We start from the raw sequence: 275,714 nt of genomic DNA, 5'->3' as shown, positions 1-275,714 counted from the left end.
TTAAACGTTTTCAGACCTCTGAGGATAAAGGAGATTCTGCACTGCTCTTCCATATTCTTGGTAGGTAACTCAAACAGCACCATCAGGGATCACATGAGAAAATTATAACAAAGGCACACTTACTAATGTTCCAAATATTCTGGAAAGCTCCATCTAGGGACTGCTAATAGTGTTACTTTTTCATTGCCAATCATTTTCACAGGCTCAGATGATTTGTCTCATCTTGGTTTGTAACAGAAATCAAAAAGGAACAGTAAGCATCCGGAAATAACTCCAAGAAGCACGCAAACTCGTCTGACTCGACATGTTTAAGGTAATAAAAACACACAAGGAATCACCCGAGACCAGATTTAATGTTTGCAAACAAATAGGACAAATTTCTGAGCAAGACACACTGACATGTTACACATGCACCACATTTAAATGTTAGTATTTGAGAAAAAGTAACAGACCTGCACTGAAGACAACATATGTGACAAATCCCCAGAGAAGGCAGCTTCCTGGCTAAAAAATGCAAAGTTAAAAACACTTCTATCAACATTTTATAGATTGTCAATGATACAGAAAAGAACTTGTAGTATATTTTATTACACAGTCACAGGTTGGTCAGGATCCTGTTTATTCTCAGTATACTGACATGTAGTAGTAATATCTATTATGTAAACATCTCTCCAGCTACCAGTATTACAGTATGGATCATGTTCCTTTAATTTGCTCTTTCATTCACAAAGGTAGACCAATTTAATAAAGCGCAAAATGTTTATGTAAAGGAATTGTTTTATACACCATCTAGTGGCACAAACTGGTAATTGCAATTAACTAAGTCACCACTAGCAGAACACAACAGCTGAAAAAGCCTAGTAAAAGACACCATGTTTGGTTAATCATGGCGGGTTAAGCCTCTATCTACAGCACTCTACACCAAACCAATGCAAGAATCGCAGGTGATAATGATTTGTAGCTGTATGAATAATGAAGTTTAGCCCCAAATTATATAAACTGAAAAGAAACCTAGGTCTTGCATTCGTTTTTATTCTGTCAGGGGTACGATATTAAACAGTGATCCAAACATCTAATCTGCTTTCCCAACTTAAATTAAGTGTATCGTTACACCTGTAGTATTAACATGGAGAAGCAAAAGGAGGTTAACTTCATAAACACTTATCTACAGGAAAACAAAAGTGCAATACCACCATCAAACAGCAGAACATTTCAACAAGTTTGTTTGGGTGGTAATTAATTAAACATAATTTAGATCGCCACAACATGAAAATGTAACCAGCTTCAGGCTTTATAATCTTAATTAACAAGAACACTGGTACATTTGTACCAGTGTTCTTTTTATTGTCACTTTAGAGATGAAATTATGTAAAATGTTTTGCTACCTTGAGCCATTACAGCCGCTGTAGCAACACTTTACAAAAGATAAAACTTGAAATATTTAATAGATGATTGGATAAAGTCGTGGTTTACATGAATGTAAAAGAGCAATTAAAGGAGCTGGATCACACTTCTACAAACGAGAACTTTACTCGTGATTCAGGCTAATTTAAACTGTAGTCTTTACACCTAACCTGAACTAGAGTCACGACAAATTTTAGTGATTTGAAAGAAAACATTTGTTGTAAGACACAGTTTTCACAAGTTCAGACATGGCTAAGGCTCCTTTGATAACTTAAAAAAGAAAATAACTGTAAAAATCCTTACAGTGACGGAAAGTTAATCCAGAACTTTTAACTTCCAAACATTTAGAAAATAAATGTCTACATTTTTATAAAGGAAAAAGCAAACAACAGCTTGTCTTTGGGACTTACTAAGATTTTTTTATTCATTTTTATTACCCGCATGGATTACGGTGGACAAACGTCAGTTTCGGTGCAGCAGGAAGTTCTTGATGGATTCTGGTAGCGGTAACAAAGCTATGTGTTTCAGACGACTTTTGCCCATCGTTCTGCGGATCCGGATGCGGCACAGATACGTGAGCCTATGAGGGTTTTCTGTGAAGGAAAAATAAAAAACAATGGCGGCTAAGTGGCTGCACAAAAAGAATCAAAGGATAAAGGTTTAGAAGTTATTCATAATGTGGCGTCGCGTGGCGTAAAGGTTAGAGTCCTCGTCGCGGTTGTCCCGAATGTGTTCTTTAAAAGTGTTAGTAATGACTCTCTAATAACATTATTTAATCTCATAGTGCACTATTAAAGCACTCTCTGCCCTAATGAGGATTCACTGACTTTAGCAAGCTGAATACTTAAAGTGGCTCCAACTGAAGACTGCATGACCTACTTTTTGACTAATTCAGCTAATATTTATTAGACTTCTTGGGACCATCAGAAATCACTGAACGCTCACTCTAAGATGGTCAGTTGATCTTAAAATATAAATGAATACAACAGGATGGCAAAAGTATTATCTCATATTGCCTGATCTATTTCAATTTCTCATGTTTACACCTACATAAGTTAATATAAATGACACACAACAGCAGCTCTCCATTAACGTCTACACACTTGCAAATTATTTCCACTCACTCCTTGCTTCCAGGAACACCCTGAGTGCCTCCGGATCCACCTTCCTTCGGTTTGGCGCCTCCAGTTCCACCTGCTCCCAAGGAACCAGCGCTGGGTCTGCGCCATGGTCCAGCAGCAGGTGGACGAAGCTCACCTCGCATCCGTGTCGCAGCACTGCGTCGAGCAGGCAGGAGGCGAGGCCCCGAGTCAGGGCCTCGTGGCAGACGGGCCCCGTGTAGTTGAAGTCGGGCTGCGCGCCGGCTAGGAGCAGCAACCGGAAACATTCAAGGTGGTGGTAGGCAGCGCTGATGTAGAGAGGACACACCACCAGGGTGTTAAGGGTTCGAGCACTGAGGAGGAGCCGGGGACCCAGCTGGTGGTCCATGTCAACATCGGCATTGAATCTAGAAAGATACAAGAAAAGTTGAATGGTTTTATGTTTGAAAAAGATGCATTTTGCACAACCTCAATACAGAATGCAATTTAGGGCAACAAGAACAGAAAGAAAACAAAAAGTGATGTTGTAAAAAGCCACATATCTTATAACTGCCTGGCTTCGTAATAAACAAATGTTAATATTAATCTATGATGAGGAAGCTGTCTCTGTCCTCTCACTGATATATATAAAAAATGATTTTGCGTACTCTTAGAGGGGGGAAAAACACAAAAGTTTTCACATCTCTTTAAGTTTTTAGTATTTTGTTAACATCAAAACTTTAAAATAGTGCATGATACAGTAGAAATAACAGTTTTTTTTTTGTTTTGTTTTTTATTAAATGTAAGTTTAAAAACTACAACAATATCCCAAATTCAAACTGAGCAAGCATAGCATCAATTAAAAAGAAACAAATACTCTAAAGCTTCTGAAGTAAACAGCACAGGTTGGAGGAAATTGTCTACATGAAAACTGTTACATAGAACATGTGGAGGAATATGGTCTGGTCAGATCCAAATAAAACTCAACTTTTATGTCTGTACAAAATGCAAAGTGGGATGAAAAACTAACATTTCCAGACATCCTGAACACACCAGCTGCACTGTTAAACATCATGCTTTCGGGAAGCTGGTCAGAGCTGACAAGAGGATGGACGGAACTGAATGTACAGAAAAAAATGAAAGAAAACAAGAAGCTACAAAATTCTGGAGAAAGTAAGCCTTCAGTAAGCGCACATCTTCCACCACTAAGGATCTTTGATGAGGGATGAGTTTGTAGAAATGACAGTCAATGCTAGCTTGTTCCCTCTCTGTGTTGACATGCTCTGGCTGTTAACTGGTTCTCTTTGTGGTTCCAATTATTCATTAATGCAAAATAACTTACAGACAGAGCTATTTTCCTGTTTCACAGACTAAGGACTCTGCTTTACTCGTTGTGTTTGGAAGTGACTGGTGTAACAGCAGCGTGCTGCGTTGGGATCAGGTTTCTCTCACTCGGCAGCACGTCTGAGGGAGACCTGAGCCTCGGCTGACCAGGTCACATCCAACACACACACACACACGCGCACACACACACACACACACACACACACACACACACACACACACACACACACACAGACATACACACACAGGCCCACAGAGAGCAGCAGACAGGACACACACTCTTCTATCGCTCAGTCACAGAAAACCACTTAGAATAAAATACACAAATTACCACATTTTAAGATATTCCAGTTTTCATATGTCCAATTCCACAAATCTGCCCACATTATCTACAATAATGACTGGTTTTGACTTGACCTGCTGTCTGATCCAGATACAGTTCAAAGTCCATATTTGATAAAAAAAAAAAAAAAAGCTGGTTTAAGTTAAATTATACTCATGTGTTAAGACTAATATCAAGCAAGTCTTATAACGGCTATTTTCCAAATGATGATGGGGCAACATTTCACTGCAAAGCTGGTCCATGAGGCATTGAATCAGGGGACTGAATACAAAAAAAATAAAAAACAAACACACTAACTTTCATTTATGATTGTTTTTTTTAAAGAACATTCGCAATCTAATAAAAATACGTTGAAATTACTGTTGTAACGGGAAAATAACAAAGGGATGTCAAAAGGAAACATGATTAAAAATATTGAGTAATTGAGTAATTCAGCACATTACAGCAAAAACAGAGTAAAAACACATTTTATTTGTAGGATATAATACATCTATAAATCTGCTGGAGGTCAAAGTAAGAGGTTTGTATGTTGCTTCGTTTCACCTGATCAGCTCCTGCAGGACGTCCACCCGCCCGACCCGCGCCGCATGGTACAGCGGGGTGCTGCGGTGGTGGCGGCTCCCGTTGGGATCGGCGCCAGCTTCCAGGAGGATCCGAACGCAGTCCAGGTGACCGTTAACCACCGCAACGTAGAGCGCCGTCTGACCTTTGACATCGACCAGGTCCACCTCGGCTCCCTGGGCGATCAGGTAGGCCACGCAGGCGGCGTGTCCGGCCGTTGCTGCGATCCGCAGGGGCGTACAAGGCAGACAGCCGCAGCACCACACCGACTTCTCATTAATACGCCTGAAACCAAAAATTTAAGAGTCTTATGGTTGTTTTTAAAATGGCACCACAAAAAGTGTGAAATGTGCTATAAGAAGAGTAATACGTCTCATCTAATATTCTCTAAAACAAATAACACAAACATAGACAACACAAGACTTATGAATTTTCTCTCTGATCTTTCAGTTGTTGTGTCTAGAAATTAGCAAAACCTGAGAACTACAGCATAGATTAGGTGTTGTTGCCTGATCAGTCCGGCAGTTAGCTGGCCTCACCGTCTGAAGTCATCTTCCTGCAGCAGGTTCCTCAGGGTGTCCAGGTCGCCCACGTAAGCGGCGTTGTGGAGCCGCATGTCGTCCTGCTCCAGCGGTTTGTCACAGAACTGCTCCTGGAGCCATTCCTTCAGGTTACGCCCTGATGGACAAGCAGACAGACGGAGCAAACGGAATGACAGAACTACTTCCTTAACTCAGTTTTGGGTAGACGATACGAGCAGCAACAGGAAAATCAAAAACAGAATTTGTGTTGAAAATGCTGACAGCTCCTGAGCCGCCTTCATTGTCTGAATGTGTGAAATTAAATTCAATGTGTTTTGGGTCATTGTCTTCTTTGAGCACCAAGTAGTAGCAATCGGGCATAACATTATGTCCACTCTAGGGAGAAGTGAATCACACAGATTATGTCTCCTTCACTGCACCTGCTGGTGTGCAGGATAGGCATCACACCTGTGGGGATGTGGGTGTTTTAAGACCCACACTTTTCATGGAGTTTATCCTCAAAAACTGTATTTCTGTGTTATTGTCTTTCTGACTGTGCAGTGAAACTGACATGAGCGCATATATTTCTGTGAACAAACAATCATTTGTCGTGTTGAGAGTTTATATCTCCTGCGCTCTGCTCATAATGTAATTTGGCACAATATAGGTAAAACCGCTTTGATATTATTGATAAAATTACACAACTGTTTCAGTTCTTTTTATGTGTCCCTCTGGAGTCTGGAGGGCCACATAAAAAGCTATGGCCCCTGGACCTTGAGTTTGTCTGAAAACGTGGACTACAGGAACACGGAAAGCCAGCGGAGGCAGTGTTATGGTTTGGGCAAGACCAGGCTGAAAACTACCAGTTTGAGGAGTCAGATCTCCATTCATGCCTTTATGCTGGACAAACAAGTCGGATCCATGGAGGCTCCACCTCATAAACTAACAGCACTTAAAAGGTTCTGCTCCAGATACCACAGCATGCCTCCATGCACCAAAAAGGAGACTAAAAAACACCGTTAGGCAGGTGGTTATTATCTTATGCTATCTCGATATACTTAAACGTGTGACAGAATGAGCAATGCTAATGATTCCTGTCATTCATCTATTATTAAAAGCCCCCTAATTAATACGCCACGACGAGTGTATGTAAGCGTCTGACTGCAGCATCAAAGCCTTAAAGAAGCTGTGTACGTGAGTAACGAGTCAGACCGCCGTCAGTTTACCTGCAGCAGTGCTGGGCAGGACGGACACAGTGATGACCGGGGGGAAAATGATACTGGGCGGCTCGTCAACATCAGCGGCTGGACCGTCCGCCATGCTTCCGGAGAGTTCACACAGCCAAACCGAACCCCTTTACTTTCACTTCATTTATTACAAACCAAAAGAAAAATGGGCCAGCAGAGCAGAGGACAAGAGACAGCAGGACACAAACAAACGGGAGCCTGTTGATGATGGAGGATCGGGATCGCTGCGCCGCTTCCTGGTTGAGCTCAGCTGCGACATTTAAAGGGAAACGCATCATTTTCAAATACAAACGAGTCATAGCTAAATAACATTCCATCATGGCGGCCGGCCTGTGACATTCTATACAGATGAGTAACAGAGAGCACTCACTTATAGTTATATCATCATAGTTTACAGCCATTGAAAGCTCTAAATTCGGTCGGTCTGGTCATTTGGAGATTTCTCAAGTCAAAAGAAAACCAATATTTTTACATATTCTATTGTTTAGTAACAGTTCTATGTGAACGTAACAGTTCACATAGTGCTGTATCCACCCATATATGAGGAAAGTTGAGTGGGAGGAAATAATGTGGAAGAAAAATTTTTAAGTCCACTCAAGAGTTTGGGAGGACTGGAGTCTTTCCTTTAAAAATGCACCATGTACAAGAACAAGAGACTGCACAATACAAACACATTTACAATACAAGAAAATATTTCATATTTATTAAAAAAATAACATGAGAAATAACAACTATGAAACTCAGTTGGATAACTTAAAAAACGTACAAGATGTGGATATTTATTTATATACAGCAACAAACTATGCACAAGAAAATAAAAAAGATAGTCATATTTAAAATTAAAACAAACTCACATGTTGCAGAAAAGTTACTTGCATATTAATTTTGTCTTATTTCAACTGTACTTATATTTTTGCACATTTTCTGTTTTTTTGTTTGTTTTTTTTGCAGTGCAAGAAAAATCTCCCAAGCCAACTGGTGATGTAAGAAGGTTGAAACCAAACGCTGAGGAAAAACCCCTCAGAACAGAGATGCATAGAAAAATAATAGATGCATAGGATGAAAAACAGAGTACATGTACTTAGTCACAGCTGTAAATCTTTCATCGGCTCTGTCCAGGAAAGAGATGAGGTCGTAACCATTATTATTCGGGCCATTTAATGCTCTATGGAAAAAGTTCAGAAAGCAAAATAGAAGACTGTACTTCCTGTTCAGTCTTCAGGTTCTTCAGTACTCGCACCAAGATGCTGCATGCCATCAATAACTCTTATGAGTGAAATCTCGTCTGCACTTATGGTAGCAACATCTGATTCTGGGAAGTAAAAAAGCTGAACAAGCTGATAAAAAAAAGGCTGACTGTGTTCTGGAAACTGTTCGGTAGAACATAGAGATGAGAAAGAGAGTTTAACAGAAAACCAAGAGCATCTTCTTTACTGCTCTACTTCATTTTTTTTGTTTGTTTCATTTTGCTTTTTTCTTTTGCTGCAACTGTGAGCCAAAACTTATATTGCCTTTTTAAAGGAGGAAGACAAAAATACGTATGTTTTCATGCAACAAAAAAAAAACATGAATAACCTGTTAGGTTTAGGGAGCCTTTTAGGATCCATTAAATCCTTGCAAAAGTGGTCAGAGCCAGAGCTAGAGATGAAATTAAAGAAAAGAAGAAGGATTTTTAAGAGGTTGAGGTTAACTTTACAAGGAAGTTGGTCTAATTGTAAGTGTAAAATAAACGTACTTGAAGTGCAGCGCTCACCATCTTTGTTATAGTGAGTCACAACGTACAGATGGAGGCATGCAGCCGTAGCTTTATGCAGCCTGATGACAGACACTGGACCGTGGTGGAGCTCTAAAAATAAACGCCCCAGTCAGTGGAGCCAGGCGGCCCCAGAACTGGACAGGCTGCCTGCAGGGATCTGGCTTTGTGTAGAAAAGGGGGAGGAAAAGAAATGCTGAGCTGAAAGATCACTGTTTGAATGATTCATCTGTGTTTTCATTGACTGTACGCCACACAAACAGGACAAGACTTTGGGATAATGATGCAGTGGCGTGGCAACTGGCTTTCAATCTAGAAGAAAAGATCCGCAGTAATGCAGCCTGGTCAGTTTATCCCACTGCTGTCAGGAGACTGAGGCTACTATTCACTCTACAATTCAGTGTAAACAGGATGAAAACAGATCGGTTCTGCTTTGTGCCACAGTCTACTATGGTGTTGTTCCAATGCTTTACGTAGCCATCGTCTGATGACAACTGTCACAAAGCTCTACTCATCTCAAACTAGTTTCATAGTGGTTTGCAGAAGATTCACATCATGGATTCTCTCACATCAATATGAAAAAAAAGAATACATAATTCAGCCACTGTGACTCACAGGGAACAGGACTTTTATCTCAGAGTTTTGAGCAAAAAATAAATCAGAATTCTGAGATGAAAAGTCAAAATTCAGACTCTATGGAATTCTGTCCCTTGTTTAGGATACCAACTGTAAAAATTATTTTTTTTTTACAGGAGTTACTACTATAATCTCACAATTCATCATTTTGTGGGAGATTCTGACTTTAATTCTAGATTTCTGTTTTTTTCTCAGAATTCTGACTCATGTCATAATTCAAATTTTTTTCTAACAATTCTGACTTTTCCTTTTTACTGGGAATTCTGATATTTATGGAGATTCTAACTTTAATTTCAATTTTTTTTTCTCTTGAATTTGTTTTTCTTTTTTCCCCGTAAAACTCCAAGTTTGTTTTCCCCCAGGATTCTGACTTTAATACCAGAATTCTGACTATTCTGGGAATTTTGAGAAAAAAAAAAGTTAGTCCTAATCCACAAAAACACACTTTTCACACTGCAGCTGCTTTATTTTCTAATAGAGGGTAAAAACAAAACCATCGTTGTTCAGCTGCTGAAAAAGAAAGGTTGAATGTTTATGAGACCTGAAAAGAAAATCACTTCCTTGCAGTGCGATGGAAGGTAATAAAACCTTTACAAGAAACGTTCAAAATGACAGTCCTGTCATTCACCACTTCATTTGTGTTGACTTGAACAATCAAAGCCTCTCATTAAGGTCGCTCTGACTAACAGGCTGCAGCGAACCTCCACTCCACTCTGTCGCAAATCATAAACAAGAGGCAAACATTTACTGCAATGTGATCGTTTATTTCACTCCACTACAAAATTATATAGTCATTTAAACTATGATACAATCTCAACATATACATTATGTACAGTTGAAAGGTAAACTGAGAGAATGTAACAAACAGTGTACAGTGAATGTAGTAATTATGAGTAATATACAGGTCCCCACGTTATCGGTTTTCCCTCTGAGACGCTCTCTGACTAAAACTCCTGGACGTTTCTGTTTTATTTTGGAAGGACGTCACAGAATGGTGCTATAAAAACAAAGTCTGACCCGTTTGTGTAGTTTGACTGCTGAGTCTTCACCTAATAGCTGTTGTTGCATTGTTGTGTCTATAAAGAGCTTATGGAAATGTAGTGTTTCCTTTTCCCGAGCAGTAACAGAAAATGTGCCTTTAATACAGTCGCATGCTGTACGCTTAAATTTATAGGCATAAAAAGATAAATCAGCACTGTCCATTTGTCCTCGAGCTATATGAATATTAGGCCATGGCATAAATGTATAATTATATAATTAGATGTCAGATTTTTTCAGATAAGTGATCACATCACCCGTTTGGTAAACATGTCAAAATCCTGAAGTTATCTCACACTGAACCTTTTAGAAACATTCAACCAAACCAAATCCAGATTGGGGAAATTTATTCAGAAAAAAAAAAATAAGTTATGGAATTATTATTCTCCTGAAGATAATATTTATAATCAATCAAAATGTTCCTCTGTAACTTTTCAGAGTAACTCAAAGTCTCATTCAAAATATTATGCTGATATTGCCTTTTCTTTCAGGACATGCATCACAATGCAAGAACACTAATGTAACCATAATGAATCCACATATAGGCTAAAACTAAATATTTTTGTTAACAATATCAAGGACAGCCTAATGGTACAGTTCATACGGCCGTAACAGGAGCAAAATGTAATCCTTCTAGTTTCTTTTTAAATTCATAAATCAGGTCTGTTCTGTGCTCACTGCTACATTCAATGTGTTTCTTTACTAGAAGTGGCAAAACCAGGAAGTTCTGGTGTTCATCCATGACAGAAAGTGGAGTTTCTTTAGCTGCCAAGTTTACAGAAAGCATCTTTTCCCCTTTACTGTTTAAAAAGAGAATAACAAAGTGCAGCAGTGCATCAAAAGTAGACGAGAGAATGAAAATGCTTTCTGAAAACCACGTCGATGGGATCTTAAGGGGTGAGAGGACAGATGATCAGAGACAAAGAAGCTAAAGAACGTGAATTAGGCTAAAACTGTGTCAGTTTAATTAGATTAATAAAGATAAATGCTGAAAATAAAATGAAAGCTGAAAAAGACCAGAAAACCTACTTGCAGTCAATTACTTACTGAAACAACAAAGATATTTTCCTGTATGGAGCTAGCGCTGCTACCATAAACCAATCCATACAAACCTCCAAGTTAGAAGCTGTGCACAGATCCATGCAACAAAGGCACAATTTAAAACAACCAGGTGGATCCATTTGATTTAATTCTAAAAACTTCAGAAAACAGGACCTGTAGCACACAGTGCAGCTCTTTAATCTATACAGCTCATCTTTAAATGTTTAGAGTGCATTTTTTCTTATCCAGTTTATACACTCAGGTTCTGGAGGAAAAGTTGATCCCAGTTACCATCTTCTGGATCTTCTCATCATTCTTCAGTATATTGGACTTCACAGCACAAATTTTATCCTGCTGGTCCTTGATAAGCTGGTCCAGCTCGACTAGCTCGGCGTTGAGAGGCTCCACGACCCGGTCCGTTATCCTGACGGACGAGAGGAGAACAGTATTTACTGCAATCAGTGGCTCATCTATAATAACCAGCAAACAGGTTACAACAGGTTGTAGAAACTTATCAGTTCTGATCTGACTAGATTAAAGACAAAACCCTAAACATAAACAATGTCTTGGCAGCTGGACATGGAACCATGAAGAAACGAATATATTTGAGCCACGTTTCTTTTGTTAAAATATCCCACCTCCCTCTGCAGGATAAATTAACATGATGTCAAACTGATGTTTTAATAAAAACAAGAAAAGCATGAGTGTCTGCCTCAAGCCAACCTCTGCTCCTGCAGCAAAGCCTGTGCGTGCTCCTTATTCTCCCGCCGCCAGCTTTGCAGCTCAGCCTGCATGGCGTCCACGTCCTCCTGGATGTAGTCCATGATCTTTCCAAGCGGTAAGGAACTCCGACACACCATCTGGATGGAGGAGCGAAGCCGGTCGATCTCCCTCATCACCATTTCCCGATCTTTTTTACGAGCTGTTTCGGACACCAAGTTCTGAAAGTGAGGTTTGATGAGATTTTGAGCATGGAAACGGGGATGATGAACTTACAGTCATAGCAAACACTGTTGGTGTGAATAACAGTATTTTTGGAAGCGCCACACGTTTCGGGTTTGGAAAAAAACTATGGAAAGCGTGCATCATATTCTACCACATCACAATTATGAACTGCTTTGTGTTAGTCTGTCAGGAAATTCATTGAAATATGACAACATTAAAAAGATTATGAACAATTTTTCAAGGAACTTTTTCCATTAGCTCCTTCTCAGTTGGGTTGACTGGGCTCTACTTAGAGTTTTCCACTGGTATTGGTTACATGGTACCAGTTCAATCTTCACAGCAGGGTGTCAAACTCATTTTTATTTTGGGCCACATTAAGACCGGTTGTGCCAGAATTTATTGATTAAACCCATAGAACTGTTAAAAAAATGTTAAAAAATTAGTATAAAGCCATCTCTGCATTCAATGAGTATATCTTAAAATTAAAATTAAAATATACTAAACATCTGGATCAGTTGCAAAACATTTACTGATTTAGCAATTTGTTAATCAAAATCACTGATTTTGTGGAGCTAGTTTAGAAATATTTACAATAATTCTTTTTTCCTTACCATATTTATTACAGACTATAATTTGACATCATGGAAGACTCAATACTGCCTCCTGCAGGTGGGATTTAGCATCACTTAAACCCAATGTTTTTGAATAATTTTTTGCAAAAAATGTGCAATAAACTCATAATTATACATTAGGTCAAAAAAGCATGCTAATCCGTTGATTTAACGTGAATTTCTGATTTCTGACTGATGCAATTTGGGAAGTTTAGAGAAAAAAAAAACAGCTTTGATTTGGATTTGGACCACCCAACTACATGACAACCCCACCCACAGCTACTCAGCTGCAATTGGAAACCACACAAATAGAGTAGAATTGAGTTGAGCTGTGCTGCTAAGTGCCAGTGGAAAATGGCAACATCTATCTTTGTAGACAACTGGTAAACCAAGGATTTAGACAAGACTTACAGAAACGTCTTCAATAAGTTAGAATGTGTATTCCCCTCATTACTTCAAACAGAAAACAAAAACAATCATGAATGTTTGATTTTACCATAGCCGACCTGTCAGGTCACACACTTCTTCAGGAAATTTAGTTGCCTTAAGCTGAGAAGTTTTAAAAGACCAATGAAGAAAATGTTTCTCTATGACGTGGCTTAATAACACACAGTAGTTTATGTAGGCAGCTAAAAGAAGAGAGAAAAAAATTCTTGTTCCTTTAGACCAAAACATAAAAGTCTCTTTGCCAGTACAGCCTCTAAAGCCAGAACCAGAACCAGAACCAAAGCATGGTTGGATTTTGTGGCTTTGCGACTTCAAGGTCAAACTTATTAAGGAATTCTACCAAGCTAGCTGTATATATAAAGATCAAACATGCTGTTGGCCAATGGAGTGGACTGGTTGTTGAAGGTTTCCAGTCCATGGTGTGTGGTGTATCCCAATTACACCCAGTTCCTTAATGGTGAGAAGGGGGGGAGGGAACTCCCTTCTCACAGAGCAAACCTGAGGATGTTTGCTCAGCTGGACTTTGGAAGACCTGTAGGTGTGTATGTGATGTGAAAGCAATGCAAAGTTAAAGTCACGCACACACACCTACTTACAAACACCCACTGCAGACCGAGATGAACACACATAACCCCCACCTGCAGTCTTGGTCTTGTTTATGTTAGTAACAGACTGTGGCAGTGGGGTTATTTTACCACAGTATTGAGTAACAACAGCTACACTTTATGCCTCCTTTCAAGTTCAACCAAGACCCTGAATTGTTTGGCTCCACACCTGTCTCCATTAGAGTGCAGAATTCAGACTGACAGGGTGTAAACTAAGGTGTCAAAGACGTTGGTTGGGTCATAGCAGGAAATCAGAAATCCTTATCAAGCCATCTCTCTCCTCCTTAAACCAGACAGCTTCAGTAACTAACCTGAGCAAGCCTCAGCAGACAGGACCACACTGCAGCATCGACATCAAACAACACTGCTGCTTCAGTCTCTTTTAGGAAGCACGTACAGGCTTCCGACGGCCTCACGCTTTCACTGGGACTCATGAGTGTGAGGGCTGCAAAGTCTGAGCCCAGTGGTCCCCCAGCAAGGTGGGTGGCTTTCCACTGGGCGCCGCGAACCCTGCAGCTACACAAACACTCTATGCCTCATTCGGTCTAGCTGTGGTTTTAGGTCTACAGGGCCCCAGACGGGACCCGCGGCTTCAGTCTGTTTGGCGTTTCAACTCCACCCCAAACTCTGAACTCCCCCTCCTCTGAATCTCTGCTGGAAAATAAAAAACTTGGTGTGAAAACATAACCTCTTGATCGTGCTCAGTGCGTCTTGGTAGATGTAAATCACAGCGCCATGTAAGCCTCTGTCGGGGTCTGTGAGACCTGTGCACCCTGAGTTTTTCCTTTTTCTCATCAAGACTAGAGATCAGTACTTGGATGCGGTGACACAAGAGGGAAACATGGTACATTTTAGTGCTTAGGTATGAATTAAAACAAAACAAAAATGGTAAAAGTGTCTAAAGTGCCTTACAGTTAACTCAACTTGTGAATGGATAATCTCAAACTGAAATTATTTTTTTGAAAAATTGAACCCCAAACAGTTCATAATGAGATTTTTCTAACAAGGCACCCGTGGCTTTTGGAAGAGAAACAGCCCACAGTATGACGGATCCTCCACTGTACTGGAGATGGGAAATATCATATTGCTGGGAGAAAAAAGATTTGATACAAACTAGGCATATACAAATAAAAATAAACTAACTGATTGTGTTTGCAAACCCCCAAAACTACTTATTCTGAGCAATGTCTGGAGTTATGCTGTTGTGGGCAATTTGTTCTCCTTCTTCCATGACTTCATCAATAAATGCTGCACAATTCTTCACTACTAGACAAATGTAGTGTGGTAATATATTTTATTACACGTTTTCTTTCTTGTAATGTGACTTTTACTGTGACGTTTACAGTAAAGTGCCTCTGTCACCTTAATTGGATGTTATTAAACACTATAAAAATAAATCAGTCAGTAAATTACAGGTAAGCTTTATAGTAGAGCAATATCTGTGTTTGTGACATTCTGCCTGGATACAATTCAATTTATTTGTATGAAGTCGATTCACAACATGTCATCTTGAGGCACTTTTTAGCAAAACAATTCAATCAAATCATACATAAGTTCCAATTAATCCTAGTTATCAAATAGTGCAGTCAAGTTGGATTTATTGTTCAAATTAGTAAAAAAAAAAAAGTTTTCAATCTAAGGAAACACCAGCAGATTGACTTTCAAAAATTATTAGTATGGATCAGGATCCATTTTTTTTTCTTTTTGCCATTTCCTCACTCATCTAGACTAACACACATTTTACTAGTGTAAATGACTACTTCTCATGTCTTCCTCATTTTAAACAGTAGCTAAAATGTCTTATGCCATATTTAAACTTCAAGGAAACAGGGCACCAAGGTCAGAAATACAGATCAAGTTAAAAAAAGCAAAGCATGTCTATAAAAAATAATCCGGTTACATTAATTTTATATGAGTTGTTAGTGATGCCAATAAGTGTGGCACCAGTTATCTTGAAACAATTATTTCCCCAACGGAATAAATGTGCCAAAACCAAGCTTGGATTATTCTGGAGCTTTCAGCGTGAGACGACAAAATGAGTTTATTTTAAGCTTTTTTTTTTACCACATCTTTTCCAGGGGAACTGTATAACACAAGATGTACAATTCAATAGGAAATTCCTCCTGTCATCACATGCCTAATTTGCTTCACGAGGAAATATGTCCTGAAAATGTGATTTATGGACTGCTTTTGGGGATTTTCTGGGAGAAAGAAAAACATTCTACAAAGACTCTTTGACAGGAAAAATGGCTTTCAAGCAGAGAAAAATGTTGACGCTACAGCAACCTTTAGGGTACCATTAGCTGGGAAAACAAAAAAAATTAGAGAAAACGTTCATTTAGAGTAATTTAAACTGCACACAACCATTCATTTATGTTTTATAATTATTGTCATTTAAAGTGAATTTATTATCACACTTTAGATGATAGGCAATTTTTAAAACGCACCTCGCAGGACAGCATGTGTTCTTAAATAAGAAAGTCAAGGAAGAAAGTATTTGCTGGAAATTTAATGAAATGATTGTGTGTGTGTGTGTGTGTGTGTGTGTGTGTGTGTGTGTGTGTGTGTGTGTGTGTGTGTGTGTGTGTGTGTGTGTGTGTGTGTGTGTGTGTGTGTGTGTGTGTGTGTGGTGACTGCCACCTCAGAGTAACGTTTTGAAATCAACATTACTTTAAAGCAGGTGAACCCTCAAGTAAAATACAGACTGGATGAAGTGGATAAAAATGAGACATACACAATCACTGAGTTGCAAGTTTCAGTGCGGAAGGTTCTCAAGCATGTCTGTGTACATGAGAGTGAGAATGTTGGTCAGAGCCAGAGGCAAAACTATAATGTTTGTCAGAAAGTTGATAGAATTTCACTGTGCTAAACTCTATAACCACTGTCGCAAGCGGTTATTTACAACTGTGGTCAATTACACGCAACCTGGATACACTATGGTGATTTTAAGTCACTCTGTAGGAAGTCAGTTTGTTAGTTTTCCGAGCTACTGCTCTCAGATACATTTTTTCTTGACTTTCTTCTCACCACAGGATAAATCGCTACATCAATCTTCACTTTAGGAACTCATATTTGAGCTGGAGATTTTGCTGTCAATACTTTTGTTGGGTGGCCATTGGGCTCTGTACTGATGCCTGAGTTTGGCGTTCCCAATGCAGCATCATCGCTCCTGGGTTCCCTTGGGCATAAAGATGATGACATGTCTCTTGAGTTTAACCCAAGTACAAGGGTGGGAAAACAATGGAAAAGCAATAAAGTTTACAAATGAAGAGCATGTGGCAAAATTAAGTTCGGGCAGTTTAAGATCATCACAGCTGATGAAGGAAGTGCAAACCATGTGTTATAACTTCAGGAGCAAGTAGGAGCATCTTATTTTTGCTGCTAGTGTAATTTTGAGCTAAAGAGTTTTTATCCTGAAGAAAACTAATTTCAAAGGATCTCAGAGTGTTGTTTATGTGACATGTGTTAATAAAAAAAGCTAACTGGATAATGAAAATAGCTCAGAGTCAGTGAAGTGAGGAAAGGAGCACTGAGGTTACAGGATGTTGTTCTAAGGTCACAGTAGCCCCCTGGGGAGACGATGAAGATCAACCTTTTGACATCTGGGGTGAACAAGGAATCTCTCTTAACTAATCCCAAACTATGAAGCTCTCAAACGAGAGAAACGATCTAAAGAAACAAAAAGCAAAAACGAGAAAAACTAAAGAGATTTGAAGTAGGTTTTTCTATAGCAGAAAACAATTCTTCAGCAAGTCAATATAGCCCCTCAAAAATCCAATACCACTGGGTCATTTCCTCATGGTTCCACATAAAAAACCTGGATGTTTATGAAGACATAGGTCTGCAGAGAGGGGTATTTATTTTCTTGACAATCCAGTAGAGAGTATCCTGGCCCTTCTCCTCCGTGACTCTCACTCAACAGCCATCCATTTGTATGCCACACCGTTTATTTATACATTATAGACCTTCATCAAGGCTAATTTGATGGGGTAAAGAACCGGTGGAGAGAGGCAATTAAAAAGAAAAAAAAGAAGAATACAAAAAAATTCCAATGAAAACGCAGCTGTAGCAAAGGGCAAACTGTGTCAAAATAAAAGGAGAACTATCTTGGAAAAATATACACGGCTGCTGAGGGGTCGTGATGAGGGTCAACCCATAAATATACTGAATATCCTCCAGCTACCCATACAGTGAAGGAGCAAGAGGGAAATATAACCAGGCAACTGTTTAAACTTAAGGGGTTTTCTAATGACACAAATGGAATAAATAAAATAAAGGCCTACATTTAGTTAGACATACATATTCTGTAAACATCAGCATTTTAGAAATAAATCAGTTAAATCAAAGAGCAAAGGGGACGCTCAGAGTTTACATTTTTGTGTTTCACTATGATTACAATATAAAAAAGGAAAGGCAGAGGTCCATTAGGCTGACCTCGATGCTTTTTCATGTCAGGAAGGAAGTCATTATAGTTCTTTATACAGCTGACGAAGCAAGGCCAGCAGTGGCTGAGGGATGGCCTAAACAACCGGCTCCTATAAATGGACGTACCTGCAGCAAGCTGGACCTTCAGACCAGGCACAACACTTTGAAACCAAGGCCTGAAGGCCCCAAAAATTGAGGAAATTAGGATAATCTCCAGAAAGCTGTGCTCATGTTACTCAAAGAGCTGCTTTGTCTGTATGAGTTTGAACTTACAATTGAGGTCGTGAGCTGCACATAAACAACATTTAACACACAACTTTTCAATCCTGAGTCCATAACTTTCCGATGAGCAGTTTCAGTTTACCGCTGGCTAAGCTTCGCTGGCTTCAGCTGCGAGTTACGAGTGATGCTGTCTGAGGTCGCTGTTAGGAAGAAATAGATCAGCGGCCTTTCTGCATGAGTGACAGCTCAAAACACTTCATCCATCACAGCCAGGGTGGTCAGCTAGGATGGGATGCAGGGCATCATGCTCCAGTGAAGGGGACCACCCAACTCAGACAGCATACACCGCCTCACACCGCGGAGCTCAGACCAAACTGTAAGCTTCAAACGCTTTTAAACTCCAAATATTGATGAAAGAGCACTTTCTCTGGCGTACAGAGGGGAATCTAAACAGTGCTAGCAATAGGACAATAGGCCTTCATTAATATAAACAAAAGAAATCTTATTTCTTCTGTGTTAGCAATTCATTTATTTATTTATTATTTAACAAAATCTTACGCCACAATTACTGGAACCTAAAAATAACTGAAGTTTTTTTTTATTATATTTTTTTAAATTATATTTCATATTTATATTAAATATTTCAAAAATCACTACAGACTACATTAATTTGGCTGTTTAAAAATGGAAAAACATGACCAGTCATGGTGTGAAAACTGAAGGAGCCCAATGCACTTTCTTATCAAGGTAATTCTTGCTGTTGCTGGTTCTATGCCAGCAGATGGTCACAAATAACTGTTTAACCACCTAAAGTCACCATAATATATAAAATATCTGTCATGTTTTCTCTCGTGCTGTTGCTACGTTACCGTCTGCCACTTTTTTCTGCTAGTTTTCCCTAATATTGGTTGTTTTATTTTTGCTATATGTCCTTCTGTTAGTGGTTATTGATACGCTTAGCTAATTTTTTATTGTGTGAAAGTTTATTTTTCAATTTATTGTCCAGGAAAATTTGCTGTGGTGTGACTTTTTTGTGGCTCTAATAAATTTCATACACCTGTGCCAGGTTGTCTGTGATTACTTGCACCGTTGTTGTGCTCACTTAAGATTCTGACGAAGACACAGACGGAGTTGAATCACTAATCTTCACGCTTTGCACAAAGTGGCTGAAGCTCAATTACGTCTTGTTTGCATCGACTTCATATATTTCTGTTACTCCATAAAGAGCAGAATGACAGAAAGATATAATCTTCTGTCCAATAACCACTGGAAAACTAAAATTTAGGATGTTTATTCTATATTTCTGGCTTCCATCACTTTCACACTGTCAAGAAAGGAAAATCATTGGTTGTGAGATTAAATCTGTACTTTGTGGTCATTAAGTGTGAAGGGCGCAGCGACCACAAATCTATTTCTCTTGTAACTTACAATGAATATCAAGCAGTGTCAGAAATGTTCCGGGAAAATGTCTTGCGGTGTTACAGCTGCTGCATTGTTCCCTTTTGAGCAGCCCTGACTGCTTCCACAGCTGGCTGCGTCCCCTCTCAGCCTTGCAGTTTCAGAGCAAAAAGTCACTCTTAATAAATGTAGAAATAGTTTTTTTTTTTAATGTAAACCTTTTAAAGAGTACTCCATTGTAAAAAAAAAAAAAAAAATCTATGTTTGTAATGGAAAAATCAGCATAGGATTTCCACAATTTTCCATAAATACAGACATTCTTAGGAAGGAAAGATGTTAACCTCTTTTTCCGAAAGTTTAATATTTATTTTTGAAACCTAAAAAATAGAAATAAGATGGTGACTTATGATATAAAAATAACATAAAAATATTTTTATATTATTTTCTTTTTGATTGCATTTATTTTCATCCCAATATGGTGATATTGCTGCTCAAGACTATCATACAGGGAGAATCTATAAATACCATGTGACACAGATCACTGGTCTGGACAAGAGCCTTTATACATATCAACCATCTGCGTGGGAACAATATCAGGAAGAGGCGTTTTCACTCTAACATAAACGTGGAGTTTGATCAATGCTGTTGGAGCTTTGGGTTTGGGTCACATGAGCCTAAGATCAAGCTTTTTAACAAAACTTAAGTAGAAACGCACCATTTAGCAGGGTAGAGGATCTATGATGCTGTGGGCATGGTTCAGCAGATTGGAAATTAAAATGAATTAACACAGAAATGTTTCACCGGAACAAAACCGTTGAGTTGAGCTAAAGAAATAAGGAAGAACATGATTATGTAACAAGAAATATTCAAAGATCTGACTTTGTTATTTCATGTGTGATTTCCTTCCTTACTGATATATGTAACAAAATTAAAGTTTGAATTTTCCAGCTGTTTCACTGTGAGACTATCCTGTTGCATTACATTTAGTTGAAGGCTTTCTATGCATCTTTACTAGGTCTGTAAATAATGACTAAATTTAGCTACATGGACTTAGAATCCATTAGGATTTAAAAAAGAAAAAAACAAAACAACAAATGCTCTAAAATCTTTCTCCCACATGCTTTACGATGCTTCCTAATTGAGCAGAGAACCTTGCTAAGCTGAACAATTTCAAATAACAGAAATGTTCCAAACAACTCATTTTTGCTCCAGACATCTAGATGTGTGGATCAATAGTGTGTGTGGTCTGCAAGGGGCCATGGCTGCTTGCATGGTTATTAGCCCTTCACCTTCACTGAAAGGAACATTTTTGTGGTTTAGAGGCACCGCAATTACACCTCCACCTCCTCACTCCATTTGTTTACATCTTTTTTTTTGATAAAAGCCAGTGTTGCACCAGGGCCTGTGGTTAAAATAGGGTTCCCAGAAAGAAAAGGCTCACAGGACTGGTCCAGACAGAACTTGGCTAATACTGCCCTCTAGTGGACATCTGGAAAATTAAATGTTTGAATTACAAACCTGTTCTTTAGACTTTGACGAGGACAGAGTCAGCTCGTAGTCCTTCTTCGTTTCAAGGATCTTTTTCACGAGTCCGCCTGCATTAGAGGACAAAATTCAGCTTCGAAAAGCAAAAAGTTTGTAATTCTTCAAGAGCTGAAGAAGTTAAATCATTCACCGTGTTTTTCATCAGCGTCGAGTTCATGTGCAGCTTCCTGTCATAAACAAATATTGCTGATCATTTCTGGACTTTAACTTCACAATCACACCCATGAATGATCATGTCACCCACTCTCTCTGTTTTAGGAGAATCTGGATGTGGGGTGACGGCCTCCATCACCAGGAACTGTTCGTCTTCGTCCTCCTCATCGTCTGACGTTCTCTTCCCGTCCAGTATAATGGGAGCTGTGGGCTTGGCACTCGACAGCCTTAAAAACAGGAGTCGTACTGAGAACTGGCATTGAAGAAGCATTTTTAATCAGTGCAGTGAGTTCAGTTTAAATTGTTTTGCTAAGAAGTTTTCAAACTGGACAAAAGTCAGGGACAGTACAGGCCCAAGTCGAACAAACCTTGCATTGATACGCCTTGTACTTCTCAACATTTCTTATGTGACAACCACAAACTTTCATGTGTTTTATTGGGATTGAATCAACAGACAAAGCAAAAGTAGTGGATAAATGTAAATTGTCTTTTTTTTCCCCCACAAGTAAGCGTCCAGAAAACGACAAAACCTCTGAGACGCCAAGTTCCTTTAAAAAACCCCACATGTTTAGTTGCCTTCGATTAGTTACAACTGAAACACTGATCAACATATCTGATGTGTGTTTGATTGATGATTCTGATAATGACATTTGACAGCATGTAATGTTTGTTACTTGTTTCATAATTGATGATGGTATAATGTTTTTATGATGTAAAGCACTTTGAACTGCCTTATTGATGAAATGTACTATATAAATAAGATTGACTTAATTGTCAGAATAATCAATTACAAAAATAATAATTAGTTGCAGCCCTGCTTTCTAGTGACTGATACAGCTAGAAAAATACTACAAATGAGTTGCAGGTGTATGTTCAGCAGAAAAAAATTTTTTTTTGTTTTAAAAAGCGTTGGAAGTTTTTTTGAATGTGAAAAAGATTCAAGGGGTGTGCATACTTTTACAAGGCACCATAACGGGACAAACATTCGGTAATTGGAACGATGAGGTCACCTCTCAGCTGGGGTCACCTCAGCGTTGCTCTCTTGTCTCCGGACTCGAGGAGGTGCTGGGCGGGCGCTGCTTGGCCGAGCCACTTGCCTGCAGGATGAAAACCGCAAACAAAGTATTTCAAAAACACCAACAGCAGGTTTTCCTTTTTACGAGCTGTTATTTTCACAGCTTATTTTGAGCACAACAACACGGAAACGTGTGTGAGATCTGCCAGATGTCAGAAGAATCCAAACGTCAGGAGGATGACGGCTCTGCCCGCCAACACTCAGAATATTAATAACAGCTGCGGTTTTACAGCAGCTTAACAGGCCAATCATAAGTGATTAGTCAGCCAAAGGGAGAGGATTTCCAAAGTTTTCAACCTGTAAAGTAAGAACTGGGACAAGAATCTGGATGTAAACGTTTTATAGTTCATATAAAACGTTCAGACGAATGACTAGATTTAGACTTTGGAGCTTAAAGGATAATGCAAAGTCCAGCAGTTATTGTTGCAGATCCAGTAAATATTGACTGTACACACCTAGCAGCCTTGTCTGGCACAGAGGATCCTTCAGAGTCTCCGTTCTCCTGAGGGACGGCTTTCTGGGCTAACTGGACGTCTCCGTCTGTGAGTGGACACGGAAAAAAAGGGATTCAATTTGGACAGAAAAGTGAGATCAAACCCTTGATTAGCATCCTTAAAACCACAACTCTAACAAAGTCTTACTAATGTAATGATGCCATTTAATTCCTTCTAAAACCTCTGCAAATTTTTATTCTTTTAAAAGTAAATTAATATCTGAAAATGCATGACCCTGTAGACCACCAGGGGTCTAGAGGAGTTGAACTGTTGATTCACTGCTGGATTTCTACATTTGCTCACCTAAAAAAAAATAAACAGGAAAAACCTGTAGAGAGGTTACAGCAAAAAAAAAACACAGACTTAAACCTGGTGGAGAAATTTTTGAGGAGTTGGCTATTTTCTCTGCACAGAAGCTTTACACATCTTTCAGGTTTTTATTATTGAGTTTTTCCATGTATAAACACGAAAAAAGCAACAACCCTCCCAACAGCATTAAGATAATCAATAAGCTCTTATATTTAATAGAGAGCTTAAATAAATACATTTTTCACACGTTGTAATTTTTGACTATTGCTTCACTCAACAGCGAAATTAAAACTACAATAAACATGAGGGCGTGTTCCGCATATTACATTTTTGCCACTGTATCGACAGACTCAACGTGCTCAAAGTGGGAGGACAAGATTTATCTGACCACACCCACCAACTCTCATTCAGGTTAATCAAAGTGAAAAAAGGGCCAAATATAAGACAAGATCAAATATAGTGATAGCTTAGTGTATTCTTTAAATCTCTGCCTACATTCCACATTATGAATACAAAATATTGAAACACAACACCAGAGTTCATGAGATTCATGCACCTTTAACAGGTTAAACTACTTTTCACTGCAGACTGTCTGGTTTCTGTTTGCTTTGTAAACTCTACCCCCCGTTCTACTGCACACCCAACCCAGTCTGAGTTTGGATATGTACGTTTGGACCAGTAAACGCCCAGGCAGCGAGACTTTGTGTTCAACACTTTGCGTTACAAATAAAACCTGACTGACTTGCTCAGAAAAGAAAAGGCAGTAATTATCATAGCTGCTAGGATTTCCTTGAAGATGAGGAGATATCAGTAAATTTGGCCTCTTCGGTTTACTGAACAGGAGAGATGCGAGTCGGCGTAATCTGGCAGAACTAATTATAACCCTGGAGCGTTTTTCACCTTTTGTCACATTTCACCCAAAACTTCAGAGCATTATATTGGAATTTTATGTGATTTAAAACAGCAAAATAGATCATAAATGTGAAGTAGAAGGGAAAAAAAAAATGTTTTTTTTTTATTTATTTATTGTTTTAGATTTTATATTTAAAAAAATCTGAAAATTGTGGTTGCATTTATATTTAGCCCCTTTCACTAAGGATAAACACATTTGTTCAGTAAAGGTTTTAGAGGTTTACCAAAAAATATTAAACAGCATCATGAAGACCAGAGAAATCAGCAAACACTGTGGATAAATGAAATAGTTTAGATCAAACCATGTTCATCCACATTGCTGCTGTAATTTCATTGAAAACTGGCTCTAAGTACTAACTTAGTGGGGCTAAATAAAAAAGCATTCCATATTGTTGAAGGTTGTATGTACTTTTCCTTCAGCTTCCCAATTATGAACCAAAATGTGTTCATCTAAAAAAAAAAAAAATTCACAGATTCAACAGGTATGGTCACTTTTATGAGGAAACCAATTCCAATTAAGTTAATCAGGTAATTCACAGACACAGAACATTATTCTTTAATGATGAGAAGGAGGTCCATGTTAACGAGGAAACGCTTACCTCCTTCACTGTCAGACTCATCTGCTGCAAGGAACAAATGAAAAGTCATGACATACCAAATCATCTCTTTTAGTATGGAACAGAGACATAATTAGCATAATGGGGGTCTTCAAATCATTCATAGAAAAACATATTTGCAGAATCCCTTTATTCATTTCCACTCAATTACATTAAGTATTATGGATTCTTCCAACAGATGAGTAACCCAATGTAACTCTATAAGCTGCATGTGCGTATCCATTGGACGCTTTGCTTTCCATTGGAATAAAGCTTTCAAAGCCTTTACCATTGGTTCCAACTTTGGGTTTCTGCCTCTGGCCTTTGGCAGACGAGGGCCGGGGTATCCTAGCTGGACTATTTGACTGTAAAACAAGGAAAAAAAAGAAAATATCTGTTTTTTTTTATAGAATTCTGATAAAGCATGATATGTGACTTCTTTTCTAAATTACTCCACTCTACATCTACAAGCATCTTTATGTTCCTACCTGGTTTTCTACTACGTCTGTGGGCTGAAGAAAGAGCACAGCAACATGGCTTTAGTTGAATCATCCACACAAAACCATCATGTTAATACGTTAAAATGAAAGCTGCTACAGCACTGAGCACAAACGGCAAAAAAAACTAATATAATAGCACATTAAAAAAAAAATTAGCTAAAAAAAAAAAAACTATCCAAAAGCCGTGCAACAAACACATTCATGGCTGCAAACTTTGTTACCTCTTCAACTGGTTTGGGATCCTTAAAAAAAAGAAGGGATGAGAGGTTTATCACCTTTTTGAATTAAGTTGAATAATTTTTCCAAAACATGAAAAATGAGCAATCTACCATAAAAGGAGAGAACTTACTGCTGGCACAGTTTTGGCTGCTTTCTGCAGAGGTTTCTCTGGCACTCTGGCCTGATGGTAAACACAAACACACACACACATGAGCTACTGAATTTATTTGCTTAACTGAAAATTTGCTTAAGTTTGACTACCAAACCTTGTCATTTTCTCTTTCCCCACTTGTGTTTTTTTCATTGCAGTCCTTGCTTCGATCTCCTTCCTTCTCTCTGTCTTTGTCTCTTCGTTTGTCTTGGCCTCTATCTCTGTGAGAATCCCTCTCCCTGGTCTTTTGCTTGTCTCTGTCTCGATCTCTGTCCCTGTCTTTCTCCTTGTCTCTGACCCGTCCTTTGTCTCGCTCTCGTTCCTGCTCTCGGCTCTTGTCTTGGTGGTCCTTCTCACTGCGGTGATGCCTCTCTGTGCGCTCATGGTCACGGTGGTCCTCCTTGTCTCTCTGCCGGCTTTCTTGCTCTTTGCCCTGGTCCGAGTCCTTATGCTCCCGGCTGCCACTCCGCTCTATCTTTTTCTTTTCCTGAAAATTGAAGGGATCAGAAAACAACATTAAATGCGCTTCAGATAAATTATTAGAATATTTGGGTAAGATGGTGAGCACTGAATACATTTTTAAAAAATATTTTAGCAGGCAGGGGACTCACTTCCTTATCCGGCTGCCGTTCCCTTCCATCCCTGTTTTCCTTGCCCTGAGACCTGGAGGTGCTCCCTTTGCTCTTTAAGTCCACTTTTTCTCCTGCAAGAACTCGCCTCACTGCTTCATCACTGGATAACTGGGAAGCAAAAAGGAACTCGCTAAAGAAGGTGTTCAGGAAAAACCGGTTAATGAGGGAGAATAATTCCTAACATTGTTGGTTGTTCATCCACATATTTCTGCAGCACATTTAAAAATTAAATCAGAGATCAAAAAAAATTTATAAATATTGCCACAAAATCTAATAGTTTTACTTTTTAACTCAAAACAGATTAATTGACAAACTGAAAAATAGTAAAACTTTCTGATTTTGTGGTAAATGACAGTAAATCTTACTGGGAAGACGGGGATCCAAACTTCTATTGAATAGCTACATGATTCTTCAAGCTCAGAATAATACAACATGTCTTATGTATTTATGCTGATTTCTGTGTGTTTATTTTTAGTGTGTGTTTAATAATCTCAGCGTTTAGCATTGAACTCGACCTCAAGAGGCTAAAAACTAACAAAGCATGCTAGATACCAGAATGTTTATGATTTATTAGTTGTTTATTTGTTTCAAATTTCCCTCATCTTTCTTGTAGTTTCTCTTTGCAGGTTTTATTGATTATTGCGTAAAGAATTCTTGGTGTTTTAGAAACACCAAGAATTGTTTACATCCACATTAAAGATCAGCTATCCCCGGGGCATCAGCTCTTCTGTTTAACACCATCTCCAGGGTTCAATTAGGTTATTTTACCGTTCTCCCTCAGGCAGCTGGACTGTTTTCTCAAACAGTGAAAAATAAAACCCACATTTTTTAAATTGTTGTTCAATAACGATGCCCAGCTCATTAGTAGACGAACAATGACACTGAACAAATTTGAGTGACTTCCCAGAAAGACGTACCTTATTGAGGCAGCACTTTGCGATGGCCTGAAGCAACTCGTTGGTTTTCTCTGGCTCATGACCAGCAACGATTCGTGCCGGTTTTGCTGCCAGAGGTTCACCAGACACCAACATCACAACATCAATTGCTTTCTGAAGATAGGCCATTTTAGAGTCCTTATCCTACAACAAAACAAAACATGACCAAAAAAATGTATTAAAGTAGAAAGCTAATTAGGTTATTATTATTGCACCTGTTCAGCAACAGGAATGAGTTGCTTATTATTATCAGGCTTCCCAAAGCTTGAAAAACTGAACTAATTTCCGATCAAAATGTTTCTATGGATAAAAAAAATCTTTTAATAAGATGCCAAAAACCGATCAGCTGTATGGAGCAGAACTTAACAGCACTCCCCCTCCCCAACCTGTTGTTTTAATTGCAGGTCACAGTTTTCTTATGCTTATCTACTTTATATCACTGCCTTCAATAATGCTTTAAGGTAACAATAAGTACATATTAGACACATTGTTATAACTGTATTATTGTCTTGTTTTTAAATGAAGATATTTAGGTCACGTTATACTTATTCTGATTTAAAAAATGTTGTGACCATCAACTGGATTGACAAAAAATGTAAATGTTTGGTTGTAAAACTAGCTTCATTTCTGACTAACCTAAAAAAGTACTTAGAATAAATATGCATGAAGAATTATTGAAGACTTTGAATATAAAAAAATAAAGAATAGCATTTTAATAAATTGCTCAATAAATTTGATTCCTGGTAAAGTTTAGAACAACTAACACAACAGCATTAATTTAAGGTAAGGTGAGAAGCTGGTGCAGCCTCTACGCATCCTTTCCTAATCGAGGATCAACTTGCAAATGGCAGACCTGAGTTCTGACACCTCGATAAACACTCTGCGCTTCACTGCCAGCCTTCTCACTCGTGTTTGGTTACTCAACACTCAGACAGATCGGTGAAACAGCAAGGGAATCTCAAACGTCCAAGCTTGCTCATCAAAACATTAAGTTAGCACATAAACTGGCTCAAACTACATGATAAAACCAAATACTATATCAGAAGTAGCTGAAAAACAGCCAAGAACAACCAGCTTACCTTGACACTATCTGACTTCATCTCATTTTCTTCATACAGGCCTTTCATAAAACCAGTGGTCCTGATAACCTGGAAGTTGGAAGAACAAAAAAGCTCAGATCATTTTATAACTGACAACATTTAGGGACTTTTATCTAAAACATCTTTTTGTCCATCAATCAACGTGTTCAGAAGAGAGACGATGATTAAGTCGGTAAAAGGATGCTGAGGTTGGAGCTCAGGGGAGGGGGCCGAGAGGAAGACCAAAAATGAGATTTATGGATGTGGTGAAACATAATAATCACTTGATGTGAGGGTGGAGAACGCAGACGATAGGACTAAATGGAGACGAATGATTCACTGTAGCGACCCGAAAGGGAATTAGAATCAACTGGTTTTTGGTCCCAAACACGTTTCTCAACATTGACCTTTTCATTTGTAGCAGTGAAAGCAACCTGACCATGTTCTGTCACAAAAAGGTTCAGAAACAGGCATAAAACATTTCAGTTGAATAACTGTTAAATTAGGGAAAATGATGTAGAGCTACTAAAGCACCATGGAGACACAGGCTAACTGATGGAGTTCCTCTATCAAAAGAAAACAAATCTAAAGCACTTTGACCGAAGTAGCCAGTATCTCACAAGTGAATGAAGAACAAATTCTTCCTATAGTGAATGGTTGCTAAAGTATTAGATTTGAGAGAGAATAATAATTAAAATAAAAATGCAGTGTAAAAAAAATCATGCCTCTAAAATGGAAACGGGTTCAGGATATCCTGCCAATCAAAGTAAATGAGGCACATACAGGAATGCTAACCTTAATCTAATATGCATGAACTTACAGTGAAATATAACACTATGTTACAGGTGAGGATTGAGAGGAATATCTCACCTCAAGAATGCAACTGACTTGGTTTATGTATGACACATCATGTTAAAGAGGACTGTTCTTAACTTAGCTCCTATTAAGTACAGTCTGAATTTAAACATTTAAGTTGAGACGATATACGTCATGATACACTCTCCATTCTGTATAAACAATACTAAAAACATCTGTCACTTTGAGCCCAAAAGTAAAATTAGTTTTAAGGTGTACGGTCTAAAAGATACTAAAATCTTATGGCGGTTGTTAACTGATTCTGGTCTTTAATTTACGAAATAATTGCCAAGCAGCTGTAGTCACTAAGCATCTTGAATTGGACAATGATAATAGAAGTGTGGAAATTAAAAATGCGTTGGGAAATGGCAATGTATTTATCAATGCTTGCCTTGTTTTATAACCTATCCCTGTCTGCTGTCCTTGGTCATTGTGATGTCGTTTGTTCACTAACATTCCCTCCCAATCTTATTCAATTTTAAAAATCTTTATTCATCCCAAAGGGAAGCTAAATATTATTACTCATCTCATCAAAGCAGCTTTAAAGAGTCATTGTAGATGGTGAGGCTGTGGGCAGGACGGATCTGCTGTAGAAGTCAGACTCGCAACGAATGTAAAGAGGCCTCTGACTGAAAGCTGTGACTGTCATAACTGTCATGACATTTCTTTCAATTTGTACATTTTTAAATGTACAGTTGAATGACAATAAAATCTGTCTATGTCTAATAGTCTAACAGCTCAATTTCGAGGCAGCAGGGACAATATTCCAAAATAAAATGTCCTGGATGACACCATCAGTTGTTGGCAAGCACTGCTTGCTCATTTGCTTCTGCAACTCCCTTTTAAATCTCTGTCTGGTTGTATGGTTAGAAATCTGGGCAGAAATGCTCTTGTTGGGGGTACTATGCTTGCCTGTTATGATCAATGGAAGAGGTGATTTCAACTTCCTCCTTCTCTGTCTGCTCTTTAGTTCCATCTTGCATCAATTAAGTGTCTTTTTCAACTAAGGGGTCATACTCCAAGACAGGTGTTATTTAAGCTTTTGAGGTGCTAATCAGTTACCTTTTTGCCATGGTTACGCATCATAACAACTGTCCCGAAAGTTAAAAAAAAGTAAGAACAAAAAGTACTTTTATTTGACTTTCTTAAGTCAAATCTTCTATTGCAACGTTTCATGCGGTTCAGGCAGCTCAACGTAAATCTGCATTACCCAACAGACCAGCTGTAATAAGCTGCTGAGCATCAGGGTTGCCACCGTGACATGGGTAAACAGCCCAGACTAATTTAGCTGACTTATTACTGAGACCTGCCATACTCAGTGTTAGAGTAGCAGTTATCCATCTGCGGACTAAGTAGTTTATCCTTGCCAGGGTTCAAGTTGTGCCTATAGCAACTGGGTAACGTCGCTAAACGGAGAGCTAAAGCAACACACAGATGACTCCACGGGGAACTTAACAGTTAAATGCTTCCAAATAAACGTTAGCAACTGTTTGGTGAGAGACTGCAATGTCTTACTTGCTCTTCGTGCTACAATTGATACCTACCAGAGCGCTATCGTTGTTTAATGCAGGCTAACTGTTACGTTTAAGTTATTATTAGCCACCGTAACTCTTTCTCTGTGAATTCGGATAAGACCAGTTAGCTAAAGACGCCGTGGTCGCTTCAAATATGACCAGCAACTGTGAACATGTCTTCACCGTTAGAGGCTCACCTCGCTGAAGATGTCGTGAAGGTACCGAAACGGCGGCCTGCTCAGCAGTTTTTCCGTCAGCGGGGGTTTCTTTATCACTTTTCCCAGCGTGTCCTGAGTCTTTTTCGCCACCGCCGCGTTCATGGCAGCGGTGGAAAGTGTACTTCCAGCAACGAAATTGAAGCAAAAACTAATCCGGACAAAAATACTTGGCGGCGGCGACTCCTTGGCCCGGTTGCTATGTCAATACACAGAAATCCCACAGTGCATCGCTACTATGAAAAGTGCGCATGCGTAAAGCACTTACCCTCGCAATGTATTCTATCTCTATGGCAACAGCTAACAGCTAGCTAACTAGGTTTTAGTGATGACCAAAATGTTTTGCAGCGACACAAATGTTGGGTTTTTACTGCATTTTTTGTGGCTGCAGGGTTTGTGTGGAGTATTCACATCAATTTTAGACTACTATACAAAAAGACCAGATGCATATTAACTCACTGTAAAGAGTTTTATTAAACAAAACTATTGTTCTTAACATGATTCATGCTTATGGCCTGGAAAAAATATTTGAACATCTTTTTTTCAGTAAAATCACATCACAAAAGACTGTGCCAGAAAAAAAAGATGCATCCATTATAGTTATAGGATTTGCAACACATGAGTGTCTCTAGGGCCTCCTGAAAGTGAATCCTGTTAATGTTGCATAGCATGTGTGCCATTTGGAAACAGGGCAGGAAAGGAGCAAACTGTCCAAGATAAACATCAGGCATCCAGATTCCTAGTCCAAACGCTAATGTAAAAGGGGCTAAAAAGAGGAGAAATTTTCCTTTCTAAAACAGAGTTTGATAAAAGGTCATGTGACAAATCAGGTATACAATATATTTATTGATTATAGTTACTAAAAAAAAACTTTATAGTTACTTTTTTAAAGCAATTTAACACATAGTTCTTTTTAGATAGCCTAATACAAGAAAGAATGAAATATGGAAGTGAAAATATGTTTTTCTACTTGATTGTATTTTTGCAACCAGTGTTCAAAAATGATTAAAGCAAATTTCATGGTTTTTAAGACTAGACGTATCTGAATCTATTTGTTCACAAAGTCACTGGATATACAACCATTAACCCACAGGTCATGTTTTAAATCATTGTGAAATGAACTTTAGCAGCTATACTCTTAGGGTGGGGTCTGAAACAAGAACTTCAAGTGACTCTCTGGACCTTCCAGTGTGGCTCTTGATAAGTTTGGGAAAGAATGATAAAGCTGAGCAATATTTTTAAATATTTTTGTAACAAATAAATGCTGGGATTGGGGCTTTTTATCTTCAGATTGCAAACTACTTGCTTTATCATATAATCAAATATGATCATTAAAGAAGTTGCATAAATTCCCTTTCATAATAAACTTTCATGAGTTTCTTTATATTAAAACCTTAGAACAAAACTACAATTTGTTTTTCTTTCTTATAAAAATCAAAACAAATTTAATGATGCAGATATTACAAAAATAATACATTTTGCTTAGCTGGACCAAAACCAAAAATAAGTCTTCTGGTTGTAATCCTTATCTGTTTCTGACATTATAGGAAACCTTTGGCCCTTACTTTGCCTTTATGGTTTGCTGAAGTTCATTTTATTTTCCCACCCTTCCTGTTACAGTAAAGTGAGGTTGTTAGCTAAAGCTGACCTAGCGATGCTTGTGTATTTTACTCTGATATTCAGAGGCATTGTTGGTTGGACTCATTAACTGCAAGTTGTTCAGGTCGTGTGGCAGCAAAACCAGCTCACATCATCACCTGTCCACCACCGAACTTAACTGTTGGTATGTTGTGTTTGGTTTTCTCTGAACATCCGACTAAGGATTTATGGGTGTGTTTGTGTGCGCATACATATAATAGCTTCTTAGTGAGTAACATTTTCTCTTTGTTTCATAGTCATTTCAAACTATTATATAAATACCTGTTTGGCAAGTTTAGCTAAAAGAAAACTGACAAAAGGGAAGTAATTGAGGCGAGCAAGCACAGACTCTTGCTTCATGCTGACAAGGTAAGACATCCACCATCTACAGAAGACAAGAATAGTAGAATTTTGAGTTGTTTTTTCTTTTAGAACATTGTGGTGGCCATTTATGTAATGTTTGAAACTTATAATTTCTACTAATTTAGTCTTTCACTTTGGGAAGTTTAGAATTTATTTAAGTTAAGTTTAGATCCACAATCTGTAGATAATTTGTATATTTGAATTGATTATGTTAATTGGTTAGACCCTCCCATTAATTTAAGTAATTAAAACACACCGGGTCCGGGGTGGATGGAGGGTTTTGGCAAATGTTTGGTGTGTGAATGGGAGGTTTTGTAAATGATTTTTTGACCACTTTTACCTTCATTTTTGACTAAGTTGTAGGACATTTTTTGGTAATTATTTTGTCGCTATTTTTACAAGAAATAAAGAATATATTTTTTCAAACAAATTAAGTTGGAAGTGCGTTCTAATCAGAAACCACCTGTCAACACCCACGGCCTTTGTTGGAGTATTGTTTTTTGGAAACTAGAAGGCCGCGACATTTAAGTCAAAAAATCATTTTTTTGGACCATCTTTGGAACGTTTGGATATTAGAAAAGACTTGGAAAAGCTTGGAAGATTGGATGATCGCACTTGGGCGACTGAAACTTCATGGAATGGACTTGGAGAAGACGCACAAAGTTCGTGAGTAAATGCGATACTTTGTTGAAGAAAGTAGAGACGCTGAGGTGCAAATTGAAAAGTTTGTTTTGGACAATTATCTTTTGGATTTAGAGAAACGAAATTTGTGTTGAAAATGGATGAACAAGATGAAGGATTTCAAAAGGAAAAGGAACTCTTTAATTTAATTAAAAGGCGCAGAGCCAAACTCGGCGTTCTGACAAGAAAAAGAAATGACATTCATGCTTTAATTGATGCTGGAGAATCAAAACCCTCCATAGATGAGCATATGAAAACTTTTAATAATTATTTAGCAGAATTTATGGACTTGCAATCTTCAGTTCAAAGACTTCTGAACGATGATGAAAAGGAAACCGATCACGGCGATTGGTATGAACCAAAGTTGATCAGTTTTAAAGAGTTCTTGGATGAGATCGAAGTTTGGATGAATGGCGATCCTGATGCACAGAAGAGCGAAGTATGTTCAGCGTTTGATGTTGAATCAAAGGCGGCATCTCATGACCGTGACGTTGAGCCGGATGACAGCGTCTCACAGACTGCGCAACAAACGATCAGCAAAAACTTTGAAAGGCTATCTGGGTCCGCAGCTAAACCAGCCAGCAAGACGGCCAGCACGGCGCCCAGTATAATGAGTAAAGCCTCTAGTGCTCGGAGTTCGAGTTCCCGTGCGGCTTCAATGGCGCTGATGGAAGCCGAGGTGGAAAGAGCAGCTCTGAAAGCGGAGGCGGATGCGCTGCAAGAAAAACATGCGCTCGAGCTGGAAGAACTCCAGTTAAAAGCAAGAAAAGAAGCATTGGCTTTGAGAACCAAGCTGGTGAAGGCGGATGCAAAGATGAAAATCTACAACTCTGCGCAAGAACAGAAAAGTTCCAGCGCTGACGTCGCAAGCCAGGAAACATCAGGTTCCACAGCATCTACTGAGTTCATACCCGCTGCTACAGCTCAAAAGGCTCCAAGAACACAGAAGCGATCGGCAACTCTTGCACCTTTGCCAATGCCCCACGAGACATCTATTAATGAAACATTAGTGAAACCGGAAGGGGAAAGCCCAAGACAAATGTCTCAGGTTGATGTTCATAGTAGTGCTTTAACAGAGATCATGAAGAAGCAGAATGAAATCACTGAGATGCTTGTAAAACAGCAAAGACTGTCATTCCTGCCATCTGTAGAAATCCCTGTTTTTAGTGGCGATCCTTTGCATTTTAGATCCTTTCTTAAGGCTTTTGAGCAAGGAATAGAAACTAAGACAGACAACATGCAGGACAGGCTTTATTACTTGGAACAGTTTACCTCAGGTCAGCCAAAAACTTTAGTGAGAAGTTGTATGCACATGAGTCCAGAAACTGCTTATGTAGAAGCCAAAAAACAGCTTGAGTGGAACTTTGGTAACAGAGCAAAAATAACATCTGCATTTATAGACAAAGCTCTGAATTGGTCAGTTTTAAAGTCTGATGATGCCACTACTTTAAGAGCTTATACATTATTTCTAAGAAGTTGTTTCAACACAATGGATGAAGCTGGGTTTATTGATGAGCTTGAAAACTCTACCAATATGAGAATTCTTGTTTCAAAGTTGCCTTTTAGACTTCGTGATAAATGGCGACTTATTGTGGTTGACATAGCAGAAAAATACGATCGTAGAGCAAAGTTTAAAGATCTTCTTGATTTTTTGGAAAAACAAACAAAAGCTGCATTAGATCCTGTTTTTGGAGAAAGTCAAAATGCAAAAGAAAAGATGGCTTTAAAACCATCAAAGGTTCCTTTTAAAACCAAAAGCAGCAGTTTTGCCACTTCTGTTGCTGTAATTTCTAAACAAAGCAATGACAAACAGGTCCAGTTTAGTCATAAAAATGTAAAGATGACTACAACTCTATGCTTGTTCTGTCATGGAAGTCATTGCATGGAAAAGTGTGACTCCTTTAAGAGGAAAACCAACAAAGAAAAGGTGACATTCATTAAAAGTAAAGGTATATGCTTTGGCTGCTTACAGAAGGGGCATATGAGTAAAAACTGTCCACAGCGTTTAACATGCCTCACCTGTAATAAAAGTCACCCTACGGTTCTGCATATTGCACCAGCAGAGCAGCAGCATCAAACAGTTAAGACTGAGAATGAAGAGTCACCAGTCTCAAGTGCTCTTGTATCTTTGAATGTTGGTAGCTACACTGGGGCCGGGTCTAATGAATGTGCTCTGTCAGTTGTCCCAGTAAAAGTAAAGTTGGAAAAGGGGACAAAGATCGTAGAGACTTATGCCTTTCTAGATCCAGGCAGCTCTGCAACATTTTGTACAGAGGCTTTGATGATGCAGTTAAATGCGTCTGGAAAGAGAGTGGAAATCATACTAAAAACCATGGGTCAGGAAAAGCCTGTAAGTAGCTATAGACTATCTGGTTTGGAAGTAGCTGCTTTAAAAGAAAATGAGTACTTGAAGTTGCCTGATGTATATACTCAACAATCCATTCCTGTCACTAAAGAAAATATCCCTAAAAAGGAAGACTTAAGAAAATGGTCTTATCTAAAAGGTGTTGAGTTGACACCAATAGATGCTGGCATTGGGCTGCTCATTGGTGTAAACGCTCCTAAAGCATTGGAACCTTGGAAAATAGTTAACAGTGAAGGTAGTGGGCCTTATGCTGTGCTAACACGTCTTGGTTGGGTTGTTAATGGTCCGCTCAGTCAGGGTAGTGAAGAAAATGGACATGTTGCTGGTTCTATCCAGGTGAACCGTGTGTCTATAAGTAGTTTGGAAGAAATGCTGGTCAGTCAGTATAACCAGGATTTTGTAGAGCACCAGTTCAATGAGCATGCTGAAATGTCTGTAGAAGACAAACAGTTCATGGACATTATGTCAAAGTCAGCGGTGCTTAAAGACGGTCACTATTACCTGAAGTTACCCTTTCGTAATCCTGAAGTAAAAATGCCCAACAACAAACAGGTGGCCCAGCAGAGGGCGCAATGTCTGTTAAAACGATTTCAGAAGGATAAGCAATTTTTCGAAGAGTACAAAGAATTTATGCATAACATCAGTGTGGAAGAACATTCAGAAATCATTCCACAAGATCAAGTGGAACATGAGGAAGGAAAGGTGTGGTATGTACCTCATCATGGGGTCTACCACCCCCGCAAGAAAACACTGCGGGTTGTCTATGATTGTGCGGCAACGTTTGCTGGAACATCACTGAACAAAGAGCTGTTGCAGGGACCAGATTTGACTAGCACCTTATTAGGTGTGCTCATTCGTTTTCGGCAAGGTCCAATAGCACTTATGACAGACATTAAAGGGATGTTCCACCAAGTCAGAGTTGCTGAAGAACATGTAAATTACCTACGTTTTCTCTGGTGGCCCAACGGTGACATCACAAAAGAGCTTGTTGAGCATAGAATGTTGGTCCATATTTTTGGTGCAGTCTCTTCCCCTAGTTGTGCCACATATGCACTTTTAAAGACTGCTGATGACAACGAACATCTGTACCCAGAAGAGATTATTAATACAATCAGACACAGTTTTTATGTAGATGACTGTCTCAGGTCTGTCCAGACTGTTGAGCAGGCCATTTCTCTTTATCAACAGCTCACTGAGGTGTGTGCCAAGGGGGGATTTAAGCTCAATAAATGGGTGTGTAGTGAGCGCTCTGTCCTCTCTCAGATCCTGGAGGAAAATAGAGCAACAGGTGTAAAGATGCTAGATCTTAGCCGGGACCAGCTTCCCACTGAAAGAACCCTGGGGGTGCAATGGGATGTTGAACAGGATGTTTTCACCTTTAGCATTGTAAACAAACACCAGCCACTAACAAGGCGTGGTATTCTGTCCATTGTCAGCTCTATTTACGACCCTTTGGGTTTCTTAGCTCCAGTTATTCTCCCTGCTAAACAGATTCTTCAACATTTATGTAAACTGAAGTTTGGCTGGGATGAGAAAATTCCACCAGAAAAGGCACAAATTTGGAAAGAATGGGTCGAAGATTTAGTTCTTCTTGACAACTTTAGTGTCAGACGATGCATCACACCCAAAGAATTTGGAGAGATAAAAAGTGCACAGCTGCATCATTTTTGTGATGCCAGTGAAACTGGGTTTGGTGCTGTGTCTTATCTTAGGGTATCTAATGACAAACAGGAAGTGTGTGTTTCCTTTGTTATTGGCAAAGCAAGGGTAGCACCATTAAAACAAGTCACCATACCACGACTTGAACTTGCTGCTGCAGTTTTAGCTGTGCGTCTGGACAAAATGCTGTCAGTTCAACTTGAACTCAACCTGAGCGACTCAGTTTTCTGGTGTGACAGCACAACCGTCCTGCAGTACATTGCAAACACAACAACACGGTTTAAAACATATGTAGCTAATAGAGTGTCCATCATTCGTGATCTTACAAAGGTTACTCAATGGAGATACATTAGCTCAAAGTTAAATCCTGCTGATGCAGCCTCTCGAGGCATGAAGATTAGCCCTTTTTTAAAGTCTTCCACCTGGATCAGTGGACCAGAATTTCTCGTAAAACCTGAGATTCAATGGCCAACAGTGATCAAAGAAAGACCTGTCCATTTGGAACCTGATCCAGAGGTTAAAGATCAGATCCTGACATGCGTAGCTTTGTTGGAAAAGGTGTGTCCCACTACTAAGCTGCTAATGTACTTTTCCAGTTGGACAAAACTAAAAAGAAGTGTAGCATGGATCCTGAAACTAAAAAAAAAGATGCAAACAAAGAAGTTGCTAACTAGACACTGTGGAAATAAAATGTATAATGATCAGGACAACAAAATGGATGTTCAGCTTACAACTGATGATCTCTTCAAGGCCGAGGAAGCCATAGTGAGCTTTGTGCAAAGAAAACATTTTGGTGATGAAATGGCTGCCCTGAGCTCTGGTGCAGTGAAGAAGTCAAGTCATCTGTACAAGCTTGATCCTGTTGTTACCGATGGTGTGTTGAGAGTGGGTGGCAGACTGAGCAAAGCAGCATTACCAGAAGAAACAAAACATCCTGCAATATTGCCTAAAGAAAGCCATGTTTCAAAGCTCATTCTTCAACATATCCATGAAAAGGTTGGACACAGAGGAAGAAATCACATGCTTTCTACTCTTCGACGACAGTACTGGATCCCTCATGCTAATTCAGCAGCTAGAAAGATAATCAGAGACTGTATGATGTGTCAAAGACAACGACGAAAGCCAGGTGAGCAAAAAATGTCAGATCTTCCTACTGACAGACTCTTAACTGATCTTCCACCATTTACTTATGTTGGTGTTGATTACTTTGGACCAATAGCAGTGAAGAGAGGGAGAACTATTGTTAAAAGATATGGAGTTCTCTTCACATGTCTAACATGTCGTGCAGTTCACCTGGAGGTGGCACATTCTCTTGACACAGATTCCTGCATAAACGCCATCAGGAGATTCATCTGCCGCAGAGGACAAGTAAAGGAAATGAGGTCGGACAACGGAACCAACTTTGTCAGCTCAAATCGTGAGTTAAAGCAAGCCGTGTTGGAGCTAGAACAAAGCAAAATCCAAAAATGCTTAGCACAAGATGGCATAAAGTGGTCTTTCAACCCTCCTTATTCAAGAAAGAGGACCTGTACATTCGGAGACGTTGGAGGCAAGCCCAGTACATTGTGGACCTGTTCTGGAAACGGTGGGTGAAAGAATATCTTCCTTTGTTGCAAGAGCGACGGAAATGGAACAAGACTCACAGAAACTTTGCCATTGATGATGTGGTGCTTGTTGTCGACGAGGCTGCACCGAGAAATTCTTGGCCTATTGGACGCATCACAGAAACCATGGCAGATGCAAGTGGATTAGTTCGACGTGTTCGAGTCAAGACAAGAACAAATGAGCTGGAGAAGCCTATCAACAAGATATGTCTCCTGCTGGAGGCTGTATAGAGACAACAATAAATGTTTGTCTCCAACTGAGCTAAGTTCTGGAACCTCTGGCTCTACATTTACACTGATGCTCATTTACTGACATGCTGAACATCACATTCTGCTACATACACCTTTTTATACATACACAGACCATGCACATGGACAAGACTAACTTGGAAGTCATGGAACACATTGACTGTTTTGCTTTTTCATTTTTTCTAAAACAAATGGATAAAAAAAAAAAAAAAAAAAAAAAAAAACATTGTGGACTACTGCATAAATTGATGTTTAAGTGAATTTTGTCATTGATACAGAAACATTGAAGAGCTAAAAATCTGCTAATGTTAATATTGATCTTGTATTTGGTAATGGCCTCGTATGCAGATATTATAATTCTTGTACATGAATTAGGGGCCGGGATGTGGTGGCCATTTATGTAATGTTTGAAACTTATAATTTCTACTAATTTAGTCTTTCACTTTGGGAAGTTTAGAATTTATTTAAGTTAAGTTTAGATCCACAATCTGTAGATAATTTGTATATTTGAATTGATTATGTTAATTGGTTAGACCCTCCCATTAATTTAAGTAATTAAAACACACCGGGTCCGGGGTGGATGGAGGGTTTTGGCAAATGTTTGGTGTGTGAATGGGAGGTTTTGTAAATGATTTTTTGACCACTTTTACCTTCATTTTTGACTAAGTTGTAGGACATTTTTTGGTAATTATTTTGTCGCTATTTTTACAAGAAATAAAGAATATATTTTTTCAAACAAATTAAGTTGGAAGTGCGTTCTAATCAGAAACCACCTGTCAACACCCACGGCCTTTGTTGGAGTATTGTTTTTTGGAAACTAGAAGGCCGCGACAAACATGAAAAGCTGATTGAAAGATAGTTGGATTTGTAAGGGTAATCTAATGAATGAGATGTAACAACAAAGAGTGTGACTCACTGAATACTGTTAGAATAAGACTTATCTTTATGCTGTTTTCACATGTAGTATTTGTTTGAAGCAAATCCTCCAAAACAACAAAAAGCTTCTGACTTCACAGAAGAAACTGACCTTATAAAATCATGACAAATCTCATTTTCTTGAGAAAGATTCATTAGAAAGAATTTATTACGATGTGTTTTTTTTCCTGAATTGCTTTGTTGCATTTTTCAGATCAAATTAAAATACTCCTAACTCAAACTTTCACAACACTTGGTCCTTTGTGCTTACCGTAGGAGTTTCTACATTTCAGATCGCTTAGGACCTGCATCATTTACTTCCATAAATTCTCTGCTGTTTTATGATATAATTTGTTTATGTCAGTCAAAATGGTCTATGACAGTGAGCTGAGCTGAATAGTCATTCTCTCTAAAACTAATCATCCCCATTTCATTGCTTGAGTCATTACAAACATAAATGTTGAACTTGTTCTCAAGATCTGTCGATATTTATGCATTTTTTTCTTATTCTTCCTTAAAGATGTCAGCAATTCCAAAGGATGTTTCTTGCGTTTGTTTTATATGAATCCATACTTTGCTTTTGTACAATGTTGTGAACAAATTAGAATTGCAGACACTTATGGAGTAAAAGGTGTCTGCAAAAAGCATGATTTTTAGTGTCTGATACTTATTTACCAATGGTTGTGCTAATTGAACCTCGTGTTGTCTTGAGCATTTTCAGGTAGTGTCAACAAGATCTGGCTTCCTTACATTAGAAAACACTTCTAGAGTGAATAATCATAAACATGGTGTCAGTACTTTTTATAGTGATGAAACTGACACTTTCATTGGTATGAATATGAGGTTTTTAGGAATTAACTATCCATTACAACCTTTGCAAGTATCAAAACTACCTGTTTTAATGAATCCACAAGCTGTTGGGTAAATGTTAGTAGGAGTATGAGGAATGCCACAAAGACTCTGAGAAAAAACGTAAAATCAAAAATCATCAAAGTCTTCAGAAGTTCACATTATTCTAGAATGACAGACTTTACCACTGCCATTCAAAGTAAATCATTTTTGAAGAACAGATGTAACAGACTGGACATGGGATCATTTCTCATGTTTTCACTGCATAATATTCTTCATATTTGTTTTCAGTTCAAAGCACTTTAGTGTTGGTATTTTCCACCCTGGTTGTTCATTTTCCAACTGATATGGAAAATGAACAAACGATAATTCAAGGCGTGTGCGTTCAATCTGGTACACGCTCAACTCCTGCTTACCTGTCAAACCTGAAATGTGAACAGCCCGTGGAGCAGGAAGGTTCAGATTGAGCTAAATGAACAGACCACATGGGGGAGGATTCTTCCTTTCATTGAATAAAATTGTTATTTTTGTATTTGATTTATTAACAAGCTTTTTACACCTTTGTTGTTATCGCAATTACTATAATTGCAATAATTTGTAAGGTTCTTGGTGCCCTATGCTCAGTGAGTCATGTGCGTGGGCGGAGACGCCACACCTGACACTCATGTTAAACAGTCGATTTTTACTGTGGTTTTCTCAGAGGTCGGGGAGCGATGCTTCGCTGGGTCGTGCTTGCTTTGTTCATCAGCCTCTGTGCCATTGCTGAGGCACAGAGCAAAAAGGCGAAGACTGCACCTCCGACCCCGTCAAGAGGTGAAGTTCAGTTTGAGCAGATTGATTTCATCACAGGCCTGAATTAAAGTCTAAAATTAGCTGATTTGGAAATACTCTGTTAAACATTTTGCTACTTGGTGGCAACATCTTGATTTTTTTTTTTTCCTTCTTCAGGATGGGGGAAAAATATTAAATGGGTCAAAAATTATGAAGAGGGCCTGGCGGAAAGTGCCAAGAGGTAGGACTTTGAACCCATTCTTTGACTGCATGATAAGATTATCTTCTTTTCAATGTAGCTTTTTTTTCTTGTCACACACAGGTAAACAGTTGGCTTTATAAAGTCATTAATCATGTAAAATTTGCCACTGCACCTCAATTTGTCAATAGATTAATTGCATTTACACCCTCAGTGTGCTTACTGTGCTGAAGAACCCACTGAGTTGATTCACTGGTTTTATTTTCGCAGTCAGAAACCACTGATAGTCATTCATCATCTAGACAACTGCCCACACAGTAAAGGTACTGTAGAACTTTGGTTTTGTTCAATGAAAAAAAAATGTACACGTATAGATGCAGATCTGCAAACCCTCTGTTATTGTGGTTACTTTGACTTCACGGGGAGTTCAGTGCTTGTGTCCCCGATTCCCTGCAGTGTAGGTAATGAAGTATGCTGGATTTCTAGATATAAATCACTCAGTTGGTTTTCTGGAGGCGAGGTGGGTAGAAGTCTCAACAACAAAGCAGAGCTGGATCTCAGTTTTGTTCTTTGAACTGCACTTCTATTGGCATCCTTTGTAAAGAGGTGTAAAAGGCCTTTTAAATGTGTATTGCCTAGCAAAAAGAAGTTTATTCTGTGGAAGAATATAAAAATCCTACGTTAAGCTAGAAACACCAGATTTTGTTGTACAAAGTACTGACAGACCTACCAGGAAAACTTGGTGGTCCTAATGGAGAGAAGGGTCTTTGAGGAATTTCTTTCTCTTGATCATCCAGAGACTTGTGTCCTCTACTTTATTTTCTTCATCTCGTCTCAGTATTTTGTATAGGATTTAGGACTAAGGACTGAGATCTCTATGAAATGAGGTTCATTTTATGTCAAATGAACTATTTGTATGTTAATTTGTCCATTTTTTGGATCATTATCCTGCCTGTCAATTTAAATTCAACTGTCATACATTTACATTTATAGGTTAGTGTATTTTAAAAATGTCCTGTAAAATGTGGATTTTATTTATTGTTATTTTTGTCATTACTATCATATCATATCCAATTAAATTTCTCAGACTAGATGTAATTATTTAACAGCTCTGAAGGAGGCATTTGTTGCTCATAAGTCCATCCAGAAAATGGCCAAAGAGGACTTCATCATGCTTAACGTGGTGGTAAGTAAAATATTATACATCCTCTGAGGAGAAACTATGTTGTATAAAAATATTATTGGTCATGACATTTCTAGATATGTTATTATTAATGCAATTTTTGGGAAAATCTATTCAGATTAGTGTTAATGTTTATTTAGGTTTGTTATGGTTTCACACTCTATTTTGGCTCTGTGTAAATTAACACATTTAACATTGGCGGTTATTATAATTATTGTGATTATTGTTCTTCTACAGGAGGAAACCGGGGACAAGCATCTGGCTCCTGATGGCTATTATGTTCCCAGAATCCTCTTTGTTGGTAAATACCCCCATCAATTATTATAATACGAATCAGTGATGTTAACTGCAGCTCTGAGAAAATCAGAAGTAAACATCAGAGAGGGATTTTATGCCTAATTAAATAGGATCATAACACAGAGTACATGAATATCAGTGAGAAGAATACATTATATCCATTTTAACTTGTTTTGATATTTTATGGGTAAATTCTGGGGGAAAATGTTTCCTTTTACTTTTTTCCCCACAACCTAAATGTTGGATAAAACTGGATTTGCAAATGCAGAAACCCTCTGAGTGGCTCTGACATATTCATGCTTCAGTGAGTAGACTGCAAAGATATTTCAATTTCAATGTATACATCAACATCTTACTAAAATATTTGAGACTTTAAGAATTTTAGTGGCTTTTAGTTTTGCTTCCAAATTAAAACACTTGAAAACATTAAGAGAACCAGTCAAAAAGTACTTTTATAGTATTTTATCCCAGTTTGTCCTGTAATTTAAAAAAAATTAAAAGAATTTTCATTTTTTATTGTTTACTCATATTTCTAAGTATTGTTAAAAAATATGTTAAATATAAATTTATCCAGTTTTTATATAAAAAAAACACACTTTCCTGTGGTTTCATAATTTTCTCACAACTCTGTGTGCTACTAATTTGATATAACTCTTTTGTGGATTAGCATTTTGCTATAGTTTCCCAACATCTTTTGTTTATTCTGCTATATTATTACTATGTTCTTCTAACTGCAATTCTAAGCCATTTATCAAAAGAAAACAGAGGTCATATAAACCAGGCCTGTATCTTTAGCTGATCATTTGTGTCATTCTGCAGATCCGTCTCACACTGTGCGTGCAGATATTGTGGGGGAATACAAAGACCGCCTCTACACCTACAGCCCAGATAACATGGAGCTCTGTGAGTGACTGTTAGCTCTCACTTTCACGCTGCTTGATCTTGTTTAATAGGGCGAAAGCATGCAAGGAGAATTCATATGTCCAATCTGTAAAGTAATCTTTACATGAACACTATGCAGGTTTTGCTTTTTCAAATTACACAGGAAAATGTTAAAATCATATTCTTTGTTGTCCAAAGGAATCCACATGTAGATATTTAGCTGTTTTAGCTTGAACTTAAGTGAAAGTGGGCGATTGATGGTAAAGGCTCCAGAAAAAAACTTATAAATTTTTTTCCAAGGGTTGTTAAAAAGGAATAAAAAGTGATGCAATAGTTTAGTTCTGAGTGGCAATGTTGAGAAAACTATTTGACACTCAAACTGGGAGTTAGCTGTTCATTGACATTGTGTTTTAACAAACTGAACCTCCTGTTGACAAGTGTGCAGTTTTCAGTTAATGTGGATTATTACAAACTGTTGCACAGCAGATGTACCTGCAGCTTGAATTAATGAACTGTCCTGTTGGCAGCTTAGTATCGGAGCTCTGATGTTTTTGTTCCTGTCCTCTGTTCTTTGGCAGTGGCAGCAAACATGAAGAAAGCCAAACTCCTGCTGCACAGTGAACTTTGACGCAGCTCTGCTTCTACCAATTGGATGCTCCTGCAGAAAGACCAGCACTTGAACTGTTACACGGTCTTTTAGAGCTCACTTAAATCAACACTAAGGAGAAGCAATTGTTATTTTATTCATGCATTTGTAATATTTCGGTTGCTGTTCTGCAGTAGTGCTTTTTTATGTCGAAAAATGGCTGCATACCTCAGAAAAAAGTGGAAAAACAACTTCAAATGTCAAGTTCTTTGCAATGTGTTGTTGTATCTTTAACCACATTGAAATAAATGCAATTTGAATCTAAAGCTTCAACTTTATTCTATTTACTCGCATTGAAATCTTAAAATTGTATTTTTTTAAGGGTTGTTAAGAAAAGAAAAAGCAAATTTACCACAAACTTTAATATTTTCAAAGTTCTGAGAGTTTATGAGTGAAACTAAAACTGAAATAGGAGCACAGAGTTACCAAATATTAATAAAATACATAACCTTCATTTTGATAATAACACGGAAACAATTAATTCTCACTTCAGGGAACCTAGAAAACAATAGATTTTAGTTTTATGGATATTGGCATTTTTCCAACACTAGGTGGCAGTGTGATATAGCTGGTTAAAGTAGACCATATGAAGGCATTTTAGAGATCGAATGCTTTCAATGTAATATTAACAAAAATCAAAAGAACGCTATAAGTTTCACTCAGTTTTAATAGGTAAAACCTTAATGCAGGTCAGAGCTCTGCAACCTGCAGCTCTGGAGTCACATGTGGTTCTTAAGAAGCTTGACAAAAATGCTAAAGAATTTAATGTTTAAAATGTACATTTAATTAGTAAAAGCTTGGCTTAACATTTTCATGCATAATATTTCTTTAAAGAGAATTTTCTTTCTGTTAGAATATTCATAAAAATATTCTAAGAGACTATTTTTATGAAGTCATTTCTTTTGTCTATTGCCTTTGTGACTCTAAGCAAATTTTGTTTACCTGGAATGAAAGCAAAAATGGCTCGTAGGGTTGTAAATGTTGCTGATCTCTGGTTCAGATGAATTGCAAACATGACGGTTTAGGTTTAGAAAATCTCATTTATAAAGCTGCTTGAATATTCTAGTCAAATGATGCTTCATGAAGCCTGTCAGACTGGTGCTATATGGTCAGGTATGCAGAAATGGCTGCAGTGACATTCTGCATTGAGGGGCGTTGAAAACCTTCCACAGACTGATGTCAGAGACGGTAGATGCCTCCAACACTACAGTACTGACTGAGGTAGTTTTAGTTAAAGGTGGAAAATCTATTACCAGGTCTGATGTCCTTGCCTTTTTTTTCAGAATTTGTATTTTTATTAGCAAAGCAAGGTTATATTAGTTTTTTAAAATCCCCTATTAACCATTTGTTTTCGAGTATGTATGGTATAAATCTGACCACTTTGACAGCCTGGAGGGAAGAAACTTTGGTGCGGTTATATTTAATTAGTAGTTCTCTGTAGTGCCAACCTGAAAGTAAACATCTACACAGTTTGTGTCCAGAATGTGTGAGGTCTGCAGAGACGTTAGCTGCCCCTAGACATGTTCAACTCCTGGTTGGAGGGAAGACCGGCCCTGATGGTCCTTCCTGTAAAGCCAACTGTTTGTAGTATGAGAGTGAAATACTGAAGCTCTGTCATTTATTCCCTTTTTATCACATGCGATTAGTAATGTGTATTAACTAACACAACATATCCTCTTTCTTATCAGTCTGAATTCTATAACAGAGCTCACTGAGCAGTTGTCCGTTCTTCATGCTGTGTAAAAAATCTCAAGACGGACCTCTCCAGATGTTTTAAACTCTGCCTCCCTCTGTTCTTTTCCAATAGGTTTCTTTTGCGCGCACTGCTGGATTCATAACAAATGTGTTTTCTGCTCTGGCATCTCAGGTCTGACAATTCCCTCCCTGTGTTCTCCGCGCTGCTGTTTCAGTGTTCTGGGAGAGAAATGATGCCTCCAAATCTTCCCAAAGCTGTCATACCACTTGGAGAAAATGAATAATACCTCATTTACTTGGCGCTGTTTAAGGAATTGTTATTCAAGTGGGAAAAACGTGGATGGAGGCCAAGTTTGTTCATGTAATATGTTTGATGTGATAGCCGCACAGTGTGGTGTATATGAAAACTTTACAATTACAAGTACATTCCCATAAATCTGAATATCATTAAAAAGTTAATTAATTTCTCAAATTTAATTAAAAACGTAAAGTTCATGTTATATTGATTAATTCCAAACAGAGCAATATATTTATATAATTTATTTCTTTTAGTTCTGATAATTAGTAAATAAAATCCCCAAATTCAATCTCACAGAACTTTTTACACAAGACCAATAGAAACGATTTTGACAACAGAAAACGATGACCATCTGCTGTACAGTATTTGATCTTCATTTGCACAAATGACTATAAACCCAGATTTCCAGTTGTTCAGTTTACTTCCTGCTGCTCTGCATTTCCTGTCCAGATGATCTTATCAACAAAAGTCACCACGTCCTTTTGCTATATTATTAATAACACAATATGTATCCATTAGACCTACAACATGATGAAGTAAACAGTCCATTTTCTTTATACAGCTGTTGTACATGAGATTTCACATCATTATTCATATATGGTATTCACTTCCTGCTTTAAAGAGAAATCCCTTTTTGGTGCAGAAAAGGGTTTTAAATATTTTCTTCTTTGATAAAACAATGAAAAAAACAGATTATGATTCACATACTTTATATCTTTTTTGCTCTGATGATTCTAAAATATTTCCATTTTAAAACCAGACAATAATTTGGTCTGTTGCCCACATGATGACATCAAATTCAAGGCAAGAAGCTTCAAATGTACAGAAATATTCTCACAGACCAAACCGTCAAACTCACCTGAGTTTAGAGATCTTTACTTTGACTTTGCCAGTGACAAGGACACTGGGCTATTAGTTCTTGTTTGCACATTGCTCGGACAATTTAGCTATTCAAATAGCGCCCGCTTACCGGAAAACAGCTCCTTAATGAAGAAATGACTGGGTAATATGCCATAAACTTACTCTTTCATTCCTTCCCACACACTCTTGAATACACACTGCATTGAACCAATATGTACAGTACACACATGCACACCCAAACACAAACTTTCCTCACACACACGCTCACACGGGGGCAGAATGCTATTATAATGCAATCTACAGGAAACGGTGCCAATTTTGCCTTGTAAGTCAGACAGGTCAAATTGCAAATGTCAGCTTTTTTCTCTTTGATTTTAATTATTCTGTCAGGTTCAAAGAGCCTTCATCAGTAAAGGAGCTGTTCTGACAAAGGAAGGCCTGAGCGCACAGATAAGCTCAATCTGCGTCTCCTCTTGACACTTTTCTCCTCCGTACTTAGCCTATCTGCTCTCCTCTCACACACAGCGGCACTCGGGATTACCGCTGAGTAAATTGCAAACTATCACCGTGCCACAGAGATGGTTTAGCAATTACCAAACGGCTGCACTGATGGGAAGTCAACTTTTTAAAAACACCGTTTCTTCACGTCAGATGAATTTTTATATATAAGATTATGTGTAAGCATGTGTCTTACATGTTTAAAATACACTTAACACAATTATTATTTCTGTTTGCAGTACATAATAAAATGTCTAGCATGTCTTTTTTAATCTCTCCAAATTTTCTTCAAGACAAGCTGGATTTTCTACATCCCTAAAGCAGATGGTTTTTTTTATTCCTGAAGAGGATTTAAAAACACACTAATGAATTTCCAATTCAGTAAAACCTTTTAATCAGGCCTAAATGAGCCGTTATCCATCTGCTCCTGTGAGTTTGAGGTAATGACACTCAACTGGAAAAACTTCTTCCTCTGTGTTTAGTCGTGTCTTCTTCCCTGACATTGCTTCAATTAACTCTGTATACATTTTTGGTTTTAGCCTACTCTTAGAAAGTCCTCTGCTCTGGTGATTAGTTTATTTCTGTCTCTTTCCTGGACAGTCATCAATTTCATGTCTGTCTTTTTCTTGGACTGAGTCAAAAACTTTCTGTACTTTCTTTGTTTTTCTTTCTCTCGGAAAGAACGTCTTTGATTCTGCATGTCATTTTACAACTATGTGATGGATGGAGCTTCATTTATTTATTTTTTTTTTTTGCCATAATCTTTGTGTACTCTCCATGTTTCCCTGGATCCACGCATTTCTGCTTTTGCAATTAGTTCTATCTGGAGTTGTTCCTTTCAACTGTCACCACATGCCATTACTGGGTTTGTAAGCTGATTGTAATGTGCAAAAATTAGAGTCAGATTCAAGGAGATATTTGGTGCTTTATCAGTAGAATGGACAAATGAATATAAGATTATTAAAAGTGGGTAGTTAGTCTATTTTACATTTCCTTTATGACTAGTTTATAGCCAGATTTACACAGTCATATTTCTAATGACTAAGTTTGGTTCTGTAGGAACAAAATCAGATTTTCTCAGGTGCCTCAAAATGCTGTTTTATCAGCAGCATTATCACTGGTGAACTTGGTCCCACTGCAGCTCATTATGTCCTTTTGCGTTGACAGCATCCATCTGTGTTCACACTTTAAATATTTTACACTTATTATCTATGCATGTTCCTGATTTATTAAACATTTCAACAGTTCCTTACATCAGCCAAGTGAAGCTCATGGTACTGGCAGTACTGTCAAAACTCCTCATGAAATTTTCAGTCATCGCAAAGTTTTTCAGTGCAGAGGAGTTGTTTCTGCAGAATGTTGTTTAATGCTGTATGATGCTATACGATGGTCTGCACACAACTAAACTCAACGTGCATCAAATCACATGAAGCCCCTCAACGGACAAAGTGGTTTTCTTTTTCTTTTGGTAAAACATTTTACACAGAGACGCTGTGTTTCCTTTGTATTTATAATCTGTTGGTGTTGTCACCTCAGAAAACACCTACACACACACGCACACACACACACACACACACACACACACACACACACGCACACCCCCCCCCCCCCCCCACACACACACACACAAGGTCACATCCATACTCTAACCGGTGAACATCAGGAGGCCCGAGCCGGCCGAGGTGGAGACTGGTCTTGCTGTTTGATTCGCCACATACATCAACTCTGTTGAGCAGAAAATTGAAATGGAAATGTGGGCCTTGGAGGAGTGTGGCTCCCATTTACTCCTGGACCAGAGCTAATGATTTGTCATTTCTCTCAGGGGCACAAGCTGTTGGCCTCTCCCTCACTGCCCTCCTGCGCCGGGACGCCCAGAGCTGCTCCTCTGTTCTTTACTGCGCTGGCGCTCTGAGGCGACATGCTGATAAATTAAGAGAATGCATATTTTAATGTTTACCAGTGAATCTTTGTTTCTGGGCTCGTGGAGATGATTTTAGGCTTTCCTGGAGCTAATAAATACTAAATATTTAGCTTAAATACTAAGACAAAGCCAACTTTAATTACTTGTAATAAAAAGACTTGACAGAAGTTTTCCATAGACAGAAAGAGCAGATGGTTTCTGCATTATTAAAACCCAGAGCGTTTCTAACGTGGTGAAGTTTGCTGCAATGACTGAATCTGCTTTTAGAGCTTTCATCCTGCCGACGGGGCGGTAAACTGCAGGGAGCCCAGTGTTTATAGCATCTATAGATTATTTATAATTGATCTGATAGTTCATCTGCCCAGAGAGTAAACAAAGAAATTACTATCAACTTGGAGGATTAGTTCAGGGTTTTGTCTCTGCTGATTTTTCTCCACAGCAGCAAACAAGAATGTAAAATTTTGATGAGCTTGGACCAAAATAAGTGTTTAAAAATATATTGTTTTTTTAATCACTTTAGAGACAGATGGTGAAAAGCTGTACGTTCAACCCATATATAAAAAACAGACAAACAAAAAAACATTGCAAATCCGACGTTGCTAACATAGTTTTTATTTTCCTTGCTTTCCTTCTTCTACTGCTCTGTTTTTAATGGGTCAACAGGTGAAACGGTGGGTAACATCCTGCACACGCTGACAGTTTATTACAGTGTAACAACTGGTGCAATTCTGCTAAATAAAATGTCCTTTAAAATAAATAATAAAGACTCTTCATTCTGTTTAAATGTGGCAGATGATAAAGATGTCTGCGTAAAGAAGCTGCTGGCATAAAATCTGGATAAAAGTTGATTAAATTTGCTGAATAAGCGGGACTTTCAACCGTTTGTTTTGACAACATTTTGATATGAAGGTGGGGCCAGAAAATTAAAGTTTTTTTTTACACCAAATGAAGAAATGACCAAAATGTTGACATCAAAATATGTCCAAAGAGGGAAATCTAATGCATATTTAGAAGATATTAACCAGTTCAGAGCTGTTAGAGGAAAAAACAAAGAGTCTCCAGAGGAAACTAGGAGAAAACGGAAACAAAAAAGGAAATAAATTATTATTTATGCAATGTCTTATAAGTCTTTTACAGTAGAGAAAAAGCATAAAACTAAAGATTATTTTTCATAAATAAAAATACAATTTATTTTGGTGATAGCGATGCATTCCTCCTGTTCACGCAGTGATTGTTACCAGCTGTACTTTATACCTGTCAGTTTTTCAATAAGCATCTATCATAAGTTCTGTAGCTAAAAGCTTTGAAGATGGCGCTCTGTTTGTTGTTTTTAGGATTTGTAAACAAAACCAAAAATAAATAAATTTTGCCAATGTTTGCTGTTGATATTTATGTTTAAATCGCAAGAAGCAGCAGAACAGGAGCGACCCATCACTGACACATCACACACTGATAGAGCAACACTGAAATATGAACACGCCATAATAATATTTATTATTATCAACAATGGGTTTTTGCGTAAAGTATTTTGTCATCCACTAAAAGGTCCTGCAGCATCCACCACATCTCTACCTGCTGTAGTTTTATTTCATCTTTTTTAGTAAAAAGAAGTTTAGGAACCGCTGGACTGCATTGTATAAGAAAAATGACATCAACTCACTGAATTATTACTTGATCCGCTTGTTGTGACTGAAATCTACAACAAAAAAACAATGTCAGAAAGCTTCTTCTGAAATTAGGAAAAGATTCAATGCCTTAAACATCCTTTTTCTTTAAAATAAGACAATATTTATTAATAATTACATCTATCCGGTTTCAGTAAATCATTCCAAATCAGATTTTGTTTGATCTGAATTAACTAATCAGTAAAACTGCAGTATGGATAAATGAGTTCTTTGTTCCCCAAGTTAAGTAAACTTAAAAGCATTTGACCTGAAGCATCTTTCAGATCTGAAGTACGTTTTGATTTACTCTTCAAATGAGTTCGGTAAGCACACAGAGGAAACCTGATGACCCTCCTTCACTTGCTGTCGGACTTGAAGATTAAAACCAGCAGTAAAATGCATGAGACGCCTCCGTCTGACTAATCCAGCCTCCACACTGAGTCTGATTGACACCCGACACGTAAGCAATTAGTTTCTGCAAAAATGTCACCACAGCCACAGAAAGCTACTCTACAGATTATATTAAAAAAAAAACTTTGAACTAATGTGTTTCATTGTGTAACGCTGCAGAATCAGGACTTGACGATAGAATAAAGGTGTGGTGATGGTGGACCCTGAGGTGATTTTAGAAATGAAATACGTTGTTTGTCTAATTAAATTGGTGATTCCATCGGAGATCTCCAGTGACAGGCTGTTAATTCTCAGGCAAACAGAGCGACAGGTTAATGAAATCAGGCTGAACAGATGTTCCTTATTGTTGTACTGCACAGTATTTTCACCCATTGTCCTTTGTTACACAAGTTTACATCATATCACTAATGTTTGCTTTTTTTTCCTCAAAATTACTGATTGCAGAGCCGATACTTTTCTAATTTGTGGTTTTGACATCCAATATTCAAAAGAAAGGAAGTGATATATGATCTTCATATTGTACATGAATATCATATGCAATATGTATATGTATATTCATATTGTATATGAAGATCATATACAATATGATCTTCATATTGTATATGAAGATCATATAAAAGGCATAAAAAACAAAACAAAACATTTTAATCACATCTTAAGGTGCATACGTACTTTAATAAAATATTATGGATTTTACTGCCAACAGTGTATGTTTCCTGTTAAAAATTAATTTTTAGCATGTAAGGTTGCAGCTGAAATAATAATAAATCATGGTCATATGTCCTTGGATTGAAAAACATCTTAAAGCTTTTCTTTTGTTGCCTGTATGTTATAAAAGTGAATATCTGTTGCAGTGCTTTCTGGTATGTTTAATTCTTTTGAAAACCGTTTTCTGATGAAATGTATGAACAGATGTCAAAAATTGTGTGAATTATTTCATGAAATATGTAAAAAAAAAAAAAAGTTAAATTAATATGTAAATACCACTTTTTTAAAACAGGATTCAGAAAGTGAGTCATTTTTGTGAACTAGGAGCTTCGAATCGGCCCGGGGATGGACTAACTTGTGTCAGATGGATGTCAGGATAATCTGGTATAGCAATGCTTTTCTTCATTGTTGACATTGCTGAGTGTGCTATGATTTTCTTTCTTAAGGAAGAAAAGTGTTCTGGACCTGATTTTGATTGTGTTTTTTAGCATCAATGTTGAGATGTGATCTGTTTAACTCTTGGTGATCATGACTGAATCTCCAGGAAGGCAAACTGGGACCAAATGATGTGTAGAAGTGATAAAACTAACTCCACCTTGACCGTTAAGATGAGAATTGTGAATGCTTGTCATCATCTCACAGACACACAGAGAGAAGAAAAGTCAAAGACATAATGAGAAATAAATTTGACCCAAAGATCAAAAGTAAACTAAGAACTTCTTTATTCTTTTTTCTTCTTGATTTCATATAACTATCTATATCTGTTTTTTTCTACATTGTCCTTAAAAGTTTGTCATCATGCTAGGTGCAGCTTCAGTGTTGGTAGAACATGCAAGGTCGTGGTTTGAGTTGGTGGAGGATTTCACACATTGGACAACTGGACCCAGAAAGAGCAAAAGCCTCCAAATGTGGGCTCACTGAACAGAACCAAAAGAACATAACCCCACCAAGAAGGGGGAAGGGTTGCACTGACCGTCTTCAGGGATTCACGAGGGGGTTAAGCAGAAGCAGTTCAGTTCTTGCTCCAGTAGTTGAATCCATCCGAACCATAAATGGAGACTTTTTCCTTTTTTTTTTTGTCATTTTTCTTTTTAAATCATGACATCATCAGTTGACATCTTTAGTGCAGTCAAAAAAAAACTAAACTCTAGAAGCAGGCAATCTTGACGGGGCATATACGAAAAAGAAAAACCCTCAGACAGCTTTGTAAAAATCAAAAACATTAACAGAATGGGCTGGGAGAAACAGAGAGGAAGAGAAACATCTGTCACACTTGCATATGAAGTTGGCCTACTGGCTAGGATTGTAGGGTTAAATTGTAGGGGATCACTCAATCAGACTGTTCTTCATTTTTACTATAACGCTAACTTCAAAGCTGTGTTCAAATTGTTCACTTATTCTTCATTAGTACACTGTAGTCGTTTTCATCTCCTGTGCACAATTTCTACTGCTTACTTGAATGTACTGTACATTGTTGAAGACAGACCACTATGCCCTACAACCTGAGCTGACCAAGTCCATTAAGGCTAACGTTAGCATTCTAACATCCTCCGCTAATTATTAGTTTTCTAGCCACTGTGTAGGTAGTGTACTAAAAAGCTGCTGCCTGGTAGAGTAAAGATAGTCTATAGAAGTGCTACATGGAATCATCAAATTTGACCATGATTAAATTAAGCCTGAGCTAACAGAGCGAGATAATGCTAACATTAGGATTGTAGTGCCTTTGAAAACAGATAACAGTGACTCTAAATGTACCATTAATTGTGCACTCAGAAGTCCTCAGATGGTACAAAAAAGTGGTGTTGAGGTGGTACACTTCCTTTTAAAAAAAAACTAATAACCTAAATGGACAAAGAATGCTAATGCTAAATTTAGCAAGCTAATTTGCTAATTTAGCAAGTACACTCTTTACAATACTGTAGACTGTAGCCTATATGACCGTTGAGTAGCTGTGAATATCAACATACTGCTGCTGACATTAACATGTTAACACACTAATACCCAACCACCCAGACCATTTATTCTTGCAGACGTGTCAATATTGGACATATCATGAACAAAATGCCATAACATATTGGCATTTGCATTTCTGTTGTATTCAGATGCTGCGTTAGGTTGTTTCATAGAAATGGGTGGAGGCATTTTTTGATGTGCATCTAAAGCCACCAATCCACAGTCTTTAGCATGTTAGTATTAGCGGTGATGTACATTATATTAGTGACCGTTTACTGTGTCTAAGCCAACCAAGAAACACTGTTGTAGAATAACATATTGCTGATGCTAACCTTGGTATGCTTAACATACACAGTTAAGAATAACAAAAAAAAATAGCAAAAGATGCATTAGCAAATGTTTTTCTCTGCTTTGTTAAAAAGTTCACGTTGAGCTCAGTGTTTCCAGTTTTTAACCACTGCCAATATGAAGAGTTTAGTAACAAAAGCATCTTCAAATTTTCAAGACTTTCTAATATTTCACGCACACTAACACAGCATCAACTATGGTCAACTAGACATTCAATTCTATGTCATACAGTGTAGTGGGTCTACATCAACTCTACTGTATTTCAGCTTTAGTCAATTCAGCATGGTAACACTAATGTTTGCATCCTATCATTAACATGAAGGGCAGCTAACATCCACCAGTTATTTTCTTTTTTTCTTTTATAAATAAAGCAACATATAAAAAGTTACCGGACAGTAGAAATAGTGTACATGAAACAAAATGTAGTGCCTTGACTGACCAAGAATGATAATAAAGTAAGCACGCTAATGCTGATGTTTGCATACTGACACTTATTGTCCGCAGTTGATTTTTGTGACTTTCCTGACTTCACGGAAAGTAAAACTGGTAACATAAGACTTAGTGCAACTTTTATGATGATGAATTATGTTATTATAAGGTTTTCAACCAAAACCAAAACCATTTATTTATAATGTGATGTATGCTGCTGGTGCTTGTTTATGCAATACCTGCAAATAAACATATTAAAGCAGAATTAAGAGTTGCAACACAAAAAAGCTGGCTACACCTGCACCATTCAGATTTTTTTTGTACACATACAATCTGAGTGAGTGAACATTTTGAACACAGCTTTGATTTTCTAATGATGGCTTAGAAAATAAAAATCAAAACAAGGAGGATTGGACAACCTTTGATGACATCACGAGTGGCAGCTGGTGGAGGAGAAATGTAACAGTGCTGCTTTTTTTGTTTTTTTCTTCCTGCTGTATCTGTCTTGCTACAATGGGAATGAATCGTGTCGACTCTGGAAGTGTTGGTGCCATGCTGTACATTGGCTGTAGTCAGTGATTCACAAACTTATATATAGGAACAATAAGATCTTCACATTCCTACTGACAAAGGAGAGAGCCAAAAGGTTTCCACAGAGGGAGAATTTGCCACATTTGTTGTTCCTTATATGCACAGAACAAGTATATTGCAACAGTTATGATTGCAGGTCACAAAATGCACGGTGGGCGCCGACAGCTACATTTGCACTAAAGAAGCCTGGCTTTTCTGCCCAATGTGGAATATACTTTTTTTTTTGTTGCAGAAAACACAAGTACAAAAAAAAAAAAAACCTGCCAGTAAAGGGATGATTGGTGGAATAATGGCAAGCCATTAAAAAACAGGTGTTATTAACACTGGGGGGGGGGAAACACGTGAAAATCTACATCTTTGGTGAAAATTTAACTGAGTATGCTGAAAGACACCTGAGCACACACAAATTTCACACTCAAACTGTGTTTTTTTATCCTACAGCTGGAAACAGGAATTGACTGAAGTTTGTTAGAAATGCATCTTCATTGACCAGTTTAAAACATGGGAGAGTATTGACTCATGGTGAACAGGAGTTAATACACACAGAGGCGTTAATACGGGAGGCTGAACATCAAACTGGAAAACTGTACATTTGGTTGGACACTACTGGCATCAGGTTTCAGCATACAGCTTCTGAGTCTGTTCATGCACGGTCTGTGAAGGTGCTTCCAAGGACAACGTTGTGGAGATTGCATGTTTGCATCACAGCCACCACAGATGGGCTTAATGTGGCATATCTTGAATCTAGCTTCATATACTGTACCATATGTGTGCTACAGGACATCTACTATTATCTGATCTGACAGCTGTCAGGGGTCTCTGTGGTGTAAATACAAGGTCTGAGAAGTTTGTTGTACTGTCACTGTTCTCTCAGTAGTTTCATCCCCAATAATCCTTTTTTTTTTTTTTTTTTTTTTTTTTTGATACGGGAACACAGAAAGTAAACAAACAAAAAAAAACCCTCTTCTTTTGAAGCCCCCCCAAAAAAACTAATTTAATCAATCACAAGAAATTTAGAAAATAGAGACAAAGATTCAAAGCTGCCTGTGGAGAAAGTTGCTGGCATTCATTCAAAAATCATTGACGCATAGAGTTCCCCGTCGCTTGTTTTCTGCTCGGCAAGCCTCTCAGTTCAGTTTCCATGCAAAGCCATGGATTCAAAAAGGAAACCAAATAAATCAAGGAAAAGAAATAGAACGTGCAGCGCCTCCTAAAGCTTCGTCCCGGGACCCAGGTGAGGGGGAAAACTCCAACATGACCCACCCGGATATTCAAGTATGAAGTGACAGCGATGGGGAATACCTTTGAGGACAAATGAATGAATAAATGAATGAAAAAGAAAAATCATAAAAAATGAACTTGAGTGTGCTAAGCTGCAGTCACACCTGTCCTGAATCTGTTTTATTGTGAGTCAATCAAACAGGGCGACGTTGTTTTAGAACATTTTCACCTTTAATAAAAGGGGCTAAGAACGCATCAGAGAAACACACATTATATGTTATATATGTTATTCCTACAATATTTTCACTTTTCTGAACTAGATTTACATCTTGAGGATTTATGAATCATTAAATTAAAGATCACTGTTTTTAATTTTAGCAATTATCTTTAGGTCCATACACATTGGTATTAGTAACAACAACAACAAAAATATCTTTCTTCTATGCTACATTTCACCCTATGAAGGCTACACTCATTTTGCGAAAAGAGACAAAAATTATTTTATTGCCACTTTTCCACACCTACAGCATGAGGAACATTTCTGTCCTGAAAACAAAGTGACTGAAAAAAAAGAGCAATGGTTCCAGTTTAAAACAGAAAACAAGTAAAACCAAAATTATAGGCTTAAAAATCAAAGATGAGAAACAAGATGAGGCGGATGTCCTCTGAGGAATGATGAGCTATGGAGAGTTCGTGGAGCCACGCAGATGACAAGTGCACATGTGTAGCTGACACGTGGGGACGGAAATAAAATGTCACTGAGGGGCTCGATAAGTTTTCCGGCCTGGGTCAGGGAGGGAGGGCAGGAGGAGCTGGTGCATTGGGAAACCCCCCCTCTCCGTTTGGTCCCCGGACTCAATCAGGAGCTGAGGGTGAACTGGTCTTGCTCGATGGGCTTTTTGACCCATGCCCCCAGGCCGGCCTTGTGGAAGGCCTTGATGAGGGCCTTTTTAGCAGAGTGGTACTCCATGGCCGCCTGCTTGGCCTCATGGTATGAGCTGGGCTTGGGCACTTTGATCCGCAGGATGGATGACAGCTGGGGAGCAAGAAGAAATGGAAACAGAAAGTAGAATTTAGGATGAAGCTGAACAGGTTAGGATAGCTCTCTGTGCTTTACAAAACATGTTTATTACATTTTTTGCACAGAATCATTCTTATATAATGAGATTTTAGTCTGTTCCGTCCTGCCTATTCTGAGCTCCTTTCAGGATTAGCCACGCCCCCAACTCAATGTTTACAATCGCATGTGAAAATGGCTACAAACGTTATACAACTGTACATCTTTGAAAAGCAGAAGTAGAGCCTCCTGCACAACCAACAAGAATGCAGCAAGTGGTTTCTAAATGGTAAGCCAACAACTAAACACTTGTCTTTTCCAGTAGCCATTGTACAGCGCATACAACCAGCTGACTAGATGTCCTAAAGCTCAGCTTGAGTTCCTGAGTCATAATAGATTGAACAAATACTTAAAATAGTTATCTGTGACATTGATTTTTTTAGAAACAAACTTTAAACTTTGCCACCTGTGTTGCTTGGTCTTCATGATGCTGTTTGTTTGCTAATGTTCTCTAACAAACTTTGAACCCTCTGCAGAACAGACATACTTATACTGAGACAAAATTAAGGGCATCAGAGCAAAAAAGAGAGAAAAATGTAAACGCACATTATTTTGCAAAGAACTGTAAGATAAGTTGTGTTTCCGGCTCTCTGTACCTTCAAGTGCAGGCGCACCCAGCGGCTGTAGAGGGCGTGTTTGCAGAGTCTGGAGGGCCGGCCCATATCGTCCTTCCCCGTGGTGGCGTTGATCACCTCCAGTGCCTGATCGCCGACCGTCCAGTTCACGCTGAAGTTCGGCGCCTTGCCCGGCTGTCGGGCCTCAGCGTTGCTTATACCTGGGAATCCCAAACAAAGAGTTGGTATGCTTACCTGAACTGTTCAATACTATCACCTCCTACTATGTTTAATCGAAAAGGCATCCTGATGCAGAGGCAGCTTATCAAACAGCCCAGATGTCTTTTAGCATAATTTTTCTAACTTTTTTTTATGTGATGCTATCTAACATGGTGGAGAGAAATGATGCCATCTACCTCGGAGGGGGACTCTGAGGACGAGGCCTGAACTCTTCCAAAACATGACAGGGCTTTGGCCTCCACTGTGTCTCAAACATAAATGGGAGATATATGGATGCCATAAATCCCTGTGTCCTGCTCGCTTCTGTGTGTGCGTGTATGTGTGAAAGTGCATTAAGCTCCTTGGTTCCATTTGGCAGCACTTGTGGCAGAAAATGATTTACAGCGGATGAAATCCTCACTGCTCTAAGGCCGCAGCCCTTCACCGCTAAAAAGTCTCTAAAGCGGAAAAGGTTAATAACCCCGGACTATTATCTCCTCTAGAGAGGAACCACAGTGGAGGAGCAGAGGATCACGGGGAACGGCGAGTAAAATCCAGGAAGCAAAGAGACGCCCCCGACCACAACGTCTAACGCTAAATCTGACTGTTTTTAAGAAAACACAATGGCTATTCAGGAAGTGAAGTTTGAACTGAAAATTGTTCTTTGGGATTTGTATGAATGGAAACATAAATAGGCAGCAGTTCCATTCATAAGAAGCCGCACAAAACAAAGCACTGGTGCAGAGTAGTTTGGACCGAAGGGTTGGTATGTTGTTTAAACACTTTGTGAAATTGAAGTCACTCAGTCCCTAGTGGGTACAGAAAGGAGCCATTCGCCATGAGTTTATTCTGACATAACTGGAGTTTTATATAGATCTACTACAAACAGGCATATCGTTTAAAAAAAGGTTCAACTGGTTACAACAGCCAGTTAGCCAACCACCCAAAACATATATAACATCTGACCAATCAGCCAGCTGATTGGTCTGCCATCCATCCATCCATCCATCCATCCATCCATCCATCCATCCATCCATCCATCCATCCATCCATCCATCCATCCATCCATCCATCCATCCATCCATCCATCCATCCATCCAACCAACCAACCAACCAACCAACCAACCAACCAACCAACCAACCAACCAACCAACCAACCAACCAACCAACCAACCAACCAACAAGGTTTTCCACCCAACTAACCATTCATATAGCCAGCCAGCCAACCAGTCAAAGGAAAGAGAGAGGTGGGTTAAATATTTGATGAATACCATTTATCAAAATAAAGCTGCAGTCAACGAAAAGGAAGGAACAGATTTACTTTATGAATTTATAGCCAACATGATTTTGTGGGACAGATTTTGTTATACAGAGGTTGTGACAATTTTTGAAGTATCATGTTACAATAATGCTCCATATAATCAGAGTTTATGTTTTAGTCAGCTGTACTTAGATTAAACAAAATAAATGCCAAATAATCTTAGCGAGATCATCCTGCCTGACGTAATCAGAATGACTTCTTTGATATTCTAATGATACATTTTAGCTGTTTTACAAAGAAACAATGACAGGCAGAAGAACAAAAACAGAGTACTAAATTAAAAAAAGGAAAGTAAAAGAAAAACAAAAGACTTTTGAAAAGGTCAAGCCACTGCTGAAAATGTATACAACATGTTAAAGCTATTCAAATTCCACAGCAGAAAGGTAAATGTCAGCTCAGATCAAACAAAGCAGGAAAGCTCCTCCTGTCCTCCTTTCCTCTATGACTGACCTGTGAGGTCAAGAAATGTGTTTACTACCCAGAATTAAAATCTTTCTGCTTGATATTTGGAGAGCTGGGGTTGGATTATCAAAGTTTAAGAAGGTGACCTCACACGGCTGGGTTTTTATCTTTTGAAATTGTGAACGTGACCACGCAATACGGCTGGGAATTTAAGGGAGAAAAAAAATAAAATCTCCTTTTACCAGTGGGTCTTTCCTTATTTTATCATTTGGTTCACTTCAGTGAGGGCTCTTACCGCTGAGCAGAGGCCTGTTGAGGGTGAACTGCTGGGGCAGGTCCTCGATATCTGCAATGCGCTGGTACATGGCCCTGGAGAGATGGTCGGCGTGGTAAAGGCTGCCGAGGATGATGCTGGAGAAGTAGATGGGCTCGGTGAAGTAGCTCATTAAAGAGCCCTGGATGCCCACCACATTCCACCTGGAGAGGGAAAAACATACAAGACAGAATCTGAAACACAGAAACCACACAGCAATTTGTTTTTAAAGGGTATATTCAAGAAGCCGAGTGATGTGGACCTGGTTCATTGTTTAGAATAAATTGAAATGTATTTGTGACTGAACTGAAAGGACTCTTTGTTTTTTTTTTGTAAAATGCCTCGAGATTATATCTGATATGAATTGTTGCTTCTAAATAAACTGAAGTGAATTAAAATTGAGTTACCTACTAGGTTGAATAAAGTATGTAATTATAAAGATGGATACACCTGGAATAAAATAAATAATTCACACAGATTTAGAATCTCAACATTTCAAGATTTACCTTAAACAAATCTTTCCAAAGCTTGGCAGTTGTTCATAAAATGTCATTAAAATGTATTTATTTAATGACATATTATATCACTCTTGTAATAGTTTGAACAATCATTTCTTGCGAATAAGAAGCCGTAAAGCTGTTTGAGCTACTCTGGGTTATAAGTCAGTAATTTAAAAAAATGGAGATTTAACATTAGAGTTCAAGTTTGAAATCAGACTTTTATGTTTCCCTTTTTAATGTTTCCTAAGCTAATTATCTTCATCTTGTTACTTAGAACGCTAAAAAGCATTTACATGTCGCTTTGTGATCGACTGATTCCCTATTAGTGTAAACAAGCAATTGAATAAGTGTAACTAATAACATGGGAACATCTCTAGTTATAGAATTATGTACCAAGAATAACTAATTTGACCTGTAACATCTGTGTTCAATTTCAAGTAAGGAACATTGGCAGCATAAAACATGCAGCGGATGCGACGCTGCACAAAAGGCTCTATTGTTCCACAACACAATATTCTTGGTGCAAATGTGTCTGAGGAGGTGAGTGTAAAACTGGAGGGAAGGAGAAATGAAATCTCAGGCTTTTATAGCTGCAGGCAGTAAAACACAAATTCAGCACAGTCAAACAGCTTCATATTATTCTCAGCCATACACACACATTGTTTTATCGCAACAACCCGGCGACACAAATGCACCTGAATACCTTCTGAAGGACACACGGCGAACAAAAAGAAGCAGAAACAGGCAAGCACGCTCATTGGAGTTATGTTTTCAGAGGCATTCAATTTTGTTCCTGTCAAACCTCACTGTATTTCTGCTTTGTGTTTTTTTCCTGCAGAATATAACGCTTTATGGCTCCACGCAGGGAGACTAAACACACACAGAAAAAAAACAAAAAAAAAAAACTGAGAAAAAGCAAGGAAGAGAAACTGGTCCAGTTTTAAACACGTAATAAAAAAACATAAATCAGAACACAGAGATTCAGTAAGTAAAATCTTTTTAAGAATTCATTTTAATGCAGGAAGCGCCGTGTTTCTGATATTGAGAGAGATTGAAAATGACACTTGAAAATTCAGATTTTATGTCAACAATTTAAGCATATGTACAATAATTGTAAATAAAAAAAATCAATTGTAGCCTAAACTTTGGAGTGTAGAGAAGCACTGCCAAACTCTTCATTGGGAAATATTAACACCTCTTTTCTACTCAAACTCACCATAATTTTGTTTTACAGCAACTATTTCCAGCAGCTATTCACTTCAGAACAGAACGCTACTTAATAGACCATAACAAACTGCACTTCTTTCAAGTTGCTCAAGTAAAAAATAAAAAAGGTTTGCAAAGTTCCCAGAAACTATTGAATGATTAGAAAGCAGAATCATAAGCAGGAAACTTATGTTGTCTAATAGTTGCTAAGACTCAAAATAGTCTGGATATTTACCTTTTACATGTTATATCTGCTGTTCTTGGGTTTGACAATGAATTCTCAGTTCTATATAATTATTATTTTTTGGCTGATCCAGATGAACTTTGAAGGCAGACAGATTATTTATGACAATCAAATATTTAATTAATCAGTTAACACTGAAATCAATCAATGGCTATTTTTGATTTTTTGATTTTGGTTTTCTTTAAATTGCACAGAAACACAGAAAATATCAAAAACAATTCGTACCAGTCCTGAAACACTAAGCTGTAAATGGTATTTATGCTGCATCCCACATGAATTACACAATCAGCATTCAGTTACTGTGCGCTCAGGCAGAGCTTTATCCAGGCGAGAGGAGGTGGAGCATTCTCATGATCAGTCATGGAGAAGTTTCACCATTCATCAAAGTGTTGCCTTGAACATGGACAGAGACTAAAGACGCTATGATCAGCCAAGAAAAAAATTCTTCCAGGGACAAAGGATTCATCAATTCACCAAGCTCCCCCTGACACTCAGAAAAGAAAAAAAAAAAACATGGACTTGAAATGATAAAGTGCATCGACAGAGAGGGGATATATCACTTTGCAGAAAATTATACTGGCAGCAAATAAAACATGAGGGTCCAGAGGAATGTGGCTGAAAGGAAATCAGGCATGAGGTTTTTGGGTTTATCTAATTAAAAAATATGATGTTGCACACATTTGAATGCAAATAAATTAGTAAACAAATGTTTTTAATGATGCTGCTGTCAAAAATGTAACTTCTTGGAGCTTTTTGGATATTTTCAAAAACAAGACTTTAAGTGGAAATTCATCATGCAATATTTGGTAACATCTAATGGCAAAAGCTGGAAACTGCAACAGTCTGTAAACAATTTATCTACCGTCAAACTACAGTGGCAACAAAAGGTGGAGTTAGTCTTGCTCATTCTAATGTAATGCAGTAACATGACTGCTAACCATGCTGCAGAAACAGAGAGAATTCAACCTGTTTAACACTGTAAACTAATGTATTTTGTACTGTATTTGAACCAAATTACCTTGCGATCTTGTCACTGCAGGACATGGTGAGCAACCTCTCTCCTTGAAGCACGCCGTCCCAGGTCTGGATGGTGTTACTGGACCGTACAGGAATGGTGCCCTCCCCTGACTCTATTTTGGTCCTGAGCTGGCCTCTTGCTTTGCGGTTCGGGTGCCGGTCTCCCTGATCTGAGCAAGAACATGATCACACATAAGGCAGAAATAAAAAATAAAAAAAATAAAAATAAAAAAAATCTCAGACAGAAACAGAACTGATTAAATAATATTACATATTATATATGATATTATAAACCAAGCACCAACTACTGGGCAGGAATGAATCTGTGCCGTTACAGGTCAATCATCAGGGAGTCCAGGGTCCCCCCTCTAGCTCCGCCCCTGCTTATGCTAAGGGGCATAAAAAGTGAGAGCTACAATATAAACAATGGATGGAGTGTTACATGATTTAGTGTTAGATATTAAATAGCGTTTAATGGGTAATATTCAGAAAATATACATGCAGTATGTATGCAATGCAAACGGCACATCAGGGCCATTCATGTGTAAATTTATGAAGAAAAAAAATTTTAGGAAAAAAAAAAACAAGAAAATTTCTGAGTTTGCAAAGTCAAAAATCTGCTAGAAAAAATAAAACTGCAATTTTGAGATCAATCGCAGAAATTTTCTAGAAAAAACATTCAATTTTCTGAACTCAAAATTGTTTTTGTTTTTTCTAGAAAGTTTCTGAGATTAAGTTGTTTTGGCAGAAATTTACTCTTCCTATTTTGTTTTTAATTAATACACCATTACACCGATGCCTATGGTTACGTGAAAACAACAAAATAATATAAAATCATCAAATTTAACTTTCATAGTTTTACAAAACATATATTTGCATGTTTTGTAAGTATCACAGCATTCAGATAGAATGACGAGCATCGAGCAGCAAGCTGCTGCCCCGTCTACAATCCAGTCCTCTATGTAGTGAACACAAACGTTTTCATGATTTTACCATTCAGTTTATATTTCTTACTTGGTTCTTGCATTTTTTTGCATCAGTACCTGGATGTATATTTGATTTTATTTAACGCAGAAAGCCTTGTTTCTTTTTGCAAGACAATGCTAACCTGCATTCTGTCGCACACAGAAACATGATAATGTATTTAAAGAAAAAAAAATAACATCTGCATTTTTTTCTTAATCTTGATTTTCTAATTATGTGCTGAAACAGTAACTTGGAAACATTTGTAGAGGTTTCTGTACCTGCATCCTTAGCTTCTATACAAGGGGAACATATTTAGCATGTTTACTGCTGACAGACTGAACACTTAGGAGATGTATTTATCATTTTTCAGTTTAACATAGCCCAATTAGCCTACAACCTTACTGCCAGCGGTGTAATTATTTGGACATCATTGGAATTGTGTTGCATTTTGAGCAGCATTTTACAAAAAAAATCCCTCACACTAGTAAATTGGCGTGTTTACTGACAAAGCCAGTGTCTCCAAAAGAAGAAAGCAAAAAATGTCGCGCACATTATGTTGTCAAAGTTTTCTGATGTTCCACCAGCAGGCGCCCATCTATTCACTGACTAATTGAATGTGGCTGTTTTCTATTCAGCCTGCCATGTGCAATGGAAAGCGGCCTGACAAGAGTACGAGGGAGGTTAATCAGACAGACAGAGTGGTTGGGCTGGGTAGGAGAAAGACTGATGGAGGACGACAGAGAATGACTAAACGCTCTAATTACCAGCGCCTTGTTTAAATGCGTCTGTGAAGCATATTTTGGACACTGGACTAACATTCAAATAAAGCAAAGCATAACTCTACGATTAATTAAATAAAATCAATCAGCGGCTGGAGCTGAATTCTGAGTAAAGACGGGAAGAAATTAAAAACGTGTCCTGAGAGCCGAGGACGAGATATGGCGATAGAGCCGTCTGGTTTCGCACCTTCCACTCCGGCTTCGTGCGGAGAGAAAATCCTGGCGTCTCCGCAGGGCGAGGTGCTGATGTAGAGGTGAAACTGAACGTTGTCCTGTAACCTGTAGCCTCCTTTGTCACATGGCACAAACATGGACTTGTGATGGTCCTCTTTTATGTTGCTACAATCACAAACCAACACCAAAAAAACAAAAAACGAATGCTCGTCACATTATATTTAAGCCATAAAAATGCAATCAGAATATAGAACATTTGTAGAAATGTACAGCTGCACCTTACGAGACGGAACGAAGGATGTGTTTGTCCACTAACCTGAGGTAGAACTCCAGCTGGGTGTAGAGGTACCTGATGAGCGAGCGTCGGGCGATTATCTCTGCATGGCAGTCGTTTAGTGCCAGGCCGCGGTCACTCATGTACTCACCGTTGATGCACTTGGTTCCCGTGGAGACACAGATGACCTGTGCTTCCTTCACATCAGTTCCTGTTGGGATGCAGGGGGGCAATAACACAGACACACCCAGGTGAATCACATGTGTCCGCACACTAAAAATGCTGGTCCTTAACTAAGAAAAGGCAGACTGCTGTGAAGGAGAGGCAGGCCACTTAAATGCTAGGATTCTCCAATAATGGAGAATCCGAGCAGTTTGGAGTCAGCTTCGTTCCAGTTACCTTCAGCTGCACATTCAGAAACACACACACATACACACACACTTCTGTCTCCTGAAGGGCAGATGCTTTGCCAGCACCAATACACTTTAGAATAGGCACATGTCAGTCACTGGTCGTCAGGTAAGCCATAAAAAGTTCCAGTTTTTAAAACAAGATTTTTACTTCACAGAAAAGTAAAGTACCTGGTAATGACACAGCAGGACACTGTGAACTCCACTCTACACACCACACTCAACGGGAGCAAAAGAGGCACAAATACTTCAGACATTCCCAGTATTTGATGTTCTAGAAAACTGTTAGAGAATTGTTCCTTCTGCTCTTTACAAATATTATTTTTTCAACTGTTTGGGTCATTGGAGAACCAATACATATCAATATATTTGAAATTATGAGTCAATGAAACTGTGCTATTCAGCAGCATAGTTGTAGTTGCCTGTTTGATGATAGGTAGCATTAATTAAATGAAATGGGCATGGGAGCCATAATGTGAACTAATTAGCAAGGTTACAAATTCTTTACAGCAAAATTTGTGACATTTTCTTGTAAAATCTAAGAATATGATTTTTTTTACTCAAAGACTTTAAACCTGTCATCTTTTCAGATCAGCTGGATGTATCCTCACACCTCACAAATCCCAAACAGGATGGTTACGAGATAAACTGGAAATAATAGGATGTCTGTTTTCAGAAAAGAAGAGATAAAATTGTCTTTTGTTTCTGCCGATGGTATTTAGAATACAAAGGTAGAACAATAAAATGTGACTTTTTTTCAAAGAACTGGTTGAAGACCAGCTCTAGCAGCAGCCCTGGTTTACTACTAGTGATTCCTGCAGGGAATTGGGTTATGATCAGATGTCTAGATAAATCTAGAGGTATGTAGTTATATGAGACAGAACGATGTCTGTTAAAACTGCCAAACAGAATATTGAGAAGTTGCATCTTTAGATCCTATTGTTCATGACCCAATTAACAACCAAAGCACTTATCTCTTTGTTTTAATTATCCTTCCAAATAATACTTTTAAATGACCAAAGCCTTTTTTTTGTAAGCATGGAAGGCATCACCGGGTCTCCTCCTCCTATATTACCTGTTGTCATGACGACTCCTGCCAGGACTTTTCTTCGTGCATGAGGGGAGGTGAAGTTGTCTGTCAGCTCACTGAACTTATCCACCACCAGGCGAGAGACGGCGTCAGCCAGAACCTGCAGACACAGACAAGCGTGCGGGAGGACATGCACATAACCGCACAAACACAAAACCCTCGCCTCAGATATGTCAGCTTATAGAGCATGTCTGATGCTATCCGCCGCTGGAGCGCTATCTACCTGTCACTACGCTCGCATCCGGCATCAAACGAGTCAAAGCGTTAAAACAGCAACAAGTGAAACTGGGCTGCCCCCTCTGAGGTAAACATAACAATCTTTTAAGCAGCGCTGTTGGAGTTTGGAATGACAGTTTTAGTTTAGCATCTCCCTTCTGACAGCGAATCAGAGCAAAGAAAACAAACAAACAAACAGGCAAACGTGGGCCTCAGTTGAGAGCAAAGTGCTCGCCTGCTTGCCAGAGCTTTAATCTCCAGCTGAACGTTTGAGGAAACCTAAAATGAACTTCACACATCTTTAACTTTTGGACGGCCCGCTCCTCGTGCTGGGTCTTTAACCACTGCTAATGTGATGGAAAATGACGACAACCAAAAGGAGAGATGACGGCTGGTTGGTCACAAATTAAAGAAATCAGTCTTATATTACTTCCCTGCTACTTCAGAGTCACCCATTTAAAGCCAGTAATTCGGTTTTCATTGCCAAGGACTTTTACTCTTTATGGCCGTAAAAATATAATTTTCTTTACCTCCTTTTTACTCTTTTCTCTCAAAATAAATTTCGGTTTATTTGTCGTTTGTGCAATAAGACACAAACAACAAGAATTTTGTAATTAGAATTTTGATGGTAAATTCTAATTACAATCAAATAAGAAACTAAGATAAGGTCCAAATTCTGCCACCTCATTTTCTCCCACAAGTGTTATACAAGATAGAAAAGTAGAGCTGAAATTAAATATCATGCAGCAGAAAATTAATATGAGAAGTTACTGAGGGTGTCATGGCTGAAATGGGCTTCAGGACAAGATGAGAGGGTGAACAAAGAGAGAAGAAAGGCCTGTTGACTATGTGTCAGGCTGATTAGCTTTGCTGACTGAGTTCTCTCTCTTCTCACACTGGCTCTCATCGAAGACAATTAACTTCACCTCTCTGATAACCTGTGTGAATGAGACTTCAATGACAGCTTTATAGATTAGTGCAGTTTGAAGGGTGGATGAGTTGGGAGTTTTAGCTCTTTGTAAACCAAAGTACAATGTTCGCTTCAGAAGAATACGTTCCTTTGAGGTGTGTTTCCCCTCTGTCAGAACCTACTATGGTAAAATCTTGTCATCAACATAATCAGGGGTAAAAATATGGACAAATTCTGATTCAACACCAAGAAGAATGAGCTTCTGTAGGAATAACTTTCTGTAAGTCTTTGTTGGTGTTAGATATTTTTTGGTATTATCATTATTACTTTAGTTCATATTCAGTCTAATGTTAATCAGTATTATTGTGATTTTGAGTTTAAAGTTCTCTCTTCCTTATGTGTGTATAAACTGACCTGGAGGTCGCAACTGTCTGTTTCATCTCCATGTGAAACAGTTAACTCTGTGTTTCTCAGACCTTAACAACCAGAATACCTCCTAACTTAAGATGTTAATCTACATCTTTATTGTTAGTTTGACCTAGAGCTGAACTGGGCTCAGACCGTAGATCAGATATCACACCTGGCTGGTTTGTTTAGGTTAAATGTTTTACGACCTTTGTTGTTCTTCCTGACTGCCCCTTTTGGCTGTTCTGCTTTGACAATAAAAGAAGGAGCTCACGTGAAAGCAGATCAGAACTCTCTGTGAACGGCTGATGAGGTTGTTGATGGAGAGTTTTCCTTTTGCAAAAGCTTGTCTATGAAATTCATATACGTTGTCTGTGGTCTTTTTATGTAGGTTCGAGAAAAGTACCTATCAGTTGGTGTCACCACTCTTCTTTACGATGCTGCTTCAGTTCATGAAGGTCTGCAGAGACTCATTTATGTACAGCTCTAGATTCTGTGATGTTTGGGATCACTGTCCTGTTGACGATCCAGTTTGGGTCAACCTGAAGTTGTCAAACAAACAGCCTCAACTTTGACTTTAGAATAATTTTGGTATACAGAGGACTTCTTGGTCGACTCCATGCCTGCAAGTTGGCCGAGTCCAGAGAGTGTTAAAAATGACAAAGTCCTAATAATCACCCCTCTACCAACATGTCTGACAGTTGTATGATGTGTTAATATACTTCTTTTAGCTTCACTTTAAAATTTTACTGTGTTAATTAAAAAAAAAATATTACATAGATTTTAAAGTTTTAAAATATCAACACTTACTCGCATAAATGTTCTAGTTGGAACCTTTATGTTCCATTCTGGTAGGTCCATAAATCTGACGCACAAGTGACATCAACAAACAACAGAGATGGACGACAAGCCCTCTTCTCTCACTGTTGTTGAGCTATGTCTACTTATTCAACAAATAATTTAACAGCAGAAAGCTATTTTGAGTTAAAAAATGCTGCTCATTTTTCTATTTGTATTTTTTGATTAAAATACGATTAGTAAATTACAGACCCTGTAATTAAAAGTTTTAATCGATTACCATCACTACTTTAAACATTTCTTCATTGGTCTTGTGTGTCTAAATGACATTGTTACTGAAATTCTCTTGACAAGCCATACTTGTGCAGTCTAAATAAATTCTAGTCAATTTATTTATAAAGTGCCGATTTATAAAGCACTTTACAAGACAAACAGATTTATTTTGTACCTGTAATTGTCTTAGCAAATAAATCCAGTGTAATGCAATCATACATTACACTGGACTTATAATTAATTACAGACATTCCAGCTCCAATTTAGACTAATAGATGCAGCCCTTGGACGTTTTTCCATTTTAACGAGGAGCTGCATTGTCTGGCTCTGAGGTGAATTTGCAGTTACATTCACTGCTGGAAACACAAGCTTTCTGAAATGTTTTCCATTCGTGAATAACCGTTCTCCCTGCAGATTGGTGGACTTTAGTCGCTCTGACACCTTACAAGCAGAACCAGATTGATTGGCAGCTTCAATTGCTTCTCCAAGGTCATTGCTAATGTATAAGTTGGCATTGTGTTAAGACTTCTGCTATTATAAAGGTGGTCACAATGCTGACTATCAATCAACCAAAGGATTTTGATTAGCAGCTGCTGACCTCTATTTTCCCTTAAGTACCATGGAAGCACTAAGGGTGCACTTAGTTTTTTCCATGACTATACATCTAAGATCACCAGGGAGACAAATGTACAGCAATATGCAGTCAGAAAATAACTGATGATATCTTATAAGCTTATATACTCATTTCTGTTAATATCAATGTCAGCTGTGCCCGTCTTTGACACCCTTCATTGTTATATAACTTTGCACATTTGTGCTACAGACCGGCACTAAGCTGTTCCCTTACTATCGGCTGAACACATGAACACTCAGTGACTTTAACATTTAGACGTTGCTGTTTCCATCATCAAGCTACCTCAAGACAGATTTAATATCCTCAGCTTTATCATAGTTCAAGATGGTGAACGTTTAGTCGCACTTTTGCCCCGGTTTGGAGCCCAGAGAGCTGTAATGTTGGCTGAGGTGAATAAAATTATAGAACCAGTGTGTGAGGTGCAATAAGAGTTGGTGTGAGATATTGAAAAGAGAAAATTACACTGGGTGTTGTTTTCTTATGAGACCCATGGGTCTGATGTTGTGTATCACATGTTGGGTTGTATGTGGGTTTTAGAAATTTCAAAAGAAATAATCAAACAGACTCAACTATAGCTACACAGAGGCATGCTTTTATGAGGTAAGGACGAGCAAAGACCTGGAAATGTTTCTTTTCTTCAATATTCACCTGTTTCCATTTTTGTGATGTATAACAATAGAGGAAATATCACCTTCACTACGTAGCAATCATATTAAAAAGGTGGTTCAAGATTTTGAAGAAAAAAATATTTTTCTACTCAACATCTATCTAGTTTCCCTTTGGACCTAATGAAGTATTTTTGATTTGAATTCAACTCAAAACGATACCTGAGTAAGCATTTGTTGAACCCCTTCAATTGTTACCTGAAAGGTGTACGTGGTACCAAAAGCACCAAATACAATCCAACATCCCCTATTGAGGGGATTTATCAGGATTGTATTCCTGATAAATACGCAAGATTAAACTAATTACAGTCTAGTTTCTCTGCATTTCTTTGACACTAGAGAAATCTGAAATGAATAAAATGTCTTACCTGGGGAAGGTGAAGTTGCAACCCCTCTCTTGGTATGGGTTGCCTGGACGGTGTCTGGTCTAGCTGCATGTTGAAGAGAGCAGAGAGGGCGGCCTGTGCTGCCCGGGCTTTAGCCAGCTTTTTGTTGCGCCCTGAGCCTTCAAACGTCTGTGAGTCCACAGTTACTGACATCACGAAATTCTTGGCGTGACTCTCACCACTCTCTGAGACAAAGTCATATTTGAGGCCTGGCCTGAGCTCATTGAGGATCATGACCGGGTTTTTGCCAGTGGAGGGTGAGCTGAATGCAGATGGAGAGGGCAACGGAGCCTGGACAAGGTTGCTGCCAGGTGGTGTGGGTAAAGGATACTCCCCTAGTGAGTTTGTACCGTTGGAGCCTAAATAGAAGGATTCTTCAGGAGCAGCTGGTGTCTCAAAGCCATTGAAGAGCATGTCAGGGAAGTCCGCTTGATCTGATGTAAAGTCTGTATTCACTGTCAGTGTACGGCCCATGGCCAGGTGAGCCTCAGACGCATTGGGAAACTGAACAAAGGAACGCAGCGCTTTCTCAGCTGCGTTCAGTTTAGCTTTCTTCTTGGTTGGACCCATGCCCTCAAACATTTGCCCATTGACCTCCACAGTCATGACAAACACTGGTGCATGGACCGGCCCAGTCTGAGACAGCAGTTTGTACTGGAGACCTGGTTTGATCTCATTCAGCTGCATCAGAGCATTCTTGGGCAGCACCGGTCCAGGTGTTTTCTTGCGCTTCTTGGCTCGGAACTTGGAATGCGCGTGGCCATTGTTGCCCTCCTCTAAGGGGCGCTTTCGACTGCCATGGCCGCTTCCATTGGGGAGTTGATCACCGACTCCCATCCCGTCTTTGCAGGACACGTTGTCCAGGTTTCGGTTTTCCTTAACGTCTGTGCTGCTTGAACCTGCGGTGCCCAGAAAGAGTAACTTACAACGCCTTCGTTGCAGGATCTTGTAAATGCAAAATTTATAGATTCCTTTATCACTCTTTGGAACTGAACCAATGATTTGTGTTCCTTTATAACAACAAGATAAGATATAGTTAGGATTGAATTTCTAACCCTATTTCACAAAGAAGACAAATACAAAAACATCTGTTTCTTCGGAATGACAGTTAATGCTCTAGCGAGTACCTCTGCAAACATTTTACTTTGCTATATTTATATTTAAAATTAAACTAACTAATCTTCATGTTCAAAATTACTAAAATTAGGATAAAATAAAAATATGTTGTAGACATTGAAGACACTTGACATTGCACAGTGACAGGGCCTTGAGAATACCATGCAAACAAACAACACACACACAGAAACCAGACCAAAAGGGTTTTTTTCACCCAGTTTATCTTAAATCGCTAACGTTTCTGAAGAAAAACCAAAACCAATTATATACTGAACTAAGGGGAACACATATCACTGATTCTAGTTAGCAAAGTGGATGGAATGTTGGGAAAAATTTTCATTTATAACATCCTTCAGCAAAGGCTTGATAGGTTACTCCTTGCGGTACTCAAGAGAAAGAGAGGCCGCAGTGTGCATGAGTGGGATTGTAGGTTGGGTTGAGGGAGTGCAGGGAAAGTAGTGCAGGGGGAGGAAGCTGAGGACCAGGCAAACAGGAGAGTACATCAAAGAGGCAGAAGGAGAAGACTCCACCTACTGCAGGATCCTAAAGGCTCGACTGGTGACACGGTGGAGGTTAAAATGCAGTTTACACCATTTACATGATTTTATTTTTTGAAAACATAGACTCCCGTATTTAAAATGAGGAAAGTCTGAAGAAACAAAACAAACAAACAAAAAGAGTTTTCTAATGAAGTGCCATTCATAAGACCCTGCGCCTCTGAGATCCCCCCCTTGGAGCTGTCAGAGAGCAGAGTGTTGACAAAATGTCTTGACATGCCATTACCAACTGCACACTGCCACTGACATGTCCTGAGTCAGGAAAAAAACAACAAAAAATTGATTCTAAGATCACAAACTGCAACTCATTCAGTTTATGACCTGGAAACATGCACTTTTTATGTAGTCATGCGTTTACAGCATTGGTATTGGTGCATTGCAAATGAACTTGAAGACAAATGCGCAAAGTGAAGGTTTTTTTGCCACCAAAACAGTTTGAAAGCTAAACCGGAACTAGATCTTGCATAACACTAATTCTTTCTGGAAAACAATTTAGCAGCTTGACCAGCATGTGTTTTTTTGTGTGTTTTTTTTAACTGTATTTCCATCAGGGGAAGATTTATAAGGTGCTGGTCATTTCACCCTTCATCAGACTTTTGTAGTTTCCTACTTTTAGAGGACCTATTTGCACCACCTAAGCATCATTTCATCGTCACCAGAGAGACTTGTTGTACCTATTTAAACATGGGATAAGTCAAAATAAATTACTATGATCTGCAAATATTCTAACGGTAGGAAATGTGGTTATTTGATTCAATATATCAGTGGTAATTTCACAAGTTTTGTTGGTTTGTCTGAGTTAACTTTCTGCACAAAAGTCAGTAGCTAATAGTATTTCTTCAATTCTACAGAAAATATATTTGTGTTGTGGTGATGATAAATCAAATTAATTAGTCATGTCTGATTCAGTCATGTGTCATACTAACACATGACTCAGACGCGTTAATATAACAGGTATTTGGAGAGGCAGCAGGACAAATAAGAAAACTGGTTCTGTACAAATTTGTTGAAACCAAAAGTTCCCTGTTATAGTGCCTATAGGACCAGTTAAGAACCAGTGCTGGTTTAGCTCTGGAACAGTTTTGGTGGAAAAACCCCATGAAAACAAATAAATACCCAGACAATACGGCACCGATCAGAATGGTGCTGCAACCTGGACTCTTCAAATACAGAGTATTTAATCATTTATTACTGTGTTAAATTTGAGCTTCAGCTAACTATGGTACATCTCTTTAAGATCTGTATCTCTGAGGTGTTGATAGTCAGTAAAAGCAATAAACATACATTAAGAAACCTCTTGCATGCTGCACAAATACAGTGAAGAAATGACACACAGAACAATCTGGAGCTTCTATGTCTGTTATTATCATTATACACAAAGTTATTCAGTTACATACCTCTTACCCACAAATAAAACATTTAATAATTTTGTTTATTGTAACAATGAGAATCTTAATACCCAGTAGTGGTGAAAAATCACAAACTGGATCCGACATAAAGAGGGAAAAAAATGCATCAAGCAAGAGCCATGCATTAAATTATGGAACAGGCATGCAGTTGTTGTCACTGTCATGCTGCAATTTGTGTAATCAGCATTTGTAGACAATATTAATTATAATGGAGAGGAAATATTTAAAAGATCCTTTCCAAATGAACTGAGTGAAACAGTCATGACTTCATTTTAGGTGTGACTTTCTTGTTGGGGTTTTGTTTTGGTTCATTTCATTAGATAAAAGAGCTTCAAGAGCTCCCCGGGTTGTCACATGAAAGCTAAAACTTTCTTTCTTTTCTTCCCCTGGTGTCCCCTTGGTATGAAAGAAACAGGATTGTGTGAGCGAGGGCTGCGTTTTATCTTCAGATACATCTTTTATGTATATCTGGCAGTAAAAATGTAAGAACCAGGCTTCAGAGCCTTTGAAAGGCAACAAAGACAATTTTGTAGCTGCTTATTTCACAACATAGCATACCATTCTACAAAGTGAAGACAGATAGTATGACACTACAATCAGACTTTTTCATTTTTATCACGAGCTCGGATGTTGTTGCGACTGCAGCTGACTTTAAACGTGTTTGTTGTGGGCATTGCAAACAAAAATGTATAAAGTTCAATAAAAGACAGAGGAGTATCTGAGGTATCAAAGATTTGGAGATTAGTTCATCTCTGAGAGTTGGTTAAAGTTAATGTGACATATTTATGTGTGGATGGGTCACTTTGAGTGTATTCTTTAAGACGGGGCATAAAATAAACTGTCATTTTGAAAAAAGTACATCCATCTTTCAATTCATGGCCTTTGTAATTTTTTTCTGACCAGGTTCTAAAATTAGTTAAATCTAATCCTATAAATTGTGTGTGAAAAATCGATTATTACAATTCCCATCGGACTGAAGGTAAAAAGTGGTAGGATTTTGGAACAGGTCAGTTATTTTTCCAGTGATGTAACTATTTTTTTATTCCCATATATAAAGATCAACTTACCATCTTGGAACAATATTTGAATGCCCAATGAGGAACTCAGATGTTTGAAACTCTCCTCAGTTTCAAACATCTGAGGGAAGTCAATCTTTCACAGTGCAGACAAAGCTTTTGCACAGTGTTGCACATTAAAAATTTTGCTGGACATTTATTGGAAGATCAGTAGGTGTATAAATTCTACAATATTAAATACATAACATGGTGCATTTAACTGAGGCTGAAACAGTATTTAGCTGTGGTAGCATATTTTATTATTCCATTGGGACTTGATGCATGTATACAATAATGTGAAAGGGTAATTATTGTCAGGTGTGGTGGAGGGTTGATTGTTTGGTCTTGTTTTCCAGCCTCAAACTGGGGCACCTTGCAGTCAATGAGTTGATTTAGTTGATCTATAATAATAATAATTGAGAAATTGCTGATGTTAGAGTTATTCAATGAAATAAAACAAATGTAGTTGTGAAGAATCACACAGCATTCAATTACTTCAAGTTACCATGGTGATGGTTATTGGACACTTGAGGATAGATGTAAATACTTTTAGAACCTGGCAAAAAATAGATCATTATATCATGTAAAACCTCAGCTTTAAACATACTTTATTGTTAAAACAACGATATTCTCACTCAGATCTAAATAATCAAGTATTTCCCAACACGTTTTTTTCATTTTCAAAAATATACTTTAAAACTTTATTCTTCAATTATTTTGGTTATTAGACATATGCTTACAAATGTATTTTTTAAAAGGTCGTATGTAGACAACAAAAGATCACACTGATTACGCAACACATAAAAAGAAAAGGATAAACAAGCAGGCAGACAGAAAGGAAGGAAGGAAAGTAAAGGTAAAAAAAAGATGGATGAACAAATGAGAAAAATCAAGATGGACTCACTCATGTTTTCTTCCTCATCCACATCCATGGCGTCAGGTTTGTTTTGACCCGCGAGCAGCCTCGCCCCCGCTGCACCTGAGGATCGGAGGACAGGAAGGCAGACCGTGTAAGCACAGACGGAGCAACACACAACCACATAAACATATTCAGAGAGTTTGAGTGGCTACAGCGATGATGAATTTCCTCGCTTGACATAGCAGCGCACACACACACACACACACTCACACACACACACACACTCACACAAAGAAACATGCACACATTGCACTGTGTAAGGAGCTCCTGATGTAAGCATATAAATATTCAGAGACGGAGAGATATCAAGGTGAGAGAGGGGCCCAGGGCTGACAGGCCTTAATAGCAGGAGCAGTCTATTGTGACTTTAATATCCCTGCGATTAGACCTCATTTCCCACTGCCTGCAGAGAGATATGCAGCTCCTGACATGGCCAAGTCACTCCACTGCTGCACACATGTGACTTAGCCCAAGGTGGAGGGAGAGATTAGAGATCCATTAGGCAACACTTTCAAACCAACATCGAATCAAATGATTTCCTGTAATTGGAAATATTCGCTCCAACTGACAATGACCAGCAAACCTTTGGACTGTATCACTTTTTTTGAACTCCAAAAAAAAAAAAAATAATTGGCAGGGATTTGTCAAAAGTTGGTTCTACATGTACAACTGGGTGCCTTCTCAAGAGTCTACATAAAATAAAATAAAAAGTTTCGAATGCCATTCCATTTAGACATTTTGGTAGACTTGAGCAGATATGACATGTTTGGACAACATAAAATCGGAATCAGGACAACGAAGAAGTAAATGTTGCAAGCAACATAGACGAAAAGGTGCTCTATGCTTTTTTTACTTCCTTTGTGCATCCACTCATCCATATTTTTGTCTGTTCATCCATTTGCTTCTTTCCTCATCTCTTTTCCACTGTTCATTTGATTGTTCACTCTTTCCATCCTTTGTCTGTTCATCTGTTCCTTAGTTCTTTCCTTCATCCATCATTCCTTCATCAGTTTATCCAGTGTACTCACAGACACACTGATTCACTTGTAAATCTTCAAGTTAATGCAATTTTGGTTACGTCTACTAAGAATATACATTTCAAAAACCAAAATCAGTTGCATAGGTGATACCACTGGCTCATGTTGCCAAAAATAACTGCTCAACTTGGATTGTATTCACTCCAAAAGTATCACAAAAGCATCAGAGAACAAAACGAAAAATGTTGCTAAGACCAGGGAAGATGAGCACAATCTCAGGTATATCAGAAAAAGAAAGTAAAAGTTGCAAAGAGAGAAAAAAACAAAGTGAACATCATAAAGAGAGCGAGTGAAGGCAGAAAAAAGATGGCACAAGTGATATGGAACAGATTGTGGTGAATCCATTCTCTCTCTTATTCGCCTTCCATCATTGCTCCCATTCCTCAGCCAGACACTTTCTTAAACTAAAGTAAATGGGCTAATTAATCTGAGCTAATGGTGGGTGACAGCAAATATGCTAGCACAATTATCACCCTATTAACGATTCATATTCCAACCCATAATTGAAAATGAAAAGGTGGGGTGAAGGGAGGAAGGGTGGGAGATGGGAGTCATTTTTCTCTGGTAGCAGCAGCCAGGTGCGCCGCGCTTCGGCGCGCTCATTCAGCGACCCAGAACCAAACCTACGCTCGCCTTCCACCGCACACGATGCGGCGCAATTTTCTATTTCCAGGCTTTTAATTATTGGTGCTGGTATATAACGAGTAAACAAATTAGAGCTCTTATAGGAACGCAAAACTAAATGTAAAACATGACTGATTTTAGCATGCACTTTTATTCTCATTCCTCCTACTGCCCAGTGTAGGCTGTGTGGTCTAATCAGCAGCCAATGCAAATGTGTCTGTCAGTTTTGATTTTCACATTAGACCGTCTTGGTTATAAAAGTCTAAAACTGATTCTGAAATCAGCCGCAATCAGAGGCTTAAGTCTCACAAAGGGCTGTGTAGGACGGGCGCCTTGAAATTTCAATTGGGGATTAAATGACTACAAACTCCTCAAGGGTAAAGAGATTTGGGAAAGGAGAATTTAAGATGGAAAAAAATTTATGATTCTTTTTTTAAAGGGACTATGTCTGAATGTATATTTGTTTGATAGCTGGATATGAACACACATTAAATACTTATTACAAAATGTTACACAAACTTCAAAACATCAATGTAACACAAGCTCTGTAGAGTCGTATTAGGAATTCAGTTCCTTCATGAGTTCTTCTTCTGCTTCCAATTATTAAATAAATGTGCAGCAACATTCAATGTTAGTAATAAGAACTGTAGTAAATCTTTTGCACTTCAAGTTGAAAGAAACGTTTTCGGCATCTGCATTCTCTCTAGACAGGTGTACCTGAGCCTTGAAAAGTTAAGCTTTGTCTCATAAACTTGCAGGAATGTCCAAACAACAGTGCATGAACTGGTTATCGAAAAACCAAGGATGTCTTTAGAAATATAATGCAGATAAATCCAGAAAATCAAATTTAATGATTTTTAAATAATTTATTTGCACTATATTGTGTGAAACAACATTTCCAGCATTGGTCAATCCAAAGGAAAAAACTACAGACCTGCATATGGCTGGAATTGGCTAAAGGACCATTAGTAAACAGTCTAGTGAGAAGACAACTATTGTTTCAGAAAAATGAAGACAGTCAAAATGACTGTAGATTTCCCTCAGATTGAAACTTCATGCAACATCTGATCTAGTGGAGAATCAAAGATCATGATAAGGGTGAGGAATAAGCCCAGAGCTCAAAGGCAGGACCTGGTCTATGACCGAAAGAGAGCTCAGAGCGCAGTCTTAAAGGTTTGAAGTAGATAAACATTTCTGCTGCACTGTCTGCAAACCTGGTCAAGAAGTACAGGAAATGTTTGACTCCCGTACTTATAGAAAAAAGCTCTATTCAAACACTTATTTTGTTCAATAAAATGCAAATTAAGTTTTTATTTTAATTTGTAATATTCCCTCACATCTGAGGTTTACCCATGACATTACTCTCCATTCTTTGTAAGTAGGAAGATTTGACAAATTGCTGGTGTATCAAACACTTATTTTTCCCACTGCAGATGGAGAAGACATTGCACGTTTGCATAAGCAGAAAAGGTCGTACTGTGCAACTGCCCAGCATAGGAGCCCTAAAGATTTCATGTTACCCTGATATTTATATCATTGTGTGGTATTAAACCAGTGGTGAAAAATGTCAGTCCTTAAGGCCCAATATTCTGCATCCATCCATCTATTATTTATACACACTCATCCTTGCAGGTGCCGATCTCCAGCAGGACACCAACCCTTAAAGACTGGAGTTGGCTAAAACAATGTCAGGGGAAGCCCTACACACCCAGTGTTTCCAATAGCAGGCTACTGTGGGGTAATATAGCGTAACGTGAGATTAGCTTGATTATTGGAGAGATGTACGAGTTGTAGTTGAATCAATTTTGTATCAGTTGTTACCAAAAAAAAAAAAAAGAAAGAAAAAAACCTCAGTGCCATGAGGCTTATCTGGTGATCAAATCTCAATTATACCACTTTTATGTTGCACATTTATACATTTTTCTACGCTACAAACTTAATTCCTGGATTTTGTATGGCGTATTTGACAAGAAGTCAAGAGAAATGTCTTAGAAATGCAAGGAGGAGTTAAAAAGAGTTTAAAAAGACATTTTTACTTATGGTTTTTATCATTGTGCATGAAGCTAACGAAGCTAATTCAGACATTTGGATACATGTGGATTTCTAAAAGAAATGGTAAACCGAGACAGGATCCCGGACACATGTTGAAACTGACCATTTCTGGACCTAAATGACAGAAGCGGAGGACTTTAAGTGAGTCGAAACAATCAAAGCAAAGACCTGCCGACTGTCTCCCTCTGCATGAATAAGCGATATAACGTCATCAAGCTGTTGTGGTTGCAGGTAATTCTGAGTGGACGCCAAGGGAGGCAGGGAGGGAGAAAGATGAGAAAGAAGATGAAAAGCCTCAAATTCAATCTGGCATGGTGAGAGGGGCTGAGGGGGAAATAAGGCGTTTTTGATTTGTCTCTCATCCCTCGCCTTGCGCTGCGACGGAGCGATAGAGCATAGTTGGTGCGGAGGGAGTGCCAGCAGTGGACGGCTGGGGGGGAGGGTGCAGGTGGGCTGGGTGGATGTAAAGGTAAAGGTGAGAGAGGGATGGAGGACAAGAGAGAGAGAAAATGCAATCCTATTCCAAGAAAAAGAGAATCATTATCTCCTTTAGAAGGGAGGGAGATGGAAAGGTTTGCCCTTGGCAGGCCAAGCAGTTCGTACTGTAGCAAACAACCTCTCTACGAAGGCAAGTACTGGAAGGTTTCTGAGAGAATTACATTGGAACGTTTTCAAACTAAAAAGGTGTAATAGAGAATAACTGTACTAATATGAATCAGAAATTAATGTAAAACAGGTACTTTCAGAGTCAACTCCAAGGAAATCAACTCAATGACAATTAAAGTGAAGAAAAAGAAAATATCTTGAGGATCACTGTATTTGGTACAATAATCCACTGAGTAAAGAGGATCAGGATGAGTCAGTCAAGGATACAGTTTCTGAATAAAAATCTGAAAACTGTGGCAGGAATTTGTATTGAACATCTTTGGGTCGATACTCAGTGAAACTACAGCAGAACTTCTTTTAGGGTCACAATCAGATTTCTAGAGATTGAAATGTTTGCCCACTCTTTACTGCAAAGTACCTACTTCAGAATGCCAATCAGTCAGAATGGATGCACAGTTTTGTCACAGATTCTCAATTAGATTTAGGTCTAGACTTTGACTGGGACATTCTAACAAATTAATTTGATCTAACCCGTTTTAGGGTAAAAAGGTAAAAACGTCAAAAATGGTGAACTACCATGCAAGTCCCAATGAAACATACTAAAAAATATGATTGCATGGAGACAAAGTGTAGAAAAACTAAGGGGTGGAAGTCAGTACTTTGTATTTGGGTAATATGCAAACACAAACTTTAAAGTGCCATGAAGGAATGCTCATGTCCTCATTTTCTTCTGTATTTCTCTTATAATTAAGAGATTTATCTGAACTCTAAAAATGTATCATCTACTTTTTAAACAAAGGAAATGCCCACATCTGAAGCTAAGTGGTTGTCTGATGGGAAAACATTTATAGTCTAATCTAGCCAGATGTACTATTTGGAAAGAATGCTGTCTCATCAAAATCATTCCTCCCATTTACCAACACATCCATTTATTTCTGACTTTCTTGTCCCATAACCGCATTTTACAGGATGTTCACCACCCTGCTTCTTTCTTGTCTTTGCATTTAACTTATTCGTCTGACTTTTCAGCACAAATAGTAAGAGATGGCTCTAAAAATACATAGGATAGGATCTGCTTTGCAGAGAGGACAGCTCTTTTTAAGACTCTTTGTGTCTGCAGTCTTTCTTCCAATGGATACCTGGTATTTTAATTTGGAGGATACCCAATGAGACTGTGATTTATAATAGATTTGAACCTATGAGCCAGTCATTCCACAGAAAACAGACTACAAATGGAAGCACTTAAAAATAACGGCCAACATACCTTACATGTTCAAAAATCAAAGGATATCTAGCAGGTTCGTGTTCCTGTAAAATGCAGGCCTTTACAGTAAGAAGAGACAGTACATGTATAACTTCCATGGTGAAGTGAAAAGAGGGAACCGTTGCTACATATACACACCAGGTTTTGATGATCGAGTCCAATTTTTTTTTTTAACAAAAATCCAATTCTTTGTGAATAGTTTATAACCCCACGCTACCAATGTGAAGAAAAATTATCCCCACTAACAATCATATCCAAGATTTGATATCGATATGTGGAGATTTCTAGAATAAGAACCGAATACTTTTTAGTGGCGTCATATTTTTTAACATGACTGAATACAATGAAAGTGTCTTGGAATATAATGTTTTTCCAAGACTGGGTGTGTGTTGTCATGTTTGGTTTTTGTTCATCAATAATGTAGATATGAACACCCATCTCACCATGTCGTCTTTTATTCATTTCACTAAAATAATGTTTGGTAGTTGTGCTGTGACTCCCTTTTAATCTCTGACAGACACACACAGAGCAACGCTGCCTCCGTTGTTACGATGAATAATTAATGACCGTTGGTGGCAGAAAGGCTGTTACATTTCACTCTTACTGAGTGGCTTTGTTCCAATGATTAAAATGCTTAAATCACACTAATGAATACATGTAATGTTAAATAAGATGCATCACTTGACCACTTGACTAATGAAAGTAAAGAAATCATGACCTCTGGTGAAGCCAAAATACCTCTGAGCAGCCTCAGTTAGTAAGTATTTATTTAGGCACCATATATATATATTACATCTATAAGATTTAAGAAAATTATTTTACAGCATAGCATAAAGCAGCAGTGGAACATGAACTAATGCACTGTGGGTGTAAAATATCCATTTAATTCCTTCAAAAACTGTGTTTGAATGAAGACAGAACCATGAAACTTGAAGTTTCTTGGAAGCTTTTTATTCATAATGTTGCATCAAACACATTGTAACACTTTAGTCTTTCATAAATCATTGGATATCATTAATATAACAGATATTTTGCTTCATTAATAAGATCCATTCAGTGGCTATAATGATAAAGTACTGATGGGTTACAGCCTTCGATTACACCTACATGGTGTATGAACACAATCACTAGTTTACAAAAAAAGAATCTCAACTTTAATAAAGGTTGCACTAAAAACCTTGGCTTTTTATTTCTCTCCTACTATTTTTACAGTTCATTACTGGTTGAAAATGTTTGTCCCATTTGTGTTGGAACATATTTTGTATAAGGTTTGCTGAAGGCTGCATAAGATGAATGGGGTTTGAAGAAAAATACACGGCTAAAAGGAAAAACGTTATCTACAGTATTACAAAACTCTTTTCAAAGTCATTGTTTTAAAAATGTTGAACTAGATTCAAAGAATTTGACACTCGACTTTTAGTAACCCAACGATGAAAGTTTTTTTTTTTTTTTGCAGCAGAAGTATGTTTCAAATCTTAGTTCATTTAGTTTTGAAATCACTCTTTATTCAGGCTTATTCAGGCTGAATAAAGAGACCATCTGCTTCTAACCTTCAACTTGAGCAGAAAACCTGTTGAGAAACAATAATAATATTATAATAATATTTATGTGTATAGATTATTATAGATTGCAGTGAAAAAGTATTTTCCCCATAACGTATTCATCAGAAAATAAATAATTACAAAATGCAGTTTTTACATGATCACTTCATTAAAGAAAAATAGTTTTTCTAACCGGCCTGTTTGAAAAGAACAAATTAAAGTTTCTATAGTGGCCTAGTCAAACCTTAGAGGGTGTGGTGAAATAAACTGGTTGCAAAACTTTACCACTTCTTTAAATTATTGTAGTTAATTCATTCCAATTTCTAACCAGTTTATCTTGTTTTTGTTTTACAAGTTATAAATTATTCTCCTAAATTTGATACCAATCATTTTTTATAGTTTTTATTCAACATCATTATTGTTTTATTAATTGCCTTCCCTTCAAACTTGTCAGTTTGAAGGGAAGTTTATACAAAGGTATAAACTGAGATGATAATTAAAAAAAGTTTTACATTAACTTTCTATAAAAATAACCGAAAGTCCAAATTCAGTAATGTTGATGTTAAGCTAAATAGCTTGGATGTGTATAGGTTTATAAAGTATTAAAACTGTAATACCTCCTTATTTCTGAAAAAAACGACAACTTTCTTATGAAAAATTGATCAAATCTAAAGGAATAGAGAAGCAGGAGCAGAGAGGTGTGGAAAAAAGCAGAGAATCAACCTTTTACTGTGTTCCAGCCTTTTTATATGTGACAGTCAGTCATTCATCATCATGGAGTGCTGATGGTGGAAGTAAAGAAAGGTGGCAAAAAAACAGAGCCAGAGTATCAATATGAATTTTTTATTTGATGGATTTTACGGAGGACTGCATTTCAGAAGGCTGGCGGAGTCAAGGTTCACAGAAAAAATGAAGGCAGGGGAAGATTGAGGGGCCAGGTAATAAAGGCCAGGAAAGAGATAATGGTGTCCCTGGATATAAAGAACAAACACATTTTTTGGAGGTTTGCAGCACAGCCGACCATACAGCTGTATTTTAAGTTCTGTGTGATTGATTTTCCTTCTAAACCTGCTCACACATTTCCACTATGGCAAAGTAAAAACAAGTTTGAGGTATGTTTTGGAAAACAAATATCAAATATTAACGATTCAACATTGTTTTACTGTTACTGGATTTAGGCCCTACTGGTTTGGCAGCCTTGATTTTTTCCCAGGGAATGATCCAACAAGGTATGAGCAACCTTCTTTTTGAACATTTCTCATATCTGTTTTGGCAGTAATGTTCAAACACAATCAACTTCAAGTTTTAGCAAAGACAGTCCACTGGGATCTGGACAAGGCTCTGTTCAGAACACTCAATAACCTCCAGAACAGAGTAACGCGAAAAGAAAAAGGCCAACAGAATGATGTGCACAGGATCAGCACACTTCAGTATTTGTGGTTGATCTCATTGCGGATGTTTCTGTGGAACATTGCAGATTTGCAGATTTTTCTCTCAAAAGCTTGTCTAAAATATTTTTCTTAAAAAATAAATACAGATTGTGAACCTAACACTTTGGCTCAATGCTGGTTGACACACCATTGGCTGGCGTTTACAATGCAGTCAATCCAGGAGCAACATTTATTTTTTTGGTGCTGATTGGCTGTACCCTGTGCAGAGATAAGGAAGGCTGTGGTTGTTACCTTCAGATCAAGATGGTTTCAAATGTCAAACTTACAGGCATCCTCCTTGACAGCAGGAAAAGCAGCATACGTTCAATCACCGCCAAGGAGAATGAGTGGCACTTCTGGATTCGCTGCTGTTCCACGGCCATCCAATTGCGTGTCAAAATATTTAGGCATTATAATCAGTGACACAAAAAGTGGGTATGCACTGTATGCAACGCATAGGGGCGCTGAACCAGAGGTAATGCCAGAATTAATAATAAAATAAAGACTTAGTGGTATTCTCATTTAGTGATGTAATTAAATTAGTTGTGCTACCACCCCACGCCACTAGAGGCAGTAGCAGGCCAGAAAAGGTGCAATTTAGGAGCAGATTTAGAAGTACACAGAAAGCTATGGAATTTGTTAAAAACTGTTAGCTGCGCTGAAGTAAATAAAAGACAGAAGTTCAAATACATGCTGAGAGTAAAACTCCTTCTTAAAGATGAAGCTATATCCCAGATTTCAAAAGACAATAAAAACGGGAGACCACAGATAATATAGGAAATAGCGCCCCCCTTCAATTCCGGAGTGCAATGGTCCCATTTCCAAATAAGGTGTGAGACTGACAGTGGTCTGTCCCCGACCCTTTCTGTTTACTGCAGCGAAGTCCTTCTCAAACAACAAGGTCATGGTGGGTAACTATGGCAACCAGTGACAGTTTAATAGCCTGCCTACTCTTTCTCCAGTCAAGTTGCGTGCGCATCCGCCGTGTTCATAAAAAAATCCGTCAGACAAGCCCGCTCTGAATATCAAATGGAACTGTGACATCACAATGTGACATCACAATGTAACTCCAAAGGCAGAATTCTGACATCACCAGCGATTATATAATCTCCTCAAATCCATCTACCTTTATCACAACCTGTTAGCAGCCGTTGTCGATACGTTACTCTTGAGAAGTTACTTAGCAGTTCATAGTACGATTTTCAACTTTGAAATCTACTGAGTTTCTAGAGAAGTTATTTATCTTAGAACCACAAGCAAAAGTTACAATGGAGTCCAACCAGCGTACAATCGAAGAAGTTGAATCCGACAACATCGTTGAGAGGGAAGTTCAGCCACCCAAGCCACCCAAGCGCAAGAAGAAGAAGATGCCATTTGCAGTCTGGTGGGCACTGCACGCAGCTGAGGAGCTTAAGATGTCAGCTGAAAATATGGAACAGCAGGACTCTTTGTTGGTGATTGAAAATAAATCGAGCACCAAAGCACTGGAAAAAGTAAATCAAAAAGGGGATGGACAGTCACCTGAAAGTGAGTCCAATGAGAACAACCAGGAACCACTTAAAACCTGTTCGGAGGAACATGTCCCTATTGATCAAGAGGTTTCTGCAGGTAATATTGAAAAGCAGAATGATTCACTGGTCAGTGAAGAAAAGTCCATCGCTGGAGTGCAGGAGACAGTCGACATAGTAGAGAAAGAACAGCCCTCCAAGTCTGAGGAACAGCCACCGAAGAGGAAGCGCAACAAGAAGAAAATGATTCCATTTCACATCTGGTTGGAGAAACATGCCCCCACTGACGTAAAGACTTCAGCTGAACATACTGAAAAAGAAGATGATTCACTGGAACAGGAATCGATCTCCGTACTGGAGGAGAAACCAGAGCAGGAAGAGTCCTCTAAGACTGAAAATGTTATCAATCAGGACACTTCTCTGCCTGAAGAAGGTGATCAGGAGGATTCCTTTACGACGGAGATTTGCAAAGACAAACTTGTTAGTTTTACATCAGAGCCAGTCACTGAAAAGAAATCCGTCACAGAACAACAGAAGAAAGTCGACCAGAAAGGGGAAAAACAGTCAAAGCGCATCAAGAAAACGCCGCTGTTGTGGAAGTCTTTCCCTGAGGCTGATGCTTGCATAGATCTAACGTTTTTTTGTGAAAACAGTGACATCAACGGTATTCTGCCTGAAAATCAAGGTCATCAGGCAGGTTTGCTCAGCAGCGAAAGAAAGACATTGTGGAAAGTGCTCCCAAAGTCTGAACCTTGCATAGATGTAAGTTTTTTTGCTCAGAATATTGAGACCCAAAATGTTTCAATGCCGGCCGAAGAACTTGATGAGTCAGATTCCTTGAAAAAGGAAATTAATACTAAGAACACTGTGATTTCTGCATCAGAGCCGGTGACCGAAAATAAATCTGGCACAGAAACACACAAGAAAATGGACCAGAAAGGGGAAAAACAGTCAAAGACTAAGCGCAACAAGAAGACAGCACTGTTGTGGAGATCTTTCCCCCAGTCGGATGCTTGCATCGATTTAACGTTTTTTACTAAAAACAGTGATATTGATGATGGTCCTCTGCCAGAAAAAGAAAATTATCAGGGAGCTTTTTCCAGCAGTGGAAAAAAGCCATTGTGGAAAATTTTCCCCAAATCAGAACCTTGCATAGATATAAGTTTTTTTGCTCAGAACATTGAAACCAAAAATGTTTCAACGCCGGCCGAAGAACATGATGACATAGCTTCCTTAAAAAAGAAAAATTATTCCGAGAATATTGTAATTTCTACAACAAAGCTGATCAGCACAGAAGAATCCATCTTGAAACAAAAGGAGACACTGGATCAAAAAGGAGAGAAACATCCATCTCTGGGAAAACCCATGGACAACATCCAAACTGGGAACTTAACTGAGGTTCCTGTTGATAAAACAGAAGAAAAGATTCAAGGAGAGGGTTTAACCGAAATTCAGAATTTGCCTCACTCTCCAGAAAATACAAGTCAAGCAAAACATATGTGTGAAGTCAAATGTAAGGAGTCTGAACTGGAACACATGGAAGTACAGAAATACTTAATGCAACAGCTCGATGACATGTTCGATGTAAATCAGAAACTAAACGCTAAACTTCAACAGCAAAAAGATCTGACGAGAAAATTACTCTCAGAGAGAAGACAGAGGAAGAAGACTATGGTTTCTGTTCAGACTCAGAGTGAATCACAAGACACCTCACCAGTTTACCAATGTGCTTCAGTCCAGACGGAGATGGATGTGCCTGAGACCAGATGTCACTTGAAACCAGTCCGTAAAACAATATCAACTCAAACAGAGATGGATATGCTGGAGAACAGATTTAACTTGGAACCAGTTTATAAAACCATCACAACCCAAACTGAGCTGTTTTTATTGCTCAGAAAACAACCCACTGAAACCAAAATGAACGGACATCAGGATTGGCAGAACAAAGTATTCAAGATGTCTACAGATGAGGCCAGGAGAGAGTCAGTAACAAGAGATGCATCTGAACTGCAAGCTGTCAGTAATGGAAACAACATTGAGACAGAAGTTTCAGTACAGGAAATAGTTGGAGACCAGGCAGAGACCATCGAAAATAAGATAAACACAAATGAAACAGCCATTGGTGAAGTACTGCAGGTGATAGAAGAAGAAACAGTCTCCACAGTGCAACAAAATGGAGACCACCAGGATGAGAAGAAGAGATCAAAAAAATCTAAACGTAAGATCAAGAGAAAGGCGGCAGCGAGAGATGCATCTGACCTGAAAGCTGTCAATGAGGAAAACATTCCTGGTGCCAACATTGAAAAAGAAGTTTCAGTACAGGAAATGGTTGAAGACCAGGCAGAGACCATCGAAAATGACATTCACACGAATGAAACAGACATCGGTGAAGTACTGCATGTGATAGAAGAAGAAACGGTCTCCACAGTGCAACAAAATGGAGACCACCAGGATGAGATAAAGAGATCAAAGAAATCTAAACGCAAGATTAAGAGAAAGGCGGCAGCGAGAGATGCATCTGAACTGAAAGCTGTCGGTAATGAAAACATTTCTGGTGAAAATATTGAAAAAGAAGTTTCTGTACCGGAAATAGTTGGAGACCAGGTGGAGAACATCAAAAACGAGAATCACACGAAAGAAAACAACACCGGTGAAGAAGAAGAAGAAACGGTCTCCATAACACAACAAAATGGAGACCACCAGGTTGAGAAGAAGCGATCAACGAAATCTAAACGTAAGATCAAGACAAAGGCAGCAACGAAAATTGCATCCGAACTGAAAACTGTCGGTAATGAAAACATTTCTGGTGAAATCATTGAAAAAGAAGTTACAGTACCGGAAATAGTTGGAGACCAGGCAGAGACCATCGAAAACGAGATTCACACGAATGAAACAGCCATCGGTGAAGTACTGCAGGTGATAGAAGAAGAAACTGTCTCCACAGTGCAACAAAATGGAGACCACCAGGATGAGATAAAGAGACCAAAGAAATCTAAACGCAAGAGAAAGGCAGCAACTAGAGATGTATCTGACCTGAAAGCTGTCAATGAGGAAAACATTTCTGGTGAAAACATTGAAAAAGAAGTTTCCGTACCGGAAATAGTTAGAGACCAGGCAGAAACCATCGAAAACGAGATAAACACAAATGAAACAGCCATCTGTGAAGTACTGCAGGTGATAGAAGAAGAAACGGTCTCCATAACACAACAATATGGAGACCACCAGGATGAGAAGAAGAGATCAAAGAAATCTAAACGCAAGATCAAGAGAAAGGCAGCAACGAGAGATGCATCTGAGCTGAAAGTTGTCAATGAGGAAAACATTTCTGGTGACAACATTGAAAAAGAACTTTCAGTACCGGAAATAGTTGAAGACCAGGCAGAGACCATCGAAAACCAGATTCACACGAATGAAACAGCCATCTGTGAAGTACTGCAGGTGATAGAAGAAGAAACTGTCTCCACAGCGCAACAAAATGGAGACCGGAAGGATGAGATAAAGAGATCAACAAAATCTAAACGCAAGATCAAGAGAAAGGCAGCAAAGAGAGATGCATCTGAACTGAAAGCTGTCAATGACGAAGACATTTCTGGTGAAAACATTGAAACAGAAGTTTCAGTACAGGAAATAGTTGGAGACCAGGCAGAGACCATCGAAAACAAGATAAACACAAATGAAACAGCCATCGGTGAAGTACTGCATGTGATAGAAGAAGAAACGGTCTCCACAGTGCAACAAAATGGAGACCCGAATGATGAGAAAAAGCGATCAACAAAATCTAAACGCAAGATCAAGAGAAAGGCAGCAACGAGAGATGCATCTGAACTGGAGAGCCTCTGTAAGGAAAACGTTTCTGGAGCAAACATAGAACAAGAAGTTTCTACAGTAGAAACAATTCAGGATCAGACAGCCTTCGTTAAAAACGAGTTTCACACAATAGAAACAGAGATCGCTAAAGAACAGCAGATGACTGAAGAAAAACCTGAACTGGAAACTGTTGTAAACTCGATTGAGACAGATCAACATTTGGTCCCAATGACTATAACAACAAATCCTGATTCAGAAAAAATACCTGAGATCCCCCTGATTGCTCCTGAAAAAACTGAGACAATACTTCATGTAGTTTCCACAGAGGAGTGTGGTCTAATGGAAAATCAGAAAACATCACCTCCACAAATAAAGGTTACATTAAACAAAGATGAAGTCCAAACATTACCTCAGGAATTAGAACTGCAAGCAGAGTCAGCTGAGGAGAACAATATTTCTGAAGAAGAAGAGAACCCCCAGAAAAAGACATCACTGTGGAAACGAATCAAAAAGGCTCTAACTCCACCATCTCTACGCCGGTTCAAAAACAGATGCAAAGTCCATCCAGCATAAATGGATGCTGGACATCAGTTGACTTTAGACATCAACTGAAGTCTAAAGTAGATTAGATTTAAAAGGGGGGCGGGGCCACGTGTGTTTAGGGTTGATTGGCGGTAATTGAAAAAAAAAGCTACTATTGTTTGTAATTGGACATTTTAATATTCAAAAGACAGGACTGCACGGTGGGAAATGTCTCGCCGTGCAGGTGTGGGTTCACTCCGGGTGCTCCGGCTTCCCCCACGTTCAACATCAGTACACGTGTGTTTTGGGTGATTGGTGGTATTTGGAAAAAAAGCTACTATTGTTTGTAATTGGACATTTTAATATTCAAAAGACAGGACTGCACGGTGGGAAATGTCTCGCCGTGCAGGTGTGGGTTCACACCGGGTACTCCGGCTTCCCCCACGGTCAACAACATCAGTTCACATCTTCATCCATTGTAAGATGTTAATTTCTAATTCGAAACAGAAATTCAGAAAACCAAATTTGATCAATCAATCAATCAATCAATCAATAAAATTTTATTTGTGTAGCACATTTCAGCAGCAAGGCATTTCAAAGTGCCTTACATCATTAAAAATAAAAACACAGTCATGTGGCATTGAATAAACAACCCAGAAAAAAGACATATATATATATATATATATATATATATATATATATATATATATATATATATATATATATATATATATATACATATGGGGGTCATCGGGGCCCTCGGGGCAGTCACCCCCAAACTGGAGCAGTGGCTCAAACAGATCCCAGGAACAACATCAGACATCTCAGTCCAGAAATGTGCAGTTCTAGGCACAGCCAAGATACTGCGCAGAACCCTCAAGCTCCCAGGCCTCTGGTAGAGGACCCGAGCTCAGAGGATGAAAGAGACCACCCACGGAGGGTGAGAGGGGAATTTTTTTTTTTTTTTTTATATATATGTGTGTGTGTGTGTGTGTTTATATACATATATATGTAAATGTATATAAATATATTTATATCTTCCTGTCTCTCTCTATAAATGTATATAAATCAATATATAGATATGTATGTATATCTATATATCGATGTCAATCTATAAATATATATCTCTTTCTCTCTGTCTCTCCCATAAACATATATATATATATGCCTCTCTCTATACATATATATAAATCTATATATAGATATGTATGTATATCTATATATCGATATCAGTTTATAAATATATACCTCTTTCTGTCTCTCTCCATATATATATATATATATATATATATACATATGTATATATATGTATATGCCTCTCTCTCTTCATATATATATATATATATATATATATATATATATATATATATATATATATATATATATATGTATATGCCTCTCTCTATGCATATATATATATATATATATATATATATATATATATATATATATATATATATATATATATATGTATATGCCTCTCTCTATGCATATATATATATATATATATATATATATATATATATATATATATATATATATATATATATATATATATATATATATATATGTATATATATATATGTATGTATATGCCTCTCTCTCTTCATATATATATATATATATATATATATATATATATATATATATATATATATGTATATGCCTCTCTCTATGCATATATATATATATATATATATATATATATATATATATATATATATATATATATATATATGTATATATATATATGTATGTATATGCCTCTCTCTATGCATATATAAATCTATATATAGATATGTATGTATATCTATATATCGATGTCAATCTATAAATATATACCTCTCTCTTTCTCTCTTGCTCTCTCTCTCTCTCTCTCTCTCTCTCTCTCTCCCTATATATATATATATATATATATATATATATATATATATATATATATATATATATATATATATATACACACATATATACACACATATAAATGGGTGATTGGCCGTAATTGGAAAAAGAGCTACTGTTGTTAATAGGTGTGGGTTCACTCCAGATGCTCCGGCTTCCCCCACGTTCATCATTCATTGTAAGATTTCGAAATAATTCGAAACAAAAAATCTGGAAACCACATTTATTAATTAAATTGAGATTTATAGAAAGAAATGTAAACAGTTTGGAGCAAAGAACTTCTGTGTCTAAAAAAGACGTTTAAACCTATACTAATTGGGAAACATTTTGAAATGTATTTATCTTTCTGGGTAAGATATCTATCTTTCTATCTATCTGTCTGTCTGTCTGTCTATTTATCTTATTTCATCATTATCATTTTATCATTATGCTACAGTTGTTTGTAATTTACACAAGATGAATATGGAGATGGAATGAATTGGTTTCCTATCAAGCTGCAAAATGCAAAAGCTGCAAAACTTGCTAACAAAAAGCCTCAGACCTGCAGCCCATAAACTGTTCTAGACACAGGCCAACAGAAGTGGCTTTTTGACTTACTTATATATTAAATGATGAAATATTGCCCTGTTTTTTGTTTCATTCTTCTTAATTGCCCTGTAGCCAGCAATTTATTCACATATATGTACATTTATTATTATTGATACTTTAATTAAAGATGAATTGTACAAGTTTATGTCATTGGGGCCGGGGGCGCCGATGAGATGTTTGCATAAACCTCAGAAAGTATGTAGTTGCGCCCCTGATTATAATTCCCCAAACTGCACTTTCATTGAAATATTTTAGAACGGTCTAAGAAATATAGGCATATTTTCCACAAATAACTCTGAGAATAACTCCCACAGAAAGATCCATGGACACTGAACCACAAATAGGCGGAAGTCCATTGTAGTCTGAAATGTAACTGAAAAATCCATTCATCCATTTTCTTCACACCCTTGTCCCTCAGTGGGGTCGGGAGAGTTGCTGGTGCCTCTCCAGCTAACGTTCCGGGCGAGAGGCGGGGTCACCCTGGACAGGTCACCAGTCTGTCGCAGTAACTGAAAAATGAACATTTCTAATGGAACTAAACACATAAAATTGTAATTTATTACAGTCTAATACCTGCTGTTTAACTGGAATACCAAGTAACCCCAAATTTTCTGTCATACATTAAAATACCATTTTTTTCTCGTGCATTTCTTTGTGCCATCAACCGATTGCTTCTCCTACTGCACACATTCTTAGCCTCTCTCTGTTTTGCTTGCTTATATGTTCCTTCAACAATTTAACAAAAACACACACATACAAGCAGACAGGCTTCTTAAACTGGCTTCAGGTGGGGTCATAAATCACCAGAGTGAGTAGCTGTGATCCCTTCTAGCATCTGCAGGGCCGTGGGAGGGCATTCAGCTCGACTGCTGGACCAAAGAGGAAACTGTAGCTAAATGGTTGCTGCAGCTTCCAGTCTCCATCAAGGCATATCTGTTAGTTATGCTTCTGATGACTGTCAAATATTATTTAGATGGAACAATAAATAAATTGATTAGCATTGTACTAAACCCTAAACATACACATGAGCATTTTTAGCCTCCTTGTCTCATTTTTAAAGTTCCTGGAATTTTGTTTGACAGATACTGGATGAAACTTCTCAACATGCTAATCCAGTTAAATAAAAAAACATTACAGCAGTCATTTTCTTTGACTGTTTTAGGTCCAGACTCTTAAAGCTCAATTTTACACTTATTTTATCAGACTAAACACAACATGAGGTCGTACATATTTGCTTTCGACACAGATGTTGTAACAACGGGCCAACAATGGAAGAGGGGTTGATATGCATGAGGTAGTTACCAAAAACATCTACCTCCAAGGAAACCAGTGGTAAACATCTGCTCTAAAGGCTTTATATGGTCCGTCTCCAGCTGAGTGGCTCCACACAGTGCAGAGCCTGACACATTGTAAAATGAATGCCAGCAGGATGAGGAACGTGTTGCTTTTTGATATAAAACTATTTTAGGGAAAGATTTTATAGCTTGTTGAGTAATCTATGATTATGTACATATCTGTTAATGGTTTATTCTTGGTTTTTATGCCCAGTAAAACTTGAATGGATCTGAAATCATAACTTTTTAAGTTTTGCACAGTACCTTGAGACTGGTAACTGGCCAGTGCCAGTGTTTTATGAAACATTTCTGAGCTTTTCAACTGAGCAGCCTATCTGAAGATCTTTGCTGACCTTCCAAAAGCTGCTTCTAGCAGGTTAATGCATCACGTCAAAAGTTCAAGCCATCTCAAACTCGGTTTCTTGATCTCAATCTAATAGAGCTCCTTTGGGATGTTGTGGACATTCACAACAAATTTCCCTAAATCTGCAGCAATTGCTTGACGCTCTAATGTGAATTTGGACCCAAGATCAAAGGTGTGCTTGGCACCTTGTTGAATCAGTGCCATGAGGAACTAAAGCATTTCTATAGGAATTGGGTACTAGAAAGGTGCACATCAAAAGGTGGCTGGTAAGTCCAGACCTAATAACAGAAAAAAACCTAAACTTGAGCAAAGAACCTATTTTAGTTAGATGCTTGTATCATGTGCATGCTGTCATAAAGACATATTTGTGCACATCGATTTGTTAAATCTATAAAATATACCAAATATAAATTTATTTTGATAAAAATACAGTACGATTTTAGCACCAATGAGGTAACAGCTGAAAACTTTGGGTAACGTTGATGATCAACTAAAGAATGATGTATTTCTCATCATTTCTCAAAGACCTGATTTTCAGATACTGCTTACCCTCTACTTGTTTACTTAAGTAACTTTTCTTCAAACTGAACAAGATCCTGTCATTATCAAGTTCAAGGGATGGATTTGAAATGAGTAAAAAAGGAACAAAAACTCAGAGAAAACTCTGAAGACCTTGAGAAAGCCTGAAAAATTTCTGGGACTTTAAATTTCGACACAAATGTTAGGCTCATTAGAAGCGGATTGCAAAAAACAGGGATGATTTGAAACATTTTCATAGTAATACAGTAAAACAATCATTCAATAATTAAAAATCAATCTTATTAATTGTTTAGTTCTGAATAAAGTGAGAAAAGTGGTAGTTTGGTACTTTAATCAATGTTTATATTAATAATACCAATGCTCTCTCTGCCTAAAAGGTAAAAGTTTTAAACTGGCAAAAGTAGAGAATCAGTGTAACAAGAGAAGGAAGAGATCGAACAAGAACGAGAGACTGAAATGAGCAATCGAAGATGAGGCAGAGGAGGAGATGAAAGAGGAAGAAAAGTGGGCAAGGGAAAGGGAAAGAAACTGGACAGAGACAAATAGCCAGGGGAAATGGCTGTTGCAGGAGAGCCCACCTGTGAGACAACCCTCTCAGTGGCTCTAACACAGACTGATAGGCCCACCAGGCAGCCACCTCTACCCAATCCATTTCATTTCTCTCCGATTTTTCCTTCATTCCCAAAACAAAATTCCCTTTTCCGATTCCCATCAGGTCTGATCCAACCACCAAGATGCTCAGCGCTGTTAGGAATAACTCTGATTTGATATTAACTAATTTCTCCCGTCCTATCTTTTAGCAGCCATTCAATATTTAAGGCTGCAGCAACATGGAGTGGATAATTTAAAGACTTTCAGTAATTGTCTTCTCAAAGAGGCAGAAATGTTCACTTAAAAGACAAAAACCAGAAACAGAAATAAAAAAAAGATTAATTTACTGGCAACTAAAAGCAAAAGAGGGCGTAAACTAAAGCTAGGAAAATGTATGATTAAAGACACACGGCTCATTGTTACTGCCGATGTATGCAGTCAGATAAGTGAGTGCCACTGTCGCTGCCCTACAATCCCATTACTTTCCCCAATAAGGCTCTGGCAGGCCTGTGATTACAGAGAGAAGAGTGTGAGAGAGGAAGAATCTTAATAGAAGCAGGATCGGCTCTTTTTGTTTTTTGTGTGAAGCGAGGAGCTCTGCGCCATCCTCCACCCTCCTGCTTCCCGAGGAGACTTCTCCAGGCACAGAGCAGGTAATGCCGCCTAATGGAGTACACGTGTGGGCAGCGGTGGCCTAATGGAGAGGGGTCCTGGCACCAAGAAGGAGCGCCTGTCATCCAACCAGATTGAAACTGATGGGCCAAAGTGAAGGGGCTGCAGAATACCCTCACACACACTTTCACCCAACATGGCTGTCCCAGCCTCATCAGATACACTTACACATGAGCACACACACACACGCGTTCACAACTCACCTCTGAGTCCATTATTCAATTTGGCCCTTCTAATGACCGGTGAATTAGACTGCCAGAAGTGATTTGCCTTCTGAGCCCCGCTGCTGGATGTCCGTACTTCCCTCCACTCTGCATATTAAGAGGCAGCTACTCAGACGATGACAGCCAATGAGGCTCCTCCAATCAGGGGGATTTATGGGAAAGTTATCTGACCCAATGAGCGCTTAATAAAAATGGCCTTCAAGTTTTACACTCAGGATCCCCATGAGTTAGGGTTAATATGTATGGAATTCATTGTTTCGCTGAGCAAATCCAAAAATCAAGCCTCTCCTTAACAATTAGTACAGTCTAATGTGATAACGGACAATGATGGATACAAAAACCCTTTATTGTCATTGGACAGAAGTATGGGACTTACATCTAAAATGTACATCTCAATACATCAGATTATTATTCATTGCTCTCCGTGATTGGCATCGCTAACTAAAAAGCTAAAGCACTAATCATAAACAATAGTTCTGCTAACACTAAACCACTACACAGACATGGTATTTTGTGGAAACTAATGCAAAAGGACTAACTTCAAATCAAATTATATCTGCCCTTGAAAGGCTACAACCCTCAAGCACCAATTTCATTTTGACACAATTTACGTGTTCTGCAATGCCCTTAGAGTTTGGATTTATCTTAATACCTTGTTCTCCAGTCAGTTTTATGTTGTTCCTCTTTGAAATAAAATTATTGGCAAAAGAAGAGAGCAGAAGAAATCGAACAGTCTAAATCCACTTCAAAATAAGAGCATAACATAAACATGCAACTACTTGAAAAAGCTTTAATAGTCGATAATCAGAACTTCATTATATATCAAACTTTATTCAATGGAAAGTTTGTAAATCAGCCAAATAAATTAGCACTTTTGAGCTGATCCGGAATAATTTATTTAGGGGAAGTCACTCTCAATGTTAGCAAAAGTCCTCAATGAAAAATTTGCTTGGCTATTAGCACATTTGGAGATAAGGTCATTTAAGTTGTGGAAAAAAACAAAAAAAGAAACAATGAGAGTTAATATTTAGGAGTGACAGGAAGTGACTGTGTCCAGGGAGAGACGGATGTCGCCTGTTTCACGTGGGGTTAACAGGTAAAAAAAAAAAACTTGTGAAAAAAAAATGTTGAAGGCAAAAAAGCAAAAAGTAGACATATGGAAACTTATCAGATTTCATGACAGAAGGAAACACTTTGCTTCTGTTTACATGCAATACATCCACAAGAGTCAATAATGAAATTACTTGTTCAAAGTGTTTGTATTTTATAGAGAAATAATCTGAAATAATCTAACAACCACCAATAACGTCTAAAACTTCAGAACCAAGTGGACACAATCTAAGAGTATGTGAGGGAACTGGCCAACCACACCACTTACTACATGTTGACTTCAGTCCCAATAAAGACATGATCTAAAATATTAAAATGAAGAAAGAAAAAGCAGAAAGCTAGCCATGTGAACCATATGTTTTCTGGTTATTTGGTGCATTCAGGGCCGGTCCTTGTAACACCACCTAAAGTATCTGTCATCCATGTTCTCTCATGAAAAACTGCCCTATCCTTCTTCATAGATTCCTTAGGTCCAGGCTTCAGGTTTGATAATAATACAACTCCTCTACTCCTGCTTTCTTCCATCTTTTCAAGGTTGTTGGGTGGCTGCCTCTCCTCTTTTCACTAGGTGCTGTAAAATCTATTTGACAGCTCTGATTTATGACACAGCATAGGCACCGGGTGCCCGTGGGGAAAAGAGTGTACGTTTCAGTGTGTCTGGAAATGAGCGAATTTTCGGATGTGTGAGCGTGCTCGGCCCACGGAGGGCCACCGACGACGCTGTGCTCAATGTTCAGAGCCGCAAACCGAGCTCACAGGTTGGAGGCTCCTGAGAGCTCAGATGTTCATGGACGAAAACAGCTCAGTGTGAGTCCTGCATCAGCATGAAGGCATCAACAACAGCAGAACACGTCCTCCTACTGGAGACAGAGGACAGCAGGAATGTCACTCTGAACCGACAGCAGGATTGTTTTGTTTAAAATCGGGTTGCAGTTACAGCTGTTGAATATTTTAGTATTTGAGTACTCTGCTGATTAATCTATAATTGATGAAGCAGTCAGTCAGACATTTGTCAGGAAGCTGCTCTTCAGGGACTATGAAGTCTTCTGTGAACATTAAAATATACAGTCTAACCACTTATCTACAAGAGTTAAAGACACTGTCCAGTTGAGTTATGGTCTAAGGCACTGATTTGAACAAACTTAAGTTCTGCTAAATCCACATACTTTAAAACTAGGGATCCACAATATCAAAACATTAATTTGGGATCAATCTATTGCAATCTATTACAATTAACCCATTTTTGCTGACTTGTGACTACTTTTTCCATCATACAAAGACACTTAAAATACACACCTGGTAAAGGCAAATGCAGTTGGCACTCAGTACTGGACTTAAGACCACATTTTCAAAGTCTAGGTCTAGTCTAGACAATCGTTTTACTCTGTGTTGGCTTCCCAACATTGCTTTCCTGCATCTTTTCCTCTTTTACCACCCAGGTGTATGACACAGTACAAAAACCAAGAAGTTAAGAATCAGACAAAAAATACTCTAAAGTGTTGTTAAGCAATGTATAGGAAAGTAAGTCATGGTTTGAAAGCTGTGGACCCAATCACACCAATGTCCTCTGTCCCTCTATTCTCCTTGATTTGATGTCCATGGAGCTTTACACCTACCATCGTTTATCACATCCAAGGCCTGGTGAAATGATCCTGACTCCATTTACTTCCACATGTTTGTGTCTACTCATGTGTGAGGGGGTGAGGGGGACGTCCGAAAGTAAAATACCGCAAAGCTGTGGATGAATCCATGTAAAATTTTTGTGCAGGGCTGCGACCTGCAGACGGCGTCGTGCAGGAGCTGAATTTCACACCTCGTGGCCTTTCTGCTGTCAACCAGATGAGGTGGAATTGATGGACAGTTAGGACAGGGCATGGAGGGAGACCTCAGTCGGATGGAAAAGGTTGTGACAGACGACAAAGAGGTGAATGGAAAGAAGACGGAGTAGTGGTTTAGTTCCTCCTCTGCAGAGCGTATTATAAAGTGTGCATAATAAAAGGCAAAACAATCTCATATTTATGCAATCTCAAATCTCTGCAGAGATTTGTAATCTCTCACAGTCAGCTAAACAAACCTCAGTGGTTTGAAGGATCCCACAGAGTAGAGTTTTTTGTTTCCCCCTGCGACAGTCCGTCATAGTCATTAGCAGCATGCTAATCAAAGCTAATTACATTGAGACAGGCAGACACAACTCATTTCTTATTATGACAGAGTGCCGCTGTGTTTGCAGTACTCAGCCAGGCACTGCTTCTAATCATCTGCTCTTTTTTTATCTAATATAAATGAATGGGACTGTGTTTTCTATTTGGCTTCATCTGCTGTGGATGTCAGAAGTTAATCCGAGCTGTTCAAGGCCGGCTAATCAATTTAAAGAAAATAACAATAATAAATGTGAGGCATTCAAAAAAACCATTCAGTAACTTACAAATGGCTTGAAAAAAAATACAGGAACAAGTGAAAAATGAAGCTACAAAAAAAAAAAAAGAAAAAGAAAAAAATCTTGCATGAAAAGTCTTCCCCCTCACAGCGATGGATTTGAAGCGTCAGGCGGTGCAGAGCCCCCTCCCACACTATTCAAGTTGCAAAAGCTCATTTTAGAGATTTTGCTGGCGAGGCAGAAAAGGCCTCTGTTCCCCATTTTCCATTTTTCATATACGGCCCATTGGAAAGCATCGTCTGCAAGTGTCATGGTTTGGCACATTTATGAGAGATGCACCGGGGATATGCTTAAGTTGAGTCTTTTGAAAGTCACTCTGCGCTATATGTTAATTCACTGAGAGCTAAATCACAATCCCTCACATAGAAACAGGTTAATGCATCATTCAGTTTATATCCAAAGACTGGAGTTGAGTAATAGCTGAGAATTATGTCAATTTCTGTAAGAAACGTAATAATATGTTAATAAAAGATACAAATTCAAATATCAACACTTAAACTTGGCTAAATACAGTTGTTTTTTTTTAAAGTGACCTAAATCCAGATCTTACTGATTATAAATAACTACATTTCTTCTATTTTTTCCAATTGATACCTAGAACATGTAAGGCAAACATGCAAAACCCTTTTTAAGTTTTCTTACTTATAATAATTTACACATGTTTTTCCAACAACAAATGTGACTAGTGTATTTGTTTAATTAAAGTACTGCACGCCTGGTAAAAGAACATTATTTTGGGCATTACTTCGGCCCATGTGACAAAATGTTTGGATGCCCCTGCAGTATACAGTTATGGTAAAATGATTGGGATAAAGTAAAGCATTTGCTTACCCTTATGGGCTCTTAAAATATTAAACACCAACTTGAACTTGAAACCATATCAGCTTTGATCCAATAACTTACAGAATCACTTTTAGCTGTAAATCTCTGTCTTTATCAGGCTCTCACTCTTGTGGAGGAGTTTTGGCTTCAGTCTGTTGAAGATCTGTTTGGAGATATGTTTGTGCAAGGCTCATTTATATTCCCACCAGAACATTTAAATCATTTTAAGCTCTGGATTTCAGTGCTTGACATTTAGTAGGAGGTTTTCCTGCTGATACTCAGAGTCTGTTGCTTGGTCTGATTGGGTCAGACGTCTGTACTTTGGTCCAAAAGATATTTCTTCTGAAGTCCTGTGGTTGCAAACCTAAGCCCTGTTCCCACATTTGTTCGCTTCTCTTTCCACGTTTTCCAGCCTGTTTCTACTCTCATCAACTTCACCATTTATAACATGCCGAGACCCGTAGACTTTAAAATCAGCTATCTGGATATCACACAGTTTGACCGTAGGGTGAATATACCAGGATATCTGCACCTTTGGCAGATTCTCAATTGTCACAACTTGTTTTCCACTTATGGATAATCTCTTTCAATGTTTGATGAAGATGAACTTTCTAATATAACCCTTCCCTGACTGACAGGCAAGTAATAAACTCTTCACAAGGTCATTGCTGATGTCTTTCATACTTAGTATCACTCATACAATACCTGCCTCCAGTCTTCATAAACTTTGTGCTTTTTTATTGCTTTTACTGATGAAGATACATTTTAGAAAAATGATAATTTGCTGTGTATAAAAAGCTAATTATCTATATAATTTTCTATGTAATCTTACACCTTTTGTGGTTTACACTTTTTGTTTTTGCAATTGATAGGGATTTAAATATTGTTTATATAATTCTGTATTAGTTTGGTCTTGTTCTTTTTTCTTTTGCTATTTTTGTGTAATTTTGTTTTGTTGGGTTTTTTCAGCAACGTGTGTTTTTTTTTTACGAGTGTATGGAAATGCTAAAAAAATCATCTAAATAAATAAATAACAGTCTTAAAAATATAATACAGATACAATGTTAAAATCTATTGCTTTATCTCAAACTTAAATGTGCTGCAGAAAAGAGTCTTAGTTTAGTTTAAACTAAATTATTTTAATTAGATGCATTATTGAATATACTAAAGTTCAATTATAAACTAAACATGTGGAGTTACGAGACTTTAACAGTTCGTAATAGATTAAACCCAAACATCAAATTAAAAGTTACCTGAAGCATAAAAAAATATCTTTTCAAACCAGGATGTCCTGTTTTCTGTGGATAAAATTTGTCTGTCTGCTTAAAATTGTATCTAGTTGTTTGGTATTTTTTAAACCACTTTCTACTTTCACCATTTTTTGGCTTATTAAAGAATAACAAGATGAAATTTACAGCTGAAATTAGATCTAAGTAACTTGAAAACCCTGTAAAGACCAGATTCTTTTTATTATGTTCAAATTTATGCAGAGCCTAAAACTAAAAGCGGACGTGCTTTGTTTCAACGTGGCTGCATAGAGTGACATGCAATAATTACGGCCTGAAGGTTTCAGTGTTTTTCATGTCGCCGTCATAAAACATGGAAGACAGAAATGTCTGAACAGGGAAGAGCCAGTGTTCATGTCTCTTTTTCCCTGAGGTGTGCTGATTAGTGAGACGACAGATTAAAAATCACAGCTTTATATTTAAACAACCACATTTTTACACAGGAACTAGTCATCGTTTGCAAAATAACGTAATTTGGAAGTGAGGTAGAAGTTTTGGAACAATTCGTGATACACAAGCAGCTTTGGTGGGAAAATGTTGAGATCATTTCCAGATTATAAAGAGAAATCGACACGGGGAATTTCCAGATTTAGTTTGAAGTGATCAGTGATCCAGCAACGAACCAAACACCTCCAGGAACTCAAGAACCCAGGAATACACTGAAGAGCTGAAATCGAAGAAAGCTAAAGCAGAGTAAGAGTCGGGCCAAACTCCTTCTCCTCCTGCTTCGTCATCGCTTCTCTCCGGCGAAAAGTGCAAATTTCCTTCCCAGGTGATAAGAGTGGGAGAATAAAAGAGGCGGGAAACAGAGCTGGGTAATACTGATAGACATATTCACTCTGAGCGAGCAGACGTGGAGTTTTTAAATCAAAGGATAAAAAAATAAAATGCTCCCTCAGCAGAGGTGGGTTTAGTTGGATGAATGGACTTGACGGCGGAGGTGAGGCGGCGGTACGGAGGAGGTTGGCGGATGTCAAAGCAAGTGGCTGAGACATGGCTAATGCTGCCGCTGAGCTGTGGCCACCTGAGTAATTACTACCTTCTCTGTTTGGTTAATCCCCCGGAGCGGAGCAGCAAACTCAGGAGAGAAACGCTCCGAGCGCTGAAGGGCTCTCGTCATTCAACTTCAATTATGATGAGCTGCGACCCGCCTCGCTCAGAGAGACACGGAGGGGAAGGAAGACAAAGAAAACACATCTCTGGAGTCTCTTCAGGCAAAAAAAAGGAGATGATTTTGATAATTTAGGGCTCGCTCTGGTAATTGAACTCATTTATTGCCTTAGATTTAACATACTGACGTTTAATCGATTTGTTTTCTCTGGAAAATAAAGTGATTTATTGGAATGTTTTATGCAGGAGACAAAACTAAACAAAAAAGTTTTTGAACATCCTTCTCTCTATTAGATACTGCTGTCGCGTTTGGAAGAACTGCAGAGACGTTGCTCCACTCCTCACTTTTAGCAACTTTTCATTCAATTTTGCTGAAAATTTTATGTCCAATTGTTAGAAAAAAATACCTGCTGTCGAAGAGTGACCTATTTCTACAGGTCTTTGTAAAGGTTTTATACAGACGCAGGTGGCTTTGTATTTTGCTTCCATGCAAACAGATTTCCATGTTATCATAAAAGTGGTTTTGATGGAAAGTTCTTTAGACTATTTTGATCTACTAATCTATTTTGACTGAAAGTAATAATTCTTAGATGGTCCAGTGAAGGTTGAGATGTTTATATGATAGATAATCTAAAGAATTGGATAATGGAAGAGACTAAGATATCGACATCATAGATAAAAAGGTCAAAGCAACTTTGGAGACATTCAAGAAGCTGAGCAGCAATTATAGGTTTAATAGAAGTCTACATTTTTTTTTAAATAAAAATGGTTGACAAAAGTACACAAATTAATATTTTTTCCTAATCAAACACTCCCTTTACATTGTTTTATTGAATTAGTAGAGGTGTCGGTCTCATTTCCCGTGAAAACAATCTACTTAGTGGGATAAGGATTTCAAATCTAAATCTGCAAGGGGTATGAATAACTTTTAAAGTAAATCCAGGAGGAAAAAATGTTCCCACCCATTTCTTATTGTATCTGTATATATATAACAAGGCTGTAAATTTCCACAGAGATCCTTTTAGCCCATCAAAGAGAAATCAAACTATGAACTTCAAACGAATAAAAAAACAAGACAAATTTTGGTCATGTCACTCGTTTTGTCGAGAAGATGTCTTTTGCCATGGATATAAAAGGGAAATTTTGATTTTCCTAAAAAAAAATTGAAAATTTTTAAATTTTTTATATCAACATGCCTTTTTTTCAAAAATTATTCAAACTTTGAAAAGGACTAAATCAAACTAACTACATTCACAAATTGACAGAAATTCACCTGTTTAGGATAAACTTTGCTGTAAATATGCAGCCATGAAAAACAAAAATAAATGTAATATTCTGGACTCAGCAAGCATTCATAAAGAAACAACCTAAAACCACTTGTTTCAAAGCTGCAAACACTTGTTTGCGTCCCAGCATCAGAAAAGGCGACAGAACTTCAGCTCTTAGGGTTACCTTTGCGTTCGGAGCGCTTCTTCCGCCTCCTCTTAAACTTGCGTCGGATCAGGCAGTAATAGGAGCCCAGGCTGTGCACATCGTTGGTAAAAAGGGCCATGCTTTCGAACTCCACAATATTCTCTAAAATCAACTAAAGCGCTATGAAGGAACAAGGTAAAACTTGAGCTGAAATCAGCCTACCAGTCCTGCACCTCTGACAGCCAACGCTATCACCCTTCAGCCGCTGAGTAAAGTCATGCAACAGACATGCTCAACTCCACAACACCTGCAGCGTTTCTTTGTTTCTACCCTCATACCCAAACTGTCTCTCCATCCCTCCCTCTCTTTCCTCCTCCTCCGGCTACTTCTCTCCTCTGTTGACTCCATGGCTGCCCTATCAGGAGCCAGAGAGGGAAGGCACCGGAGTAGAGTGGGACTGAGAAGGAGGAGACTGGCTGAGAGGAGAGACTGGTAGGAATTAACACATGTTGAAATGGAAGCTTGAATATATCGGATTTTTGCCAAACCCCCCACCCCCAAAAAACAACTAACTATTTTAATCAGTTTTTTAGGTAATTAGGTAATTTAGATACAAATGCAATTAAGATCCTTTAATTATGCCCCTGATCTATAACATGCTGTAGTTAAAGAGAAAGCAGTACACACACACACACACATACAAACAGCTCAACAATGCACAGTCACTCAACCTGGTTAGATGATAAGCAATGTTCTTTTTTATCTACATGAACTCTTTATTCCCTAACAATTGTAAAAGTCGCCAAAAAATTTGACTCTGCAAAAAATACTCTGCTTCCCTCTAGTGGTCTTATGATGCCATTGCATTTTAAAACTAAATCTTGCCCTTTGTGTGCCAAATTTTATGATAACACGGCTGTAAATAACATTTTTGTTGGGTTATAAATGTGTTCAGGATGAATAAAAAACTGACACTGACCTTTGATCTTGCAGAAAGTCTGTGACTGGAAAAACCTGTTGGAGACAAAGAGAAAAACATATTTTCCAGGTAAGTACTCAGCAGGATTTTTGGCAGAGTGAGACATCTTGGTCATTGGAACACAAAGTCATCACATTTTCACAGATGTGCTGGACCAGAAAAAAAGACATACAGAACCCAGGAGATTCATAAATAATCTGCAGCTAAATGCACTAATACAGATTTTTATTTTCGAGTTATATAGTTATCAACACCACAACAACGGATAATGTAACTGAAGCAACCTTAAATTGATGTTTTACTTTTCTGAGTTGATCCTTCCTCCATGACTTACTGTGACTTTCTGTTCTACTGGACCTTAAACTGGAAATGTGTGTTTTGGTCAGAAAAGAATAAGATTGAGTTTTCAAAATGAACCACTCAACATAAAATGTATTTTATAAAAAACTATGTTCAAAAAGCATCCTTCCCTTTTGTTAAGTATGGCGGAAAAGCTGGACACCTTATTGAAAATACAGAGATGTTTTAACAAATACAAATCTGGTGGCCTCTGCCTTTAAAATAAATTGTCACACAAATTGTCCTTTCAGCAGGACAATAATTGAACAGATGCAACTAAATCAGCAAAGCAATGTTTCATAAAGGCATTAAACTTTAAACTAAAATCATTCAAAAAACCTGAGGGCTGAGCTAAAGAGAAGAGACCAAAAATAGAGTCTGGACCCTATACTGTCTTCAGCAGTAGATCCCAAAGTTAGCAATCAAGGTCCGGTGTTCTGCATGTTTTATATGTTGCCCTGGTTCAACAAACCAAAATCAAATAATGGCTCATGAGCCGGGCTAAGTAAACTGAAGCTAATTCAGCTGTTTGAATCAGCTGGTTAGGAGCAACAACAGATTTTAAGGCTGTGCAGAACCGGCCGGCGTACGATTCCCATGATCTACAGAGTTTGTGCAAAGGGCAACCGTTTGCACTAATGATAATCAGCATTTGTGCCAATAGGTCTGGTACAAATGTTGTTAAGGAGGCATCCTAACCAGATTCCTCCCATTCATGAATAAGACACCAGAATATTTTAAGTCCTTGTGAACCGTCAACCTACCATTTCTGGGGCAAACTCCTACCACCATCACCACTTTTCCGGCTCATCCATGTGGGATGTTACAACATATATCTCCTAATTTGGGTTTGTTTTTTCTCAGTGAATAATTGTACAAAAATTCCAAAGAGCTAAAACTAACTGAATCTCCAGGCAAATGTGAGAACTAGAAAGCCTCAAAGCTCCACTGTCTTTCTTCTAGATATAGCACCCTGGGACAGGGATGATAGTGCAGGAATGCAAAACGAGAAGGGGGGAGAATAACAGACATTAAAGCCTGAGAAGTACAAAGGAAAGAGAGGCGAGGATATTGAGAAAAACCCTCGAGTGAGAACATAAGATAAAGAAACGAAGAAAAGCTCAGCTGAGACGTGGAAATGAAGACAGGGAGGCGGAATGAGGTGAACAGAAAGAGTTAGGAAAGGCTTTCTCCAAAAATACTGATGAGACACAAGAGACCAACGATGTAGCGTTTCTTCAGGTCCGGCTGCTTCACATTAAATATATTTAAGGTGCTGGTTAAAGGTTAAGTGAATGAGAGGAAGGCACAGGCCAGCAGATTCAGGTTAATGTTTGTGGGGCAGAGAATCAGTATGAGAAAGTAAATGATGAACATAAATATACTCCAGACGCAAATTCATTCATGCTTCTGTGTGCAGGCCAATCATAACTTCAGCTGGCCAACTTCCATCACCACTGCCTTGGCTGACTTACATCTGCTCCGAGTGCGCGCTACTTTATTTTCCTCAAATCAAGACCATAACAACCATTTCCCTAAGAATTTAAATTTATAGACCATGCACATTCTGCGAGCCAGCAACAATAAAGTCAGAGAAGCATGTGATATTGTAAAAGTTGTGAAAAGCAAACCCCGCTCAGAGCGCTCTCGGTCTTGGCAGTTGCAGCGCTGACTGAGAGGAGAAGCGGAGAGAAGCTGTGGTCACCCAGCAAGACGCTTCAGCTGACCTCCTGGTGACTTTTAGTGTGGTTTGACAGCGAAACAAGAACCTTGACAAAAACAAGCTCTTAAACTGTTTTAAAGGGAGGAAATCCAGGCTACTGTGGTCAGTTTGAGTGTTCAACTAAAATGCACAGAGATCTAAGAATAAACCAAGTGGGAACAATATTTCCCCCTTTCTTCAAGTGTTTCCAGAGATGCTTGTATGACTTATAAACTCTATTTCCAAGGATGGAATATGACTTAACACGTGTTTCATTGAAGCTTACCTCAATGCATTTATCCTGCATTTTTCCAGCTTTTTCCCCAAAGCAGATTAGTGAGAAATTAACAGTACGCTCTACTCTAGTGGAGATGTGTGGAAATATCTTGAATAAATTCATATCTTATGGCCGCAGCATAATCCCACAATGAAAAGAGAATTTTTTTAAAATTGAAAAATCCACATTTTAATTTCAGTACATTAGTGGGGTCAGAATCCTGAGTTAAAAAATAGAATATAACTGGTGCCACAATTAATGGCACCTTAAACAGTGTAACTAGCGCATAATTTAATTCAGCATATTTTCACTTATTCTCACTATAAACTCCTTATTAGTAGTCCTTAACTTTTTGTCTGTCAGGGGATTAAAATTGGCATGGAAAGAGGCTTATTTTAGAAGAGTATTTGTTATAGTTAAATTTCATAAAATTAAGTGGGAAAAGCCAAGTATGTGGTGCATGCAGTGCTGTACTCCTTTCCTTATGTTTTTCTTTCAACCTACCAGACTCTCCTGGTTCTCTGAAGCTGGTCTGGATCCGTAGTTCTTCTGGTTTTCTAAAGATCCAAAGAAAGTATTTGTTTTAGGGCTGCAGCAGCACCAGGAAAACATGTCACTGAGATGCTACTGTATGAATATTCTCATCATGACATCGCTTACGATCTTCACCACTTTTTGTTAGCATGTCAGCAATCAAAAACAGACATTACATGCATGGCCATGAACTACAAATATACTACTAAATATTGCATGCAAGCCATCCTTTTAAATTGCAATATTGCTAATAATGAGATAGATGGTTGTGACTCAAAATATTGCGGAGCTCTACTTTTTACATTTTTGCCTGTTTTGATTCCTCATATGTGCCATTCACTGGGATAGACTGGTGTAAGTGAAAAAAATAAATAAATCACATCCCAGGGTTAGGGTTCAGATTCAAACCTTTAGTTGGCGAAAATGAGATTAACTTCTCCTTTCTGCTCATCAAAATGGGAAAGACGAGAGGAAACGCCACTGAAGGATGTCTTGATTTCATAAGTCAGCAAATAGATGCTCAAAACTCGTCTATTTCCAGTCGCAGCAAAAAGTTTAAAGAACTGTAGTTGTAATATTCAAGACTGTAAGCAGAGCCAGCTTTGTCTTCAGACAGAATGGTGACTCAGAATAAAGCGCAACGCAAAGATTCACTGTTAGAGAATCCCCAACTATTAAATATGGTGAAGGATCTGGCATGCTGTGGGCCTGTTTCTTTTATAAATAGTTTCCTGTCACATCTGCTGCAAATAATGACCAGAAAATCCTTTAAAACATATTGTAATAAATAAATGAGATTTTAAATGTCAGTGGGTCATTTCTGGTTGAAAAAAGTAAGAAAGAATATAATAAAATTACATATAAAATAACCTTTTATGGTCATCTCAGCTCCTAGATCTAAATCCTACAGAAATGCTACCACTAGGATCAGGATTCTAGATGATCAAGAAAGACTCTAAACTTGTAAAATATTGTAAAAAAGGAAAATATTAAGCGTCTAAAAACAAATGTTTCAAACCATGATGGGATTTCTTTCCAGTGAATGAGAACAACTAAGAGATTAATTTATTTTAAAGATTTTCAAGCATCTTCTAAAAAGAGCAGAGAGTATTGCACCAGACACAGGTTTTAGGATACAAAAGCCGATGGAAATAAGTGCTAAAAATACTTTAAACTAGCAGGAATTTAAATAAGCTGATGTTTAGAAAAACAACAAGCAGCAAACGAAGAACCAGTGGAGAAGCAGAAAAGAACAACCTCACCTTCAATGAACTTTTAGATTCTGAAGAGCTTCTGAAATACATTTCTTTGCAGCCTTATTTCAACTCCCAAGTTGAAGGAGTTATCTCAAGAGGAAAACAAGTGAAAAAGCAAACCGACAGACACGCGCGTGTCCTGCAGCGCCTCAATATCCGAGAACGAACGCAGATGAAAAACATCCAGACAGACCAGAGTGGAGTCTCATTTCCTTGTGAGGAAGTCAGCAACACTCACACAGTTTGGCGAGAGGGAGACGGTGCGAGAGATTAGGAGAGACAGAAGGGGTGAGCCTTTGTAGCTGCAGACCTCCTCTCAGATCACACCACAGGCCAAAAAAAAGAGAAAGAACTGGATACCATATTGGACCGTAATTACGTTTGAGAGGCTGGGCATGTTAGAAATGGGGGGTTATGAAAGAAAAACCAGTCGACTGATATGAAGAGTGCGTGACTGTAAACCATGGCTTCAGCCAAAAATTAGGCCAGTGGTTTAGTAACGACTGGGCACACACACCATTAACACTGACCCCTCCCGCTGACCTACCTTTGGTGCAATGACAAAACCTGTTTTAATCAAACTCTAAATTACTTTTCCATGCAGTAACACATGCTTTTTAAGTCCTTTTCTCTGACAGTTACTGTGATATCATTCAGTTCAGATATAAAGTGGGACGCGTGTCAGCAGAACTGCTTTTGTTTTTCAGAGAGTCGCCGGATCACTGCGTCCACTTTTTGTCCCTAGAAACGCATTTACCCCATGGTAATGTTTTTGTTTCACTTGTATTCCTCCAGCAGAGGGCAGCACAGGAACAGGAACAGCTATAACTGCGCTGGAATGCAAGATCATAATCAAATGTAGATTTTAGTCAGCTGACCTGCAGGCTTAAATTATTTAACATTTTATTAAGCAAATGTTTTCAGTCTAAAATAAATGTATAAACCTCTTTACTCTGATTCATTGAAATTACCTTCTCTGCAACAAGCCTGTCTAAGTGTCTAGCTGTTTAACAGTGAATCAATCGGTCAGAGATTGGAAGATTGGTGATCAATCTGAGCTTATTGGCCCCTCTAATGAAAATTAAAACCAAGAACTCCCAACATTGTGCATCTATAAATTCTTAAACCATTAGTTTTCACTTTGAAAGACTTATAAAGAGTTTATTAACAATTACATAAAGATTATGGGCATGTGCTTTGATGCATAAATAGAGGATAAAACTGTAACTCCTCAATTTTAATTTATTTTCAAAAACTTAAATGACTTAAAGAAAAATTTTTGGAAGAAGCATCTCATATTCCAAAGAAATCCAGAAATTGGTTCAGGCCTGAAAATACCTCTTCAACTCCCTTTTCCTTCTACATCAAACTCTCATTTTATTATTTTCTTCTGCATTTGAACATGTGAAATATGCATTGTGTTTAGTCTGCTGTTCTGATGCTCTGACATATTCTTTTGGGGTGCTGCTAATTTAACGTTTTGGTTGTTTTATACCTTTTGAATGCAAAAAGAAGCTCTCACAGGAGATTTACTACCAATATTCATCAATTTATTTAGTATCTACATTGACAAATTGGTTTGGAAAATGACAGTAGGAAGGGAGGAAAAGGAGAAGTGTGGGTAGGAAAAGGTCAAAAGTTAAACTGAGTCAAAACCTTTTTCAGTCTATGTGCATCAATCCCCTTTTCTTGCACTTGCTTCATCTTTTAGATGCAGCCAACTGGGAAAACAAACATCTTTCCTCACACTTTGAGCTGAATCACCATCCTGACTGGGTGTTGCAATGCTTCCTATTGTTTTACCCAGCAGCTCCCTTTGCTGTGGCGGAGCTTCCTGCCAGTGAGTCAACAGCAACAATCCGTAAATGTCAAAAAGCACTTTCTTTTATGCATCTCTTTAAAACAAATGTTTAAAGTTGCAGATGTCAGCTATAGTAATGCTAATTACAAAGCAGACATTACAAAATCTGGACAAGAGGACACAATTGCTGTCAACAATGGCATCTGTATGGTTTCTAAGCCCAATGAAGTCAATATTGTTTACCAGTATGTTGCGTATTCAGATTAATTTAGTTAGAGAGGAGTTCAAGTTTGAGTAGGCAACTCAAAACACAAAGAATGAGGGATGAAATTTCCATTAATGGCATATTTTCAGGATTAAAAGACAGACAAGAAAAATACAAAATGCTGAAGGATGCAGGATGCTAGTTGTGCTATCGCTGCAAGCTAACGCTATAAGCTAATACTAACTAACTTCTATGAGAAGATTTCCTGACCTCAATGCAACCTGCATATGATGAAGAAAAACGTAGACGTCACACAGCAGCAGTTTATAGAAAGTAATAATTAGTGTTGCCATATTTGGATCAATTTTAAAGTTGTTGAGCAGTGGGAAAATCAGATGTGGGTCACAATTGCACACAGTGCAATTATATGTGCTATGTATTTGCTATGTTCACGCAGCACATATATGCCGTGTGAACATAGCAATAGATGTATTTTAATTAAACAACAGATGAATGGCTTCCTCTTGATGGTTTTGCCAAAATTAAGGAAAGTATGTAATTAATCACATTTTTAGCTCTTATCTAAAAAGGACCCTGTTCTTTTAAGTTTCCGTGATATTACAAAAGATATTGAGTATTTTTCTTGGAAATTGTAGTTTTGTGAAAGCCCCACTACGTTATTTTTTTTCAAGAAGTCGGAGTTATTTTGGCTTGATCAGAGGTCATAATCAACCTGAAACTGCTACATATGTACGATCACCTGGTTAGATCCATGATGAATCTGACCAGCAGTCAGGATCTGGACGTGTGCTGTGAGCTCCTGGTGAGGCTTCGCTGAAGCAGGTGACGAAGCAGCTGGTGGCTCAGTGGAGAATCACAGAAGCCACATGGCCTCCACATATTTGCCAGCAGTGAAGGTTAGTGGTGACATAGCAGAATAAGTTTAGATTTAAGGTGGAGAAAAATGAACTAATTTTACTTAAAAAAAAAGCATCATTTACTGAGAATTGTAGACTAAATGTGGCATCACTGAAAGCCAAAACTGTCTTTTTTTATCAGCAAGCGAGCAGAGAAGGAAAAGGAATCCACCAAGGTGGTACGTTTCTCTAAAATTAGACTCCAGAGTGAAACCTCTGACCGCAGATTTCAGGACAAACCATCAGCTAAGCTCACTGCTTTGTCCCCAAAAAAGAAGAGTGTAATTCAGATTGAATTTTAAATAATAAGGGCTGTGAGTAGAAATGAGTTAATTCTTCCCATGGGAGTTCCCACCAGTTCCCAGGCCAACCATTAACTCTTACTACTGGCTTACTGGGTGTGGTTCCCTCTTTAACCAAACCTCCAGTTCTCTCCCTGACTAGGATGTATCCGTTTCGTTGCCTGTGGCTCTGGGATTTTTGGCCCAAACATGACAAGAATCTTTGTGTGTGTGTTGGCAGACACATATATGTGCATATATACTTGTCAGCTCAATACAGGCGAACAATAGGCTGCTCTATGTTTGTCCTTGCTGGCAAGATGGACATAAGGGCAAAGCCAACAAGCTGTAATAGAGGAAGGGCGAGAAAAGGGCAGCAGAGCGCAAGCCAGCAGAGCTATTTTCAAATTCCAGGTGCTTTTTGCACATATTTAAGACTGATTTAAACTGAGTCACAGATGATGTTGCTGCACAACACAGAAGGCATGTCAAAATGCATCACGCCTCCTCGGACTCTGTTGCTTCTCCAGTTTTATTTTAGCATAAACAAGGTGCTGCAGTGACTGCTAATAAAGCGGAGCTATTTTGATTTTCTTTCACAGCTGTCGTGGTGTTCCCTCATCTCAACTCTGATCCTGCAGAGCTGCAGCAGGAAGGAGAAAACTCTTGTTTTCATAGCAAAAGCGACTAAACCAACATGGTGTGAACAAGTTCCTGCTTTTGAGCAGGCTGGATGTTGATGGACGGACGGACGGATGGATCATTTAAACAAATGAAACAGGAAATAAACAATTTTCTGTTTCAATATTTACTCAAACTGACTAGGAAAAAGTCCTGATCCTTTTCTAGGAACTGGAGGATCAAGACAGTGCTGTAACAAACGATTATTTGATTATTCTGACGATTAAGCGATTAATTGGATTTTTTTAAAAAAGGTCATATTTTAAAGATTTTTTACTTAACCTCTTAAGGTTTTTTTTAAACCATACTAGATATACATCAAAGATATAAATAAAACAAATAATTAAAATCTTTTCTTTTTAAACAAGGAAACATTTTGTTCCCTTACACGCAATAAAATACAAAATCTGAACAGGGTGAAGCTAAAACTTTGCCACTTGAGTTTTGGGTAAAATATTTGTATAGAAAGGTTTTTTTTTTTTCTTCTCAAACATTATATGTGTAAATATTTTGGACAGTTCTGGCTTAAGTACTGCTTTGAATATGTTGTGTTTTCTCAGCAAATGGCCTTTTTCTGGGTCTGCTTTCTCCAAGTAATTTAAATAATCGGTTCATCACAATAAACCGTTTCAGCCCTACATCTGGGGTCTCGGTTTAATGAACCTGATGTCACCCTTCATTGGTATGAAGATGTTTAGATATAAGTTTGAACCGGGAGGTGTCGACACCATTTATGTGACAGTGATTTAAAACGACTGACAGCAAACAGTCAATCTTTCAGCAGAGATCCAAGGACGTTTTAGGAGCACAAAGACGAGATGATGAATAGCATGTCGGAGACGAGCCGTGCCCGCTCTCCGCCCTTGAAAACACACACACACTAAAAAAAACACTTCATAAGTTGCTCATTATCCACAACAGGGGTACCCAGCCAGAGTCCCATCATGCTGAAGAAGCACATTTGCTCTCATTTGAATTGTCCTCTCCCTCTTTGTTGTATTTGTTATATGTTGCAACGAACACGTCAGCAATTTCTGCTGTGACGAACGAGCCTCTTCTCAGCCAATTTATCATTCTGGCCTGCTGGGTGGCCATGTTGCCGGCGCAACTTTCCATTTCCTGTGTGCCACAGAAGTGGGGAGGGGGCATTGAAACCACAGGAAAAACACAAACAGTGTAAAAACACAGATAAGGTGGTGTGTAAGGCTACAACTGCTGTAGTGTGCCTAAACTTACAACGTTTTAACAGTCAGCTTAATTTCAGTTTCACACAGACCCGGTGGCAATAAAACACCCCCACAAGAGAGATCTTTGCTGCATTGCAATGCGGCGTGACATTGAGGATAATTACTGCACTGAAACACACCTGACTGCAGCTAAACACCCACAATCACAGAGAGGAAAGTCAAAGTGGCCGCTTCCTGTTTGAAAACAAAACGCAGTTCCAACATTTTACGAGTTCCTTGGTTATCAGCCCACGTACTGCTGTAGTATTCTCAGTTTTTCTGATCTTACACCCTTGTGGTTTGAAGTTGCATTGATTTATTTCTCTTGGACCACTTCAGGACAAGAGAACTGTGTATACAATAGGAGAAAAAATAACATGGGGGGAGTTTGGAGGTAAATCTCGGCTTTTTTGCCATCACTGCACATTTCTTTGCATCACAAGTTTTTGTTCAAATTGCATCATTAATTAAAGCAACCATCTGGTTTTAGTAGTGAATGTTTGCAGCCTGTAAATATTAAAGGGTCAGTATTATGTCTTTTTCAGGGACATAATGTAATTTTATAGCTCAATCAACTATGTTACCTAAAGTTGTTATAAAAATGCTGTATCTACCAAGCATAACTTAAGAAAACTAATCTTTACCATCTGACTCCATAAAATTGGTCTTCATCAGCACTGCCATCAGCACATCATCACCTCAATGCTCCTCCATTATGTCATTTAAAACTTATCTTGGCACATCGGACTTAGGAGTATGGAACTGCAGACACACATTTCCATGAGGTGTTTGCTAATTGCTGCTGCCACTAGTCTGAAGGAGCTGAGTTGTTGAGAGGAGCTCTGAGGAAGACCTTTATGGAAATAGGCAGTACTTTGCGAGAGCAAGCCTTTAAAGAATGAAAGCAAAACTCCAGGTATGATTTCAATGAGGGAATAACATTATAAAATTATATAAAGTTCAAAAAAGCTATATTACATAATGTTTTCCACTTTTAAAGACTAAAACAACCAACCCCCAGTCAAGAAAAGGCATTACTTTTTGTCCAGGAAATAAATGACTTCTTGTAATTTAACAGCTGTAATAAACGTTCAAAAATATCTTAAGGGTTATCAGAGCAATGGAGCATTACCTACTGGTCAGTAGTCATGTTTAGCTGCAGCTGCAAATTCTCTCTGTCTTTTGTTTGACAGCACTAACTGGATTGACTAATCCTCTAAACAATGAGAAGTGAAGGCTTAAAAACGTCTCATTAGATGTACACAACTTGAGAAATTCTTTTGGACACAATTCCAAACAAATGCACATTCCGAGAGTCTCACTCCAACAACTGGTACAAAGTATCTACATGTTTTACTACTTTGTCAAGTCTTAGAGAAGATTCAAACTGTCTCTTTCAGATGAAAAGAAACCGGTAAGATGTTCAGGAACAACCCAGGTATCACCACAAAGCTGCCATGAACTGGAGACTAACTGAAAATGTGTCTCACTGTCTCAGTGAAAGAAGCAGCTGCTGCAAAATGGCTACTTTTCAAGCTTCACTGATATTTGCAGCTGCCCACATGGCCAAACCAAAAGCCTTCTGAGAAAAGTCAGACAAAACAAAGACGGAGCCATTTGTCTACAATGGCAGGAAGAATGTTTCAGGAAGTTGTGCTAAATTAGACGTTGTTGGTTGAAAGAATGACCGACGACTACCTTCAAATTCTTCAACTTCAACTCATGTAAAATGCATGTCTAAACTTTGGTGTTTCAACACCTCAGTGATACCAACAGACATAAAATCTGGTTCTGGAATATCTAAAACAGGTAAGCATGAAAGCCTGGAATGATTTTCCCAAAGTCTGATCCGTATAGAGAATTTGGAAACTGCAGTGGACACGAGGCTATTTGCGTTTAAGTTTTCACAAATTCACAGATTTTTCTGTGAAACATAACTCCAAGTTATTTGTGGAAAATCATTTCATTTATAATTTCCTCCCAAATTGTTAGGCTCCACAACCCAAGTAGTAGCAGAGTATCAGAGGTTCTGCATCTTCAGTTACACATTTGCACTAAAGATGTGACTTCAATCAATTTTATTTGATTGAGAAAGTAAGCCTTTCTCCTCTGTTGTTAACATTTATTTGGAAATAGACTTTTAACTCCCATGTATACCTGGAGGTGAACTGAAGAAATGCTGCTCATCAACAAAAGCAAAGTCTAATCATCCATCCTTAGATGTAGTCTAAGGATGGATGGAAACTAAAGGTGTCTTGCAAATGTTTGGCAAATACTAAAAGATGAATCGTCTGAGTAGTTTCATGCACTTCCAATTCTTTTTGAAATGTGAGTTAAAATATTTGCAGTCTGCTACAATAAACAACCAATTAATCACAAATGTTGGTCTGCAGCTGTAAAACTTTTAAAAGAGTCACGCAGTAACAGAACTGCTACATCAGGAATGTTTCAGGGTTCATACCCAGTAAACATCCAGGTGTCCCGCCCAGGTGGATCTCTGCATGCGGAGCACCTTCACAGGTGCACGTTTTGAAGCGAGTCTGAGAAACAGTTCGTTCCTTTTCTCTCTCGACTATCTGGGTCAACCATCTGGGAAGCTGCCAAAGCCTTGGCAAAGTGGGCAGGTGGCCATCACAACTGGCTTATGACCAAGAAAAAAAAAAACTTCACATAGAGACGCAAAGATAGAAAAATCCAGAACCACCAGGTTAAGATCTGTACTGCAAACTCCTGGAGTGGAAATTCAGCTCAGCTACCTGAGTCTGGATGAGATTCTTTGGGATGAAACTTTACAACTACGCTACATGGGATCCGATACATTTAAATGAAGGCATACTTGTGATTTTTGAGTCAGAGTTTACTGCTTCACTGCTGAATCTCACATGTCAGGAAGGAGGGTGTAGAGCTCATAAAGACTCAATCCTGCCTCACAGATGCTCTCAGAACCTCTTTCTTCTACTTTCCGCTCCTCCATCTGAACAATGGCAGAGCAAGCTTTCCCAGACCCCTTCTATTCACCGGTCCTGGATCGGATTACCACAGAGGAGCTGAAAAACTAGGCCACCTCATGTTGTGTTCACATGTGTGCGTCTTATGATAGTAGAAGACGCGAGGATCCGGTAAAGTAGGTTACATCTAACACCTGGTAACTAGAAAAACTCTTTTGTGAAAAATTATCCTTCGCCCGGGAAATCTGTTCCTGCATGAATGCAATCAATTCATTTGCCGTTTATTGTTAAATTTCATAAAAATGTTGTGTCCTAAACTGCAAAGTAGAAAATAAAATCAGCCAAAGCAGCGCAATAAAGCTGAAGGGGGAAAAACATCCGCCAGTAGGTAGTCTTTAACAATTTATTAGTCTAGGGTTGGGATTTGGAACGATGGTAAATCTGATTTGTAGCTGGATTTCCTGGTTCCATGCTGCATGTGACCTGCAAATTCCTCTCCATGGAAGTCATTTTATACTATCTAGTAGACAGTGTCATTCCCTGGATATAAAAAAAAAAAAAACAAACTTGGATTTTAGTGTGACAGGTCTATTTAGCCCCCCCTTCGCTGACCCAGGACTTCCACTCAGCGATGCTCATTCAGACAGTGGAGAGCTCTGATTTGGTTATCTGAAGCAGAACAAGAAAACTAAATCAAACATTGAAGACGTCAAGCTGAACGCCAGTATGACTATCTTTGTAGGTAAGGAACCAAAATAATAGTCTTTGGACAGCATCAGTACTGTAAATGTAAAAAGATCTCCTGGTGCCATGCTGCAGAACCTATAAAGTGGAAATGAGGCAAAGACAGACATGTCTTTGGCGCTGAGATACTTTCCCTTTTAGGCTTCCCAGCTTCTACTTTTTGGTTTTCCTTTTCTGTAATCTTCCTTTGGCCAAAAACTACATGGGTTAAGAGCACACTTTTGGATCTGTGTGTGTAGTAAGCTGCGGAAATGAATCTGGCCCATTTCAGACCATTACAGATTTCTTCTGCATTTGCTTTTCTGTCAGACTTCAATGTTTCACATGTATTACTTCTGCGATCTGGATATGTGAACTACTGCACTTATCTTAATGTCATTAAAAGCATTAAATCAGTGTAATAGAGTATTAATCTCAGACTGTGCGTGTGTAAAACCTAAGAAAAATCACTTCAAAGCATCTTTCTTTTTTTCGTCACCAAAATAAAAAGTAATTATTGTCAGGTATAAAACTATAACTGATGATTCTGTCGCAGTGTTTGCACTTGAGTAACAAACGTACACTCCACTGTTTCTCATGACATAAAGCTTGAAGAACAGATGGGATTACAACCCATATTCTACTGAAAAATGTAACTCGGAGGACATTTAACCACAAACAGCAGCAGGTTTGTCACTAACATAATACTTTAACGATTCTGGTCTACATACCTAAAAATGGCTTTGATGAGACCATTACTACCTCAGCCTCTCTTGGAGTGTGAAAACATAACTCTGCTTTCATTTAATTATCGTTTCCACCAAGGTTAGCTGATTTTATTAATGGAACTGTGGCATGTTGTAATATATTTATGGTTTCAAACAATACCAATTACCCCCAAGGGGTTATTTACTGTTAACAGAAAATACAAACGGAAGAGGAGTTTAAACTGGGAGACTCCGAAAACAAAATGCTGGAAATATTAAATCAATTAGAAATATTTAGAACTCTGTCATCTACAAAATATTCCCTTGGTTAAGGGTTATTCCAGTAGGTACAGCCTCCCTACCAAAGCTCCTTTCTATGAGATAATGTGTTTGATCTTCTCTAGAAGGTAGGATTCATACCAAGTCTTAACATTTGGTTGAGAATCTCTTTAAAGTATGCAGCTCTGTTAAAGTGTTCATAAACTTTAAGCACTGAGTCAGTCTGAACGGTGTAGGATGGTGGAGCATCTTCCTGCGTTTGCCATCTGTTCAAAGCCGCCCAAGGCTCGTCGGCTAGTGACGTGTGAGCGAAGCTGGTCTGACTAGTGGGCAGTCTGCCTTCTGTCCATCTACATGCTTAGTGAAATATATATGCTATACTTCACAGAAGTATATGCATAATCTATTAGCCATTGACAATCAAAAAGATAAAAAAATCATGTTTAAAATTAATAAAAATCTACAGGCTATTAAAAAAATAGCACAATCACTACATGCTGTAATCCAAATTATTCATTAGTTCAGTTAGAAAGAATCTTTTACAACATTCTTTCATTGCATGTACGAAAGCTATTCTTTGCCAAAGTCAACATCCAGTCCATTATTGGTTCTCTATTTGTGTGGTTGTTAAAGATTTAAAGCCATTAGGCTGCAGAACTGCATTTGACATTTCCTTTCACCATGCAGAGGCCACAGTTACATAAGGGTTACTATTTTAGACTGGCAGATTTCAGCCAGTGCTGCTCTGGTAATGGGCAGGTATTTTAGAGTACATCACGAATACAACTGATGAACAGTGTTCAAGTTTCTCTCTCTGTTAAAACAGAGCTAAAAGGGTGCATATATGCTCCAATAAAAGCAAAATTCAGTTTATTTGTTTCTGCATTTACTATAACGCTCAAACAAACAACTAAGTTTGTCCACAAAGCTGCATGGCATTGCACTGGGGCAGATCTGTGGAGTTATCTAAAGGACAAATGATTTATTAGCAACTTGCTGACTCAGGAGGGTTTCAATGTCATTTAGCCTTTTGGTCATCCAAGGTGAACCAGAAGCTGGGGCAGAGAGAACGAGGGGGCAGATGACAGAGAGAGACCATGTGTGCCCAAGAGAGCTCTGGTGAGTCAAAGTGGAGAGAGATAAACCGAATCAAAACAACTCATACACATCTATGCTGGTAAGGCCTCTTTCTTTGTTATGTGTTTTAAAGGTTAACAAAACAAAATCCAGGCAGGCCACTGGGAAATTTCATTATCAGACTGATCGCATTTACAAAAACGCAGGTTTAAACGCGGAAATACACTTAATCGTCGTCTATTCATGGTTCAGGATTCGTGAAGACTTCAAATTATTGATGGAGAATCTGCCTATTTGCAGTGTTTTTCCATAAAGTATTCCTAAAATATTCAAAAGACAATGGAGCTTGTCCACTCTGGGAACTCTTATACCTTAGGAAATTATTTTTCCAAAATAGATGGATTAATACCTTTTTCTCTAATTATTCACGTTCATTGGAAAGGTTCCTCACAGATAAAGTTGGGCCAGGTTTCATTTGCCTGTTTGACAGAATGTACCTTCACTTCAAATGCATGTTGCCATTTTATCTCTTCCTACTTTTCTTTTACCCACATCCATGTGTTGCATATTTCTTTATTTCTCTAGTAATGTAAGTACTTAGTAACACATAATGACAAATATCACATATTTTGATAAAATTATTTTCTTACACTTTATTATCATTGATTGTGATTCGGATTTTCATTTAAATCCGTTTACTCTTACAGTATCCAAAAACATATAATCAAACCAAAGAAGCCATTAGTGGTCTGCTGATGGTAGATGCCATTTATTGGCATCCTATAACTGTAAAATAAGCAGACATTGTGGCATTAAATGTCCACAAGGTTGGTACGAATTGGTTCCTTAGGCAAAAATGCAAATTTTTTAAATGCCTAATAGAATCAAAACTGCAAAAGCAGTACCAGCTTTTTATTTATTTAGCTACAATGAGCATTGTCATTATCTCAAAATCTACATTCTATTATTTTACATAGTAGATTTGGCAGTGGAATCTGATTTCTGTAAACAAAAATCACTTAGAGAATTGTCCACTCTGGGAACAATGGCATTCTGTGTAGTCCTACAACACCTCAAAGAAAATGCACCTATCCAAAAATAAAGGGCTATTATTTAATTCCTACTGCTATATTCTTAGTTTCACTGAATCTGTAAACATAAGATGATTAAATAATTTTTCTCAACATTTTCCAATGTAAATACACAAGCTGGGAGTGTAGTTTCGCATTCAATAAAACTAAAATATATAAGAAGTCTGACGTTCATGTTTTTATTTTAAGTTCCTAAAAAAAGAATGCCAATAAGATCTGTTTTCTTTTCAGTTTTTTTTTGTTTTGGCAAAATGTGTGAAGTAAGTTTGCACTACTTTTCCGCCAATAATCTAAATTTATTTAGTGTGGGAGGTTGCAGAGAAGCACTGTGGGTGGGAGCTAATGCGTGCATATGGGAACATGCGTAAGGACTGAAAATATTTTTGTGAGAAAGGAGCCAACGACAATTGGTTTGTGAGCTTAAAAAACTGCTTTACCATGTTTGGGGCTGTTTTTCACTGATGTTTTGGGTTTGACAGATGTATTTTTGGCACCATTCTGAAATCTCCTTCATAAATCTATAGCTGGATGTGTCTCATACCTAGAGGAATTGTATGTGAAAAACAGAGTTTTCAAGAAGACGTTTGATCTGCTTAACGGTGTCTCTGGAAGTTCTTTTTTTTCACTCAAGCCTCTTAAATTGGAAATAAAGGACATCTTTTACAGATGACTTAATACCTCTTCTTTAAGCCTACAATAAACCAATCAGACAAAAAATTACAGCTACTGGCAGATAAAGTAGCATGCTGCTTTCCTGTGATTAGGATAACCTTCATTTTTAACTTCAAAAATGTGTTTTTTGAAGTTAAAAACACTTCAAGCGGTTGTAATGTGGACTTTTGCCCACCCACCTCACCAATGCTACAGGTTTCCAATCAAAACCCACCACACACAAACTGAACTCCCTCAAAGTAACAACACAATCTCAGTAAGACTAAATGTTTCTCTACCCAACAGTTACAGTGATAGATCTGGACTGCAGAGCCAATTAGTGACTGATTTTATCAACCAAAACACATAATAATAGAGAGAAAAGACATTTGTTTCTGCAGAGCAAGCGACCAACATCCTCTCCTCACATCTTCTCCAGTAAATGCTTCATCCTCTCGGACGTTTTCTCAGTTTCTCTGAAAACCAAAACTGTAGGACATGGTGAACAGAGATTTCTTTTTACACATCATGAAACAACTGCTCACTTTTTGCATGTCCTCCCACTACTTCATGCAAAAAAAAAAAAAAACCTCACAACTGTGGAGCCAGGGTTATGGGCAGATGTTATCGCCACCTACAGGTGTGGGTTTTATTACGCAGCATTGTTGTTAGAAAGTGAGCACACATATTTGGTAACAGCTGTTACTCCTTAACATCAGACAGTGTTTATAAATGCTCTTTACATTACTCCTCAGATCAATGTTTATGAACATCACTGCACATTGAAGCTACACATGCTTTCAAGAATAATTTATAAACACCAGAAGAAAATATTAACATCTGAAGAAGTTGTAAGCAAAGTTCCAAATAGCGGTTAGAAATTCACCAAAAAACAGCAACAAACAACACAGCACCACTAAACTGATAGCTTTAAAACATGACATTCGTAACTGTTTTACTACTAATCCATCTTTCTAATTGCAAGAAATAGACCAGAACGCCTGATAAAATGTATTCTTTGCTCCAGTCCATCAAAGAGTACATGCTAAAACATCACTAAGAGAAAAACACGAAGTGTGAGACATTCAGCTAGCCGGGAGAAGTCCAGACCAATCAATACGGTGCATTGTGAATCTGTCTTGGAGATGCAATCACAATCCAGACAGACCCACAAGGGTAAACTGATATGGTCGAAGGAATCTGACCATTCAGCACAACTCCGATGGCTGTAAAATCAACATCATAAAGTCACAGTCTCAAAAGCACAAATACTGCTTCTCTCCATTATCATCCCAACAGTTATCTGAAGTAGTGTGCCAGTGTTGCTAACAGGGTATGGTCATTTCCGGACATTACGACCTTACGCCACAACCCAAAACACTCAGTAACTCAGCGGCCAAACAAAAGACCAGTGGGAAAATCATGATCCCAAAATAGGAAACTAGTGGGTATTGTAATTTTAAGACGTGTGGTCATATTGTTTTGCCTAGTTGTTTTGTTTTCAATTTAATTTGTATTCAAGCCACATTAATTTGAATGACGGAACAATCAATTACTGAAACGTCTTCCGTCATCTCTGTTTAAGTGCATCATCATGACTTACGACAGCCTAATCAGTTCCAACAGCCCCTCTTTGCACCATTGGACGTACAGTATGAGACTGGCTGTGTGTGTGTTGGTGTGTTTTGCTGACTTATTTGTGGTGAAGAGAAGCAGCAGATGTGAGAGGTAATTTGGAGCCCCAAGAGAGACTCAGCAGCGCTTTACAAAGCATTATGGGTAAATATCCCGTCATTAAAACTAACTGGACTTCAATGACATTTTTCCTGTTTCCCACAAACACAAAGACATGAGTGATGTAACAATTTAACTGTGAATGTGTATTTATGGTGTAAGTAACTGATTCTGCATGAAAAGTGAGCACTATAGATTGAATGTAAATAGCTGAAAGTGTTGTGGTAAAATGCTCAAAGTCACATTTACATAACTACGTTCCAAACCAGGGAACAGATCACACTAAGGGTTCTTATGTCAGATGTCCATACTATACCAGTTTAAAATGTATCATTTTTAAATCGTTGTTCACTTGTAAATATAAGTTTGACGGAAGGAAGGAAGGATGCATGGACGTATGGACGGACGGACGGATGGATGGATGGATGCAGAAAAACACTTGGATCGACAAAGAAATATTTTTTTTCCCAGGAAGTTTTCTTTCCCTATTAATGCAGACCTGGAAAACACTTAAATCAACTTCCAGTTATCAAATGAAACCATTAAAGGTAGTAAATTAATAAGCTTCAAAGCCTTAAACACTATAAAAATTAGATCTACAACATCAAGGCCTTCGGGCCAAAAGCATTTTTATGATACACCATTAGTTCAATGCACACATTGCTTATAATCTGGAGGACATGCAGTTGTTGAATTGAGATGATGTAATGAGACAAAACCAGAACAAAAGGTGGACAGTGGCAAAAGCTCAGAGACAGACAGACAGAATGCTGGCAGCGGCTTTTCTGACATGAACAGAGAATGGGGTCATGAGTAGCCAGAGCCATTTTTCTCTACCATTATTTTAGCTCCTGTTAGTGCTCACCGGGGGCTTCTGAGAGCACCCAAGTGGAGTTCAGATTTAGCAGAACCAGTAAGGGCTCACTTGATACCCACTAACTATTCTCAAATGTCTTTCCACCTATTCTTCTATCACCCAGAGAGACACACTAAAAGTCTGCCGTTCAATCCGGCGAGCAGATAAAATCTGATCAGCGCTGCCCCCGAGGAGAAATTTCTAAAAGGTAGAGAAGAGAAAGCAGGATGAAGTTATTAAATGCTAGATCCCAACACCAGAACAAGTCCCGCCCACGGAAAAAAGAGTTTGCAAAGTTAGAAACAACTCAGCAGCTGAATGAAGATGTTGGAGCAAACCATCAGCTCATAATGCCGTATGACTGTTTTAAAGTGCACTTAAACACAACTGCAAATTTCTGTCAAAATCCACATGCAACATTCAAAAGGATGCCATTTGTCATTTCTTCAGATCTATTATTTATACAGTGGCTGAGTAGACACAAATGGACTGGCATACAACCGCATCACAACACAGTACGTGGTTTACAAGAGTGGAAAAAAGAGACAAACATGTCGGAAAAAAACAGCCAACAGATATAGAAAAAGAAAGAGTGATAAATGTGGCATTATTTAAATAAAATCTGACAGCTGTATGAATGTCATGTGGCAAGCAAATTAGTCATCGGTTTGTTCTTATTTTGTTTTTAATTAGAAATTTGTCAAAACAATAAAAAAAAAAAGGTGAATCTGTTACGATTTAGTGGCGTGGAGCTCACTTAAAGCCCTGCAGTAATGTCCTGCCAAACTCTTTCAACCAAGAATCCTTCTCCTTCACACAGAATACCTCTGGGACATCTGGAAACAAATTAACTTGCCTTGCCTTTTTTGGCTGGAACAAGCCAAGCAGCCCGCAACAGCCCAGCTACTGCCAACATAAAAATTGATGATGGCTCACCATTACTACATTGATGTTCTTCAAACATAACAGATTATTAAAAAAAAAAACACTAATATTCAAATAAGTTAGAATAACTGAATATTTTAAACACTTAGTATTGTCTTTGTGCTAAAATCTGATCAGCAATCATGGATGCAAAAGTGCTTCACGCAAGAGTCTACAACTCCATTCCACCTGTGCCAGTGTCCCACAACGACTGGATGTGTCCCTCCACCAACACACCTGAATCAAATGAATGATTAATGACCAGGCTCTCACAAAGCTTGCTGACATGCCAAGGAGGTAATTCAGCCTTTTGAATCAGGTGTGTTGGAACAAAGACGCATCCAAAATCCCCAGGACATTAGTACTTGAAGACTGGGGTTGCAGACTGCTGTTCGACTGAATTAAACTCAATGTCATGTTCAAGAACTTAGTTTAATATGTCATGGAGCCTTATCTTTCTGGAAGTATCCATCAGAAGATTGGTGCACTCTGGCAGTAAAGGGATAGACATGGTTTCCGAAAATAAGAAAATACCCCCCAAATAATTACTGACTTCTCTTCTATCTCGGTCATGGACTCGTTTGCTTCTACGTCTTTGTCTTCAACCAAATGAAAAGATCCAAAAACGACACTGGTCCTGTCATTCAGAGAGATACTCAGGTGAATTTTCAGTCATTGGGTGTACCAGAAATGGTCAAATAGTGCTCTCTTTGCCTCCCCATTCTGTGTCTAGAAGTAAGATGTAGAGGCAGCTGAAGAAACTGAACTGCAATGAGACTAAGTCCAAATGGTGTCAGCCCCAGGGTCTTGAAGTTCTGTGTGGACCAGCACCTCTTCAGCCTCCAGTCGGTACCAAAAAAAGCTTACCCATCAGTCCTGAGTAAGTCGAGACCTGTTGCACTGACATCCCGCATCATGACAGCCAACAGAATTCAGCCTGATTTGCTCTGTCAGAAACTCTAGAAGACACAGGTGGAGGCCTCAACAATCATCTGGGTCAATGACTACCTGACAAAAAAGACCACAGTTTGTGAGACTGAAGGAGTATTTGTCTAACCAGGTGGTCAGATGTTGAAGAGAACCACAGACTGGACTCTCTACATTCCTTTTCACTCTGCACAACTTAGCCCTGTCATCCAGAGAAGTACTCAGATGAATTTTCAGTCATCGGTGGTACAAGAGGTTAAGGAGTTGAGTACAGGAAGATGTTGGACCGTTTTGTGTCATGGTGTGGGAACAATCATCTTATCTTGAATGTGAACAAAAGGGATGATTGTAGATTTCAAAAGACATGGTGTTAGGTCAAACCTTATTTTCACCATGGCAGAAGAAGTGGAGGTGCTGGTGAAGTAAAAAACCCACCGTGTTCACCTGGACAGCAGGATAAAGTAGACTCTTAAGAAAGTTGTATAATATAATTTACAATTTCTGATCTCAACATCTGAATTTTTCAGCTGAAATCAAGACTTGTTGGACCAGGCATCATTTATCCAATCTATTATTGTCCTCTTTTGGTGAGCCTGTATGAACTGTAGCTTTTCTTTTGGATTTTAAGATTGTATAACCATTAGGGGTCGTCTTCTGCTGTTGCTGCAGCCCATCTGTCTCAAGAATCGACATGTTGTACATTCAGAGCTGATATTCTGCTTTTCTTGGTTGTAGCGAATGGTTATTTTAGATACTGTTTCAAGCCTGTTTCTGCTTTGACATCACCAAGGCATTTCTGTCCACATAATTGCTACTTACTGGATATTTTCTATTCTCCCAACCATTCTCTGTAAACCTCAAATATGCTTTTGTGTGAAAACCCTCAGTTATGTCTGAAAGCAACTGAATGTGTGCACCTAATAAAGTGGTTTATGAGTATATAGCACAACAAGTACCAGAAGATTTTACGCCCATATTGCTTAACTCCACTAAAAATGAGTGTAATTGCAGCCAAAGTTAAAAGAAAAACTTTGAAAGACCTTCAAAAAACTTGGACAAATACTGATCAGGGCCACTTAAAAAGATTACGTGAAAGTCTGGCTGCCTGGAAGCAAAGTACAAACAAACTTATTGGATAAGTGTGCCTTCTATTCATGGAATCTTAAAGTATTTACCCTTGAAATCAACCTTGACTTTCTGTAATATTTCACATAATGGGCAGCTGACGTATAGTCACCTGATGACCTTCTCTGCACTATGAACATTAATCCTAAAATAATGACTTTTGCTATTAAAAAACCAACATATTGGCAGCTGTCCTATTCAAGAGGTTTGGCTATGACTAAAGTGCCAGCCGACCAGCTGGGACATTTTGGCTGTGTGTGTGTGTTAGAAAGAAAGAGTGTGTGTCCGCATGTGTGCAGCAGTATGTCGATTTGGCAGTGTCGTTCCCCTTATTTCAGTCCTTACATAACGCAGATCATTCTAGAAAAATGTGACAGCAAAACTCATGCCGTGACGCAGTTGTGTTGCCACAGGGGGGAAGACGACATCACAACAGATTGGAAATGTTACTCACTCAATGGAGCCAATAAAACTCACACAAGCGCACACACTTGGACCATAACTCTCCCCAAACAGGGTGCTGAGACGACACATGAGCATTTCGAAATGGCTGCACCTGCTGCTGAGAAAATATCTGTTACTGTGTTTATTTAAAACGTAGAATTTGATCTTTTCACTCATGCAGGATTACTGTTCTCTATGAGGATTTGAGATTAAAGACAGTTTTAGGCTAAAGTCAAGGTCTGTAGTATTGGACCTCTCCTAATAAAATTTTATTGACTCTGCTAACCCCTACTCCACTCTCTGGTGGTTCGGCTAAGCTGATTTTATTTATGAAAGCTCAATCTCAATGCGACGTGACCAGCTGCACCAGAGGGAACCGCACTTTTTAAGCGAGACGCCCAACCCCAAAAACGGTAAAGCTGTCTGTTTCTATTTTTACATGGAAAGAAAAGGTTTACGAGAAACTGTATTTTGAGGAATCTCTGCAAACTGCAGTGCACCTCGTGTACACAGTGTTAGGGTCCACATCTGCCCTCAAATAGCTAAAATCTGCAAATACTCAAGACTCCCTCTCAAACTAGTTCAAACACCAAATACATACATAATATAATATCAGTAAAAACACAATAAAAGTCGTAGTAGCGCTAGATTGGCTGTTTTGTAAACACCAGCCAATAGCATTGCGTCTAGATATCTCAGCTTTCCATGCTGCATTTTTTTATAGTTAACATTCTCTACACACACAAAAAAAACTGAATAAGAAACTTTTACGCAAATTTAGAGTTATGTTTCCAAATAAAATTGTGAAGTGAAGAACACATGAATGCTGAACAATGAATACGCAGCAGTATACTGTATGCAGCACCATGTCCAAGGACAAGGAAGGTATTAAGTAAAAATAAAGGTTAAAAACAACTGTAAAATATTCCATCTCAGGTTTGACCAGTAGCAGTATTTTAAGTGGTACCTGCACGCCATTTTCTGATTTGGTTGGTGGGTAACTTGTGTGCCAAAAATACTGACATTTTGGTGAAAAACATGTTCAGACTGATCCAATGTCCATTAAAAAAAGATAAAGTAGCTGTGTGTGGTAATAAATCCTTTCAAAAGGCCATGATATTGTGATGCATCTAAAAAAAATCTGCCAGATTTTTTCCTTGCCAACTGTAGGAGGTTATTTCTTTCATTTGGCAAGCAAGCAGATAAACAGAGAAGCTGCTGCTTTTCTATCCTACTCACATGAACCGTGGGAGGGAGGCAAAAACCGAGAACGGCTTTTTTATGCATAAATCTATCCATTTTAATCTAGAAAGTCACACAAACTAACGAAAATGATAATATTTAGCTCAATCACAATGAGTGCAAATATTTATTCCATCTCGCATGTCATGGCTTATTTATTTTAGATTTTAATCTTCATTCTGGGTAAAAGATAAAGCAGAAAGGCCCCCGGTGGAACATCCCAGACCAGACGAGGTTTACCACAGCTCTGTCAACACGGCAGCGGCAGCAGCATCTGCGTAATCTATCTCGGCCCTCGCGTCAATTTGCCTGCGACTCCATTCTGCTCGACTGACTCTGTTCACAGAGTGAGAGGTTCGCCTTGTCGCGGTCGGGGGGGTTGCTGAGCTTGTAGAAAACCTGGAGTGCACATAAACAGCTCATGCATGCACTAAGTCTGATATACACGCTATTAATATTTAAAACCCTGCAGCTCAGTCCCTTATCGCTCCGTTTTCGCCTTGCTTCTGGTTCCCTTACTTCAGCTCTATACGATCCGTCTGGTTGGTAAAAAGCGCCACCTCAGTGAGGCCGTGATTCATTTTAGTATTAACTGCAACTCTCAGAATCTCAGCTGAAAATGCTTAATAGGGCGTCATTCTGATAAAGTGTTAGAAGTCATTTGCAGTAATCCATCCAGGGCATTTGGAAGTTGTTCATTTTTTACCGTTTAGCCAATATCCCCAAATACGGTTATGGTTTAGAAGAGTTTGCAAACAAGTTGGTCAGTCAGGATAAATACCGTCTGGAAGCAAAACTGAGACACCAGCTGGGAATCCTTGATGTCACCTTGTGACACATGGTGACATTCAGCGGTGAAAGCACTTCTTCCTATTTTAGAATCAAAAGTGTTCAAAGTATTTAAGAAAATAATCTTCAAAAACTGCAGACTGGTACTTGGGCAGATAGATGGATGGATTAGGACAATAGGAATCGAAATAAAGTCAGGAAATACTCATTGAGGATGAACGTCCGTGCAGCTTTTATAGAATTTCCTTCAGGCCACACAGTTCCTGTTCCCATCTAAAACAAACCTCTGCATTAAACATAAATGACTACAGGTCCAAACTTTTAACTGGCAATGCACATTTTAAACTTCTCTCAGTTTAAAGTGGTTGGAGCTGCAGTGGTCTGGCAGTCTGATTATGTAAGCTCTTTACATCAAGCCAGTGACCCGTTTCACCTCAACTACTTCTGGACTTATCAGGACAAGCAAACGTCCCATAATCTGTGTGAAATTATCATCTTAAATGCCTCAAACTACATAAAAAGAATGAAGTACCATAAAGGCTGCAGCACTGCTTTAAAAAAGGCATAAGCATGTTAGAAATCATTAACATAGAGGAATATGAGGCAATAGTGTGAAGTACAAACCTAAACAAACTGACAAATAGTTGTCTAATGTAGTTTACAGAGACAGTAACTCTTGACTGAAGCAATTTAATTTGAAAAAAAATAAAAACCCTAAACAGAGATAAGATTCAACAAGATGTAAAATTAGCTGTGAAAAGTTTAGATGCTAAAAAGGAATGGAGTTCCACAAAGCACTATCCTTAATCCCTCTCTTTTCATGTATTGCTGGGAAAACAATGACTGACAGAACTAAACCAGGGTGGCAACATAGATATATAGATATTTAACTCACCTGCAACATAGATATATAGATATAACTCAGCTGCAACTCCAACATCCTTAAACACAGTTTATTATTCTACAATATTTATTCTTACTGAAGATTATTGTTAACTTTGATACTATGAGCTAGCCTAGTTTTCATCCATCATTCTTTACAACCTTCTGTTGTACTTTTGCAACTTTATTTTTCCACAAAGGCTCTTATCTGCCATCCCTCTCTTAATTAAGGCTATTTTGTGTCCAAGCTTGATTTGCTTGGTTCACCAGTGAGTCTTGACGAATCAGGTATTTGGATGGATTAAGTTAAAATAAATACACACTCCTTAACAAATGCATATTCATTTTTCTTTATCACACATGCACTAATACACGCTTACTTGTGGCTAAGTCTGTAATTATAGCATGCCCATTAATCAGTGACAGCTGTAATTATACTAATTCCAGTGTGTAATCTGATCAAGGTGAGTAGGATCAAATTATAACATTTCCCTGTTGCAACACTCGCTGGGAAATTTAAGCAATCATGGCAGGGCCGAGGTTGCAAAGAAAATTGGTTTAGACCACAACAATCTGATTTGTCTCGGTATGGTAGCTGATTAGTGGGCTAAGCAATGAAATGTGTGTAAACTGCTTTCTCTGTACCCTGTAGGCTAATTTTGAAACAAAATACTTACTTACTAAAGCTGCTAATTTCCAGAAAGATGTTTTTTTTTCTTTCTGAGATAATAAAATGATAAATTTCTGGGTATTTCTTCATTGCTGACTTGATTTTTAAGTGATTAAATAATTAAATATTCAATGCTTCAAGTTATAACACATTTACATCAGAGTATTGGTGCATAGGCAGCCATTTGCTATGGGACATTCACTGATAGAGAACAAAAGATAGGAATTTTAAGTTTCGAGCTGGCTTCAAAAGTTAAGTTGAAGTAAAACCAACTGAACTTGAGGTCTAACATTCACATTTCATTCATGCGAGACAGGATGAAAAGGCCTAAAAAGACAAAAAGAAAATGTTTGAGTTTTGTTTTTGTCATTTTGGTCATAAGCCATAAGGGGGGGGATCAAATCTTTGGTACAAATAATTGTACCAAAGATTTCACATCAGTGTTAATTACATTATTATTTATGAATTTAACATGACCAAAAAGGTCCAGGCTAAAGTACCTATTGCTTGTTTCACTTATCCTCTTTAAAATATCTGTTTTGAACAGATTCTAAAGTCCAAAAACTACACATATGGAGAAAGCAGGAGAAAAACAGTACAACTGCCGGTTAATATTAAACTAAATAATAATAATAATAATAATAAAAACTTAATTTACACCAAATTCTTGTGGCACTTTACAGTTTTAAAATCTTCATGTATTAATTTTTGCATCAAAAAGTAGACCAAAGATGCACTCTTGTTACTGAAACAAATACTTTTTAAAATTCCTTCTGGTGTTTGCTTTTCTAAAGACGCATCTTCCTCTAAGTGTGTACTCGTTCTTTCTGGTATGGAGCTTCTTAACACAGTGTGGAAACAAATCAATTCTACACTAATGTTTTTCAGCAACAAAAAAAGAAAGCACCAAGTTCTGAAAACATGGGTCCATTTATTACATCAATAAATGGGCTGTTAGTCGTTGCATGGAGATCTGTCTTATTAAGTATTCTTATTGGCCTGCTTTGTATTACACAAATTGAATTAGTGATCCTGACAAGAAAGTCAAGGATCCAAACGAAAAATGAGGAACCAGATAATTGACCATCTGCACAAACATTTCTCAATCCTCCGGGGTCTAGTATTTAATCCTATCTAAATTTTTCCTTGCTATTTTCTAAACATGCACGTCTGTGTGCACTGCTGAGAGTAATACCAGGAACAATGAGATTGATTGATGGTTCTTTGTTACCACTGAGTGTTTCCAGAAGTATGAGCGACCGCGTCTGTAATTGTTGCATTAAGTCTGTCAGATCAAAATGGGCTGATCTGAGGTATGGTCTGAACCTGTTGTCATAATAAAGGCCTGATGGTGATTTGTAGTCACACGGGAAATGTAACAAATTAATGACTTATCGTGAAAACGTAGAAGACAGAGAGTCGACTACAAAATGTAGTTAATTTAAGTGATATATTGTACATGTTACTTTGCAAATTTGTTATACACAGGAAAAAAGACATGGAGAGTTGAATGACTAAATATCCCATCTCTTGTCTGGCTTTTATCTTAGATGCAGCATATCTTCTAATTTTCCAACATTTCAACGTTGGAACGGAGTAAAAAGCTCTGAGGTGCAATAACAGAGCTAAATATCGACTTGGTTTGACATTAAAAAAAACTGTTTCTTGTAACACAAACTTCTCTTTCCAATAAGCACCAGCTTTGCCGCTTCATTTTGTTCATTGGGATAACATCAGAAAAGTCCCTCTGGACTTTCTTTCCCAGAACATTTTTAACTACCCAGGCCATTCCTTTTCCAATGTTTCAACTGTGGGTCTGTCTGCTGACGCTGCTGATGCTGAGCAGATCCTTTTACTGCAATCTGCAGACACAGATCTCAGTAAACCACAACAATGCAGCTTTGAATATAATTAAAAATAGTAAAATATGAACAAAGAACTATTGCTTAAAAGCCCAGGAGTGACACATCAAACTGTGTGCAAACGGGTAACTTTGAGCTACATGAAAACCCAAATTTTCAACAATATACCTACAACAAATTGTTCTGTCACAGCAATTATACTTTATAAAACATAGAGTTACTCCCAAACTAGCAACTAACTTCAAATGAATTTAGCAACATTAGCAGCATCTTGTGCATGGCTGTTAATAACACACAATAAAAAGGGACTGTTATCACTTTAATTTGTAAGACAGACAGCAGATAAACGTAGTAAAATATTGAAACATTACTAGTTTAAATCTTGAAAAGAAAGTGCTTCTACAGCAGAAATGAATGTTTTATTTAATTTGTTTAGTTAATATTTACACTAAGATGGCCTGATTTTATTAAAGTACAGTGGACCTTTGTTTATTTGCAAAATCTTCTGAGCAACATAACACCTTATTTATAGAAAATATGCCTATTCATGAATCTTTCCGTAGCACACATCTAAAAAATATTCAAAAGAAAATACAGCTTGGGAAGCTGAAATGCCCAGGCATAATAATACTCTGGTTTCTGCTCTGGTCCTGAAGTGGAACCTATGGAAAGAAACAACTAGCACAGAAAAATGCTTTAGTTCCTGGAATACTTCCCTGTAGTGGAAAACACAACTGAACAGAAAGGTTTCATAGATGTGTCTAAAAAAAATGGGAACAATTTGTGTCGCTGGGACATATAACTGGCCACAAAGTTTCTAAATATTAAATAAAATATTGGTTCTTAATTCATCAATTAAACAGCTCAAACAAAGAACTAGACTGAAACTGAGTGACAAAGCAGCCAAAATCCAAAGAAAGAAACTTCTTCAAGTTTTCTGAAACTTGAAGAACCACCAAGCAGAAGAACTCAGATGCAAAATGAGGAAATGAGCAATGACTCAAGACTGTTCCACAGAAATGTTATTGCATCAAATAAAGCCATGTAGGTTGGAACTTGTACAGGCAGTCAACTCTAAATATTACCCACGTAAAAGAAATACTGGCAACAATATGAGACCACGCAGACATGTAGTAACAGTCACACTCTAGCAGATACTGATTAATCAAAACACCACATCTGTATTATCACACCCACACCGACTTTATACACAGCGTGTCAGAACTGAACGTTATTACTGAGCTCAATATTTATCCCAGAAGTACACAGAGCTGATGTTTGAGTAAAGAACCCCTTCCATTGTGAAAACAAGAAGCTCAATCACTGTACAAAGTCCTAACTGCAGTACGTACAGTGGAAAACACATGTCACCGAAACACAAAGCAGACCAGCTCTGCAGGGTCGGGAGTGCACTATCAGCAGCAGCAGCTGCCGTTTCAGACCTGCCTCAATGATCACGTTGTTTTTGCATCTGGTCACCGCTCCCACTCGCGGCTTTCCAAAACAAACAGGGGCTTTGATACGGGACCCGTCCATCTCCCGTCTGGTCGCAGCCGAGGACGGCGTGCAAGCACATGCCCGTCCGCAAGAATGACAGCTTGCTGAAGATGAAAATACACGGAGAAAGTGAGAAACAGATCGACGCGGTGTGGGTGCAAAGTGTGAAAGAATGCAAGTGCTCTCCATGTGGATTCCACTCATAGAAATATATGTTAATCACTGTGTTATATTTTGAATCGCTGCGTTCATTAAGATCACAGGGAGCATATGCCGTTAGAGCATCTGATGAGAGGAGAGCCAAAACAGAGAGCTGCAATTATTCATGAATAAGTAAAAGGGGATTCATTTTAACACAGACCATGATGCACTCAAAGAGAATGTCCTAATGTCCTCAAGCAAAATCTTTGGGCTGAATTCAAAAAGATCTTTCCTCTTCCTCAAATAAATCAGCTGGCACATACCTTATAAAATGCTCTGGTCAGGATAATTAGCACAAAGTCCTGAGAAACTTCTCATTGTGAAAATACATGTAGGTTAAAAGGACCCCAATAACTTGTCGCCATTCCTGATGTTCAAAGTTCTCTACAGAATCATTGCCATATTGTGCTGCTGGTGTTTTGTGCTGCAAATCATTTCATTTAGGAGATTGTGTAACTTCTTTTCTTCTACAATCAGCTCTAGGAGCTCCTTGTAAGATCTTTTATGTAAAGCAAAATGTGTTTCAATACTTTCACTTTTTAGATTGTAAATATAATTTTTATGAGAACCTTCACATTGCATTCAACAAATGCAATGTATTCTTGAGCCAAAAGTGAAGCTTCAGAGTCATGTCACCCAGTTGAAACCACATTTCTAACCAATGCCCTGCCAAGTAGCTTCCTGTTAAAACTTCCTCCTCTTCACCACTGGTATCCAAACATTGTAAAGTTGAAAATACCACAAAATCCAACATCTTTTTCAAATAAAGTTTAAAGAAATGTTTGCAAAATTATTTTTTGGTTTTCTGTTTAACAAAGTAAACGGGTCATAGTTTAATTATATGAACCAATTAGTTTGATTTTTTTGTAGAAAAGATGTTATGAGTTTCTGTGGCATAAAAAGGGTTTGCTCTGCTGCAGGGTGAGTCAGACTCATCACCTTGTTGGTGTACAGTAAATGCAAAATGACGCTAAATCTGGTGTGGTAGGATTCCTGCTTTTCTTACTGTACTGTAAGCAAATCTATTACTAGAATGGTGAGTTTTTAATAGAGATATTAATCAACTTTAAAAGACTTCAGAAAGGATATTTATCTATTTGAGCTCTAAATGATCAAATAAGTACCTCTATTTGGCCAAACTAGATCAGACAGACACTGAGTGAGAGATTTTAAATTGACCTAAGTCAATGTGCTTGTCAGATAATAACCATAAATAGCAACCATAAAAATGCTGAAGTCCAAAGTACATTCAAATTCATTTACACACCAATTCTGAAAATTTGATATAGAAACCTATTTAAAGTAGTTGTGGTTCTGATCCCTATTTGGTCCAATGAACTCTCATGAAGCAGAACTCAAAAAATCCCTCAACAAAAAAAATTAACCTACTTCGCAATTTCCTGCTGGCTGATATCATTTATTGGAGTCATATACTTAACCAGGTTTCCTTAGTAGTATCTTTAAATCATCTGTTCTCAAAGCAGGTCTGAAGCATACCCCAGGTGGGTGTAAACTGACTCATAGTGGGGATAAAGCGTCCCATGGCAAACGGCTGCTTTTTGTTATAAAACACACTGTGTTTGTTCTGCATTTCCTTTTACACAGCCTTAGAATTACATTTTCGATCCATCCATGTAGTTCTTTAACCAGTTCTGGCAGAAACATTTTTTTTCACTGAATTCCTACCCCATTAAATCCAACAATCATCCTCTGTGTCACGTTTCAAGAAAAGATCACGATAAAAGCGGTTTCATCTTCAAAAGCAACCTTTAAAATAAAACAGGATTTTTATAGCTGCTTCAATCAAATAGGTTTCCTGAAGAAGATAGCAGCTTTTTCAAGTCAAATAGTTTAAGGGAGCAAATCCTTGAAAATGCTCAGTTAAGTGAGCCAATTACTAAACTAAGTACTTTCATAGTGAGAGTTGCTGGAGCAAAAGGTCAATTTAAAATCTCTCAGTGTCTGTCTGATCTAGTTTGGCCAAATAGAGGTACTTATTTGATCATTTAGAACTCAAATAGATAAATATCCTTTCTGAAGTCTTTTAAAGTTGATTAATATCTCTATTAAAAACTGACCATTCTAGTAAATAAGATTTGCTTACAGTCCAGTAAGAAAAGCAGGAATCCTACCAGACCAGATTTAGCGTCATTTTGCATTTACTGTACACCAACAAGGTGATGAGTCTGACTCACCCTGCAGCAAAGCAAACCCTTCCAAAAAAATGCAGCGTCAAGGTCTTTCTATGACGTCTGCACAACAACACGCCATCCTGAAATATGGTTCCCAGCTGCTGCACCAAAGGTCAGTCTTCTAGCAGGTCCCATTTTTACTGCTGCACTTCTCAGATGTACAGAAAATCTCCAAGGACATGACAGTGATGAAATATGGCCAGCCTAGTTACTTTTGGCAATGCGATTAAATCTTCTCATGCAGCGTTCTTGCAGCACCAAGAAGAAAAACACGTATATATATTAGTAAGGGTCGTATGGCTGCACAAGTCCCATACTTAAACACCTGCAAAAAAAATGTTGACACCTAAAGGTGCCATGTAGTTGTTATCACAGTCCCTAAAAGTCCAGATGAAGATTGCCAGTGCAAATTCTTTTGCATTTCTCCTAAATAACTTCTCTTCTCCAAAATATTTCTAAAACCTACACTTTCTGGGTTTGTACTTAAGCAGAGCAAAAGTTTTAGACCTTTAGGCTTTTTCAATGTTTACATGTTAGGCAAAACTTTAAGGTATGTCCTCACCAAAGAAAGTGGCTAGAACCATGGATAGTCAGCCAAATAGGAAGTCATTCAAGGTTTAAACATCTGCAACCAAATTCAAGAGACTTGAAAGAAAGAAGAAATTGTTCCCTCTAGCTTCCAAAACTGAACCTCACCCAACAGTCGCGACCTTTGTAAAAATGCTGGGAGACAAGTCACTTAGGCCCGAATCCCATTTCCCAGAGGTACCCTTGCGCCCACGCCCAATGCCTACATCTCTTGGCACTGAACTCAAGAAGCAGTTAGGGTATTTAACAGTGACAAAGGATACTCCTAAAAGAAGCCACTGCTTCATTAGATATCACTCACTCTTGTTACAAATGTTTCCCAGGCTAAAACAAGAAATTGGACCAATCCCTCATAAATCTTGGGTATTTTTTTAGAGTTTTTGTTTCTTGTCGGACATCTAATATGTTGCAATGAGTTGTCTAAAGAATCAGATCCATGGGAGATTATGCAAATAAGGAAAAATGAAAATTGTACCTTAATCAAGCATATCAAACTAGACATTACACAGGATGTTAGGGTTGGACAGACATTGTAGAAAATGTGTAATGGTTTTAGAAAAGATCAAAAAACATTGAACTCACAAACATGTTTTCATACATCAATGTGCAGAAAGGTAGGTCAGTTGGGATTTAGTATATTGCCCAGGGGAACGACAGAATGATAGGAGGATGCTGGGATCAAACCACAACCTGTGATTGTGAGAAAGCTTCTCTTCTCACAGAGTTATTGCCTCATGTTGTTTCACAAAGTGATTATTTTAATTAAATAAAAAGCTTTATTCAGCTGTAAACCATTCTCTTAACCTATTTTATTGTATGTAACAGAATTGAATGTACCTTTAAATTCTCCACTCACTGGTAGTGCATCGAGGTGCATATATTGAAAGCCACAAAGCAGAGATACCCAGCCCAAAGAATGAGGAGATCTCAGAGGTATCGCCATAGAAACGGTTAGGATGAATGACAATAATCTTAGAGAGTCAACAGCAGAAACTGCTAGAACCATAGGAAGTCAAGACAAAGTTCACTTAATTCTGTTCTTAAAGGAAGTCATGCTTTTATGAAAAAGAGAGTAGAAGATATTAAATAGTGTGCATTAAGTGGTAGTCTACCCTGCTAAAAGCTATTCTAGGACTCTTAGTTTTTCATTGCCTGATTTGATTTTTGGTGCTCTGTGTATTTATGACAGCAAACTGTGAAATATGTCCAGCGTTTCTTTTTCTATCCTGTGATTCGGTCACTCTGCACACCCCCGGCTGACTGAATTGTCCATAAAAATACACCGCCGCGGCGTTAGCGCCTGTCAAACGCTCATCTTTCTAACCTCGCAGCGGCTCGTTGTATTTTAGCAGGATGAGTTGTGGCCATCCTGCCAACAGTGCACTAAATATTCATTAGGATAATGGAGGAGAGGTGCAGGCTGGAGGGCATGAGTACTCCTCAACAGCCAGGCAGCAGGAACTTTGCTGCCATAAAAACCCACACAGAACAGGGCGCTGGCATTGTTTAAAAATAACAGCAGCTGGGATTTGAGTGTCTGCATGCACGCAAATGTGTTCTTTTTTTTTTTCCTCCTTTTAATTAGCACTGGAGAGCGAGCAAATGTGTGTGCATGCTACCAGTTTGTGTTAAAAGAGGAGTGATAGTTGTGGTCTAAGCGAAGCTGGGGTTTTTTCAGGCAGAGCAGATGACAATGTCTTTTTTTCCACCTTTCCTCAGGGAGAAATAACAGCGCCCCCGGGTGCGAGTCGCACTCATCGGGGTCTTCTCAAGGCGGTCCTGCTCTACCTGACAGTTCACTGCCCACACTACCCAGCAGGACTGTTTAGGAATCACACCAGGAGGACAATAAATGTCTCCTTGTGTCAATAAGACCAGCTGTTCCATCTGAGCCACTGCTGGCTCTCAATGCAAACAGGGACTACTTTATTAAACCAAAGAAAAATTTAGCTTTATTGTCCTCAAGTGTCAACACAATGATAATCCTGGAGGCCAAGAGCTCACTGTGTAGTCTCTAGCATGAATCAAATCCCAAACAAGGCACCAGTAATGTTCCAAAATACAACTTGGCTGCAGCTTTTATGACATCAAACCCTCCTCATCTGGTAGCTTTGTACAGGCACGGACAAATATTTTAACAGAAACGCTTTAAATCTTTTTGACGCTTCAGTTTTCCTGGTGAAAAGTCATCACTACTGTGCAACGAGAGTTGATGTGCATAATTTGTTTTTGCAAAGATCTTCAGTGGCTAAAAATAGAAGAACGTAATCAGCATAGTAAAATGTTTTCTATAAAACAGGGTTGATGAAATGATAAATGGACTGAACTTATAAAGCGCTTTCCCAGTGACACGGACCACTCCAAGCATTTTGCACTAGAGCCACATTTACACTTTGGCATGGGTTAAGTGCACTACCCAGGGACACATCAACATGTGACAGGACAAAGCTGGAACCAAACCTAAAATCATCCAATTGTAAGACAACTTCTCTACAAAAAGCAGGAAGACAGAACACATCACTGCAGTTCTACCCGGTCGCTCAGAGAAAAGACTTTAAAATACATTTGTTAGTTTATATGTCACTGAATGGCTCGGCCCTCCAGACCATCCAGGTCTTCTGGTTCTAGCTTACTTTGCATCCCTAAAACCAGAAACAAACATGGAGAAGTTTTTATGCTCCTCTATTCAGGAACAAACTTCCGGAAAACTGCAAAACTGCTGAAACACTGACTTCATTTAAAGTAAGTCATTTCCTTTAAGAAATAACTGAAAATCTTTAATTTTAGGTTGTTTTCCAACTTCCCATAACTTTAATGTATTTTTCCACTGCAATGTAATGTTTTGGGGGATTTTGGCAAAAAGACATTTCAGTCTTTTGCTAAACAAATAAACTTGACTTGCCTAAATATGAGCAAGAAGCATCTTCTTCAAAAGTGAGCTGAAGATGTTTAAACTATGGGCAACAATGAAAATGAAGCCACATCTGTCCAAGATAAACATTAAGAACAGACTGCAACTCAGCAGAAAGAACAAGGATGGACAGTTTGGTGCAAAGTTTTTTTTTTTCTCTGATGAATCCGCCTTCAGATTGTTTGTGACACATGGAAAATCATTTGTCCAACAAAGAAAAGCTACCATCAGGTCTTAGTTGTGTTGACAGTGAAGCATCCTGATACAACCCATGTGTGGGGTGGTTTCTAGTTCAAGGAAGGAGGCTTAGTCACAGTTCTGCCCAACAAACACCGCCACAGATAAAGACTGGGATCAAAGCAGTCAAAAAGCAGATTAATCCAAAACCCATGCACAGTTTGGTGATGATCTGCTTATTTTAATCCATGATGGAGCACAAAGTCCCAAGACGAGCATGTAAAGTGATTCAAAGATCCGACAATAAAATTCTGGACCCAGGCTGAGATGAGTTCTCAAACAGCAGGAGGGGGAACCAGAAGCCAAGTTATTGTGATTAAAACCAAGCAGAAGATATAAATCTACCCAAAATTCAGAGGTTTTCTTACCCTGCTAGAGTTTGTTTTTCTTCTGGATTGTTGGAGAATAACAGCAAACAGCATCCTCAGATTTACTCCCTCAGACTTTTAAAACTTCTCAACAACATTTTTTTTTGTGTGTTGTGTTTTTGCTTTTTCCATGACCCAAGCAGTTTGAGTTTGATTTGGCAACCGCACCACAAAGTGACATGTGGTCAGTTTTTTATGCTGTGCACACATTTATTTCCATCCCTCCTCCACTTTAAACACTCCGACACAAACTAGCAAATGTTTTGACACATTGGCACATGGAAGACTTGGGGTGGGGGGAAAATAGACAAACGGGGATGGAGGGAGACGGCAGCATCCCTTGATAGTTGAGCCGCCCCTAAAAATAGCCACACCGGTGGGAGACGCTGTGAGACGAGTTGTTCCACTCAGAAACACAATGCATGGAAAAAATGGAGCGAAAAATGCATCCATTAAGTCCACTGCAAGACTAAACACAGAGAGGAGATGAGATGTTGTTTTTAAAAGTGTTCATTCCCCCCCTTTGAACTTTTTCACAATTTTTTTCACAATAAAACCACAAACTTTAAAGTATAGACTCTGACCAATCCTGTTCAAAGCTCAGTGAGGTTCTTCTCCAGTTTGTGGAATCGCTGGCGGATTAGTTTATATGTCAGTAATTGATTATTTCATTATTTATTGTTCTTCTTTTTATTGTTCTTGTTTTGTCTGTTTATGGACCATAATCGTGTCTAAATAAAGAGGATTGATTGATTGATTGATCTATTTTATTAAGATTTTATGTAGTGTAGATACAGTGTAGTGCATCTTTACGAAATAGCATTAAGCAATTGACTGCAAAATAACTTAAAACAGGCCTGACAATTTCCGTTTTAATATTCTTTTTAAGGGTAATTCTGTTTACAGGTACAACATAATCCATTTTGTTTGCCGTTTCAAATAAAATGTTTTTATTTCCATTTTATTTATTGTTTTTGGTTGTTTTATTTTGGATATTAAAAATGTCTTCGAGTTCCAATGCTAACCGTTTTTTTTTATTTTTTTTTTTTACAAGATTTAAGTTTATTGGTCTTTGACCAATTTATTGGATGAACTTGCATTTTTAGTCCATTATCATTATGTTACTTGAAAATGATCTCAAAACGACACATTATTGTCATTTATCTCAACAGTTACAGTGATAATTCATCAACCACCAGATGTTGTTATTGTGACAAGCCTAGACACTTGGTTTCAAATCAGGGTTAGGTTCAAGAGAAACATCTAAGCTTTGAATGTTTGAAAAAGCTCCAATCAGTCCATCATCCTAAAATGGAAAGAGGATGACACAAACCTATAACTTCCCATTTCCTGCAGGATAAAAGAACATATTTATGTGCTGAAATGGCCAAGTCAAAGTCCAGTCCTAAAACCAATTGAGAATCTGTGATTTGAATGACTTGAATGTTGACAGACACTCTCCACCCAACCTGACTGAATTTGTGTTATTTTGCTATGAATGACAGACAAAAACATCTCTATATTGATGTATAAGTTGATACAGGCTAACCACCAAAGGAGACTCCACAACACAAGTGTCAAACTCAAGGCCTGAAGGCCAAAAACAGCCCGCTAGAAAGACACAGATGTTTTGTTGCAATGTGCAAAAATAAGAAAATGTTCAAAGTGTATGAATACTTTTGCAAAGCAGCGTATAAATTACAGCTTCTTGGAAATGAAGTCCCTTAACAGATAAAAAAAGACAAGGTTAAATGCTTTAAGGGACAAATTTGCCTTCCATTCTGTCCGTATGAACTGGACTGGAGTCAGCGTTGTGGTTGGTACATGCAGCCAGGAATCTATCCATCCAGAGATTTCATGGCATGATGTCTTGGAGTAAATGTTTGAAATATGACAGGTTTGAACTCACCGTTCCAGTGAGTAGTCAGCGGTGAAACTGCCAACTTTATCTTCTGAGTTCTGTCCTATTTACACCACACACCGCACCTAAAGAGAAGAGAGAAGACATCATTTAAAATATGTTCAGTTCTTTTAGTAATACACAACAACCACATAAGGAATGAAGGCAGAATAAAAACCTTATTTTTGACATTTTGTTCTGGGAATCCATGAAAAAAAAAAAAAAAATCAACCTGGAACAGAACAAATCAGGAACACAATTCTCTTCAGGCAGCCAGTAAGACGCCACAGATCACCGCAGTGTTGTGCGAAGGAACCCCGCTGACCCTGCCGCAAGTAGCATGACCGACCAGCAGCAACATCACAACGCGACGGCGCTAAGAAAGACTGACAGCAGGAAGCCAAGATATCTGAGGGGTGTGGGAAAGGGAAGCAGATGCTGCCCTATTGTCCGCTCACATCAGTAATGTGACTCCATTGTCACGGGAAAAGCAACACGGGAGCGTCTTGGCAACAAGGATGAGGAGGTGACACTGGCAAGGTTTAGCAAGGTCTTGGATGAGTGGCAGGTTTCGAAACAAATTACGATCAAGAAACACATCCCTCACTGCCAACGTAACCAGTCCTGCAGTGACAAACAGTGAAAAGAGCAGAACACTGAGGTCCAGCCAACAGACTCGCATTTCTGGTACTGAGAAGCAAATTCCATGTGAGGCAAAACTAATTACTGCACCAAAAAAACTTCAGTTGGTTGGTTTACTAGTACAGCTTTTAAGTAGAGTCCACGTTTCCACAGGACAGAGGTCAAAAAGTGGTTCAGTCAGTTTTCATGTTCGTTTGGGATATTTGTACAGCTGGATCTCCCATCTGTGTCCGGTTTTCAAACATCTACCTCAATATTTAAATTCCAAGAGCCACTTTTGCTCCCGGTGCTACAAAATAAAATGTGTCTAGACCCGCAAAATAAGACAGATTTTATTAGTATGTACCAGAGACGTTCACCAGTCATTTGATCTCAACTCTTTGATCTCAAGTCCAAGTCAAGACTCAAATATTTGAGTGACGTATCTATACTGGAATGCTTGGTGAACTTTCTAACTGAGCATTTATGTATATTACTTATTGCAATAAGTTTTTAATGATAATTTTGATTTATTATTGTCTCTATAAACTCCAATTAATGATGGCAAAAAAGTCATCAAAACTGTCTGAATTCTTATTTTTTACAATTTTCTCCATTGCTTGTTCAATCAGGGTATTAATACATTTGAAATTGTGTCACTTTTTTATTTGACAAAAAAGAACATTTATGATTGTTGTGCCATGCAGTCACAGGGTTATGGTTAAGTAAAAAAGCAGTCATAAATAATTCTTACTGTCACTTTTATTATTGGAATAGTACAGCTAAATATTGTGATAAAACTTCAGGTTCATATCGCCAAATTTTTCCAACTGGAATAACAATTTCAACTTCTGACTGTAAGGTAAGGTAATTTTATTTATGTACCACATTTTCAGCAACAAGGCAATTCAAAATGCTTTACATGAATTAAAAGGAAAACAAAATAAGAAACCAAAGGGAAGAGCAAAAGAAGAAAAAGAATCTAATAATGTTGATCCAAAGTAAATAAACTAGATACTCCTGTTCAGGGTTGTTATAAGTACAAGTATCCACCCTCTGGTCTAAGCACTGTAATGTTCTAACATGTGACATTCATCTAACGATGAGTATCTAAAACACCTGCCTGCTTCCTCCAGCAGGAGAATTCAACTGAGCACCATGAAAATCCAGATCTGTCTCAACATCCCGTCCGAAAAGAAAGTAACTTCCCTTCTTAATTTACTGCCTTCTACTCAACCTTCTAGGGTTACCATGAAGTGAATGACTAGGGAACCATTCCGATATGTTCTACTCAAGAAACGTGGCAAAAATTCAGACTCTGAAACGCTTTTCTATATCAATCCGATCAGACATTAATGGCATTCTGCACATCCTGCAGAAACCCTCAGAAGTCCTATCCCACAATCCTCACTGCCCACAGGATCCGTTGCCAACAACCCATCTGCAGAAACCACGGGACACGGTATGCCTTGCTGGTTCAGGGTTGTTATGACAGAAATATATACAATTTTAGCCATGAGATTTTAATGCTGCTGCTGATTGTTGAATCGGAGATAATGGAACCGGATAATGTAAAAAAAAAAGAGTTCATTAAACAAACTCTTAAAGACAGTGTGTCCATTAAAAAGAAAACATCTTGTGGACTCAGGACATATGGTATCATCATGGACAGATGGGCGACTTGGTGGGATGGAGAAAGACAGAAAAAACTCCCTCTACTCCTTCCTTCAACATCTTAGGTGAATATTCGCTTCATTTGTATTCTATCCATCCACCAAGGTGCCTTACATGTCTCTGAGCTGCCAAGAGGACTTCTTGAACTGGAGCAACCTTTCTTCAGAATGCTTAAAAACAAAGTAACACCTTTTTTGTACTTATGCCTACACCTGGCTTGGTTGCACACACTATACCCACAAAAACAACCTAAAATGACAAATATTCCAAGTTCGAATATGCAAAATAAAGCACAAGAAAACAGGCAATGTCATAACCAGAACCCTCTGTGTTCAGCATTTCCTTTTTGTTTTGTTTGTAGGGTCTTCTCGAAGATAAAGGGAGTGTAAAGCGATGGGGAGGAGGAATGTGAATGTACATGTACTTATACCAAACCGTGGCAGGAAAAGCATCACTCACAGGTTCAACGCAACACTCATTTAAGCTTAAATTTAAAGCACTCCACACCAAAGTGATGCATCAAAGACTGGTAATAATAGCACACAGGTGGAATGTCCACTTCTGTACAGGGGATTCAGGTTTTCTGGTGATTGAGCAACAGTGAAGAAGTGGAGGAATATTTACAAAGCCTGATCATGCAGTAAGATGGGTATGGCAAGTAATTTGTGTATTTATTCTCTCTCTGATGTCAGAAGTTATCAGCTTTTAATTTGAGCTTCTCATCAATGGTTTGCAAGGTCAACACCAGTAAATAAATGCCATTTAGTTACCAACAGGCACCACCTATTTATTTATTTGATTCTGAATTGCTTTTTCACTTGCAGCGAGTTAAGTCCAAATTAAAATGTTCCTAATTTTTTTTTTTTTTTTTTCACAAAAAAATTCAAGACTTAATTGGACGTAATTGTGGATTCTGGTACTGGTACTGTTTTGAATTTTAGACCCACTTCAAAAAGCAAAAGCAACTTAAAACAGCCCCTCCATGGCCCAAATTCATACCCCCCATTTATTCAGTAAGTCCTTGTGGATAAAATGTAAAATCATGGCGTATTTTGGCAAATCAAAGATAAAGTATGCCAAATTAATAGAAGTTAAACATTACTAGAATTACAAAAATGAAGGAATCAAAAAAGTCTGGAAAATAAGATTTCTCCATTCGGTATTTTTGTCCATATTTACCCACACAAGAAAACGATAACATCCACTTTTCCAGACTGAGTAGAAACCCTGAGATTAATTATCACCATGGCTCATTATTAATATTTCTTTGTCTTTTTATAACAACCTGTCAATTTTTGACATACCAGTAGTAAAATCTGAAATGCACCCTTTGGTTTTAACTACAAGGAGATAAATTCTGCTTTGCTGTAAAATCCGTGTTAACTTATGGCCCCCTCAGTAAGGGTAGGTTGTTACTCATTCTGTAAGAGGCATTTTATGTTTTAAGAAGTACAAAAAATTATAGTGTTTGGCATTCAGGTTTGTATCTTTTTCTTAACATACCCAAATCAAATCCTCATCCAAAACCAAGGCACCTACTACCAGTCCGGTTTATTACGCTTTAATTGAACTCCAGTTTGTTTGTCTGGAAAGTCTGGTTCACTTGAGGAGCGGTGAATGCAACGTTGAGCTCTGGTCAGCCTGAAACCTAGGCTTTAGTTTGGTTGAACTAGTGAACTCTACCACGTCCCAAATGCGTATGTGGACGCAAGTGAACCGCAGAGGAAGGGGAACACAATGCAGGACATTCTGGGTAAAATACAACCAAAACTAACCCTCGTGTCTAGCAGTAGAGGGATAAATAGCTTGTGGTGTTTTGCCAAAGACTAAAAATAAATCCTACAACTACTAAAATCTGACACTTGTCCATTGTGTTTACTTTTTTGTGAAAAAGGAAGTTGCGCTTGGTGTCTTCTTCTGAGGTTTTTGTGTTGTTTCTTTTAGTGGTTCTTGGTGCAGCGCCACCACAAGCGAGGGGTGAACAGGTTTTTCAAGGGGCTCAGATTCTTTGACACAATGCAGTGTGAAAGCAAACAGCACCAGCTGAACAAATGTTGTAATTTTGGTTCCCAATCGAAGCGAATCTACTGGACTATGAGGTGTGAAAACACCCTACGGGTGAAGAAAGATCAACAGCTCTGGATTAAACCGTGTCATCCGTGTCCTCCATGTACAAAAGCTTTGGCTGATTTATGTGAAATCCAAATAAAATCTGTTACATAAGTCAGCTGTGAGTTGCTATGAGTCACCTAGTTATTCCTCCCTCTTGTGTCTTTATAACCAAGCAATGGAAGAGAGGTGGAGGACACGCTTCACGAGCGCACGCACTGCCTCGTCTCTGAGGACACAAGCTTGGCCTACAACTAATTTAACTGTGGTGAAGGCATGAGTGTGAGTCTAAGAGCATCCAACCACTGCTACTGCATCCTGTGGGAGCTCTTCCCAACAAATACCAAAAACACAGGCGAAGGAAACAAGTCTCAGTGAGACCCCGACTTCACCTTTACATTCTGCTCAAGCGGCAGCAGCAGAAACATTGCAGTTTGTGGTTTAATCCTGACAGTTGCTTTCACAGTGATGCCAGGTCTCCAACAAACACCTCTCCCTGGAATCAGCGCCTCAATCAGGTTTTTTTTTTTTTTTTTCCCCAGACTCGGCATTCTCACTGACTGCTGCTGCAGTTTCCACATGAGCAGCCAAACACTGCGGCAGACGTCAATCGCAGTAAATAAAAGAAAACACGGAGCAAGCAAATTACTGCTAATGAATCACATGAAAAAATGTGAATTTCTGAATACATTTCACCCCTCATATGCATTCTCAATCTAAGAGAAAAAGCTAAATATTTTTAAAGTGCTGACTGATCCTAATGGAGCCTGCCCTGAGCTAATCCAAACTTTCAACACAGTGCAATTAACCCCGTTTCAACAGTGAGGAAAAGGTCATTTGCATTTTTACATCACATTTGCTTCAGGCTAGAAATCCAAAACAGTTTTCAGAGCCTGTTATTTAGTAATGTTCACTTAGTTAATGAAACATCTTCCAACCAAAAAGGAAAGGGGGCTGCAAAAGATGTGTAGCACAATGCTGCATAAAAACAACCGCGTTCTCATGTCATTATCGCACAAACTCAACACATTGCAAAACTAGTAAACACAAAACTAATAAATGTGATTTCTTGGTTTACTACTTTTAAGAAATTTACAAACATCTCAAAAACTTTTTTCCACACTGTCAGAAATGTGCAGAGAATGTCGAGGAAAGAGAATAAGTGAATGGAATGTGGAATAAGGCTGTAACATAACAAATTATGGAAAAGGTGAATACTGTGAATACTTTCTGGATGCACTGTAACTTAGAGCAAAGACACCCGAGTGCCTGGGTTGAGTAACAGTGTCTGTTACCGAGCCGGCCGGCGCGTTGTGCAGACCAATCAACAACAACATTCAGTTCCAATTAATGATGAATGATGGAGGCAGTTAGGTGTAAACATCCCTTTAATTAAACATGACCTCTAGAAGAAACCTCCATGTCAAAGTGCCAATTATTCCCCGTTCAGGTGTGTTTTTAATACAGTTAGCGCAATGACCCTTCAGGTTTACACACACTGTTGTGGTTTATTTGGTGTTTGAGCCTCTGAAAGTCGATGCTGGATGTGACAAACTGTCAGAGGTCAAACTGACAAGCCAGTCGATGCCGTAGAGGTGGTAGATGACTACAACAAGGCTCAGCTGACTTCAGCATCGTTACGCAGCTGGTTTGACAGCTGATGGGTTTTTTAAGGGATGTTTGCTGTCAAAAAAAAAAAGAGGAAAAAAATGTTTTTCTTTTTTGCAAATGATAAGTGCAGGAGTCACACATTGGGAAAAGTTTATGAGAGAGAAGAGAATGACTCACTCAAAGCTCAAGCTCTGCTGCAAAGGTATCTTTGGCAAATTAACATAAAGTGCCTCCAAAAATAGCTGCTCGGTGGCCCATAACTGATGGTTAGAAATGTTTGTTGCTGAGTGAACGAGGCAGTCAGACATGCTCAGCAAATCCGGCCTGGTTAATAAAGGGTTCTTCATGCAATAAATGATGAAGAATAAAACCTCTCTGGCATCGCAGCTCATGTGATCAAAGCTGCCCTGCTACTGTCAAAATGTGACATGAATTCAACTCTGATGCAACAGTGACTTCAAACACGACAGCAAAACAACCAAGTTTAGGTAATTAGTAACACAACAACCTCGCAGGGAGAATTTTTACCTCCAATCATGAAGTGTATGAAATAATGACCTAGCTGCTTATTACAGCATCAAATCAATACTAAGTAAATACAGGGACATCATCACCGATACCAATACCGTTACTTCTGATCTTTCGGCATTTTATTCGTTGAATCATTTTGTTAAAATCAAGGACATAATTTAGATAAAGTTTAAAGGTGCCTGCAAAATACTTTGACATATTTACATGATATAATATTCAATTTGTGTGAAGTGCAAAAGAAATTGCATTTGCGAGCAAATCAAAGCAAAATCTATTTTACGACAGAATTGAGAAACTACAATAAAAAATTGAAGTAAAACTTTAAGAGGGAATCTGAAACTAAAGGATCTTTTGACACTAGTATTGATCTCATAACAGAATGGGTGAAGTAATGAAAAAAAGATGTCTACGTTCAGTACCTTCAACTTTGCATCTAACCAACAGCTGGATGGTTTAAATTTAGACACCACTGGCTCTCAAACAAAACTAGTTTTTGAATGGATAAAGCAGAAAGGTACAGATCTGAATCCAGTAGAAAACATGTGGGCAATTCTTAAAAGTCGGGTCTATGGAAAGAAGCAAGCAGGACTAATGAAGATCAATCAATTACGACAAGAAAGGTGGTCAAATATTCAGCCCGAATTATACAGGAATTGTTGAACTGGTACAAAAAGGGTGTGGTCGAGGTTCTACTTACTAACATTTAATCAATTCAATTATTCAAGTCAAATGTTTCCATTCCACCATGAAAAAAAAAACAAAAAGCAACTAGAATAAATCATAAAAAGACTCAAGTGATATGTATCCCTGTGAAAAGTGGATAAACATTCTGCACTGTCTCATTTCTCTCTTCAGTCGGGTCTCTATTCCCTAAACCATCTGTTTTTGTTGCTTGCTCAGAAAACTTGTCACTTGTTTGACACCTCTGTTGACAGCTTTGTGCGTCGCACCCAACACCCAAAGTGCAAAGAAAAATATCAGCTAAAAACATGGCAGAAAACTGGATTTTCCCTCAAATGATCTTAGATAAAATGTCCAAAATAAATCAGATCCAGTAACAATAACTCTTTCAGAACTTGCATCTGTAAAAGAAAAAGGCATTTGATTAGTGGATAAGGAGGTGAAAGGGCTTTAAATGGCCATGTTTTTAAATGAAGAGTCAGATTTAACAAATTACATAATAGAATTGGATTTAATATGATAAGACAGCCCGGAAAAGCACAGCCAACTTATTAGACCATGGCATTTTAATGTCTTTGGTTCAACTGCTTATTACACCTACGGGTGTAATGTTGAGTTTAATGCCGACTCCCAGACGGAAACACATAAATAATTCTCACACCATCAAGAGAAGTTAAGTCTGAAAGAAACTTGGCATAAACAAGGTCGACAAAGATCACTCACATTGTACACACACATATACCAGACCGGGAGGCGGATTAACCCTTCTTTTATACACATCACACAATGAGAGCCACAATTTGATGCAGGAGAGGGAACCGAGCAGAGCTGCTGCATTAAAAGAGGTCACTCCCGCTTGACTGAGCCCATGCATTGTAGCCTAACGGCAACGCTGCTCATGTTTGTATACGAGTGTGTGCACTTATCAGCTGCTAATGGCATCGACAAGCCCGATGTATTCCGCTTTTGGCCGAGTATCCGGATCCCGGCGTGCAATTTTAACTCTATCTTCACCGTTTGAGTCACAACCGTACTTGACATTTTGTAGTGAGGCATGTGAACTCATTCGGTAACTTCACATAAGATTGATGACTGAATTCAGCATGCTTTCGCTACGTTTTACCCTCCCGCCCTCTGTGTTCGTTTTCATTTTTTTGTGTGTTTCTGAATGTCTGAGCCTTCAGCATTTGAAACGCAGCTCAGCCGGGTTGAGATCGGATCACTAGCTCTTCCCCTCAGGGAGCGAGAGCAGCGCAAAACTGGGCTGGTTGTTTGTTTAAAACTTGTTCAGCCCACTTTGAAACTGAAACAGGGAGATTTGTTCTGACCGTAAGTCTGCAAGGTTCTGATTAGCGACGTTTACGCTTGGCAAGCGCGGCAGATGGGTCCGGTTAGCCAACATCCTCCGTGGCCCGCAGGGCTCGAGACGCAGTTTTTCTGCACGTGTGCCACATGTAAACACAGACGAAGAGGGTCCTCATCTAAATTATGATCAAATGAGACCAATCAGGGTCGTGTCTGAGAAAACATTTACCTCATGTTGGAAAAAAAAAAACAAAAACAAGAATATGGAGCGCATAAGGAGAAATAACATGGTATGGGTTTCATAAATCCATCTGCAACATCCGCTAAACAAAACATGCCAAAATGTTTGCCTGTTATCCCTTTACACTGTTTTCTAGAAAAAGAAAATTTATACATTATTATCCAGCAGATGAACTTCAACATATTTTCTATGTATTTCTTTACTATAGGGTGATAAAACCCAATTGAAATGCAGTCAGAAAGGATGACTAAGGTCCAGTTTGCTTAACTTTCAAAATTCATTCAAGCTGTGAAGGTAGAAAGCCTTTCTCCATCTTTGTTTCATGAACCATTTGTGTATTCGTACAATTGTGCCATGAATCAACCAACTGGCGAAAGTGTTAAAGTGCCGGTTTGAAATAAAGATGGTTTACTCAAGGCTGACAACCATATACACAAACTAGCATCATCCACACTGCTAAAATGATAAATGCACTGTTAATCCTTTTAACATCAGCAGTTCTTTATATACATTTCAGACTCAGGAGATAGTTTGGAGTATTTTTTATTTTTTTTCCCTGCAACATCTTTTCAAAACAATACATGCATGATTCAGACTAAACCATTACAGGACAAAGACATTCAATTCAAATCAAATGAGAAAATGTCTTTTTATGCATCACAGATCAACAAAAAGCTGTAATAACAGCTGTGGAGTCTTTAAGTGTGTCTCAGTTAGATTGGATGGAGAGTTTCTGAACAGCGATCAATATCAAAATTTTTTTTTTTTTTTACTTTTTTTGTTTTAAATATGTGAAATGCTGCCAAACTGGTGATGTGACCTTTCCTGTTTTATCCACAGTTTTCACTCCATGCCTTTTTGTTTATTTTTCAGCAGTTAAGAGGCACGTTGGTGAAACCCGAAACTGCTGCTGCGCATGTTACTCAACAGGTTGTTGCTAGGCAAAGGAAGAGCGAATGAGTTGCGACGCTGGTTAATGTGACCCACCTTGCTTAGCTCATCATGAGAGGTTGAGTAGCTAAAGCTTTTCCTCTGTCTGCATGTCCCAGAATGCTCTGTTGTTCTGGATCAGAGTTCAGGGAATATTCTATATATTGAATATTTTATCAGATGTATTGTCTATCGATAGGTCTATTGGGATATATATCATTATTGATTTATTGTCTAATTGGGCCTGATCACTTTTCAAATCTTTATGTATGAAGTTGAAACCATAGGATGTTCTTCATACATTAGTGTGAAGTAACTGTGTTACTTCCCTAAAAGTCCCAATAAAATACGCTGAAGTTTGGTTGTAACATGGCAAAATGTGATACCCTCAAGAGCTCTGAGTTGTTTTGTAAAGTTGTGTTTGCATTCAGACCTGAATGGGAGTTTTTCTCTTTAACGGAAGGGGGGAAGGGGGAGTTTGACTCCATAAGAATTTCCAAAGTTTTGGTGCATTTGTGCATGCCTTTAGAGAGGAAATGTGGTCATCTCTGTGTTGAGAATGGTGCCAATTGTTCATATGGAAACCAGTGAGCATGAGGGAGCAGGGGTATGTGTTGTGGCCCTGCTATGGTGACGCGTGGCTGGATCAAACTGCTTCCATTTACAGCTCAACCCCACCCTCGCTTTTCAGGCCAACCACCCAAGTTAATGACAAACTCTCTGCAGCCGGGTCCGCCAACACACCCACTTTTAATTATTAACAGCTTCAATGGTTCTCTAAAACATATGAGGGCACAAAGCAATATCTTTTGTCTGAAAATGCATGATGATAATCCATACAGAGGAGCTTTCCACTAGTTATGCACAAAGCAGGAGCAAAGTGATGCAGGAAAACAGAAACAGAGTATGAATAAACATGAATCAGCAATAAGCCGTTCAGATTAATGAACAGTTTTAATGGGATTTAAGTCAAGCTGCATTACGAGTCCATTTGTGTGCGTTCGTGTCCACTTTCAAAGACCCTGCACAGATAATTCTCTTAAGGCGGGTGTAATGCTGCAGGGTTCCTGCACCATCAGCTTTCTCCTCTCCGTCATTTCTGCTTTCATCCTTTTCATTCATTTGATGTGCTTCCTCCTAATCTTCCCTGGGCTGTCGACCTCACAGACACACAGAGGAGACACTCAACCACTGATCCACAGCTCCTCATTCACACAAAAGGAAGAAGAAGAAAAAAAAAAAAAAAAGAAACGTCCTTGTTCGCTGTGCTTAAGTGCCTGCCCCCATCTGTGTGTGTGCATGCATGAATATTTTGGAAGTCTAATTCGAAGCATGATATCGGCCTCACCAGCTGCTGAAAGAGGGATTACATCAACATCTGACCCATTGTGGTTCCGAAATATAGCTGTCAAGCTGAGTGCAGTCCTCCACTCAGCTGTAGTCTGTAACTCATGAATGGGAACGGGGGATTGTCAATGAGGACGATGATTCAGGAGCTTTAGGATGAATAAAACCTTCTCTTTTTAAGCAGATTGGTGGACTTGACTGGTACAACCAGGTCAAAGGACCTGGAACGTCAACCTGTTCTGGTCTGAATAAAAATTATTTGAAGACACGATTGCATTGTGAAATATTGTAAGAATTTTGATTTATTGTTGTCTCGATAAATCAAAATTATAATGCGGCTTAAAAAAAACAGTATTAAAGGTGTTATTTTCATCATTTCCTCCACTGTTTCACAAGAGCAAGAGCATCAATAAAGTTTGAAAATATTATTATTTTGGGATATAAATCACACTTCCTTAAGTAAGAGTCAACCTGAGGACGTCTATTTCAAATGGGATTATTTCTCAAAAGCAGTACTTGTGTTTGTGGTGCTATGAATGCTGTGCCATGCAGCCATGTAGTAATAAGTAGTGTTTTTAGCATCATTTTTATTGTTATCACAATAGAACCATAAAATATTTTGATAAAATTCAAAATTCAAGAAATGACACTACAGACGGAATTAATGTACATTGTTTTTATGTCAAAGTCCAATATTTTTCCAGACAACTTTCTAGAGTTCCCATTCCCCTTGAGGCCCTCGTTTAAAATGCAAGTAAAGACATTCACCAGGAATCAGATGTGGTACATATTTTTACATGGCTTAGGCTTTAAATATATAAACTTAAACAACAACAGACTGAAAAGAAGGAGGCAAGGAAGGAGGAAATGGAGATTGGGTTTGACGGATGAATGGATTAATGAAGACATGTAAGGCTTGATGGACAAATTAACAAATGGAAAGATGGATGGATGAGGTAAACAACAGAAGGATCATGAAAAGCCAGAGAAACAAGTGGATATTTGGATATTAAGATGGATGGACATATATTAACTCTTTACTGATGAAAACAGAAATATTTACTATGTGATTTGTCTTAAATGAAGTTCCAGTGTTTTGAATTTAAACTGATAAACTTTTAAGCAGTTGTTACGCCCCCAAGGTCTAGGGGTCCAGGGGCAGTAACATAAAATGTGTCCGGAGCGACAGTGTAAAGTAAAAATTATTTATTACAAAATAAAGTTTCACAAAACAATACAATTTAACCCAATTAATGCAAAACAAAAGGGATTAACAAACTCAAGAATGTCAAGTGCAAATTAAAGTTACAAAAGTCCAAACAAGTCAGTTCAAAGTAAACTCAAAATAAACCACAAAAGGAAAACAATGCAAAGAAAAACACACACACAAAGGGGAGGCTGCGGGGAGCACACAGCCTCCCAAACTCAGGCTTCTAACTCATACTTAACTGGAGCAAAGTCAAAGTAGCTAAACTGGACAAACAGGAACAAGCAAAGACCAAGCTAGCTTAAAACCTGCCTAAAGCAGTTGCAACTACCAAAACAAGAGGAGGCAGCTTCACAAAACCTCTTCAAAATAGCTGCCCCACTAGAGGAATGGATTCAGGAGCCTTTTATAGGGTGCAGCCTCATCAACGTCTGATTGGCTTGACAATCCTCTGCTGGTCCAATGGTGTAGCTGCTTTCCTACAGCCTGCAGGAAGCCAATCAGGAAGGTGTGCTCTCACAGCTGAACCTGCATAACAAAAGGGAGCCTGCACAGCCTCAAGAGGCCAGGGGCCGTAACAGCAGTCCAGAGCAGGCTTGAGCCACAAAGTGAAAGTTACATCTGCTCTCCAGGTAGAGTTTATTTCATTACATCAATGTTTAATATTTGGAACCTAGAGTCCTAGTTCTGTGCTTTTAGCTTTGTCTGGCTGCCACATTTTTCTTTGATTTTATCTGCATGGAAATTTTGTTGAAAATAATAATAATCATAATAATAATAATAAAAACAATGATTTATATGTTTTAGCAGGAAAGCGCAGGCAAATGTGAAGCAGTTGGGATAAAGGTCAGCTTGCAAGTCATGCAAAAAATTAGTCTAAGATGTGTCCAACTTAATGATCAAATCTGGGGGAAAAAGGGATTATTCAATTATCTCAGAGAAAAAAAGAAAGTAGTAAAAGCTGAAAGTTTAGTTTTTAGAAATGTTTAGCAAATTTGTGCTTTTACAAATGCAGAATTTATGAAGAACCTTACATAGCATTACCCCAAAACAAACAAACTGTGATAATGGTGAGTGTGATGAATAAATAACTTCACTTTGTTTGGAGAGCACAGATCCAGAGTATCATGGTGGCAGCATGTTAAGAGTAGCTCTGTTACAATAGTTCTGATTTGTGTTTTTTTTTTTTGTAGACTTTTGTTCATCATTCTTTTGGTTGATACGTTGCATGTTTGGACAGATTCCCTCTGGTTTTGGATGCCATTCAGCCGGTAGGATTTTCGCTCTTCCTTTTCTACTTTCAGACAGTCATTAAGATGTGCAACCGTGGCAACAAGGTATTGTTTTTACAGCTGGGAGCAACTGATTAATATCTCAAAAGCTCAAATAATACCTGAGCTACACGACAGGAGGCTTAATAGATGCAGAGCATTGCCAAAGAGCAGAGAGAGAGGAAGTATAAACCATCTCTTCCGTAGATCATAACGACAAGGATCATTTCCATGACTCTCTCTACCCGGCTTTCTAACCGTACGGCCAAACAGAGATTTAAAGATAAGCTGACAAAACAAATGAGGTGGATTAGCAGTGCTTCCCAACAACTGATGGTGTCATTCATAATATGTTACTGTGAACTGTCATCTCTGCTGCCCAGCAACTGAGCTGTTAGCATGCCATGTCTTCGGTCAGAGGCTTCTTCAGATTCATTACCGGAGATCCTTCCTGTCTACAGCATCAACATCTTCAACGATGCTTAGAAGATACTTAGATCATATAAGTTACAACAACAATAATTTTTCTTTGGGATATATATTGTATTTTTTAAATTTGATTTAACTGATCCCTAGCGCATTGTGAAATAATTCAGAGTCCTGATTCACTAAAGCTAGGGGCGCAAAGATAAGCTGTTGAAGTGAAGCTCGTAGCATGATGGGGACCCTCCTAAATGTCTGGCAGAGGGAGAGTAATGGTCTGGGATTGGTAAATGTGAAAATAAAACTTACAGTCACAACATCAAAAATAAAAGAAGCCAGTTCCTGTAACTAATAGTAAAAAAAAATGTTTTTGAGCAAGAGCAAGCATGTTGTATTAGAATGTCTCAAACCCTGGCTCAATATGGGCACTTGTAATTCCCAACATGCACCAACAAACCACATCAGTACTCTAAGTGCTTCTAAAGATCAGTCAGCCGTGGTTGCGATTTGGCTTGTGGCACCAGGACAAAAAGTGGAAACTACCCTCGGGCTAACGGGAGTAGCTGGAAAAAAACATAGTATAACGTGAGGATAAACAAACCATAATAAAAATGCACACGTTGAAGCGAATTGTAAGAACCATTAAAGCAGTTGAAATGCACCACATCAACAGAAGACGTTATGTGAAGAAGAAAGTCAAGCAACATGCTGTTTATTTTCATGAACCACATCTGTGACTAGCCAACTGGATGTTTAATCAAACTGCATGTACAGCCTTGAGTGTGTGGAGTAAATGTGTTGAGCATTTTCAACATAGAGAAAGTCTGATAGACAGCTTCAACCTCTATCCAAAACAATAACTGTCCTCAACTTTGATGCCTTCAGGCTCAAAATCCTAATCCATTATCTGATAACAGGCTACTAAGATGGTAAAAGTCCATTTTAAGACTGAGATTATATAACAACGTATAATTTTCTAATCTGGTGGCTTTGATCTATAATCCATATTCAACATATTTTTAAAAGAAATAACTTTTTCCATGAAAATCTAAAAATATAATCCCATCTAGAGCTCAGATTGGGATTACTGGACTTCTGCATCACTAACTCCATGCACTGCAAGATCTAAATGCACTGAAATCAATCCCCAACCTAGGATTTGTTTAGTTTTTTTCCCCAAACAAAAAACTCCTGATACCAGATTATGAAAAATTATAAATATTTATTTTACATAATTAACTCAATCCAATGACAGTTGTCAGTACAACCACCCACCCAACAACCATTAGGCAGTTGCGGACATTTTTCTAATGTTGAAGAAGGTTTGACAGTTCTTATCATATGTAGTCCATTACTTTTTTTGTAATTTTCACATTTAATCCGCACCAAGTCCTTGAAAGTCAGGTTTGGATGGCTTGTCTGATCAACCTTAACCACTTGTGGACTTGTACATATCATGTCAACAGACGTCTTTTATTGACTTCGACCCAGCTTTCAACCAAAGTTTAGACAGAAACCAATGTCATCTTTCAATATATCTTTAATAAAACTTTGGCTGAGGGAACAAGTACAACAAAAAAACTTATCTTAACAATTAGATTTTTTTTGTCATGTTGGGAATCTTGTATCTGCTTAACATGTGTCAACAGGAATGGAGGTGCATTTTGTGAAACATTAAGTTTCGTTACACCAGAACCCACCACTGAAACACAAGGCAGATGTAAACAGATTGACAACGATGTAGGAGATAATTCATAAGAATTGAACCAAAAACAACTGCAAAAAATATGCAAAAATATAGGCCAAAATAGCTTAGCATCCATCCACAGAAGAGCTGCACACTATTATAATATGGCACGGCAATATTGTTGAAAATTGTGATTCTGTCACCAAAATATCCAACCTCCTTTTTGTGAGCTTTAGCATTTCTGCCATTAAATCTAGATCAAATATGAAATGTGTCTGCAGGGTGTGCAAGCATGTCAGTGTAAATATAGTATCCAACCAAATATTTCATCCAAGCAGTTTGTTGCAAAGATGACTGCAAGACAAAATTTTGTGCAGCTCTGATATATACTGTGGTGTGTAACAGCAAAATGCTCCAAGTAATACAGTGGAGAGGCAACAAATGATGCAGTGACACAGAAACCCAGAGATAAAATAGAGTATTTTTGTATGGCTTTAAGATTATAACTTTGGATGAATGGTAATTTAACTATTTCATCCAAGGACATATTAAGCACTAAAAACATTGGCAACAATAAAAAATTGAACTAAATTAACGCGAGGTTCGAAAAGCTGCATGAAGGACACAAAAACGACCACATTCAATAACCAATAATCAGCTCCCTGATGATAAAGGACACAAAACCGTCACTGAACAATCAATCCTGTTTTTGTCATTGTGCTCATCATGGCGGCCTGAGATGATAGTGGGGTGGCAAATAAATTGCTGCTTATTGGCTGACTAACCACAATCCCATTTATCTCAGCAACACAGCGACAAATCCATCAGCTCTGTAAATCATAAGAGCTGTCATCATCGTCTCTGCTCCGGTTAGCAGACTGCAAATAAACAGAGGGAGAATTAATATCACAATAGTCACTCTCTGTGCATGAGTCAGACCTCAAATAATGTCAAGGAGATAAATATTTTATCCTCTCTGGTCTTTACACTGCTCCATCATTCATTCCTCTGAAAGAGGTCAATAGAAGTAAACACGGTGAAGGTTGTGAGTGCATCAATAATCGATTCTGGCTGGGCTGGGATGGGCTGTCTTCACCTGAAACTTAAAAAAAATTAAAGCACAGGCTACACTAAGGGCAATATGCTGAGTAATTAATAGTCAATAGGATGTTTCTATTAATATTAAACATGCAATGAATAAAAAAAATGGCCCAACACAAAACCCTTCTGCTGCAATGAACTGCGTGTCTAAGCCTTCACAGTTTCTGGAATCACTAGGGTCTGAGTATTAGTCATGCTTCACTGCTCCAGAACTGCATTTTTAGATATCATCTCCATTTGATTACTAAAACAAATATGATACAAAGATAATATTTTAGCTGAATGAGGATGAATAAGCTAATCGGCAGACTATTTTTGTGCACCATATCAAGTTTCTTGTTACCCATTAGGTCCGTTTACATGACAATAAGGCTAATGAAACTTAGTATCCATCCATTGTCTTCATATGCAGCCAACAGCTTAACAGAGCTCAGGTTGCCATGGTTATAAATCCAGGAGGGAAAACCAGACATCCCTTTTCCCTGCAACCCTCCGAGTCCTTGAGGCAGATACCAAGTCAGAAGGGACATATAATCCCTCGAGCAAGTTCTAAGTCTGCCCCTGGATCTCTTCAAAGTGAAATGTGAATGGAAAACCTCCAAAGGGAAGCATCCTGAAGACATCTCAATCAAGAAGCCCAAATCACTTGCTTCTTTTGGAGTGGAGGAATCACCAATCTACTCTGAGCTCTTCAACATTGAGCAGGGCCAACCTACTAATCAAGCCAGTTTAGGTCACTCATATTGGAAATCTTGTGCTTTTGTTCGATTGGAGACAATTTCTGTGGAAGTCTTTATAGAAAAGTACTAATATTTCATTACATCCACAAAAAAGGTAACATTATTCTTTAAAATTTTAGATTAGCAGTAGTGTTAAAAGGATAAAATGATCAAATAAAGCATGTTTTCACACCTGATAGTCCAGCAGACGGTTTGATTGGAGACCGAAAGTGTAACAGTTATTACATTTTCAGCTGGTGTGGTTCGCGTTCACACTGCACTGTTTGGTGTGAAATGAACCAAACCTTTTGAGTGACCAGTTTAATGATGGGTCTGTGGTGATATTCTATCATGAACAGCTGAAGGAAACAACATGAAACCATCTGAAGAAGACATGAGCACAACTTCATTCTTCAAAAATGTAAACAAAAATGGCATCAGATTTTAGGAGTTGCAGGATTTCTCTTTGGCAAAAGACCATGAGCCACTTCACCCGCTAGTGCTAGATTTGCATATTTGTTTTGGTTATATTTACCCACAATTTACCCAGAGTTCAGTTTCTAATCCACATCAGATTTAAATCGTGCATTGACACCTCTCCCCCAAAAAAAAGCCAGACATTCTATGCAAACAAAGTAGAAAGTGGATTAAATAGGGCTGGTGTGAATGCACACTTAATTTGCTCAGCATTCCAGTTATCCTCTGAAGGTCTGTCTTTCTTGCGGTCTAGCAACCCAAAAGAACCACAACATGTCTGAATATGTCATAACAAACAGCTTTCCCTTTTAAATACCTTTTGGATTTAATTTTAAACACCCCACCTCTTCACTAAGTAACACTGTTCACATGGGACAGAGCTGTTTTCAACTAAATATTTGAGTTTACCGATGCTTTAGAGCCAATTTCTGATATAATCTTTCAACTGTACTACCATATGAAATTCCTCAAATTTACAAAGCAATCTAAGAGGGAAATCATCAATAACAGGTGTCTGATACTATTTCCCTCTGTATGTCAAATCAAATAACTACTGCATTAAGATAAAATCATACATGTCTGAAATTAGTATTAGTGTTAAATGTATAATTAAAAACAGCCAATAATGCATTCAGTAAGTAGCTGTCTTTAACAAAAAAAGCCAGGTAAATATTTGTTACAGATTAGACATAAAACTCTTGATTTCCAACACAATGTTGATATAGTTATCAGGCTGGCAGATCCATCCCACTGCACTCTGTGTTGGTGTTCAGCAGAGACAAAAAAACACAAAGGCTTATTTCTCTTCCCGCCCACACTGCACACACCGCCTGAGGCTGCTCACTTATGGCAAAAATCACAATCAGGATCATTCTGCTCAAACTTGACAGAAACGGGGATTTACTGCTACATCAAATAACTTTGTATCTAACATGTGAAATCTTCTGTTTATCTGTCTAGCTGCAATGAGACAATGCAAAAGTAAAAATGAAAGAATAAACATTTTTTAGACTTATTTAATTTCTGGGGGTAGATGAACATTTTCTCAACTTGATTAAAAACCTCCATGGGTTATTGAAATGAGGAATTTCCACTAATGAAACCAACTATAACTGAATTACCCCACATTTCTTTTGTCAAGAGGCACCCTAGTTTGCTACAGAACAATAAACCCAGCAGTTGCAAGTCCACAGGAACCCAATTTTCTTATTCCAGCTTCTTACGCCTCTTGTGCTTCTGCTGACGTCCTTTTACAGATTACACTGTAACTTCTTTGCACTTGGGGCTGCCATTCGTCAGGCTGTTATCTAGTTTCTCCATAAGAAAGCAACTGGTTGTCACGAATGACAGGCGAACTTTACAGCAACATTCAACCCAGACATAAATATCTGCCAGGGAATCAAACGGCTACATCCGTCCTGCATGAGGTCATGCTGCTGATCCAGTGAAGTGGAAAAACATGGAAGCGATGGGAAGAACAAGATGACTAAGGCTTGCCGTAGGCAGAGGTGAAGATAGGATGCCGTGGCCTTGTCATCCATATTAGGATTAGGCAACAATACAAAAAGGTCTCTCCATCTCTTTAGCTTAAGCTGAGCCATGAAGACGAGGTCAAGCTGCAGCAAATGGTTGGAGTTCATCTGAATTCATGACTTCAGATGAGCTAACCTCTATGTACAAACATGGAACTGAAGAGAAGCCTCAACAGTGGTGAACATTTATTGTCCTGTATTATAGAATGAGCTGGTTTGTAGTGGAATACCTACACTGATGAGTGTGTTTGTTTGCTGCTAAGAGATTCCTTAAAAATATTTAAAAAGATACTATGAAAATGTCACAACTAGTGATATGTCGGCATTAACATCTGTATCAGCCAACTAGAGGTGTGTGGTGTGGACTTTGAATTTTATTGTGATATTTTGTGGTACTATTGTGATAACGATAAAGATTATGATTTCAAAAAAGCTACTTATTACTTATTTTTTAGGTACCTGTATGACTGTCTCTAGATGGCACAGCAACCATAACACCAGAAACACAAATGCTGTTCTTGAAATGCATCTCCATTTGAAACATCAGGAAAATCCAACAAAGATGGTCAATCTTAATTCTTAGTACAAAAGATTTCCTAGTAAAAATTGTTCTAAGTATGAACTGTAGAGTGAAAGCATTCATTTAAGGATATGAAAACTTATGTTAATTTTTGCAATCCTGTCTGGTTATTTTGGACAAGACAAATATCACATTAAATGGCACAAAATGGTTTGAAAATTATTTATCACAGTTTCTTAGCATCACAAAACTCTAGCATGAAAAACATCTTGTACCACTCTGACGACAGTATATTTACATTTTCTTCTTAAAACCACCTACTGAGTTTGTTCAAAGGTGTTATAAAAGGGGATTATACAACTTCCACCAAACCGTTCTCGCATTGTTAAGAATTTAATCTGATTTGTGATTTATAAAGGAGCACAAAGAACATGAACTCATTTGCTTCTTTCTTGTGAATCACACAGAGATCAAAGATAGGCTTCTAATCAAGAACTAAACTCACAACATCATCTGCAAGGAAGCGGTGCTGAACACACAGACGTCACTTCCACCAACATACAGAAACCATTGTTACCTTTGGCTCAGAACTCACCGATATGTCTGGCTGCCTTTCTACTACAGTGATCAAGCTTTATAATCATGCAGGAACTTTCACTTGAGATCCATTTACTGAGGTTGGAAATTTAAACTCGTCACCTTGAAACGCTCAAGAAACGAAATGGTTTTCTCTAATTTGCAGATATTTCAGCTTGTGCAAAAGAGAGTATTTAAACTTTACAACTGAGTCAAGGACATTGATGGCTGCAGAGAATACTACTAAAATCCCACAGGGTAAAACAGAACCTTCATGGCAAAATAACCCCCTTACAACTGAATATGTTTACGTGATATTGGACCAAATCAATAAACCTAACCTTGACGTCCTTCAGAACGGCTCACTTTTGGTATTTTCCACATCTCAGGAGCTCATAACTCCAGAAGCAAAAGTCCAACCAGGAGTTTATATACTTTCTTTCTTCAAATATTTTATTATTATATTATATATTCCTTCTTGTAAAGTTTTCATGATCACCCGGGACATCAATACTGTAAGGAATCTAAAGCCCATGCTACCCTCCAAGGGAAAACTACCCAATTTATTAACAAATATTTCAGAAAAAAAAGCTTTAATAGGTGATTCGTTGGCTTTTGATCTAATAATCTAGTTGCAACTTTAATCATCACCAATTCCCCTTATAAGATAGCTTTTTTGTACTGGACCAAAGTAATAGTTGAAAGTGCAATAACACAGTGTTTTATAGTAAGATGTACAGTGGACACCTGGCATTTTTAGGCTTAAGACCACAATCTGTGAGTACTTAAGACCCCTCTAAAATGTTCTCTGTGCTATTTTGGAATTAAATTTGATTGAAAAACACTTCCTGTTTTAGTAGTTTAAAGATCTACTATGCCTTTTTCATGTGCACAGTGGAAAATATCGTGGTACTACCACAGAAGCTAAGATGTAAACAAGTAAACTAACAAGTAAAACGAAGGTCTTCCTGGACTGGATGCTTTGTAAACACCACCCCTTCCCAAACTGCATTTTCTTTGGAATATCTTAAATGTGGAAATTTTCCACAAATAGTTTGGTGTTGCATACAACGAATAAATGACTACACAAACTTAAACCACAAATTGGCAGTGTGGCACTGTACTGTGGCAAAGACAATTTGGTTACTGTGATTCCGTTTAAGGGCATCAATACAACCTAATGGCATTTACTCTGCATGGGTAACTCGTTGAGTTTCAGCATGAAATTAAAAGAATCTGCTTTCTGTAACACATCTTTGCTGTAGAGTACCTCTACCCTTCCCCTCCCAGATTTTAAGCAACATTATATATTTTTTGGAAGATATGTCAATCAGCAGACCCAAAGGCCCAACAGCAAGGGCTTCAGTTTCACAAGGTCATAATGAAGGACAAAGTGACAAAGGGCGTCATGAAGAGTGCCCCAGAAGGGCAGCAAGGACAGAGACTGACTGCAAAAGACGAGGGAACTGGTCGGGGAGGGAGGATGAATCAACAAAACTGTGCTGTCAGCATCCCCGGGGCCAGCAGGGAGCATTAAGTGAGTTGACAAGAGTGGGTGAGTCTCTCCACTTTTCTCCTTCCTCATCTCTTCCGTGCTGCCTTTTCTCCTCTCTTTGTCTTTCCCTCTCCTCCATATGGCAGATTCCACCTCTTCCCTTTCCCCTGTGCCCTGATGCACACACACTCTCCACTGAAACTCTCTCTCCTACATACAAACCCACGCTTGCCTGCACAGGCATCCTACATCCCCTGAGCCATGTCTTATTTACGGTTCAATTACCAACGACCGCCCTCCAGGACGGACGTTCTCCTCTGATGCTGCTCTGACTCGTGCCCAGATGTTGTTCAAATAATTCTGGACTGTTTTATTCACTAGGGTCATGACAGCATCTGGAGCAAAAGGGGGTAGGAAAACAAGCTACAGCAGCATCTTCAAAGCAATGAGAAGAGACCAGAAGGAGGGTCGATTAGAACACAAATAAAATAAATACAAATCAAACAACGCTTGCTTCTGCAAATAGAAAAAATAAACTTCAGTTCTGCCGAGACCCTGAGCGCAGGCTTTGCCGCAAATGCGCGCACACTTTTTAAGAACAAAGAAATTAAATGCGCACCTCTGGGAGGTACAAAAAGGCAACTTCCCTCCTGTAGAGACAAATAAAAAAGACCTTCTGCATCCTGCTTCCAAAAAAACCTCCAGCTCTGCCTGTCTGCTGACACATTTCACTGGATCCTGCATCACTCTGCTCTGCATCCGCGAGGAAGCGGTGAGGATACACAGCATCTCTGTGGGATTAAAAATCCTTCTTTTCTATGGGCCGCTCAGCAAGTCTTAAAGCAACTCGTCTCTGAGGCACAGGAGGTCATCTTCTACTCATATCAGTACAGAGGATGTAGTATAACTCTGGTTTTCACTGAGCAATACATCAGAGCAGGGAGCGCGATAAGGTTTGTGTTGAGGTCACTTACAAACTGTTGTAATGTATATGATCCCTAAAGATTTCCCCTAAAGAAACATTGGGAGCTATGTTTTGTTGATACTGGTATTTCATGTCCATAGCTCTTCACACTTCATGTGAGCCACAATGCAACCTTAATGAATTCAGACTAACTCCTTTGCGTAAATGTATTGTCTTCCATTTATTCGCAATCCACCACGTCGGTCCAGGCCCCAAACCCTGTGATCATTATTCGTAGAGACACTTTTCAGCTAATTCTTGGTGACCCCTAGAGGTTCCCAGGCAAGAAGAGATATATTTAGATCCCCCAGTGAGTTCTCTCAATGACACATGTACAGGAAATCTTGAAACAGAGATGTATGGTGGGCACACAAACCTTAGGCTTGAACCAGCTCAACTGAGTCATTTTGATGTGGAGTAACAGCAGCTCTACTCCAAGATCCAAGAAGATGAAGCTCCTCATCTCAACTCATGTCTCAATTGTTCAAAAGTCACCAAGTATCTGCTCAGTGGTCAACACCCCAACGGCGTCTCACCCAGCTTGTTACATTCAGAAGCATCACTGCTTCCGATAAAACTATCCACAACTTAAGACCACTCAGTACACTCAGCCTCAGTACACCAGATGACACCTGAATACACCTATTAACCCCATACTGTATCCTACCATCACTCATGAACACCAGGACACCTAAACCTGAATGCTTGAAGAAAAAAATCCAACCCTAACCTGAAGTTAATATTCCACCTTTCACTGGTTGAGAACTATAGCTTCAGACTTGAAAGCAACACAATACATGACGAAGACTAGGTAACTTACTGTGTAGAGTAGGCCATCAAGAGTCCACTGTGCGGTGGCAAGTTATCTTTTTTTAACCTGTTCAATCCAGAAGGACCACTGCTTGTAAGCAGAACAGGCAATATCCATGGCTTAAGTGCAGTAATCTCTTATACTTAGATGCACTTCAACCAATCTATGCTAAGACGACAACTGACATGACATCCTGCAGCTCTAGTGATGTGTTTCCTGTTAGAAGAGCTGACTCAAGCCCAGCCGCAAACTGTTCTAGATGACCTTGAAGGTCATGGCTTTGTGATGTTAATAAGACAGTTTCCACTGTGCATATTAATGAATATTAAAGTATGTTTGGCGTTTGAACTTTTAAAGTACGCATTATAAGCTATTTTAGAGGAGGTCTCAAGTATTCATGGATTCCAGCTGTTTACAGGAGGTCGTGGTCCCTAGACCTTGTCCACTCGGTGTCAACTGCAATCTCACTCTTCAAAATAAAATAAAAAATAACAAGGTTAATTTAATAAACAACAGTAAGAGTAAAAAGTCTACAATTCATCGCAAAGAAAATAGCAAGCATCTTGAAACTTTTGGTCAGATATTTACTGCAACTCAAATTTAGATTCGACAAAGAAGTCTAAGAAGCTAAACTTAATTTCCGGCTTTAAGAATAAACTAAAATTATGTTTTAACAGAAAAGAAAACAAGATCATATTGCAAAATATTGCGTTCAATTCTCATTGGTCCAAAAGTGACAACATTTGTGATTTTCCAATGTGTGGTAGCTTAAACAGACACAACATAAGTAGCTTTGAGTTTTGTGTGCTTTAACAGCAAACCAATGCTGAGGAATCAGCTTATTGACAGGAACCCTGGTGTTTAGTCCAGTGTTTCCCAACAGTTTTTTCCTCAGAGCCTCGGTTTGCACAGACAGAAAAAGCGACAAAGCCATTCTTACATGCAACAATTCTTTTTCAGCATCAATAAAGCAACTTTACAAGTGCTTGTGATCAGTGTTCAGTTATCTCACAGAAATCATTCCAAATTGTTAAACGGATCCCCCCAGAGTCCCTCATATAGTATTTTTAAACCTTGCTCTGGCTGTTATTTTGACACCGAAAATGCAATATGTGTTTGAAGGATGGGTGGAGTGGCATGTGTACTTCCAATCTAATTTGTCAGTTTAGGTCAGCAGCCTGGGTTACAAAATGACAGTGACCCTTGCAAATGCGTATTTTTAGCTTTGCACATTCTTACAATCCTGCTCTGCTGAACATAAACTTGAATGAACACGTAACACCAGAATTACACTTTGTCCCCCCCAATATATCTCGTGAGATTGTACAAATGTGCTTTAAAATTTGTCCAGTAGAAGCTGATAAATGCTCTGAAAGCAGCAGCTCATTTAATTCAATTGTCATAATTCAGTGCACTCATAACAACAGGGGAAAATATCCAACTTGCCAAACTAGTTTAGGGGAACCTGATATCAACAAGTTGGTGCCAAACAATCATCATTCCAGCACTTTACGTTTTTTCCCACATCTGTCAATGAACAAGAAGTGATACAGGCAAAGGAACATTTTAATTTGAAGTGTTGTGTTGCACTGACATCATTAGAGAAAGCACTAAGCAAAATAGCTTGACTGATTCAATTAGAAAAAAGATTGAAAAGTATACTCTGGCCAATCAGGCCTACACTCTGTTTTCTGTCCAAAACCTACTCAATGACTTGGGAATCATGAAAAAAATAAAATAAAATACAGGATCAATGCATTAATCAATAGGAATACCAAGACTTTGTACAAAACCTGGGGCACAAAAGTTCAACTGAATCCCTTACAAGTCACCTTGAGATGTTTTGAGATAAAAACTTGCTGTAAAAGCTGTGTGCAAAAGGACATAAGACCTTTATTACATATTGCAATTCAAGGTGTTGATGGAAAGTTGAGCCTTATTCTTGGAGGGGGGCAGGGAGAGCTGCTAATGAAAAGCTCAGCACCGTGTAGGGCACTTTTAGAAAGTGCAAGATGAAAGCTCACACCTGCCCTGCAACAGCAGAATATCCAAATTTAGGCACATATTTCGTCACCGCTCGGTCTGAGCGAGAGGGAATGTTGTGTGAAGAAAATCTGCAGCACTGGGAGAAGAGAAAAAGACAAGAGCGAGTGCTACAGAGCCTGCCTGCGTTTGTCCTTGCACAGATTTCTCTGAAATACCAACATATGAAATATTAACAGAACAAAAAGCCAATAAAAATAAAAATAAAAATCAAGAATTTCTGCAACATTCTCTCTGCAGTTTTCAATCCTCTGCTGAGAATATCTGAGAAGAACCGCAGCATTGAACCTGAAAACAATATCATGTTTGTGAATCCCAGGAAACCAGAAACATGTTTGACTGCAAACATGAGTTCACAGAAGGTTCTGCATTAAGGTCCGTATAAATCTGTCACATCAATCATGTAAAATTCACCAGTGTGGCTACCAGAAATGACCTCTGTGTCTAAACGTCATGCAGTGAGGATGCTGCTGTTGCAGATTTCCAGTCTCTAAATGACAGTGAGGGAGAACTGCTGGCTTTATAGCACATAAGATCTCCAACTAGAGCTACTGAAATCTGCAAAATGAAGCAAAACACTAAACAAAATCAGCAATGCTTTGGGAATATGGAGAATTTTCAGATATAGACTATACCAGGATTGTTCATATGCACAGAATTGAAGCAGCAGGGATTTAAGTAGAGATAGGAAAAATATTGTGTGGAAAAACATATTCATGTTATTATTATATTATGAAAAATACTGTTATAAGCAAAACCCGTAAATCTAACTTATTCACACAGTGTAAACAAAAGATCTTGTGATATTTCATAATAATTTCTCATCCAACAAATTTAACAACAAATATACCTTAATGTGAATTAATAGGAAGAGTGAAAACCATCGTAGCATTAGAGCAGATCAAACATCTACAGTCTTCCTTATCTCTGCTTTTATGGGCGCAGCCAATCAGCACCAAGGAGAATAAATGGCGCTCCTGGATTGGCTGCTTTACAAATGTCAGTCAATAGCATGCACCTCAGTATTTCTGCTACCCAAGCTGCATTTTATAAAAAATATTTTAGACATGTTATACAAACAAGTGATGAACAGCCAAATGTTTAGCGAATAATTTGGAGTCATGTTCCACAGAAAAATCCAGGAATAGGTTAATCCGTGAATATTAAATCTCAAATAGACAGGGGGTCCACTGTACATTTAAATACCAAAAATGTTCACAAAACACTATTGTAATTATACCAGTTCTGTATGTAGTGGTAAAAAATGTGCCTATCCACAGTATGATAGTATTATTTTTAAAAAGACCTTCCTCACACTGGAACCCATTTCTAAATAATATCCGTTTGGCCTCTGAAAACACATTTAAGTGGAGATTTACAGTTGAAACATTTAACCTTTCCTTATTCAAAGGTTCTCGAGCATTTTAAACAAAAGAACTTTGACAAAATTTGTATAAAACCATGTCTTAAAGGGAAAAAAACAGAGATTTAAATTTTTGTGGATTTAAATCTCAATTTAGTTGCCATCACTTCATTTGGGAAATCAAACTTTTTAGGCGTACAAAGTCAGAGAGCAGAACATTCCTATGTGATGTGCGTGTATTTTCCACTTCAGACAACAAACAATACAGTCATTATCTGTGGCAAATGCACAGTGCATACTGAACAAATTTTCACCAACTGAAACATTTACTTAATTGCTTTCAGATTTATTCACAGAATGAAATCATTGAGAAAATGATATACGGTCACCCAAGCAGGATTTCTCCAGTATGGCATGGTGTTTTTCGAGATAGGAATCTAATTATTACCCGGTGAAAATGAAGCCTAAATGACAGCTTAGTGAACTAATAAGGCGAAAAGCCTTGTTTCAAAGAAACTCTGCACCAAGTAAGAGTGTTGATGGCTTTCTCTGAAAACAATCCAATCCTGCCTCACCTCAACAAATTCTGCTTCAGCACCGACACAAATAGCCTGGAGGATAAAGCAAATCCTGACCTGTTTTATAGAAACAAAGGGATCAAATTAAAATGTTCCCACTGAGTGAGCAGAGTACACAAATATGCCCCCTTGGACGGGCAGCACCTGCTACACTCTGCTTCTGACAACCCCCCATTTCTCAAAAACAAGTTAAGTGTGACTTTAACATCTCCATCAGATTAATACATACTTTAGGAATGGTAAAAACTTCACTCACCAATCAGGACTAACTTTATTGAGCGACAATATCTACAGGTGACAGACGAAGCTTTATTAGAGATGTACTTATACCAGCTTTGCAATTACTTATCGTAGTCTTCAATTTAATTATTCTCAATCCAATTAATTTGATCGTGGTAAATACTCGTGGCTGAAAAAAATCACATTGTAATTATTTTTGTAAAAAAAAAATTACAGACAACCTCAAAACTCCTAAAGGAATCTTCACATCTGCCATTTAGTGAATCCAATTCATTGACTTGATTGAACAATGGCTTTTCTTACCCGTTTCATTGTCTTCATTTGATCTTACCAAATGATAACTTTGGGTAGAAAAAGTTGACAACTTTGTAACTTACCAATAAAATTAAAAGAACAACTTTTTATTACTTAACCAAACACAAATTGTGAATATAAAGGTTTGAAGCTTTTGTAAGGGGAAACGGATTTACTATCCAACTGTATGTTTTGTCAAAACATGAGCCCAAGGAGCTCAGCAGAGTTTTTAAAGAGGGGCAAATATGTTTTCACAGCTACTCCATGTGGTCTGCATTAATAATGGACTTAGCCTAATCCACAGTGAAACACATACAGTCACATCATGACACAGTTCATTTTGGAGGGAACGGGTTTAGGGGGGTTATAATGAGAACCTTTGTGTGGATGTCTGTTCCTGAGCATAAGTTCAAACAGGACGCCCAGGAGAGCGGTGGAGAACACAGGGTGACTTTCCACAGACTCTGGGATCGACTGTGAGTGTACCCCAAGGCAGCGCGGCTCTGGCGTGGGCCCAGAGGAGATCTGAATGCTTACATAAAGACAATGACAGGTAGACTAGAAGAAACTGGGAAAAATGAAGTACAGGGGGATCCTCTCAGATTGCTTTTCAAATGTTTTGGAGATGTGAAACATTTGCTTTTCCAAATATTTTGCTTCCAAATATTTTTACTGGACTGACAGTAAACAACATTAGTATCTGTTAAAAAAATCCAAGTTCATCCTAGTACATGGTGTGATATAAGATGTATTTTAGTTTGTTGTTTTTTTTTTTTTAATTTTAAATAGTTATTTCTTCTTAACTATAATACAGTTTATACCACTGGTATCCAAATACTCATGTTTTAACTGAGAAATATAAAATGATAAAATAAAATGAAAGACAAAGAGATTTAACACTGACTCTGTTTCATGAGTTTCTCTCGGATGACCTAAACATAAGAGCTGGCAACGCCACCAGACCAGGAGTCGGGTCGTGACGATCAAAGTTCTGTCCCTGAACGTCAGGAGACGGGGACCGGTCACAAAACCTGAGGTTCTGGTATTGCATGTGGAGGTGAAGGAGGTTGGATATAGAAAGAAAAAAGGTTCAAGTGCGATTTTGCAACAGATTAGAAACCTAATTAAAAGTCTGGGTAATTAAATATGTGTTGGAAAGTAAACATGTAACAGTAGACTGCATGCACTTGCATACACCCAGAAAGTTTATGTGCTGAATAAAAACTAGAAACTTCTGAGAACAACTCACTGTCAGAGTCTGCTGTTTGGGAAAATCTGTTTCTCTGTCAAATAGTGACGAAAGAACTGATCAAATAAAACCTTTATGGCTGAATTTCTCATACATATAGTTGTATGAAAAAATCAGGACCCCCTGGGTGAGTTTTTTCCAAGCATGTTTCGATATATGCATATTTATTAATTCCAATATAACTAAGAAAAATTCAATTAACACTGCAAGCAAAACTGAATATAAAAAGTCTTTTATTTTGTTGAAAAATTTAATTTCTGATAAAGAATCAATCAGGACCGCCCCTCCCCACATTTGTTCCCATTTAAAATTACAAAAATAAAACAGGTGTGTCACATCAGGAGCATAATATGAACACATTGCTATTCAGCACTTTGTCTCGATTAAGCCTCAGGCATTTAGCCTGGTGGTATAACCATGTCTGGCCTTCTAAGCAAATTTACTCTTACAGCAAACAGCAAGATGCAAAACGAAGTCTCCACAAACGTTAAAATGCTACTGTGGGACCCGCAGCAGAATCTTCATACTGTTGGATAACGACTCGCAAAGGAGCAACAACAGACCCAGGCGATGCGCCCAAGTTACTGAGGTCAGCAGAGAAAGCTTTAAGCACTGGAGTGACAGACAGAAAACAGAAAAAGAAGAAAAATGTGGATTGTACTATAAGAGTATTATATTTAACAAAAATATCCCGGCAGCATAATTTTCTAATATCATTCAGCAGCAGTGCAATTGGAAAATAAAGATAAAAAAAAATTGAGAATAAAAAAGTCTCAGTCCGTCTTTTAGAATAAAATGCTTCCTAATCTCAAAAAGCCTGAATAAAATACAACCTCATATGCAAATACCCCATCGACTCCAGTGTCGCCACGAAGTTGTGGCTGAAATGAGAAGCCTGCAGCTATGAATGAGTGCAACAACTAAAATGTGAAGCACAGCAGAGAGAGCATAAATATTCAGCCACGATCACACCAGCAAAGGTTACAGAACATAAATAAACATTGTGAGTCATGCACAAGACAATTACTCTTTGTTTTAGGATGAATCTGCTGCGTATCTGATATTTTATTTACATCACATAAAAGCTGTGACTGCTCTCTCCGCTGCTTTGTGACACAATCCAGGGCAAGCCTCCAAAATAAACACATCAGTAAAGCGCTGGAATATCTTACATAATAAGGGGGCACTTCTTGTTTTCTGTTCAACAGAAAAACTTTTTTATCTATCAGTTATCCCTAACAACCTTTCTGCCCAGGACTTGTGTGGTGAACTATGACGGGCCGAAGTCCCGGTGGTTGCATGTAGGCCTCGTCCTGCCCTTTGTAGTGCTAACATGCGTGGGTGTGTGGCATTGACTGTAATGTCACATTCACGCTCTGATGCTAACCCTGTCTGGCGTGTGCATTAGTCCTTTCTTCTGTTTTCACATAGAACTTAACTCCAGTGAAAGGACTTTTCTTTTAAAAAAAGAAAAGTCCTGCAGATCACCTCCAGCTGTCTGTGCACACTCACAACACCTCACCTTTAAAGGTTACCGTCTTCCCCGAAGTAAAGAGCGCCGTACGTGTTGCAGTCACGGATGGGTCGCATTTTTAATGGGGCCCGCATGAATAATGGCTACCACCCGCGGCTCCACGCTCAAAATAATTCAGCGGAGGGGAGGTGACGATGCCTCATTGATGTAGGGACCCCCTTCAGCCAAAGTCGGGGACGCCATGGAAGCCAGGGTCAGGTTCAAATCCAATCTTAAAACTCTGAACCCCAGCAGTCATTTAGTCAGGATTGCTCATCACTGGGTTGAAGGGATGAATTAAAAATATTCAGGCTTTTTTTTTTTGCTTCGTACTGCACAGTTTGACTTTATTTCTCCCTGTGGACCGCATGCCCTCATCATGGCCAGGATCAGCTGTTCATCATCTGAAGCTGGCATGACAGAAAGCAGGATGTCCAACTTCCCTATGCGGATTAATTTTAATAAGGGTGGTCAGCTTCTATCTGAAGCAACTTGCAGTCAGGAGAATTTGGGAAAAAAATTGTAAGAATAAAAGAATAAAAATAAAAATGAACTATAAACTTCAAAACACCCCAACAAGCCAGTTTTCCTTTAAATGTTCCAAGATGTATATTGGTAATTCCCATTTACTTTTTCCAAGGAGCTCAACCTTCCTGCACCAACAACAAATTTGCAAAAGCATGGTTTTCTAATTTATCATTTCATCAACAGACACTCTGGAACTCATTCTGGTGATCTTTAGGCATCAGTACATTTCCTCCAGGAAGTTCAGCTTTATTCTATTCTATTGCTTTTTCCTTAATGTATTGCAGTGCTGTCTATATTGTTTTATTGCTTACCTTTACAACAGTCTATTTTTGTATTTTCGATTACACCACATAAGTAATTTCAAATTTTACGATAACCTTAGAGCAAAATCTGTTTGTGTGTGGAAATTTGATATGATTCATAGTTAGATTAGAGCCTGAATCTTGAAATATTATTTGACTGAAGGCCAGAAATCCCTCCTAAACACATCATTCCCACTTTGATCTCCACTTCGGACGCCATGCTCTCGACGTGGGCGGAATCGGGTTGGATACTGCATAAAACTGCAGCGACAGAAACAGGACAGGGTGGTCATTGCGCTGTGTGAAACTGCGACCGCTTCTGAGAGTAAAGACATCTGACATCCTTTCAAAGCGAGCCCCAAACAACTCACCTTGACTTGGGGAGAAAAAGCAATGTCAAAATCAGAACTGTCAGTTCGCATGAATTTGTCATCCACAAAAATGTCCAGTCCATGCACACAGATTCGATATCTTTCTCTTGTGCTTGACAATCATTCTCCACAGGTTGGGATACCAAGCGCTCAGCTCACCGGGAGCATGAGGTAGAAATAACAAGAATCAGATCTTTCTTATTTATCTGGACAACAGCCTGAACTATAAAAGGGCCTATTCTGCTAGTTTTCATGTGTACAACATAATACAGAATTTTCTGAATCTCACTTAAAGGAATCACATGAAAATATGACATTACTGCTTGTATCTTTTCAATAAAACAGCAGAGCTCTCCCTCTACGTTACGGCAGCAGGCTTTTCACTCTGAATATCCATAAACACACTTCATTTCTGACGCTGACTGACAGCCTATTTCAAGAGCTACTTGTGAGGAATCAAACAGAGAGCCATATTCCCATGTGTTCCACATATACCAAGTGTTTGAGAATCAGAGAAGGGAAAAAAAATAGTAGATGCCTCGGCAGATCTGCACATGCAAGACATTCGGTTTGTTTTTTTGAAATGCAAAGGATGTATAGAAAGGAATGACTGAAAGGTAGAGGACTTCGAGGATGAAATGAGACGCCTTATACGTTTTTTTATTTTTCCCACTGAGCTCAACTAAAAACAAATCTAATTTTATAATTTATATGAACAGTGACGCATATAAAGCATATTAGTCGTACATTAGCAGTATATAAAGGCCAAAATTCAACCACAATCAGGAATTCCAGGGCACAACAGGAGATTTTCGCCTCACGGCGTTCTGCAAGCCATCATTATATCTGTGCAACACACCATAGATAAATTTATACACTCAACTCTTTACTTACAAGTGGCTCTGCAGAAAAGTTTCCGATTCAAATCAATAAAAGCTACCACGCAGTACAAACACATTCATGCTGATCTAAATTATACAGTGCCCTCAAGACTTTATGGACCCTCAGTAGAAGTTATAAAAAGCCCTCAAAATAAATTCAGATTGTATTACAACAGCATAACGGAAAATCCCACATTAATATTTATGTTGTCATTCAAAAACCTTAACAATTTCCATAAAATAAATGCAACTAAAGCTTTTTGTTTTATAATTTGTGCTTCATTTTTGCTGTTCTTCAGGTTGAAAACTTCCAATAAATATACCGATGACCAAATACTTAGGGTCAAATAGGGTCAAACACTTTCATTTTAATTTTGTCATGACAAAAACCATGTATTCAGCAATTAGAATCCCTTCTCTTGGCTGCTTTTGCAAACCGTTACTTGGCTTTTATGTTTATTAGCTGAACAGTCTCTCAGCCAGTATATGGATAATATAATAATGGTTAATGACAGCTTCAACAAACATCTTCAAAAGGTAATTTGCTTTTGTCTTGTGGTGCATATATTTTACTTACTTTCTTCCCATTTGTTGTGATAAGAGGACATTTCAAACACTGTTAAGAACCAAATTATTCATACCACTAGAAGATTTAGAAAAAACTTGACCATTTCAATGAGTAATCCAAGACTTTCCATCTCTGTGGGATACAAATAAGACATAACACAGAAGCCAGTTTATTACTCTTCAAAATGATAAAGACAAAAGAACATATCATATGTTCATAGGCAGAAGAAGAAATCAGAAAAGACTAGAAGCCTAAATGTGTGCATATCAACAGCCTGAGCAACAATTTAAAATTTAAACCATGATGATAAAGCTGGACGAGGACACGTTTATCTTGTCCCCATCCTTAATGAGGAGGATGGTACAAATAGGTTGCCATGCAACATTTATTGATGGTTTAAAACATACATCCAAATCATAAATGGTTCACCAGACACAACATCCTGTTAGTCAATAAGGATTATGCAAAGAAGAACGCTCACAGATCCCTCTGTCTGTAAGCTACAACCTTGTGAAATGACTGGAGCTTGGAATAAGGAAATAGTGGATGTACAAAGTATAAAAAGCAAACAAAATGTGATCCTTTCCAACTGAATTCACTGAATTCAAATTAAAGGTTGGATGTTCATAAGATCAAGGTATAACAAGACAAATTAAACAAGATTAAAACGTGACATTTTACGGAAAAGCACCTTGTTTGAAGGACACTGCATTCTACATCATCCAGTTACACCTCCATCAGTCTCTATGAATCCCTTACTGTCATACTAATTAGAAACAGCTGCCCCAATCAACCGTTATGTGATATAAGTGTTGCACATAGGCTACCTGATTGATTGAACTCATTCTATCATGTACAAATACATTCAAAATCAATTTCAATTCCAGTTTCTGCTATGCAGCAATCATGTCAGTCATTCGTATCTGGCAAGATGTGAACCATCAAGGTCGTGTGTGGCCTCTCTCTCTCAGAGGCAAAGACCTGGAGCTCATTTAGAACAAACATTTTCAGATTGTCACACTGACAAAGTGCTTGTAGAATTTTGTTCATTTATTGCAATGATAGGTTCAGTTCAGCTGATGACTCCAGATGGATTTGTTGAAAAAGAACCATTTCACTTTGTAGTCACCCTTTGATTGAAAAAGGCCCTTGCAGCCCTCATCTGTCCTGCTTTACAAAAACATGCTGCAGAAAATATTCAAGCCTTCATGTAACCGAGATGAACATGGCGGTGCAAATTATTTTTAAAAAGTCAATATTTGCAGTATTAAACTATATAGTATTACAAATTCAATTCATGTTTTTCTGAACTCATTTGGGCAAAACTGAAAGCATAACCTTTTGTGGCTATGAACAAAAATCCAAAATATACTGTTATTCCTCATTATTTTCACCCAAACTATTCATCTTTTGCTTTCAATATGAAGTATTTCAAAATAAAGAGAAGAGGCTTCATATTCAGAGAATAGACTAACAACAAAAGTGTAGCAAAACAGGCAACTCAAATGTTAACAAATGCAGCTAAGAGAGGTCGTAGTGGAGAAGTAACTGGAAAACTGATGTAAATGTAATCTAAAAAAAAAAAGCAGAGTTTAAATCAGATAAGAAATGTGGAGCAGATCGTTGTGTAGCCAACATGAGGTGGAGAAACGCATGATGTGGCTGCATGCGGACGGCCAGGTGCGCTACCTGTTAAAGTGGAGTCAGGTCAGCAGTCAGCCATGAACAGAGCTGGTGTTCACGCCAAGCAGCTGGAAAATTCAGCCATCAGCCTGTTTGAGCAGTAAGTCATGTTCTATACATTTAAAATGCTTTTCTACATTTCACATGCCACACTTTAAAATTTTTATTTATTTGAGGAGGTTGCAGATAATCTGCATTATAACTTTAAGTTTTACTAAATCTACTGCATCATGCAGAACTTTTTACTTAATAAACTTGTTGATGTTTTGGAAAAAATGCAAATAGTTCAGGTAAAACCTGCTATGCTAGATACTGCTAATCAAATGCCCTGGAGTATCCGATCAACTGTAACCGTCACCGGCTCTATAAAAGCAGGTGACGGTTACACCTGTCAAAGAACATAGACATAAAGTTCACCTGTCAAAAAACATAAACATAAAGACTTCTGGATCAATGTTTACTGAAAAGAGGAGCCCAAAGTCTCGACACGATGCACAGCGTCATGTAGGGCTGCATGGTGTTAGGAAAACATGTTAAATGTTATCGTCACGGTGAATGTTGGGAGGACGGCAGTGTTGACGTCTCTTTGCTCATTGCAAACACTCATCATTGCAACTGTTGTTTTGGCAAAGAAACAGCTTAGATGAAGTTTTCTAGACCCTCATAAACAATTTCTGACATATTAAACATCAGAAGATATACTTCTACTAGTGCAATTAGCAAGTATTGATTGTGGAGAAGGCAGGAGGGTGATGATTTACTGAATTTGAAAGTATTCTACAGTTAAAGACCGCCTGAATGACAACTAAAGCTTAGCAAAAACTATTTAAATAAAGCTCTGGAACGTATTGAATTGAGTGTACTGTTTTTTAACAGGTTTTCAATTTTGCAACATTCTTCCTTCTGCCATGTCTCTTAAGGCAACAAGTATAACATCAATGCTTAAAAAAACTGTCCTTACTTTTACATGGAAGCAGAAAAAAGCTGCAGATCAGATGCATGGAAGCTGCTGAGTGTCACACGAACTGTGTCTGGTAAAACACACCAAGACTGTCGCTGCTGTTCATCTAAGTCAACAGCTGATTCAGACGGAAGAAAACAGGAAGCCTGGAGTTTTTCAGGAAAAGAGGTCGGCATAAGGCGAGATAAGGTTTCACTATGAGGAAACATTCATTTCAAACAACTTTAAAATCCTTTTCCTCCCAAAATAAGTGAAACAATGTTCAATCGCCACAAGGAAATCCCCTCTGCAATTACAGCACATTCTGGAAAGTAATTTATCTCCCAGCAGACGGATACCGTTTCTTCCTTTCAACCACTCTTCATGAGATTGTGCACGACACACAGGAGAATCACTGTCACACCGAGGGAAGTCTGATTAATTTAACTTTGTCAAACCAATTTTACAATTAGGCGAGACTCTAATGTGTTTTTGCAGGTTCTGCCGGGAAAAGAAAACATATTCAGGAAAGGCGTCCAGAGAGAAGGAATGCAGAGCCACTTCATTTTATCCACCCTGTCCATTCAATTATTTCACTTACAAACAGCGGCTCATCAGCCGTGCAGTCAATTGTCGAACCAAAGGGACAAATTGTCCAAATGTGGCCTTTTGCAGGTATTCATAGAACCTGCAAACATCTGAACTCACTCTTTGGCAGAATCAAAGCTTTTAGGGACCTGGTGAAAAAATGATCAAAGCTTATTTTAAGATTTAGACTAAGGGCTTTGTTACAGTCATTGTAACCAGAAAGTTAAAAAAATAAACTTTTAGAAGGTTTTCCCTGATGGAGGTTTGGATTAAACTAAGATATTTTGTACACACTTTATTGATGAATTATCCTTCCACTGAAACACACAACTAATTTATAATAACATTTTTAATTACTGTTTGAAACAAAATGGATGGATGGATGGATGGATGGATGGGTGGGTGGGTGGGTGGGTGGGTGGATGGATGGATGGATGGATGGATCAACTTCAGAGTAATTCAAAGTGCTTTGAGGGAAAAACAGACAAAAACACAAACGGAGGGATGGATAGTAAAAAAGATCCCTTGCTTTTTCAGGCTGCAAAGGAACCCCGTCTGCAAGGACTGACGCTGAGCCCTTTGAGTTTTAGCTCAAATGTTTATCCCCATCAGCTGCCGTCAGCATGCAAATTCTCAGGAAAAGCTTTTTATAGCTTTTCCTGACGATCTGTGGTGCACTCATCAGGGTTTACACAACAGTGCCCACGGGTTAGAGCAGGGAACCTATAGATCAATGAGAAAGACTTCCATGTCCACATGGGGTTGTGTGAAGGTTACGGCCACCCCGTGTGCTCCCTCTGGGTTTCACATACAGGAGAGTGAATGGACAGAGTGCGCTGACATTCACTGAAAATTTACTAGCAGTCTTTTCTTTTGCTGCGTGGGTCCGTTTACCCAACGCTGCTGATCGCTGAGTTTGGCACCAAACCCCCAGTGAGTGATCTCAGCCGTTTTCTCCTCTCTTAAACGTGTCACCTCAGCAAGAGGAGCAGCAGTCTTTTTGTAAAATATAGAGTAAGGTCTTGTGCAGTCAGCTTTGATCAGTTTTTGCTAAGGTTGCCTCGACGGTGCTCTGTTTTAGCTGACCGTAGCAACCAGTTTCTGCTAAATACTCAATTAACTCAGCAAATAAGCAATCTGGACTTTTAGCTTCGTAGTCAGGGAAAAAAAGCCTCCTTTTGAGAGCTAGTCTTCAAAATGCACTTTAAAAAGCCAGAAATGTTTCCATATTTGCAGTTTTAATAAACACAGAACCCTCCTGGAAGACACATTAAACGTTTCTAATAATTACAACATAAATCCATCTTGCATCTAGCTCCAGTAAGACATACGCAGGTATAGTGCTGTAAAAAGTCTTGGCTTCAACTCACATTTCATTATACTCTGCCTTAACAACTTTATATTTAATAAAGAACTAGCAATAGACATATAAATTTCTGAGGCATAGAAAAACCTGATTAATCAGGGTTGGGTCTAGGCATGCGCTGGAATGAGATTCAGCATTTCTTCAGATTGTATCTCATTAAGCCATCGGAACATCGCTTGAAAGCATAAAATAGGAAGAAAATCAGCTAGAAGCTATAATAACAACAATCAGCCAGACTCACTGGTTCCCCGACTTGCAGGTGGAGTGTGATGAAATCAGGTGGAATGTCATTCTCTCTAAATTAGATCTACCTTTCCTAACAGACATGCCACTTGTAGCAGGCTAATTATAATTTTATCTTAGTAAGGATGGCAGCTGCAGAGACTAGAAATATGTCCAAACACAAAAAAAGGTCTTTCTTGTAAGTGAGGGGGAAAGTGTGGAAGTATTTATTTGTTTTTCGGGGTTTTTTGCAATTTATGGATGATATCAATAGTATATAAAGCAGAGAAAACTCTGTTCACTTTCTTTGATATTTCTTTACCATTTGACGAGGTTTCAGATTTTTATCGCTTTTTCACTTTTTTATGGTGCAAATTTAGTACTTTTATTATCCTTTGCATTTTTCTATGTTCCTAAAGGAATGAATGAATCTGCAAATCAGTGACAAGTAGATGGTATTAAAATTCCTAATCATCCAATTTAACAGTAGTTTGTTTGCTAAATGGTCTGATGTGTGTAAGCTTAAGCATTTCATTAAAGCCTAATTGAATTTCTTTAAGATGACAGAAGCAAAAAAAGAGGGAAAAATGTCAAACAAAAGTGTTAGATCTCCAGAAAAACAGGAGACTTATGGCTTAAGACCACTTTACAAGATTACAGACCACTTTGAAAAGATTATAAGAAATAAGTCAGGCTTGGTGGAAGCCAAACATTACACGGTAACCTACATCAGCAGCTGAACTATCCAGCTGAGATGTAGGCAAGAGATCAGAAAGGAAGATTAAATTCATTATTATATCAGAGGAACACATGCATGAAGGATTTCACTGAAAGGTAAACAGATGAAGTGATCTATGAGCATTCAACATTTTTTCTCTCTTGTATTCTCTGTGAAGTGTGTCGGGTGTTTTCTACAAAAAGCATATTTTTCTGAGTGCAAATACACAAAGTTACGTGAAATATGACCTCTCTTCGCTAGAAATTGAAACTATACTGGAGTCGCATTTAAGGGATTTTCCACATTCATCTTACATTGTCCAGACTTTTTAAACTTCAAGGATGTGATAAAAAAAAAATTTTCGACTAAAAAGAAATTAGGAATGAAGTCAAAGAAAACAAGATTTTTGTAAGAGAATCAGGTGCCTGAAACGACTTTAGCCGTGCTAAGAATGTTCCCTCTATAGGAATTTTGAAACCTATTAGTTTTTTTCTGACACTGTCGCCATCTATTGGTGACTTATGGTCATTTTGTGCATTTGCCATTTTATTCCGTTCCCAGACATCTATGGGGACACAAGAGCTGCACGACATGGATCACTTTGTGATTATACTTTTTAAACATACTTTAACAGACAGTGATCATTTCTTCCCTTTGGCATTTTGCCCCTATGCAGTCGTGGACGTTTCATGCCGGACTCTTTCCAATAATAAAAAGCAGTTATCTCCTATGGGGTATTTTATACCAGTCCTGCTTCGATTTATTTTCATATTCATTGTGACAGCCAGGAACATATTTAAGTAGCCTACTCATAGCCAAATGTAAGGAAATAAAGTTATATGGCTCTAATAACAAAAGTATCTACCAGATGGAGGGTGTTCAGAGGTACTTTGGTTTGATTAATGGTCATTTTTTTATGTATTTCTGTGATAATAGTTAAACAAAAATACTTCAACATGCTAAAAACTACCAAAAGAAATAAACCGATACCTATTACCTTGTTACTGGTCCATGAATACTTCACAACTGCAAGCTTTTCTGAAATAAAATTCCCAAAATTGGTCAATCTTCAGCAACAGAATGTAGATAAAAATAAAATCTGTTGCCGACAACTGACCGTGAGATATTAACAGAAAGAATCTGATGTTTAACAATTCACAGGCTGCTTGTCCTTTCAAGTAGGGGTCATTAGAAAGGTCCTTCTGGGTCAGAGTCACCTGAGTTACTGGATCATTTAAATGATTTCCCAAAATATCTGCAAAAATTGCATTTACAGGGCAAAGTGGATTAAATATTTCGGAATTATTCCTTGGAACGAGAAACTAGGCATAAATGACACCATAATCTGATTAAACCACACCAATATAGTAATAAAACTGTTATTACACTAGTACAAAACGCAGTCTGAAAATAAGCGCCGTTGCCACATTCCTGCACTGTATTCACACTTTAATGTATTTATTTTTTTGTCCTCCAAGGACTTATAAAGAGAGGAGGCTTTTTTCGGGTCATACCTGCAGAGCATCCCCGCACACACTGCGGCATTGAAGGCAGCACCGCTTTAATGCTCCCATATCCCCGTTAATTGAACACGATGCGGTCTCCAGAGCGGACCTTTCCAGGCTCTGACAGAGCAGAACTGGAGGGAGGTGGAGGGAATGGGGGAGTGCAATAATAAAAATAATAATAATCTGAATATTGGTAATTATAATAGACTTAAAATCCCTCAACAAGCTGTAAATATATCCCGCTCATTTGCGGTGCCTACATGAAGAGACGAGCATGTTTTATGTGAATCATTCGTGTTATTTTGAGCCGCTGCTATAGAGGATTACCAACCTAATATTATATAAACACCACCGGAACCATGTTCCATCCACTGCAGCCCCGAAATGACACCAAAAACCAGGATACTCACTGCGGGCAGACAGGAGGGGAGCGAGCAGGGTTGTCAGGACGCGGGCAGTCCTCCTGTGTTTGGGATAAAAATCACAGACAGGACGTCTGTTTTCCTCCGTGTCGTCGCTGCTGTGGAAGAAAGGCGAACAGAGGAGCAGGCTGAGCGGTAGCATGCACTGCGGTGTTCAGAGGCGGCTGTCGGCCCGCTTCTTCTGCTGCAGGGGAGGGGGCGAGACATTACCGCCGCCTGGTGGTGGGGAGACCGCACAGGTTTCTACAGGAATAATCTAAAAGCTTTGGCAGTAATAATAATAAAAAGTCCAAAAAATAAAAAATAAAAAATAATATAGTACAAAAATAATATAATATATATTTTATTTAATTTATAATCAAGAAAATGAAAAATAAAACAAATATTTGTATGTTTTTCTCCAGGCTGTAAGGCAAGTTCCATAAGGAGACAATAATGAGGCGATACATATACTGATTTCTCATTTATATAGTAAATCAATCAGTCGGCTTTTATTGACAAAGTACTTTTTATACACAAAAAGTACAATACAAATAAAAATAACAGGCAATGAAAAACAATCTAAAATGATTTTTAAAAATTGTGTTAAAGATATGATAATATGTTAGGTTGACTGACTTATAGGACTTATAGGAACCACAACTGTATTAATAGCAATGAGAAGATATTACAGGTTCTTAAAATCCACATAAGAATTTGGAAACTCAGATTACTACTAATAAAAATCAATAAAGAAATAAATATGCAAGCAAGATAAATACAAACTAAAATTTATAAATACAAACAACTGGCATAAACAACAGCAATAGAAATGAGATGGTAAAACCTGATAAAACTACAGCTAGAATGTACAGTAAAATAGAAAATTTCTGCCATCTTATAATTATGATATATGATTATACTTTATGTATATGTAATTGTATACACAACTGTTGTTTTTGAACTTCTAAATATAGTAAAGCAAAAGGCAAGAAAAACATTTGTGGAATTTTAAACATAAAAATAGAAAGAAAACAAGGTTGGACCTCTTGTGGACAAGCACAACAGTGAAAACATTAATTAATTACTAGAAAAAATGTTACTTTATCAAAACAAAACATAAAAGAGTGAGAAACTTAATTTTACAAAGTGAAAAACTGCTGGAGTGTCATTTAATTTTCGTAGTAGCCACACTTACATTTTTTTTTCTTATTTTTGTCAACTTGAAACCATAAATAAGTGGATTCATTATAGGAGGAATGAAAAGAAATTCTATAGAAAAAAAGTTTTTAAAAGTCTCAGATAAATCTTTTGAGCCAAATCAAATACTCTCCATCTCCTTTTGATTACTCTCCGACAAAAAGGAGAGTAAATGAAAAAGTGAACAAGGAGATCAAATGTGACACACACGTTTGCATGAACAACTTTCTCCTGTTTTCTATGGAACCTACACAGGTTTTTATGAGAAATATGTAGGACCACACAATTAACAAAAAGTGAAGTGCATCAAATGCTATTGTGAAATATCCAGCTATGCTCTTGGGGGTAGCTTCAGATGGAAAACAAGCAAGCATAACAATACTCCAGTTCAAACAGATGATTCTGTTTAAATCCGGATTGCATAGCTTCAACCTAGATGTAAGGATAGTGTTTACAGCAATAAAGCAAAATGGTGTTAGCCAGGCAAGACAGGCTAAAGTGATGACTCTCTGCTTCGACATGACAGAGTGGTACTCCAGTGGTCGACATATAGCCAGATACCGGTCATATGCCATGAGGGCAAGGATGGACAGATCACTGCAGGCGAAGGAGTACAACACCTGAGCCTGCAGAAGGCAGCCTGAATAAGAGATGACATGAACAGGAGAGAGCAGATCTGACAGAAATTTAGGATAGAAACCTGCTGTTCCATAAAGGGAATTCATGCAAAAAGCACAGAGCAGAATATACATTGGTTCATGGAGCTCATTATTCAAGATTATAGTCAGAACAACACAAACATTTGCAAGGATGATTACTCTTTTCTTTCTCAGTTTTTTGTGCTACTCTATATATCTTATCTCATTTAAACCTGACAGAAAAATAACTGAAATTGTTAAAATTGGTTCAGAAACGTGTCTCTGCTCCTTAACCAGCTCTCTGACGATGTCTAATCTTGCTTCTCTGTTGAATTTAGGAAATCTGTCAGTAGCCAATAACCCTTCTTTCTTTCAGTGCAGAGCAGTGACTGGGTGAAAGTTGGATGCTTCACAAAGTCACAGCTGATTCCACAGGAGGAGACAGATGAGGAAGGAGGGAACGCAGGATGGTTACAATGACATTACAGAGCAGGAAAACGGCCAGAGCTAACAGGTGGACCAGTTCTCCAGGTTAGGTTGACCCCAGGGAGACGGCAGTGGTAGAGGACATGTTCACAAAAACAGAATTAATTAGGCAACATATTGATGACAGAAAGTGACAGAATTAAAAATAAAATCAAAAATATATAAATGGCTTAAAATGCACCAATAAATGCAAATTCTTTTTAGAAATTTACAGATGTATTTATGTCTCTTTAATTACCTCCTTTATTTTTTTATCTTGTTTTTTCCTACGGACTTCTCATGTTTAATGTTCTTTTTACATTTTCTGTTTCTTATTTTTACTTTTCCTCATGCATTCCTCTCTTATTAACCAAATGAGTTGGCTGGGGGTGGGAGGGCACCACATATTTGCCTAGGGGGCCCAAATGCCTAGGGCCGGCTCTGCTGCTCATCTCTGCCCTCCAGTGGCCACTTGAGACATCAACAGTGAAAAAGAACACCGGCAAAACCAACCCAAACTCTGACAGCTGTATACCGAGGTGAATAACCAAATTTATAAATGCATCTGTCTTAAAATTATAGGTGAAATTATGCTGGTAAATTTGAGCTCATTATGGCATATTTTAATACAGGCATATTGTTGATGTGTTGATTAATGTGCACTGTCCCAGTTAGTACAATTAAAACTATCTTTCAGTTAATCAGTCATTCTTTATTAAAGAGTTTTCATACACAGAAAGCACAACAGAAAATGTTTCATGTGATATAAAAATGGGAATGAATTTAAATAATGACAAATAAAAAAAATCAAAACAAAACTAAGCTAACAAAGCTAAGCATGGGAAAGACCAAAATTACAGAGGCAATGTTGGTTAAAACGACTGAGGAAAGGAAATATCTATTGATAATGATGAAGAGACATCTATGCTGTATGTATTGATTCTGAAATCTAGATTGATAATATTAAATAAAAAAAAAGGCAGAGGGGTGGAATGTAATTAAAATTAGATATAAAGATGAAGTAGACCCCAAATTAAGATAGATTAAAAATCTACATTTATGCAAAACATGTACAGTTGGAGAAATGTATTAATTAAAACAATAAAACAAAGCAAGAAATGCATTGCACATAAAACAGATTCTAACACCAATATAAATTACTAACAGGAAGAACTTGTTGCATCAGCCTTTACAAAGACAAATTATGGTTATAATTCTGGACTCTTTATTTTGCCTCTAAAAAGTAAATCTATATAATATTATTGAGTATTTATGAATAAAAGACAGATTAAAAATGGCAAGACATTACTTTATCAAAAATGGTAAGACTTATTATTATTATTATTATTATTATTTATTTATTTTTTTTTTTACAAAAGCATTATTTCATTTTCATAGTGGCCACACTTAAAATTTTATTTCTTATTTTAGTCAACTTAAACCCATAAATAAGTGGATTCATTATAGGAGGAATGATGAGAAATTCTATACTAATGAAGTTTTTAATCGTTTGAGGTAAATCTTTAGAGCCGAATCGAATATATATAACATCAAAAAGGAGAGTTAGAGAAAAAGTGCACAAGGAGATCAAATGTGGCACACATGTTTGCATGAACTTTCTCCTGTTTTCTAAAGAACCAACACAAGTTTTGATGAGAAAAAGATAGGACCACACAATTAACAAAAAGTGAAGTACGTAAATTAATATCGTAATATAAGCAACTACACTGTTAACAGTCGTTTCAGATGGAAAACAAGCAAGCATAACAATGCTCCAGATCAAACAGATAATTCGATTAATGTATGGGCTGCATAGCTTCAACCTAGATGTAAGGATAGTGTTTACAGCCATAATGCAGAAAGGTAGTGACCAAGCAAAACAAACCAAAGTGATGACTCTCTGCTTCGACATGACAGAATGGTACTCCAGTGGTCGACATATAGCCAGATACCGGTCATATGCCATGAGGGCAAGGATGGACAGATCGCTGCAGGCGAAGGAGTACAACACCTGAGCCTGTAGAAGGCAGCCTGAATAAGAGATGACATGAACAGGAGAGAGCAGATCTGACAGAAATTTGGGATAGAAACCTGCTGTTCCATAAAGGGAATTCATGCAAATAGCACAGAGAAAAATATACATTGGTTCATGGAGCTCATTATTCAAGATTATAGTCAGAATGACACAAACATTTACAAGAATGATTACAACGTAACACAAGAAAGTGAGAAAGAAAAGAGTTAAATGGTAATTCCTTATCTCATTTAAACCTGAGAGAAAAAAATGAGAAATTTCTGAAACATTGTTCATTGTTAAGACATGTGGATCTGCTCTGTAACCAGCTCTTTTATGGGATTCTCTTTTGAAATGAAAAATTTCTACAGTAGCTATGGGATTTCAAATCAGCCAATAAACTTTCTTTCATGCACTGTTGCTCATTCATTGGGTGAAGGGTTACTGCCTTGTAATTGATTCCACAGGGGCAGACATCATCATCTCGAAGACGACCAAGAAGTGTACTACGACTGCACAACAGTTTTAGAGGATGGCCAAACAGGATAGGTGAGAAAGTTCTGGAGGAAACAGATCTCTACACTGATTCCACACATATTTGTAGAAATGATTTCATCTACCATATTTTCCGCACTATAAGGCGCACCTTCAACGAATGGCCTATTTTAAAACTTTTTTTCATATATAAGCCGCACGGTATTATAAGGCGCATAGAATAGACGCTACAGTAGAGGATGGAGTTACGTTATGCATCCACTAGATGGAGCTGCACTAAACGGAATGTCAATAAAACCGTCTGACTCCAGTCAGGAGGAGAGTCTTCAGCGACTGGGCCTGTCTGTTTACTCTTTAACGTTGGATTGATTTCTTTTTCTCTCTCTTTCCCTCTCTCTCCTTCTCTATTTTCCTCTATCTCTCTCTCTCAGGGGATTTTCTTGGTGATATTCACTGAGTCCAGGAAACTCCACTGCATTATTTGAAGCAAGCTCTTTGGACATGGTAATTTGACACACGTGTGAAAGTAAGATGCACAGCCTCAGCGCGCAGCTTGTTAACAAAGCAATCGCTCAGCACCTCATCCAAATATTGTCCATATGGCTCACAACCTCCTCATCGCTACACCATAGTCAGAAACTGACTCTTCTTCCTGGTTATATTACCAAAACCATTCAACTATGTGCACTTCACACCTCTGTCATTGCTAAATAATGTAATCTATAGTAACCTGTATCTTCAGAGACAAAAGATTCTTTAGCAGTCTGTATCTGCTCTGTTCACAGAGAGAATTGGACAAACATCCTTTTCATCTAAAATATAATTTGCCAACATCCATTGCACCAAAAGCTCCAAATATGGCTCAAAATATTCTGTTAAATCACAATATTTACCCATAATTAGATAAGCTAACATTGTCATGTTATGTTGTCTGCTTATTAAGCTAATAAAGTAAAATGCTGTCTTTTCCCTACTTTTGTACACAGTCCTTCTTCAGCCTCTCTCAGACTGTGGGAAACTGTAAAATCCTCATCCACCATTATAAGTTTCTCATTTATTGTTGCATGCATGTCTCTTTAATATGTTATATTTACTTCGAGTGGGGAACAAACCCACTCAAAATTTACATCATTTTTTGAAGTGTTTTGTCATTGCAGGAGGCTAAATGTGGTTCAGGATTATCAGTGAGGATTGAACAAAAAAGATTAAAATCATTTAAAAAAAACCCCAAAAAAAACACTTAGTTTGATGCTCCTGAAGTTAAATATCACTGAACAGAGTAATAAGATATTTGAGAATCTGACAAATCAAAGAATGCTGACACAAGCTTTTTTCAGCCAGCCTGCACACAGTATTTGACAGACTGAGTTGTATAAAATAAGTTGTGTAGAATATTACAAATGTTTGTCATTTGTGTGATTAATCAGTCGTTATCCATAGATGAGGACATTTTATACACAAAATTAACACCAAGTGATGAAAGCAAACAAAAAACAAAACAAACAAAAAAAAAACAAGGAAATTCCTCATACTAAACAAGGCTAAGTATGAGGAAAAGAGCATTACAGATATTGCAGTTATAATTCAAACTATTGCCTGGTTACATTCTATACAATATATTGAAAACAATTATCTACTGAGTTAGGAACAAATGAAGAAAAAAGAACACTTAATAATTATAAATACATCATAAATTGGGTTTGGATGAGTCTAGATTAAAAGTACCTTTTTAAAATAACAATCCTTAAGCAAGTGCTAAACAAACATGTCATTAAGACAAATTTCTACATTGAAAAAGTTTTTATTTGTCTGATGTAATATTCCAATTTAAAAGGTGTTTTCAGTGGTTGCAAGCAGAAAATAACCATAATAACTATGATTAACAGAAATAAAGACTTGAAAACTTCAGTCTGTGTGTATGTGTTTCACTTAATGAATATAACATTTCAATAACATTTTTACCTACATAATATCACCATAAACTATCTATAAGCTAAAAAGGAGAAAACATGGCTAAACTTAAAGGAATAAAAAAAAGAAAGAACTCTAACAAGAGAAAGGAAAACAGACATTTAAAGACTGCATTTCATAGATGCCACATTTAGAATTTTGTTTCTTATTTTTGTCAACTTGAAACCATATATCAGTGGATTCATTATAGGAGGAATGATGAGAAATTCAATTGAAACAAAGTATTTAAGAGTTGGTGGTAAATTCTTGGACTCAAATCGAATATATATGACATCAAAAAGTATAGTTGCAGAAAAAGTGAACAAGGAGATCAAATGTGGCACGCATGTTTGCATGAACTTTCTCCTGTTTTCTAAAGAACCAACACAAGTTTTGATGAGAAACATGTAGGACCACGCAATGACAACACTGTGAAGAACATAAATACCTATTGTAATATTTCCAATGATGCTGTTAATTATAGTTTCAGCTGGAAAACAAGCAAGCATAACGATGCTCCAGTTCAAACAGATCAGTCTGTTTAAATATGGGCTGCATAACTTCAGCCTTGATGCTAATAAGGTGCTTACAGCTATAATGAAGAAAGGTGTTAACCAAGCAAGACAAACCAAAGTGATGACTCTCTGCTTCGACATGACAGAGTGGTACTCCAGTGGTCGACATATAGCCAGATACCGGTCATACGCCATGAGGGCAAGGATGGACAGATCACTGCAGGCGAAGGAGTACAACACCTGAGCCTGCAGAAGGCAGCCTGAATAAGAGATGACATGAACAGGAGAGAGCAGATCTGACAGAAATTTAGGATAGAAACCTGCTGTTCCATAAAGGGAATTCATGCAAAAAGCACAGAGCAGAATATACATTGGTTCATGGAGCTCATTATTTAAGATTATGGTCAGAACAACACAAACATTTGCAAGGATGATTATTAAGTAACACACAAAAGTGAGAAAGAAAATAATTGATCTGTAGTTCCTTGTCTCATTTAAACCTGAGAGAAAAAACATTGAAATAGCTGAAACATTGTCCATCGTGGTTGAGAAGTGTAACCCTGCCCTTTGACCAGCTCTGTAACTGTGTCTAATGTTTGTCTGTTGAATATAGCAAAAGCTACAGCTGCAGTGGGATTTCAAACCAACCAATAATCCTTCTTTCTTGCAATGCAGCTCATTGACTTGGAGGACACTAGAGACTTCAACAAGTCTCACTTGACTCTACAGAAACACACACCTAGATTTAACCTAAATCAATTCCCCCTTGAAGTAATGGTACCGCCTAATCCAAACATGAAAGGAATCTTACATCATGATCTACAGGTGCTTTTGTTTTAGTTATTTTGTTCTCCTTTCTGACTGTTTATGGGTCTCTTTTAGATAGAAAAGTTATTTCCATCTTCTAATGCTGTGTTTCTCAACCTTTTTTGGGCCAGCGCCCCCCTAGCCCTTATCCAGGTCCCTCACCGCCCCCCACCAAAAAATTTGCAGGCTACTTTGCACTGACTATTATTTTAATATTAATATTACTGTCACTATTGTAGATGTTTTGATTTTTATGCTTGTTTCTGTATTTATCATCAAAAATAATTTCCCAGAGAACAAAAAAGTCATGGGAATAGAAATTATTTTCACAGGAGTCTAAGAAAAATGCAATGAACATTCAGGTTAAAATCAGTAGGCCTAACAGCAGCCAATCAGAGTGGAAAAAATATTCTTATTCTTTGCCATTTTCTAGTTGTTAAATATTCCACAAAATGATCAGATAAAAGATGAACAACATACCAGTTTAAACTTTGAACTATTTGCAAAACAACTGAGCTCTGCAACATTAAAACATGGATAGATCTGTAACTACATTAATCAAAGCTCTTCTTCTCTTCAGTGTTTCTGTTTCTGGTGGTGCAGCTCTGTGCTGCCTTCAGGAGAATGGGACACCAGAGTATCATCCATAAAACTTCACCCACATGGCATTTATTGTTCAAACCAGAGCTTTCAGTGGAAAAACAAAAGTTCCTTTTAATGCCATAGAAATATGAGACAGAAACATGGATTATATCTTTATATAGACCTCTCTATTGATTTATAGATTAATAGTTTTACTGGACATAAATTACAAAGAACAAATCTGGTTCTTAATCAAATCTAATTAAAAACATGAATAAGTGATAAGTTATTTACTGTTATGATTTGTAAGACATATTTATTCTCAGTACTAGATGTGGTCTCAACAAACCCATGACATTTCAACAATATTATTTTACTTTTTATCTGGAAATAGTGTGTTCATTCTTGCCATACAGTCCTCTGTATTGATCGAAAGGTCTTGCCATACCAGTTTATTCCTCTGTATTTACTTTAGTTTCTTAGTTTATTCTTGCATTTTCTTCTTCATTCATTTCCATTTAGTTTCCTTTGATTAGTATTATCCTCTCTTGGCTTATTGCTTTGTCCACTTTAGTTTCTTTCCTGTTGCTAGATTTATTTGATCGTTTATTGACCATCAGTAATCTTCACTCATCACCTGCTGCGCCGCCTAATCGTCATGTGTTTCACATCATGTGTTGATTTTTCACTGTTCAACGTCAGATTCTCTGTTTTTATGCCATAATTCACATCTAGTTCGTCGCTCCGTTTTATGTCCCCCTTCTCCTGTTTCAGAGTTTTGCTCAATGTACGCGTCGTTTTTTTTTAGCCCCGAAGGTGCAGGGCGGTCGGGAAACGTATCGATGGGGAAAAGGCAGATTGATATAAACCTTTTAAAACAACGGAAACAATTTCTGCAATCTAATTATTGAAATGTAAAAGTGCTGTGTTGTTATATCACAGCCGTTTCATACAGGACCACTTACAGCTCCGGTGTTATCGCTATAAAATGAACGCTCACTATCGTGGTATCACCGTGGAGGGATTTCTTTATTTAGATGGGTTCATTTCTCAGAGGGATACACAGTGAGGTGATTTTAGCTACCAGTAGCAGGAGAATGGAGCTGCGCCAAGAAGCAAACAAAAGCTAACAAACACTGAATAGAAGAACAGCTGCCATGTATATTGTTGCAGCCAAGCATGGTTTAATGTTACACAATACAGTTTTACCAAGTTGCTCAAAGTCTAAACTGGCATTGTTGTGCATTTAAAGTGTAAAGTTTACCTTCGACCAAACGCCCCCCAAAGGCATCCCAGCGCCCCCCTTTTGTAAAAATGTCCGCCAGCGCCCCCTGCCGTCCTCTGAACGCCCCCTGGGGGGCGGTACCGCCCACGTTGAGAACCGCTATTCTAATGTTTACTGTTGCCTTTTCTATTAATGCTAAGATGCACGCCAGTAAAGACACTTCTCAAACATTCAATGAATACAAGTGATGGCTTAACAGAATGAAGCCAAATATGGAAAGCTTGTTTGCTTGTCCGTAACTTATAAAGAAGACAAAATGACTGAAGGTTTTTGGGGAAAACTCTGCTGGCTTTGGTTGCTCCCATGTGTTGTGCACGTTAATGGAAGTCTGTTTGCCAAAGTCTTCAGTTCTGTATCTCACAGAGGCAGAGACAACCAGTGAACCCTCAATAAACTTAAATCCACAGGTGTTTGTGTTTTAGTTTTGTTGTGCTCCTTTCTGATTGTTTCTGTGTTTATTTCTGCTAGGACAAGGTAAAAAGCCTGGACATCTGGGAGAGGCTCAGATTAGAGCCGATGCCCCTCCAGAGTGAGAGGAGACAGTTAAAGTGTCTCGGGCTCCTGGTCTTGGTTTTGGATAGTTATGCCTCAGTCTTGGTCTTGATCACATGATTCCTTTATTTTGGCACAAAGCAGCGTGGGGGGAAAACACTGCAGGCAGGTGCTGTACAGAATGGCATGCTTCTCATTGAGTGTTTCACACATGTTTGCATGAACTTTCTCCTGTTTTCTAAAGAACCAACACAAGTTTTGATGAGAAACATGTAGGACCACACAATTAACAAAAAGTGAAGTACGTAAATTAATATTGTAATATATGCAACTACGCTGTTAACAGTCGTTTCAGATGGAAAACAAGCAAGCATAACAATGCTCAAGATCAAACAGATAATTCGATTAATGTATGGGCTCATGGAGTTTATTATTCAAGATTATAGTCAGAATGACACAAACATTTACAAGAATGATTATAACGTAACACAAGAAAGTGAGAAAGAAAAGAGTTAAATGGTAATTCCTTGTCTCATTTAAACCTGAGAGAAAAAAATGAGAAATTTCTGAAACATTGTTCATTGTTAAGACATGTGGATCTGCTCTGTAACCAGCTCTTTTATGGGATTCTCTTTTGAAATGAAAAATTTCTACAGTAGCTATGGGATTTCAAATCAGCCAATAAACTTTCTTTCATGCACTGTTGCTCATTCAATGGGTGAAGGGTTACTGCCTTGTAATTGATTCCACAGGGGCAGACATCATCATCTCGAAGACGACCAAGAAGTGTACTACGACTGCACAACAATTTTAGAGGATGGCCAAACAGGATAGGTGAGAAAGTTCTGGAGGAAACAGATCTCTACACTGATTCCACACATATTTGTAGAAATGATTTCATCTACCATATTTTCCGCACTATAAGGCGCACCTTCAACGAATGGCCTATTTTAAAACTTTTTTCATATGTGAGGTGCACCGTATTATAAGGCGCATAGAATAGACGCTACAGTAGAGGATGGAGTTATGCTATGCATCCACTAGATGGAGCTGCACTAAACGGAATGTCAATAAAACAGTTCGACTCCGGTCGGCGAGGAGAGCCTTCCGGACTGGGCCGGGGCGTGGCCGGACAATGGTCACCCTTCTCTGTTCGCACACAATATGTTTGTGGAGAACGTGATGCTAAATGACCTGCAGACGACCTGATTCTAGACGGTTGGTAGGTAGATAGGTCGGTCAAATTGATTAATAGATTACAAACCAGCGTTCTGACAACTATCCCAGCATGCACCGCATGCTTCTTCTTCTACGGGGGAAAATGAAGTCGGCGGCTGCTTACCATAGTTGCTAGACCTGTTGTGGCTCAATATTGGTCCATATATAAGGCGCACCGGATTATAAGGCGCACTGGCAGCTTTTGAGGAAATTGAAGGTTTTTAGGTGCCCCTTATAGTGCGGAAAATATAGTATATTTAAACTCTATTTTGATATAAATGTAATGTAAACAAACAATAAAACCTGGGGGGAAATCCTCTTCAAACTTTTTGTGAAATGTAAAAGAAAAATATTTTGGAGATGAATAAATTAGTAACCCCACACATTTATTCCATGTAAAATCATACGCTGGCATATATCACGTCAAGGAACTGCTCACTGAAGTTATACCCTCTGTAAAGATATTCAGTCTTCTGCCCTCCAATGAGAACAGGAGTGACAGAACCTTCATCTACAAGGTTTCATTTGATGTTGACTCAAGCTTGGTCTCCATAACTACCTCAACTTTTCTATAAAAAATGTCCACACGGAGGACATAAGAGCTTGTTTTAAGTGAGAAATTCCTTAAAATTGCGGAAAACATATTAATTCCACTGAGAGATTATAACAAGACATTTTGTGCCAGTTATCTGCCAGTAAAACTACTACTTTTTCATCAGTTTTAAGGAACTATTGACCGAAAACAAACTCCTATTGTTAGGATCTTAGGTTATTTTGATTATTCTGTGTTCTTTAGTCTCTTTCTTTGATTAGATCAGTCTGTTTACTCTTTAATGTTGGATTGATTTCTTTTTCTCTCTCTTTCCCTCTCTCTCCTTCTCTATTTTCTTCTCTCTCTCTCTCTCAGGGGATTTTCTTGGTGATATTCACTGAGTCCAGGAAACTCCACTGCATTATTTGAAGCAAGCTCTTTGGACATGGTAATTTGACACACACGTGTGAAAGTAAGATGCACAGCCTCAGCGCGCAGCTTGTTAACAAAGCAATCGCTCAGCACCTCATCCAAATATTGTCCATATGGCTCACAACCTCCTCATGGCTACAACATAGTCAGAAACTGACTCTTCTTCCTGGTTATATTACCAAAACCATTCAACTATGTGCACTTCACACCTCTGTCATTGCTAAATAATGTAATCTATAGTAACTTGTATCTTCAGAGACAAAAGATTCTTTAGCAGTCTGTATGTATCTGCTCTGTTCACAGAGAGAATTGGACAAACATCCTTTTCATCTAAAATATAATTTGCCAACATCCATTGCACCAAAAGCTCCAAAATATTCTGTTAAATCACAATATTTACCCATAATTAGATAAGCTAACATTGTCATGTTATGTTGTCTGCTTATTAAGCTAACAAACTAAAATGCTGTCTTTTCCCTACTTTTGTACACAGTCCTTCTTCAGCCTCTCTCAGACTGTGGGAAACTGTAAAATCCTCATCCATCATTATAAGTTTCTCATTTATTGTTGCATGCATGTCTCTTTAATATGTTATATTTACTTCGAGTGGGGAACAAACCACTCACTTTCATTTACATCATTTTTTGAAGTGTTTTGTCATTGCAGGAGGCTAAATGTGGTTCAGGATTATCAGTGAGGATTGAACAAAAAAGATTAAAATCATAAAAAAAAAAAACCCAAAAAAAACACTTAGTTTGATGCTCCTGAAGTTAAATATCACTGAACAGAGTAATAAGATATTTGAGAATCTGACAAATCAAAGAATGCTGACACAAGCTTTTATCAGCCAGCCTGCACTGGAACTACAGATCTTATTAGACTGAGTTGTATAAAATAAGTTGTGTAGAATATTACAAATGTTTGTCATTTGTGTGATTAATCAGTCGTTATCCATAGATGAGGACGTTTTATACACAAAATTAACACCAAGTGATGACAGCAAAAAAAGACAACAAAAAAAAACATCAACAAAATAACAAAAACCAAAAAAAAAAAAAAAACAAGGAAATTCCTCATACTAAACAAGGCTAAGTATGAGGAAAAGAGCATTACAGATATTGCAGTTATAATTCAAACTATTGCCTGGTTACATTCAATACAATATATTGAAAACAATTATCTACTGAGTTAGGAACAAATGAAGAAAAAAATAACACTTAATAATTATAAATACATCATAAAGTGGGTTTGGATGAGTCTAGATTAAAAGTACCTTTTTAAAATAACAATCCTTAAGCAAGTGCTAAACAAACATGTCATTAAGACAAATTTCTACATTGAAAAAGTTTTTATTTGTCTGATGTAATATTCCAATTTAAAAGGTGTTTTCAGTGGTTGCAAGCAGAAAATAACCATAATAACTATGATTAACAGAAATAAAGGCTTGAAAACTTCAGTCTGTGTGTACGTGTTTCACTTAATGAATATAACATTTCAATAACATTTTTACCTACATAATATCACCATAAACTATCTATAAGCTAAAAAGGAGAAAACATGGCTAAACTTAAAGGAATAAAAAAAAGAAACAAGAAGAAGAATTTTGTTTCTTATTTTTGTCAACTTGAAACCATATATCAGTGGATTCATAATAGGAGGAATCAAGAGAAATTGCATTGAAACAAAGTATTTAAGAGTTTGTGATAAATTCTTGGACGCAAATCGAGTATACATAACATCAAAAAGTGATATTGAGGAAAAAGTGAACAAGCAGATCAAATGTGGCACACATGTTTGCATGAACTTTCTCCTGTTTTCTACAGAACCAATACAAGGTTTGATGAGAAACAGATAGGAAAACGAAATGAAAACACTGTGAAGAACATAAATACCTGTTATAATATTTGCAAAGATGTTGTTAATTATAGTTTCAGCTGGAAAACAAGCAAGCATAACGATGCTCCAGTTCAAACAGATCAGTCTGTTTAAATATGGGCTGCATAACTTCAGCCTTGATACTAATAAGGTGCTTACACCTATAATGCAGAAAGGTATTAACCAAGCAAGACAAACCAAAGTGATGACTCTCTGATTTGGCAAGACAGAGTGGTACTCCAGTGGTCGACATATAGCCAGATACCGGTCATACGCCATGAGGGCAAGGATGGACAGATCACTGCAGGAAAAAGAGTACAACACCAGAGCCTGCAGGAGGCAGCCTGAATAAGAGATGACATGAACAGGAGAGAGCAGATCTGACAGAAATTTAGGATAGAAACCTGCTGTTCCATAAAGGGAATTCATGCAAATAGCACAGAGAAAAATATACATTGGTTCATGGAGCTCATTATTTAAGATTATAATCAAAACAACACAAACATTTGCAAGGATGATTATTAAGTAACACACAAAAGTGAGAAAGAAAATAATTGATCTGTAATTCCTTGTCTCATTTAAACCTGAGAGAAAAAACATTGAAATAGCTGAAACATTGTCCATCGTGGTTGAGAAGTGTAACCCTGCCCTTTACCAGCTCTGTAACTGTGTCTAATGTTTGTCTGTTGAATATAGCAAAAGCTACAGCTGCAGTGGGATTTCAAACCAACCAATAATCCTTCTTTCTAGCAATGCAGCTCATTGACTGGGAGGACACTAGAGACTTCAACAAGTCTCACTTGACTCTACAGAAACACACACCTAGATTGAACCTAAATCAATTCCCCCTTGAAATAATGGTACCGCCTAATCCAAACATGAAAGGAATCTTACATCATGATCCACAGGTGCTTTTGTTTTAGTTATTTTGTTCTCCTTTCTGACTGTTTATGGGTCTCTTTTAGATAGAAAAGTTATTTCCATCTTCTAATTTTTACTGTTGCCTTTTCTATTAATGCTAAGGTGCTTTAAATGTTGCATTAAAAATCCATTAAAAGTGCCAACTTTGCATGATTTTGTAAATAATGACAAATTAATGCAAAGTTGGCACTTTTAATGGACTTTCAATGCAACTTTTAGAGCAACTTTGCATTAAAAGTGTCATTATTTACCGAATGACACGTCATGACAGCAGTCATACAGATTCATAAAAACTTCTTCATCTTCATGACATGTGTTATGTCATGTTTATGACATGTGTTATGTCAGTCTTATTCACACCTCGTCAAGTAAAGTGTTACCAAATACTCTTTTTGTTAATGTAAGTCTGTTTGCCAAAGTCTTCAGTTCTGTATCTCACAGAGGCAGAGACAACCAGTGAACCCTCAATAAACTTAAATCCACAGGTGTTTGTGTTTTAGTTTTGTTGTGCTCCTTTCTGATTGTTTCTGTGTTTATTTCTGCTAGGACAAGGTAAAAAATTAAAGTGTCTCAGGCTCCTGGTCTTGGTTTTGGATAGTTAAGCCTCAGTCTTGGTCGTGATCACATGATTCCTTTATTTTGGCACAAAGCAGCGTGGGGAAAACACTGCAGACAGGTGCTGTACAGAATGGCATGCTTCTCATTGAATCCGTGAAAAAATAATTTGTGGAATTCTATCTATTCGAGCCTGATGTACTCATGCACACTTCCTCCATTACCTACATGCTAACCTCTCAGACTTTGGCTCCTAACCCTATTTCCAAACCCACAGAGTTTTAAGGAGGTGCACTTAAATAATACATCTGTGAGCGTTCAACTGTGTAGTTTCCCACTGCCCTCCTAAAATGTGTAAACTTTATTTAATGTAAATATGGCAATCAGAAAATGTATTTTTTCAAATCTCCACATCACTTGCATTGCTTTTTGCCTCAATGAAATTACCTTTTTGTTTTTCCACTTTCCTCTGTGGTTACCATTGTTAATCATGAAATAACATTGAATGTCAGTGTGTTCAAACACACATGGATACTCATGAGCTGCTTTGCACTGAGCAGCTCATGCGAGATGTAGAGGTCTGAACAAATGTTTAGGTCCTTGCAGGTGTGCATGCACATGGTTTTATAAATCTTGATTTTTCTTTAGGTGTATGTCATTTTGGGCTTTTGGATACAAGTGCAGTTTTATGAATCCTACTCAATCCTTTAAAAATGAGACCCCAAGTCTTTATAAAAACAATTTATTAGCAAATCTTACAGGCTGCTGTATGATACATTGCATGTAAGAAATAAAAAAAATAGAAAATCTTTGACCTGCATATCATATTACACATATTAAGTTGAAAGTTAATAAAATAAGAGCTTATTTTAGAGAGTTGTGAATCTTGTGACACAAATAATGTTTTTCTACCAACAAGCCTGAACACTTTATTTCACAGACTGAGGGAAAGGGTGTAGTAATTCCTGCTGTCTCTTAACACAATGGCAACTTGTGTTATTTGTGCAATTAATTGCTCAGTCAATTTTATAGAGCACTTTTCAGACATTTCAACACAAAGAGCTTAAGGAGACAAAAACAGGAGATGACAATCAAAACAACAGAAACAACTAGAAAAATAAGGTCAAGAATAATGGAGAAAAAATAATTACAGTGCAGTTATGATGATTAAAAATTGTTTCAAACTACAATTGTATTTTTTTCTTACCTTAAATACAATATATTAGAAGGTAAGTTACAATAAGTCATATTCAAATGTTACAACAAGTCATATTCAAATCGAAAATGCATTTCGATGATGCTTGTCTTACAGATTAAACGTACCATTGGAAAATAACAATCCTTAACAAACTTCTAATAAAGCCAACATTTCTGCATTAATGTTTTAATGCATAAAAGTCTGATTTTGTCTGATGTAATAATATAATCATAAATGTTGTTTTTTCATTATCTTTAAACAATAACAAAACATAATAAACAGAAAAAAAACATCAGAGTAGTGATGTGTTTCCCTGAATGAACTGAGTTACTTATTTAAAAGTATTCTTCAATCATATTCTAATTTACTGAATATGAGTGAATGCTAATTACAACCAAAAAAGGAAAACATTTGGTTGAATCGAATGAAAGGAGTTAAGAAAATAAAAGGAGAAACGATGGTTAAAACACTTGAAATGATCATATATTTAATTTTTACAAAAACAAAAAAAAAGAAAGACAAGAGTGTCATTTCATTTTCAGAGATGCAATAATTTTGTTTCTTATTTGGGTCAACTTAAAACCATATATCAGTGGATTCATTATAGGAGGAATGATGAGAAATTCTATTGAAACAAAGTATTTAAGAGTTGGTGGTAAATGATTGGTAAATGATATCAAGGAAATCAAATGAGGCACGCATGTTTGCATGAATTTTTTTCTGTTTTCCAAAGAACTGACACATGTTTTGATGAGAAACATGTAGGACCACGCGATTACAACACTGTGGAGGCCGTAAATTATTACGTGGTCTTCATTTGATGGTGGTCAGACAGGGAGGTGGGTTATGAGAGGGGGGAAGCCCCCAGGCTGGGATTTGAACCTGTGACAGCATCTTGGAGGACTAAGGCCTCCGACTATGGAGAGAGTTTTACTCCCGTATCTCAGCTCAGCGGCGCATGACGTCTCCCCTCGGTGATTAGATCCACAGGTCGAACCGGCATCGACATGTGGTGCATTTAAAGACTGCTCGGAAAATCAAGTTACATCTTCATAACTGAACAGTTGTAAAGGCTGAAAATAAAGTGTGTGGGAGAGAGGGCATAGATACAGTAAGAAGATGCACATGAAATAAAGAATAGAAAAGGTTAAATTAATCTGCTAACCAGATTAAAATTGATTCATATTTATTATGAAAATGTAGAAAAAAAAAGACCACTTACGTTAGATTTAATTGACAAATTTTTATTTCATCACCAGCTGCACATGCAAATATAATAGTCTGGGTTGTAGATTGTGAAGTATTTCCTGTTATTTTCTGACATGTTGACTTGTTTTTCATTTGTACAATCAATCAATAAATCAGTGAGTTTTTATATAAAATGGTTTCCAAAGGGATAAAAGTAGGAGGCAAAGAACCCAAACACCCCCCTCCACCACCAAACAGCCAAAACAGCAATCATAAAATAAACCATAAAGAAATTGTGAATTAAACAACACTGACCATGGGATTCAGGAAATGCCATTGCTAACAAATCAATGTATATGTATAAATATATAAAATAAACAATAAAATATACTAATAAAAAAACAAACAAAATTTATATTTAATTCAAACAGTTGAGAAAGGCTCATTTAATTTTAGAATAAAACAAACATAATACAGTGAGTATAGCAAATAAAAGTATTGCATATCAATTTAGAGCCGTTCTAAAAATGGAACAAAGCTACAATGTACTTAGTCATTCCTGAACTAAAACGACAAATTATTCTTACAATTATAATTTTGTGCTTTACATCTAAATACATTACAAGGCAAGTCACTAACATTTACAGTTACAAATTAGAAAAAATAACATGGCGTGACCTCATGGGTAAGCACAGATAGATAAGTATTTTTGAGTTAAAGTAATAGAAAAATATATGACAAAATCAGTGTTTAAAATTTCTTTTCTAAACTTAAAACTAAACTTTAGATAATGTGAGACTAAAAGAGGGTCATTTCATTTTCATGGTCACCACACTCATAATTTTTTTTCTTATTTGGGTCAACTTGAAGCCATAAATCAGGGGATTCATTAAAGGAGGCAAGATAAGAAATTCTATTGAAACAAAGTGTTTAAGTGTTGGTGGTAAATTCTTAGTCTCAAATCGAATATATATATAACATCAAAAAGTATAGTTACTAAAAACATGAACAAAGAGATCAAATGTGGCACGCATGTTTGCATGAACTTTCTCCTGTTTTCTAAAGAACCAACACAAGTTTTGATGAGAAACAGATAGGACCAACCAATCACAACACCATGAAGTCCATATATTAATATTGTAATATTTCCAATGATGCTGTTAGGAATTGTTTCGGCTGGAAAACAAGCAAGCATAACGATGCTCCAGTTCAAACAGATCAGTCTGTTTAAATATGGGCTGCATAACTTCAGCCTTGATGCTAATAAGGTGCTTACAGCTATAATGAAGAAAGGTGTTAACCAAGCAAGACAAACCAAAGTGATGACTCTCTGCTTCGACATGACAGAGTGGTACTCCAGTGGTCGACATATAGCCAGATACCGGTCATACGCCATGAGGGCAAGGATGGACACATCGCTGCAGGCGAAGGAGTACAACACCTGAGCCTGCAGGAGGCAGCCTGAATAAGAGATGACATGAACAGGAGAGAGCAGATCTGACAGAAATTTAGGATAGAAACCTGCTGTTCCATAAAGGGAATTCATGCAAAAAGCACAGAGCAGAATATACATTGGTTCATGGAGCTCATTATTTAAGATTATGGTCAGAACAACACAAACATTTACAAGGATGATTATTGAGTAACACAAAAAACTGAGAAAGAAAAGAGTTGATCTGTAATTTCTTGCTTCATTTAAACCTGAGAGAAAAAACATTGAAATAGCTGAAACATTGTCCATCTTGGTTTAAAAATGTGTCTTTTGCTCCCCAACCAGTTCAATTATAGTGTCTAATCTCATTTCCCTGCTGCAGTGGCATTTCAAGCAAGCTTATAGCCCTTCTCTTGTGCAGTGCACTGCACTGACTGGTGAAAGTTGGATACATCACAAAGTTATAGCTGATTCCACAGGGTCAGACAGGTGGGGCAAATCTTCAGGGGGGAACAGAGGCAGATTGTAGTAACATAACAGAGCGAGATGAAGGCCAGAGCAAACAAGTGAAGTTCTGGAGGTCAAACTGACTCTCCAGGGAATGGCAGGAAAGCAGCAAGTGTGATCATGTATGCCTACAAAAACTGAATTAATGAGAAATGAAAGACCAATGAGGAAGAAGTTCCCACAAATTGCTTACATTAGTGGAATTGGCATGGTTTAATCCAAAACTGCTATATAAATATGGGGGAGAAGAAACATAAAATACATGCATTTATAAATTATTCTAAAACTAATAACATAACTTTAACCTATTATTAGTAGAAAAACAGAAAACATTTATTATATTAATATTTTTTTAATTTAAAACTTCTGTCAAACATGAATAAAATTAGGATGCTACATTTTTATCAAAAACAAAACTATAAATACTATATCTATATCTATGTCAGCTTCAACACACGTGAATCAAATAATCAGGTCATTAGCAAGACCTCCACAGAATGCAGAACTTGACTGCATTCTGTGGAGGTAATTCACTCATTTGATTCAGGCGTGTTGAACCAGGGACACGTTTAAAAGTTTCAGGACTCTTGCCCTCCATTAGCCTCCATTAGCCTGTAGGTTGTGGCCATGGTGGACCAAAGTTGTGAAAGAAACATAATGTCTTTGCAAGTTTTGTTTGAAGAGAGAACAAAACATGTGACTCAGGTTGACAAAAATGCTGCAGGCCACAACTGTAAACGTAGGCTACCAGATGGCCTGATCGATTATGGGTCAAGAAATGTTTGAAACCTTGTTAAGAAGGCAGCAGACCCATCAAGTCCACATGCACATGATCCAACCACTGACTAGGACTAAGGAGCCTCCTTCCTGCACCTACCTTGGACCCAGGTTAGAAATAAAAATGATTATTGTACTCCAGTCTACACTTGTAGTGGGTGTAGACTGAAGCACAGGGATGTCTGTATCACCACTCTGGTCCGCAGTCATATTGTAAAAATCATTGGCAACGTAAACCGCAGATATCAATGTACATGTCAGACAGTGTGCTGCCAAGTTATTTGTTAGCATATCTTGAATGTCTATCAAAAATTTAGAGAAAGTAGCAAAGCAGCATTGTTGACGTGTAGATCAAGGATCCAAAACTTCGGACATATCGAATATTAATAGCTCAGTTGTGAAAAGTTATCTGTGCTGACAAGGAAGTGTGGCCCAAAGGCCGGTATCAGCATTTCAAAATGCCTGAAAACATTATGAGGTCCAGTCAACACTGTTACTGGTTTTCTTCTGTTTGAGCGCACCACAAAGCAACTGTACAAGTTGTGATGCCCTATGAAAGAATCAGTCGTAAAAAGAAACGATCCCTCCTGCTATACCTTTGTGTGGAGAATCTGACGCTGCATTTTTAACTTTAATTGATCAAGTTGATTAATTGTTTATGCGCCTATGGTGTGACATTGCTAGTAGGCTGGTTTAAATTTTCTGCGCCACCTCAACACATCCAAAAACACAGAGGATGGGATGATAGTGCCACGTAGAGAATGCTTGCTAACCTACTGTTGTTGCTGCTTAGCCCCATGTGTTGCTCCAGTATGGAAAATAGCCGTTAATTTGATGGATTTGGCTGCCTCCTGTACTAACTTCATGCCTAATGACGGCCATGTTGGTGTACATTTATCATCACCAGTTACAAAGCCTAATGCTGTGGCTGGTCAGAGCACCAGCAGCTGATGCATCCATTTCCACCTGGATAGCAGCTGCAACATACGGCAGCCGTTTTCCTTGTAGCTGTTTCCTGACTGTGAGGTTTACACACACCTGATTGTAATGGCACGCTTTCTCATCTCATTTTGAATTGTGGCCATGAAAAATAGGCCAATGGTAATTTGGATTAAAATTTTCCAAGGACATGCTACTGGAAGACAATCTCCTCGGTTAAATGTCCGACCCTCTACAGGGATTATGTTCCTTAAAAATTTGTGATCCTTGTTATCTCCCAGGAGGGAATCCCTTCTATACTTATCAGCATAACACATGATGGATGAATCGATCATCTTGTGGAAAAGTGTTTCCCCCATTTTTAAATTTGGTTTTAATCAGTAAAGATGCAACTTATTGTTTAAAATAACATCCTGCAAGATGAAGCAGCCAAATAACAGCTAAAATATTTATATTGTCAGGTTTATCATGCAAGCAATATTTTTTCCACAGCTGCCTTCCAACCCTCAATTAGATTGACAAAACACATTGTCTTCTCATATGTGACATTATTTTTAACATTTTTATTTTCACAGAATATCAAAATATAAAACCATTTGAGATGAAACATTTCTGAAGTCAAATTTTAAACAGGTAAAGGTAGTTAACTCTCACCGCCTTCAAACAAGAATTAAAGAAAAAAAAATTCTGAGCAGAAAAAAAAACTAAATAGAAAGCAAAAATCAAAGTAAATAAAAGTTTATGAAAGCATTGCTTTTTAATATGTCTGAAAGAAATGTGCTTCCATTTATTTACATCTGAGAGTAACAAAAGTAATAATTCTGTTTCTAACTTTGGTCAGTTTGAGACCATAAATGAGTGGATTTATGAAGGGAGGAATGACAAGAAATTCCATAGCAATAAAATTTTGCAAAGTCTTGGCCAAATCTGCAGAACTACGTCGATTATTAATGATATCAATCAAAATAGTTAGAATAAAGGTGGACAAGGAAATTAAATGTGGCACACATGTTTGCATGAACTTTGCCCGGTTTTCCATAGAACTGGCACATCTTTTAATGATGTACATGTATGACCAAACAATGAAGACACCATAAAGAATACAAATTAGTATTGTAATGTTTGCAACAATTTCATTAATAGAGGTTTCGCTAGGGAAACACGCCAGTGACACAATGCTCCAATTTACACAGAAAAGTCTGTTAATATATGGGCGGCATAACTTTAGTTTATATGTTAGAAAAAGGTTGAGTGCAACAATGAAAGCTGATGTTAACCAAAAAAAGGACGCCAGCTTCATGACTCTCTGCTTCGACATGACAGAGTGGTACTCCAGTGGTCGACATATAGCCAGATACCGGTCATACGCCATGAGGGAAAGGATGGACAGATCACTGCAGGCGAAGGAGTACAACACCTGAGCCTGCAGAAGGCAGCCTGAATAAGAGATGACATGAACAGGAGAGAGCAGATCTGACAGAAATTTAGGATAGAAACCTGCTGTTCCATAAAGAGCATTCATACAAAAAGCACAGAGCAGAATATACATTGGTTCATGGAGCTCATTATCCAAGATGATGATCAGAATAAGACAAACATTTACAAGGACAGTTATGCAGTAACACATCAAACTGAGAAAGAAGAGAGCTGATCTGTGATTCCGACTCGTTTCATTCAGACCTGAAAGAAAAAACAGTGAAATTGTTGAAACATTATTCATTGTTTTAGGGTTAAGAAATGTGTCTGTTGTTTCAAAGGCAAATAAACTCCCTTCAAGTGACGAATCTTGCGTCTTCGCACTCTTTAGTAAGACTAAGAACCAGCTGAGCAAGGATTTCCAAGCAGCCAATCAGTGTGCTTTCAAACACAAAGACAAGGGTGGGATTTTCCAACCTCATGAATATTATCTGTTTTAACGGGGGCAGAAAGGAGTGGTGTATGTCAGGAGCAATAAGCAACAATTAAGAAACTGTGGAAAGCTGTTTTAACACTGACAGCTGATGAAGTTCTGGAGGTTCTTGAATATCCAGTTATATGAACCGTAGTCATTACAGTTAAACAAGACAGACAGACAGACAGATAGACAGACAGACAGATAGACAGATAGACAGATAGATAGATAGATAGACAGATAGATAGATAGATAGATAGATAGATAGATAGATAGATAGATAGATAGATAGATAGATAGATAGATAGATAGATAGATAGATAGATAGATAGATAGATAGATAGATAGATAGATAGATAGATAGATAGATAGATAGATAGATAGATAGATAGATAGATAGATAGATAGATAGGTGTGGGTTCACTCCGGATGCTCCGGCTTTCCCCACGTTCAACAACATCAGTACTCATCTTCATCCATTGTAAGATTTTTATTTCTAATTCGAAACAGAAAATCAGGAAACCACATTTATTAATTAAATTGAGATTTATAGAAAGAAATGTAAACAGTTTGGAGCAAAAAACTTCTGTGTCTAACAAAGTCGTCTAAAACTATTCGAATTGGGAAACATTTTGAAAAGTATTTATCTTTCTGGGTAAGATATCTATAGCTATCTGTCTATCTCATTTCATCATTATCATTTTATCATTATGATCCATCCATCCATCCATCCATCCATCCATCCATCCATCCATCCATCCATCCATCCATCCATCCATCCATCCATCCATCCATCCATCCATCCATCCATCCATCCATCCATCCATCCATCCATCCATCCATCCATCCAAGATGGATATGGAGACAGAATGAGCTGGTTTCCTATCAAGCTATCAGAATGACAGAAAACTTGCTAACAAAAGCCTCAGACCTGCAGACCTCCCAGTCAATGAGCTGCATTGCAAGAAAGAAGGATTATTGGTTGGTTTGAAATCCCGCTGCAGCTGTAGCTTTTGCTATATTCAACAGACAAGGTGGTTCTAGACACAGGCCAACAGAAGTGGCTCTTTGGCTCACTAACGTATTAAATGATGAAATATTGCCCTGTTTTCTGTTTCATTCTTTTAAATTGCCCTGTAGCCAGCAATTTATTCACATATATGTACATTTATTATTATTGATACTTTAATTAAAGATTAATTGTACAAGTTTATGTCATTGGGGCCGGGGGCGCCGATAACATGTTCGCATAAACCTCAGAAAGTATGTAGTTGCGCCCCTGAAGAAAATTACTACTAAGGAAACATTCAAAGCACATTCAAATCAAAGGCATACTCACAAATCTATTCAAGGCTATACTTGATCAAGGAGAAGACTATAAGGTACAATATGCAAGTAATAAAACTTCTACCAACACAGATCTGCTCTGACTACTTATACTTCTTCACACATGTTTACACATATGTTGGGTGGTGGTCTCTTCAGCTCTGGAAACCCCCAGAACAATGCATTCTTGTCTCCTGCACCCAGGCCTCATCTCATGTTGGAAAAAACTTTAATCTTCTCACATACCATGAAGTGTCATGTTAGCTTCCACTTCAACCATCTATATGTTCATTGCTCTTCACAATTCAATGTCTTGAAATATAGTTCATCAGCAACAAATAAGTAAATGATAAATCAAATTAATGTAATGAATATATGGAAAATGATCCTTAGCATAAGGAATCAAATGACTAAATGAATATGTAGTAAAGAAGCATAAACTACACATTAGATAACTAAACAAAGACTACTAAGGTAATATAATGAGTAAATACAGGTAGACTATATGATAATAGAATAATAAAAACAATAGATTTTATTTAGGGGTTTCAGAATAAAAAGAGGTGTATAAAAATGCACTTTCACACTTTTCAGATTTTCATTTGTACAAATCTGAACCACTACTGTCCACTTCAAAATTCGGCACTACTGTCTGATGGTCCGTCACATCAAATTCAAATGCAAAATAGCAATCCCTGGTTATACCGTGACAAAGTATGAAAACGTTCAACGTATATTAATAATATTGACCCTGTTGTAGTGAATGATGTCAATTGACTACTGATTATTTCATGTCTCTCAGCTCTGTGCTGTGGAAAATCTCTCTAGGTGATCAAACAAGTAAACAAAGACTGTGAGTCACAACTTTTGGGATTCAATGCCTCAGTGTACAAGGATGATACACATTTTAAGCAGAGGAGAAATGTATTCCTAAGTTAATTCCTTTGATATTTTAAAACTTAATGAGAACCCTTGGGATGGCATTATGCTCGCTGCCTCATTTGGAAATGGTCAATAGGTCATTATTATTATCCCTCAGGTGCAATTAAGCACACTTTGCTTCCTCTAAGGCCCGTCATGCAGAACTTAAAAAAATAGTTTTCCTTGTAGCGAATGGTCAAACAAAACAACAATCTTGACAAAGAAATGGAAAGAAACAAAGTATGGCGGACCTAATCGTGTTTGCTTTGGCTGCTGTTTTTATGACCTGTTGTGCTGCAATGAAAGTAAAACACTTATTTGCTTTCTAAAGAGTAAGTAGGCCTGTCAAAATGATCGGTTAAAATTGCCTACTCTTGTGCAGAGCTTTATTTTGCCAAAACTTTTCACACTACATGAAGTCATTCGCACATGGATTGTGGCAACCCTACCCTGCGGCTGGCTGACAGAATCGAGGCTGCTGTTCAGTCTGTTCCCCTGCTCCATCCATCTCGGTCATTGTGTCCATCGGCAAGATGCGTCACTTCCTTGCCTGCTGGTGGTGATCAGGCGGCCCGGTGGCACCAGTGTATGGCAACCTCACTTCTGTCAGAGTGCCTAAGGGCAGCTCTGGCTACAGTCAGTAGGTTGCCACCATCAGTTCATGAATGACTGAATGTAGTGGGGAGCTACAGGACATTAAAACAAGCTGGCCTTTGGTTTATCTGTACCATCCTGTTTTCTGCATGTTTTTTGTCATTCTTGTTGAGAGATCTGATATGGAAATTACTGGAACTTCTTGTCAGCTGGGTCAGACAGAAAGTCCAGTAAGTGGTTTCTGAATAGTAAGTCAACAACAAAACACTTGTCTTTTCCAGGTGCAAACATGAGGTTTTGGAAATGTGAGTTTTATTACTTGATGCAGCAAGGAGAGCAGTACATCAGATCCTCATTCACTCTAAGCATTGCTCTGAATAATTCAAGCTTCACACAGTTTTCTAAGCACATCCACAGTCAACAAATCCTTAACACACGTCAGGATTTAGACCTCAGGGATATAGAAAAGTTTTTTTTTTTTAAATCAGTGATTGAGTTCAATCGAAAAATTAAAACCTTGCTGATTGTATAACATGTTACAGATTGTGATTGTTTAGATTTGTCCTAAAATGTCACAAGAAAAAATAAAATTTGTCTTCTAATATCATTTTGTGTATTTGCTTTCATTTTGATTTATCAACACAAGTGTTGTGTTTTTTTTCTTATCTATCAATTAATAATGCATGTGTGCTTTAAAAATAAGAGTAGAGTATCACTGGCCAGATTAATAACTTAGTTTGCAAACAGAGCCAACATTTATGGAATGCATCAACTTTTGTGTAGTTTCAAATTTTAAAATATAAGTTGAAATGAGTATATTTAAATTGTGGGCTCATTCATTTTATGAACAAAATAAGTGAGTCTCCCTTTACTAAAAATAAAACCAGTGGGGGCTGTACATGTTGGGTATTGCACATTTCTCTGAAAATATGAGTAAAATTGTTAATTTCTGAAGTTTTTCTTAAATAACAGTTCTGTGATTGGTGAGAGAAAACAGGTGCAGGATTAGGTTATCAGCTAGAATTACCCCTAACACTGAAAAACAACCCAAAAGCAGGAAGATGTGGAAGAAAACTAAAGGTACCATTCGGATGTGTCAAAGGAGAGCAAAAATGGCCCCAATTATCAGCTTACAAAAAGGTTGTGCAGTTGTCTGTAAGTGTCTGTATTGTCTGTATTTTTATTAAAATACTCGTGTAAATCAAGTTATGTGCAAGAAACATCTGCTAGTTTCCATTATTGGGAAAAAAATAAAATGTCTGTAAAGGTTTCGTTTACCAAATAACCCACCGATTCACTAAGGGACATTTTGCAATGTTTCATGGACTGATAAGTTTGACCTTTGGCTGTAGAGATCACAGACATCTTATCAGATGACCCCTAACACTTGACTTCAAACAACAGGACATTGAGAAACATGGACCACCAGGCATCATCACACGTTAATGTTTCTAATTTTGCTGTGTTGGGGCTATCATCATTTGCTTTATTTTGAAAGGTCCTGTTTTGTATACACTTGTGTCCACGTTACTTCCTTTTCCTCACATTGATTGCAGCCAAACATTGAGGGTAAGTTGTTGCTGGAGCTTTTTTCCGTACTGCCTTTGTAAATCTCACCGTTTATGCTGTAAACAAGACGGGATGTCGATTAAAGGCGATACTTTGACATTTGTACGGGAGCGTCGATCTGCAGCCCACGGTAATAAATAAATACATAAATAAATCCTTGTGTGTTCTGGCTTATTTGAGAGGACATGCTTCAGATTGTTTGTCCTTTTCGTCTCTGTGTCGGACTGCGACTCATTCAGTTTCATAGAGATGCAACAAAGACGAGCGGGTAAAAACATAGGATGGATGGTTGAAGACGTATTTTGACTGTAATTTGTTCTCTGGAGCAGAAGGGGCCAGCAATGCACCATTAAGTTGAACGCTAACTACTGCTGAACAAGAAGAGGTTCTTCAAGGCAGGTCTGTGTTTTACTTGTCTTCTGCAAGTCTTATTTCTTTTTTCTCACACTATTAATTTTTTTTTGTCCCATGGTTTCTCAAATCACCCTTCTGTCAGATGGTCATTTCCCTGTTGGGACATTCGTGAATTACTGAAACTGCACATTGATTGTGACAGACAGATCAATGTTCAACTGTCTTTGTTGTTATTCAGTAATTTAACAAAGTATAACATTGGCAGTCTTGCGTGTAAAGACAAATGGGTTGTATTATTAACACAAACCGTTTTAGAAAAACTTGGCACATTTGTTCTTGCAGACAAGAAAAACTTGATTCTATTTTACTTGCAGTATTTCATTAGTTTGTGCAATTTTTCACATAATGTAGTTTATCTGATGTAATGTGTAGAAATATGCAATGAAAGGAAAGGGTTAAGCAGGAGGCCCAGTGTACAGTCAACAGCTCTGCAGCTGAGCTAACAGGACCTTCTACATAGGCAGCTTTCAGTCAGAAGCTTTCAGTCAGAAGCTTGGTCAGACAACTTTTATTTACTTGGTTTAAAAAGTTCAAATCTTCATCTGATTATCCTTAAATTATCACTGCTCTCATCTGTTTTATTTGAATTGTAGGATGTCGGGGAGGTTTGATTCCTGCAAGACCAAAGACCACACACGTGCCTGGCAGGAGATTTGAAAATAAACATGTTACACAGTAACAAGATTAGCAGGGAGGGGAAGCGAAGAGAGACAAGGGATTAAAAGAGACAAAAGACGAACTTTGCTCCCAAAGGCAGAGTCTGCTCTGCAGGACAGATCAAGCTAGTTGCAACAGGCAAGAGATAAGAAAAGCAAGTGAAACGTCTCAATGGCATACCGACTTTTTGAAGGGAAGGAACACGCTTCCATCTACCAACAGTATCGGTTTACGCCTCCATCTGGGCTGAAGGACGTTATCATTCAGTACTTGGACAAAAAGGTATGTCCTGTCTGACATAATCTTTTCTCTCTTTAATAAAGAACTTATCACCCGTTCTCATCCCCAGAAGGGACAGCCGCATGTGCTTGCTGTAGACCTGGGATGTGGAACGGGTCAGCACACTCGACTAATTGCGCCGCATTTCAAAGAAGTGGTTGGCATTGATATCAGCGACTTCCAGCTGGAGGAGGCCCGGGCCGTGCCGGGATACGCTAACATCACATACCGGTAGGCAGAGGTCCGCTGTAGGTGTAAATGTTAACCGGCAAGTTATGAAATCCTTTTTGTATGTGACACAACGCAAGTTAAAAGAATGAGCTGAATAACAAAGCTTCTACCATTCCACATTAATGCTTTGCTGATCTTTCACTGACATTTTGAAGAAAACGTCTATAAATTAAAGTCCTTCCTTTATAAAGTGACGACTACATCGCAGTTTGTCACAAAAACACGATTAACAAAGTGATGTCACAGCATCTATTACATGATGTGACTCAAACTTCATTTACAAGGTGATCTGTCACAATAGCAACTAAGTTAACTTACTAATTGTCTCTGAAATTTTTGCGATATTGTTTTGAGACACTTCTCAAGTAATATATTAGAAAAGGCAGAATGATACAAGTTTGCCCCCTCAAAGACCAATAAACTCTTAATTTTGTGCAGAACACTCCACACACACACTGCTGGAACTGGAAGACATTTTAAATATCCAAAATAAAACACAACAACCAAAAACAATAAACACACAATGGATTATAAAGTGTCTGTAAACAAATTTTCTCTTCAGAATGGAAATGATCAAGCTTCTTTTAATGTGATTGATTAATAGCTTATTGTGACAGGTTTATTCTTAATTTATTGAGTAACAGGTAGGAAGCAGAATGTTTAGGTTGGAGGAATTGAGTGAGCTAACTGGATGATCTGACATATTTTAACTTTTTTTTCTCTCCTTAAAGCCAGACTGTCTGGGAATGTGATGGTCACTTGCTGTACTTGTCTCTCTGTGGTACATTTGCAGTAAGGGGACAGCAGAAGAGCTTCCTTTTGAGGACGGCACCGTAGATTTATTGACAGCAGCTTCGGCAGCACATTGGTTCGACCCGACCAGGTTTCTGCTTGAGGCCGATCGGGTCCTGAAGTCGCGGGGCTGCATGGCTCTGCTGGGCTTCACGGACGGTAACATCAGATTAAACTATAAGGACTGCGGAGAGAAGCTAAACCACATATACCAGGAGGTAGGTGATTTTTATGGTCGAAGTTAAATTTTAAATCTCATCAGAAGGATCTGCGTTGTCTTTGGGGGCAATCGAAGTACAGCGAGTGAATTAATTATTAACTTCCGGCTTGAATCTGCAACAAATGTTTACATGTATTTTATAAAACAGAATATTTTCCAGTGGTGGCAAATAAAGTGCGTACATTAACGACGGACATTTCCAGGATGGAAAAAAACAAAACAATTGCAATGTTTTCCTTGCTGTGAATGTCTTTCATCTGAAGACTTAGACGTCCAATCATAGTTAGTCTTATGATGATGGAGCCTTTCTGTTTAAAACTGGCGTCAGATTTAGCTGCTGACCTCTCGTCTTTTGCAAATGGTGAGAACACGTCTTCTTTAGATTAGTTAGATTAGACCCTGTTAACAATCAAAGTCCACAACTTTTTCACCTTACAGATTGGCCGTCTTTTGGTCATGAAAACTTCAGTTAACTAATCATCCTCCAAATAAGTAAAAGTCAGGTTCCAGACCAGGAAGTAGAGTTGTAGTTTAACACCTAGTCTCTGTAGCTTCATCACTCCAATGAGACTGTGTCCTGGCCACATCTCCAATTAGATTAGGTAACAATTTTGAAGGAATATGTCATGACAACCTTTCCATCAGCATGTTATGATTAACTGTGTCAAATGCAGAACTGATATTGAGAAATAATAAGACAGAGCTTCTAGAACCTTCACTGTTGACATTATGCAGGTGAAGGAGTTGCTGCGGCCGTACACAAGCAGCCCAGTCGCTGCATCAGAGAGTAAACTGGAAGACTTGTACTCTGCCATACCCTATCCAGACAAGGAAAGGTAATCTTTTGCAGTTCATCTGATGTTATAAAAATGGTTGCTATACAAATTAAAGCTAACCTGGATGCTTTTAGAATTGGAATTGTAGTTAACATGACTCCTTTTGTAAATGCACATTTTCAGCGTTTTTCCTCTTATGTTGATCCAACAGGATTGAGAGTTTTAAGTGCAAATCCATGATCTCCATCAGAACATTGGTGGGTTTTATTAGCAGTTGGTCCATGTACAATTCTTACAAGAGAAAAGACCCACAAGGGGCTGAGGACATGCTGGCCAAGATTCAGAAGCGGTAATTCTCTGTTCTTCATTCTGATGTCAGTTTTGGGAAATAATATGTACATATAATTTATGAGCGTTTTCATCGCAGGTTCCTGGATGAAATGGGCGTCACTTCTGTTGACACTGAAATAGAGCGGGAGTGGGAATATTTCTGCGTCCTGGCTTCAAAGCCGCAATAACCAACACCGCAACATTATGTGCTACTAACCCCTGGAAGACATTTTTTCATTATGTTTCAATTTGTAATATGTAAAGAGCTAAGAACAACCGGAGAGTGCACTGTTGTGCTCATTTGGCTTAATACCCAGGCATAATTTCAGAGCATTTTTAACAATTGCCTTGATCGAAGGTTTACACTACATTTGAGTAGTTTCTGTTATGATTTAAAAAGAGAAAATAGAAGTGCTTGATAATAAAGGGTGTTAGCTAATCATTAGCTATGAGTAACACAAATGTGTTGGAATGGACCTAAACATGAAATTCTTTCAAAGTTATGAGCTCAACTCAAGTTGATTCCATTTAGGTGAGTCAGATAAAAACACAAAGAGAAAAACTTTGCACAACTGGGCAGATAATCTCTTGACATTTAAAATAGTTTTTAGGAAAAATGCACAAGTCATCATGCTTGGATATGATGTTTTTTTGTTCTACTATCCCTTTTATGCTGTGCCTTTTGCATTTATAATGATTTTATAAATATTTAGAATTTACGTTTTGGTCTGTCTCTACAGCTTCTGAGGAACCTTAAAGTAGTGACTTATCAAGATTTTTTCTAATTTGTCCTCCAATCAGAACATGCTACGCTTTTGTTTTTCTTCACTGGATCTGTTTGTATGTTTTAGTCAGAGTACTGTACTCTTCCTGCAGATGTGGAGTGTCAGCTTTCTACTCATTCTCCAAACTCACCTTTCACTGCAAGGATCTTTTCTATGAAACATGTTTTGTTAGCGTAGCATTTTCCAAACATTTCTGAGTGGTGCTTTCTACATTTTACTGTGATCTCCACACCTTGTTGTTTCTTTTGACCTTAGACTAACTGGAATATTTAGCATTTTTCGCAAACAGAATCTGAGGTTCTTGTGTGTTTGCATTTTAAAACGTGTGTAAAATCTCTCCTTACAACACACTTTTCTGCAACACACTTGAATGTTTACCACAGGAAAAGTGAAATATCCCAGGAATTATGTAACTTTTTTCAGCTTTTTATGATGTATATTATTCAATTATAAAAACAAACCTGCTTTGTTACTTTCATGCATGTTTGAGGAAACCTTGAATCTCCCATGGCAACCATTCAAGAAAGAGCAGGAGCTTCTTAAAGAAACACGCCAATTTCAAGGCATCAGTTGCAAAGTTAAGTACATTAGATTTGATATTTACAGCATTTTTTATAATAACTGAAGGTAACATAGTTACTTGATTATGCGACTAAATGGCACTATGTGCCTAAAATATTCATACCACCCATTTAAAAAAGTGTTCAAAACTTAAAAAAACTTGTCTTAATATTTTGCAGCCTTCCCTTGAAACTGCAAACTTGTCTTTTTTTCTCCACCCATTTTTTCTTGCTCCTGTGACCAATGAACACTTAGGGTGGATCAAAAATATGTTTTTTATTCGTTGGAATAATGATTAAAAGCAGTCAAACACTATATTGATTTAAAATAAGTTATAATTTCATCACTTTTGTAGTGTTCCAGAGGCTTATCCAGAAATATGTGTGTTGTATCAAAGTGATACAATTGTTCAAACTTGAAAAGTAAACTGCAATATCATGATTATATTTTGTACAATAATGAAAAGTATTGTTAAAACAATAAAGTTTTCACATTACAATGTATTTCGTCTCCGTTTTTCTTTTTGCCTGGATAATGGCTCTTTAGTTTTGTATGTTTGGTTCTCATTTTGGCAGTGAAAATATGTTTTATGAGCATTTTTATGTATATTTGTTATGTTTATTTTATTACTCTCTTATGATTAATTATTTACATTACAATAAGGAAAAAAAAACATTTAAATGGCCATATTAAAATAAAAGGAAATGCACAAAGAAAACAAATTAAATTAACAAAAAAAAAACAAATCAGTTCCACAGTTCCAGTAACAAGCCACACCATTCAGTTCATAAAACCCCCCTGAACTGAGGCGGTTCAACAGGATCAGGTGAGTTTAGAGCGCCTGTTACAGTTCATATGCTGACAAAAGTCAGATCAGAGTGGGAACAATTTTGTTCATGAGCTGCAGGAAGCCTCCCACCAGCCTGGTGGGGAAACCAAATCTCAACACCACAGGTGAAGTCCTTTAGGCTCTTGGACCTGATTCTTCAGCTCGCCATCGAACCTGGCCTGTACAATAAAGCAGGGCCAGTCTCAAATATATATATATATAATCAAACATTCCAGTGTGCACACAAAAAAAAAATATGATCGGCACTCATTGCACTATGAATAATCCTAATCAATGCATTTCAAAGTACAAATTTTCTAGATAAATCTTATTCATAAAAAGTCAATAAATATGCTCCATACAAACAACAAACAATGCAAAAATCATCAAGATAAGCAAATACTTTTAACATTTAAGGCATCTCATTGTTCTCCAATTTGTTTGTTCAGAGTTGCGATAGAGCATCCAAATTGATATCAATTAACGCCAAGTCTTTATAAATGACTCACCAATTCCGGAGTTCATAAGGCATACAAGCGGTTTTGTGTTTCTATTATCCCTCAGCTCACGACCGGAGACTCCTAAAGTTAGTACAATCTTATCAGCATCATACAAGGTTAAAGAAAAACAGAATGTTGCGCTTAACCGACCTGCAGCTCTGCTCTCCCAAACTTGTTCTAATCCTCCATGCTTTTTGCTCCAGCTAATATACCCAACAAATGAGCTGACGGTGATACATGTGACTCAAATGCTCAACAATGATTGGCTGCTTAGTAAATCTCGCGAGAATTGCAGTTATATAATTAAACTACCGCGAGATTTTGGAGGGCAATAGTAGCGAACCAGAAAATGGAACTCAACATTTCACTTGGGTTACACTTGTTTTGTCAGTCAGCAGAGAGGAATTGAAACCCTGGAAGTTCGTTTTTCTTGTCAAAAAGAAGAAATATTACAGTTGTTTTTGTCTTCTTGCCAAACTTAAGTTAAATCAGCAGAAAATAAGCATTTGACAGCTATGACATACAGACTTTTTGAAGGTAAGGAGCATGCTGCATCCTATTGGAAGTACAGAGTCTCTCCTTCAGATCATCTAATTCAACAAGTTCTGGACTTCCTAGAGAAGCATGTGAGTACAAGCAGCCACCCAAAGTCTATTTCATGTTTTTGATTTATAAGAACTAACACTGTAGGCTGTTTATTTTACTTCCTAAAGGCAATTTCACAGCATTGTAACTTAAATATTTTCTTAGCGGGGTCGTCCCTTTGGGCTGGCTGTGGACGTGGGTTGTGGGTCTGGGCAGGGCACGCGGATCCTGTCCAAACACTTTTCTTCGGTTGTGGGAACAGATGTGAGTCCTGCTCAGTTGGAAGTGGCTTTACAGCAAGCAAAAGAGCCAAATGTCACATACAGGTAAGTCCAAGCCAAAAAAGTTGAGCTTCACTGGCTCATCCACTCTGTGGATTTTTATTTTTCTTGTATCATGATGAAAGCACAGTGACTAAAATATTTTCCAAGTCAACTACAGCTGAGAACTTTAATGTATTTTTTTTATATTTATTTTTTTTATGTGATTTATTGATAGAAGGTATGGTAGTGGATAATAGTGAAGTAGAAGGAAAGGGATATTTGCCTCTCATAGTCCTCTACAAATTAAGATCTCAAATACTAGGTCCCCTATAGGTACCTATAGGGGACCTAGTATGCTAAATTCACTTTTTGTGTGTTTTTGTACTTGCATTTGGATCTCTACCACTTCTAGAAACAGTCCAAGTGCTTAAAAAAGCATCCAGTCATTTTCTGGCAATAACTTAATGTTTTTTGGTGGCTGGAAAACGAGGTTTTATGACATAAAAAATGTCAGGGGCCGCCCCTCACCTAGCAACCCAAACGAAACCCCGCACACACATAACCATGTTTGTTCAGTTTACCATTGCATTCGCTGCACAATGGCTGCTGGAAAAGACAAGTGTTTTGTTGTTTTTGCTGCAGTCTTATTGGTTGTGCAGGAGATTCTACTAATGCTTTTCAAAGATGTACGGTTGTACAATTGTGCATTGATAGAGATTTTTTGGTATTATCATTTTGTTATTACTTTAGTTCATATTCAGTCTAATGTTAATCAGTATTATTGTGATTTTTAGTTTAAAGTGTTCTCTTCCTTATGTGTGTATAAACTGACCTGGAGGTTACGACTGTCTGTTTATCTTCATGTGAGACAGTTAACTCTGTGCAGGAGATTCTACTAATGCTTTTCAAAGATGTACGGTTGTACAATTGTGCATCTGTTTGCATCACTGTATAATATGCAAGAACAAACATTGAGTTGGCAGCAACAACTTATTTGCATAAAAGTGACAGAGCACTAAAACAGCTCATTCTGAAAGGAGCTTAGAGTAGACAGAACTGAGAAGGTGAAATCGCATTACTTGAGAATGATTTTGTGCAAAAATGTAATGAACATAGATCTCATTAATCTATCCTAATCTGTTTAAAAGGAAGCATGATAGGTCACAGTTAAAAAAACAAAACAAGCAACAACAAAAAAAAATCACATTTTTTTTGTTAGCCCCAGTAAGGTGGAATTTGCAGATTCAAGCATGAGAAATAGTCCATATGGTCCTTACTGCATGCTGACTTTTATAAGCCAAAGGAAAGGCTCCTCGTGTCTAATATTTGTGCTGTTTGAGTGGCTGCATCCACCTCTTGAATACTTAAAAGGAAAAGTCATGCCGGCTGAAAGTTTGATAGTTTTCCCCCTGATTTATCTTTAGACAATGTGTGGCTGAGGAGCTGCCCTTCGCTGACAGCTCAGCGGACCTGGTGACGGCCATGTCTGCCTTCCACTGGTTTGACAGGCCTCGGTTCCTGCAGGAGGCCCACCGGGTCCTGAAGCCCCAAGGCTGCTTGGCTCTGCTCAACTACACAATTAACATGGAGCTCAGCTACCCCGACTGCTGCAAACATACACTCAACCAAGTCTGCCAAGAGGTAAAGACTGAAACCTTAACCAAAAGCACAACACAAACACGTTTATTAAATCTGTAAATAACTGAAGCAGTGGAAATTATTTTTTTCTTTGCCTTGATGTTTTTATTTTTACATGGATCCGATAGGAAAGGGTTTCTGTGGGTGCCAGTTAAAGCACTACTGTGATTTTTCATAGTTAAGTCTTATTTTCGCTTCAGTATAGCCTCAACTCAAACCTCTGACTTCTGATATAGTTTTGTCTTTACGATCTTTAGGAACTAATAGCATCAAAAATAGCATCAACCTGCCTGCATGATTGATAGCTACTTTTTTTGGTGTTTTTTTGGTAAAGTGTCTTAAGGCAACATTTGTCGTGAATTGGTTCTATAATTTTGATTCTTGAGAGGTGACATCTATTGAGCTAAATATAGTTTGTTGAAAAATGTACTAAACTGCTGCGTGAGAGCATTCACTATAAACCATGACTTTAATATTATTTTAAAACAAATAAAATATTATTGGAGTTCACATTTTATGCTGTCTCCTGTTTCTTGCATTTAATATTGGCAGAGTTAACTTAATTAAGCCAGAAATGTATGTGCATGTTCTAGAGAATAAAGATTCCTAATTACTAGAAATATCTCAAAAGCTTTAATCAGAACAACATGGCTGTGCTCTATTCAACCTTCCCTTTATTTACTAAAAGTCTTGTTCTTTTGCTGTCTGAATGCTGAATGTTGTTTGATAAAAAATTCATTTAAAATCTTAATTTAAAGGCTAGTTAAACATGGACATTAAATACTCTTCCATTCTACTGTTGAGTCAGTCATCAAGGATGGCATCAGATATAAAAAAATATCAGGGTATGTCACAGATAATAATAGTTGTGTTAAAAAAGTAAGAATGATTCAAGAAGAAGTAAATGTTTATTCATTGTTTATTCTTTTGTATTAGGGCCTCGTTCAACAAGTTCAAATTTCTTCAAGAAAGGAATCTAAATAAAAATATTTCATGATATATTGATAGTGAACAGATTGAATCTCTCAGACCTAAATATAAAATGCTGAAAAAGTGTTATGTTACCATCTAGTGGACGTTTGAAGTTAAAACATCTTGTTGCTCTTTTTCTCACAGTAGGTTTTGCACTGAAACGTTGCTGTAGTGTAGTGAATAAAAATGTGCTATTGACAAGTCAAAGATAGAAAATGTCACTCATAACAAATACATATACCCGAATTTAACATCTATATTTTTGTTGTTGGTTCAGTTTTATGCAGCTCTGAAAGCTTACAGGAGTCCCCACCTTGGTCAAAGCTCTATTGATCTGTACAGGGAGGCGTACGGATCTATTCCTTATCCCGACAAGGAGTGGTGAGTGATGGATTTCTTTTCTTTGGCTAGTAATCTGACTTCAGTGATATGAAAAGTTTTCCCCCTTTGGCTGCGATGTAGCAAAACACAGGAAAACCCCCCTGCTATTTCTGTGTTTGATATGCATACAATGCACAGCGCATATATTGTGCTGTTTTCCAGGCAGGAGTGTTTTTGGGACAGAAATATTATGCCGCTGTCCAGCTACATGGGATTGGTGGAGTCTTTTTCCAGTTATCAAGCTCTGCTGAGAGAAGATCCACAGAGAGCTAACAGGCTCTCTCAGGATATAACTGAGAGGTGAACATCATGTTTTATGATGCTAATCTGTCATTTTCTGCACATAAAGTTATGTCCCAGTGTTTTAAACCACCACTGATGTATTTACACTTTGCTCTAAATAAGGTAAATGCTCATATATTTTATTATACAATAGTAGCAGCATTATACACGCTTATGTTTGTTTGCCGTCCTCTGAAACAGTCTTGTCTCCTTTCTTGTCTCCTCCAGGCTGATGTCTGTAATGAAAGTGACCTCTGCAGAGGCAGAAGTCACAGTGGCTGTCAAGTATTTCTACCTCCTGGCCTGTAAACCTCAAGAAACCTGACTTCTGGCAGCTCTGCCCTTTTTAACAAAGTCAGGAAAGGTTACATCTGCTTTTACTGGTCCTGATAATTGTATAAATTATTGTCTTTGGACAGAAATAATCTCACTATATATCTGAAGTAACTCTTTGGCATTTGGTAAAGTGATTATATTTGTTTTCTACTGACATTTAAATGAAATGATAGCATTCGCATGTCTTTAAATAACAGTAGCAAACATTGTTTTGTTTGAAAAATTTTCTTTTTCAGTTTCACATAATGCCAGTAGGGGGCGACATTTGATCAAATGTCCTTTTGATTAATTGTGTACGTCAATCATCTTTTGAGGTATGTCGCTGTCTTCACCTTCCATTCTGAAAGTAAAAATCAGATATTTCTGTAGTGTTTTTTTATTAAATGTAACTGAGATCATAACTTTCAATGTGACTCACAGTCTTATCTGTATTTATTTCCTGTTTGTAGGATTTATAATTTTAAATGTGAGACTGAGTTGTGATTAAAACTCAATGAATTAAAATGTATTTGGATAGCAGCATGAGTCTGCACATTAATGCAGACATTCACTGAGTTAACTGGGCAAACCAGGGGTGTCCCAAAGTTTTAACCCACAGGTCAAAACATTTAAAGTTCATATCACAAGTAGCTCTGTCAGTGACTTTTTTGAAAAGAGACTATACTAAATGGACTGGGACAAGAGTATTTTCTATGCAAGGGAAAGAAAAAACAGCAAATAAAACACAATATTAATGGCAGCACAAAAGATAAAATGCTGAATGTCAGTATACTGTATTTTTTTTTCTGCTAATAGTAACCCAAAAGAACCATTATAGACTGGGAAGTATTGGTGCTTTTCTTCTGTGTCAGTGCAAAATGTATGAGCCATTCAGATCACTTCCAAAGATCAAGCTTTTATCTGCGAGATTACAGCTCGGATCAATAGCTGTCCATCCTCTGAGATTGGATCTGCTGACAAAACATGGCTCAGGCCAGGCTTCAGGTGATTTATTCCTATTGATCTGTTTTTTTTAAAAATATGTCCCTCCACAAAATAATACCCTGTCACTATAGTACTCTGACACGTCTCGGTGGTCCTTCCGTCTTTATGGACTGACGGTCACAGACGTAGGTTTGGAGTTGGCACATTATGACAGAAGCAGTGTTTTATGATTTACAAAGGTGATGTTGAAAGGGACAAAGGAGTCAGGTACAAACCAAAAGTCAACGTGAGAACATTAGACAGGAAAATCTTTGTTTGAATAAACAAATAAGAGCTAATCCTCATTTGTATTTGACACAAGACTTCTTCAGCCATATTCAAATCAATATAGGACACATAATGAAACAATGGTGCAAATCCTCTGCTGATGTTTTAGGTAAGAGCAGAAATTGTGTGAACTGTAATGGTGAAAGAAAAGGATTCTTTTGTTTTACTGAATCGATTGTAACCTTCGTACAGCAGGATGAGTTGGATAAACTTCAAACTGAACAAGCTTAAGTCAAAAAGCAAAGAATCCATCTCCGGATTGCAACATTTTAGCCAAAATGAAAGGTTTTCTGATTGTTTTCACGTCAGGGGTATGGAATATTCCAAACATTTTGTGTAGGCTAACTGTGCAGCAGATGTCAAACAAAAGATGGCACATCACAGGATTTGTTGCAGTCTGACTAATGCATTAGTCATGTACTTGCAGACAAATTTTTTTTTTAAACTAAGCAGACACTTGGCTCATATTTGGGTCACTTGGTCTGTCAGGGAGAGCAGAGCCTTAGGTGCAACACTTTGCTTCTATATGATTAAGACCAGAGCCACTAGGCTTCTGTCACTGCGGCTGCGGTCTCAGTCTGATCTGAACTGACACAGAAAATGGCTTTTGAAAAAAATGGGTACTGCCACAAAGACTTTAATAGAGAATAAATTAGATTACAGAAATTAGTAAAGGACGACAGCGCTGAAACTGAGTGGGTAAACATAATGTTCAGCTGAAGGTTTTGCAGTGAATTGTTCATGAGTATGAATTAATAAAAGTCTTAAATGATATAAAAGAAAAACAGCTGCTCAGTGAAGTCACTGAATCAACATTTGTGGGAGGTTTGCTCTGCACATTTTGACAAATCTACCTAGACAATGTTTCAGAGATGCCCGAGGGCCTTAATCAAACATTTAACTAAGACAAATGTAGAAAGTATAATCATTATATGCATTCTGTGCCGAGTATTTATAGCTTTGAAGAACAGTCTGTTGCTAGGGTAAGCTAGTAGGTACTTATGAAGAGGTTCAGCCTCTCTATGACTTTGATCATTTTGAATATCTTTATTCTCTTGAAAAATTTCTTCTTCCAGGCTTACCCTGCAACGTCTTACACCTTGTGTTCTCTGTGACTTCCAGGTTGAAATTATTGTTGAGAAGAAGACAAGAGAACCCAACACAAACATTTGTCCATTTTTATAATTTGAAGACCCAACAGAAACTGTGTCAGTGCTGTAGAAAAGTCTAAAATAATCTATTCTAAAGTCATGTCTGGGAGTGTTTTTAGTGATAAAACTGATGGACATTCATATGATTAAGCCTTCAAAAATAGACTTTGGCTATTGGTGCAGTTTGGAAAAGAGACATTTTTCATTCTTTAGTTTCCTCATTTTTTCAGCATCTGATGAATTTAACTTGCAACCTAGTTAGGGTTATGGCCATACATCACTATATTAGGTTTAGAGAATCATAGTGTGAAAATATAACTCCTCGATTGAATGGCTTTAGCTGTAGCACTTTGACCTGACATAATCTTATCTTTGATCTGCCAATAAGTTAAATTAAAAGTTTTTATTAGTGCAAAAGTAAGAATATCATCCAGCAACATTAACTCCATCTAATCAAAAAGAGGAACAAGACATAAAGAAGCAATAGAAACAGGCTGTGCAACAGAAGGATCCTACAAAGGAACGATCATACTGAGAGGTGTGTTACCTGGGGTGATAATTAATGAACGAGAAACAGCCGAGTGATCATTAACAGGCTACAGTTGTCGATGAAGAAAAAGAGCTGACAAACTGAGAAAATGTAACGCAACGGAAGAAGGACTTAACATAACAAAGACACTCAGAATCAGGAATGACAGGAAGTAAAAGGAACATGGTGCACAACAGGAAGAATACACACACACACACACACACCCACCCAAAAAAACTAGAACTACAACTCAAATTAGAAGTCAGACCAACACCAAAAAATACTAAAAGTACACAAAATACAAAATTGGCATTTAAGGGATTTTACAGTGAAACTTTGCTTTCACTAAATCTAAAGTCTAGCAAAGTCATTTAAAGTGATGAGGGGAAAAGCCATCTTTTAGTTGGACTATTCAGCTCATTCAATCTGGAGAGACTCAGACAGAGAAAGAAAGCGATTAAAAAAGTTTAATGACAAATAAACATTAAAGTCCTTTGGCGTTCAGGCCCCGGCCGAGGACGTCGAGCTGGAACTTTGATAAGCTCGATAAACATTCCTGATGCTGCATAGGAATGTAATCCCCCTGGGGGTCTGTACTGGTGGCGGAGGTTGAAGAAGGATGTGGCCTGATAAGCCGGGAGCTAACGGTGGAGATGTGGCGGAGGTGGGTTGATCGTAGCTGGTAAGCGGAGGAGGCCATGGATGAAGGTCCTTATCAGCTGGAGCTTGATCGATGATTGGCCATGACGTGGCTTGATCCAGCACTGATAGGTCCAAGGAGATGAGAGGGAGGCGCTGATTGATGAGGCAGGTGAGGCTAAAAGAGTCTTCCAGATTGAATTTGCGCTGAAGCTTCATTTCAGAAATTTCCCCCATGTCTTCAACCCTTTTTTTTTTATGTTTACCATTTACTACAGAAATTATTTTAAAAAATACAAATATAAAACACATTATGTTTTTCTAATGTTTGGATTAGAAACACATCATGATTTAGCTCAATAATGTCCAGCTTTAGATATTAATTGTGACAACTTCTCAAAACATTTGGTCACTTTATAAAAAAAAAGAACTATTGAATCTGAGATTTGTAGAAAAACCAAGGATGAAAGTCCAATGATACATTTAATGCCTTTAAGACGGAGCCCGTAAGCAGAAGGAAAGAAATCCTAATATATTCATTTTTGACATTCAGGCAATAGTTTTTCTGACTCCAGGAGAAAAAATTCACTATCACTGTCGTTCCTCTGTTGCAAACATCAAAGCTGAACTAAGCTAATTAGACATTTACATTTTTAAAGAGGTTTCAGAAAAGATAAACTCTAGACTCATGTTTGTCAGGCCTGTTAATCCCCCTCTCGTTTAGGGTGGAGAAGGGTATCAAACCCTCCCTGTTTACTTGGCCCACTAGCTGTAGAAACCATAGGTGAGAGGAAAGTTTTAATATTTGATAATTTTTGACATGTGTGTCTAATTCTGGAATATAGTCAGATGGAGTTTGATTCAATTGTGCTGTGTTTGACCACTCCTTGACTTTCATGTTTGCACTAATGTGATATCAGCACCTGCCCTTTGTGCTCCTTGCCCCCAAGTGCCCTTTTGGTCAATTTTTTTTTTTTTTTTGGTATTATTATTTCATAAGCCCTCTTCTGACACATAAAAACATGTACTAAAATTATTTGCTTTTTTGTTTCTTTTTTGTACAACATAATAAGCCCTCCGGTCACCTTGTTACCTGCCCGTGACGCATGACGCAGTTGCCTCTCGCGCAGTGACATAAGACGGCTAACTAGAGCTGAACGTAGCGAACGATCCAGGTTACAGATTAGTTTTTGGTGAATTAAAAAAATTGTTTATGGTGAATAAAGTGGAGTAGACTTGCTGCTTGTCAGATGACGGAAAACTTTGAAGTATAATTTCTGCTTCAGCGGTTTAAGCAGAGAGGTAATGAAATACAACAGACACTGACAGGCCTCTGCGTCTGTCTTTCTCTGAAGAACTACTTAGCGGGAGGAGACAGTCAGGTGAGGAAAAACTGTTCTTATCTATCATTCAGTATTTTTATCATACAGACATTAGGCTGCTGTTGGTGTGCTATTAGCTAGCTGCTAGCTAACGACTTTGCTAGCAAAGCTAGATAACTGAAAAGCTTCTTCCCTGTGTACGAGGCACAAAACTTATTATCTCCATAATGGATATATGTCCGATCTTCTAATTTCCTTTGCTGCATAATGTACATTGCATTTATTCTAGTTTTAGGTAAACATGTCTTGAAAGAGAATAGCACTTAAATAATAGTCCAACAAGGATATTCATTTAGAATTAAAAATAACTCACCCTGAATTATCATGATAGATATAATGTATGTCATTGATGAAGGGGAAAAAACTTAACCCAGACTTTAAGTTTAGGGTCTGGTTCGCAGAGTATGTAGTTAAATTTGTTTCCCAATTATTCAATGAAAAAAAAAAAAAAAAAACTAACCTCAGTTAAGTAAAATAAAATTGTAATCAAAACTTTTGGAATTATAATGATTCCTTTAAAAAAAGTTGTTTAAAAGACTTTTTTTTTTTTTATTAAATAACGCATATTTACCAAACACAAACTTTTATTTGCACACATCAGAAATCTTTTGTTGTGATTTTAGGTCCTGCCCATGATATCATGTGAGAATCACAAGCAAAACTTTGAGTCACAAACAAAAACTTAGAATGGCAAGAAAAGATTTCTGACATGAGCAAATAAGTTTGTTTTGCAAAAAAGAAAGTTAACTTCATGAGTCAAAAATGTGTGATTAAAAAAAAAAAAAAGCAAAACTCAGTAGGTTTTTAATGGTGACATGCATTAACAATTCAATTTTTGCTTTTGTTTTTTCGTTTTTCTGCAGTTCCACATTAAAGTTTGATGCAGCTCTGCTTTCCTGAATGGACCATCTTCATCTCCACTGCAGCAAACAGGCAGCTCTTTTTTATAGATTACAGTTCACTAAAAGGTAGCATTGTGCCCTTGTTTATATTTTTAATAGTGTAATTCTGTATAGACAAAATATGTCTGGTCCAGTTCTGATTTACATATCTTGCTAAATTGCGGATTTGAATGCAATACTTTCCTATAACAAAGTAGACCTGCAGAAAGAAATTACTAATAAAATATCTTACATATACATAGTGTTATGCTCTATATAGAGATGTTCGTTAGCTTTGATTGTATATCTCACAATTTTGTAATTTATCATTGTTTATTAAACTCTGCAAATTGTGTGGCTTTGTTAATATTCTGTCCTAGAATGTGGTAAGATGTGCCCTTTTTTTGTTGTTGAGCACCTGCCCCTTTAGTGGTCTCTGCACGGCCCTGAATACTACAAATCAGCACAAAGCAACAAACTACGTCCAGCCTTTAACTATCAGAACTAAATTGCTCTAACCCCAATATTGTCTTCACTCTAAGTCACTCCCCTGCCAGCATGCCTAGGTGGGCCCCATGTGGGGACAAGGAGGGCAGGCCATATGGGTCCCCATATGGGTTTGTCCATTTAGGGCCCATGTATGGCCCATATGGGCTGTGGCCCTACATGGGCAAACCCCTGTGGTGCCATCGTGGAACCCGCGGACAAACCCATATGGGACCCATATATCAGCCCTCCTTTCCCCCACATGGGGCCCACCTAGGCATGCTGGCTGGGTCATTACCATTATTGAATTAGACTTCTATTTAACTCTAGGCATCCCCCACGTGAGAGGCAAACTGGCATTTCATTTGTAATATCCATTCTCTGTACTCGTTTTCCCTCACTTTTATTACTCTGGGTGACAGAGGACTCATTCATCTCAAAAGTGACAGAAATATGTGTGATGAACAAAGTGGACACTTTGCTCATGTCCTTGCCACAGTAAACAGTTCAAATCTAAAATGTATGCTTTATATCACGTTAAGTTTGTTATGGGGCAAGTTCAGGCAGGAGTAAGGCAGTCTAAAAATAAAAGGGCCACTGTTTAATGAATAAATACAGAGGAGCGCAGGGAGGGGACAGGATAGGCGGTTTTCCTGTTGCAATGTGTTTCTCTAGTGCTTACTGTCATATTTTAGCTGAATATAAATCATGCTGTACAATATATTAACTCCATATAGATAACACCTCTGTCACAAAGGTTTTACATATTCAGCATGCTTTACAATTTTCAAATGTATATACATAATATTCATTCATACACCACTATACATTGTTATAAAATTTTTATATATGTTTTTTTGTTGATCTGACGGTACATTTCTATCGTCAATGTAATTTCTCTTTAGCTGTAAGCAGAAAATCATAATAATTATCAGAAATAAAGATTTGAAATATGTAAGAAAAAATGTATAGTTCGTTTCATGTAGTTAAATTAGTTGCTTAGATAAATGAACTTTTTAAAAATGTTCTCATTAATTAAATATGGCAGTATATAATTTGATAATGGACAATCTGGAAGTTCGAGAGAAGCGGAACTATTTATCCTTCTCTCTGTTTCCACACGGACAAAAACAACAAGAACAGACATTAGCTGCTCTTCCGTTGCCCATGACACCGGAGCGAAGTTCTGACAGCTGATTTCCAAACCGGTTTCCGACACTTTCAGAACCCCAGGTCCCGGTTTTCGGCTTGTTTCCCATTTGGAGGCGTTTGCTGCTTCCCAGCTGCGGTGTTCCTGACGGCGGGTTTACCGGGATACAGCGGCTGATTATGGTGTAGCACGGAACGTTAGCTCGGAGAGACGGAAGGTACCAACAAAAAGCTTAGACAAAACCCTCTCAGGCTTCAGATACAGGCAAAGTTCTTCTTTAAAACAGGATATATTTTTGTCTGTGTGAGTGTGACGGATTTTCTATATTCTGTGTAATCCCCCGGGTCTGTGTATGCGAGATTATTACAGCGTTACCGAAGTGTTATTACGCTAATTTAAGGGAACTGTTCTGAAATTAGGTGAGGGATTTTAAGTTATATTATTGTCCTGCTTCCGAGATCCTTTCAGCAAAACAATAGGTGTTTCTCTGGGCTCTTCTCTTTGTTTCAAGAATATTGGACATACGCAGCTTTCATTAAACTACATAAAACTACCTAAAATAAACCAATAAAGAATTATAGGGCCATATCATAAAACTTGACCTACTAGAAAATGTATCTTGCAGTAGAAATAAACAGTTCTGGTGGAAAAACAACAACAAAAACCCAATAACAAACAAAAAGAAAACCCTTGATTCGCCCCTCATTTCCTAAAACCTTGTGAAAACTTATTTGAAATACATTAAGTAAACATTAGTGATGAACATCAGGTTGCAGCAGCACAGTCCAACCCCCCCGCCCCCACCCCAAAACACTGCACAATATTAGAACAGTATGAAGTTGCAATATTACTGTTGAAAATTATGGTGGCCCCTGTTTTGTTGTCATTTGCACAAAATTCAAAATCAATGTTGGGTGTCAAGAACACAAAACATTAATTTCTGTGAGTCTCAACTTTTGAAATGAAGAAGAAATTGCTTCTACCTGTGCTTCATAGTATCTAATCTATTTATTGTGATAGATACAGTCATAATTAAGTCACTTAATCGCATGATAAATTAAAATGAGCTGAATAATTTCCATTTGGACAACAATAAAGATATATTCTCCTTTAATAACGTTGAAAAACCTGCATTTTGAAAATGCTACAAACATTTTACACCCAGTACAAAGTAGTCAGAATTTTTATTTTTATTTTTTTTTTTTAACAAGAGTCCAAACTGGCATTGTTGCCTGCTTTCCCTGTCTAAATTGAATGAGGCAATTTTGATTACAAAGACTTCATAATCCATGTTTAGGTATTGTAACTTCAGTTGCTTTGTTTGTTTATTTAAAAGGTTTTGCCAGTTCTAGTGTTAAATATTCTTTAGAAATTAACATTTTTTAGATCTTTGAGAGGGTGTACTTTCATTAACATGCCGTTATTATTATGTTTGTTGAAAATGGTCACAAAATGACAAGATTATCATTTATCGCAATAATTTTTTGACAATCTATCATCCAGCAAAATTTGGTATTGTGACAGACCTAGAAGTATTGGAACATTATAGGACAGCTTTACTCTCCAGACTTGTGATGTGTGTGCTACCAACATTTCCTCACTGTTTTCTTCCTTATTATTTGTAATCACTGTAACTCCACCGCTCTACTTGATCCTTTGGATGTTTTTTGCGCTTTACGTGTAGTGACAGTTCATCCAACTGGCCAAATGTAGTATTGGACTCCAGAGAAATGTCGTTTTTTAAATAGTTTTAAATGGTAAATGGATCACTCAGAAGTGTCGAAGTGAGGTTTTGTTAGGAGGTTATAAGTAGTGAGTATATTATCTGCTATTGTGTATAACTTTCTCTGCATCTCGGTTAGCCAGATTACCTTGTCCTGATGGGAGAAAGTTAAGGCTTGTTTAAGAGGACCTAAAACCAAGGTAGACCTATACTGTCTTAAAGAAACTACAGTTTCAAAAGCATTTAAAACATATTTTATTCATCAGTTTTCACTGCCTTGCTCTTGTGTTCACTTACTACCCTGGTTGGGAGTTCTCTTTTTATTCTTTTCATTTCCTGTTTCACACAGGAAGATCACTGGTAGCCTCCTTCTACTCAGATTTCCTGTGTAAATAATCATCAGGTTCTTAAATAACTATTGAGTGTAAAGAACAGTTTCATTGAGTAAAAAACCTGCTGGCTTTGATCTTGGACCCCGGATCTGAGATCAACTGACCTGGATTCATCCTAATTCAAGAACCTTTTAGAGTTATAGATATAACTATTAACCGCAGCCATACTGCAAAATCCATGGTATAGTTTTATGACACTAGCCTAGTATTGTAAGAAAATTTCAATTTATTTAAGAGCAAGTACTTTTTGCATTAATTTATCCAGATAATAAATAGTAAATTTAGAATTATTAAACTTTGCAATACTACTAGGTGAAAACACAGCTTCAAGTCCTTACAGTCTTTGCTGAGTTTAAATATGGATTTTTCAAGCTTTTCACTGGACCTTCATAAAAATTAATTGCATTTTGATTAAGCTTACATTTTTTATTTGTACGATTTGTTAGAACAGATTTTCAGTTCTCTCAAAGACGGCATCTTTATCTCTTCTGGATTCCATGTACTGTTTTTTATGCCAGTCAAGCTGCAGTCATTACCATTATTATTACTATATCCATGTCTAAATATGAAGATAGTTAATTATATGGTCTGGACTGAAGAAGAATCACAGCCCAAACTTAGACAGCCATTTAGAAACTTGGAGCTTGTCCAGATATTTTAAATATCACAGGAATTGGAAGCTAAACAAATAAATCTGTTAGCTTGTTTCAGTTTCCAGCTGCTCGGAAACATTGTTGCACAAACCTGTTGTTACCCCCTGCAGCAGTTTGACTAACAGCCCCGTTAGTGTGTGTTAGGGAAACATGTCAGAGCGGTGAGTGACAGCTGAGGCAGGTGGGCTTTGACTTGGTCTCAGTGACACACATTTCATGGCTTCACTGACAACTGATAGCGTCACTCTGCTTCTCCCTGCACAGATTACTGTAAACACCCCCCACCCCATTAATTAGAGCTTCACACACCGAGTAGCTGCATGACATTTAATATTCTGGGAAGAACATACAGTGTTTTGTATAAGCAATTACAGCACTTATCAGCATCTGTAATGGGTAAATGGGATATGAAGCACTTTCCCTGTTTTTACAAATAAAAGTCTGACTTTAATGACTTTGTGGGACGACCTCTTGCTGCAGTTACAGCTGCGAGGCTTTTGGGTTTGATTCCTACGCGCTTTGCCGACATAGAGGCTGAAATGTTTCCTTATTGTACGTCTAACTCAGCTGGGCTAACTCAGGAGTGTCTGTGAATGTTGATTTTTCAAGTCTTGCCATAGATTCTCAAATGGGTTCATGTCTGGATTTGGACTGGGCCATTCTAACATACACAGCTCTGGAAAAAAATTAAGAAACCACTTAAAATGATTAGTTTCTCTGATTTTGCATTTTATAGGTATATGTTTGAGTAATGTGAACATTGTTCTTTTATTGTATGAACTACTGAGAACGTCTCCTAAATTCCAAGCAAAAATGTAGTATTTATTTGCAGAAAATGAGAAATGGTCAAAGTAACAAAAAACGATGCATTAAAACAACAATGTTAATGGTTTAACTCAGGAAGAGTTCAGAAATCAATATTTGGTGGAATAACCAGGAGGTTTTCTACGGGGTTCAGTGCAGTGGGCTCTTCATTTTTTCCAGAGGTGTATGTATGTATGTATATGCTTCGATTGAAACACTTCCATTGTAGCTCTGGCTTTATGTTTCGGGTCGTTGAGGAACTTCCACCCCATCCTCTAACCGCTTTTTTTCAAGGATATTTATCTCCGTCACCAACTCTGACCGGCTTCCCCGTTGCTGCTGTTGAAAAGCTGACTCATTATCTTAATTGTACTGAACAGCTGAGCCTTTTGTTTATTACTTACAATGGAAAGTTACACCTGTCCGCCATTGCTCTTCTTGTTCACAGTAGGAGGGTTTCTGAGTTTATATAATTACGATTTACTTACCCACCTACTTTTGATTGGCTGATCTAACATAACGAATTGTTGCCAGACGGTTTTTACACCTGGTACATGCAGATCTATTGTGGGTGGTTTTACAAATATGGGTTGTGTGGACTCAGTGGTTGGAGTGTGGTTCTGAACCACCTCTGTTCAACCTGTGTGAACCACAAAAGGGAAGTGTCACTGGCTTAGTTGGTACATCTTTATTGTAGCTCATACTCTGAGACGGCTGTATGATAATGGCTGGAGAAACAGTCTTAATCTCCTCTGACTTTTTATCTTTATTGCTTCCAGAAACAACAGCCACTTTTTATGAGAACATGGAGACAGTTACAGAAGATGTTTAATCTTCAGTTCTTAATATTCAAGAATTATGACTTTCATATTGTTTAAAACTGCAAAACTGTGTTTTATTCATCTTAAATTACCTCTTCAGTTAGAAATTGTGCTCCTGTTGCACCAGTTGTCTGCATACATTCTGAGTTTGTATTTTTTTCAGACTTAAACAGAAGTCGAACCCACATTTTTCCCTGCTATTCTTACCAGCGGCACATTGAGCTGCAGACTTTGTTACAGTTTCTCTTCTTTTTTGGCAAATTAGCAGCTTTGTCAGCATATCTGCTAAAAGGCAGCCTGTGTTCACATCTCTGTGCATACCCTGCAGGACCACTGGAGGCAGAGAAACTGAAAGAATTAACAGCCAGATGCAAGAAAATGAAGAATCTTAACAAGTAGTTTTGAATCTGTTACTTCCAAAAAGTGACAGTAATGGCAAATCAGAGAATTCATGATGCATTTGAGGAAGAAGTTGTTAAAACTTATCATGCGTCAAGTAAAACGGAAAGAAGTCTTTTCCCTTCAGAGTGTGACGTTACGCCTCAGAGAGTGAGTGCTGCAGAAGGAAAAGAGCAGTTCACAGAAGCTTCCTGTTCCCTTGTACTTGCAACCTCTCTCACACTGAAAAAAATGTAGAAAAATCCAACCTTTAATTTGATTAAACTTCTTCAGTGCGAGAAGTAGGGTTACAACCAGTTAATACATTTAAGGGCAATTATTTTTGTCTCGTTGAGTGGAAGTGGTTCGCATTCTCATTCAGAAAATACATTTTCTTCTTTTTCAAGTGTGATAAAAACAACATCAAAGAAATCTGTAAGAGGACAGATTCTTTTCTACAACTCTACTGTATAATTTCCAACTAGGAAAAGAAAAGAAAAGAAAACTACTAAATATGGAAATAAACACCCAACATATCCAAGATCATAAATAAAAGGACGAATGAAGTCTCTGTAAACAAAATTGCCCATCAGAAAATCTTAATTGTTAGCGTCAGGGAAAACAGGCAAAACTGCCTTTTTGTGATTACTGAGCCCATTTTAATTTATAATGTGATGAATTAATTTATCGTGTATTGCGACAGGCGTATTTTCAACATCAAGCCAGTTTTTGTTGAACTTATTAATCATCTATCAGATTACGACTTGTCTTTACCTTTAATTACATGTATGTTGGCAATAATAAAATGGACCGTTGTGTGTTTTGATTTGTTCTATCTGCAGACATCTAAGCAGCGGACGCAGAGTGGTGTAGAGCAGACGGAGCAGCTTAGCCATGCTTACACTGGCCAGCAAGTTGAAGAAGGACGATGGAGGAAAGACAGGCCGTGCCTCTGGAGCCTCTGACTCCACCCACAGGGTCTCCATCAGAGACCGCCTCCTCACCAAAGGTGCCCAACAACTTTGCAGCAAGTTCATCTGGCTACAGTAAAACCACAAACAAGAACATACTTAAAAGGGTTTTAATTGTTCCCGATCACCATAAATATTGGGCTTGTCTTTTGTTGCTGTTTTTTATTTTTATTTTTATTTTTATTTTTATGGGCTCAGCTCAATAAGGTTCTTATCTCTTGAAATATTTGATTAATTTATTATAATTTGGTTTCCTTTTCTACTTATTCCCCATTTGATTGAATTTAATTTTCATTTTTTAAATAAGTGAATAGAAATAGTAAATAATTAATCAAGTAAACTGATAAAACAATATTTGTTTTTTTATGTAAAGAAGAACTTTAATAGATATTCAAGTGAATATTTAAAGGCAGAAAATTAAAGGCATATTATAAAATACAGACCTTTGCTATTTCATATATTTTAGCTAAATAAATTTAAATAAATAAGTTATCTAATATATATACAAATGTTTATGTACATATGTACATAAACAAAAAAAGCTAAAATGTTGATATAAAATAAAAAACGGGCTAAAATATCCAAATAAATATATAGATTTATAAGTTGATATGTAAATAAATAAACATTTTACTAAATAAGTGAGTAAATAAATACAAATTTTAAAGTAAATGAATTAATACTTTATTTTGAGAAAATATATTTATGTCTTTTTGGAAAGTGTATGATTTTGTTATTAGACTGAATTATAAAGATAATCACAGATGACTGTAGTTTATAAACAAATGTATTATTTCAATGTCTGCTGCGTATTGCTAGCTTCATTAGGTGAAGCAGTAGCTCTCTGCTGGGTAGCTGTTAATTAGCTTTCTCCTGTAGGTGGGAGGAAGTGAAATAAAAAAAAAAGAACAAACCAAAAATTATTTTCCTCTGAGAATCAATTTAATTAGACTTATTCATAATAAATGTACTTTTATTAATAAAAATAGAAACATCTTATCAAATGAAAACAACAGCATATAGAAACAAAGAACCCAGAGAAACAAAGATTTTGTTTTTCCTTTAGTAGCTGAAAATATGTTTGGCAAAACAGAACCTAATAACCAGAGCCAGCATCAGCAAATCAACTCTCTGCTGTTTTCCTGCTTTTCATCCTTTTTTCCTGCTCTTACTTTCATCTTTTGTCTCACTGCACCAGTCAGTTTTTTTCCCACCGAAACATTATGCTGCATGCAAGACATTTTTTTTTCCCTTTCTTATTCAGTTCCCACATTTGATATTATGTGGAAAAACTTCGTTTATGAACCAGAAGAGTGGGAGTGTTAGTTCTCTGTGCTGTTGGCCTAATTACACAACGTTCCAAACACTTTGAATCTTCAGGAACCACAAAACACAAAGGAATAATCCCCATCAAGCTCAACGGAGCGATGGTTACAGAAAGAGACGCTCCACATCTGTTTATTTTAAATCAAATGCACCCACTGAGGATCTACCCACAGATCCCCAATATTTAGCTTGTTTTGTTCTAACTCATTGTTCTTATTTTGTCCCAACAGAAGTTGCAGAACTTGAAGCCAATCTCCCTAGTAAGTATGCCACATATTTTACCGCTCCACATTCTGCCTAAGGCAGAGTCACTGAAACTGGGAGCAGAATAAAAACATCATCAGTTCTTTCTGAGTTAAGGGACGTGGCTGTCAGAGCTCACATATGCTCTTCATCTTTACTTTAATACTTTGAGATGGGAGTCACCTTTTAGCTACTGAACTGATTCTTTTTGGAATCTAGGGAAATCTACTGTAAGCTTTCAAAGGACTGATGTTCTTCATTTCTGCACAGCAACTGCCCTCGTCACTTTAATCCTTCTTAAACTAAATTAATAGCATCAAGACATGGACAGTAAGTCTGTAGGGACTTACTACTTTCTATGGTATCCTAAAATCAAAAGAATAATTTATTATCTGACATGTTACATGAGTCAACTGGCTCAAACTAAATGATAACGTGGTATAATGCTCAGTTTCAATATATTTTGTACAATTAGATTAAATTATACAGACAATTTGTGCAGTTTTTCTGGAATATTGATCTTCGTGATACAGGAAAAATACCTACAGCTGAAACCAGAATTTTTCCTACACCAAATAAAAAGACACTTACACCCTTTTTCACTGTCTGAAGCTAAATCAGACCAAACTTCTCTTATTTAGGTCAGAATTACCAGAATTATTTCTCGTTTTTAAATGCCACAATGATGAGAAAAACTGAAATATTTATTAATTGATATCTTCAAAGTCAGAAGTTTGCATACATTTCCTTAGCGTTTGGTAACTTTGAGTAAAACTGTATTCAGTGTTTGAAGACATAGAAATCATTCTGTATGTTGGGTAATCTTGAAGACATTAATAAATAAATCTGACAGATTCTTTCTTCATTATTGTAGAATTTAGCAAATAGAAATAATTGAGGTAATTCTGACTGACCTAGAACAAGAGAAGTTTGGTCTGATTTAATTCAGAAAGAGGGGGCAAAAAGTGTATATAAATGTCTGGTTTCAACCGTAGCTACAAATCGTTAAATAGTTTGGTTCTAACTGGTACAAAATGTAAGTAGCAAGGGAAGGAAATGGCAGTTTTATTATGAATTGGGGTTGAAGTGACCCTGGGGTGGTACAACATGCTGACAGTCTCTTTGACATTCAAGGATTCGTGGCCCCCCTCTGACTCCATCTCAAAACTGTGCCCCAGTAAAAACATTTAGCCTTTTTGCGTTATGAGGGGTTATTAATGGCGAACACTCTTTTTCTTCAGTCTGTTTTGGAATAAAGTAGAGGTTCAGCTTTGTGCTTACCCATTTTCATGATGGCACCCATAACAGTTCAGCTTAAGTAAATATGGTTTGTCTTTAAATGGTCAAATACATCAACATAATTGCTCTTATTCATTCAGCTTGCAGTACTGACCTTTGAACACCAGGGGGGAATATGGTGCCACGGGGATACCTAGAGGCAATCTATTAATCTCGTTTTCGGTGCTGACATTAGGGATAAACTGGGGATTAAATTGGCTTTAATAAAGATAAAACATGTTAAATATGTACATATTTTTACACCACAAAGGCACATTGCTGTTATGATTCAAACTTTTCAGTCCAAATGCTGACAGCTGTCATTCTCACCGTTGTTTTTACTGTGTGCAGGTACATGCAAAGCCAGTTTCCCAGATGAGAATAAGCTGCATCACTTTCAGCTGGCAGTGTCTCCTGGTAAGAGAAACCTCATTTTGCATCTTGTCAAATATGATCAGAAATGCAGATATCTTCTATTTCAATTTAGTCTGCGTAGCTGAAAGTTTGAACTGATGAATTGCGGAAAAACTTCCGCATGCACTCATGTTGTACAGAAGGGATTTGAATATAAAGAGAATAAAGACTTTTCTTCAGATTAGGAGTCTCAGTATGTTGCCGAGAGCGAAAGTGCATCTGCTGGCTGTTTTGTTTCTAATTGCGCATTCTCACTGAAAGGCACTCGGAGCCCTGCTCTGTATTTCCACATTACGGTTACACTTTGATAAGCCCATAGCGAAGTCCATTGTGCATGCTCAGCAGCCTTCCAGGCTAAGTGGGCTACCTATCAAGTGTCGAACAACACAAACACACCAGTGTGGAATTACACAAGTCTCTGGAGGTTGTCTTACCTGTCACTTCCAGTTCCCTACCTGTCACAGGGAAACTGTAACACAGCCTAAACCCGGTGTTACCTTCTCCATTACCTGCATTTAAAAAGCTGCCCAACAGTTAATGTATTATGCAGAAACTAGAAACTGGGAACAAATATCTGTCTGTCTGTCATTAATTAATTACGCAGAGATATTAACAACATGCACAGTTAAAACCACAGTCAGCAAAGGGAATAAAACCCAAGAGTGAAACATTTTGAACATGAACATTTTAAAACAATTTATGTTAAATCTTATAGTTTTGCCAATTTTTGTAACATGGGTTTTAGAATTTAGCTGAGTATTGAAAATTATTCCTAAATGTTTTTTCTGGGATGCTTGTTCAACGGCATTCCTGTTGGTCTGAACATGCAAGGACCATTATGAAGCTTTATTAACTGAAAACATAAACTTTGTTTTCTTTGTATCATGGGTTAAGAAGGAGTCGTTAAGCGTTGGTATTTTATGTAAAGTGTTGTTAAAGTTTTCATTGGCTGCTTCACAGCTTTTACCAAATATGTAAATGACACTGTCGTCGGCGTACATTTGCAAATTTACTTAAGGACAGATTTCTGGTTGACTGTTAATATATGGGCTGAAGAGGATGAGACGTAAAATAGTTCCTTAAGAGATTCCTGTTTCAGTTTTGAGAAAAATAGTTTTACAACACATTGTTCACAATCTTTAAAGTATAACTGAATTATTTTGTTATTAAGAGAGGTGAAAATAATTGATTGGTCCCCTGCTTATTTATTGACTTATGTTTTATTTTGCAAGAACCAGAATTCTAACTTCTGCAGATTAGCTCTGACCTCATGTTGCACATAAATCAATTTATCTTTAGCTGCGTTTCCACTGATCATATTGCAAAATGGGATTACCAAAATAAGTTACCAAAATAAACCACAGTAAGTGGTAGGTGGATGATGGTGATTCTTGTTTTTTAATGTCTTATCGCTTGAACAAACTTATTCATGTTTGATTTTAATTATGGATCCTATTTAATGGAAGCACTGCAATTGCAAAATTGTGTTTTTTCGACAGAACAACAATTTTTTGCTTCCATTTGTTAGGGAAGCATAGCTATTTAGATGCTCCTCACCCTAACTTATGTGTATAAAATCCACCAGTCCAGAGGATAATTTTATTCGTTTTAACCTCTCGGCCACCACAGACAGACCATAAGAGCTGTCAAAGGACATTAGGGACACCATGGTAGATCTACACATGGCTGGAGGGGGATCCAAGAAAATCAGACGGTTGACAGCTGCTGGTGTGATTACTGGGAAATAGTGGAACTATTTCCACTATGAGACCTCGTGTTGGGTCTGTAGAGGTGAGAATGATCAGGAGCAGGTTTGGTGGTATCATCAACTCCTGCCTATGCATAAAGAGCTTGTTAAGGATCTGAAATTAGGTGGTTCCACAGCAAAACCTTAGTAGAACTAGATCAGACTTCCCTCTCCTCTCTGTTCGATTACGCTTGGATATTTGTAATCCTGCCTCGTCTGTGTCACTCAAACTGGTACCATGACTTCAGATTAGCTGTCAGAAAGAACTTTGTAAGCAATATCTGTGGAGAAAACGCAAAGATCAGCGATTAGTGAAAAGGATTGGTGTCTTGTTCTTTTAAACAGAATTGATATGGAGATTGAGTTCTCAGAGAAAGACTCGCTCAATTATTTAAAAAGACTGCCTCCCCTGGCGCAGCCGTCCCAGTTCACACCGCCTTCCTTTCTCTCTCCTCCTGATTTAGACCTCACAGTTTTGGACTTTGTTCCTGTTGTTACGCACTTTGTTCCGCCTTACTCATCAGTCCGCCAGGTTTGTTTATTTTCAAGCACAGTGTGAAGAGTAATTTAATAAGAAGCACTTCAGATCTTGCTGCGAGGCATGTGTGTGTTTATAGAACAGGATTTGTAATCTTAACCAGCAGTCAAATGAAAAATATTACATCGAATCATGTGTGTCTGTGATGCTGATCGCTATTTTTGTGCATCTCAGTTCTCTAAATTGAGTTGCAGTAGATGTTTTATCAGTCTTATCCACAGTCAAAAGTATAGGAAAGCTTGCCCTGGGGCTCAGGCTGTCTAGTTTGTCTTGTGTGGTGAAGGTAAAATCATGTTGACTTGTTATATAGAGAATACACAGCTTACGGCCATGCGAGCTTTTCTTGCGTCTTCTCTTTGTGTCGTTTTGTTCTGTTTTCTCATGCTCCTGTTATCGTTTACATATCTCAGGGCTACAATGGGCTGCTTACTCTAGCTCAGCGTTATTTGAGCAGCAAATAGGAGTGCCATGAGTGACTCATGATGATTTTATTTAAACGCAGTTTTAATCGAAACTGCCTCTGTTCTGCTCATTAAAATAGATAGGTATTCCTGTCATTTTCAGTCATCTGATTCAAGACAGCTGTCTCCTCAGTAACATCATGTCATTGTGCTTCATTTGAACAGCACCTGGTGGGAGTAATATCGGATTTTATGGTCTGTACTTTTATCTGAACTTTTCTTATTCAACCCACCACTTTGGGTTAAGCATTTACGTATGGGTTCAGCAAAATGCTGCTGCACAGGTTTGGATGGAATTGGGGTAAATAAGGAAGAAATAGTCAAAAATGTATATTTGTATAGCACATTTCAGCAACAAGGCAGTTCAAAGTGCTTTACATCCCCAGTTAAACGACAGTTAAACAACATTTAACTGAAGTCCTAAAAGGGGTGCGGGTTTTAATGTTTTTATCTTTTTTAATCTTTTTCAAAATGTCTTTCTCTTTCTCACTGTTCATTCAATGTCACATGCTGTTTTTATTTATGTGAAGCACTTTGAAATGCCTTGCTGCTGAAATGTACTATACAAATAAAATTTGATTGATTGATTGATTGATCATAAAAAACATACAGTCACCAAATATGAAACAAGCAATACAGCTGTTTTTTTTTTTGTTTTTTTTAGACAGACTTGTCAAGAGTGTTGCAGTAATCAATGCAACTAAAGATAAACATATGGATGAGTTTCTCATTAGTCCTTTAATCCTGGAAATGTTCTTCATGTGATAAAAGCCCGACTTTGTCTTTATGTGACTCTGAAGGTTCATGTCTGAGTCCATCACTGCACCCAGATTACAGACCTGATCCGTAATTAGAGTTAACATGTAAATAATAAAAAATTTGCATGCTGACCCTTGCAGTTTTGTTTCTATTTAACTAAAAGTTGTTCAGTGCCTTGAAAATCAATTATTCGGATGGATGGATGGACAAACAGAAATACCTGCTTTCTCTGAAAGAAAATGATTATCTATGTTTTTTTTATATCTTGATGATCAATCACTTCAGGTGGCTACAATATAGCAAAATGTGGAAAGACCTTCATGGGTAAAAATACTTTAGCTTGATGTTTTATTCACAAACAAAGTCTATTTTATTAGACTATTATTGAGTGGTCTTCTCATATGAATTCAGAAGCATGCAGGAAAACATCACGGAGGGGGGTTTCAGCTGGAAGCATGCTCTCACAGCGTGAAATACAGACAATGGTTTGCAGGGAAGCACAAAATGAGGAGGACATGTTTTTCAAAGTACAGCGTGGAAATAACTATTTTTCCTTCACGCACCTTGGATGATGGATGAGGCTTTCTGTGTCCTGTTTTTGTGCTGGAATTTACACCACGTGTTACTGGGTCTACCCAAGTATTGATGAGTGGGTCTGAAGAATCATTCTGGTCAGCAGAAAAGTGTGAAAGGCAGCAGCCCTTAGAACGGTGCACACTTGCAGTTAAATGGCCTGGAGACTCCTTGTTACATTTGCACATTGTTCCACTTCCTCTGGGTGTTTTGCTTGGAGCCCATGTGGAAAATGGAACAGCTTGAAGACTCCGGTTCAAACATGAAAACGGGCTTATTTTTGTATTTTGTCTGGTTGTGCAAAAATAAACGGGGGGGAAATCAATTTTTATGCATTTGTTTGCAGTTTTAATTGTCTCCTCCTGCTTCTCCCAGTTTAGTTTTCTTTTTTCATTAAAACGGTTCTTATTTGTGGCGTCAGGCTCTGAGTCTTTGAGGGATGGGGACTCCAGCAACACTGCGAGGTGAACATGTTCTGACCCATCTTTTATTCACAGTATAACCAGGACACTAATGAAAGAGAAACTGGACAGAAGACTAGATGTGTCTCTGTATTGAACGTGTCTTTCTGCTGTTTTGCATGGCAATAAAAGGCATATTGTTTTGAATATTGCACCATAGAGATGCAGAGGGAGTGTATTTTTAGAAGGCTCAGCAAGAGGTTGCATCTAATTAAAGTATTCTAGTTAAATGGGACAAAAGATGAAAAATATGGATAATTATAGTCATAGTTACATCTGATAGATACAAAGATTACATCTTTTAAAGCCAAACGTGCAGAGGTTGTGTTGTTCTGTAACTTTTAGAAATATGTCCTGTTTAAATGATGACAATAAATTGTATCCCATTTGATTTGACATATTTTTTCATAAATCTGCTTAAGCGTGAACTCAGTTTTTAAAATGTGCATATTATCCTTTCATATTATTATTAGAAATGATTTCCCCCTCTAGTTAGTAAGTAGAAGTGTTTTGAAAGTCTTCACAATGAATCCTCTTTTGACTTGTATGATTTACTTATGAAGGATGTGAATTATTTAAATGCCTTGTTGCCTCTCTTTTGTCTTGCTGGATTCAAACAAAATTATTGAATAGACAAGTCCCTGTTTGGAGAAATGCAAAAAAAGATACACTTCCTTTTGGATCTCCATCTTATTTATGTTTTTTTTTTTTTTTTTTTTAAGTTCAAGATTTAAATTTTCAGCCTTTGGGCCAAATGTTTCTCCTATAAATATGAGTGGCATAGTGCTCTCAGTAACAATACATATCAAAGTCAGTTAGATTGAGACTTACCAGCCTGAGGAGTAAGCAGTGAAATTTTTAAAAGTCAAATGTTTCTTAACAACAATGTCTGATTGTTTTTTTTTGCCTGCTGCAGACAGTCATGAATTGTTCATTACTTCTTACCGAATCTGTTATACAGAGGATGTTCATGGTTTTGCTCCTTCCTCTTGCTCCTTCTTTTATTCATCCATCAAAATTCTAGTCCCTTGATCATTTTGGCCTCTCATTTTCTTACCACTTACACATGTTCTGGGTTCCTGCACAGTCTTGAAAAGTGTTGAATACAATTTTAGTATTTTTCAGATCTTTTAGTGGAAAATACTTGTATTTCCACAGTTTGTATCCTGTGTCAATTTAAGAAGATACAAACCTTTGGAAATAGTTTTTCTAAACAGATTTTTATATAAAAGATGTTATGAAAATGACAACCTCAAAATCATGAATTTAATACTTCATGGAGCAGTGGAGGATGCTGCTGACTAAAAAACTATGACAAGAAATTTAATTTTTATTATTTGTATGTTTAGTACATTTGATGCATTGACAATAAACCAGACTTTGACTTTGATTTCACATTTCTTTCTAAAATATTATGTCTAGATCATAGCAAAGAGAAAACAGTTTGGTATTAAATGTCTCCCTGGTGGGTATGAAGTAAAGGTTGGTATAAAACATCCCGTGGCAGCCGCCGCCTTCTTGTTTAGGTATGAAAACACCAAAATTACTCAAGATAATTGAGAAAAAAGAGGCGCACCCCACTTCAGAATAACACATGTTTGGGGATTAATCAGATTAATTGCAAAAGAAAAACAAACTGGTATATTTAATTTGGCTAATTAAGAAGAATACATTTTTTAGACTCAGGAAAGAGAAGTATTTTGTGTGTTTGTGTGTGTTGATGGCCAAAACTAACAAACATAAAAAGCAACAAAATGATTAATTAGCAATTAGAAACAATTTTGTGGCTTCTATCTTTAGATCCAATGTTCTGCACTAGTCCGGCTTTAAATGATCATGATAAAATGTCCTGTTGAAGCAGAACTTGTTCTTAACTGTCTGAAAACACAACATGTGTTTTAAATAATGATGTCGGCACTGCAGGATCCCTTAAACCTGGCAAAATAAACACAAATGGATTTACTGAAATAAACATGTTCAGTTATTCTTAATCTTTGGATGCTGTAAAACAGTAATTACCACAATAATTGTTTGTTAGTCCAATTCTGAAGCGATAAATTCTCTTTAAGAAGAAGGAGCTTCAGATGGGAGCTGATTAAATATGTGTTTTTTTTTTTTTTTACATTTAGACGAATAAAACCAGTTTTTAGGTCACTTTGTCTGATCTCTTGGTGATGAAGGAACACCTAACCTTCATAATTACTGGATAGTAATGGAATGCTTTTTCAACAGGGATTTTTTTTTTTGCTGTTATAAAGACATTTGTTTCCGTCTGTTAATAATTACTCTTTTTCTCTCCTCAGATGAAGGTTACTACCAAAGTGGAAGGTTTCAGTTTGAAATAGATGTCCCTGAAGCCTATAACATGGTGGTGAGTAGTTTTGAATATTTTATTTCAGATGTTTAGGTGTTGGCCTTTTACCTTCATGTGAAACATTTGGAAAGGCTGTCAAGTTTTTTTTCAGACTTATTTGGAAATGTGGATGTTTACCTTAAATTATAACATCTATGAGAAATTCATATAATTTTTGTAGACAATCAAAGCTGAAGAAAAGACCCTAATTCAAAGCAACTACTAATAGCCATCCAAGGAAGTCCACCCTGAAAGAAGACGGAAAGACACTAAAAGAAGTCTTTGTGTCTGCTGCAGGATCTTGCTGGATCTGATATGCAAGGCAATGATTGTTTGATCTGTTAGAGATTGCACTACTTGAACTTTAATAAGAGATGTGCAAGATGAGAACTTTTATTTCTGAAGAGGGATTCCAGGGAGGGACCAACAACCAGGGTATCTAGAATAATGCTTTTTTTCTAATATATGTATCTAAAATTTAATTATTCTAAAGATCACATATGGGTGAGCATTAAACTGATATCCGAAAGAATTGTACATTGGTTGAACGGGATAAAACATCCCAGTCTTTGTTTCGTTTTTATTTCAACACTAATCATACAGATTTTGGTTTTGTACTAACATATAGAGCATTTCTACATGATACAGATGGGATAATAACATTTTAGATCACACAGAGCCAGTAATGGCAACTAAAGTAATAACTTCTTAAGCCTAAGGAGCTTCAGTTTTCGTTTTATGTCGCATTATTCTGTACAAACAAACTGGAGTTCACTGCAGCTGCTCATCTGCTCATAAAGTTAAATTGAGTGCTCTCAGGGTTGGAGGTTTCTTTATGCCCTTCATTAACATGTTTTCATTTATTATTAATGCTTCATTTAAAGAGAAAGAGACTCTTGAGTTTTAAAATCCAATTTACCAGAGTGCCATGGTCAAGATGACAGCAGGTCAAAATAACACAACACAACATAAAAAGTTGCTACAGTACAAGAAAGTTAATTAAAAACAAAGAAAATGAAACAAAAAGTGGTCTAATGGCATGTAAACACTTGATTACTTCCAAAGCCAAAAATCCCAATATTACATACGTTGTGGAAAGGTTTCTGCTTTTCTCTAAGAGAATTATTTATATACACTCTTACATTTTAATGCTTATCTAAGTACATCTTTGTTTGGTGCAACAACGTAGAAATGACATCGCAAATTGTAATGATCATATATTAAATAATTATTCCTGTCATACTTGATTTTAATAGAAATCTGAAAAGAAATACCAGCTAAAACCATTAACATGCTGACATTCTAACAGTATATTTACAATACTGTATTTAAGTGAAAACACAACCCAGATGAACTCACATCTCTTGTCTGAGTAATATTGGAAGAAGAGCAAAACCCATGGAACTGCTGGCCTAGAATGCCAGGTCAGGACTTATAAAAATAGTAAATTGGTGCAGTGAGGCTGTGGTGAATGCAGACGATCAATATAAACCTCTTTTCGCTGCTTTTCCAGAGGTCACACTTTGCTCTTTACTTCCTACTTACTTTGCTCCATACTTACCACTATTGAGAGTTTATTTTAAACGTGTTTAGCATCTTTCTCTTTCTCTGTTTAGAAATGAACCTAAAGTGATCCAGAAGTTAACCAGGCAATAGAGACAAAAGGCTAATGTCACTGAAACCAAATTTTGGTCACAGGGAAATGTGCATGAATTAATGAAATTTTGACACAGATTTAAATATATTTAGTGACCAGTTGCACACCCACACATGGCTAAAACTCCCCCCTATGCTAAGACTTTCTCTCAATGGAAGATCCTGAGGAACAATATGTTGAAGAAGGCTCAAAGAGCACAACAAAGAGCCTGTGTTTAACTTTCCAGATAAAAATCAGCTGGTTTCTGCTGGTTGGGAACCGAATCCCTGGAGACTCTATTCCACAATCCAGAGGTGGTATTAGATTATCCAGACCACCTTTAGGTGATGTTGTTCATGCCAAATACTGATATGAATTTGTTGTTGTGTGATTGTGACCAGTGACAAATCTTCCATTGAAATACTGCTGTTATAACACATTATGTCCTCCATAAACCATATAGTCAAAGGCCTAATAAACTTTTAATTTCTTGCTTTTTCTGTATTTTTTTCCAGCCTCCTAAAGTCAGATGTCTGACCAGAATATGGCATCCGAATATCACAGAAAATGGAGAGATCTGTTTGAGGTATTCCTCTATGGCTTTTTACCATTCTGTCACTTTTTTCCTTATAGTTTAGGCTGTTTTAATTGGTATTCTGTAGAGAGGTCCTAACTCATTTTCTCCTATTAAAAAAAGGAAATTACTTTACTGGTGCTGTAATTGTAGTTTTCTAAGGGAATTTGTCCCTTCATAATTAGTTTGAGCACCAGGAGGAATTGATTGATATTCCTAATACAGTTAGAAAACAGAGAATAGAGTGACCTGCATTGTCTCTTTTTTTCTGCAGCTTATTGAGAGAACATTCAATTGACGGCACAGGTTGGGCACCAACTAGAACGTTAAAGGTAAAATGCGTTTATTGTGGTTATAAATTACGTATCTTAAAGAATTTGAAGAGTTTCTGAAAACTGGTAGCATTAATATCTGTATTAGAAACGAGTATGAACCATTCTGATGTACAGATTTATTTTTATCTAAGCCGTTCTGTTGTAGCTGTCTTGGTCTAGCAGAATGAAGGAGGCTAAATACAAATAAACCAAAACTGAAATAAACCAAGCATTATTTTCCTTCCACATTGAGTGGCAGTCAGTCAGTTGAATTATACAGGACAAATGTCACTTTTAAGGTAAAAATATATTCATTTATATTCTATTATTTATTGTTGTCTAATTTATTCCAAATCAAAAAATGCTGGTATTTTAAAAGGGTTGTGTTGACTTTTGAGATTGACTGTAAAGTATTGTTAAAGTTCACAACAGGCTCAGGATATTTAGATTTTTTGCTTTGAAAACATTTTCATTTGTCTCAATTTTGAGGTGAACTTTCAAATTAAAAGCTCACCTTTTAATTTGGGTTTCTGTCTACAGTGACCTTCAGATCACCTTCTCTTGTAAGGTTTTTTTATGTTCAGAGGATGAAACAGAGGAGGCCATCTAGCTTTGAGAGCAAGGTCCCTTGCCGCATTGACTTAATATTTGTTGTAATTATGGCATTGTAAGCCTCCTGCTATCTGGAACACCAGAAACAATGCTATTGACAGTGTCACCTCTTATATAATGAGCCACTGTGGCTTTGCTAAACTGCTATTTTTGATATTTAGTAGAAAGTTAAGGCATGACGCTTTCTATGGATCCGTTCCGACCTCATCACTGGGTTGTTTAAGGTAAACTGAAAAATGGAAACTTTTTCACTTGCATTTAAAAGAGTTCGCTGAGTTTTCAAGTTTACTGCTCAGTAAAGCTGTCCTTTTCAAGCCGTTAAAGAAAAGTAAAAGAGGTTTAAAGCAAGGACACTCTCTTCGATCCTCACTTAGGATTTGACGAAAATTACTTCTGATAGAAACTACGACTTTAAACTATATTATACAAGGAAGGAGCTCTGCCCTCCATGCTAAAACTGGCTGCTTTTCTCCAAAGAGACCCAAGACTAGATCAACATTCTCCTCAGTATCTGCGCTGGTTTTCTCCTTGAATACAAACTATGACAACCGCTAAAGTAACTGTTTTTGTCAAAATTTTAGAGTTTATGATTTGGGAGTTTTTCACTGTTTTGTCCTCACTTTTCTTATAGTTCTGGACAAAACAACTGTCTCTTGAGTTTTCTATTGTTTAAAATGTTGAATATATCAAGTGCATAAAATAATTGTCAACAATAACAATAGTTTTGAAAGATTATCACTAAAAAATACAAGTGAATTTATTTATTTATTTGCTAAATTGATTGGTATTATATTTAAGCATAATAGTTTAGCTGTGACATTGTGTATTTGTTTCACTTTAGTCTACATGAAACTATTCTTGCTACTCAGTTCAAATATCTTCACATTTACAGGTTCTGCTGTGTTTTCAGCCATCTGTTTCCCCCTTGTCTTATCTTCCATTAGAGCCTCTGGGATTGAAAGGTCACCAGAATTCACAAGGGGACCATAATGAACTGCAACTGCTTTTACTTCATGTTTATTTGAGCAGGCATTCATTTTTTTTCCTACTAGCTCTAATTGTGATGGATATTTCTCAACCCTTTGGGACTTGGATACAGTGGACCCCCAGTGTTATGGGGTTTAGGGACTACAGCCATCCACGAAAAGCTGAAACTTGAGACCCCCTCTAAAAACTCTTGTAACTGCCTATTTTAATAGTTCACCCACCAAACATACTTTAATATGCATTAATATGCACAGTGGAAACAATTTTAGCACTATCACAGAAGCTAACATCCACAATCTTTATCTCTACTCCTGGGGATTTAGCCGAGGAAAATGAACGGTGCTCCTGGATTGGCTGCTTTGCAAATGCCTTCCAGTAACTTGTCAATTAGCATTGTGCCGAGGTGTTTCAGCATCCAAAGCTCAATTTATTTTGGTTATTTTGAAGAAACTTGTGAATAAACAAATGTTACTCAAATATTTCAGAGTGATCCTTTACCTTGGCACTAAAAGTAACCCAATAATACCACATTCCCTAAGCGTCATAGGCTTTGGAAAATAAAGCTGAGAGTATTCACAGTTTTGATGAACATCTTTATATTTCACATCCAATATCACCTGAATTAAGGTTTTAGATGAACTGACTGTTTATAATACCAGATATGTGAAAATTACCCAGTTTAGAGTTTCCATAAAAGTATTTCTATACCTCTTATTTGAATTCACTATATACACCCATATTATGTTTTTCCTTGTGTAACACAAATTCATTCAACATGAAGAATGGTTTTGTCAGAAATTGCACACGTCTTTTAACTGACATGCGTAGGATCTTTCAAAGAAAAAAAAATAAATAAATCAAAAAATCCCAGAAATACTCTAAGCCTCAGTTAGATGACAGTACAGTTAGAAAAAACTAAACAAGCTTCTCTCTAAAATGAGCGCAGTGTGATTTTGGTTTCTCCTTTTTTTCTTTAAAATCAAAAACATTGCTTGAAAATGTACAGCAAATGGAAAATTTGAGATTTTTGTCTATAATTCATTTAGCAAAAACTAAAAGCTGTACGCTCACTGTACAGCACAGGGCTGGACGGATGATAATGTGAGAATACTTGTGCTGGTTCAGCCTGTTATTCTGACAAATGGTCCCAGCCATCAGTAACAGTGTAAATAAATTTGAGTCAAAACCTTTTAATACACAACCAAGAGACTGATAAAGTTATTTAGACATCAGCAACACACGTGTTGCCTCTTCTGTCAGCTGTTGTTATTCTGGAAAAACGCTCCTGTGTTTAGTCAAAGGTAGGTGTGGATGTGGTCATAGGCGTGTGAGCGGTTGAGCTTGAGTTCAGGTGTGTCACCCAGTGTCAGAGCGTGCACAAAAATATGTGGGAAAAATGCAAAAAACAAAGGTGCAAAAGCTGCTAAGCAGAATGTGTGTTGAGTGGGTGGTTTGTCCCTGTTCTCTGATCACCACTGGAACCCACACATGAAGCACAAGCTTCTTTTCCTTCTTACGATATGCATATTGCACATCGAATGCTCTTTAATCTGAGCTCATTCTGCTTGTCTTATTCATTTTTTTAAGTTATAAAACTGACAAAACTGGTGTGAAAAATATATACTCAGAAACCGAAAACATTTGATAAATTTTATATATTTGGAGAACTTGATCCTGGTTTGCTACATGATTTTATTTTGTGACATACAAATGTAACATTTGGCAATAAAAATGTAGTTTAAACTGTTTTTATTATGAATAAAACTTGTTTTATTAAAAAAAGAGTTTGAGCTCAGATTGAAGAGGGAGCTTTAATGAGATATCATGGGTTGTTATGAAGCTTTTCTTTTGACCCTGTAATGTTTTTATTCTCATTCTGATTGATTGCTTTGTGCACAAAAGTCCTGGTGAGGAGATGTTTATGATTTCAGCAGGATTTAAATAATCTGTTTAGAGCCAGCTCTAGATAGTTTTCTGCTGCTTAGTAACTTTAGTTATTTTTAATACCAATAGCTAAACTGAGTTCAAACAAAATTGAGAGCTTGTTTCAGTCTAATATCAGCAACTTCCATGTAGTATTTTATCTAACCAATCTCTGGAAAGCAGTGTGCACCAGTGTAGCCAGTAAAATTAACTGGTGTCTGCACACATCCATCGACAAGCAAGTATACGTTTTTGAGAGAAAATGAGAAATATTTGAGGATTGCAAAAAGATTTGTTTATCCAGAATACTTGAGAAGAGTCAGAAAAGTGTAATTTTTAAATCACTTAAAGATAAAAATTACCAAAAATATTTCTTCATGTTTACTTCATATTTTTTGAAAGTTTTGTGAATAATTTAGAAAACCTTGGTGTGAAAATATTCGTTGTGTAGTATATACACTTTTTTTGTTTTGCTATTGAAATATGTTTGCTCAATGTGCATGAATGCATACAGGATTTAAAAACAAAACAAACAAAAAAAAAAAAAACATCCATCTCATTTAACATGAAATTTTCCCCAGAATAACTGCAGAAAATTTCCATTATTGACAGCCCAAAACAGATGTTCAGAACGACTCTTCTAAAGCTGAAACCATTCAAGAATCATTGCTGCTTCTTAGAATATAAATGGAGTTAATCAATCTGGAATGAATGAGAAGCGACTTGAAAAAGCTTCTAAACATTAAAAGTAATTGTCAATTAAAAATGAGCTACTTTGTATTGAAGCAAAACTGGAGGATATTATTTTTCTGTTTGTCTTTATTTTCATTCTTGATCAGTGCTGGGAAATTAATTGCATCTGTCTGAACTGTCTCTGCAAATAGAAATGTCAGGATAATAAAAGCTAAAAGGGAAATGAAAAAAGCTGTTTTTGTTGTTCTGTGTTTAAGTCCTGCCACCTGTAGTTGCTGCTAACTTGAAAAACAAGCCAGAACCCACATGACCTGTGGGTCATTTAATAACAGAAATGGACAAGATGATGTTTTATTTTAAGCGAGCGTTTGAAGAGACGCCTCTGAAGGTTACTGCTTTACTTGTGCTGCATATTAATGAAACTTAGCCTTTTGAAAAACAATGTGTAACTGGACTCTTCTTTGGCACAACTAACATCTGTAGATCATCCCTATCAACATAGACAGCTTGTCTTAATTGCTCCTACAGCATGCAGTGTTAATTAGCAGGCTTTAGCTAATCAAGGTAAACATGTTTTCAAAAGCTGATTATGCTCAACAGGCTTTATTGTGTCTCCATTTGCTCATGGATGTAAGATTAACTGAGTCCCTAGTAAGAAAATCTATTATAATGCATCCCCAATTTTTAAATCGATTTATAATCAACAATTTTGACCACAAAGTCCAATATGGCTTCCATTATTATTAAACTGCTTATTTCCAGTTCTGACTTTCAGGTCTTAAATCCAAACAGCACACAGTAGCGCACCACTATTTATTTAGTCTGTGAATTCCTGAATGCACTGTTGTCTTTTGTGAGATTAACTGACATTACCCACTTTAAATAGAGTTTATTGAGCTCAAGAGGAATTGTGATGACTGCCATTATCAGGATAGAGAAGAGGAAAGTGAGGAAAATGTGGGTTGGTTGCAGTCAATAGTTTTTTGGTTTTTTTTAATTGTGCTGTCTTAGTTGTAAACCTAGTGGTAGAAATTAGAACTAAAAGTACATAAATGTTAATTTAACTTTACATTTGTAACATTGAAGTTTTATAAGAGTAAGCACACATTTTAATGCAAATCATTTCTTTTGTCTTTTCTAGGATGTGGTCTGGGGATTGAACTCCTTGTTTACTGTAAGTAAAACTTTTACTTTTTTTGATGGTAAAATTGACACATTTAACTCTAATTTTAACCATCAGTGGCAAAAGTCAAACATAATGCTGTAGTTTCTGCTAAATGGCCCCCAAACAGGCCACTGAAGAAGTGTTAAAATGGATTACTCCAAATATTGAGTCACAGAATATTTTTTGACCCCAGTAAATCTTCACTGCCAAAGTTTCTCAATGTATTTAAATGGAGTTATTCTAAATCCAGATCCAAATAAACAAGGTCACTGTTAATCCCTCTTTAAAGATGTACTGAGACCATAAATTCTGACTTGGGGGAAATCATGTATCTCGTTATGAAGAACACTTTGATGTAACTTCGAGGTCGAAGCGGGAAAATTTGAGTGCAAGTCACGTTTTGGAGACGCCAGCCGGCTCAGGAAGCTCGCTACTGCCACCTCTCCTTAGGGTACGCAGTTATACTTTATGTTTCTCGTGAAAAGAAAATGATAAAAGGAACATTACTGCTACAATTAACCTTTTAAAAATATACCTTGGTGATGAAAGAATGGAAAAATTCAAAAGGCGACATAAAAACTTCCTGAAAATATGCTACATAATAAATCAAGCATTACCAAATAGACTTTTTTATTGATTCTTTGTTGAAAATATCTGTTCTTACCCTGAGGTTAGCACTGTGTTCATGGTGATAATGGTGATCTTACCGCTTTATTAGGAAATAACCTCCCAGGCCGTCCTCTGTTTTTATCTCTTTAATAGCACGCCTGCCTCTCTTGTTGTGTGTGGCGTCGCTAAGGCGACTGTGTTATTAAACCGTTTGTCGCAGTGACAGGCGCTGCGGTGACATTACACACAGTTGGTGGTGTTGAAGTGGATTTTATTTCCCACGACAGCTTTTCCTAATTAACAACATTTGACCCACAGAATGAAGAGCTGAGTCCTGAAAGTATGCTAATAAAATGACAGAACATTGAACAGCCTCTAGGCACAAATAGTTTAGAAGTGATGAATGTTTTTCAATGTTTGACTCACCATCTCTGCTCTGACCCTTTTTTTATTATTATTATTGTGGTTATTTTTAATCGGGCCTTCCCTCAATTTACCTCTTCTGCAGGACCTGCTGAACTTTGATGACCCACTGAACATCGACGCAGCAGAACATCATCTGAGAGACAAGGTGAAGTACAGTCAGGATGAATTTATGTCTCTTTTCATCATCACATTAGGAGATGCTGCAAGCAAGGATGGTGGACTTTTAAATGCATTTAATTCACTTCTGCATAATTTCTGAGAATCACCTGCAGTCTTTTTAAATAAATTTTACATCTGCTTGTGTGAACACCCTGCATAAAAATCTGTTTAAACCAGATCATCACCGTGCAGCTGCGACACTTCCTGCTGCAGCTTTTTCTGAAACACCATGGGATTTAGTTGCTGTTGTAGGAGGTGTAATGTGATAATAGAAGTGCTTTAGTTTGGTCTAGTGGGCTGAAGCTGCCTTTCTGGGAACACAGTGACTGTGGACACGCCAAGGCTGTGTTCACAGGAAGGCACTTGGCCGCGCACTGCTGCTAAATTTGGTACCTCTACAGTAGATGACAGGAGGTTCAGTTTGCAAATCAAATAATCATATTAAAGCAGATCCCTGGATCTTGCACCCTTTACTGCTGTGGGAAGTGTAAGCGCATTCTGATCAGCTTAATTCAGCGTAATGGTGTTGAAGCTTTGCGCTGTGAAACCATCTTGAAACTATTCTTCAGGATTAATTAAATCCTTTCTTTCCCTCTGCTCTTACAGTGCATTAAAAAACAATCTGATTCAAGCAAGAGAAGGATGTGTAATCAATGCACAAATTAGCAGTAGTCTTTCTTGCAAAAGTATTGACATCCCTTTTTATAAACGTTTTGGTATCAGAGGTAAAGGGGCTGAACTTGGTTACATGTCACTTCTCACTAGTTTACTTGGAAAAAAATGTGAAAATCATGATTGCTATTCTTTCCAATTTACAACTGTGCACTTAGTTTTTAATTTCAGTTTTCATGAGACCAATAAAAAGAAGTTTGTTGTGAGAAAAAGGTTCAAAGGTTATGAAGGTTTTATGGGGTAATGTCATATCATCCAAAAATACCTACTTACTATCTTACATTTATGAGATCGTTATTCTTACACAATCAAAAATAAATCCCAGTTTGTTTGTTTGTTACTGAGGGAGCCAGGATTTGTCATGTGGCAATTGTAAAAATAATATTGTAAAGTCTGTAACCATAAATTCACAGTTCAGATGGCTTTAAAAAAACAACAGGTGGGATTTTTACACCGTCAGTGTTAAGATCTGAGCTCCTGTTTTCCACAGTCAGACTCTGTTGCTTGACTCTACTGAGTCAGGCAACAGCTGAAGGTGTAAGTGAAGAGAGTTTACACAGATAAATAGTCATAAACCTTAATGAAACTTGACTAATGTAGCCAAGAAATGAAGGGCAAAAGTTACCTACAATTCTAAACTTTATTTCATTTCATTATATTGCCGCTGATGCTAAAGCCATATTTCTTTTTAGAAATTTGCATAATTTTGTCTTTGATGATGAACTGCAATAGTATGCTATAGTTTCTGACTAGTTTTTGGCTGTCCTTGTCAACAAAATCTTTTTAATTAACACAATTTTTTTAGCACATGAATGAAGTGTTATGTTTTTTTACTGTACTTGCTTTATTATTTACCATAGCGGCTAATTTCTTTACTACTGATCAGAGGAATAATGAGGTTATTTTTGCGTCTTCACAATTTTGTAGATTTAGACTTTGTCAGATATGAAACAACCAGATCAAATGGGGTCAAAATATCCATACTTTTTTCAAACCTTCTGGACCCTTCAAGTTAAAAGATTATTTTTACATTGATAAAACATTAGGTTACTCTCAGACAAGTATTTGTCAGTGTTGGATGTTATCATCCTGGATTTGTCCATTTTATGCAACATAAGAACTAGTAAACATGTGGTTCATGCTCACAGTTCAGTTCTAAAATCCCAGTTCTCTGCATGTTATCAGTAATACTAATGGTGCTGGTCGGTGGACCAGGTTGCTACAGCAGGAGGTTCATTAGGGGCTTACATATGACTTCAGTGATGGTCTGCAGTGAAGCAGACACCACACGCTTTGCAGTGCTCTGCCTCCTGCTGGATGGTGTCTCAGCACCTTACATTTCTATTTCCGTTCTCTGTTTCCACCAGAGTCTGATGTGCTGTGACGCAGCAGAAAAGATGCAGTGTTGGACTAAGTCTTGTGTAAACATCTGAAGTCTGTTCTGTTAGCAGAAGCTACCGGCGTTACGACAACTGAGCTCATCTGAAGATGATCGATGGAAGCGTTAAAAACAAACCTCTTTTAATGCGTTACGTAAATCTATTTTCAGCATATTTAGAGCTACTTCACCGTCCTGTTGCTCTTCTATGAAGTCACAACAGCTGAAAACATGAAGTTGTTCAACCATGACCCCCCTCCCGCTGAGTCACAGTGTGCCATAATCAACTTCAGGAGTGAGCGGATAGAGGTGTGGGAGGTGTGTGTGTGTGTGTGTTTGTGTGTGTTTGTGTGTGTGTGTGAATTCTTTTATATGTAGATGGATTTGCTTTTGTGTGTTGGAGTTTTTAAAGTGGTGCTACTCCTCTGGCTGCTCTCTGAATACATTACCGGTTAAAGTGGCTGAAAGGTAGCACTCTCAGAGGCTGAATGTAGTGTGCAGTTTGTTACCGACTTCAGTTTCTGACAACTAGTTTGAGTACTATAATAAATATATAAAATCCTATTTCTCAATATCCTGGACATTTTTAGTCTATTTTAAAACTAAATCAAGGCCAGACAGAGAGAAGACTATGTTTGTCCTTGCAAACATTTCTGTTTGATGCTTTGTAAGAGCACTTTAAAAAGCAAACACACACTGACATTTGAAGTCCTTTTTACCAATTACCTTAGCCCAGTATTTAAATAAATAGGGCATTTCAACAGACAGATTGCCATCTGGTTTCCTGGCACCCAGAATCTAAGACTAAGATATTTATTTATTTATTTATTTATTCATTTATTTATTTGTTTATTTATTTATTTATTTATTTATTTGTTTATTTGTTTGTTTATTTATTTATTTATTTATTTATTTATTGCTGTGGAAGTATTTTCTTTGGGTATCTCCGATTTTAATAAAAGTGGATTTTTCTTCCTCTTTTGACACCTACACTGCCTAAAAATTGACCACTATATTATATATGCTGTCAACAGCAAACTAAAAAGACATTATTTTATAAGTTGTATATTTTCTGCCTGCAGTTGATTTGCCCTCCAGCTTCAACACATCAATTCGTTTCTGTAAAGGAGTGTTTTCTTGCAGTAGCATCATCTTAAATGGAACATTTTGAAAAATTCAAACCGTTCATTTGATTATATTTTATTAGATAATCTTAATAATATATGTCTGTCACAAAACCACTAATTGCACATTAATAGCTATAAATGGCATTTGTGGTATCCACTCTGTAATACATAAAGACTAGAAAGCACAAAATTTAAGTGATGCAAATACTATGGCATCACATTACTCCCAAAGACCCAGAGGAAGGTGTTAAGCAGTCTCAACAGCACATTTATGGATTGAGAGCGTATAGCTCTGATTGTGGGCATTTCCATTTATTTGCAGACCCATTCTCCTCCCATCTGTTTGCACTCGGAGGAAAATTGTGTTTGCTGTCTGTGTTTAAAGGACGTATTTGCCAGGTGTTTGTAATAACTCTTCTGATTGTTCTGATTGGCCAGATTTTAAGCTAAAATTTGGTGACAGACAGCATGGACTTGGCCTAATAGGAGATCCTGCATCCCCAGAACAGATCTTTAATGTCTTTTGTTGCTAAGCCTTTCAACAATTTAGAAACTAACAAAAGCAAACCTGTGAAGACAATGTTGCAGTATTCAGTGTGACTAAACATAAACGCATGTATGAGTTTCTCTAGATCTAGTTGGGATATTAGTCCTTTAGTCCTAAAGATAATCTATATAATCAGAAGGCTGATTTTAATTGATTTTTAATTGTCTTCTGTGTCTCTGAAGGTTCAGATCTGAGTCAATCACTACACCCATTTATCTTTTACGTTCCGGTCAATTATCCAGTGTCTAAAAGTACCGTAGTAAGGTTGTGCTTAGAGACATTTTCTACACCTTTCAAAAGAAATAACCGGCTGGAGGTTGGTCTCTGACATTCAAGCACCCAACACCATTATACAAGTGTATAACTTGTTGCTTAGCTGATATTGCTAGTCCCATTTTAACAACATAAATCAAGTAGAAGTGAACAATGGTACAGGCAGAGCTTATCAATACCTATAGATATAATATTTATACAAAAATGGCCGTAAAACCTGAAACAGGTGAAGAAGTCTCATACTATCCTCACCGTAATGAAAAGTACACATTGGTACTTGCAACACAAGGATTGGAGAAGCTTTTTGCCCTAAACCATGATGTGATATGGAGCATCTGTTCACCTTCTGTCAAGTGTAACACCTTGGAGAATCTGTAACTACCTCAGCACCACAGTTCACTTCCTCCTTTCCTGATAAAATCTGCACATTTCCACTAATTATACCGATCGTTTGCTGAGACCACCTCTCCTGGTCTCTACCCTCATCAGTTATCTCGTGTGGCTTAGCTTTTCATCAAGATTTAGTCATGTCAAGCACGCTGACACACAATCCATTTACTCCATCCTGATTGGAGCTCTGTTCCCCTCATCAGCTTTCCTCCTGCCAGCTCAAAACTCTGTGGGCCTGTGTAGACCCTCATTAGGGTACCAAAGGTAGAACACATTGATCCTCTTTGTCTCAGTGTGTAAACAAAAACAGAGCTCACTTATTGGGTATGCAGTCTTTAACTCTTTGCAACTCAACAACATCTGGCCAAGTTTCAGTGGATTATTCTATCCTATGAAAGTACATTACAAATGATCTGTCTTTGACAAACCACTGATAAGACTGTTTCTGCACTGTGGGGGCAAGTCAAATGCTCAAATATGTGTCTGCAGGTAAACCAGACTTGGTTTTAACATATTTCACAGATAATTGAGTCTTTAGTTAGATTTGTGTGCTCTCTCACTTTTTTCTCTCCTGCAGTTTCATGGGGTAATGTGTGTTTGAGAGGTCTAAACCCAACTGCAGCATAACAACAGATCTTATTATTGCTTTTGTTTTCTGCAGACACAGCACCCTCCACAATAATTGGCACCCCTGTTGAAGATGTGTGAAAAGCGCTTGAATGCATTCTGCTGTTTTCACCTTTACTTGAGAAAACCGCAGCATTTCATTAGAATGCATTTATTCAGCTGGTACAAAAATGGCTGTTTCTTATACCAATAGTTATCTGTTCAGTTAAAAAACAAACAAACATGAATTTGTTATTGTTATTTCACTCAGTACTGTATTTAAGTTTAAAAGAAAACCTGAAAAAGTCGCAAATGTACATCATAATAGCCACTGTTTGATATCGCCTTCAAATACAGTCATTTGAACTGGTCACCTAATGACTCTCTTTGTATTTTACATATGGTGGCAGTGAATAAAACTCTTTGGTGTGTTCAGCCCTTGCATTTACACATTATCAGATATTATTTATCACTGGGCAACTTTTATCCTGAGGTCTAATACATTTCTCTGACGTGATTGTGTTGCAAGGATAAATATTTGGTTTCATTATGCATAAATCAGTCTGATTAATAGAAATGATTTCAGTGTCAGATCAGAGCTAGTGCAGAACCAGTTCCTAACTGGTTCTATAAAAAAAATCTGTCACCAAACTGCTCTCCTTCATTAATTATTAAATCCTTACTCGGTTTTATTCTGAGTTTCCCTTAGACTTTGCGGTGCTTGCAGACTGTTTATCTACAAAAATCAACATATTTTTCTTTTAAAAAATGCAAGCAGACACATTATTATTCCCCGTCAAATTTGTAAAGGCTGCTTTAGACTACAGTTAGTATTTGTGGCCACCCGATTAATAGTGCTGGAGGAGTAGGGTGCACCATTTCAAGAAGGATTTATAATTAAGAACAATCATTAATAAAACAGCGGACACTTTTTATAAACTGAACTGCAAACAGTGTTTATAAATTCAGCTGGTAAAAGCTTAGACGTCTGCAGTCAATTGAACCACATTTGGAGCATTGTTTCGTTCAGCTTCTTTCTAATTTTGAAGCCCAGAGTTTCATAATTCTGCCCCAAATATGACTGAATAATGTGAAATTAACTAAAATTCTTGCTATCACAAGTTAGTTGTTAGTTTTCAAAAACCCTGGACAGATGTTTTAATTCAATTTTTGATTCACTGCTTTTCAGTAATAAGTGTAATGAAAAATGTGTTTTTTGTATAAAAAATATTCTAGTATGAATCCAAATGTGGAAAAAAAGCTCAAATCCACCATTTTGTAAGTTATATTCTGCCTTTAAATCACTCTTGATTTTTGTGTCTGTTTCAGGTAAATGTAGCATCTTGGGGGCTCTAGTTGAGCTTTATTCTCATTTGGAAAGCGAATGTTTGCATCCATAAGATTTAATTTACCTCCAGATGTCTGTGATCTGGCTCATGCATTTTGAAAACCTGTACATAATTCTGGATGAGCATAACAATCTGCTGTTAGTGAAATGGTCCAGAGAAAAGAAAGTTTTATTAGTGCATCAACCACTTTTCTGCTGAAAGAAACTTTGAAACAAAGCAAAGGCGAATGTGTTGCTTATGTGATGACATTAAATGGGTTATTTCACTGATCGTTCTAATTGAATTTGTGTGATGTTATAATTAGATCATCTCTTTGTTTTCTCCCACTTTTGCTTTGATGCTTTAGTTTGTGGGCATCTAAATGTCAGTTTAGGACAATGTTTTTCATTGTACTACTTTGTTACCTGAACTAAAAAATGCATGTATGGAGTCCTAATTGTGTCAAAGTCAAGCATGATGTTTGACATTTTCACTTTTCCGTTGCTGTCGGCTCATCTTGCAAACAGTTTCCCCTCATAACGGAGAAGAAAAAAGTTGCTTAATCTGATTGTTTCTTGACGTCTGTCATAAATAAAGGTTTACAACTGAGTTCACAAAGTGTTGCAGAGCCAACATCTCTGATGTACATGAGGTGTAAGCAGTTTCCCAGAAGTACAGGAAGTCATTTAAGGGATTGTTAAAGTTGGGACGTGATGTCCTTTTTGTAGCTGAGAAAGCCAGGAATGAAACGACACTTCTTTTTTTTTTTAAATCGACTGAAGCCTTTCTTTCACATTTTAAAACATTACAAACACTTTTGAAAGTTGATTTTCAGGGAATCTGTATCATTAACATAGCATTTTTGTAGAACTAATTTTTATATTAAAGATTTATTTAAACTGGGTGTTAAAGCAGTTCACTGACCCCTGAACTGAAGGACAACCTGCAGTCCAGATTTGACTTTTTCATGACTTTTGTATTTCTACAGATAATATTCAAAGCCAACTTCCTCTGTGAATCAGTTTATGTCATTAGATTGTCATTAGCAGCTAATTAGCCAGTACACGTACCAGATCTCCCACTTAGATCTGATAATGAAGGAATAATGCACACTCTGCGTCGTTAGCTGTAAGAGTCAAATAGGGCTTGTCCAGCAACACAAGTTTGAACTGCATCAGTGAAAGTTACTTTAACCAACTATAAAGCAAATATTTGTATATTACAAACAAAGGCTGATACTTATTTTCTAGTGACACTTTTTCCTTAATTCAGCTAGGTTTTTGTTTATTCCTGGGAGTAGTGGCCCACTCCTTTAAGAAACTGACAATCAGTTCATGTGGATTTATTTTATGCAGGAGACATGTACATCATTTGTTTTTTTGCATAATGTTTTTAAGGGTGAGTATTCATAAAACCAAATGTAGAATACTCAGTGTGCAAAAGAAATCTAACTGTATTTGTGTTTTTAATATCAAATTAAATGAAGTTTTTACTTAGTTTTGTGCAGGAGTAGAATTAATTATTGACAGCATAATGACTGGTGTGATATTAAAATATTCTGAATTGAGAAACATAGTGTAATGTAGTATTTTTCTGTTTTGAAGCATGCATAAAGTGATGCCTGCTTGTGTTTTTCTACTCCATTTCAGCCAAAGTAAAAAACAAAAACAAACAAAAAAGATTTCTTTTTTTGCTCACTGTAAGAAATAATATCTTAAAACATCTTGCAGACTTGCAGCTGACTTCCTGGATTTTATTGTTGTCAGTCTTAGTTATATCAGTTCATGCACTTTATGGTACTTCAGGGGTTTTATTTGATGATTTTTTTTTCTTTACAAACTCGGAGAACAAAAAGATTCAGTTGCTTACAGCAGGTTTCTTCTGAGTCAGTTCACCACTAGCATTTTTTTAAAACCTTACTGAGTCACATAGATATTAAGTATAATAATCACATTCCTCTCGCAGTTTTGAAATATCAAAAAAAATGTAGAAGAGCATACTCTGCAGAAATGTGTCTCCTCTGTGGATAGATTCATAAATAGCTGACATCTTTTGTCACTGGCAGGCGTCCAGCGTTTACATCCATGTTTCCACATATCATTTTTAACTCCATATGTTGCTCTTCCCCCTTGCCGACATGTTTAGGCTCACGTTCCCGCTTCCTCACTCGTACCCCAGTGACCGCTCTGAAGCCCAGCGCTGCCTGCGTGACTAACTCACTACTGGAACTGATGCATTGATGGCAGTGCTGCACACTTGAATGTGAAAAATCCTGTTGGAGAGCAACATTAGCACAGAGAAATAGCAGTGATTTAATGGCCAAGACCCCTGGGGTGATGGATGAGTAAATGGAAATAACGAGTATAAAAGATGACAAGAAGGGAGGGTTAGAAGAGACTGATAGGCTGATGCTGCATAGCACCAAAATATGAGTGTGACGTCTTTACAAAAATAATAATTTGCTTTTAAATTCAGGTATTGAAAACTTTTCCAGGCAGATAGCTGCCGGTAATCCTATTATTGCCATGAATCAACATTGTGATGCAGGAGCTTCTCACTGTGGCACCATGTTGGAGTAGTTCTATTAGGTTTGTTCTAATTTGTTTTTTTTTTATAGGCTTTTGTTCCTAATTGTCTTTTGTTGAGTCGTTGCATATTTTGAAAATAATTCCCTCTGGTTTTGGATGCTGTTTGGAAATCCTCGTTCTTGCTAGTGGTAAAAGATGCGATCTGCTGCAAAAACAGTCTAAAAGAAAAATCACTGTTTTCTTCTTATTGTTGAAGCTCTTTCTGTTTCTTTTTTTTTTTTTTTACCACAACAGCGACTTAAGTCAAACTTAAATACTATACGATTAACCACATTTAATCTCTTTTAAAGTTAGCTACAACTTTTCCATTATACCATGAAAATAGTTTAAACTTGAAATTGACTGTGAAATAGCAAAACTACTGTCTGATATAAACTACACAATACTGTATCAAAAAGACTTTGTGCTGCTAGTCCAACCTTGAAACCATCAGGGGGTGGAATATCTCAATCATATATTGTTTTATTCCAGTGTTTCTACATCAGAAGGTCAGGCACTAAAACCCTCTGAAGAAATGCGAGTCTTTTGGGAAACTTTCTGCATTTTAAGTGGATCTTTTTGTGCCCCAAGGTAAATCTCTCTCATATAAAATAAAGATGAGTTACTAATAATGCAGAAAAGGCGTATTAGACATGTAAATGAAGAAAATTGTGTTGCACTGTGGTTATGTGAAACATCTCATCCCATATTGACAAAATATAGAAAGGTTAAGGAAGGAAGCGTTTCGAGAAAGAAGGCAATTTGCCATCTGCCAAATTCTATGGTGATATCTGTTAGTAGCTTTTCTACATCTGCGATGAAGCGATTAGATTAGCTGACTGGGAAGGCCCACACTGGAAGTAGATGCCCAGTCAACCCAGTACAGATAGTGGGAGACAGAAGGATTCTGTAAATGTCTCCCACGGCAAGCATGAAGTTTTGCTGGACTGGAGGACTCCTTCAGTGACAGACTGCTGCATCCTGGGTGCACAAAGGAGCATTATGGGAGATCCTTCCTCTCCGTGGCTGTTACAATCTATAACAAACTTAATACGTGTTTACATCCCGGCTGGTATTAGCAGTTTCTCTAATTTCAAGTAATATTTCTGCTGTTATTCGCACTTTTTTGCATGGTTTTATTTTCAGTTATTGTAAATAGTCTGTTGTCTTGAATGCACACATACACATGCACATTATGTACATTTAAAACAAAAATTCTACTCTGTTGCACATTTCTTTGGATCAAAGTAAGCTACTTTTGATAAATGCACAGTATCTTAAGTTGTAATTTTATCCTTGGTGTTTATGGTGAGACTTTTCTGCTTCTACAATGAATTTAAATAATTAATTTGTTTAAAACGGTTAATCGTAAACACAACATTCAAATCCCAGATTCACTCGTTTTTCAATGAGATGTAGAGAAAGTGACCAAAAATACTATCAAATATGAAATTGCATGGGTCATATTTAAGGTTAACACAAGGTCATGGCTGTTGTTGAAGTTAATTAACTTCCCTAAACCATGTCTGTGCTTTGATCGTGCTTGCCCAGTGATCCCATTTAGAGTAGTTTCTTTCTTATCTGTTGCCTTCAGCTGAATGAACAGTTTAGTTTGGCTTTGTCCGTTTTTGTATGTTCTGCATAAAAGGCTGCACTTTAACAAGAGAGCTGTTGTAGTTCAAATTAACAGTCTCTGGTCTTTGATCCAAATCCAGGATGACGTGCGCACGGACTGCAAGGCATTCTCTGTGAGCTTTCACCAAATATTTGGCTGAAGGGATGTAGACACAAGCAACCAAAGCCAATAAAGTCTCTAGAAAACACAGCAAGCTGTTGTGTGAGGAGAGATAGGCAGCAAAATGTCAAAACAGAACAAGGCAAAGCGGTCATGCAAAGAGCTCCCTTTAAAGCAGATTTACCTGGGAGGTATTGGTCAAAAGAACTATAGAAACAGACTGATACAATGGTGGGATTGTATGCATGGTTGAAAAGATGACATACATATCAAAAAGGTATGATGAAGTTAAAAGAGAGTGAGTTAGAAAGAGATGGTAAACATGATTGGCAGGAATCTGACCAAGGAAAATTCTGCTGCTAGCGTGAATTCTGCTCTGTCACAGTTTTATCCGTTCAATGACGGTGTTTAATAAAAACCAGAAAAACTGAAGTACTGCTATACTTACAAAATTACTACAGAGTATGCAATATGTCACCTTGAAAAACTGTGATTTTACAGGGTGTACAGTAACTCAAATGGGACAACAACGAAATAATTGAGTTGTCTCTATACAGGCAGCTGAGGCTCAGGGATGCTGTGACAGCGACCTTCAACTCTGAACAGCAGCTAAGAAGACACATGCAGATATTATCATCATTCCCTTTGTCAACTCACCATTTATGCAAAGCATACAAAGATCATAATACAGTTTTTCTCTCTATTTAAATATATAAATTCCGTCTATAAAAGATAGAATCAAAGCAAGAATAAGATTAAAATCTCAATGCAGTGATCAGAGGAAGAAGGTTAATGCTCAGCTTCCTCACAACCTGATAAATAGATTAAATTATTATAGTAGTTATTCAGGGAAGAACTGTAGAAATTGGGGATGCACCAAGACAGAAATTCAGGCCGATATTGATATCCAATATTAATTTTGCTGTTATGGCTGTTAACCAATATTTACCAATATTATGTATATTTCACTACAGTTTTGACAGTTTGTGGAAAAAAAAAACAGATGCAAATAAATATTGGTGTTCATATCAACCCTGTTTCATTTATTGGACCAATACCAATATATTAAAAAATGACTAATATTGGCTGATACCGATGTTGATGCCAGTTTATTGTGCATCCCTAGTACAAATGTACATAATTCATCACCACGTCAGATAAATGTTCCTTAAAAGTATTCATTTCAAAATCCACATAGTGGAAACGGACTAGCTGAAGGGAAATATCAACATTGTTGTCCAAGCACATTTCCATATAAAACTCTTCAAAAACTTCTGATCAGTCTCACACCATTTCACCTCACAACACTGGGCGAATGTGACCAACACTGAGACCAATGTTGAAATAGTTTGACCAGAGCCAGGTGTCACATCTTTCATCACTGCTCTATGTCAGTGACAGACGATTTCGGTACTTTGGACATAGTAAATGACAGCCTTCACTCTAGGTGTGTTTGATCTCTCTTGGCCAATGATGTGGTTTTGCTCATTGTCTCCATAGCACCAGGTCAACAGGATGTTGTGAAGAAGTTGACAATAATCCCTTTGGTTGTCCTGATAGTGAGCGAGAGATTGTTGTCCTCACACCATTGGAGCAGTTGGCTCACCTGTAGTCGGTTTCATCGTTGTTTGTTGGTGATGAGGTCCACCACATCCACGTCATCCAAACTTAATGATGTGGTTAGTGCTGCAGGTGTGTGTGTGCAGTCATTGATCAGTAGTGTGAAAAGGAGCAAACTGTGTTTTTATATTAAACTGCCTGATGTACTTACTTACTTCATCAGCAGACTGACTGCTGTTTGCGTCACTCAATTTAATTTCGAAACAAACCATTATTATCAATTGTCTTGACTCGTCAAAGTGGTTGGCATTTTCTTCATCTTGACATAGGAGTCCTACTTCATGTTATTCAGTCCCTGGTCATCAGAGTCTGAGACTGACCCCATGAAGGAAAACAAGACTCACCCTCTCACCTTCCCTGGGGATTACTTAGTTTAGTTCTGTTGAATCCCTGGATGGCAGTAGGATCATAAATATGTTATTTTATGCTTTAGGCAGTCTGTAGCCCAGCCAAAGAACAAACAAAGGTCACATAAGTCATACATTCTGATTCAGGAAAGACATATTTAGTTTTAGATTTTGGGAAATGTGGAGACAGTGAGTAAAAATGTCCAAAGAACTAATGCATATTTAATTTACTGCTGCAGAAAAATGTCATGTACCCTAAGTGAGCTGTTTTTTATGGTTTTTTTCTTTGAAAAGATGCTTTTCTGCACAGTCTTAACGTCTTCCCACTGAAGAAATATGACTCACTAAATGTATGGTGACACTGAAGAAGGATATATTTATATACATATGACTAATTTGTGACTTCATTATGAGTCACATCACCTCTGGTTATCCTGGGAATAGTACATGTGGTTGCTTTTGCTTTGCTTATGGATATCCAGTAGCTTACTGTTTATGTGCTGCCATAAACAATGTCTTTTAAGTGTTCATACCCACTGACCATTTTGTCAAAAACAAATCTTATAGCATGGTTTCACATTAGAACCACGGACATTAATGAATGTTCTATGAGAAACTAATAAAAAGCAGTAAACGATTGAGAAGTAGAAGACAAAGTAGCAATTTATTTACTTGTGTTTGTAAAAAAAATGACCTGGTCTTGCTTTCCTTTCACATTTCAGTTATGTGCTACTTCTGTTTGTGCTTCACACAAAATCAAAATAGGTTGCCTTGAGGTCAATGTGAAGGATTTTAAAGGTCATCAGTAGTTTTTTTCATTGCATTTTAGAGTTGCACATACGGCAATAAAAAGCATCTCAATAGTGTTTAGTCCTCCATAACGCTAATCTTATCCTTCCCACTTGTCCTCCCCCCCCCCTCTTTTCCACTCAGGAGGATTTTCGAAGTAAGGTTCAAGATTACATCAAGCACTACGCCAGATGATAGATGCATCGGCTACCCCCAGCAGCCGTGCGACAAACAACCAAACTGCTCTACCTTGCCTCTGCTTATCTGGCCGACTCCTCCACGTGTGAAACAGCAGCAGACTCTTTGACTCTTACTACTCCCCTCCACCTCCATATGACACGGCAACCCCCGCAATAAACTTCACACTGCAGAAATAATTAAAAAAAAAGAAAAAAATAGTAAAAAACGAAACAGAATTATGACTGCTTCAAAGGAAGGACTTGCAAACGAAATATATGCTTTAATTATGCTAATAAGTTGATTGTTACAGCAGCAACAATGTCTGAGTCGGCGCCTCACTAAGGTGAACACGAGCCTGTTGGGAACGAGCCGCGGCAGGAAAAACACAACATGGAGTCTCACACGATGTTTCACCGAAAAAGACCACAAGTCACTTGGCTGTTTTTAAATACAAGCTGAGAAAAGAACAAAAATCTGTTACTATCAGCTCTCTGTTTCAGTGCCTGCATTGTTTGTGTTGCTTATGAGAAAGTGCATGGGAGTCCACAAATGTTCACACATGCAAAAAAAAAAAACAACAAAACAAAACAAAACACGCGTCCGATGTCGTTGTAGAGGGTGAGCACACACACTCACACACGAAGGTTCCTCATTAGACAGCATGTGAATGATCACGTTTTGTTTCCGTTCTCAGAGCATGTTTGCGTTGTCCTGTGCTCAGCATTTAAATCACCTCTAATCTCCTTATACGTTGCTTCCAAGTTCTCCAGGTCTTTTTCTTTTGACTATGTTGACTTTATTACCATAGTTTTTAATAATTTACAGAAATTAGGGGCGGTTTAAAATCTTTGCACAGTTCTCCAGCAGGTTACACACACAAAACATCTCATAGAGATCATTTGAGTCTTTTCAGCTCCAGATACATAAATTACTGCCATGAAAAACAAAAAGCCACATGTATCTTTCTTTCTTTTTTTTATTTTTTATTTTATTTAATTCACCCCCTTTTTCATTTGCGCTCTTTACACCTTCGTATCTCGATCACGGTGTGTATGAGGAGCTTATTGTAAACTAACAGTGCAATCCAAAAGTGCTTTGACATCTCACTGGCAAAGTTGGCTTTGTACTTAAACACTATCAAGTTTTAAGTGAAATCATGAGGACTTTAAATGACTGGTTCAGATTTAATTTTTGCACCCATGAGAAATAAATGGTGATGGACTTTTACCTGTTTGGTTTGTATTCCAGTTTCTCTTGATTTAATTAAGAAGCCATGGAACTGAAGTTACATCACCTTACTTGATATCTTATAGCTAAAATATTTGGGGTAAAACTATCAGCAGTTGATAAAAATCATGAACTTGGTAGAGTTCAGATGATCCTTTGGACATCCTGGATGCAACAATTTGAATGACCAGGTCTGTGATTTAAATGAAATGTTTACGACTTGTATTTCGATTTTTCTTTGATAACCGGTCAAAGTGGACAACTCTAAAAGTATCAACCTCTTTTCACTCAGAGGTTTATAATAAATGAACTGCATTGATATGTTAGAGACTCATAAAATATGTGCTATTTCAGTTTAATTTAGGAAGGAAAATGTTCTCATTTTTAAAGGTAACACAAGCTTCATTTTTTTGGGGGTCGATATGGGTTTGGTAGCGCTGCAAAAAGAAACAAATACTGCTTTTTTATTTATTTTTGAAATGAAAATTACACAGAAACAACCTGTGCTAGCTACATATTCTCCTTTATGTAGGAGAATATGTAAAGCAGCATTTGGTAATGGAGAATTTCACTTTTATGCATTGTTCACATTTATATTCTTAACAAACAAAAATAACTTAAATGAGTCATTTTATTCTGTTTACTCAAAATTGGGTTTGCAACTTTGAGTAAGCAAAGTTACCCTTTACCGCTGGTAAAGGGTCTTTTAGGTTTACTAAAGCTACAGAACCTTTAAAAAGTGTCCACCACCTTGGTTGTTTGAACTTTTTTATTGCTTTTACAAATCAGTCATGAGCAACACAATTTTTATTTTTTGACCAACGAAAATTATAAAACCCCTCTAATATCAAAGTGGAAGTTGATTTCTGCAACATAATAAAGTTAAACTACATGTATTTTACATAGAAGTGGTTGCATAAATATTCTCTCCTTTTAAAATGACTGACCTAATTCAACAGAGGACCAGCCAAGTCGTACTGGTAGTCTCACAAGTAAGAAAACATCCTGAAGCGTTCATCTAAAGCTACAGAGAAATGGTTTGGAGACAACAAGGTTGATGTTCTGGAGTGGCCTAATCAAAGCCCAGAACTCAATCCCACAGACTTCAAAGATTCTGTTCACAGCTGATCTCTATGCAGCTTGAACAGCTTAGCAGGAAGAATGGAGCTTCTGCATCCAGATGTGCAGCCTGATTTAGATCTGTCCACAGCTGGGGTATCTGCCAAAGCTACATTTACGAAATATTGACTTGAAGGGGTTAAATATTTGTCATCAATGTTTTTATGTTAAATATTTAAATTTTTTGGTAATTTTTTCCTGTCAAAAACAAATTTCTATGTTTTTGCAGTCATGACCTCTTCCTCTGTGAGTGGCCTTTCAGCTTCTGTTGAGAAACGACATTCTTTTACCAGACTCAACCAGCAGCTTCACCGAGTCTTTTTCTGTTGCTCTGAGGACAACACACATATTTGCACAAACGTTTAGACGGTCACAGTGTGACATGAATACGATGTGACTTGCCAGCATGATTTCTTCCTTCTCTTCTTCTTTTTTATCATTCTGTTCCAGGTTTTTAACTTCTTTTTTCCCCACTGGTGAAAGTAAATGCAATGATCGCACTGGGTTCTGCTGAAATGAAAAGCCCATCAGTGAGACAAATAATGGCCAGTTAAAAGCAGCTGTGAAAATGGCTGCTCTGAAGCATATCTTAAGGCTAAAGTAATAGATATTTGGTGCAAAACTGTCTTTCAATATTGGCCTCAAGGTTCATTTTTTGGTGTCTTGTGGTTTTCTTTTGTCGTGCAGTTTCAATGTTTTCTCTTTAATGTCATTACATTTTCCTAGTGGATTTGTAGACTAGTGGGGAGGGTGAGCAAATATCCCTTTTTATTCTTTCGCTCAAAAAGGAAGATATCAGAAACTATTTTTAAATAACTTAAAAGTTTTCTCTTAAGAATTTAACGCCTTTTTTTTAAAATGCAGTATATTGTGATGTTATCTTCTATCAATTCAAGCTACAACCTGACAAACTACCATCCTGCTTTGTCTTTCTCCAACCAGCGCTGCCACATCTTTTACTGCAGTTTGGTGGCGTACAGTCCTTTCTTCTTCTGGGTTCCCTACATTGTTGGATGGTTTGATGAGGTGGAGCTACAAAGCTAATTGTTTACATTCATTAGCAGCTTTGTAATGCACACATGTTGAGTTGCTTAAACTTCCTAAAGTTCAAACCAAGCCTCAGGATGGGTAATAGGTGATTTAAGTTACTTTGAATTGTTGGTGCTAGACAATAACAGATTGTTTTAATCCTAATCACCTCTATAAGGTAGACTGTTTTCATAAAGGACTTGAAAACTGTACTCTTCATTCCACAAACTGGTAGTGAGGCAGGTTTAGGAACTCTGTCCTATTCGTACCCACAATAATTGACTGTATCTCCCTACTGTCAGCGATTCGTACAATTTGACTTGGCTGAGAGAGACCTGCAGACAGTGCAGATGTCTGTCAGTCACACACTGCACCAACCTTTGGAGGATCCACAATCAAACTGTACACTTGCCCTCTGGGTACTGCATATTGCATTATCCTGGGCCTGCAGTGACAGCTGACAGCGTCAAGCAGGTAACGAGACGGGTTAGTGCTATAAATCCTATTTCTTTCCAATTTCTGGCCCCAACAAGCATTGTTG

General features: G+C 37.7%; 14 protein-coding genes, 1 long non-coding RNA gene and 1 pseudogene across 20 annotated transcripts; 6 read left to right on the top strand and 10 right to left on the bottom strand.

Annotated features, from left to right (window-relative positions):
- Window positions 1-334: 334 nt before the first annotated feature.
- On the bottom strand, window positions 335-6,819 carry asb1 (ankyrin repeat and SOCS box containing 1). Its single transcript, XM_014991871.2, has 5 exons — window positions 6,479-6,819; window positions 5,271-5,409; window positions 4,714-5,016; window positions 2,529-2,911; window positions 335-1,997 (listed from the first exon to the last, which is right to left on the bottom strand). Exons 1-5 carry the CDS (start codon window positions 6,570-6,572, stop codon window positions 1,867-1,869), a joined length of 1,050 nt encoding a protein of 349 aa, XP_014847357.2. The 5' UTR covers window positions 6,573-6,819; the 3' UTR covers window positions 335-1,866.
- Window positions 6,820-9,631: 2,812 nt separating this feature from the next.
- ift54 (intraflagellar transport 54) lies at window positions 9,632-31,038 on the bottom strand. 3 transcript variants are annotated; one of them, XM_014991872.2, is made up of 17 exons: window positions 30,787-31,038; window positions 28,221-28,289; window positions 27,124-27,285; window positions 26,186-26,314; window positions 25,690-26,061; window positions 25,554-25,604; window positions 25,426-25,446; window positions 25,193-25,216; window positions 24,994-25,069; window positions 24,708-24,731; window positions 22,849-22,933; window positions 22,329-22,415; window positions 21,410-21,545; window positions 21,296-21,332; window positions 21,139-21,215; window positions 11,691-11,908; window positions 9,632-11,391 (listed from the first exon to the last, which is right to left on the bottom strand). In XM_014991872.2, exons 1-17 carry the CDS (start codon window positions 30,907-30,909, stop codon window positions 11,226-11,228), a joined length of 1,857 nt encoding a protein of 618 aa, XP_014847358.2. In that variant the 5' UTR covers window positions 30,910-31,038; the 3' UTR covers window positions 9,632-11,225. The 3 variants fall into 3 exon arrangements, with proteins under 3 accessions (XP_014847358.2, XP_014847359.2, XP_014847361.2); XM_014991873.2 differs by having other exon boundaries at window positions 24,708-24,728; XM_014991875.2 differs by lacking the exon at window positions 24,708-24,731.
- A 1,670-nt stretch (window positions 31,039-32,708) lies between these two features.
- Window positions 32,709-45,371, top strand: agr1 (anterior gradient 1). Its single transcript, XM_014991862.2, has 8 exons — window positions 32,709-32,811; window positions 41,828-41,940; window positions 42,076-42,139; window positions 42,368-42,420; window positions 43,207-43,283; window positions 43,518-43,581; window positions 44,397-44,480; window positions 45,038-45,371. Exons 1-8 carry the CDS (start codon window positions 32,801-32,803, stop codon window positions 45,085-45,087), a joined length of 516 nt encoding a protein of 171 aa, XP_014847348.2. The 5' UTR covers window positions 32,709-32,800; the 3' UTR covers window positions 45,088-45,371.
- A 12,541-nt stretch (window positions 45,372-57,912) lies between these two features.
- Window positions 57,913-187,067, bottom strand: adarb1b (adenosine deaminase RNA specific B1b). 3 transcript variants are annotated; one of them, XM_088002352.1, is made up of 13 exons: window positions 186,638-187,067; window positions 145,449-145,525; window positions 110,218-110,270; window positions 107,396-107,430; window positions 77,618-77,692; window positions 72,559-73,475; window positions 68,275-68,389; window positions 66,832-67,000; window positions 66,529-66,680; window positions 64,598-64,766; window positions 61,612-61,793; window positions 59,417-59,595; window positions 57,913-58,739 (listed from the first exon to the last, which is right to left on the bottom strand). In XM_088002352.1, exons 5-13 carry the CDS (start codon window positions 77,643-77,645, stop codon window positions 58,563-58,565), a joined length of 2,088 nt encoding a protein of 695 aa, XP_087858478.1. In that variant the 5' UTR covers window positions 77,646-77,692; window positions 107,396-107,430; window positions 110,218-110,270; window positions 145,449-145,525; window positions 186,638-187,067; the 3' UTR covers window positions 57,913-58,562. The 3 variants fall into 3 exon arrangements, with proteins under 3 accessions (XP_087858478.1, XP_087858483.1, XP_087858480.1); XM_088002357.1 differs by lacking the exon at window positions 110,218-110,270; XM_088002354.1 differs by lacking the exon at window positions 186,638-187,067 and having other exon boundaries at window positions 145,449-145,862.
- Window positions 87,455-88,482, top strand: LOC148160908 (uncharacterized). Its single transcript, XM_088008387.1, has 2 exons — window positions 87,455-88,391; window positions 88,475-88,482. The coding sequence occupies exons 1-2, from the start codon at window positions 87,455-87,457 to the stop codon at window positions 88,480-88,482; spliced, it is 945 nt and encodes a 314-aa protein (XP_087864513.1).
- LOC148160907 (uncharacterized) lies at window positions 88,972-92,074 on the top strand. The gene has a single exon (XM_088008386.1). It carries the CDS (start codon window positions 89,060-89,062, stop codon window positions 92,072-92,074), a length of 3,015 nt encoding a protein of 1,004 aa, XP_087864512.1. The 5' UTR covers window positions 88,972-89,059.
- A 696-nt stretch (window positions 187,068-187,763) lies between the features above and the next one.
- Window positions 187,764-189,383, bottom strand: LOC106915988 (olfactory receptor 2AT4-like). Its single transcript, XM_088008384.1, has 3 exons — window positions 189,303-189,383; window positions 187,983-188,652; window positions 187,764-187,951 (listed from the first exon to the last, which is right to left on the bottom strand). Exons 1-3 carry the CDS (start codon window positions 189,381-189,383, stop codon window positions 187,797-187,799), a joined length of 906 nt encoding a protein of 301 aa, XP_087864510.1. The 3' UTR covers window positions 187,764-187,796.
- Window positions 189,384-190,251: 868 nt separating this feature from the next.
- Window positions 190,252-191,242, bottom strand: LOC106912914 (olfactory receptor 4C12-like). Its single transcript, XM_088003981.1, has 2 exons — window positions 191,178-191,242; window positions 190,252-191,000 (listed from the first exon to the last, which is right to left on the bottom strand). Exons 1-2 carry the CDS (start codon window positions 191,240-191,242, stop codon window positions 190,313-190,315), a joined length of 753 nt encoding a protein of 250 aa, XP_087860107.1. The 3' UTR covers window positions 190,252-190,312.
- Window positions 191,243-193,512: 2,270 nt separating this feature from the next.
- Window positions 193,513-194,445, bottom strand: LOC148160906 (olfactory receptor 11H6-like). The gene has a single exon (XM_088003980.1). The coding sequence runs from the start codon at window positions 194,443-194,445 to the stop codon at window positions 193,513-193,515; it is 933 nt and encodes a 310-aa protein (XP_087860106.1).
- Window positions 194,446-197,607: 3,162 nt separating this feature from the next.
- LOC148160905 (olfactory receptor 51E1-like) lies at window positions 197,608-201,752 on the bottom strand. Its single transcript, XM_088008381.1, has 3 exons — window positions 201,688-201,752; window positions 200,844-201,510; window positions 197,608-197,613 (listed from the first exon to the last, which is right to left on the bottom strand). Exons 1-3 carry the CDS (start codon window positions 201,750-201,752, stop codon window positions 197,608-197,610), a joined length of 738 nt encoding a protein of 245 aa, XP_087864507.1.
- Window positions 201,753-205,799: 4,047 nt separating this feature from the next.
- LOC106916002 (olfactory receptor 11H6-like) lies at window positions 205,800-206,753 on the bottom strand (annotated as a pseudogene).
- A 2,136-nt stretch (window positions 206,754-208,889) lies between these two features.
- Window positions 208,890-210,365, bottom strand: LOC106916036 (olfactory receptor 10H28-like). Its single transcript, XM_014984048.2, has one exon. The coding sequence runs from the start codon at window positions 210,363-210,365 to the stop codon at window positions 209,433-209,435; it is 933 nt and encodes a 310-aa protein (XP_014839534.2). The 3' UTR covers window positions 208,890-209,432.
- A 4,545-nt stretch (window positions 210,366-214,910) lies between these two features.
- LOC106916065 (putative methyltransferase DDB_G0268948) lies at window positions 214,911-220,494 on the top strand. 2 transcript variants are annotated; one of them, XM_088002334.1, is made up of 8 exons: window positions 214,911-214,946; window positions 215,276-215,345; window positions 215,954-216,299; window positions 216,367-216,527; window positions 217,321-217,537; window positions 218,275-218,375; window positions 218,527-218,664; window positions 218,743-220,494. In XM_088002334.1, the coding sequence occupies exons 3-8, from the start codon at window positions 216,189-216,191 to the stop codon at window positions 218,831-218,833; spliced, it is 819 nt and encodes a 272-aa protein (XP_087858460.1). In that variant the 5' UTR covers window positions 214,911-214,946; window positions 215,276-215,345; window positions 215,954-216,188; the 3' UTR covers window positions 218,834-220,494. The 2 variants fall into 2 exon arrangements, with proteins under 2 accessions (XP_087858460.1, XP_087858468.1); XM_088002342.1 differs by lacking the exon at window positions 214,911-214,946 and adding an exon at window positions 214,953-215,076.
- A 93-nt stretch (window positions 220,495-220,587) lies between these two features.
- On the bottom strand, window positions 220,588-221,555 carry LOC106926000 (uncharacterized). Its single transcript, XR_015761906.1, has 3 exons — window positions 221,471-221,555; window positions 221,330-221,401; window positions 220,588-220,999 (listed from the first exon to the last, which is right to left on the bottom strand). It is a non-coding gene; the product is annotated as an uncharacterized LOC106926000 (long non-coding RNA).
- Window positions 221,556-221,631: 76 nt separating this feature from the next.
- On the top strand, window positions 221,632-226,185 carry LOC106916088 (putative methyltransferase DDB_G0268948). Its single transcript, XM_014984128.2, has 6 exons — window positions 221,632-221,946; window positions 222,071-222,231; window positions 223,593-223,809; window positions 225,056-225,159; window positions 225,322-225,459; window positions 225,670-226,185. Exons 1-6 carry the CDS (start codon window positions 221,836-221,838, stop codon window positions 225,764-225,766), a joined length of 828 nt encoding a protein of 275 aa, XP_014839614.2. The 5' UTR covers window positions 221,632-221,835; the 3' UTR covers window positions 225,767-226,185.
- A 7,038-nt stretch (window positions 226,186-233,223) lies between these two features.
- On the top strand, window positions 233,224-273,025 carry ube2f (ubiquitin-conjugating enzyme E2F (putative)). The gene is made up of 10 exons (XM_014984141.2): window positions 233,224-233,463; window positions 238,860-239,026; window positions 240,545-240,574; window positions 242,187-242,252; window positions 249,092-249,159; window positions 251,293-251,363; window positions 251,626-251,683; window positions 257,022-257,054; window positions 258,163-258,225; window positions 271,763-273,025. Exons 2-10 carry the CDS (start codon window positions 238,912-238,914, stop codon window positions 271,811-271,813), a joined length of 555 nt encoding a protein of 184 aa, XP_014839627.1. The 5' UTR covers window positions 233,224-233,463; window positions 238,860-238,911; the 3' UTR covers window positions 271,814-273,025.
- Window positions 273,026-275,714: the final 2,689 nt, after the last annotated feature.

The sequence above is a fragment of the Poecilia mexicana genome, unplaced genomic scaffold, assembly GCF_051168715.1.
Source record: "Poecilia mexicana isolate PSO_F unplaced genomic scaffold, ASM5116871v1 scaffold_2, whole genome shotgun sequence".
NCBI classification, from domain to species: domain Eukaryota; kingdom Metazoa; phylum Chordata; class Actinopteri; order Cyprinodontiformes; family Poeciliidae; genus Poecilia; species Poecilia mexicana.
This window is presented reverse-complemented; position numbering and strand designations above follow the sequence as displayed.

Bases quoted from the DNA above. Each gene is read 5' to 3' on its own strand.
- asb1 (XM_014991871.2), bottom strand. From the start codon at position 6,572: ATGGCGGACGGTCCAGCCGCTGATGTTGACGAGCCGCCCAGTATCATT. The intron at 5,017-5,270 runs GTGAGGCCAGCT...TTTTGGTTTCAG, and splicing joins CAGGAAGATGACTTCAGACG to GCGTATTAATGAGAAGTCGG. The intron at 2,912-4,713 runs GTGAAACGAAGC...GTATCTTTCTAG, and splicing joins GTCCTGCAGGAGCTGATCAG to ATTCAATGCCGATGTTGACA.
- LOC148160906 (XM_088003980.1), bottom strand. From the start codon at position 194,445: ATGGACAATGTTTCAGCTATTTCAATGTTTTTTCTCTCAGGTTTAAAT.
- ift54 (XM_014991872.2), bottom strand. From the start codon at position 30,909: ATGAACGCGGCGGTGGCGAAAAAGACTCAGGACACGCTGGGAAAAGTG. The intron at 26,315-27,123 runs GTACGTCTTTCT...TTTGCTTCCCAG, and splicing joins CAAAGTGCTGCCTCAATAAG to TTATCCAGTGATGAAGCAGT. The intron at 24,732-24,993 runs GTAAAGGCTTTG...TGTTCCTTGCAG, and splicing joins ACCCAAAGTTGGAACCAATG to CAGATGAGTCTGACAGTGAA.
- LOC106916065 (XM_088002334.1), top strand. From the start codon at position 216,189: ATGGCATACCGACTTTTTGAAGGGAAGGAACACGCTTCCATCTACCAA. The intron at 218,376-218,526 runs GTAATCTTTTGC...TTGATCCAACAG, and splicing joins CCCTATCCAGACAAGGAAAG to GATTGAGAGTTTTAAGTGCA. The intron at 218,665-218,742 runs GTAATTCTCTGT...TTTTCATCGCAG, and splicing joins CTGGCCAAGATTCAGAAGCG to GTTCCTGGATGAAATGGGCG.
- LOC148160905 (XM_088008381.1), bottom strand. From the start codon at position 201,752: ATGGACAATGTTTCAGCTATTTCAATGTTTTTTCTCTCAGGTTTAAAT. The intron at 201,511-201,687 runs ATCAATTATTTT...TAAATTTCTGTC, and splicing joins AATGAGACAAGGAATTACAG to AGATCTGCTCTCTCCTGTTC.
- LOC106916088 (XM_014984128.2), top strand. From the start codon at position 221,836: ATGACATACAGACTTTTTGAAGGTAAGGAGCATGCTGCATCCTATTGG. The intron at 222,232-223,592 runs GTAAGTCCAAGC...ATTTATCTTTAG, and splicing joins GAGCCAAATGTCACATACAG to ACAATGTGTGGCTGAGGAGC. The intron at 223,810-225,055 runs GTAAAGACTGAA...TTGTTGGTTCAG, and splicing joins TCAACCAAGTCTGCCAAGAG to TTTTATGCAGCTCTGAAAGC.
- LOC148160907 (XM_088008386.1), top strand. From the start codon at position 89,060: ATGGACAACATCCAAACTGGGAACTTAACTGAGGTTCCTGTTGATAAA.
- agr1 (XM_014991862.2), top strand. The intron at 41,941-42,075 runs GTGAAGTTCAGT...TTCCTTCTTCAG, and splicing joins ACCTCCGACCCCGTCAAGAG to GATGGGGGAAAAATATTAAA. The intron at 43,284-43,517 runs GTAAGTAAAATA...GTTCTTCTACAG, and splicing joins TCATCATGCTTAACGTGGTG to GAGGAAACCGGGGACAAGCA.
- ube2f (XM_014984141.2), top strand. From the start codon at position 238,912: ATGCTTACACTGGCCAGCAAGTTGAAGAAGGACGATGGAGGAAAGACA. The intron at 240,575-242,186 runs GTAAGTATGCCA...TACTGTGTGCAG, and splicing joins ACTTGAAGCCAATCTCCCTA to GTACATGCAAAGCCAGTTTC. The intron at 251,684-257,021 runs GTAAAATGCGTT...TGTCTTTTCTAG, and splicing joins CACCAACTAGAACGTTAAAG to GATGTGGTCTGGGGATTGAA.
- LOC106915988 (XM_088008384.1), bottom strand. From the start codon at position 189,383: ATGAGCAGCAGAGCCGGCCCTAGGCATTTGGGCCCCCTAGGCAAATAT. The intron at 188,653-189,302 runs GTTAATAAGAGA...AAACTGAGAAAG, and splicing joins ACCCCCAGCCAACTCATTTG to AAAAGAGTAATCATCCTTGC. The intron at 187,952-187,982 runs GAGAGTAATCAA...TGGAGAGTATTT, and splicing joins ATTTACTCTCCTTTTTGTCG to GATTTGGCTCAAAAGATTTA.
- adarb1b (XM_088002352.1), bottom strand. From the start codon at position 77,645: ATGGATGTGGATGAGGAAGAAAACATGA. The intron at 68,390-72,558 runs GTAAGACATTTT...CTGTGTCTGCAG, and splicing joins TGCAACTTCACCTTCCCCAG to GTTCTGGCTGACGCCGTCTC. The intron at 59,596-61,611 runs GTAAGAGCCCTC...TGGGATTCCCAG, and splicing joins CAACAGGCCTCTGCTCAGCG to GTATAAGCAACGCTGAGGCC.
- LOC106916036 (XM_014984048.2), bottom strand. From the start codon at position 210,365: ATGAATAATGTTTCAACAATTTCACTGTTTTTTCTTTCAGGTCTGAAT.
- LOC106912914 (XM_088003981.1), bottom strand. From the start codon at position 191,242: ATGAACAATGTTTCAGAAATTTCTCATTTTTTTCTCTCAGGTTTAAAT. The intron at 191,001-191,177 runs TTTAACTCTTTT...CAAATTTCTGTC, and splicing joins AATGAGATAAGGAATTACCA to AGATCTGCTCTCTCCTGTTC.
- LOC148160908 (XM_088008387.1), top strand. From the start codon at position 87,455: ATGGAGTCCAACCAGCGTACAATCGAAGAAGTTGAATCCGACAACATC.